Here is a 288,358-nt window from a genome sequence, read left to right as displayed (position 1 = left end):
CTCTTGGTAGAGGCTAAGATTCCTCATCTCGATCAGATGTTATCAATTACTATTAAATTATGGTCTGGTGTTCCACCAGCCGTTTATAATCTTCAATGTAACCTCCACATTCCTCCATTGAACCTTCTCGTCAATTTACTGTAGCAGTCACTGCCACCCCCACCTCTCTCTCCATGGTTCATTCCCTCTTCCAAAGATCCAGCTGGACCTTTCCATCAGACCAAAATAAATTATAGATTCCTGGGCATTTCAGCATTTGTTTCCCTCAGTTCTTGGAGATTGTCCTGATTCAACAGTCACATGTACTGATGGCTCAAACTAACCGTTTCTACAGCAGAATTATTGGCCCTTATGTAAGCCTCCCATTGTAATTGCATCTGCACTGAATAAAATTTCCTAATCTTGGCCTTCAGGCGAATTCCAGATCTTGGCGATAATCCAGCGCTATCCATGGAACCATTTAGTTTTTACTGGATATGACTTTCCTCGTCTCCACCGTTCTGGGAGTTCGAATGTTTCTCTCTGGATAACAAGACATCTCAGGATTCTATGAGGTAATTATGCAGACTGGTTGGCAGATTAATCTGTTGGGTTGTAAACAGTGGAGATGAAAATACCAGAATGTGACTTACAAAAAACATTATGTCTGCAGCTTTTGTAGGCTTCGAACAAGAGTGGCTCTCTACAAACAAGCTACCATATTTATCTAAAAGAGGTCCATGACCACATGGCAATCTTCACTTTGTCATTCTTGAGGGCAGTTTATTATCTGTTGACAACTATGTACCGGCTATATGTGACTGATTTATGTTTATTTACATTACATGGCAAGGAATCCACCCTGTTATTGTGATGCCTCTTGTTGGTAGCCTGTAACCTTTTAAACTGCCACAACTTTACTGCATTGCTATGCACACTAAAGCTAGACAGCTCTTTATCACTACTGCAGAGTGCAGACAGCACTCAGTGCCGTGAGTTGAGGAGTGACAAGCCGGTGGGCCCAGTGACTCATTGCTGATCGAGAGAGATGTTGTATTCAACTTCAAATACACATCACATTGTTAGTAATGTGATACAGACTCACCTCAATCTGGCAGCCCTGTCCGGCATTGGCTCACAGGCAGCTGCTACCACTTTGGGAAAGAGATGCATATGTGCAATGCTGATGTCAGGGCTAGCAACAGACAGTAGGTCACTCTTCTACTTCATCTGTGTCAGTGTTCCTATGTGGAATAACCACAGCCAGCGACTCAGATCTCACAACTACCACGTAGGTGGGTGGAGAGTACTATGCATGGGATATGACCTGTTGCTGCCTGGCAGATAGACAGATAGTCTAGTGATGGCAGGCACAGTTGACAGATCTGTGGCACTGTAGCACCTAGTCTCACAAGGAGATTCAGTGCAGATAGTAGCTGGCATCGTCCTGCTCACTTCAACTATTACTGCTGCATGGTGCAGGTTTCACCAAGCATGGCTGGCCCATCTCACAATGCTTTTCTGTACATGTTATTCTAACCCACTCGTTGCCGCACTGAGATTAGCAGCTTCTGGTGTCAACTGCAACACTCTGAGGTGGATTACCTACAAACGTGACTAAAAACTGGGCAGCAACACGAAATTCCCCCCCCCCTCCCTCTCCCCACCAACCCAGCACGTCTGTGAGGAAGACCTGGCCCCTCAGAAGCTGTTCATAAGCACTTCTCTACCATGACTGTTTCCAATTTTGATATATAAAAAACGTACACTCTCCCAGTTTTTTTACAATTTTTTAACACCACACACTTACTACATTAAATTTTATGTCTGCTCCCATCCTCCTCAACTTCTAACCAATTCATTTTTCTCTGTAATTGACACTACAGTATTCTTACACAAATTCAAACAGTAGAAAATCCAGAGCAGATTAATGACAATATTATGAAAAGAATAGATTGCTACTCATAATAAAGTGGAGATGCTGAGTCGCAGACAGGCACAACAAAAAGACTGATAAACGAATAAGTTTCAGACAAAAGGCCTTTGTGACTCTCCAGGCTTTCCCGGCGGATATGTTGTAAACAGTCTTCAAGGGGGTGCCGCCGGATGACGTTGTGCAAATCCCACAATATTTCCTTGGAGCAACTGTCCGACATCATCAGGTGGTTGAACTTCGCTGGTGGCTAGGTACGACTGACAAGATCCGCATGTCGACGCCGCTGTATATAGGGCATGCGCGTGAAGATTGCGCATGCGCGGGAACCACGAATGCGCAAAAATTTGCAGATAGATGGCGCCAAACTCAAACGCCCTCTGCCGGGAAACGCAGAGCGGCCGTTCTGCACGTGCGCTGACGCTGTGTTTACTAACATGCTGCCAAAGTTATGACGGGTCTATTATCGAAAGCTCTTTGCTTTCTCATCGTGATTTAACAGCAGCCAATGCAGGGTTCCAGGCTGAACTCAATTGAAATCCCGCATCCCTGTTGATAAGGTTATCAGCTGTACGGATATGTATTGCTTCCTTAATGATGCAGTCCCAGAAAGAGGGTGCTGGGGATAAAACTACCGTCTTTTCATAAATCATGTGATGTCCTGTGTTCAGACAGTGTTCTGCAATTGGCGACTTCTCCGGTTGGCGTAGGCGTGTATGACGCTGATGTTCATCGCAACGTTCTTGTACTGTGCGACATGTCTGACCTATATATGCCGCCCCACACTGACAAGGAATCTTGTACACTCCATGTTTCCTCAGACCGAAATCATACTTAACTGAACCTAACCGGTTCCTCAGTTATGCAGATGGTCGGAAAATCACGATGAGAAAGCAAAGAGCTTTCGATAATAGACCCGTCATAACTTTGGCAGCATGTTAGTAAACACAGCGTCAGCGCATGCGCAGAATGGCCACTCTGCGTTTCCCGGCAGAGGGCGTTTGAGTTTGGCGCCATGTATCTGCAAATTTTTGCGCATGCGTGGTTCCCGCGCCTGCGCAATCTTCACGCGTATACTCTATATACAGCGGATCTTGTCAGTGGTACCTAGCCACCAGCGAGGTTCAACCACCTGATGATGTCGGACAGTTGCTCCGAGGAAATATTGCGGGATTTGCACGTCATCCGGCGGCACACCCGTGAAGACTATTTACAAAAGGCCTTCTACTGATTTAGATGACATACACATTCACACAAATGTAACTCACACACACAACCACTATCCCTGGCTGTTGAGGCCAGACTGCGAGCAATAGCGCATGATGGGACAAGCAGTCTAGGTGGTGGAGGTAAGGAGGAGGCTGGGGCAGGGAGGCAATGATATCAGGGTAGGGGTGAGGGCTGGTAAAGTTCTGCTCATGGAAGCATCAGTGGACAAGAGGACGAGAGGGTAGGGCAGCTAGGTGCAGATGGGAGGTAAGACGGATGGTGGGGAGGGGGAGGGAGAGGAGGGGAAAGGAAGACTGTGGGTATCGTGCTAGAATAGAAGGCTGTGTAGTGCTGGAATGGAAACAGGGAAGAGGATATATCGGCGGAAGACAGTGAATAAGGAAGGTTGAAACCAGGAGGGTTACAGGAATGTAGGATAAATAGCAGGGAGAGCTCCTACCTGCACAGCTCAGAAAAGCTAGTGTTGATAGGAAGTATCCAGACTGAACAGGTTGTGGAGCAGATGTTGACATGAAGAATGTTGTGTTTGGCAGCGTGCTTAGCAACTGGGTGGTCCAGTTTGTCGGTGGCCATTCATGTGGACCTACAGCTTACTGGTTGTCATGCCAACCTAGAATGCAGCACAGTGGTTGCAGATTAATTTGTAGATCATGTCACAGGTTTCACAGGTAGCCCTGCCTTTGATGGGGACAGTGATTCTTGTGACCAGACTGGACTAGGTGGTGTTGGGAGGATGTATGGACAGGGCTTACATCTAGGTCTATTACATGGATATAAGCCATGTGGCAAAGGGTTGGCAGCAGTTTTTGAGTAGGGATGGATGAGGATATTGCGTAGTTTCTGTGGTCAGCAGTATACTGTTGTGGGAGGATAGTGGATAGGCAGTAGGAGATTCCTCGTGTTGTTAGGCCTTCTCCTGAATTACACTCGACAGGTGTCCAAGCACTGAAACCCAGCACTTAATTACTAAAATTTTATGTGCCAGAACACACCTCTTCAAGCAAACAGCCCCCCTACCACCACAACACTAGACATAGGAATCACGAATAACAATAGACATCAAGGTTACCAATATGTGTCCACTAACCCGGTATCAGTATAAACCCATACACGTGATACTAGCATCATCTGGTGAGAAATAACTGCAAGTCAGACACATGTACAGTCCATGTAGTATCAATGAGTGTACTGCCCGTGTGTAGAATGCAGAAGCTGCATGATCTATCTGATTCTGATCAAGAGCAGATTGTGATGGCCCAGAGGCTTGGCACGAATATTTTGGAAACTTCACAACTTTTTAGGCGTTCAAAAAGTGCCGTGGTGACTGTCTTCAACACATGGTGAAACCAGAGTGAAACAATGTCCAGATGTCATGAGGTTGGGAGGCCACCCCTCATTTCAGATGTCGGATATTGTAGGCTGGGCAGACTGGTAAAACAAGACAGGTGGTGAACTGTGGTCAAACTAACATCAGACTTTAATGCTGGCCAGAGTAAAAGTGTGCCTGTTCAAACAGTGCACCGAAACCCCTAACAATGGGCCTCTGCAGCTTACGACTCACGCATATGATAATGTTAGCAACACAATATCAGCAGCTATGATTGAAATGGGCACGTGACTTTTGGCACTGGATGTTGGCACAGTCACAGGGCATTGCATGGTCTGATGAATCCCAGTACCTTCTTCATCGTGCCCTTGGGAGCACGCGAATCTGTTGTCTTCCTGGGGAACAGCTTCTTCACACCTGTTCTGCAAGATGAAGACAAGCTGGTGGTCGCTCCATTATGCTCTGGGGAACATTCACGTGGGCATCCATGGGTCCAGTGGAGTTCATGGAAGGCACCATGCAAGGCATTTTTGAACAACATTATGCCCAATGTCACAAGGCATAGAATGTGATGGAGTGGTTCGAGAAACACAGTGGCGAGTTCCAATTGATGCGTTGGCCACCAAACTCGCCAGGTCTGAACCTCACTGAACATGTGTGGGATGTGATTGAATTTGGTATCAGAGCTCACCATCCCCTCCCTCAGAATTTATGGGAATTAGTTGACTTGAGGGTACAGATGTGGTGCCAACTCCCTCCAGCAACTTATGGAGCCTCATTGCTTCCATACCACAACGTGCTGCCGCTGTTATCCACGGAAAAGGTGGACATACTGGCTATTAGGTAGGTGATCATAATGTTCTGGCTGATAATCGTACCCACAACTGCCTTGCTCCATGCCCCTGCCCATTGTATCCCACAGGTCATCCACTGTCTCATCGCTAGTGCTGGCACAGAGGCAATTTATAGTTACAGTGTGATTTAATACATGTGTACTATTTTCAATACCTGATGCCAACTTGTTCTGATGAGTTAAATAAAATTCCCTAGGAGATGGTAGAATGCAATTACAGCACATTCTGCTCGAAATTAAGCCCTGCTGAAACCACTTGAATTCATGTTGGGATCCAGCATTCAGAAGACAACCCCCATGCCCTCTAGGTAGGATTTCAGGAGACATACTTGAAATATGGGAATCCCTTGCACGTAGTTTGTGCCAGAGACCCCTTGTGGCATATGAACTGTTTGGACTGATGAGTTTAAGGGACTGAAGTATGGATCACTGTTCTCTCCATATTCGGAGTATCAAGGCTGTTTTCATTACAGCGAGATCTTACCATGAAATTTCAGTGATTAACTTTTTCTACAAATTTGGGGATATCCTGTCAATGCCCTCCTACACATGCAGAAGTAATTTAAAGGAAACAAGATGATGAGTCAGATCAACTCATAGTATTCACCTGAGATAGAAAGAAGAAACTCATAGAAGTGATCGATAAAGCCAGCTGTAACAGAAGTGTAAAGTATCAGAGGACTGGAGGAGAAAATGCCACCTGAAAACAGCTGCAGGCTTTCTAGGGATTTTCTGAAGGCAGGAAGTATAACTACCATGTTCAGATGGTGTCCCAATTGACTGTAAAGGACCACTAAGGTAATCAAGTCAGTAGAACGTAAGGTGGAATGAAACAATACCACTGACTTAAAGTGGTAAGGAATGTAGAAGTGTCATTAAAAAAATAATTTTTTTTTTTTAAATGGATGTCAAGCCCAATTGTCTTCCAGTTCAGCTGCAGGCCCTCTGGGGCAGAGACTGCAGTGGGAAGAGAACAAAAAAAACCAATTACAAAACGATTTAGACAAAATGTCTGTATAGTGTAAAGAGAGGCACCTGACACTAAATATGGAAAGTATGATTTATCCACATGACTTCCAAAAGTAATCTGTTAAATTTTGGTCAAAAGATAAATTACACGAATCTAAAGGCTGTTAATTCAACTAAATACCTAAGGATTATTACGAAAAGCTTAAACTGGAATGATCACAAAGATAATTTTGTTGGTAAGGTGAACAAAATACTGCATTTAATTGGCAAAACACTTCGAAGATGCAACAAATCTACTAAAGAAACTGCCTACACTATGTTTGCATGTCCTCTGATAGATTATTGCTGAGCGATGTGGTACCCTTACCATATAACACTAATAGAGAAAATTGAAAAAAGTTTAAAGGACGGCGCCTCGTTTTATACTACTGCAAAATAGGGAAGAGTACGTCATGTATGTGTTACTCGAGATGCAATGGCATCTGTCAGTGTTATGGACACATGACTCAGTAAGAAAAGTATATAAGTGAAGCAGAAACGAATGGAGTATCATTCTAGCCACAATATGGACTTAAAACTGGGAAAACCACTAACATATGCAACATGTATAAAAGGCAGTTTAATATAGCCAGACACCTGCAAATAAGAATCTTGGAAACGGTGAATCTGAAAGGCTGTTCACATACTACTGTGATGAGCATCTAGGCAAAATGGTTGAAGGACAGAAAAATGACAAAGTGTTGGATGCCCACATCAATCACATGGTTTGCCAATTATTTGTAGAGGGATAGGTCGTGAATTGTGGCAGATCAGACGACAGACTTCAGTGTTGGAGCAGGTACAAGTGTTCCACAGCACATTGTTCAACACACATTGTTGATCATGGAGCTCCACAACACAAGACTCTTTTGTTTCCGTGTTGACCACTGATTCCAACCGGAACAAGATCATCGAGATTGAGTGTTGATCAATGGAAACATGTCACGTGGCTAGATGAGTCACGTTTCTTGTTACGTAAAGTTGATGGCAGTGCCCACATAACATTCATCCAGAGAACAGGCTTCTCATAACATGCACCATACCATATATGCAGGCTGATAGGGGCAGTATTATGTGCTTCTGTGGGAACAGAGATCTAGTAATCAAGGGCACCTTGACAACTGTGGACTATGTGAACATTAATGCACACTATCTGCATTACTCCATGCTTGATGTCTCCTCCAATGGTGATGGCATCTTCCAGCATGATAACTGTACCTGTAACAAGGCCAGAATTGTGCTACAGTAATTTAAAGATTGTGATAGTTACGTTGTATTAGCGACCAATTTCACCTGCTGCACCCAAAAGTTGATGTCTGCGATACTTCTAGAGTCAGCCCCATGCCCACAAACCATCAGCTAGTAATTTATGGGAATCACATGACTTGTGCAAAGACGTCTAGTGCCTTACACCTCTGGAAATCTACGAAGCACTTGTTAAATCCATGCTATGTCAAATCCCTGCGATATTGCATTCGAAATGTGGACTAATATACTATTAAGCAGGAGATCATAATATTTTAGCTCTTCAGCAGGTCTGAATCATGGATACAATCAGCTAAAATTGAAGATGTGAGTGAGCTAACTGTAGCATTTGGTTATCACACTAGAAGTAGGGCACACTATTTTTTAAAACCATTTTTACAACTGCAGTAACGTGAAATGAATTGTTTAAGAATGTATTCATGTGTCATTCTAGAGTAGCTGATGCACAGTTGAAAACAAAAGTTTGTTGAAGGGATTTTCGGTACAGAAATATCCATACAATTATTGAAACTCTTATGGTATGCAACTTGTTGTTGATAGCTGTGGCATTACATCGGCTATTCTGCGAGAATGGGAGTTGTTGAGATAGGGTTGTCTATAAGTATGAACACATTACATTTAATTCCAAGCAATTCTATTTTAGAGCCTTTTTGGCACAAGAATCTGTATGTGTGGTTTTTGGGGTTTCGCTGTGGCTAGGGTGCCCAGAGAAGTACAATCAAGCATCTGGCATTTTCAAGTGCAGAAAGAAGTTCATGAATTGACAATATCAGTGACTGTTGGAGATAACATTCAGTCACAGCATGTCAGCTGCTTAGTGTGACTGCAAATGAGAAATTTCTCATATGTGCTGGTGCAGATCTATCAAACAGCTCCCATACTGGCTGCTGAAGATTGTATATTCCAGCCAGCTGTGATATGGAAGGTTTAGCATATTCAGCTATCAGTGCACAATCCAACTCCATGTAATCATTCACTGCCAAACAAACCAGTCATTGTACAATAGATGAGTCCGCTTCATGTCTTTTGGAGTAAATGGCGGATGTAGATGAAGTTAGACAAGTGATCCTCCAAGAGGGTGTATGCGAGAATGATTGTGTGAGAATTTCCTGAAAGGGCACATGAATAGTTAAGTCAGCCAATCACTGACAGTTGCAGTGGGCTGGGGCAGTAGCTACATGAGCCTACCTCAACCAATAACGTAACATGATTTTGTAAACGTTTCTATGGCAGTGGCTCAGTGTTGTCACAACTCTGTAGATGGCTATTGAATTCACCTGCAGCCATTAGCACCTCACAGCTGAAAGCTGGCAACGGTGATGCAAGCTATTAGGCTTCTTCTTACACCATCTCGACTATAGTTACAGACATTAATTGTAGACAGACTCATATTTTGGTATCAGATTGATGACTTTTTGTCTAGGTTGTCTCCTTTCATCAGCAAAGATAATATGGTGGTTTGGATAGGTTTTGACGCTTCATATATAGACAGTGTAGTTATGAAATGTCAGAGCTATCGAATCTTCAACAGCAGTAGCCTTGCTTCTACCTGAAAGCTATCTACAAAGCTTGTCTGAAAAGCAAGGCTGTGTGCCAGATCCCACTGTGATTTACTGGATGTAAAATATGTAGCACCAATGAGGCTACTGATCAGCAGGCCAAGTTCCCCTTTTATGAACTGGATACAAAAGTTGTAACACCAATGAGGTCTCCATAATAAATGAAACTTAGAAAGTAGTAGATATCAGCTATTTTAAGTACTTCATGAGCAAATTGTATATATGTATATATGTATGTATGTGAGGTGACTTACCGAACGAAAGCTCTGGCAGGTCGATAGACACACAAACAAACACAAACATACACACAAAATTCAAGCTTTCGCAACAAACTGTTGCCTCATCAGGAAAGAGGGAAGGAGAGGGGAAGGCGAAAGGAAATGGGTTTTAAGGGAGAGGGTAAGGAGTCATTCCAATCCCGGGAGCGGAAAGACTTACCTTTGGGGGAAAAAAGGACAGGTATACACTCGCACACACGCACATATCCATCCACACATACAGCCACAAGCAGACATATTTAAAGACCAAATATGTCTGCTTGTGGCTGTATGTGTGGATGGATATGTGCGTGTGTGCGAGTGTATACCTGTCCTTTTTTCCCCCAAAGGTAAGTCTTTCCAATCCCCAGGATTGGAATGACTCCTTACCCTCTCCCTTAAAACCCACTTCCTTTCGTCTTCCCCTCTCCTTCCCTCTTTCCTGATGAGGCAACAGTTTGTTGCGAAAGCTTGAATTTTGTGTGTATGTTTGTGTTTGTTTGTGTGTCTATCGACCTGCCAGCGGTTTCGTTCGGTAAGTCTCCTCATCTTTGTTTTTATATATAATTTTTCCCACGTGGAATGTTTCCTTCTATTATATTGATATCATTAATTTGAATCCAACAATTACGTTTGTTATTGTCACTGTTGCATTTCGAAATCTTTTCTGTCGTCTTATTTTCCTCTTTCTGTTTTTGCCAGTAGTTTCACTTTGTATTCACCTTCTCCTTTTTACCGTAATCTGCTATACTATTTTATCCCGCCTATATATACACTCAATAATACGTAACCCACTTCCAAACCGTAACCAAAAATTTTTTTTTTTCGCCGCTTTCAGCACTACCGCCGCTATAATATCCACCGTTTCTAGTTCACAAACAGCTCCTTTCACCTTTTAAACAACCATTTCGGCCAGTTCCAATAACTTTCGCTTTATTTCCATTTCCGTTTTCCCCACATCACTGATCATTTTTAGCCGCTTCCCACAGGTTTTAACGCCATTATTTCTTCGTCAGACAATTGTTAGCCTCATTTTCATAATCTGCCACCACAGTACCACTCCTTTTAATATACTACACGCAGTTTTTTCGAAATTTTCCCGAATTTCTCCGTCCTTTAACGTGTTTTGGCGGCAACACAACCACCTAACCTTTATGCACATCGTTGTCTACCAACCCAAGTCCAACATAGCCCAGCTGTAACCAACACCTTTTCGCCTTTTTTCATTCCAGATCTCCAGTTACTTTCCGGTTCACCTTTATCTCTCCCCATATATTTTTATTTTCATTTTCATTTCACCTGGTCTTTAAATATGTCTGCTTGTGGCTGTATGTGTGGATGGATATGTGCGTGTGTGCGAGTGTATACCTGTCCTTTTTTCCCCCAAAGGTAAGTCTTTCCGCTCCCGGGATTGGAATGACTCCTTACCCTCTCCCTTAAAACCCACTTCCTTTCGTCTTCCCCTCTCCTTCCCTCTTTCCTGATGAGGCAACAGTTTGTTGCGAAAGCTTGAATTTTGTGTGTATGTTTGTGTTTGTTTGTGTGTCTATCGACCTGCCAGCGCTTTCGTTCGGTAAGTCACCTCATCTTTGTTTTTATATATAATTTTTCCCACGTGGAATGTTTCCTCCTATTATATGTATGTATGTGTGTATGTATGTATGTCTTCCATATCCGCCCAAATCCCTGGATCCATTTCACACACAAACGGCCAGCTCATAAGCACTGTTGTCTATTTATGGGGTGACAATTATTGAACTATATGAAATATAATTTTCATAACTTCTGAATGGTTTGGGTTAGGACTTTAAAATTGCTCAGTTGGCCACGGAGCATGATCAAAATTAGTATGTGAATGTGCATGTGCCTTTTTGTTGTTGGCCACTTTCATTTGGATGGGTTCATTAGTAAGCAAAACTAGCACATTTGGGGGGACTGAGAATCCGCATTTCGCGATCAAGTATCATTACCCTTAATGGGTGACTGTGTCATGTGCAATGTCCAGTCATGGAATACTCGATGTGATATTCCTTGATGGCACAGTGACTACCAAATGGTACGTTAAGGTTTTGGAAGATGATTTCCTCTCCATTATTCAAAGTGACCCTGATTTCGACAAGACGTGGTTCATGCAAGATGGAGCTCAACCCCATCGAAGCAGGAGAGTGTCTGATGTCCTGGAGGAGCACTTTGGGGACCGCTTTCTGGCTCTGGGGCACCCAGAGGTCATTGGCATAGGCCTAGATTGGCCGGCGTATTCTCTAGATCTGAACACATGCGAATCCTTTTTGTGGGGCTATATTAAAGAGAAGGTATACAGCAATAACGCCAAGACCATTGCTGAGCTGAAAATAGCCAGTCAGGAGGTCATCGACAGCATCAATGTTCTGACACTTCAGTGGGTCGTGCAGAATTTTGCTGTTCACCTTGGCCACATCATCGCCAATGATGGCAGATATCGAACTTGTCATTACCTAAATCTGAATTTCTGTAGTGACGTTTACATGTTGAATAAAGTGTGTGTATGCCATAGTTTGTAACTAATTTATGTTTTTTTCATATAGTTCAATAATTGTCACCCTGTAACTTCCTATTCCAGTAAGAACGAAGACAGGAGCAAACATGTGCCTTTTCATTCCTGCCTTTTATTCTAATCTGTAGGGCAGTCATGTTGTGTGGGAATAGTGTTAGCCTCCATTACCGAACTGCTTTGTAGTGCAGCCTGCAAGTGAGAGGCAAGAAACAGATTTGGAGCCCCTTATGTGGAAGCTGCCCTGTGCGGCAGGCATGTAATGGGAGTAGTATTGAAATGCTTCGTCATCCAGTTGTGCTGGAACTGCATGTGCAGATCTACATTGCTTGGGGATGGTTGATAGGGACAGAGGAGAGGTTGGCAGAGGGGAGTGCAGAATGGGATGGATTGGGAGAGGGGGCAAGAGAGAATAATGAGAGAGAGGGGGCAAGAGGGGATAGACAGAGAGAGGGTAAGGTCGAGATGGATAGATAAAGGGGAAGGGGAAATGTATAGGGCGAGGGATGAAGGAAAGAGGGACAGGCAGAGGAGGAGGATATGGGTATGAAAAGGGTGCAGGAGGACGACTATAGAGGGATTGGGGCAGGAGAAAATGGATTGTGAGGGTGGGGAGGGAGAAGATGGACAAATTGAAAGGGGAGATGGACAAAGAAGGGGCGGGAGGGAAGGGCAGAGGGGTGAGATGAAGAGATGGGCAGAGAGGGAATGAGGAAATGGTCAGAGAAAAGGGAAGAGGGTTGGGAGGAGGAGATGAACCAAGAGAGAGGGGAAGAGGATGTGTGATGCATGTGTTAAATGCGTAAATGGGCCAAGGTGCAGGTAAATGATAATATACAGGGTGATTTTTTTCATCGTGTACAAACTTTAGGGATTGGTCAATGAGAACATGCAGAATAAAAAAGGTCTTATGAAATTAAGTCTGGACATGCATGGTTTCCATGCTAGAGACATTTATTCAGCTATACTTTGTTACAGCCTGCGGTCTAATACATGCTGTGCCATGCAGCCTCAGTTACAGTATGCATGGTTTCCTCCTAGAGGGTGGTATTGTTCCTCATACATCATGCCCTAGCACCATCTCCTGCCATAGTAATTGGTGATGTTGTGTCTGATTCACTTCTCTTGCTGACTCACCTTGTAATGGATGTGATACAGCATTGTACAGAGTGGTTCCAAATTCGTTTTGAGAGCTTTATTACACGGTGTTTACCTACAGAAAGGCATATAGCAACGAGTGGCAGATAGCAAGGTTGTATCAGGAGACCTACTCCTACCAACAACAACCACAGCATTCAATCTGTTTCACCATTTGTCTGAGACAGAGTCGTTTCAGGAAGCAGGAAATCATGAAGGGCATACCCTAAAAGTTTGGACACCGGACTTGAAGGAAAATGCGATTAAAACTCTGGAAGGTGACCACTTTGTCAGTACCAGACAGTTGGCCTACCAGTACAGAGTAAGCTATAATTCTGTAGCGTTAATATTTAAGGATATAGAGACATGCGTTTTTTAAGCCCATGCCTTATAGGCTGCCCTGCATGACAGATGTATAGTGTGAGAATAGTGTCGACAGCATTATTGACCTACTTGAAGGGCAGCCTGTATGTCAGGGACAATTAACGGTTGTCCAGCCGCCAATGTAGGTTACCCAACACAACAGACATGTTGTATTGGTGTAGTATCGGCCAGCTTTATTGGTCTGCTTTCATGTCAGTCTACACAAAGCACTTGGCATATAGGATGTGCTGCACAAGTGGTGTGTTGTGCGGGTAGTACCAGCCTGCTTTATCAGGGATGGGTTGCAGGAAAGGGGACAGGAGGGGATGTACAGAGAGGAAGGAAGAGGACATGGACAGATAGAGGGGAGGGAAGAGAAGATGGACAGTTAGGGACACAGGAAATGCAACACTGATTCCATCCCATAAAGGATCATTGTTCCATTTCACTACCTCTCTGTCCATCTCCTCCTCGCATCTCTCTCTTTGTCCATCTCTCTTTCCATTTCCTCCTGCTCATCCTCTCCCTATCCACCTCTGCCACCCCATCTCCCTCTGTCCATGCCCTCCTAACCCCCCTCTGTCCACAACCCCTCTTATATCCATCTCAACCTTCCCACAGTCATTCCCATCTCTGCATGTGGGCTGCCCTGCACGACAGGGATGTTTTGTGAGAGTAGTATCGCCCTGCCTTATCGACTTGTTTTTGCAGCCCCCACCATGTAGGCTGCCCTGCAAAACAGACTTGCTGTGTACTGACCTGCATATTGAGATTAGATGTGGTGAGCTGATGCTACTCAAGAGTGCCTTTAAGGCGACCAAGATGCCATTATGAACACCTCACTCAGTCTGGATGATACCATGTCATAGGGCTACAAGAAGCTAGTTGTTCCTTATGTGATATTGCAGAAAGACTTGGGAGAAATTTAGCTATTGTACACGACTGCTGGCGGCAGTGATCATGGGAAAGTATGGTTTTAGGAAGACCGGGCTCCAGACACCCACATGGCACCAGCGAGAGGGGAGACCAACATGTTTGGTGTATGGCTCTGATGCATCCTACTGCAACTGCAGCAGCAATTTGAGCAGCAGTTGACACCACAATGACACAATGAACTGTTACAAATCAGTTTCTTGATGAGCAAATCCACGCCAGACGTTCTATAGTGTGCATTCCACTGACACCAAACAAACGCTGTTTGCGTCTTCAGTGGTGTCAAGAGAGAGCCCATTGAAGGGCAGGGTGGAGGTCTGTTGTGTTTTCTGATGGAAGCACGTTCTGCCTCAGTGCCAATGACAGGCATGTGCTGGTTAGGAGGAGTCCAGTTGAGGGCCTGCAACCAACCTGAAAAAAAGAGCAGATTATTCCCATTTTTAAGAAGGGCTGTAGGACAGGTGTACATAATTGTAAACATAATAGCCGGCTGGAGTGGCCGAGCAGTTCTAGGCGCTACAGTCTGGAACCGAGCGACCGCTACGGTCGCAGGTTCGAATCCTGCCTCGGGCATGGATGTGTGATGTTGTTAGGTTAGTTACGTTTAAGTAGTTCTAAGTTATAGGGGATTGATGGCCTCAGATGTTAAGTCCCATACCGCTCAGAGCCATTTGAACCATTTCGTACACATAATATCGTTGACATCAATCTGTCATAAAATTACGGAACATGTTTTACACTCAAGAATTATGACGTTTTTGGAGAATGAGGAGCTCCTCTACGAAAATCAAAATGGATTCCGCAAACAGAGATCTTGCAAATCTCAGCTCGCTCTGTTCCTCCATGACATCCACAGCGATGTTGGCAACAGCGCTCAGGTTGATGCCATGTTGCTTCACTTCAGGAAGGCATTTGACACCATCCTGCACTGGTGTTTAATAAAACAAAACAAATACGAGCTTACAGAGATCTGGACCAGATTTGCGACTGGATTCAAGACTGCTTTGCAGACAGAACTCAACATGTCACTCTTAATGGAACAAAATCGACGGATGTGAAGATAATTTCTGGAATACCCAAGGAAAGTGTGATAGGACAATCACTCTTTACACTGTTTAAATGATGTAGTAGAAAACGTTGGATGCTGTTCAAGACTGTTCAGAGATGCTGCAGTTGTCTATAATAAAGCAGCAATGCCAGAAGACAACATTGATTTGCAGAATAACCTGCAAAGGAATGATGAATGATGCAGGCTCCGGCAGTTGATCCTGAACATAAATAAATGTAACATTATTTATGTACAAGGTGTACAACTTTACTTCCGCTGTTTGCCGATAGGTGGCGACAACGGTAAGTAGCGGTCGAAAGAAACAGATCACAGGCGTCAGGCAGTTAGCTTGGACCTCGATTAGCATAACCTCATTCAAACATTAGTTGATTTGCGTCTGCATCATAAAGTTGTTCTTGATTGAAAATGTCAGTTTCTGAGCCTAATTCTCTTCATTTGAGGGAGGTGTTACTGTTTTGTTTCAATATGAAGAAAACAACGGCTGAGTCTCATTGAATGCTCCCAAGTACGTGTGGTAAGGACAGTATTAGTGAAAGAACGTGTCGTGAGTCGTTTCGGCGCTTCAAGAACGGTGATTTTAACGTCGTAGAGCGGCATAATGGTGGAAGAGAGAATCGTTTTCGGAGATGCAGAATTGGAGACATTGCTGAGTGCAGACTTGCGTCAAACTCAAGAAGAACTGGCACGATTAGTGGGAGTGACACAGCAAGCCATTTCAAAACGTCTCAAGGCTATGGGCATGATTCAGAAAGAAGGAACTTGGATCCCATGTGAGCTGAAACCAAGACGTGTTGAACGGAGTTTGGTGTTTGTGAACAGTAGCTTCAGAGGCAAAAACGGAAGGGATTTCAGCAGCGCATTGTGAATGGGGACGATAAATGGGTTCATTAGGATAACCCTAAACGCAAAAAATCATGGGGATATCCCGGCCATTCTTCCACGTCGACGGCCAAACCGAATATTTACGGCTCCAAGATCATGCTCTGCATTTGGTGGGATCAGCTCGGCGTCGTGTACTATGAGGTATTAAAACCAAGTGAAACAATTACAGGCGCTCGTTATCGAAGGCAATTAATGCGTCTGAGCAGAGCCTTAAAAGACAAGCGGCCGCAATACAGCGAGAGGCACTACAAAGTGATTTTGCAGCACGAAAACGCTCGACCCCATTTGCAGAAGAGGCCAAAACGTACTGGGAAACGTTAAAATGGGAAGTCCTACCCCAACCGCCGTATTCTCCAGACATTGCTCCCTCTATCACCTGTTTAGATCAATGGCGCATGGCTTGGCTGTCCAGCACTTCCGATCTCATGAAGAAGTCACAAATTGGATCGATTCGTGGATAACATCAAAAGATGAACAATTTTTTCGACGCAGGATTCATACTCTGCCCGAAAGATGGGAGCAAGTAGTGGCCAGCGATGGAAAATACTTCGAATGATAGATGTGTAGCAAATTTGTTTCATTAAAGCCTCAAATGTTGGGGAATAAACGGCGGAAGCAAAGTTGTACACCTTGTACATAGGAAAAGAAAGCCACTACTGTACAAATACCGATTCTGGAGAAGGAGACAGAAGATCTAATGAAGAGCAGTGTGTTCTATCACAGGAGAGGGCGTTACCGAGGTACTCAACAAACTACATTGACAGACGTTACACGTGATGCATTGGCATCATGGGGAGATTTACTACTGAAATTTCGAGAGAGCACTTAGGCGCTTTAAGCATTCAGAATGCGAAATGTTTTCTGTTTTGACGTCAGTATGCTGCTTGTAACTTGATGACATACTTTGAATTCTTTTGTGAATAGACTGTTGGTGTAAAAGGTTAAGAAGGTTGAAAGTTTCTGTATGGCTATTGAAAAGAAAGACCGTGCACTCCTGGTAAAGTTGTTTTATCAAAACAGCATCAGAAGCAGCACTGTATTGCGGGAATATCGTCTACAGAAACAGCTGCGAAGAGGCATCACATCCCTAAATTGGCCAAAGAATATAATCAAGAAATCTGAAGAAACAAGTGAATTATGTGGTACAGCATGTAGAGGGAGGTGGCCCATTCCCATGGCAGTTGTTGATGAAGTTGCTGTGGCCAGAGCTGACTGTGTAGCACATGCTTCAGATTCTGTAGCCCGTGCTCAAGCTGTATCACGGGAATTCTCTCCCTCTCTCTCTCTCTCCTGATCAATAGTTAAAAAGATTTTGCGGCGCATTTTTTCTCATATCCCTAAAATATTTAGAATGTGCACCAAATGAAGCACCAAGATAGTCTACAACTCTGTAACTTTGCCCTTTACTTTTGGCACACATGGAAATGGATGACATGTTGCCAGTAGATACTATGTGGATGGACAGGGCACTTTTACTCAAGAAAGTGCCATGAATGGGGTCCTACTCCGCCACATGTTGTGCAGGAACATGTGCATCACTCATCTTATGAGACTGTGCAATGCGATTTCAGAAGCTCCTTCATTCTTGAACCATTTTTCTTTAAAGAGATGAAACCTCACAGGCCTGCTACATGTATAGTGACATCTGCTCATTACAAGGACCTTATTGTGCAATTCATGATTCCAGCTTTGCAAAACCGCAAATGTATCCAAACCTCTAATTTCGTGCAAGGTGTGGCGACACCACATGTTCCATGCCAGGTGAAAGATTTGGTTCGAGATGCCTTCAGTAACTGCACGGTCCCAAGGCAGTTTCAAAATGTGTGGCCTTCCAGATCCCAAACCTAAATCCATGTAACTTTTGGTTGTGAGGACATCTGAAAGATTGTGTCTATCAGGGATGTATCCGGACTCTTCACGATCTGAAGGGCAGCTTATGATGACTTATCACTCTGATTACATCAGACATGGTGTGAACAACTGCTGACCATGCCGTTTTATGGCTGCAGCATGTTGCTCAGTTGGGAGACCATAATGAACACATACTGTAACTTGCGACCACATCCTAATAAACGAGCCAGTGTTATAGTGTATTTGATCGTTCCTCTTCTTCTCCTGCAGTCACGTGACTACTTACTGCGCCTTATTTTCATCCAGTGGCAGGAAGTGAAACTATTATTTTTTTCAGCAAATTCAGCAATTACTTGTTTCAGCGTGTCAGGATGTATACAACTTACACTGCAGCACTCAGCACACTGTCAGTTTAATTACAACTACATGGTATTTTGAGATATGATGTTTTGTAAGAGAAAATGGCAATATATAGTGGCGGAAGAAATTGTAATGCTAAAAAATTACTTAATGCAGAGTAATGAAATTTGGGGATTACATTTGTCTGATAACATATTTAAAGGATTAACACAGCAAGATCACAGGTTAAATTATGCACAAGTTCAGCCATTACAAATGTGAAATTCTGGTATATTAATACCCATTGTATCAGCCTCAATGTTGAATGCAAGCATGCAAACCTGCAAGCATTGTGTTGTACAGGTGACTGATGTCAGTTTGTGGGATAGAGTTACATGCCTGTTCACTTGATCGGTCAATACAAAGACAGTTAATGCTGGTTGTGGATAACACTGAAGTTGTCATCCGATGATGTCCCATATGTGCTCGATTGGAGAGAGATCTGGTGACCAAGCAGGCCAAGGCATCATATCGAAACTTTTAGAGCACTGGCACTGAAGCAGAACAACTGAAGCAGAAAATTCAACAGACCTCCACTCTGCCCTCCAATGAGCTCTGACTTGACACCACTGAAGTCGCAAATGGCGATGGATTGGGGTCAGTGGAATGCACTGTACATGGCGTCTGGCTCAGCGCTGTCCTTGAAGTAACTGATCTGTAACAGGTCGTTGTGTCAATGTGGTGCCTACTGCTGCTCTAATTGCTCCTGCAGATGTAGTATGATGCACCAGAGCCATAGACTGAACACAATGGCTTTCCCTCTTAGTGGTGCCATGTGGGCGTCTGGAGCCTGGTCTTCTTGTGACCGTACATTCCCACGATCACTGCTGCCAGCAATCATGCACAGTGACTAAATTTCTGCCAAGTCTTTCTGCAATATCGCAGAAGCAACATCCAGCTTCTCATAGCCCTATTACATGACCTCATTCAGAGTCAGTGAGGTGTTCATAATGACGTCTTTGTCTCCTTAAAGGCACTTTTGACTAGCATCAACTCACCACTCTCATCTCAAAGGTAACTAACACTCACAACCAATACAGCGTGTGTTTGAAACAAACTTCACCTGCATTCTCACAGCGGCACTTCTAGTGCTACTCATAAGCTGTCCACAACCCCTGCTATATCCATCTCAACCTTCCGCAGTCATGCCCATCTCCCCATGTAGCCCCTGCAAAACAGGTCAGTACTACTGTCATAACAAACCTGTCATACTGCAAGCCAACACATCAGGGGCATGAGAACAGTTTTTGCTCCTGACATATAGTCTGCCCTGCGAAACCAATCAATAAGGCTGGTCAGTATTACTATGACACAACATGCCTGTTGTGCAGGGAAGCCTATACGGTGGGAGCATGGTGATACTACCCTCACAACAAATTCCTGTCCTGCAGGGCAGCCCACATGGCTGGGGCTGAAAAACACGTTTTTGCATGTATTTCCATTTCCATTGGAGCTAGAAGGTCCTAACCCCCCCTGGTGCTGATACTCATGAACATTGCTGGTTGTCTACTAAACTTAGTTGAAATCGATCCAGGGGTTTGGGAAGAGATGATGGACATACATACACAGACATTGCTTTATATATTTGAAATAGCCTTCTCCCCATGGCTTCGCCTGCAAACATGTATGTCACATTTAGTATGCACATCTTTTGGTCCATCTCCTCCTCTTTTCTCCCTCTCTGACCATCATCTCCTCGCATCCCTATCTGTCCATTTTCTCTTCCCTCCCTTCTCTCTGTCCTTCTCCTCCTTCCTTTCCTCTCTTTAGAACCTCTCCTGCAACCTCTCCCCCTACCCATCCCCTCTAATACCTCTCTCTCCATTACCTCCTCCTCTTCATCTCAACTCCCCCCAGACATGCTCATAGACATGGTAGACCCTGGAAACGAAGTCAATGAAGCGGGCTGGTATTACTCCCAGCACAGCCTATATGCCAAGGGCTTCATGTGTAGACTGTCATGCACAGCAGGCCAATAAAGCAGGCCTGTTGTGTTGGGCAGCCTACACATTGGTGCCTGGAGAACTGTTTATTTCCCCTGATGTGTAGGCTATATTTATATGTCCTTAAATATTAGCACTAGAGAATAACAACCCCCCACCCCCCTTCATGTTTGTCCTCTTGAGGCACCGAGTCTGAGTGTTAAATTTTATTCACTTTAGTCCAAGGGCCCACGAGTTCTTACACATACACATGCTCAGCTTTACATATATTAGCGTCTTCTCTGTGTTCTCGCCCACATATGCATTTGACCCATGCATCACATATGTCCTCTTCCCTATCTCTTGGTCTATCTCCTCCTCCAACCCTCTTCCCCTCTCTCTATCCATCTCTTCATTCTTCTCTCTGCCCATGCCTTCATCTCATCCCTCTGTCCATCCTCCTGCCTCCTCTTTGCCCATCTCCCCTCCCCCTCTCAATTTGTCCACCTCTTTCCCCCCCTCCCTCCCCATCCATTTCCTCGATCCCTCTGTTGCTCTCCTCCTGCACCCTTTTCGTATCCATATCCTCCTCCTCCATCTGTCCCAGTCTCCTTTTCTCCTAGCGCTAATGATATCCTCCTTCCCCTTTCCCTATCCATCTCCTACTTCCCCTCTCTCTATCCATCCCCCACTCTAAATCTACATCTACATCGTTATTCTGTAAATCACGCTTGAGTGCCTGGCAGAGGGTTCATCAAATCACCTTCATAATAATTCTCTATTTTTCCAATGTCAAACATTTATATTGTTGTGTGTCGGCTTTGATTTCCCTTGCTTTATTATGATGATGATTTCTCGCTATGTAGATCAGCATCAATAAATGATTTAGGCATTCGGAGGAGAAAGTTGGTGATTGAAATTACATGAGAAGATTATATCACAACAAAAAAAACCTTTGCTTCAATGACATCTACCCCACATCCTGCATCATATCAGTGACTCTCTCACTCCTATTTCTCGATAGTACAAATCATGCTGCTCTTCTTTAAACTTTCTCGATATACTCCTTTAAAACGATCTGGTAAGGACCCCACACCATGCGGCAGAACTCAAAAATAGGACAACAAGTGTAGAGTAGGCAGTCTCATCAGTAGATCTTTTACATTTTGTAATAAAATGAAGTCTTTGGTTCGCCTTTTCTACATCATTTTCTAAGTAACCTTTCCAATTTGAGCTTTTCTTAACTGTAATTCCTAGTTATTTAGTTGAATTTAGGGCCTTTAGATTTGATTCATTTATCATGTAACTGAAGTTTAACGGATTCCTTTTACCACTTTGTGGATATCACACTTTTTATTATTTAGGATCAATTGCAAATTTTTGCAACGTACATTTATCTTATCGAAATTTTTGTACAATTTGTTTTGACCTTCTGATGAATTTACTAGACAATAAACGACAGCATGGTCTGCAAAGCACCTAATATGGCTGCTCACATTGTCACTAAATCCTTTATATGCATAAGGAACAGCACAGGGCCAGTAACACTACCTTGGGGAACACTATAAATCACTTCTGTTTTATTCGATGACTTTCCATCAGTTACTATGAACTGTGACTTTTCCAACAGGAAATCACCAATGCAGTCACATAACTGAGACAATATTCAATACGCACACAATTTCACTACAAGGCACTTGGGAGGAACAGTGTCAAAAGCCTTTTGGAAATCTAATAATATGGAATTAATCCCTTGTCAGTAGCACTTAACATCACTTGTGGGTTAACAGCTAGTAGTGTTCCACAGTAACGATGTTTTCTAAATCGGTGTTAACTGTGTGTCAGTGGACTGTTCTCTTCAAGGTAATTCATTATGTTCAGACACAATATATGTTCCAAAATCCTGCTACATATTGACGTTAATGGTTCGGGCCATTATTTAGTAGATAACTCCTGCTACCTTTTTGGCCTGTGCAACTTTCTAGTCTGAGTATGGATCGTTCGTCGAACAAACTGTTGTGTATGATCCTTAAGTATGAAGCTACTGCATTAGCATACTCTGAAAGCATAACTGGTATACAGTCTGGGCCGGAAAACTTGCTTTTATTAAGTGATTCAAGTTGCTTCACTATTCCGAGGATATCTAATTCTTAGTTACTCATGTTGGCAGCTGTTCTTGATCCTAATTCTGGAATATTTACTTCGCCTTCTTTGTTGAAGGAATTTCGGAAGGCTGTGTTTGGTAACTGCTGTAGCAGCGCTGTCATCGACAGCACACACATCAAAAAAAGTTTTGCATCACCTCGGTTCCAGGAGTTCCGGAACCTGTGCAGAAAACTGGAACAGATATCAACATAATCATCATTTCTGCCCACTCTGTTGCTCACGAAAACCACACATTGCATGTTGTACCACAATACAGGGAGACCTTCAGAGGTAGTGGTCCAGATTGCTGTACGCACCGATATCTCTAATACCCAGTTGCAAGTCCTCTTGCATTGATGCATGCCTGTATTCATTGTGGCATACTATCCACAAGTTCATCATCAAGGCACTGTTGGTCCAGATTGTCCCACTCCTCAACGGTGATGCAGTGTAGACCCCTCAGAGTGGTTGGTGGGTCACATCACCCATAAACAGTCCTTTTCAATCCATCCCAGGCATGTTCAATACGGTTCATGTCTTGATAACATGCTGGCCAGTCTAGTCGAGTGATGTCATTATCTTGAAGGAAGTCATTCACAAGATGTGCAAGGTGGGGGCGCGAATTGTCGTCCATGAAGACGAATGCCTCGCTAATATGCTGCCGATATGGTTCACTATCAGTCAGAGGATGGCATTCACGTATCATACAGCCATTACGGCAGATTCCATGACCACCAGCGGCGTACATCGGCCTCACCTAATGCCATCCAAAAACAGCAGGGAAACTCGCTGGACAGCGTGTCTAAGGCATTCAGCCTGACTGGGGTGGCTTCAAACATGTCTCCAACATTTGTCTGGTTGGAGACATATGCGACACTCATCGGTGAAGCGAACATGATGCCAATCCTGAGTGGTCCATTCAACATGTTGATGGACCCATCTGTACCGCACTGCATGGTGCCATGGGCATCAGGAGTGAAGTTGCACATCTTGCAGCCTATTGTGCATAGAGTCATAACATGACGTCCTGTGGCTGCACGAAAAGCATTACTCAACATGGTGGCGTTGCTGTCAGGCTTCCTCCAAGCCATAATCCATATGTAGCTGTGATCCACTGCAGTAGTAGCCCTTGGACGGCCTGAGCGAGGCATGTCATCGACAGTTCTTGTCTCTCTGTATCTCCCCCATATCTGAACAACATAGCTTTGGTTCACTCCGAGATACCTGGACACTTCCCTTGTTGAGTGCCCCTCCTGGCCCAAGTAACAATGCGGACGTGATTGAACCGCGGTATTGACTGTCTAGGCATGGTTGAACTACAGACAACATGAGCCTCGTACCTCGTTCCTGGTAGAATGACTGGAAATTGATCAGCTGTCGGACCCTCTCCGTCTAATAGGCGCTGCTCATGCATGGTTGTTTACATCTTTGGGCGGGTTTAGTAACAACTTTGAACAGTCAGAGGGACTGTGTCTGTGATACAATATCCACAGTCAATGTCTGTCTTCAGGAGTGACGCAAAACTTTTTTTTGATGTATGTATTTCCATTGCTATCACACGGAGATGGCACTGACTGCGTCTCGCTCCTGGCATACTTTACATGCATTCTGAATCCTTTGGATTTTCTTACAGGTTTCGAGACAAACTTTTGTTGTGGAAACTACTGTTAGTATCTTGCATTGAAGTACGCACTAAGTTTCAAGCTTCTGTAAAAATCACCAATCTCGGGTGTTTTGCGTTCGTTTAAATTTTGCATGCTTTTTTAAGTATTTCTGAAACAGTGTACTGACCCGTACTGTGTACCATAGGGGATCTGCACTGTCGCTTGTTAATTTATTTGGTATATATATCTTTCAATTGCTGTCGATACTATTTCTTTGATTTCAAGCCACATCTGGTCTACACTTACCAGTAAATTGTTAACTTGGAAGGAGTGGAGATTGTCTTTCAGGAAGGCGACAAGCGAATTTCTATCTGCTTTTTGGAATAAGTACATTTTTCTTTTATTTTTGGAGGATTTGGGAACAGTCTCACTACGACAACCCAGTGTTGACTAATCTCTGTATCCATTTTGATGTTCGTTATTTGCTCAGGGTTATCTGTCGCTTAGAGGTCAAGTACGTTTTCACAACTGTTTACTATTCGAGTGGGCTCATGAACTAACTGCTCCAAATAATTTTCAGAGAATGCATTTGGCACAATTTTGGACGATGTTTTGTGTGTACCTCAGGACTTCAACATGTATTTTCGCCAACAAATCGAGGGTAAGTTGAAGTCACCACCAACTAAAATTGTATTAGTCGGGTACATCTTTGATATCAAACTCAAGTCTTCTTATATTTCAGCAACTGTATCATCTGAATTGGGAAGTCTATAAAAGGATCCAATTATTATTTTATTCTGGTTGTCAAGAATTATCTGTATTCATACTAACTCACAGAACTATCTACTTCAATTTCGCTATAAGATGAACTACGTCTAACAGCAACAAACACGCCACCGCCAACTGCGTTTAGCCTATCCTTTCTGAACAACGATAGGTCCTCCACAAAAATTTCGGCTAGACTTATCTCGAGCTTTAGCCAGCTTTCAGTGCTTGTAACGATTTGAGCATAAGTGCTTTCTATTAGCGCTTGGAGCCCTGGTACTTTCACAACACAGCTATGAGAGTTTACAAATGTTATACCTATGGTTCCTGGATCTATGTTCTTCCTGTGTTTGACCTCCACCCTTGGAGACTGAAGCCCATTTTGTGTTTCTCCAAGACACTCTAACCTAAAAAACAGCCCAACACACGCCACACAGCCCCTGCCACCAATGTAGCTGCCTCCTGCATGTAGTGGACTCACGTCCTATTTTTCAGAATACGAAACCCAACCACCTGATGACGCAAATCGAGGAATCTGCAACCTATGCAGTTGCAAAACTGTCTGGACCTCTCATTCAGACTCTACACTCAGCTCTGTACCAGAGGACCGCAACTGGACCTGTTGACTATGCTGCAAATTGTGAGCTCTACTTTCATCTCTCAAGCAAGACTGACAGTCCTTACCACTTTAGGTAGCCACTCGTCCCTTGGAGAATCTCTTCTGATCCAAAGCGACATCATTGGTATCGGTGTGAGCCACTACCTGCAGTTGGCTGCACCCAGTGCTCTTCACGGCATACAGAAAGACACATTCCATGTCTGGAATGACTCCACCCGGTGTCCACTGGAGTGCACATGGGCTTTCTTTTACTCCTTGGTAGCTCTTTCCCTAAGGAGTCTCATAATGCACACAACACTGGAGCCCCCGACTACCAATAATCCCAGCCTCTGTGATTGCCTGGATCTTGCAGGCTGAGAGGTTTCCTCTGAAACAGGATAAGCGACTGCAGCTTGCTGAGGGACAGCACTTGGAAATTATTTGCCCGACTAACCAGGGAGGACTTACATTCAGCCCCCTGGGAAGTCTTTTGCCGCCTGCCACACCCCTGGGCAGCCTCCCATCGACCACAGGTGAGGTGTCAACCTCAGTGGGTGCAATAATTGGGCTGGCCATCAGTGCAGACTGATTTGTGGGCTCAGGCATGTGTTTGATTCACATGGCTGGCCCACAACAATGATGCCCATCCTTTGAAGCTTCAAGTTGTGTAACTGAAGAGCTGAGAGTGAAGTGACACCAACTCAGCTCGCATGAGCACACACAGTCCATATCTATACTAAAGATCGTGGGAAACTACACTACACAGACAAGCAAAGGATTATCAGGAAGGGCAACATAATTCTATTGTAAACACTGATGAAAACATAAGAACTGTCTCTAATAACTTCAATTAACATATAGAGATTATAAACTAAACTACCAAAGCACACCAGTGAGACTAAATAATTCACTTTGCTCCTGATTGGGAGACCCCCCCCCCCCCTCTCTCTCTCTCTATGAGCATTCCCTTCTGCTCCCTCTCCCAATCCATCACATACTACTCCCCTCTCTGTCAGTTCCCTTCTCTATCCATTTCAACCTTCCTCAAGCAATGCAGATCTGCACATGTAGCCCCTGCACAGCGGGTCAATGGAGCATTCCAATACCACTCCCACAAAATGCCTGTCATACAAGGCAGCTTCCATGTAAGGGGGCTACAAATCCATTTCTTGCCTCTGACTTGTAGGCTGTGCTGCAAAGCAATTAGGTGATGGAAGTGAACACTACTCCCCACAACTTGCCTGTCCCACAGGATGTCTTTACTCTTATTGGAATAGGAAGCTGTAAAGCCTACAGTGTTTGTGAGGTAGGCCGTTTGTGTGCCAAGTTCAGTTGAAATGGATCGAGTTGTTAGGTAGGATATCCTTGACATACATACGTACTTATGTATATACAGTCTGCTCATGAAGTACTTAAAATAGCTTATATATACTACTTTCTGGGTCTCATTTATTACGCTAGGCCTCATGGGTGTTACAACTTTTGGATTCAGTTCATAAGAGGGAAACTTGGCCTGCAGATCAGTAGCCTCATTGGTGCTACATATTTTACATCCAGTAAATTACAGTAGGATCTGGCACACAGCCTTGCTTCTCAGACAAGCCCTGTAGAAAGCTTTCAGGTAGAAGTGAGGCTACTGTTGTTGAAGATCGATAGCTCTGACATTACATAACTACACAGTCTATATATGGAGCGTCAAAACCTATCCAAACCGCCACATTATCTTTGCTGATGAAAGGAGACAACATAGACAAAAACGTTGTCAGTCAGATACCCAAATATGAGCCTGTCTACAATTAATGTCTGTAACTATAGTTGAGATGGTGTAAGAAGATGCCTAATAGCTTGCATCACTGATGCCATTTTTCAGCTGTGACGTGCTAATGGCTGCAGGTGAATTTAATAGCCATCTACAGAGTTGTGACAACACTGAGGTGCTATCATAGAAACATTTACAAAATCATGTTACATTATTGGTTGAGGTAGGCTCATGTAGCTACTGTGCCCAACCCACTGCAACTGTCAGAGATCAGCTGACTCAACTATACATGTACCCTTTCAGGAACTTCTCACACGATTGTTCTCGCATACACCCTCTTGGAGGATCACTTGTCTAACTTCATCTACATCCGCCATTTACTCCAAAAGACATGAAGCAGACTCATCTATTGTACAATGACTGTTTTGTTCAGCAGTGAACGATTACATGGAGTTGGATTGTGTACTGATGGCTGTGCTAAATCTTTCAAAACACAGCTGACTGGAATATACTGTCCTTAGTAGCCATTATGGTAGCTCTCTGATAGATCTGCACCTGCACATGTCAGAAATATCTCATTTGCAGCGAGACCAAGCAGTTTACTAGCTGTAACTCAATATCTCCAACACTCGCTGATATTGTCAATTCATGAACTTCTTTCTACACCAGATGGTTTATGGTTTATCATATTTCTCTGGGCACCCTAGCCACAGCCCCCCCCCCCCCAAAAAAAAAACCCCATCTACAGTTTCTTGAGCCAACATGGCTCTAAAAGAGGATAGCTTGGAATTAAATTAATGTGTCCATACGTAGACAAACCTATCTCCACAACTCCCACCGTCACAGAATAGACGATGGAATGCCACAGCCATCAACAAGTTGCAAACCATAGCAGTTTCTCCAACTGTATGGATATTTTTGTACCGAAAATCCCTCCAACAAACTATTTTTTTTACTGCATCAACTACTATAGAATGACACATGAAGACATTCTTAAACAATTCATTTCACATTACTGCAGTTGAAAAACGGTTTTAAAGACTAGAGTGCCCTACTTCTAGTGTGATAACCAGAAGTCTAATGTTAGCTGACTCATACCCTCAATTTTAACTGTTGTATCCATGCTTCAAATCTGCTGAAAGGCCACAATATTGTGAACTCCTGCTTAATAGTGTGTTAGTCTACATTTCGAATGCAATATCGCAGGGATTCTACATAGGATGGATTTAACAAGTGCTTTGTAGATGTCCAAAGGTGTATGACACCAGATGTCTATGCACAGGTCAAGCGATTCCCGTAAATTACGAGCTGGTGGTTTGTGGGCATGGAGCTGACCATGATAGTATCCCAGATGTCATCCATTGGGTGTAGCAGGTGAATTTGGTCACTAATACGACATGACTATCACTATTTTCAAACTACTGTAGCACAATTCTGGCCTTGTTACAGGTATAGTTATCATGCTGGAAGATGCCAACGCCATTGGAGGAGACATCAGGGGTGGAGGGGTGCAGTAATGTTCACACAATCCACAGTTGTCAAGGTGCCTTTGATTACTACATCTCTGTTCCCACAGGAGCGCAGGTAAATATAGCATAACACTGCCCCTATAGCCTACATATATGGTGTGGTGCATGTTATGAGAAGCCTGTTCTCTGGGTGAATGTTATCTGGGCACTACCATCCACTTTGCGTAACAAGAAACGAGACTCATCCAACCATGTGACACGTTTCCATTGATCCACACCCCTATCTTGATGATCCTGTGCTGGCTGGAATCAGTGGTCAACACTGAAACACGAGTCATGTGCTGTGGAGCCCCATGGTCAACAATGTGCTCTGAAACACTTGTACTGCTCCAACACTGAAGTCTATCGTCTAATCTGCCACAAATCGAAACCTATCCTCCTGTAAATAGTGGGCAAACCTACGACCTTTACATTCTGTGATGGATGTGGGCATCCAGCACCTTGGCACTTCACTGTTCTTCAACCATTTTGCATAGATGCTCATGGCAGTAGCATGCGAACAACCTCTCAGCTTCACCATTTCCAAGATTCTTGTTTACAGATGCCAGGCCATGTCTAACTGCCCTTTATGTAAGTTGCATATGTTAGTAGATTTCCTAGTTTTCAATCCATATTGTGACTAGAATGGTTCCATATTTGTCCCTGCATCACTTATATACTTTCCTGATTGAGTCATGTGCCCATAACACTGACAGGTGCCATTTTATCTCACGGTGGAGTGCACATAATGTTTTGAGTCCCAAGACTACTGAGAAATTCACACTTAAGTCTCTAGTAAAGGGTTCATCGAATCTCTTTCGCACTTTTTCTCTACAGTTCCACTCTTAAAGAGTGCACGGGAAAAATAAACACTGATCTCTTTCCATTCACTATCTAATTTCTCTTACATTATTATGAATGATCATTTCTGGATGTTTAAGTGGGCACTGACAGAATATCTTTGCGTTCATAGAATAAAGTTAATGACTGAAATTTCATTATAAGATCTTGCTGCAATGAAGGTGGCCTTTGCTTTAATGATTTCCGCCCATGTACATGACACAAACACCCCTATTCTGCTACACTACAAAATGAGATGCTCCCCTCTGAGTTTTTTCAACATTCTCCGTCAATCCTATTTGGCAAGTGTGCCATATCGCACTGCAATAATGTAGTACAAGACAGTTAGGTGTAGTGTAGGCAGCCTCTTTAGTGGACTCTTGACATCTTCAAAGTGTTCTGCCAATAAAACACAGTCTTTGGTTCACCTTATCAACAAAATTGTCTTTGTGATCACTCCAGTTTAAGCTGTTCATAATAATCCTTAGATATTTAGTTGAATTAACTACCTTTAGACTCTTGTCATTTATCGCATGACCAAACTTTAACTTTTGGAACTCATGTGGATAACGTCATACTTTCCATATTTAGTCTCAGTTGCCACTTTTTACTCCATACAGATATTTTGACTAAACCATTATGCAATTGGTTTTGTTATTCTCCTCCCACTGCAGTCTCTGCCCCAGAGAGCCTGCACCTGACCTGGATGAGGGGTGTGCCAGACATCCTAATCATTTCCAGAATGAGATTTTCACTCTGCAGCGGAGTGTGCGCTGATATGAAACTTCCTGGCAGATTAAAACTGTGTGCCCGACCGAGACTCGAACTAGGGACCTTTGCCTTTCGCGGGCAAGTGCTCTACCAACTGAGCTACTGAAGCACGACTCACGCCCGGTACTCACAGCTTTACTTCTGCCAGTACCTCATCTCCTACCTTCCAAACTTTACAGAAGCTCTCCTGCGAACCTTGCAGAACTAGCACTCCTGAAAGAAAGGATACTGCGGAGACATGGCTTAGCCACAGCCTGGGGGATGTGCTTCGGTAGCTCAGTTGGTAGAGCACTTGCCCGCAAAAGGCAAAGGTCCCGAGTTCGAGTCTCGGTTGGGCACACAGTTTTAATCTGCCAGGAAGTTTCATCCTAATCATTTATTTTGATTATGCTTCTACATTCCTTACCATTTTAATTCAATGGTATTCCCTCATTCCCCTCTTGCATTTTACTGAATTGATTACCTTACTGGTCTTTTTACACTCACTTGTGGCACCAACTGGGTATGGGAGTTGTACCTTCTGCCATTTGGAAATCCCTGGGAAGCCTACAGCTGTTTTCAGCTGGCGTTTTTTCCCCCAATCCTCTGGTACTTGACTGGTGTTTTACACCTGGTTTTACGCATCACTTCTATGAGTTTCTTCTTCTTATCTCAGATGAATACTATGGATGGATTTGCTTACCATCTTGTTTCCTTTAAAATAGTTTTATAGATTTGATACTCTGAGGGTGGAGGGATCAATGATCCATTCCCCAGTTCCTTAAGCAATCAGTCCAAACAGTTCACATCCACAAGGGTCTCTAGTACAAACTACATGCAAGGGATTCCAGTGCTTCAAGTATGTCTCCTAAAATCCTACATAGAGAACAGAACTCTCCATTTTAGAGCACAATTTGAGTTGTCTTCTAAGTGCTGGATCCCACAGAGAATTGTACTGGTTTTAGGAGGGCTTAATTTTGACCAGAACATGCTCGAATGGTGTTCTGGCACCTTCTAGGAATTTTTTTAAACTCATCATAAGAAGTTGGCATCAGAGATTTAATATAGTGCATATATATTAAATCATAATATAACTATCATTTGCCTCTGCACTAGCACTGGTGAATGTGAAAGTGGGTGACCAGTGTGATGTGGTGGACAGGGGCATGGGGCAAGGCAGTTGTATGCACACTGATCAGTCACAACACTATGACACCTACCTAACAGCCAGTATGTTCACCTCTGGCACAGATAACAGCAGCAACACATCATGACATGGAAGCAAAGACGCCTTGGTAGGTTACTGGAGGGAGTTGGCACCAGATCTGCAACCCCCAAGTCACCTAATTCCTGTAAATTCCGGGGAGGGGGCGATGTACTCTAACACCATGTTCAATCAGACCACAGATGTGTTCTATCAGGTTCAGATCCGGTGAATTGTGAGGCCAGTGCATCAGCTGGAACTCACCACTGTGTTCCTTGAATCACTCCACCACACTCCTGGCCTTGTGAGATGGCGCATTATCTTGTTGAAAAATGCGACTGCTGTCGGGCAACATAATTGTCAAGAAAGAGCTGTACATGTTCTGCAACCAGTGTATGATACTCCTTAGCCATCATGGTGCCTTGCATGAGCTTCAATGGACCCATGGATGCCCACATGAATGTTCCCCAGACCATAATGGAGCCACTGCCAGTTTATCTTCATCTTGCAGTACAGGTGTGAAGAAGCTGTTCCCCTGGAAGATAACATATTTGTACCCTCCTGTCAGCATGATGAAGGAGGTTCATTAGATCGCACGACACTCTCCCACTGTGCCATCATCCAATACCAAATGCTGTGTGCCCGTTTCAGACAGTTGCTGATGTCTTGGTGTTAACGTTGGCACATGCATAAGTCGTCAGCTGTGGACGCCCATTATTAGGAGCGTTTGATGCACTGTGTGTTCAACACACTTGTGTTATTAGAGTCTGATGTTAGTTCCACCACAGTTCTCCGCCTGTCCTGTTTTACCAGCCTGCCAAGCCTATGACATTAGACATCTGTAATGCAGGGTAGCTACCTCATCCTGTGACATTTGGATGTTGTTTCACCTTGGTTTCACCATGTGTTGAAGACACTCACCATAGCATTCCTTGAACACCCGACAAGTCTTATAGTTTCCAACATTTCGTGTCAAGTCTCTGGATCATCAGAATCTGCCCTTGGTCAAAATCAGATAGATTATGTGTCTTCCCCATTCTATACATGAACAGCACTCTCAGTGATATTACATGTACCATGCATGTGTCTGATTAGCATTTATTCCTCACAAGAGGATGCTGCTATCACCTGGATGGGATTATATCGGTGTAGATTAATAGTCATAATGTTCTGGCTGGTCAGTGTGTGTGTGTGTGTGTGTGTGTGTGTGTGTGTGTGTGTGTGTACTTTATACCTAAGATAAGCTGAGCTTGTTCCAAAGTTGTGATTGGTACATACTGATAACCTTTATGTCTATTGTGATTTATAATTTTTTATGTCTAGTGTAGTGGTGGTGGTGGGAGGATTGTATCATTGAAGAGATGTGTTCTGGCACCTAAAATTTTAGAAATTGAGCACTGGGTTTCAGTGCTTGGACACCTGCTGTGTCTGATTTAGTAGAAGGCCTACCAACATGAGGAATGACCTACGTCTACCCACTATCCTCCCACAATGGTATTCCACCAGCAAGAGAATCTACACAGTATCGTCATCCATCCCTATCCAACCACAGTGCCCAACCCCTTACCTCATATCCATGTAACAGACCTAGATGCAGGCCCTATCCCATACACCCTGCCATCACCACCAGCTACTCCAGTCATGTCACAAGCATCACTTCCCCATTAAAAGCAGGGCTACCTGTGCTGTGAAACCTGTCACACGATCCACATGCTCAGCTGCAACCAATGTGCTGTGTTCTGCATGGGCAAGACAACCACCACATGAATGGCAATTGAGAAACTGCAGCCACGAAACAGCTGGACCTTCTCCCCCCCACCCCCACCCCCACCCCCAGTTGCTAAGCACCCTATGCAATAAAACATTCATTTCAACTGCTTCACAGCCTATTCCATCTGGGTCCTTACTGCCAACACCAGCTTTTCTGAGATGCATCAGGTAGGAGCTCTCCCTGCAATTTATCCAATGTTCCTGTAACCCTCCTGGCCTCAACCTTCCTTAGTCACTGTCTTTCACCCACCCAGCTTCTGTCCTGTTTCCACTCCAGCACTACACAGCCTTCTATTCCACAAACAAACCCAGTCTTTTTCTTCTTTCCTTTCCACTCCCCCCCCCCCCCCCCCATCCAATCTGTGTAACCTCCCAACTGCACCTAGCTGCCTTACCCTCTCCCTGCGTGCTCCCCCATTTCCTACCCTACTATTCCTCCCCCTGCCCACCTCTTCCATCCCCCACTATCTAGACTGCTTCTCCCATCATGTTACATTGCTTGCAGTCTGGACTTGGCAGCCAGAGCTAATGGTCATGTGTGTGAGTTGTGTTTGTGTGTGTTGTGTATTGTCTAATTCAGAAGAAACTCCCAGTACTTGTTTAGCAGTCTTTGTTGTGCCTGTCTGCAACTCAACATCTCCACTTTATGGGGAGTAGCATTCTATCCTTTTCATAATATTGTCATTACTCCATCCAGAATTTTCCATTGTTTGAATTTGTTTGAGGAATATTGTAACATCAATAACAAAAAAACATGAATTTCTTAGAAGTCGAGGAGGATGCGAGCATATGTAAAATGTAATGTAGTAAGTGTAGTGCGTTAAAAAGTTGAGAGTGTATTGTTTTATAAATAAGGGTAGAAATTGTCACAGTGGAGAAGCGGTTCTGAGCAAGATCTGAGGGACCAGGTTTTTCACAAGGAGGGGTGGGTTGGGGGTGGGGGGTTAGTGTAGTGTCGCTGCCCAGTTTTTATTCAAGTCTGCATGGAATCCACCACAGAACGTTGCAGTTGCAACCACAAGCTGCTACGCTCAGTGTGGCAACAAGTGGGTTAGAAAACACGTATGCAAAAGTGTTGCAAGACAGGCCAGCTGTGTTTGGTGAAATCTGCACCACACAACAGTAATAGCTGGCATGGGTAGGACGATGCCAAATACTACCTGCAGTGAATCTGCTTGCAGGACTCCACATTACTGCTGATCTGTCAACTGGGTCCCCCGTCGCTAGACTCCTGGCGTGGAGCAATAGGTCAAGTCCCGTGCACGGCAGTCTCCACCCACCTCTGTGGTGATCACGAATAGGGCCCAAGTTGCTGAATGAAATACTATATAGATGAAGTGGAAGAAATGCACCACTGATGTTGATGTTGCGGCCTACTGTCAGGCTGCTGTCTGTTCGGACTGACATCAGCACTGGGGCCTACATGTGCATCTCTTCACCAGAGCAGAAACAGCTGCCTGTGGGCCAACGCTGGCCAGTGTAAGGTGAATCTGCCTCGCGTTACAAATGACACGACTGGTATTTGAAGTTGAACAAAACATTTGTTTCAATCAGCAGTGTGTCACTGGGACCACCAGTCCGCCACTCCTCGACTCAAGCCACCAAGTGCTGTCTGCACTCTACTGTAGAAAGAAATAGTTGTGTAGCTTCAGTGTTCACCACAATAGAGCAAAGTTAGGGCATTATAACTGGTTATGGGTCACCAACAGTGAGGCTTCACAATAACAGGGTGGATCCCTTGTCATGTAACGAAAACATGAATTAATCATTTATAACCAGTACATGATTATCAGCGTATAGTAGACTGACATAAAGAATTGTAAGGGTAAGATTGCCATGTGGTCATGGACCCCTTTATGGTACACAGATTGTTCGTAGTAGCCACAGTGAGCCACTCTCATTCCTTGCCTACAAAAGCTGCAGATGTAGTGTTGCTTGCGAGTCAGGTCCTGTTATTTTCATATCCACAGTTTCCAACTAAGTAGTTTAATTTGCCAACAAGTCTGCATGACCACCTCATAGAATCCCTACAAGACTTATGCTCCAATATGGTGGAGATGAGAAAGGCATATCCAGTAAAAACCAATGGCTTCCAAGGATAGTAATGGATTGTGGTCAAAATTCACAGTTCATCTTAAGGCCAAGATTAGGAAATTTTATTCACTGCAGATGCAAGAACAATGGGAGGCTCTGATAATGGCCATAATTCTGCTGTAATAATGCTTAGTCTGGATGGTAGTGAGTGTTACTCTTGTACTCCAGAATATGTGAAAGCATAGCCAATGTGACTGCTACCTTCTGAGCCATCAATACAGGTGACTGTTGAACCAGGACAATCTCCAAGAACTGAGGGAAACAAATGCTGAAATGCCCAGACATCTAAAATTTCTTTTGGTCTGATGGAAACGTCCAGCTGGATCTTTGGAAGAAGGAATGCACCATGGGGAGGGAGGAGAGTGTGGAAGGGATTGCTAAAGTAACTTGAGGAGAAAGTTCAATGGAGGAAGGTGGAGGACACACTGAAGACTACAAACTGCTGATGGAACATCAGACCTTGATCGCCCTTGTGCGAGGTGAATTCCACAGTGGGGGAAAAAATGTGGTGACTTGGGTGTTCAAAAAAACGGCAGACATATGTTGCATAATTTAATATGTGTTACGAAACACCTGGTTGAGAGGACTAATCTCAGCCTCTACCAAGACATTGACCACAGTACTTGTCTGAATGGTGCAACTGGAGCCAGGTCCTGTATTGGTGAACTGCTTACCACAGCTGTATCATAAAAGGACACACTGATCCATAAGCCAGACAAACCTTTAATAAAGTGTAAATAGGACAACTGCTTTGTACAGACACAAGAGTGTGGGGGCAGTCTGCACCCTACAGAGGTGGTGAAGTGTGGTAAGTTCTAAATGGCACTTCCCTTTAAACTGGCAAGTACATGGCAGCCATGTCAACTGAGCATCAAATAAAAGCTCTAAAAATGATATAACTCTGCCAACTTGAGTAGTTCATTACAAATATCAAGTTCTGGATGTGGATGAACAACTCTACACTGGCACTGTACTGTGGATGAACAGCTCTACACCAGCACTGTACTGTCCTGCTGGCATTCAGCAACATTCATGCTTGAAGAAATGTAGTAAAGAAAAAAGTTGCCCACATATAGGGATGGTGAAGCTATACGTCTAGAGACTCTAAAAGCATTTTAATTCCTACAGAAAAAGTGTCCCACTCAGCATGGATCCCTGTGGGACTCAATTCTCCTGTACATGGACAGCACTATAGGATTTCCCTAAACGGTTATGAAAGAACTGGAAAGAGAAAACTTCAGATGCAGTACAGCAGGAAGCACTCTAAAAACACTATTCATACAACTGTGGTAAACCCATGAGGTGTCCAAGGACTTCCTTAAGTCAATGAATACAATGGTAGGTAGTGTTGGTGATGGGCAAAAGCTGTCTTTATAGCAAACTCGCAGTCACATTAAGTGGTCATTTGTGGATTGGCCAACCCTAAATCCATACTGGCTGTTGGACAAAAGGTCCATATTTCAAGAGTCCAACATAGCCATTCGCTTACTATTCACACAAGCAACGTACACAGAATCGTTGTGAGGCTGCTGTGTCTATAGCTGTCCATTTCATATGGGGTCTCACCTAGTTTCGAAACGGGGACAATTATGCTTTTCCTCCACTGTTTTGCAAACCCACCCTAACATCAGATATGACTGAAGACCAAAAGTAGATTGGTAGACTTTTTAGCATATAACTGTGGATTCCATAGAGAACCAGTGCTGTGTTGTGGCCCAGACCTACAGTGCTGAGGACTTCTCACTGACTGAAAGGAGCATTATATGTTTTCAGACATTAGGCAGTGAAGGACAAGTTCTTATTCTCTGTCTGACTTCTGTGGCAGTAGAAGGCTGAGGGGTATTTGACAGGTGTAGATGCTTGAGAGAACTGTGGCACAAAGTGGCCTGCAAGAACAATTTGGCCAGGATGAATACTGCTGTTCAGTAGAATACCAGAAATACTGGTTGCTAATTGGTAGCCATAGACAACAACGCAACTTAGTGCACACCAATGAGGGTTACAGGTCCTATGTTAGTCACATGCCTTTCCTAGCTTTCTTTCTTCTGGTGTTTTACAAGGTAGTGTGCACGAGCAAAATGCCTTTTAAAGGCAAAAGGTTTCCCACCAAAGGGTGATGTTTATGTTGTTCAGAGTGCCCACCTGTCAACTTTGATTGCCTTAGCAATTTCCTGTGTCCACAATGGGCTGGTTACTAATGAGATTGTCAATTTTGCTGCTTTTAGTATTGAAGTATTTGTGTCCTGTATTGGGTTGTCGATGTTTCCTTGTAAGGTAACACTGGATGGTAGGGCAGCATTGAATATATGCCAATCAGCTTTCTTGTGGGACCACCGGCAAGGGCAAGTGGTTGAGTAACAGTGTAGGGGGGGCCATGACAATCGGGAAATGATCATATTTCTGGAAGTCATCATGTACCCTCCACAGGATTTAGGAGAGGAAGCTAGGGCTGTTTATGTTACATGTACCACACTAAAACGTGATGTTCTGTACTGTTTATTAAACATAAGTCAAGGTCTGTGATAACTTATTCTATGAGAGAGTACCTCGGTTAGATGTTCTATTAGAGGCCCACAATGTGTCGTGGGCACTGAAATCGCCCATGAAGAGAAAAGATGGAGGTAGCTTATGAATCAGGCCATCCACCTCTTTGACCCATTTCGAGAGAATTAGGCATTATAGAATCTATAATTGCCGGTATCTCAACAATCGCATCCTCTTATGCTGAACTGAGCGGACCTTGATTACTAAAAATGTCCCCAAGTACCATTCCTCAGAGACCTTCAGATGCTCATTCATGTTTCAGGAAAATTAGTTTTTTTTTGAGGGATTACGCATACTACTGGAAAGTAGGTGTCTTGAGTTCCACTAGGTGGTGACAATAGCCATTACACTTTCATTGGATGATGGTTGTAGGAGTACCAGTGGTTGGTACGAAGGGGGCGAGAAGACAAAACACATTTGTTTCAGCCTCTTCCTGCATCATGTATTGGGTGGGAACAACGTTAATGTACATGGCTCCAACTACAATGGATGGTTTGTGTGAGGGGTGGGGGGGGGGGGAGGGTTTGGAGGGTTAGAGGCTGAGAGGGGTGGGTCTGGATTCATTGATGCCACTAGATCCACATTCACCTCTGATTTTTTTTGTCGTCCTCTTTTTTTTATTTTTCTCCTGCTTGCAGGATTTAAATCTGGCTGAGGGTTATTTGGTAGTCTATCAAGGAGGGAGGAATGAGTTGTCCTGCTGCCTATAGCCCTAGGAGCACTGGCTAATGTTGGGTGGCAGGGCAGTGTTAAGTCTGCTCAGGTCTGCAGGAACAGAGGGAAACTGGGCCCTGTTCCCACCACATATTCAGGTGGTCATGAGAGACTGACACTGAGGAAAAAGTAGATAACTTTACAGGTGCTTAGTTACCATTGCTAAGACTGGTCATTTGAAGTGGGTTTTGTTTTGCTTCACAAACTGAGAGGCTGTCATGTTTTGTATTAATGTATAACTTAGTCTGATAGAGTTCTAAGGATCAGGTGAATGTTATTCTCTGCAGTTGATACATACTGGCTTTTGCAAACAAGGACTGTTCTCATACTGGGCCTGATTGCAGTCTCCACATACGGAAGTACTAGTGCAGTATGCAAACATGAGCCCAAAATGATAACAAATAAAACATAACATGGAGACTGGAAAGTGTGGCTTTACATCATAGTGGTAAACCACGTCAAGGAATACATCCTCTTTGATAGCCAAAATGAAGGTTCTGGTATCTATTCTATTATCCTTTGGCCCTGTAGGTCAGTGCGAAGTTCTCATGCAGTTCTTTATATGTCTGCAGCAAGATACCTCGATGCAAAAATACACTACAGGCTATTAAAATTGCTACACCAAAAAGAAATGCAGATGATAAACGGGTATTCATTGGACAAATATGTTATACTAGAACTGACGTGTGATTACATTTTCACGCAATTTGGGTGCATATATCCTGAGAAATCAGTACCCAGAACAACCACCTCTGGCCATAATAACGGCCTTGATATGCCTGGGCATTGAGTCAAACAGAGCTTGGATGGCGTGTAAAGGTACAGCTGGCCATGCAGCTTCAATGCGATACCACAGCTCATCAAGAGTAGTGACTGGCGTATTGTGACGAGCCAGTTGCTCGGCCGCCATTGACCAGACCTTTTTGAATTGGTGAGAGATCTGGAGAATGTGCTGGCCAGAGCAGCAGGCGAACATTTTCTGTATCCAGAAAGGCCCGTACAGGACCTGCAACATGCGGTCATGCATTATCCTGCTGAAATGTAGGGTTTCGCAGGGATCGAATGAAAGGTAGAGCCAAGGGTCGTAACACATCTGACACGTAACGTCCACTGTTCAAAGTGCCGTCAATGCGAACAAGAGGTGACCGAGACGTGTAACCAATGGCACCCCATACCATCACGCTGGGTGATACTCCAGTATGGCGATGACGAATACACGCTTCCAATGTGCGTTCACTGCAGTGTCGCCAAACATGGAAGCGCCCATCATGATGCTGCAAACAGAACCTGGATTTATCCGAAAAAATGACATTTTGCCATTCATGCACCCAGGTCCGTCGTTGAGTACACCACCGCAGGCGCTCCTGGCTGTGATGCAGCGTCAAGGGTAATCGCAGCCATGGTCTCCGAGCTGATAGTCCATGCTGCTGCAAACGTCGTCGAACTGTTCGTGCAGATGGTTGTTGTCTTGCAAATGTCCCCATCTGTTGACTCAGGGATCGAGACGTGGCTGCACGATCCGTTACAGCCATGCGGATAAGGTGCCTGTCATCTCGACTGCTAGTGATACGAGGCCATTGGGATCCAGCAGTGTTCCATTTTACCCTCCTGAACCCACCGATTCCATATTCTGCTAACAGTCATTGGATCTCGACCAATGCGAGCAGCAGTGTTGCGATACGATACACCGCAATCGCGATAGGCTACAATCCTAACTTTATCAAAGTCGGAAACGTGATGGTACACATTTCTCCTCCTTACATGATGCATCACAGCAACGTTTCACCAGGCAACGCCAGTCAACTGCTGTTTGTGTATGAGAAATAAGTTGGAAACTTTCGTCATGTCAGCACGTTGTAGGTGTCGCCACCAGCGTCAACCTTGTGTGAATGCTCTGAAAAGCTAATCATTTGCATCTCGCAGCATCTTCTTCCTGTTGGTTAAATTTCGGGTCTGTAGCACGTCATCTTCATGGTGTAGCAATTTTAATGGCCAGTAGTTTAAGTTGTAATAAGGATACAGTCACTTTGCATTTTGTTACTGGATGCTACATTCCCAAATTTCTGTCCAATATGTTCAAAGGAGAATAATGGTTCTATATTCAAAAACGGCTCCCCATCACTTTGGGTTCAAACTGGATAGTGTGGTGAGTATTTCTTGCCATTCCAATTGGATTCACTTTTCTTCCAAGTGGGGTCAGAGAATGAAGTGTCTTCTGGCTGTACCTTTCTGTACTGAACCTATACATTTGGTATGGTGAGATGGCTGGGGCCCTATGCCCACCAGCATGTGAAAAGTTTGATCCTGTTCATTGTGAATCAACCGCCATGATGCCAAGTACTCCAATCAGGGGCTCTCCCTATGAACACAATCTTGCCACAGCAACAGCTGCCTGCTATGATAAGCATTGTTCAGATCTCTGCAAGCACGAAAGGCACATACTCTAGGCATGCATGAGGAGTTTGCAGCTCTGGCACCAACAGTGTGTCTCTGCATTGTTATGAGATTACAACTGTCAGATTCCTGCAGACCACCCTACAATGAACTGGCAACAGTGTTAGGTCTTGGGCACCTAATTCAACCACTCATAAAGAAATGCTTAATACAGAATTGCACAATGGGTGGAATGTGTGCCATGAAGGGCCACCTACCTTCGCCAACACAGGGCGTAAAATTTTGAAAAAATTGAGATGAAACCTTTTCACATGAACTTACCATACAAATGGCAAAAAATGTGTGAAATATGTTTAACAGAGTATAAGTAAGTAAACTTAATCAGTGTCCAGAGAGAAGCCAGGTTGACAACATGGAGGCTGTCCTACAGACTGAGTCAAAGAGAAGATGCAATGGAGTGCAACACAGGAAGGAAGGAATAGTGCAACGACTTGTGGCCCCATTATCACCACACACATACTCACAAAAGCATTTTGAGCCTGTGGGGAGAGGAACAGCTGGAGTCGGAGGGTCACACTTACAGTACAAAAAGGCAAGTATGGTACTACTGCAAGACCATGACCCTGTGTTCGCCAATTACATACTGACAAAAGAACTGTCAACCTCCTTGGGTTTGTTGTCATTATCAGGTATACCTAAAGAGTCACAAAACAAAAAGTAAGTACACATGGAATGATCAGCTGAAAGAATATGCAGCTAAAAAAATATTTTGTGCTAACACTGAATATCAGAAAGCTACATTCTGCGGCACAGTTTTACTATAGAAGATGACCTGCAAGACCATACCATACCATTCATTTAGTATATTTTATACCAATTAATAAAAGTAATTCTGTTTTCAGAACAAGACGCTGAATAGAAATCCAAGAAGTAAAAGGTTGTTTAGTGGGCTGCTTCTTAGAACTGAAGTCCAGGTAAGGACACATGTTCTAAATGACAGCAATCCCACTGAATATAAAACGGATTCTAATGGAAGAAACTATTCCATAACCAGAAATAGTTAACAATGCTGCCGGTTTCTTTGTTGTAATTAGAGAGCTAACTGTAGAAGAAATCACAGCAATATTTCAACTCACTGAGAACATGGTGCAATCCACTCATATTTTCTTGTTTTATCAATTACTCCCACATTTTGCCAGGACATGTTATGAGGAACATATCACCAATCCAAATTCCATTGTTTTATCAATTACTCCGACATTTTGCTAGGGCATATTATGAAGGGCCTATCATAAAACCAAATTCCACTAATTACAGAAGTAGTCCTACTGAAGCAGAAGCTGATAAGAGGGAGCCTCAAACTGCTAACTGCATACTTGAGCTGAGCCAGGTTTGACACATTGCCTCCATACATACAGCAGGAATATTTAACCCCACAAAGATGATCAGTTCATCAGCATCAGCATATAAGTGTCCAAAGGTCTTCGTAATCCTTGAGGTTTGCTTCAAGTATCTTGACACACCTAAAGGCACTTTACCTTCAGAACGTGAAAGATTTGTTCCTTAAGTGTATCTGTCGAGTATGGGTGACTGTGATAAGAATGTGTACCATTTTAATCAGTGGTAATGATAGCAGAAGGGAAGTGTGAAGCTGTGATCGATGTCCGTGCCTAGCCTGCTATTGTTCTACAGCTTAAGTGGGGCTGCTGAGCTTAATGTTCTCATCCAGTGGATGGGTCAACACCTACACTGCTACATGTCCCCACTCCCAGAGGACCCGTGGGAATATTTACGATATAGTCTATGATATATATGATCTCTTCCGTTGCTGCCCAAATACTGGATGTGAACATTTATTCCACCATGAGGATTCAAATGTGGTAGCTCTGACTGAGCCATAGCTACAGAAGATGCATTTGAGACAGAAACGTTAAAACCCCTCAGGTGAGTTCTACAATTTCCCTAAATCTTCAAGGCAAACACAGCAATGATATCTTTGAAAAAGGCATTGCTGGTTACATTCCACACCTCTGTCCAATCTAAGCTTGTGCTCCATCTACAATGATAGAGTTGTCAATAAAATGTCTAATCTTCCTTTTCTATATCTTCAACAGTTTCTATTTATGATGAGCAGAACATTGTAATGGATCTGGGAGATGTGTTATTTTCTACCGGATTTGTCGATACCAAATTGTAAATGTTTTCTTATATTTTTGTCAGAATTTTTTTAATTATAATTTGCCTTATTATATGCTAATTTACTTATATTTTTGAGAGTGAAAGCATATTGATTACTATTAGTAAATGTGACGAAGAATATCAAAGAGACTGATTACAAGTGGAAGCTTGTGTGTTGTGTAAAATGTCTTTGACACTGGAGTCGTCTTTGACTGTAGTCAGTCGGCAGTGAACTCGTGGTGTGTGTTGACGGTGGAACAATGTGCAGGTCGCCGTCATAATAATTTGGAAGTGAACAGAAAAAAAATGAATTATGTTAATATTTTTTTAAATGTAAACTTTAAGAAGAAACCACATTCGAAGAAATGGTATTTGAAGCACCAAAAATGAGGCAAACGCATTGAACCAGGCCATTTCTGCAGCCGACGAAACTGCATTGTGGAATCATACTTCCACTAGACAACTGAAGCCAAGACAAATATCGCCTTGTAAACATTTTACGGAAAAGGTACTGTTACGAAATATGCCAAATTTAAGTAAATAAAAAATAGTGAGCATATTTCAACTGGGGGCTCAGCCGGGATATTGTGTTCACGTGACCTTCAACAGTGCTACGAAGAAGAAAATTTTTGTGTGTTAATACCAGTTTTTTCAGAATGTGTGCTACAGTATTTGTGTTCATCGGGAAGTAAAAGTTTTGGAGAAGAAATGTTTCGGCAAAAAATTTAATTTTCGACAGAAGAAGTAATTTCAAGAATTTTGGTCAACAATCACATGGATGGAAAACGTGGATTTGCAACAGTAGAAGAGTGTTCCAGATAAGTCACGAAACCCTCGTATTTTGTTAAAACAATCTTTTTATCTTGTTTTGTATTGTTGTGTATAAATTCTTTTTTTTTCCACAATGACTTATGAGATTTTCGAGAGTATTGTGCCTAAAGTAGAAAATAGTAATTTAATAGACTTCGAAAATCAGGACAGGTCAAATGAAACAGAAAGAACCGATCAATTTGATTTAAAAAGTTTTCTTGTAAATTTCATGAAAGAAATTAAACAATCAGTTGACGACTATAAGACTTACTGGGATGAAAAAATTGATAACATTTTGTTGCAAGTCCAAGCAGTCAATACCCAAGTGGGTGATCTTTCGAACAGAGTTGGCAGTGTTGAGGAAAAAATTGAATCTGTGGAAGCAAAAGTAAATGAAATTGATGCTAAATTGAGTGATGAAATTAATACTGTAAAAAATGAGATACTGGCAGATAGGGAAAGAAATTTCATTGATTTTAATGAGATAAAAGAGGAAATTAAAAATTTGGATGAGAACACAAAAGTTTTAGTAAAAAATGTACAACAAGAAACTGACAATTGTTTCGTTACTCTAGAAAAAAAAGTAGAGTGCAATGATTTAGAAAACAAAAAATCTGTCAAAGAACTTAGCGAAAAAATTGAAAGTTTTGACATTGAATTTCAAAGCAAAAATCACAATGTCAACACATGCAATCTTGTATCTAATATTCCAGTGAAGCATTTTTCGGTAGATGGACCCTTACATCCCGCTGATTTTATACAGTATTGTAAGGATTGTTTTTTACCTAACTCACCAGATGATATGAAAATTAAATTTGTGAAAAAATTCTTGGAAGGGGAAGCTTTGACTTGGACAAACCAGATTGTAACTGTGGGGATGACCTTTTCAGAATTTGAATCAAAATTTCTGGGATGATCTTAAACAAACTAGAATCAAAAGTGAATTTTTGAATGGGAGATACTATAGAGAATCAGATGGGAGCATGAAACAATTTTGCAAAAGTGAACTTCAAAAACGTATTCATTTAACAAAACCTTTCGATGACTTGATCAAAATTGTTACCTTAAAGAGAAGATTGCCATCAGAAATGCAGTTGAGTTTAGTTCATTGTCCTGATAGTAATGTTGAGCAGTTTCTCAATTATATTGAAAAGTTGGATAGGGTAACAACTATAACACACAGCAGGTTTACTCAAAAAGATAATGGTCAAAATTGGGGAAATGATAACTTTCAAAAAAGGGAACAAAACCATTATCATGGTGTTGGTCAAAATTCAGGGGGATATAACAATTTTCAAAAGAAGGACCATAATTTTCATCCAAAACAAGAACAACATTTTCGCGGAAACAATCAACAAAATAGAGAACATTTTAGGGATCAAAATCACAGAAATTTTGCTAGAGGTCAGTACAATAGAAATTACCAACAATCAGGTAATGTTTGGCATAGGAATGGGAACAGAAATGTTGATCAGAGACATTGGCAGAACCACAATCAGCAGTTCAAACAGGAACAAGTTGTAATTCAGGAAATAAAAAACGAGTAGACGCCCCCTTGAATGTCCGCAAGGTTGAGGCAGAAGGTGAGCATAATGAAAGGACCAATGGATGTGACTATCATAAACCCAAACATGACAGTTCCAAACCTAAGCTATCACATGAGGTTATTAGTTGTTACTTATTGAAAAAATTTCAAGAAGAAAATAATGATGATATTGATAAAGACAAAATTTTCAGTAAACAAGAACATACAGTAGATAAAAGTAATTGGGATTCATTTAAATTAACAGAGTTTTACACTTGGGCAGAAAAGAACAACACTTTGTCAGATGATGTAATTTGTAGTAGTTCAGAGATGTGAGTGAATGAAAGAAAGAAAGCATGCTGTGAGAATTAAAAAAATTGGTGAAAGGGATCTGGTAACTTTAGAAAGGGGAAATAATATTTTAGGGGATAATTTGAATGTGTATGACCTGAATATGTATAATGATAATGATGTTGATGATAAAGTTGATAATGATGGTAATGGTATTGATGATGATGTTGAGGAAAGGTGTTTCATTAGATTAAATAGGGAGTTGGGTATACACATGGTTGAAAATGGATTAAATAGTGAGAATATTATAGAAATTCCCAGGGATGTTACCAGGATGAATAAAGCTCGCCAGCAGGGTGTATGTGAAAGTGTGAATTTTGATGTTGTTGGTAAAGAATCTGACTACACAAATAATGATGACACATGTATAACTTCTAGCCTAAGTGAAACATTTACAGATACTAATGACACACACACATTTCTTATGAATGTATGGCTGAACAGTGAAACTATTTTTTTTGACAAGAACTTTAGAAAGATGCTTATTAATGTATGTGAAACTATATGTCCTGAGTGGTGGAAAAAGATGAGATATTTTATTTTTGAAAAGCTGAAACATAAGTACTTCAATAGTATACAATGTGATTTGGATGACAATTCTTGGCTATTTGAGATAATAGAGAGTACTAATGACAATTCTGTATCTTGTGCAAATTTTATAACTGTGACAAATAATACATGTAATGATATACCATATGATTCTGATAAGTATAGGTTTGGGGAAATTGAAAGTGATTTATTACATGAGGATACAGGTTCTAAGAAAAGTGATCAGTTTTGCAGTCCTTATATAAAGTTCAAATTGGGTCATGGATTGGTAAATGTTTAATTGATACAGGAAGTGAGATCTCGGGAATATCTGCAAGGTTAAGGAACAAATTGAAAGCGGGGAAAGATTATGTTGAAATGCCAGTTGTTGGGGTAAAGATAAAAGGTGCTACTGGGAAGAGCAGTAAATTGGTAAAAAGCCAGGCTTTAGTGACATTTTTAATTGAAGGCAAGTTGTTCACACATGGATGTTTTGTAATTCAGGAATTTAATGAAGATTTTCTTTTGGGTATGATTTGGATAGTAAAAGTAAATACAGCATTTAATTGGGTTGGAAGAAAACTTTTGATAGAAACTAGTGAAAGGGAATACATTCAGACAAAATTTGTGAACACACTTGGTGATCAGAGTAATGGAAATTTTGACAGTATCAATTTACTAAAAGAAAATAGATTGGAGAATATTGAAATTCATAGATTTGATGCTGATGAAGTTGAATTTGGGAATTTAGTAAACTTGAAAATTTCAGAAACGCAAAATTTATCTGGGGAGCAAAAACAACAGTTAGAAAATCTGCTGTGGGAATACAGTAATGTTTTCAGTGACATACTTGGTAGGGTAAAGGGTTATCAGTGTGAGCTTCAGGTAAAACCTCATGAACCATTTTTCATAAAACCATACAGTATTGCAATATCAAAAAGACCTGCTGTTGAGAAAGAGCTGAAAAAGATGGAAGGGTGTAATATAGAAAGGAGTATAAGTGCATATAATAATCCTTTAGTAGTTGTTTCAAAAAAAGATGGTGGAGTAAGATTGGTTTTGGACTCTAGACACTTAAGCAAAATTTTGTTCAGACAGACAGACCATCCCGAAAATATTGATGAGTTACTCTATAAATTTACAGACATAAAATATATGTCAAGTTTGGATCTAACTTCGGGTTTTCATCAGGTACCACTTTCGGTTAATTCTAGAAAATATACTTCTTTCTTGTACAATGGTAAGAGTTACCAATATTGTGTTGTGCCATTTGGGTTAAATTCTTCTGTTTCCGAATTTATAAGAGCTTTGGATCATGTACTGGGGCAAGAACTTGCGTCTAAACTGATAATTTATGTAGATGACATTTTGGTTACAGGGCAAAATTGGGAGGAACATTTTTCGATTTTGAAGTCAGTTTGTGAAAAAATTAAAAAAGGGGGGATGACATTGAAATTAGAGAAATGTAAGTTTGCAGTTTCTGAATTAAAATTTTTGGGTCATGTTGTCACAGACAAGGGAATTTTGGCAGATCCAGAAAAAATTAAAGCAATTTCAGAAATTCCTATTCCTAAGGCTAAAAAACAATTAAAGTCGTTCTTTGGGTTATGCGGTTATTACCGAAAACATATAAGTGATCAGAGTCTGAATGCACCATGTTTAAGTCAGTTACTTAAGAAAAACACTGTTTGGGTTTGGGATAAAAGTTGTCAGGAAGAGTTTGATAAAATTAAGCAAGAGTTGAGGAAGCAACACTTATTACACAGACCTGATTTTAATTTACCATTTTGTTTGAATACTGGTAGCAGTAATCATGGGCTTGGAGCAGAGTTATTTCAAGAAAGAGTAGAGAATGGAGTTAAGATACATTGTACCATAGCATTTGCAAGCAGAATGTTGCTCAGGCATGAGAAAAATTATACAGTCACAGAGAAGGAACTTTTGGCAATTCACTGGGCTTTTACAAAATTTAGAATTTACCTTATTGGACATAAAACCATAGTATTTTCGGATCACAAAGCTTTGAGTTACTTACAAGAGTGCAAATTATACCACAGTAGACTGACCAGATGGGCAATATTTCTGCAACAGTTTGACTTTGAAATCAAGCACATAAAAGGTTCTGAGAATGTAGTAGTAGCTGATTCACTTTCAAGGTTACCAATTGGAGGAGAAAAGGAGATTTTTGAACAAGAGGAGTAAAAGCAATTTAAAATTAGATACCTGAAAGGGGTGGAAAATGAGAAAACAATTAGAACTATGTGTAACAAAATTAGAAAAAAATCAAAATTTAGATCAAAGTTGGAAATTAATCAAAGAATGCTTAGGCAAGAAGGGGTATGAGAAACTTGATAAATTTTACAAATTACATAAGGGGATTTTATTTCGGAGAACGGATGTAGATTCTGATAATTGGAAACTGTGTTGGCCAGGGGCAGATGCTGAAAAGCTGATCATTTACATACATGAAAGCTTTGGTCATTGTGGGATATAGAAGTGCATTCAAAAGATACAAGAAAACGTTTATTTTTACAATATTGGAAAGAAGACAAGAAAAGAATTGGCAACCTGTGACAAATGTCAGAGAGCTAAAGTGAGCAATCAAAGACGTGGTGGAGAGATGCAAAACATTATTCCAGAAAAACCTTTAGATCTTATCACAGTGGACTTATATGGAATGTTACCAAAGAGTAAAGGTGGTCACTGTTACATATTTGTTATGGTAGAAGTATTTTCAAAATTAATTAAACTATATCCAGTGAAGAAAGCTACTAGCCATGAAATTATAATAAAAATTGAAAGAGATTATTTCGCACAGGTGGGTAAACCAAAAGCTATATTATCAGATAATGGTTCACAGTTCACCTCTAAAATTTGGAAAAAGTTTATTGACAGATCAAAATTGAAGCATATACTTATATCTGTTTATTCTCCATCCACCAATCCTGCAGAAAGATATATGAGGGAAATTGGGAGACTTTGTAGAACCTATTGTAGCCATGAACATCCAACCTGGTTTGAGCACATTCGAAATTTTGAAGATATTATGAATAGCCTACAACATAGTTCCACGGGATTTTCACCGTATGAGATTATGTTTAATATTAGACCTCCAAATCTTATATCAGAGCTTATTGAATTTCCTAAATGTACACCTTTAACCATGCAAGAGAGAGAAGATATTGTCAGGGAAACTATGAGGAAACAAGGGGAAAAGAGGAATAAAAGACATAACAATAGGGTAAAGTTAAACACTTTCAAAATTGGGGATCTGGTCAAATCTCATGAAAAATCAAAAATGTTAACTTCAGAAATAAAAAAATTCTTTGATATCTATATTGGGCCTTTTGAAGTCATAGAAAATCCACACCCTAATGCTTACCGTTTGGTGTACCCTAAGTCAAAGTAATTATTTGGTCTCAGGAATGTTGTCTCTTTGAAACTGTATAAACAAAAATCATAATTTCAAAAATTTAAATAACCTATTATCATCTAAAACAAAAGTCCTCCCCTGGAATTTGCTTGTTAGAACAAAACTACCTGTACAACCAAGTATGTATATTTGCATGTATAAATTAATAATTTGAAGTCACATGTTAATTGAAACTGATGAAAAAACACTGTTGTAACAAAAAATGAGAGAAAGATTTATTTTTACTTTTCTACAAAAAAAAAAAAAAAAAAAAAAAAAAAAAAAAAGTCTCCATAGTGAGCATTTCCGAATTTTTCTAATTTTTGGAAGATAAGTCTTCCCTGTGGGTGAAGGCATGCATGTGAGGACATGCATGCAAAGGTATAAGTTTCAAAACCAATTTTACATAAAGCCTCATGATATATGAGCAATTTATTGTTCTTTATACTAATGTTGTGGGGAGCGAAAGTACTCTTCACAAGAATGTGACTTGTAGTAATATATATATATATATATATATATATATATATATATATATATATAAAAGAACACATTGACACCGGTGTGTCAGACCCACCATACTTGCTCCGGACACTGCGAGAGGGCTGTACAAGCAATGATCACACGCACGGCACAGCGGACACACCAGGAACCGCGGTGTTGGCCGTCGAATGGCGCTAGCTGCGCAGCATTTGTGCACCGCCGCCGTCAGTGTCAGCCAGTTTGCCGTGGCATACGGAGCTCCATCGCAGTCTTTAACACTGGTAGCATGCCGCGACAGCGTGGACGTGAACCGTATGTGCAGTTGACGGACTTTGAGCGAGGGCGTATATTGGGCATGCGGGAGGCCGGGTGGACGTACCGCCGAATTGCTCAACACGTGGGGCGTGAGGTCTCCACAGTACATCGATGTTGTCGCCAGTGGTCGGCGGAAGGTGCACGTGCCTGTCGACCTGGGACCGGACCGCAGCGACGCACGGATGCACGCCAAGACCGTAGGATCCTACGCAGTGCCGTAGGGGACCGCACCGCCACTTCCCAGCAAATTAGGGACACTGTTGCTACTGGGGTATCGGCGAGGACCATTCGCAACCGTCTCCATGAAGCTGGGCTACGGTCCCGCACACCGTTAGGCCGTCTTCCGCTCACGCCCCAACATCGTGCAGCCCGCCTCCAGTGGTGTCGCGACAGGCGTGAATGGAGGGACGAATGGAGACGTGTCGTCTTCAGCGATGAGAGTCGCTTCTGCCTTGGTGCCAATGATGGTCGTATGCGTGTTTGGCGCCGTGCAGGTGAGCGCCACAATCAGGACTGCATACGACCGAGGCACACAGGGCCAACACCCGGCATCATGGTGTGGGGAGCGAACTCCTACACTGGCCGTACACCACTGGTGATCGTCGAGGGACACTGAATAGTGCACGGTACATCCAAACCGTCATCGAACCCATCGTTCTACCATTCCTAGACCGGCAAGGGAACTTGCTGTTCCAACAGGACAATGCACATCCGCATGTATCCCGTGCCACCCAACGTGCTCTAGAAGGTGTAAGTCAACTACCCTGGCCAGCAAGATCTCCGGATCTGTCCCCCATTGAGCATGTTTGGGACTGGATGAAGCGTCGTCTCACGCGGTCTGCACGTCCAGCACGAACGCTGGTCCAACTGAGGCGCCAGGTGGAAATGGCATGGCAAGCCGTTCCACAGGACTACATCCAGCATCTCTACGATCGTCTCCATGGGAGAATAGCAGCCTGCATTGCTGCGAAAGGTGGATATACACTGTACTAGTGCCGACATTGTGCATGCTCTGTTGCCTGTGTCTATGTGCCTGTGGTTCTGTCAGTGTGATCATGTGATGTATCTGACCCCATGGATGTGTCAATAAAGTTTCCCCTTCCTGGGACAATGAATTCACGGTGTTCTTATTTCAATTTCCAAGAGTGTGTGTGTGTGTGTGTGTGTGTGTGTGTGTGTGTGTGTGTATATATATATATATATATATATATATATATATATATATATATTAAAAAAAATCAGAAGTAAAAAAAAATATATGAAAGGCAAATATATAGGAAAAAAACACTACACTATATATGTCCAGTATCATTTTTTATTGTACAATATGTAAGCAAAATGAAATTAACATTAATGTGGGAAAAAAAATTAATTATGAGAACCAGTTGGCACAGTGTGACCAAAGAAGTGGTTGTAGATATCTTATTCTAGCAAATGAGTTTTATCTTACTATTATTTTCAATCTGTATGCTGTATTTTAGAATATTTCTCATGTATGTTTTATGCCATGTATATTTGTCATGTTAAATAATTTCTTTACTTGAATTTTTGTGTATGAGATTGATGGGGAAGTATCATTGCAACAACAGCCAGTAACAAGTCCACAGATTCAAATAGTCCAAATTTGGAAGAGGTTATCAGACTGCATCATTAATGTACTAATTGTGTAATACAGATCCATTACTGAGTGTGGTTGGGATTTTGTTGTATATGTTCATAACAACAAAAGCCCTGGGGAGCAGTTGTAATGGATCTGGGAGATGTGTTATTTTCTACCTGATTTGTCGATACCAAATTGTAAATGTATTCTTATATTTTTGTCAGAATTTTTTTTATTATGATTTGCCTTATTATATGCTAATTTACTTATATTTTTGAGAGTGAAAGCATATTGATTACTATTAGTAAATGTGATGAAGAATATCAAAGAGACTGATTACAAGTGGAAGCTTGTGTGTTGTGTAAAATGTCTTTGACACTGGAGTCGTCTTTGACTGTAGTCAGTCGGCAGTGAACTCATGGTGTGTGTTGACAGTAGAACAATGTGCAGGTCACCGTCATAATAATTTGGAAGTGAACAGAAAAAAAAAATGAATTATGTTACTATTTTTTTTTATATAAACTTTAAGAAGAAACCACGTTCGAAGAAATGGTATTTGAAGCACCAAAAATGAGGCAAACGCATTGAACCAGGCCATTTCTGCAGCCGACGAAACTGCATTGTGGAATCATACTTCCACTAGACAACTGAAGCCAAGACAAATATCGCCTTGTAAACATTTTACAGAAAAGGTACTGTTACGAAATATGCCGAATTTAAGTAAATAAAAATAGTGAGCATATTTCAACATACTACACTTGAAGAGAAAAAACATTGATTATGATGAGGGTAATATGTTGACTCACCACTGTTGAAGATTTTAGACTGCTCCATGAAGAGAGCAAGCATCAACAATTCTTCAGTGTCCTCCTCAATAATACACCTAAAACTTTTGACTCCACATAGTAGTCTTGCCCAGTTTCATATATGATTCTTCTTAGTTCTTGCCAGAACAAGCATACTTTCCACATTTGCACACACAATAGAGTGCTACAATTGAGGAACACAGGTGTTATCATTTTGCACAGCCCAGTTCTTGGGTCCATTTTGTATAACCTGATCATTGAGCACTCCAGAAGATTGGCTCGTATTGTTCATGCAAAAACATCATCACTACCTATCTACATCTTCACACGATGCACAATGAATTAAAAGAGTGAGCAGTAACACAAGCTCTAAAACAAACAAAAACTTCACCATTTGTAGGTATTTTTTAAAAAACAGCTGTGTGTGTGTGTGTGTGTGTGTGTGTGTGTGTGTGTGTGTGTGTGTATCTCCAGGGGTCTATCCTACATTTACATCAATCATTTACGTATTTTTATTTTTAAAATTTTCATACAATCATTGCTGGAATATGTAGTAGTTACATGTTGGGAAAATACGATGGACTGTCACATTAGCTGCTGGTAGACTAAATAACAGCCTTAAGGTTAATGGTGTGCTTCTGAATCATTTCCAACTGCTTCACACAATGACCAATATGCCATTTCTACAGATGTAGCAGTACTAGTAACTAGTGTGAAAATTCGACAATTAGACAAAATTTGCTATCAATGAGAAGACACATAATGCAATCATGGTAAAAAACTTTCTCAAGCCAAGGTCACATAAATATCTTTGTTTTATTTTTCTTGGTTTTAGAAAGCTTTTACCAAGTAAAACACATTGCTCCTCCTGAAAATTCAGTCATAAAGTAATCATTGCACAGCAGCACATCATTGCCGCCAGAATAATTACAAGACCGTCACTAGTCTATCTAGTCCATCACCGAAATACGGGGTCCAGATGCCAAGCTGCAATAATACTGATGACAGTAACAACAGACTTTTGAGATGTACCTTCTTCAATGGAGCTGTTATACCTTGATGTGAAGTGGCCGCCACTACAGTGCAGGTCAACTTGCTCACTGTGTTCAGCAGTTGCATGTATCTAAAGCACATTCTTGTTACATTACAATAAATAAGTACCAGAAAAAACTAGACATAAAACATGTTCGGAAGAGAGACTCCTGTTTCAGGAAGGGATACCACTGTTGAGTGGTTGGTGAGAACAAGTGAACGCATTAACGTTCTATTTGAAAACTGGGGCACGGGGACCTTGTCTGAATACAAATAGCTGCTAGTTTAGTACAACAGCAATATTCCTAATTATGAGGAGCTGCTATGTGTTTTACTATACAGATAATTTAACAGCATAGCTATATACATCTATATTTTTTGGATCTCATCCATAATGTCCATGGTTGGCCCAAGTCACCCCAAGTGAAATTCCCTGATATTTCCCTGATTTCCAGACAAGATTTATCATTCTTCCCTGACAAATTTTGAGATCTCAAGGGTAAGTAAAGACATAATACGGACTTATGTATTTCTAAACGTATGAGCAAAAACTTTAAGTACTAATATCAACATCTTTTGTAATGAACTGTTTTTAGATGGAGAAAGCAAGCCAAATGGTATATTTCTTTCATTAAGATTGATGATGTTATTTTATTTCAATAAAATGAAGCACATTTGATGACAAAAATACACATTTCCCTGGAGTCATAAGACAAATTTAAAATACTTTCACTGATTTCAAAAATATCCTCAGGAAAAAGCAGGCCTCTAGAAAGAAGTGTGTAAGGCGGTGAAGAGTTGTGTAAACCAACACAGTAGGTGACTGCTAATAAAATGTTGGTTTTACTATGTTTGATATTTTCTATTATTATCCACTGTGTTATGTATACTATTTTGCAGTTATTGCGTGATTTTGCTTTCAAGAAATACGTGAGTACATAGTGTACAAACTGCCAGTGACTGCCACAATTTTCTTATCATCCATACTTTCTAAAATATAAACTACTTTCGAAGTGTCAGAAATGTACTATAATAAATAAAAGTCTATAAAATGCCGCACTGTAAAATATACCCACAGTGAGACAGTCAAAATTCCTGAAATCCATCACCCATGGCCTCTGGCCTGGCGAGGAGCACCGCAGTCCTGGGTCCATGGATAAACCACGAAAATCCACCGCATTAAATCACACACAAACAGACCCACTCTGTGGGCAGACCAGTGAGAGACTAGATCCGACAAGCAGGGCCTGCACATTGGTGGGAAACAATGGGCTCCAAATTGGCAGGCCTGATCTGTTAAGAGATACTCACAGAAATGGCCTGCCATTTTGGCCCGTCATGGAAGTCAACTTGTGCAGCCAGCTATTCCTGTGTCACAGATACCATGTTTGTGAAATGAGACCGTGATGATCGACTGATGCAACAGATAACTTGTGCGAATACTCTGAGAATCAATACTAATGAGGATAGGTAGCATCTCACCGTAAATACGAGGGCCGTTCAGAAAGTAACCTCCGGTTGATTTAAAAAAATACACCAAGTTAAATAAAAATATTTTAATATATACATCTTACAACTACATCTTTGCACTATTTTTCTACATAGTCTCCATAGCGATTGAGGCACTTATCATCTCTCTTCACAAGCTTTGAAATTCCTTCTGCATAAAAATCACCCGCTTGTGCCTGGAGCCAGCCTGTGACCGCATCTTTGAGCTCTTCGTCGTCATCAAACCGCTGTGACCCGAGCCATTTCTTCAAATGCATGAAGAGGTGATAATCACTTGGCGCCACGTCTGGGCTGTAAGGTGGATGGTTGATAACGTCCCACTTGAAGGACTCAAGAAGGGCCGTTGTTCTGCGAGCAGAGTGAGGACGGGCGTTATAGTGCAAAAAAACGATACCAGAAGTCAGCATACCACGGCGTTTGTTCTGTATAGCCCGTCGTAACTTTTTTATTGTTTCACAGTACACGTCTTGATTAATGGTCGTACCACGTTCCATGAATTCAACCAACAACACCCCTTTGGCATCCCAAAACACCGTTGCCATCAGTTTTCTGGCAGAAAAATCTTGCGAGGCTTTTCTTGGTTTGGTAGGCGAATTTGAATGTGCCCACATCTTTGATTGTTCTTTTGTCTCAGGGTTCACATACTTAATCCAGGTTTCGTCACCGGCCACGATTCTGTTTAACAATGGTTCTCCTTCGTCCTCATAATGTGACAGAAAGTCTAATGCAGAGGCCATTCTATGAGTTTGGTGGTGGTCGGTAAGAATTTTGGGCACCCATCGTGCACAGAACTTACGGTAACCCAATCTTGCTGTCACTATCTCGTACAAGAGAGTCTTAGAAATCTGTGGAAAACCAGTAGACAACTCCGACATTGAGAAACGTCGATTTTCACGAACTTTTGCATCAACTGTCTGAATGAGTTCGTCAGTCACCAATGATGGTCTACCACTCCTCTCTTCATCATGAACGTTTTCTCGTCCACTTTTAAATAAACGTACCCATTCACGGACAACTCCTTCACTCATAACTCTTGGTCCGTACACGGCACAAAGCTCATGATGAATAGCTGCTGCAGAATATCCTTTGGCTGTAAAAAACCTTATGACAGCACGCACTTCACATTTGGCGGGCTTTTCTATTGCAGCACACATTTCAAACTGCCACAAAAACTAAACTAGCGCAGGTACGACGTTCACTCGACCACGGCTTGATGCCGACTGACCTGTTGAGTGCGTGAACGCACAGATGGCGTGGCTACTCCCCCCACAACCCGCACTGTGACCAATCGGAGGTTACTTTCTGAACCGTCCTCGTATGATCGCTGAGCTGTAACAGGCATACAGAAAAGACAAACACACACTCACAATTACATTTTTGGCCATAGCCTTTGTCACAAAACGAGAGCACAAACATTTACACTATCACTCAGACACATCTCATGCATGCATGACTGCTGGCTCCAGCTGCTTCGATAATAGTCTCCGAGAATCAGATCCAAACAAACCACTCTTCACGCCTCCCTGCCTCTTGACGGCAGCTGCTGGGCTAGCAGTAAGAAGTGTTGGCAGCACTGACTGCAAGCTGAGGGGAGTGTTAGAAAGAGGAGAAGCAGTAAGAACGAGGAAGTAGGGAAGTGGTGCATGTACTCAGCTGCACCCACCTAGCAACAATGAGTGACATCTTGGTAAACAAACGATTTCATCTACTGAGGCAAAAAACAAGATTTTTCCAGTGTTTTTTTATTCAAATTTCCCTGATTTCCCTAACAAGTTTGAAATTCCCTGATTTCCAGAGCTGTGGCAACCCTGATGTCCATGAAAAGAAACAATGAGTAATTACTATTGCTCTGATAATATTTTTAGTTTTATTATATGGTAACAACAGTCCATATATACAATTGCTTGTCTGGCATTAGCAATGTAAAGTTTCAGAATAGCTGTTCCACATGTTTAAATAACACAATGTTATTCATGGAAACAATTCAATTAAAAAGATGATGGGATGTTGCACAATGAATGATGGGGATACAAATTACTTCAAGTTGTTTCTGATGTACTGTAATACTTGATGCACACCATCTTTCCCACTACTCCCATCAATATAGGTCATTTCAATCAGAATTTTATCTGTTTCTTTTCTCACAATTAGTGTAGCATTTAAAACAGGTGAAACTTTTGATGTATCAGCATTTTTGTCACTCTGTGTTACTGCATTTTTATCTTTCTCCATTGCATCATCCAATAGTTTCTCAGTTTTGATTTTCTTAACAGATGGTTCTAGGTCTGCACTGTGCTCTTCCACTTCTCTTCTCTTAGACTGAAACTGCATCTTTGCCTCCGACTGCACATAACTGCCCACTCTGCCTAGGGATACCTCTTTTGTTTCATCTGACAGTTTCATAGTGCCACCAATGTTAGACTCAGTTGTTGATTTTGTATCATGCAACGGCATTTCTGAAGAAGTTTCAACTGCAGGTGACACAATTTCATCACTTTCTCTTTCTGTACCATCAGGATTCATCTTCAGGTTCTTCTGCAGTTTCCTCCGCTGCCTTCTCTGGTGTGTCCATGTATTCTGTGCTGCAGATACTGTCATAACCTTTGCATTTAATGAATGCTTGAGTTCTTTGCATTTTACCTGTAAATTAAAAGTGATGTCAACATAAAACAGAACCCATAAAATGTTACTTTATATGATAACCTAAGTAAGGCAGCTGATAAAAAAAGGAAACCGCTGAAAATTATATACGAAATGTACTGGGTAAATAAAAACAACATACAAGGGAGGGAAACTTGAGACAGTTGAAGCTTTTGAGTTGACCCATAATGAGTGTTCAGATGTAGCATACTACCCAGAAAAGGCAGGGATCGTGGTTCAAATCCTTGTCCAGCACATGAATCACTATCCTTCCCCACGGCTTTTGAGCGAAAATATAAATAAATAAGAAATATAAATAATAAACCCCTAAAATAAAAATTAAATCAAGGTCATATACGCAGACTTCACATTGAAAATAACACAAATCTAGGTTAAATTAAAAAATGAAAAATCCAAACAGACAAGATAGTGTGGTGGTGCTTGGTACAGCACCAGGAAGCTGTGCTGTGGGAGAGGGGGACGAGGTGGTAGGAACAAAGGGGGAAGGATGGAGGGAAGGGAAGGGAAGGGATTAGTAAAGGTTGAGGTAATGGGTTTAAGGACTCTAACGATATGTTGCAGGCAGAGTTTCCAAATGTGAAATTCAGAAAAGCTGGCGTTATTGGGAAGAATCCAGATGGCACACTCTGTGAAGCAGTCACTGACATAGCACAAACTGCACTGGCAGCATGCTGAGCAACTGAATGGTTCAGCTGTCTCCTGGCCACAGTTTGGTGGTGGCAGACACACAGGTTGTTAGTGGTCACCCTACATAGAAAACGGCGGAGTCATGGGAGTTAAGATGATAGATCAAACGGTTCCTTTAACAGGTGGCCCTGCTTTTGATGGGCTACAAGATGCCTGTGCCAGGATTGAACTAGGTGATAGAGGGATGATGTATACAACAGGTTTCTTCATCTATGTCTATTTAGGGATATGAGCCATGCGGCATGGGATTGAGAGCATGGTTGGAAAAGGATACTGCATAGGTGGGTTGGTGGCAGAATACCATTGTGAAAGGGGTGAGAGTGTGGGGATGACACAGGCTGGCCGCAGTGGCCGAGTGGTTCTACGCGCTTCAGTCTGGAACCGCGCAGCTGCTACAGTCGCAGGTTCGAATCCTGCCTCGGGCATGGATGTGTGTGAAGTCCTTAGGTTAGTTAGGTTTAAGTAGTTCTAGGGGACTGATGACCTCAGATGTTAAGTCCCATAGTGCTCAGAGCCATCTGAACCATTTTTTTGTGAGAATGACATTTCTCATTTCAAGGCATGACAAGAAGTAGTCCTACATAGCACTGAGGCATGAGAAGTGGAGGAGGGTGTGGGGGAAAGGGGGGGGGGGGGGAGATACTGCTTTGTGGCTAGAGAAAGGGTATGTGGGAGACGTAAATGACTGGACAAGATGGGAATGGTAATTTCAGTCTTTGAAGGCCTGAGTGATACCCTTGGTATTTTAGGAGAGGGGCTGCCTGTAATTACAGATGCGATGACCACATGTGACTAGGCTGTATGGAAGGGACTACTTGGTGTGGAATGGGTGTCAGATGTTGGAGTGGAGATTAAATTTGGGCGGAAGTACTGATATAGCCATCCTTGTGGTGGAGGTCGACATCAAGGAAGGTCGGCTGTTGGACTGAGGAAGACCAGGTGAGGCAAGTGGGGGAGAAAATGTTGAGGTTCTGGAGGAATGTGGATAGGGGTCCTCACACTTGGTTTGGATCACAAAGACATCATCAATGAATGAGATGAAGGGTTTCGGAGTGTGAGTGGTTAGGAAGGATTATTTTGGATGGTCCATGAATAGGTTGGCATAGGTTAGTGCCATGCAGGTATCCATTGCTACAACACGAATTTGTTGCAGGAGATGCCTTCAAAGGAGAAGTATTTGTGGTGAGGATATACTTGGTTATGGTGATCGGGAAGGAGGTTGTATGCTTGGAGTCAGTCTGGCATTGGGAAATGTAGTGTTCAATAGCAGCAGTGCCAGTGGCCACTGGAGACATTAGTGTAGACTGTGACGAGCAGAGTGCTGGATGGTTATGGAATAGAAACTGTGGAGAGTCGGTACAGGATATGATTGGTTTCTTTTACACTAATGGAAAAAATTCCCAGCACCAAAAAATAATTAGTGTAGAATAATAAAATTTCACGAATATATTTGTCTAGGTAACATATTTAAGTGATTAACATTGCAAGATTGCAGGTTAATGTAAGCATACGATAAGCAATTGCAAATATGTGGTACACTAATAACTGGCGTAACCACCAGGATGTTGAATGCAAGCACGCAACCACACAAGCATTGTCTTGTACAGGTGCCGGACGGAGTTCCATGGCTGTTGCACCTGGTTGGTCAATACAGGGATGGTTAATGCTGTTTGTAGATGCTGCTGGAAGTGTCGTCTGATGACGTCCCATAAGTGCTCTATTGTAGACAGATCTGGTGATCGAGCAGGCCAGTACAACATACTGACACTCTGTAAAGCATGTTGCGTTATCCTGTGTGTGTGTGTGTGTGTGTGTGTGTGTGTGTGTGTGTGTGTAGCTTATGGGCACTTAATGGCGAGGTTATCAGCACCCTTACACATATTAAAAGAAATGAATCTGGACAAAATTAAGAAAACGTTGTCGCACAGTGAGGAGAAAACCTATAAAATTATACTCTTGCCCTCACACGAGTTAACCACACAATTACTCTGTCTCACACATCCTAAGACTAGAAAGAAAGGGTGAAATATGCCGTACCTGTGACTGAAACAGAAATAAAATGACAGAGGAGCTATAAGAACAGGACATGGAAATAAGACTGGCTGACCATTTACAAAAAACATGGGTGAGCCAGTCACTCTGTTAACACATCAGAAACATCTCCCTAAAATTTCTGAAAACATGTTGGACAAATCACAAAAACCTGAAACTTTCACAACATTCATTTGAACATTAATTAAAGTAGAGGACAGATCTGTCGGAAAATCTGTTGCTGCTGCTGAGCGTTACTCAGAAAATAAAAGTGTCTAATAAAATGTGGGGCAGTAATCTGTACACCACAAGCACCATATATTGGAGTGTCCTCTTGCTGCAGAAAGAAGCCACGTGTCTTAGGGCTGCGGCCTATGCAAAAAAGAGTAAGGAGGACCTCGTCCTGTTGACGTGGCTGGAAGAAGTTATGCTATGGCCACATTACAGACCTTACTAGATGGAGCTTATTGTCTGCCACTGTAATTGGAGGAGGGCATCCTGGATATTCTGGACTACTTTAACTGCTGGGTATAAGCATTGGAGAGAGTGAAGGGCTCTCAGAGAATCTGTCCCATTGGGAAACACCCCCCAGGAATGCTGTCATGAATGTCAGCAAAACAGGTCAAATCACCATACTGACAACCGATAAACAGTCAGGGTACGTAGGATAATCATAAGAGTGCTCCCGCTGTCATATGAAATCACATCCCAGACCATAACTCCAGGAGTAGCTGCTGTGTGTCTAGCCTTCAGGCAGGTTCCTTGTAGGCCCTCAAGTGTTGTCCTCCTAACCAACACACGGCCATCACTGGCACCGAGGCAAAACCAGCTTTCACCAGAAAACACAGCAGACATCCACCCTGCCCTCCAATGAGCTCTCACTTGACACCACTGAAGTCACAAATGGTGGTGGTTTGGGGTCAGTGGAACACATGCTACATGGCGTCTGGCTTGGGGCTATCCTTGAAGTAACCGATTTGTAATAGGTCATTGTGTCACTGTTATGCCATCTGCTCAAATCACTGCTGCAGATGCAGTATCATGTGGCAGATCCATAAGCCAAACACTATGGTTTTCCCTCTCGGTAGGGCCACGTGGCCATCTGGAGTCAGTCTTCTTGTGACCGCACATTCTCATGACCACTGCTGCCAACAATCAAGTACAGTGGTTAAATTCATGCTAAGTCTTTCTGCATTATCACAGAAGGAACATGCAGCTTCTCATAGCTCTATTACATGACCTTGTTTAAACTCAGTGAGGTACTGATAATGGTGTCTTTGTCTCCTGAAAGGCATTCTTTAGCATCAACTCAGCACGTCCAATCTCAAAGGGAACTCACAGCCGTTGCAGCGTGTATCTGAAGCAAACCTGATTTGCATTCTCATAGTGGCGCTACTAGCGCCACTCTTATGTGACTGACACAAACTTTGAACAGGTGTAATCTTTTAGATCTAGAAACACACCTACCAACTTTTGTTTACGTTGTGCAACTTCTTCTTGGTGGTGCATTTTTTTTCTGTCAGTGTATGTAGGAGGTTAGTTTACAGGTAATAGAATGAAGGTGTTTGTCCACAAGGCCAAAGATTCTCTGTGTGGAATACAGTAGCTAGTCACACTGGTGGAGTTTAAGTACTTTAGGAAGCATGTAGGAGGAAGGACTAGGGGATGATGGGGATGAGGAGGGCGACAGCTCCAGGGGCAGATGGATCTAGAGATATGAGGAGAGACTGGAGATCCTCCTAGATTTCTGGCATGGAGTCACTGTGGCAGAGATTGTAGCTGGCAGAGTCCTTCTGCCAACGTAATCCCTGCACTTCATAACTGAAGTAGTGGAGCCTTTGTTGGTAGCTAGGATTATAAGGTCAGGATCAGTATTTGTCATGGATTGTGGGTCTTTCTGTGGATGAGAGGTTGGTTTTCTGCTGAGGGATTTGGGGAATGATGGTGAGTCAAAGTTTGAGGTTAGGAAATTCTAGAAATTTAACAAGGGACAGTTTGGGTACAGTGGGGGTGGATCACTGTTACATGGAGGAGTAAATTGCGTAAGGCAGAGTTCAATATTGGTTTTGTATCAACTCTGATTGGTAGAGTTAACGGTGAAAAGGAGAAGGCGAGATGGTTTTTAACAAGATTAACAGGGCTAAACTTGAGAGTGGAGACAAGGTAAGGCCTTTGGAAAGAACCAGTATGCAGTTTGTGCTTTTACTGCTGGAGGGGGGATGTCCTAATGGGTGTTCTTGGTTTATCTTAAAAAGCACATAATACATATAACTTATTTACACACACATATTACAGTATATACTTGTCATTTTAGCTTTCAGGGTTTCGTTGAACAGACATCTACATCCACATCTATACTCTGCAAACCCCAGTGAACTACAAGGCAGAGGGTACATCTCAGAGTAAAAGTTATTTGGGTTTCTTCCTGTTCCATTCACATAAGGAGCATAGAAAGAAGAACTGTTTGAATGCCTGTGTGCATGCTGTAATTATTCTAATCTTGTCCTCACGATCCCTATGTGAGCGATACACAGGTGGTTTAGTGTGAGTCACCATTTAAAGCCAGTTCTTGAAATTTTGTTAGTAGAGTTTCTCAGGATAGTTTACATCTATCTTCAAGAGTCTGTCAGTTCAGTTTCATTAGAATCTATATAACACTTTCCCATGGGTCACAAGCCTGTGACCATTTGTTACCCTTCTCTTTAAACATTCAGTATCCCCTATTAATACTATTTGGTACGGGTCTCACACACTTTAACAATATTCTAGAATCCATCACACAAGTGATTTGTAAGCAATCTCCTGTGTAGACTGACAGCACTTCCCCTGTATTCTACCAGTAATCCAAAGTCTACCGCCTGCTTTACCCACAACTGAGCCTACGTGACCATTCCACTTTATATCCCTAAAAAATGTGACACCCTGGTATTCGTATGAGTTGGTTGATTCCAGCTGTGACTCACTGAGATCATAGTCTTTTGATAATACATAATTTTATTTTAAAAAGTGCACAGTTTTATATTTCTGGACATTTTTGGAGAAGTCCTCCCAGCAAGCCCCTAAAGAGAAGTGAGAGGTCAAGCAAACCAAGAAGAAATCTGCTAAGAGTCAGGACCCTCCGGTGGCCCAAACACCACCACTTCCTACTGGTTCTGCGTCTGAGGACGAGCTGCAGCTTTTCACATCCCCCATCACTTTCACCGATGGCTCGTCCGCAATGGCAATGGATACAAATACTCAACCGGTGGCAGCAGGTGATGCTGAGGCATAACCTGCCTCCTTGGTCACTACATGCCTTCGCCGATTCCAGAATTTGTCATCATCCGGTTGAACTGCGGCAGTTTTTTCTCCCATCTGGCTGAGTTACAACAACTATTAAGCGTTAAACCTGCTTTTTGCAATGTCCTTCAGGAAACCTGGTCTCTCACAATGCAGACCCCTGCTTTCCATGGCTATCGAGGGTACTACAAAAATTGTCTGTGACAGACTGTCAGGTGGAGTTTGTATCTTTGTCCTCGTCCCTGTCTGTAGTGAACCGGTGCCCCTTCAAACACCTTTAGAGCCTGTGGCTGTCAGGGTGAGGACAACCCAGGAAATTACCATCTGTAACATCTACATCCCTCCAGATGGTGACGCACCGTAACACATATTGGCTGCACTCATTTCGCAACTCTCCAAACCTCTTCTACTTCTGGGTGATTTTAACGGCCATAACCCTTTGTGGGGTGTGGAACCAAGGTTATTGGCCATAGTAAAGATGTCGAAATCCTACTTACTCAGCTCGACCTTTGCTTCCTAAATACAGGTGCCCCCACGCATTTCAATGTGGCACATGGCACATACTCGGCGAGTGATCTCTTGGTTTGGCCTTCTCCCGTCTATCCACTGGAGAGCTCATGACGACTTTTGTGGTAGTAACCACTTTCCATTCTTCCTGTCCCTACCCGCAGCATCCGTCATCTCAACGCTTACCCAGACAGGCTCTTCCCAAGGCTGACTGAGACACTTTCACCTACACTACCATTGTTGAATCTCTGTTGCATGCCATGACCAATGACGTTATCCACACCATCACCACTGTCATTATTGCCGCAGCTAAATCGGCAATCCCTTGTTCCTCCGGTTGCCCCCAGTGGAAGTCAGTACCTTGGTGGTTGTCGGAAATAGCTGCAGCCATTAGAGAGTGTAGGCGGGCCCTCCAACATCACAAGTGCCACCCATCCCTGGAAAATCTCATTGACCTCGAACAGCTCCATGCCCAAGTCCGCCTACTCATCAAACGACGGAAGCTGGAGTGTTGGGAACGCTACCTCTCCACCAGTGGAACATGAACCTCCCCTTCCCACGATTGGATCAAGCTCTGATGACTTCACGGTTATCAGATCCCTGCAGGTGTACCTGCAATTTCCACACATGAAGCTGTATTTGCCAACCCAGATGTAATAGTGGAGTGTCTTGCCGAGCATTATGCTCACATCTCTGCACCTGAGAATTACTGCCTGGCATTTCATCTCCTCAAACAGCGGGTGGAACGACAACCCCTCTCTTTTGCTCCATGATACCCTGAGCCATATAATGCTCCCTTCAGTGAGTGGGAATTTTTCAGTGCCCTTGCCGACTGTACTGACATGTCCCCTACCCCAGACCACATCCTTTCGCAAACGCTGAAACATCTGTCAGCAGATTCCCAGTGCCACCTCCTTGCCGTCTTCAATCACATCTAGAGTGATGGCGAATTCCCAGTGCTAAAGCCTGGTAAGAACCCACTAGATGTTGATACCTATTGTCCTATCAGCCTCACCAATGTTCTGTGCAAGCTGCTCGAACATATGGTGAGCTGGCGGTTGTGACGGCTCCTTGAATCTTGGGGCCTTCTGACTCCGGCCCAAGGCGTTTTTTGCCAAAGACACTACACCATCAAAAACCTGGTGTACCTGGAGTCTGCAATTCGATCAGCATTTTCCTTGCAACAACACCTTATTGCCATCTTTTTTGACCTGACAAAGGCCTACGATACCACTTGGTGACACCACATTATCACTACTCTGCATGAGTGGGGTCTCTGGGGCCCACTCCAGTTTTTATTCAGAACTTTTTGTCGCTCTGCACTTTCAGTCTTTGCGTCAGTGCTTCCCACAATGCACCCTGTATATAAGACAATGGGGCCCTGCAGGGCTCTGTCCTGAGTGTCCCATTCTTTTTAATTGGCATCAATGATCACGGTATTAGCAGTAGGGTCGTCAGTATCTCCCCTCCTATATGCTGATGATTTATTTTTTTCTGCTCCTCCTCCATTGTTGTGGCTGAAACACCAGCTGCAGGGAGCTATATGGAAGGCACAGTTGAGAGCTCTCACTCATGGCCTTCAGTTTTCGGCCATCAAGACTTGTGTCATGCACTTCTGTCATCATCGTACTGTCCACCCCATCCAGAACTTTACTTCGATGACCAACTACTACATGTAGTGGAGACTTACCACTTTTTGGGACTGGTATTTGATGCCTGCTTAACTTGGCTTCCACATCTTCATCAGCTTAAGGACAAGTGCTGGTGGCATCTTAATATTATTCAATGCCTGAGCCACACCGACTGGGGTGCTGATCATCCTACACTGCTGCAGCTATACAAAGCCCTCGTACAGTCCAGTATTGACTAAGGGAGCCTGGTGTATGGTTCAGCGTTGCCCTCCGTACTGCGTCTGCTGGACCCTATCCACCGCTGTGAAGTTCAGCTCACGACGGTAGCCTTCTGAAAGAGCCCCATGAACAGCCTCCTTGTGGAAGCTGGCATTTCTCCATTGCAGCTCCGGTGGCAACTACTGCTTGCAAATTATACTGCCCACATTCACAGTTCACCTCATCATCCAAATACCATCTCCTTTTCCCTAACATGGCGATCCATCTCTCGCAATGGCAGTCCAGAACTGGGGATCCCCTTGCAGTCCATGTCCGGTCGCTTCATAATGAACTCAGTGCTTCCCCCCTACTACACTCCTGGAAATGGAAAAAAGAACACATTGACACCGGTGTGTCAGACCCACCATACTTGCTCCGGACACTGCGAGAGGGCTGTACAAGCAATGATCACACGCACAGCACAGCGGACACACCAGGAACCTCGGTGTTGGCCGTCGAATGGCGCTAGCTGCGCAGCATTTGTGCACCGCCGCCGTCAGTGTCAGCCAGTTTGCTGTGGCATACGGAGCTCCATCGCAGTCTTTAACACTGGTAGCATGCCGCGACAGCGTGGACGTGAACCGTATGTGCAGTTGACGGACTTTGAGCGAGGGCGTATAGTGGGCATGCGGGAGGCCGGGTGGACGTACCGCCGAATTGCTCAACACGTGGGGCGTGAGGTCTCCACAGTACATCGATGTTGTCGCCAGTGGTCGGCGGAAGGTGCACGTGCCCGTCGACCTGGGACTGGACCGCAGCGACGCACGGATGCACGCCAAGACCGTAGGATCCTACGCAGTGCCGTAGGGGACCGCACCGCCACTTCCCAGCAAATTAGGGGCACTGTTGCTCCTGGGGTATCGGCGAGGACCATTCGCAACCGTCTCCATGAAGCTGGGCTACGGTCCCGCACACCGTTAGGCCGTCTTCCGCTCACGCCCCAACATCGTGCAGCCCGCCTCCAGTGGTGTCGCGACAGGCGTGAATGGAGGGACGAATGGAGACGTGTCGTCTTCAGCGATGAGAGTCGCTTCTGCCTTGGTGCCAATGATGGTCGTATGCGTGTTTGGCGCCGTGCAGGTGAGCGCCACAATCAGGACTGCATACGACCGAGGCACACAGGGCCAACACCCGGCATCATGGTGCGGGGAGCGATCTCCTACACTGGCCGTACACCACTGGTGATCGGCGAGGGGACACTGAATAGTGCACGGTACATCCAAACCGTCATCGAACCCATCGTTCTACCATTCCTAGACCGGCAAGGGAACTTGCTGTTCCAACAGGACAATGCACGTCCGCATGTATCCCGTGCCACCCAACGTGCTCCAGAAGGTGTAAGTCAACTACCCAGGCCAGCAAGATCTCCGGATCTGTCCCCCATTGAGCATGTTTGGGACTGGATGAAGCGTCGTCTCACGCGGTCTGCACGTCCAGCACGAACGCTGGTCCAACTGAGGCGCCTGGTGGAAATGGCATGGCAAGCCGTTCCACAGGACTACATCCAGCATCTCTACGATCGTCTCCATGGGAGAATAGCAGCCTGCATTGCTGCGAAAGGTGGATATACACTGTACTAGTGCCGACATTGTGCATGCTCTGTTGCCTGTGTCTATGTGCCTGTGGTTCTGTCAGTGTGATCATGTGATGTATCTGACCCCAGGAATGTGTCAATAAAGTTTCCCCTTCCTGGGACAATGAATTCACGGTGTTCTTATTTCAATTTCCAGGAGTGTACATTTCCTGCAGCTCCGCTTACTTACACCTCCATGGTCTATACCATGACCACAGCTTTTGCTGGATATATTGCAAGGCCCAAAAGGCTTCGTTCCACCTGAGGCCCTCAGCCCGCAATTCCTCTCTCTTCTCAGCGAGTTCGAGGGCTCAGAAATAGTCTACACAGATGGATCAATGATCGACAGTCTTGTCGGCTTTGCTAATGCTCAAGTTGCCCATACTGAACAGCACTCCTTGCTGGATGGTTGCAGTGTTTTCACTACACAGTTGGTAGCCATCAATTGTGCTCTTGAGCATATCCACTCCTGCGCCGGTGAGTCCATTGTCATCTGTAGTGACTCCTTATGCAGCTTACAAGCTCTTGACCAGTGCTTCCCTCAGCATCCTTTGGTAATGGCCATCCAGAAGTCTCTTTATGCCCTCAGGAACAGTGGACATACAGTGACCTTTATTTGGACCCCAAGACATGTCAGGATACCGGGAAACGAACTTGCTGACAGCCTACCCAAACAGGCTACTGGTAAACCAACTCTGGAGATCAGCCTGCCGCACATGGATCTCCGGTTGGTCTTCCACTGCAAAGTTTTCGTGATCTGGTATATTGAATGGTGCAGCCTAAGTACCCCAAATAAACTCCACATTATCAAGGAGACAATGAATGTGTGGCCGTCATCCATGCGAGCCACTCACACGGGCTCTTTTGTCCTTTGCCGTCTTGGCATCGGCCATACTTGGGTAACACATCATGGTTACCTCCTCCGTCGGAAGGACCCACCTCGGTGTTGCTGTGACTCCCATGGTTAACAATGCCTCAATGGCCAATTTCGTTTTATGTTTTATTCATGACGAGGGGGGGGGGGGGTGTTATCATACCATCTAAGATTGGGCATCTGGCACTCTCTCCTAGGCCTCCACCCTCCCTCTCTTTTACCTCTTCGCCACTCTGGCTTGCATCTTAGTTGACTCGTTATTCGTCTTTTCCCTATGTGTGTTCTTTTCGCCTTGTCTTTTAGGCTGGCAATTTTAGTATGTTGCAGAGTGGCTGGCTCATCCATTTTTATCCTTGTGGTCCGGCAGCTGACACCATCTGCTATATCAGGGCTTCACAACATACGTGCTCATGGAGCAAGCTGTGAGCAGCAAGGTGCGAGCACAGAGCAGTGCGAGCACGCCACCCCCACTACTGGACCAGAGAGGAGAGTCGGGAGAGTCACGTGGGGCACACAACAGCTGCCGCCAGTCAATGTAAATCCGCGGCCACCTGCAGGGATATCACTCACGAATTATTACTGCGACAAATGAAACAAATAAAAGAGATTGTACACGTGCCACATAATTTTATTAGCTTAGTGTATGCCTCTACATTCGTATTAATTTGTGAACTGTTACACAATAAAAGGTGTCACTGAAGTGAGGGATTCTCGGTTATCTTGTACTTGTTGCCCTTTACAATTGCGTCTATGTTCGGAGTAATTGTCCTTGTGCATTGTAGGTGCAGCGTGCAGTTTAAATTTCGATCAGACAATGCGTTTCTCAGGTGCGTCTTGTTACATTTCATTGCAGAGAACAGTTGTTCACAAGCATACGTGGAACCGAACATTGATATTATTGTAGCAGCCAGTTTGTGCAAACGAGGAAATCTATCCTGAGGGAAGTGTCTGTAGAATTCCAAAATGTTTTTCTTGTTCTGAAATTTGTCTCTGTATTCTCTGTCACACTGCAGGTCAATAATTTCTAGTTGCAGCTCAGGACGAATCTCTTCAATATTCGCTGAATATGGAGAGGAGAACAGATCAAAATCACTGTCTAGTGCTGTCAGATCTTGAAAGCGTTGATCAAATTCTTCCTTAAGGGCAACTAAACTATGTGAATAACGTTCACAATCTTTGTGAACATCTTGCATGGATGATAATTTATGAAAATGAGCTAGATTTCCTGTTTCCAGCTGACTCACCCAAAGTGTCAATTTCATTTTAAAAGCTCGTATTCGATCAATGAAATGAATAATTAGCAGATCTTTACCTTGTAGTGAAATGTTCAAAGCATTCAGATGGCTAGTTAAATCTGCTAAGAACGCGAGATCATATTTCCATGAAGGCTCTTTCAATTCAGGAACACACATGTTATTTATTTCCATGAACATATTTATCTCATCTAATAGGCAAAAAAATCGATTTAATAATTCGACACGACTAAGACAGCGGACCTCGCTGTAATAAGGCAGGCTACCATACTGGCTTTCTGCATCCTCAAGAAAGCTTTTAAATTGGCTGTGTTGTAGCCCATGCTTCCTTATGTAATTGGTTGTACGAACAACAACACTCATCACATTTTTTAGAGTGATATTCTCAGCACATAAGTTTTTCTGGTGGATCACACTGTGAACGCCGCTTATTTCATTTGGCACGGTCAGTTTTTGCATTTTCTCCTTCAACAGCGCAACGAAACCTGATTTTTTCCCTGTCATCACTGGTGCACCGTCTGTAGACACTGAAACTAAAGAATTCCACGACAATCCTATATTTTTAACACTTTCTTCAACACTACTTAAAATATCACCTCCGGTTGTGGTGTTCTTCATGGCTACTACATCGAGGAGCTCCTCTCTCAGCTGAAGATCTCTATTAACACCTCTAATAAATATGGCAAGCTGCGTTGTTCCAGTGATATCAACACTTTCGTCCAGGGCTGGAGAATATGCCATAAAATCTTTACAGATATTTGCAAGCTGGCTCTGGACGTCGTCTGCCATGTCCTGTATGTGACGCATAATGGTCATGTTAGATAATGGCACAATCCGAAACTGTTCGACTTGAGATGGACACAAATGTTCCGCTGCAACTACCAAACATTCTTTTATTACATTGCCATCAGTGAAGGGGCGCAGGGATTTTGCTAAAAGCAAAGCAATTTTGTAACTCACTCTGAGAGCTGCCTCAGTTGATTTTTCTTCGTCGTCCAAATCTTCTTCGGATAGCATCCTTTTAAGTTTAATAACTTCCTGTGCACAATCTGGTCCATCACATTTTCCACTTCCATAGTCTTTCGTGTGGTATGACATATAATGTTGCTGCAAATTAAATTTCCTTAAAGAATTCAGTGTTTTGTGACATACTAAACATTTTGCAACACCATCTTTTTCTGTAAACAGATACAATTCCTCCTAATGGGGGTTGAACTGCAAAAGCATGGTTGGGGTTACACAATGGCAACGTGACACGATTCTTAACCAGCAAAGTGACTGTTAGAGCTGATCGTAGTACTTTAGACGTTATACAGTCGGTGCGAATTCAATAGGCATGCTGCAGCCCTATTCAAACGTGCGCGCGCATTTCCCCTCCCTCCCTACTCCGTGACCTTGCATCTGCTCGCGAGCACGTGCCTGAGCAGACACGAGTACTCGCGCTCAAAACCGGCCAGTTGTTAAGCCCTGTGCTGTATGATTTTATTACCTGCCCCTACCTTTCCTTTTAGTGTACATTTCCCCTTTTGGTTTGCTGCTTTCATTTTCTCTTTCGGTGAGGTTCCCTGTTAGTTTCACCCCTTTTACTTCCTCCCAATTCCTTTGGTTTTAACTGTTTTACCTTGACACTTGTCTGCTTGAGGAAAAAGGGACTGCAGACCCTTTAGTTTGATCCCTTTATACCCCAAACCAACCAACATCCACTTTAATTCAATTACGTTCAATTGCCCTTGTTTTATTTTTGTTGAATTCCATATTATAACATCCCTTTAAGACACTATATATTCCATTAATCTGATCTCTGAACTTCTTCGTCAACAGTGCAACTTTACCTAACAGTATTCTGCTGAGTAGTTGCTCTCTAAATGGTGTCCCACATGGGCAAACCAGATGCACCTTTACCTTTGGTAATTGGGCTATGCATGGCTCTGTTTAAAAGGAATAGCTCGATGCAGGCATAGGGTCAAGTCGTGCACATCTGCTTTCATGCCGAGCACCTAATTCGCTGCAAACAATAACCTGAAGCTGAGATCTTCCAGTCAGCCTATGCACTGGTGAGAACTGTGAATTAAAAAAAATACGCAGAAATATAAAATAAAAGATAAATGAAAAATTTTATGAAAAGGATTCTACACTAATGTCTGTAATTGACATAGATGACAGAATTATGATGAACACAGTTTATTCCTGAAAGTATATCTAACTCAACAAGACGTGGTCCTATGATATTCAATTAAAATACAGACAGAAAACAACTTTAAAAATGGAGTAAAGTTGCACTGAGAGCATTACGAGGACTGTAGCAGAGTCCCAAAGCTAAATAGTCATTCAATACATGCAAAAACTAAGTCCATTTCGTGATCACAATACACAAAATATTCACAAGCTCAAAGTAGTTCAGAGTTCAACATAATGATTTACAAATTACCATATGTGAGACAATGAGTAGAAACTCATACTCTGTCTATTCTCAATTCCATAATGCAATCAGAAAAAGTTAAAGAGTATTGTAGTAATCAATAACCTACACAATTAAATACCACTCATTACCACAGACATGTCTGCCTTCTTCAAGCAGAAGTATAAAAGTATCTACCTCAAAATCTAAATTAAAAGTGCCCAGAATTCTTCTTTCAGTGCACAACTAAAAAAAAAAAAGTCTATCTCCACTTGACTCCAGTGGTATTCTGCCACTTGCGATGAAGCAAGCTGGGATCTCTTTACTTACTTCCTTGTTTGGCCATCTGCTTCCTTAAATTCACTTTATTTCCATTTTTGCCTAATTATCATTAACACACATAAGTATAACTTGCATTTCCATAAAAGAGAAAGGTTGGCCCTCAGTCTTAAGGAATATAGCACCAAGTCTAATTTTGTGTTTAGTTTTTTTTTTTTTTTTGTTGTTAAAAGGTGAAATCAGTAATTGTTTTGTGACTCAGATTTGATTGTTGACTTATAAACAAATATAAATTCTATACTAATCATAAACATTTGGAAGAAGGACTACTAGGATTCTTTAAGTATTTATTAGGCTCTATTCGAAAACATATTAGCAAAGCCAGCCCTTAATTAATTCCAAAATAATTCCCAGGTTTGTCGAAAGTATTGTTTGTATAACTATATCTGTTAACTTCATTATTTAAACAAATAACTGGGCCAAACCTTTGTGATAGAATGAACTGTTAAAAAAGAAGGAATTTTTTGATGTATTCAGTTAACTGCATCAGTTATGTTTTAACTGTAATTTCTGTAACTTGAACACTGAACAATGTATAGTTTCAGTGCCTATTATTGCGAGGATATATAAAGGCCTGATTTTTGGTCCCGAGCCAATCAGTCCATGGCTGCTTTTCAGAACGGAATTATGTACTGTTTCAAGTAACAACAATGCATCAGCGGAGTTAAGTGTACCAAAAAATAGGCCACGTGTTAGATCAAGTAATGATGATGTTTGTTCAATTTTTTGAGAAATAGTGCCACATGTACCTTATTACTCTGCAAGAACTGTGAACTGTGTGGTTAAGTTTTTACTGCTCACAGATGCTCAACAGCAAACTACTGTAGCAATACACTGATGTTTGCCTGCAACCTATTAATGAGGCTTATCAACATTTAACAATAGTGAACTGGCCGTATAACTGTGCAATAAGGGAGGGGGGCAGTTATGAACAGTGAAAGTAAATAACTATGAAACACAACTGTGCAACTAGAATGAGATTTTCACTCTGCAGAAGAGTGTGCGCTGATATGTAACTTCCTGGCAGATTAAAACTGTGTGCCGGACTGAGACTCTTAACTCGGGACCTTTGCCTTTTGCGGGCAAGTGCTCTACCAACTGAGCTACCCAAGCATGACTCACGCCCTGTCCTCAAAGCTTTACTTCTACCAGTACCTCGTCTCCTACCTTCCAAACTTTACAGAAGCTCTCCTGCGAACCTTGCAGGACTAGCACTTCTGAAAGAAAGGATAGTGCAGAGATATGGCTTAGCCACAGCTTGGGGGATGTTTCAATGAGATTTTCACTCTGCAGTGGAGTGTGCACTGATATGAAACTTCCTGGCAGATTAAAACTGTGTGCCGGACTGAGACTCAAACTCAGGACCTTTTCCTTTCGCGGGCAAGTGCTCTATCACATGAGCTACCCAAGCACGACTCACACCCCGTCCTGTGCAAGCCTCTTCAGCTCCAAATAACTATTGCAACATAAGCCCCTCTGAATCTGCTTACTGTATTCATCTATTGGTCTCTCTCTACAATTTTTACCCATTTCCCTCTAGTTGTAAATTGGTGATTTCTTGATGCCTCAGAGTGTGTCCTACCAACTGATCCCTTCTATTGGTCAGGTTGTACCACAAATTTCTCTTCTCCATAATTCCGTTCAGTACCTCCTCAATAGTTATGTGATCTACCCATCTAACCTTCATCATTCTTCTGTAGCAACACATTTTAAAAGCTTCTATCCTCCACTTATCTAAACTGTTTATTGTCGATGTTTCACTTCCATACATGGCTACACTCCATACAAATACTTTCAAAAAGAACTTCCTGCAACTTAAATCTACACTCGATGTTAGCAAATTTCTCTTCTTCAGAAATGCTTTTCTTGCCATTGCTGGTCTACATTTTATATTCTCTCTACTTCAGACATGATCAGTTATTTTGCTTACCAAACAACAAAACTCATTTACTACTTTAAGTGTCTCATTTCCTAATTTAATTCCATCAGCATCGCCTGACGTAATTTGACTACATTCCATCATCCTTGATTTGCTTTTGTTGATGTTCATCTAGTATCCTCCTTTCAAGAACCTGTCCATTCCGTGCAACTGCTCTTCCAACATGGGCAAACCTCAAAGTTTTTATTTCTTCTCCCTGGCTTTAATTTCTACTCCAAATTTTTCTTTTCTTTCTTTACTACTTGCTCAATATACAGATTGAATAACATCAGGGATAGGATACAACCATGTCTCACTCCCTTCTCAACCACTGCTTCCCTTTTGCACCCCTCGAGTCTTGTTACTGCCATCTGGTTTCTGTACAAACTGTAAATAGCCTTTTGCTCACTTTATTTTACCCCCTTCAACTTTAGAATTTGAAAGAGAGTATTCCAGTCAACACTGTCAAAAGCTTTCGTTCAGTCTACAAATGCTACCTATCTTCTATGAAAAGTTGTAGGGTCAATATTGCCTCATGTGTTCCTAGATTTCTCCAGAACCCAAACAGGTCTTTCTCGAGGTCAGCTTCTATGAGTTTTTTCCATTCTTCTGTAAAGGATTTGTGTTAGTATTTTGCAGCTGTAAATTATTAAACTGATAGTTCGATAATTTTCACACCTGTCAGCACCTACTTTCCTTGGAATTGAGATTATTATATTCTTCTTGAAGACTGAGGGTATTTTGCCTGTCTTATACATCTTGCTCCTCAGATGGAAGATTTTGTCATGGCTGGCTCCCCCAAGCTATCAGTAGCTCTAATGGAATGTTGTCTCCTCCCAGGGTCTTGTTTCGACTTAGGTCTTTCAGTGCTTTGTCAAATTCTTCATGCAGTATCGTACCTCCCTCCTCTTCTTTCTCTACATCCTCCTCCAACTCCACAAAATTGTCCTCAAAGGCATCTCCCTTCTGTAGACCCTCTCTATACTCCTTCTAACTTTCCGCTTTTCCTTCTTTGCATTGGACTGGTTTTCCATCTGAGCTCTTGATATTCATACAGGTGGTTCTCTTTTCTCCAAAGGTTTCTTTAATTTTCCTGTAGGCGGTATCTCTCTTATCCCTAGTGATATATGCTTCTACATCCTTACATCTGCCCTCTAGCCATTTCTGCTTAGCCATTTTGCATCTCTTTTTTTATACGTTTGTATTCCCTTTCACCTACTTCATTTATTGCATTTTTATATTTTCTCCTTTCATTGAATAAATTCAATATATCTTGCGCTTCCCAAGGATTCTTACTATCCGTCATCTTTTTAACTACTTGATGCTCTGCTGCCATCACTATTTCATCCCTCAAAGCTACCCATTCTTCTTCTATTGTATTCCTTTCTTGGCAACCATTCCCTAACACTCCCTCTGAAACCCTCTACAACCTCTGGTTCCTTCAGTTTATCCATGTCCCATCTCCTCAAATTCCAGCCTTTTTGCAGTTTGTTCAGTTTTAATCGGCAGTTCATAACCAATAAATTGTGGTCAGAGTCCGCATCTGCCTCTGGAAATGTTTTACAATTTAAAATCCGGGTCCTAAATCTCTGTATAACCATTACATAATCAATCTGAAACCTTCTGATGTCTCCCGGTATCTTCCACCAACACAACCTTCTCTTGTGATTCTTAAACCAACTGTTAGCTATGATTAAATGATGCTCTGCGCAAAATTCTACCAGGCAGCTTCCTCTTTCATTCCTTTCCCCCAGTCCATATTCACCTACTACTTTTCCTTCTACTGTATTCCAGTCCCCCATAACTATAAAATTTTTGGCTCCCTTGATTATCTAAATAATTTCTTTTATCTCACCATGTGTTTCCTCAATCTCCTCTTCATCTGCAAAGCTAGTTGGCATATACTATTGTGGTGAGTGAGGGTTTCATGTCTATTTGGCTACAATAATGCCGTCACTATGCTCTTCATAGTAGCTTATCTGCATTCCTGTTTTTTTACTCATTATTAAACCTACTTCTGCATTATCCCTATTTGATTTGGTATTTATAACCCTGCTCCTCCAGCCACCAAACTTCACTAATTACCACTCTACCTATCCACCACCCTTTTTGAATTTACTAACCTACCTACCTGATTAAGGGATCTGACATTCCACACTCCAATCCACAGAGTGCCAGTTTTGTTTCTCCCGATGACAACTTCCTTCTTAGTAGTCCCCATCCAGAGATCCAAATGGAGGACTATTCTACCTCCGGAATATTTTATCCAGGAGGATGCCGTCATCATCAACTATACAGTGGAGCTGAATGCCATTGTGAAAAATTACGGCTGTAGTTTCCCCTTGCATTCAGCCATTCACAGTACCAACACAGCAAGACCGTTTTGGTTGACGTTACAAGGCCAGATCAGTCAATCATGCAGACTGTTGCCTCCGTAACTACTAAAAAGGCTGCTCCCCTCTTCAGGAACCACATGTTTGTCTGGCCTCTCAACAGATATCCCTCTGTTGTGGTTGCACCTACGGCACAGCTACCTGTATCGCAGAGGCACGCAAGCCTCCCCACCAATGGCAAGGCCCATGGTTCACTGGGGGAAGGGGGGGGGGGGGGGCACCCATACCTTACGTTATACGGACTTGATTTGACTGAACATGATTACTTTCTGGATTGAAATAATACATTACAGTAATATGTAAATAAAGAAATGTTGCAAACACTCAGTCACACTCAGACCATCCACAATAAATAAAAATAAAGATTTATAAATACATAAATAAGACAGTATTCTTGCACAAGTGTGCTCATGATAAATGATAACACAATCTCATTACATACTAGTTAAACAATTATTTAGGCCTGCTTGACAGAAGCGGCTTTTGGCCTTATTTACAACGATCTTAAATTACCAAGATTTTGTATTAGAAAATGTAATCAATAGTTAAAGAAATATCAGGCATAAATAGCAACATATTCATTAAATAAACACACAAGAATGACATGATACAATGTACTCAAGCTGCATTCATCTGCTGTGTTATTGTGGACAATACTATGTTCTGACAAACATTTGCACAATGAAAAGATATAAAAAAATAACAAATCAAGAAATAAAATAGATAGAGAGATGTAGCTTTCTGGGAAGATAGCTACAATGCAAAGATATCATCTGAGATATCGTTTTTTGAAATTGTTTGAAGTATTTAAAAGTTGTTAATTCAGAGATTCATTTCGAAAATGTTTAGTCGCTGTCAGATATTACCTTCTGTAGCTTTAAAGATATGAAATGAACTGTCTGTCTGCGTAAAGCCTCCTGTTGGATAGACTAGTCGTCTGGTGCAAGTCTTTTTAGTTGATGCCACTTTGGTGACTTGTGTGTCAATGAGACTGAAATAATGGACAACACAATACCCGGTCCCCTAGTGGGGAAAACGTCCATTCCAGCTGCAAAATGAACTGGGGCCTCTCGCATGGCATTCCACCATGCTGACCACTCAACTATGAAGGCACACTTAAAGATATTGGAAAGTCTTGCATTTGAAAACTGGTTCCAACAGCTTACATACATAATACGTTTCATATGTGTGATCTCCTGCCCACACTTGATGAGTAGAGTTTTATACAGGGTGATTTTTTTTCACCCTGTACAAACTTTAGGGTTTGATCGATGAGAAGATATGGATCAAAAACAGATCTAATGAACATATGTCAGAAACACAACATTTCCATGCTAGAGACCATTTATTCAACCATACATTGTTACAGAGACTGCACCCTAATATGGGCTGTACCACAAAGCCACCGTTACAGTATGTGTTGACAATGGTTTCCATGCATCTCTATGCATGCATTTTTGCACTGTAGCATGTTCTGTCTCACACATTCACATTAGCGAGGCTGCATCCGAACAGTATCAAAGGCAGCATGAATACGCTGCTCCAGTGTCTCCACACCTGGAATGGGCTATGCATACATGGCACTTTTGAGATGGCCCCATTACCAGAAATTGCACAGGTCGAGATCTGGTGAATGAGCAGCCCATGCAACTGGACCCCCTCATGTGATCCATCGACCATCAAGACACAACTGAGATGTGTCCGGACGTTAAAGGTGAAATGGGCTTGAACACCATCATGTAGCAGCGGCATAACCCTTCAAATCATCGATGGCGCTTCTTCCAGCATGGGAGGCAAAGTCATCCGCAAGAAATGCCGATAGTTCCAGCCTGTTAGGTGACATGGAAGGAAGATTGGTCCCAAAATACAGTTGTTAATTACTCTGGACCACACATTCCGGCTGCACCAATGCTGATGATTCACTGTCACCATACCATGGCGGTTCTGCATACTATCCCACAGATGACTGCTATGGAAGTTGATGATACCACTCCTTGTAAAGGTGGCCTCATCTGTGAACAGGATGGATAACACAAATTCCGGAATCATGGTTGCCTGGTGAAGAAACCAGTGACAAAACTGTTGCCGATGTGGAAACTCTCTCACCAACAAGTTCTACATACGCTGTGATAAGGGTAGTAATAAGTGTTATGGAGAATGTTCCACACGGTCATCTGGCTTAACCTGTACTGGCGGGCAAACTGCCTGGTACGACCTGGCGTCGCCTTCCACAATGTTAATCACATTTTCCTCCAAGTCCAATGTCCGAAAATTTCGGGTACATCCTATGTGATTTCCTGCGTCCTGAGACAACCCTATCTCAAACAAATGGTGAAACAATGCTGCAAACATTGAATGCTGTGGTTGTTGTCAGCAGGGATAGGTTTGCTGCCTGCTGCCATTTGCCTTTCCATAAGTAGACACCATGTTGGAAAGCTCTCGTTTCAAATATGGAACCACTTTGTACAATGCTGTATCACATCCACTACAAGGTGAGTCAGCAAGAGACGTGAATTGGATACAACATTAGCAATTACTATGGCAGGAGATGGTGCTAGGGCATGACGTATGAGGAACAATACTGCCTCCTGGGCGGAAACCATGCATACTCTAACTGAGGCCGCATGATACAGCGTGTGTTAGACCACAAAGTATGATTGAATAAATGGTCTCTAGCTTGGAAACCATGCATTTCCAGACTTAAGTTCATTAGAGCTTTTTTGCTCCGTACCCTCTCATCGATCAATCCCTAGTTTGTACATGGTGGAAAAAAATCAACATGTACATCCAACTACATTATATTTTCAAAAATTTATTATTTTTGCTTAAAATAATATTGTTTTATTGGAAACACTTCATTTTTCTGAGATCACAGCTGTATGCAGACTTGCTTTATTACTTGGTTGTGATTTACGGTCAAATTCCCAGAGCTGTAGCTTAGCCAGCTTCAAGATTGTACCAAAGACCGCCATTTCTGGAGCATTTCGCATTCTGCTATGCATCTAACCATCGACCAAATTTCCTTACCACGTTTCATCCGCTTCCTGTTACTCACTTCACCGTTGCACCTGGGGCCAGGCCTTACTGGGTGTCTCTGCTGGACCATCCGCAGGACCATGCCACACTCTAGGGTTCTGCACTAGCATTCAGCTTCACAAGCAAATTCACCTCACCTTGTACCAATTCTAAGTGGCCAATAACTCGCCTACATATGCATTATGTTACAACTCCAACAGAAAAACTATATCATCATCAAAACTCATTTATTTTGTTTTTTAATCCCTTACCCATATTTCTTTTTCACTTCTTTTACAGCTACCTCAACATATAGACAGAATAACATGTGGGATAAGCTGCAATCCCATCTCATTCCCTTCTCAGCTGCTGCCTCCCTTTCACGTCCAATTGCTGTCTGGTTTCTCTACAAACTGAATGTACCATTTCACTTCTGTAATTTATCCAGATGTTTTTCAACTTTATCCAATTATAAGATTTTTCTGTTTCCAAGCTACAACAGAATTTGAAAAAAGGACACCGGATAATGAACACTAAAAATTGTTTAGGCTTACAAGAATGCTCTTGCGCTACTGTGTCAACAATGAAATATACATTGTGAAACTAAGATTTAACAATTAGAATGAAGAAAAGTACCTGTAGTCTGCCAAGTAGCTCCTTTACTTTCTCACAAATACAATCTACAGTGTAGCCATTGGGTTCATTTGTGCATGGCACAACATAGGACATGGGCTTTATCTTCTTATGGCTGTGTTTCCCACATGCCTCCATGAGATTTGGTTGATCATTAAAGCTCCAAGCTAAACCCCAGCGGGTTGTACGCCCTTGGCAAAATTCAGTGGTAGCTGCATTTGTTATACCATGTCTGAGCAATTCTTCTTTCAAAGGTTGAAGATCAGATTTAACTCCAACCATGGTGGTGTATATCCTGCAATTAAGAAATGTGAGAACAAGAAAATACAGAAGAGGAGTACCTACTTGTTTATGTAATAACCACAAAAACATAAAACAACTAGAACTAGAGTGACAGATACATAAATTTAAAACCACAATTTAAAATCTAGCTTTTAGAATTTCAATAATTCCATTGTTGGAAGAAAGATATTTGGAAAGATATAGAACAAAAATGTTAGCTAAACCAAACAGAAATATCTTGGAGACAAAAGAAACAAAAGATAAAGCCAGGATTGGCTGAACAAGAGAAAAAAAAATCAAACAATAAAAAATTAAAATACAGAATGGTTATAATTAAACTTTCGCTACTTGATAGCCCCCCCCCCCCTCCCTCCCCCCATGACAATAAAGTGATCGGAGCAAAATGAAACTTTGTGGAAACATTTGTAAGGACATGCAGAAGAGAAATAATGAACAAATAACTGAAAGAAACACATTTTAATTTCCACATGAGAGGGTAACATTTGTTAACTGCATATCATGATTTCAATGTGGTGACCATCTGCAACCACCTCAGCATGGGATCATACTATAGATTGCTCTACTGCTGTCCCAAAACAATGGTGGACCACAGAATGTTCAGCTGTCATGGCACAGCTCATGCACCGGTTGAAGGTCACACATTGGGTCCAGCATTCTCAGCCACGGCAACAGTACCTTATTTAACAATTTGTAGTGCCATTAACTTCCAGCCTTTCTCAGGAGCAATTCTCAAATCACCATTTAACTGAAACTTCTGAATCATGTTCTTCAACCCCAGTTTGGAAAAAGGACCTCTCCATATTCCTTCGACACACCAATACTTGTGAAGACCACCAGAACTATAGCTGTAGTTTTGATGAAATGGCTTTATGAGTAAAGCCCAGCTCACCTAGTCCTGACCCACACTGGCTGTCTGCAACTGTACTGGGCACTGATGCTTGCGTACCAACCCTAAGTGGCCGTACTGGTACAGACACCTCATGGCAAGTTATACTAACAACAAAAGTCCTGCTGTGCACTAACACTACTAACAACAAAACTCCTGCTGTGCACAGCTGAACATCACTGCTGTAAAGTTTGGTACCTATACTGTAAACAGTTTCTCATCTATACTGGCTCAAGTAACAGAAGTTTAAATATAACCACGCTGTACATAAAGAAAAGGAAGAGCGAGCGAGCAGCAAGCAAGCAAGTGTGTGTGTGTGTGTGTGTGTGTGTGTGTGTGTGTGTGTGAGAGAGAGAGAGAGAGAGAGAGAGAGAGAGAGAGAGAGAGAGAGAGAACTGTCAAATGATATTTCACAAAACCCAAAGAAATTCTGGCCATATGTAAAGGCTGTTTGTGGCACCAAAGTTAGTGTCCAGTCCCTAATGAATGAGACAGGAACAGAAATTGAGGGTAGCAAAGCAAAAGCTGAAATGCTTAACTCCAATGTCAAATGTTCCTTTACAAATGAAAACCCAAGAGAATTGCACCAATTTAATTCTCATACCACTTAAAAGATGAATGAAATAAGTAATAGTATCTGTGGTGTTGAGAAACACTTTAAATTGTTAAAACTGTACCAAGTTGCAGGGCATAGTGGAATCCCTGCCAGATTCTATACTGAATTGGTAGCCGATTTAGCCCCTCTTCTAACTATAATCTATTGTAGATTCCTCAAAAAAAAAAGGAAGAAGAAGATCAGTTCTTGGAAAAAAGCACAGGTCACACTCATCTACAAGGGTAGTAGATGTGATCCACAAAACTACCGTCCAACATCGCTGACGTCAATTTTTTGTAGAATCTTTGAGCATATTCTGAGCTCAAACATAACACGGTGTCTTGAACAGAATGACCTCCTCGGTGCCAACCAGCATGGATTCCAAAAACATCAATCATGTGAAACCCAACTCACACTATTCTCGCATGCTATACTGAAAGCTTTGGATCAAGGCAGACACATAGATTGCAGTATTTCTTGATTTCTGAAAAGCATTTGACTCAGTACCAAACTTACATTTGTTGTCAAAAGTTTGACTATATGAGGTACCATGTGAAATTTGTGACTGGATTAAGGACTTTTTGGTAAGGTGGACACTGCTTGTTATCTTGGATGGAGAGTCATCATCAGATGGGGGGGTAACTTTGTGTATGCCCCAAGGAAGTGCGTTGGGACCCTTGCTGTTTATGCTCTATATTAATGACCTTGCAGACAATATTAACAGTACCCTCAGACTTTTTGCCAGATGATGCAGTTATCTATAATGAATTACTATTTGAAAGAAGCTGCATAAATATGTGGTGCAAATATTGGCAACTTGCTTTAAATGATCAGAAACGTAAAACTGTCCAATTCAAAAAACGAAAAAACATATTGTCATATGACTATGATATCAATGAGTCACAGCTGGAATCAGCCAACTCATACAAATACTTGGATGTAACACTTTGTAAGGTATGAAACGGAATTATCACCTAGACTCAGTTGTGGGTAAAGCAGGTGGTAGACTTTGGTTTATTTGCAGAATACTGGCGAAGTTCAATCAGTCTACAAAGGAGATTGCTTACAAATCACCTGTATGGCTGGTTCTAGAATATTGCTCAAGTGTGTGGGACCTGTACCAACTAAGACTGATGGGGGATATTGAACATATACATAGAAGGGCAGCAGAATGATCACAGGTTTTTTTAATTCATGGGAGAGTGTCACAGAGATACTGAAGGACGTGAACTGGAAGACTCTTGAAGATAGACATAGACTATCTTGAGAAAGTCTATTAACAAAGTTTCAAGAATTGGGTTTAAATGATGATTCTAGCAATACACTACAATCCCCTGTGTATTGCTCACATAGGGATCAAGAGGATAAGATTAGAATAATTATAATTAATGCATGCACAAACACACTCAAACAACTATTCTTCCCACACTTCACACGTGAATGGAATCAGAAGAAATTCTAATAACTGTTACAGTGGGATGAACCCTCTGCACCTCACACTGGTTTTCACAGTATAGATGTAGATGCAGAACACAAATTACGAAATATAATCAGACGACTGAAGACATGTAGGAGGAACTTTTCCTATAACCAGTAATTAAAGCACTTGTGTTGGGAACAGAGGAATAAAGGGGCGGGGAAAGGAGGAGGGGGGTGGAATATTCTTTCTTTTTTTTCCCCTCTTTTCAATAGCCTTTGAGTGTCCATTCTCACATTTACTGGTAGCCTGACAGGAATCTTGTATAAACACTGAAGTGCAAAAGAGACTGGTATGGGCATGCATATTCAAACAGAGAGATATGTAAACAGGCAGAATACAGCACTGCGGTCAGCAATGCCTATACAAGACAACATGTGTCTGGCACAGTTCTTAGGTTGGTTACTGCTGCTACAATGGCAGATTATCAAGATTTAAGTGAGTCTGAACGTAGTGTTAGAGTCAGTGCACAAGTGATGGGACACAGCATCTACAAAGTAGCGATGAAGTGGGTTTTTCCCATATGACCATTTCACGAGTGTACGATGAATATCAGGAATCCGGTAAAATGTCAAGTCTCTGACATTATTGCGGCTGGAAAAAAAATCATGCAAGAATGGGACCAACAACATCTGAAGAGAGTCGTTAAAAGTGACAGAAGGGCAGCCCTTCCAGAAATTGCTGCACATTTCAATGGTGGGCCATCAGCAAGTGTCAGCATGTAAATGATTCAACGAAACATCATCAATATGGGCTTTCGGAGCTGAAGGACCACTCGTGAACCCTTGATGACTGCACGACACAAAGCTTTATGCCTCCCCTGGGCCCATCAACACTGAGATTGAACTGTTGATGACTGAAAACATGTTGCCTGGTCCGACGGTCTCGTTTCAAATTGTATCAAGCGGCTGGACGTGTACGGGTATGTAGACAACCTCATGAATCCATGAACCCTGCCAGCCAGCAGGGGATTGCTCAATCTGGTGGAGGCTCTGTAATGGTGTGGAGTGTATGTAATACTCCAACATGGTGACTTGCATCATCGCCAACAGGAAATGTGTGCTACATTACTGAAGGCCAATTACAGGTTGACAACTTTCAGTTGACAATGGGAGCTCATTTGAATACTGGCTGAGACTGATAAATATGACACAGACAACAAATTTCTTTCAGAATGATTAGCAGTTAATGAACAAACATAAGTGCCACAGAAAAAGTTTTATTGTGTTTATTAAATATTCTATAACTGGACAGATAAAAAAATCTACTCATCCAGCGGCGGCAAGAGAACACACATATAAAAAATGGTTTTATGTATGCAATCTTTTCGAGCCAGTGGCTCCTTCTTCTAGCAGAAGGGGAAGGGAGAGGAGTGAAGGGAAAGGACTGAAGAGGTTTAGGAAAACCAGTGGAGTTTAAAAAAGTCAGCCAGAACCCCAGGTCAGGGGAGACTTACAAGATACTGGACAGTATGAGAAGGAAGGACTGGTTGCTAGGGGCTGCACCACACGAGGTTTGAAAACCAGAGAGCTTAAAGGTGGATGACAGGGTAATGTGCAAGACAGAGATTACTGCTAAAACATTGTGCTTGAGTTATTTAGAGTGAAAAGCTAAGTGCATTATATGTTGTGGAGGGGGGAAGGGGCGGGAGGGGGGGGGCAGTGAAAAGATTGAAGAAAGGAGTAGTTACTGTGAAGAAAAGCTGAGATGGAAGAAATTAACATAAATTAAGGCCACGTGGCTGACGAGAACCAAGGACACATTGCAGCGCTAATTTCACATCGCCCTATTCGAAATCCCATGCCCCTCTCCTTGGTGTTGGTCTCATCCTCACTGAAGGTCAACTACACACTTCTGTCAACATTAAACCTACTAACAAACAACAGTACTTACATTTTGACAGTTGCCATCATTTCCATGTCAAACGCTCCCTCCCCTACAGCATTGGCATTCGAGGTAAACATATTTGGTCGGATGCAAGCTCTTTACAACAATACACCATCATTCTCACCCCACCAGCCTAGTTAAAAAGCAGATTTCCCAGGCCATCATATCCAATCCTGGTATTACTGATCCCTCCAAAACACGTCCTCAGAGCACACCATTTGTTATTCAAGTATTATCCTGGTCTTGAATGTGTTAATCAGCTACTTCTTAAACCATGCCCTGAAATGAGGTCCATTTTGTCAGATTTTGCCCATCACACCTAGAATACTTTTTCATCGTCCTCCCAATCTCCACAATATCCTTGTCACACCCTATGCTCCTGCTGCACCAATCTCCCTACCATATGGCTCCTACCTCTGTGACCGTCCCTGCTGCAAGACTTGCCCTATGCACCCTCCTACCACTACCTATACCAGCCCTGTAACTGGCAAAACATATACTATCAAAGTATCACGTCGTATACCGGCTGTTACATAAACACTGTCTGGCCTTTTACATTGGCATGACTACCAGCAAGTTATCAGTTAGGATGAATGGGCATAGGCATTGGGGCGTATACCAGCAACACACAATACCCTGTTGCATAACATGCTCTACAACATGACCATCGTGATCTCGGTACCTGTTTCGTTTCACCACAAGTGCCATCTGGATACTTCCCCGAGACACCAGTTTTTCAGAACTCCACAGGTGGGAACTAGCACTACAACATGTCCTTGGTTCTCGTCACCCAACTAGTCTTCATTTATGTTAATTTCTTCCATCTCACCATTTCTTTGCAGTAACTACTCATTAACTCACTCTGCTTCAGTTTTTTACATCTTTCATTTTCCGACCTGTCTATTTTTCGCTGTCCCCCTCCCACCTTTATTACATACAATGCACTTAGCATTCCACTCCTAACTTGTGCATGATGTTTTAGCAGCAACCTCTGTCTTGCAGCATACCCTGTCTTGCATCTTTAAGCTCTCACATTTTAAAATCTCATCCGGTGCAGTCCCCAACAATCGGTCTTTTCTTCTCATCTGGAAGTCTCCCATGTCCCGGGGTTTTGTGTGACTTTTCTGAACACTATCCCTTTCCCTAAACCTCTCCAGTCCTTTTCCTTCACCCTTCTTCCTCCCCCTTCAACCCTTCTGCTAACACAAGGAACCAGTTGCTCCGAAAGCTTGCATATGTAAAACCTATTTTTATATGTGTGTTCTCCTGCCCCTGCTTAGTGAATAGATTTTTTTGTACCCAATTACATTATGCCAAAAATTAATTATTTTCATTGTTTTATTAAATAGCCTGTAATTTTATATTACGCATAAGAATGTAGAAGACGGGCATAAACCATGATGAGAAAGCCTACTTACAATGTTTAAAGAACCGGATTTAAGCAACGACTCTAGAAACATACAACAACCCTTTATGTATTGCTCCCATAGGGATTGTGAAGACAAGACCAGATTAATTACAGCACACATGGAGGCATTTAAACAATCAGTCTTCCCGCACTCTATAAGTGAATTAAACAGGAAGAAATACCAGTCCCTGGTACAATGGGACATACATTCTGCCAAGTACTTAGAAATGGTTTGCAGAGTTTTGATGTAAATGTAGAAGCGTGCTTTGAGGTTACTATTCTAACTTGTCACAAGTAATTGTGGAAATTTCTCTTATTTTACACTGATTCTCAAGAAGGGTATAGCTTGAGCATAGGCAGTATTATGAGCACTTCAAACTTGTGTCTTGCTTTCCACACCCAATCAGTCACTTCTTGGGTTCTAATCAAGTGTGGTGTGCATGATATATATGATTATCTCATGTTTCTGTCTTACAGTTTCCATACTACTGTATCTCACCACTAGTAGTTGAAAACAGTCTCATGTTGGGAAAAACTGCACTGATATCTCGTATGGTGGTTTTTGTTTGTTTGTACTAACTATAGGCACTTTCAATGCCATTTTTGTAAATATGCCAAAAGTGGTTTTGCACAATACCAACATATGAGGAAGTGACTTGGATGGTAATAAATCACGAATAATTAATCTCCGGAGTTCGGAGTTTGTAGATGAATTAATGCTGACTTTTTCTACACTACAGAAACAACAAGGGAAGTTGAAACATCACTGACAATTGATTCATTAACTTGGCTACAAACTATGTAATCCATAAATTATAAATTTTATAACAATTTTAACAGTTAATAATTTATGAATAAAATAAATGATAAAATGAACTTACTAGTCTAATATGGGACAATGTACAAGAAAATTATCACCTAACGTTATTTTCAGTCAAAGTCTACACACCATTCCTCAGAATACTTGAGGTTATTTTCACTGGCAGAATGGCTCACCTGATGCTGTTCCTGAGCTGTAGACTCTCCTCCACAATCTTACTAATGAGACCTATTTCACCACCAGGAGTAACCACCTCATCAATAGATCCTGTCCAGGCATTACGTGGAGGTGGGCGCTCAGCAGTTCGTGACTTTTTCTTCTGATCAAGTTGTTCTTCATTCTTGAAGAATGGAGGGTTGCACATACAGAAATCATATTTTTCTTCCTTTCCCACAAGCGGTGTGAGTATTTTACCTTGGTCAACCAGCTGTACTGCAGAACACATCTCTCATGAATCATTAAACTACGTAATTTTTTGAAGGCAGTGTTCATTACTGGATATATTAACAAATTATAGAATTACAGCTGAAGACTTCTTGATGAATGGCTAGAGCCGTTGGAAAATATGCATAATATTTCAGCATCAAAATGATTTTTATTGACTTAGTGCACTAATGGACTCATGACTGATGTATTTTCCTTTATACCTGTGAGTTTTTTCCACTCTTTTTAGGCCAACATCTATCTACTACTCCCATATTTTCTTGGACATTGTAAGCTCCCTACTTCCATGGTTGTTGTTACTGTTTGAAGAGAACCTAATGGCATCTTTGCAGTTACATACCTATATCACGATCCTCACTTAATTTTAGTCAGTGGCATTCTCTGGTAGCAAATGAGATTACTCTGCTTTCTTAACATTTTATACTGAGATGCCATCCCGTACTCCCTTATTTGAAATGAATTACCTACCGCACTGTTCAAGAATGATCTAGTATTGATATGAAGGCAGACTACACATTCTAGAAAATGCAGTTGATTCATTCTGAAGTAGTATCTTTGGACAGATAGCATGAAGTAAATAGTAGTTTTCTGTCTCTTTGGTTAGCAGCCCCAGAAATTACTGATGCTGGATGGGAGCAAACCCAATATGACCCACAAAGTGTAGCTACATTTTAAACAAATAGCCATCTTTCGATTCAGCATTGTAATGTTATCAAGCAAGATGAAGGCATACCATATCCAACAGGGACCATGCCTAGTAAAGCACAGTAGGGTTTAAACCAATCTTTGGGTTGAGGACTGCTTTACTGAATGGCAAGTGGAACACTCAAAAACAATCATTCCAATATGAACAGTAGACTCTTTCAGACGAAGTGGAGCAGCTAGAGGAAGTATGTACTTGTTGTTCCCTTTTTCTTCAGAACATACTAGATGCACATTTCAACGTGGTGCTCACAGCAACAACAAGACTGTAGTTTATTGGCGGAACGCTTAGAAAATGCAACAGGTCCACTAAAGAGACTGCTTACAATACATTTGTCTGCCCTCTTCTAGAGTAATGCTTGCAGTGTGGAATCTACATGAGATAGGATTGATGGAGGACATCAAAAAAGGGCAGCTTGTTTTACATTATCGCAAAATAGGGGAGAAAGTGCTATGGATATGATACCTGAACTGGGGTTGCAATCATTAAACCAAAGGGCATTTTCTGTTACAGCAAAACCTACTCATGAAATTCCAATCACCTACTTTCTCCTGAGAGTGTGAAAATATTTTGTTGGGGGCCCACCTACATAGGGAGAAATGATCATCATGATAAAATAAGAGAAATCACAGTTCACATGGAAAGATTTAAGTGTTTGTTTTCCCTGCACACTGTCTGAGAATGGAATGGTAAAGAAACAGCTTGAAGGTGGCTCGATAAACCTTCTGACAGGTACTTAACTGTGAACTGCAGAGTAACATGTAGTTGAAGAGATTATATTATACTGCCCAAATGACACAAAAAACAACAAGAATGGTGCTTTCTGTTTAAAAGCAGGGTTTTAAGTCAGTTCAAAAGCTAATGCAATTACTCTTTCTGAAATTTCAACAACTTGCAGCATTATAAAAGATTTTTTTCAACAGGATCCGACCTTTAATTTTTGTAATCTTATCCCAGATTGACACTCACAAGATTTTGGTATTGAGGCACTAGCTGCTTACAGCAAGACCATTCATAGCCTCAGAATGTAACCTAAGCACACTCTTCACTCCTGGTTATCGGTCAAAGTGATAATCTAGGGCATGATCATACACATCAAACTGCAATTTATGGTGTAGTATTCCATTAGTGCTGCATGACTGCTGCTTACTTTAATTCTTATACCTACCCCAAAGCTTTTCACCCAAATTCATCTGTCTTCTCGCTTTGCCACACCATGCTTATCACCTTCTACATGCTTCCATAATTTACAAACCCACCATCCTGAGAAGCTCCATGTTCATGGTTACTATAACACACTAAAACAATTTCTGCTCCTGTACACCAGAACATTTTGTACTTTGCTTGCAGCCTAAATCAGAATTTACACTGCCTGTTATGCGACGCCGAGTCTCTAAAGTGATGTTATATGCTGGAGCTTTTACACTCCATGCGATGCAGAGCTATCTATCAATGTGGAGCAGTAGTTGTTGGACAGTCTTTGAATTATGTCAGTTTTCCTCGACCCAGTAAATTTGGTTTTATCAGAAAACAGTGCTCTCTGAATTCAAGGCAGTTGTGAATTGGTGAATAAAATGAACAAGGAGAGGACTGTGAGGAGAGAAGGACTGTGCAAACAAAATGAACAAAGAGAGAAGGACCACAGGAAAATTTATTCATTTGCAGAGTGACCTGAGAAAAGATAAAGATAAATTTTGCAATTACTTCAGAATGAGTACAGGGACACCTGCTTCAAGGAAGGTTATTACTACTTGTGATCACAATCAGGTAGGTACACATTATCAAGTTTGCAGAACAGTTTTTACTATCAGAAAATTACAATCTGTGATATATTCACCATATTTTATAAATTATAAGAGAGCTGAGATGGAGTCAAACTGATGTTCATGGCAGTTCACTGAAAATATCAAAGTTTCCATGAGTTTGGGGGTTTGAAATGATGCTTTCAGCTTGACAGTTTCCAGCCCGTAATTCAACATGAAAGAATGTGCAGTGGAAGGAGTTTAAGAATGTTGCAATGCTTCCAGTAAAATATGCTGCATTCTAATTCTACAGGGTAGTTAAAAGAAAGTGTTGGTTTTGCTATATCAAAGTAAGAAATTTATTTTTACAAAAAGCACAAACAAAATACATAAATATGTTAATCTAACCTTCCCATTTCATGTATGCAAAATGTGAGGCATATCACTTCCTCTACTGTGTTGGCATTCACTATGACTGTATGACAAATACCACATGTATTTCACTGACAACTCATCGAATTTCCTCCTTTGGGTCATGGATACTTCAGGGTTTATTGGCATACACTACTGACTTCAGATGACTTCAAAGAAAAAAATCACAAGGAGTTAAGTCACATGACCTTCATGGCCATTGATGATCCTTGATGGCCATCAATGATCGGCATTGCGGGAAATGAGGCAATTTGGGAACTGCTCATGGAGCAACTGAATTGTTTTGAGGTAAGTATGGCAGGTGGCACAATCCTGCTGACACCAAGACTATTCAATGTCCATTCCATCCATATGGGGACACAAAAATTCCCACATCATCGTATGGTATCAGTCTCCATTGACTGTTATAGTTGTCTTGCACCAACTTCAGAAAAATAATGGCTGATGATGGCGCCTGACAAAAAGCCACACCACACTGTCACTCATTGTTGATATGCTTCCCTTTATTGGATCATGGAAGGATTTTCTTACCCCCAAATACGGTAGTTCTACTTATTCACAAAATCATTTAAGTGGAAGTGTGCTTCATCAATGAAGATGATTTTGTTTTGCAAAGCTCTTGTCCTCTCAGAACCCAGTCAACAGACTGTTGTCTTGTCCCTTTCGACTGCCGTGTCAATTGAATTTTATGGTGGTGGTGGTGGTGGGGGTGGGGGGGGGGGGTGTAAGGGAGATCATACCAGAGAATTCTCCATACTGAAGAACAGCTTAAGCCCAATTGGTGGGAGCAGTGACGAACTGATCGCATTGCGCTGACAGCCACAGTGTCATGAACAACTGCAATACTTTCCAACACTTTCCTCATTTCGACCAGGACAATGATGGCAAGGACCTTTAAGGTTTACTGCTGAATCCATCTCAAAGAACTTTTTCGTAAGTCTGCGAACTGTTGATTCATTTGGTGCCTCATTACAACCTAGAATTGTACAAAGTCACCTGACAGTTGCAGCATAACTTCCTCCATTCAGCTAAAACATTTTTGCGAACGGCTCACATTGCGCACAAGTGAACTGCTACAGGGTTAGACACTGAATGCAAGAAATTCAAACTGAGTCAACAATCAACGGGAAACAAATCAAAACAATGTCACCAACTGACAAACAAAATTTTACCAGCTGTTTCAAAACTGGCACTCTTTTTTAATCACCCTTTAGCTGTCAAGTGGGCTTCAGGTGACAGTTTCCATATAACGCGAACCAAACTCAATGCAGAATGACAACTGCCATCTTGCATCTCTAATTTTAAAATTTGTTGCAATATGTTATGTAAATACTTTCACTTAGAACTTAAATACATAAAACTGCAACCAGTCACTTTTTTGAATAATTTTTTTATTACCTTTTTTTTCTTGCATTACTAGTAGTAGCTGATGTTAATTGCAGATTAATAGTAATTGAAGTTGGTGGTTACAGTAAACAATCAAATGGCATGGCATTTAGAACAAGTGATTTGTACACTAATATTTCTAACGTTCTGCAAAACTGGCCACCATCAAAAGAAATAACCGGTACTTCAGAAAAACTGCATTAATGTTGAGTGGAGATGAAGCCTTTTCCCAACAAGAAAATTTAATGTGTCTGTTTCCTGAACTGTAACTCAGTAAGGTTATTCGACAATAAATTATCAAGGGCTATAATGGTAGTAGAAAATGCATTCTGAATTATGGTCAGCAAGTGGCGTCTTCTCCAAAAGGATACTGAAACTTCTTTAAACAACACAGACATTATTATTCTGCATATCTGCCTCCTGCACAACATGATAATTGAGGAAGATGGGCTGGACATCTCCCTTCAATTGTGTGTTGATCAGGGTATAATTGGAAATAATGCTTTTGCAGCATTCTTTCAAAATAACAGAGCAAACAGTAATGCTACAAGAAGAGTGAGGAGTGTCAGAGAGACATTCAAAAATTACATAATGCAAAAATGACATCAACAGTTATTAATGCAAACACATTTCATGACCAATTTATTGAATACTGCAATCACAGTGACCATCATTTCATTACTAAAATGATGAAATCTGTACACGATTCAGATGTACACAATCCTCCCCTCATGAACCATGGACCTTGCCGTTGGTGGGGAGGCTTGCGTGCCTCAACGATACAGATAGCCATACCGTAGGTGCAACCACAACGGAGGGGTATCTGTTGAGAGACCATACAAACATGTGGTTCCTGAAGAAGGGCAGCAGCCTTTTCAGTAGTTGTGAGGGCAACAGTCTGGATGATTGACTGATCTGGCCTTGTAACACTAATCAAAACGGCCTTGCTGTTGTGGTACTGTGAACGGCTGAAAAGAAGGGGAAACTACAGCCGTAATTTTTCCCGAGGGCATGCAGTTTTACTGTATGAGTAAAGGAGTTTTGCAATTTGGGGAGCAAAATAACTGATGATGGTCGAAGCAGATGGGATATAAAATGTAGAGTGGCAATGGCAAGGAAAGCGTTTCTGAAGAAGTGAAATTTGTTAACATCAAGTATTGATTTAAGTGTCAGGAAGTCGTTTCTGAAAGAATTTGTATGGAGTGTAGCCATGTATGGAAGTGAAACATGGATGATAAATAGTTTAGACAAGAAGAGAATAGAAGCTTTCAAAATGTGGTGCTACAGAAGAGTGCTGAAGATTAGATGGGTAGATCACATAACTAATGAGGATGTATTGAATAGAATTGGGGAGGAGTTTGTGGCACAACTTGACTAGAAGAAGGGATTGGTTGGTAGGACATGTTCTGAGGCATCAAGGGATCACCAATTTAGTACTGGAGGGCAGCGTGGAGGGTAAAAATCGTAGAGGGAGACCAAAAGATGAATACACTAAGCAGATTCGGAAGGATGTAGGATGCAGTAGGTATTGGGAGATGAAGAAGCTTGCACAGGATAGGGTAGCATAGAGAGCTGCATCATACCAGTCTCAGGACTGAAGACCACAACAACAACAATACACAATACTTTTGTGTCACTTTCTAGTATTTTTGTAGTCATTTATCTTACTTTCTGTACTTACTGTCTGCTCCACAAACTTGAGCTATTTCCTTCTAAGCTTGACGTAGCAGATCCCTGTTGTGGCAATGTTTGTTTTTCTGATCCCACAACATGGGGCATTCAAGCACATTAGCAATGAGCTTTTCATGCTTATTGCATGAAACTGCTCCAAACAATTACAAAAAATACAAACTCATTTGTGACTATATTACATCATGTTGGATCATCTCACCCAGCTCAGCCTGCAATCTAAAAGGCCACCACGCTGATCTATTGTTACATCAAGCCCCTTGATTGCCATGCAATTTCAGCACTTCACCATTTGGCTCAGCATCGTGAGCAGTGTAAATTCAGCCTACCTTCTGTACCGATCAATTCCCCTATCTCCTTTCCACAGTTTTTAATCTCATTTCACTAGGATATTTTATACACAAATAATCCCATTGCACATTATCTTTACACCACCAAACAATGTTGTGCCACCTCGTCACTTCTTCGTTCCTCCTAAATACTCCCAACTATAAGGAACAGTATCACCATCATCATTATTATTAGCATCCAACCACAAAGGAATGTAACAATATAATGAAAAGGACAGTTGGAACTCACTATATAGCCGAGATGCTGAAAGGCATAATAAAAAGACTGTCGGAAAGTTGGCTTTCGGCCAACAAGGGCTTTGTCGAAAATAGACGATGCACACACACACATCCATCTGCCAGAGACTGTGGTTTTGTGTGTGTGGGGTCTTGTAGGCTGAAAGCTTACTTTCCGACTATATTTTTGTTGTGCCTTCCTGCGACTTAGCATCTCCACTATATATGGTGAACAACCGCTGCTACACTTTTCATTATATTGTTACATCCAACCATGAAGTTAGAAAGCTGGAATTCTTGGAAAATACAACACTTTTGGGAGTACATGCTGCCATCTTCAAGTTTTCCTGTAAATGAAAGTAACTCATTTTGAGGGAAAGAAGGGGGGATTCAAAGAGCCCAATTGTTGAAGCCATGAGTATTGTTGCATGCAACATGTTCAGCTACTGAGTGCTTATGTTCCCCGTAAGCCACAGTTTAGATCTAGAAATTCTCATTAATGGAGAGCTGATTAATTTTTGTACCTTCATAGATTCCAGTGCAGTAACTGCAGCCCAACTGCTTTCACATAATTATGTGCTCATTTCTGATGAGATAAGAAATGTTTGCAATAGGATTGCAAAAGGAAGTAGTGGGTGGGTTATATGGGACAGGCGTAAAAGCTGAATTTTTCACAACATAATGATATGTGACATGTACAATTTGCTTATGACTAAAAATTAGGATATTGATGTACTGAGTTGGCAATAGAACATCACTTGGCAGTATGAAAACATGGTCTTTGTAGGATATTTCTCATCTCAGACCATGATGAGAGGTAGCTGAATCTTTACAAAAGTTTATGGGCCAAGTTCTTCAACATGTGTGATACTGGAAGGTATGGTATGATGCAGTGTGGTGTGAACTGGTTTGAGGCTGATTAGCACTGGCAATGTATTATTGTGGTTGGAGTTATGCAAAAATGTTGTGGAAGATCCATTTATAAGGTACCTAGAAAAGACATTATCCCCACATAAAGGTTCTCTCAATATTGTGTCCCTATGACGGTTCCAACAAAGTTCCTAGAATATGACAATGACTGCTCCTTTCTACTGACTTGTAAAGTCACCAGGCATGACAAGATTCTACAAGGAGGGGAGAGGTCGGAAAGAGGGAGAAGGGGACATTTTAATGTGCCATGAATGATAGACATTAAAATAGAAGTACAGCTGGTTGCAAGTAGGTCTCATACAGGCATAAGTTTCTACAAAGCTGTAAGAGAGGCTGTGATAAACATCCAAGGAAGTAGTTCATTGAGCTAAGAATTACTTTGGGGTTTACAAACTGGACATGCAATAGAGTCTGCCTAGTATATATCGCAAGTATGCACATCCAACATGGTAATTTGTTAGCCACCCACACAATATAGATATCAGAGACTCTCCAATCAAAAATTAAATAAAATTAACATTAATATTTTTTATTTTTGTATGTAATGCATCGTGAATCATGTAAAACGACTATTCTTCATTAAATGACAAAGTGAAGATGGCCATCTTTAGTTTATGTTTAACAAGTGTGGCATCAGGGAGGAAATGTGAGGAATGGTCCTTCAATAACCATACTAACACAGAGTAGTTAATTGCTCTATTGCCTATTTCTACAGTCATATCAGCAAGAGTTAGATAGTAATATCCGTTCTTCTCATTCATGGATTTTTTGAAAGTTACGAACGATGTATGCAAACAATATTCTCATCAGACACTTATCTATTACACAATACAGATTTCTTGAAATTACCTTGTAGTTTTAGCTTCTATAACAAAATGCGTGTTAAATATGGTGTGAACATGGACTATATTCTAGAGCAAGGTGTCGCCACAACAATTATTTTGTATTCATTTTCAGTTGCCTGGCCAACTCTCAACCACACTGTCACTGTCTAATCAAACATAGACCTCGAACCACACTACAAACCAGTCTGTAAACTCAATCAAGATTCAGACTCAATTATGTGGGGTCTAGTGCAGCAGGGGATACAACCCGTCGGCTTTGGACAAGGACATCACAAGCCGCCAGAGAGCAGTTTCCCATTTTCGCTTTTGCTGTTATGTTTCAGTTTCGTTTCTTTACTGATTGCTTAATAAAGTGGATCTGTTTATTCTATCTCGTGAGATTTTTTTTTAAAAAAGCCAAAACACTTTTCAGCCACTGAAGGGAGCTACAACACTAAGAAGAATCGCTTCTCGATTGGCCACTTGTGACGTCATTGTCCAAAGCCGACGGGTTGTATCCCCTGCTGCACTAGTCCCATTATGTGTAAGCATTACATAATTACTGCATATTGTTTGTTGATTACAAAGCCACCCCCATGAAATAGTAATCAAAAACTTTAATTGAACTACTCATGAAATATTTGAAAATGTCTCTGAAACATTCACAAGTGATTACGATAGCTACTGGTACTACAAATCTTTTATATTACTTATGTAGCAACACTAACCTTTTATCAGTTCCTGAAGATTGTTGTTTTCCACATTAATTTTGGCTGCATTTGCACTCTCGTGATCCGTCTCTGATGCAATCATATGCCAACCATTCTTTTTTGCAGCTAAGAGGGGATAAATACATGATGCTCCAGTGCCTGACAAACGAAATATTTTTATTCCTACACTTATACACATATATCACTTTCTAAATAGAAAATATCAGTACGTTAAAAAGAGCTGAGCTGTCAGCAAAAGCATATGCTCAAGGGAATGCTTATTACTATGCTAAATACAAACAAGATAGATGCAACCGAGTTGAACAAAATCATTTATGATCATCAGACACAGGCATACAGGTGCGGAATACTGACACTGGAACTAATACAAAACCTATACTCATTGCTCTACATAACGTGTGGGTATTATTAGTATTTTGAATTGCTTGGAACTGAACAATCTATTACAGCATTACAGCATCTAATCAGAATTACAGCATTTACCTATGTCTATGCCACAAACTGACTTCTCTTGGTTTCCATCACAGAGTGCTAACAAATCTTCAATCCATAGTAAATAGTTAAGGCGAAGTGGTAATGTTGGCACAAGGCGACCACTTGGAATCTTCACTTCCAGCCCAAAATCTTTCTTTAACAACGCCGTTGTAAGTGCACGAAGAGCTTCCTGGTCTTGGAAGTTAATTGAAACTTTTCCTGCGACATCCTGTGCGAAGTATAAACTTTAAGTAAATCTGACTCATATACAAGTTTATGAGAGCTGCAACGAGCCAGTCTTCGGAGTGAAGACAACAAAAGTAAGAACAATAACAGTATATGACACTTATCATCTGTATCCAATTTTCTTCTGATATAATTTAATGTTGTATCGATATCAAGTGGATAGTCGAATTTTCCTATTACTATATGTCTTGCTTACCTGCTTCGCATGTTTCCGAAAATCTGGATATAATATCGCCAGCTCTTTAAAATTTGGAGGATTTTTGTAGATATTTCTGGGATGCATAAACTTGTTGAGCGACATGATGACCCAGCAGTGCTCTATGTAAAGATAAGTTTACGCCGATTTTCCAAAGTTCCCTACAAATAAAAAATCTGTGGAACACATTTGTGTACTGCATAACCCATATTTTGATCGTGCAAATATACCACAGTGACACCAACATTCAAATATAAACAAACAACAAACGACAGTCATGCCCCGCCATGTTGGTACAGTTCCTCTTCCGTTTTACGAGAATTCTCGTGTTGTGCGAGAAACTCCCGCAGTTTGCGCAAACGTTCATTGACGAAGGTAGTGTTTTATAGTGAGAGTTGGTTAGCACATTCCGCTGCCCAGAAACAGCTTTGCAATATTATGTAAGTATTGTGTGTACAAGAGACAACTAAAAACTAGTATTACGTCATATTATTCCGTAGTGATTGCATGTTGTTTAAAATGATTCCGCTACCTTGAAAATCATAGCGTCAAATACCACAATCAAAATGGCCGTTGGATAATAGTGACAAGAAATTGCTATGTTGCTGTGCTCATGAACAAAATAGTTTCGGTTATATTTCGCTAAACAACAGTTTGAATTTGAACAGCCTCTTAAATTAACTAGGAGGGATGTTTGAGCTGCCTAGTTTCTTCATTTTTTGTAGCAAAGAATTTTAAAATGTCATTAGTGATGTCATTGATATTTACATGGTCGTATGTAAGGATATTCAGTTTCTGCGTTTCTCAGTTTCTGGTGGAAGATTGGCTGGAGAGTCTGATGAGATATTTCGTTTTAAACTGACGATCAACAAGACGTGGGGAGAATGTAGTAATGACCTAATTTTTCTGTTATATTACTTGTGTAGGTGGTTGCAGCTGTTGTTGACATTTGAATAAGGAGAATAGAGTATTGACGTCACATATTCCCTTGTGTAGCCCATTGTGTGTCGCACTTAAATCACCGATTATCCTTGATTTGACAAGAAAATGTGTCCTTTGTTTGTGATAAACTACTGTATCCACCGACAATAACGCAAGTCAGCTCTGAGAATAAAAAGTGTGGGAAACGCAGTTAATAAACATAAAATTCTTCCACCATGCCCATAAGAATGGTACTGTAACATCAAGCCTGAATGAGCGTTTGTGGTGTGTTACAAAATTTTATCGTGTAACAGTTGGCATTTGATGCAAAATTAACTTCCGTGTACCAGTATAGTTTGCCAGAGACGTTAAACCAATCATGAATTAGCTTAAATGAGCGTGCCACATGTTACTTTCTTACTCCTTCATTCTTTTTTTAGATACAGCGTTTGAAGCCTAGTGAATGCCGATAACATGGGATTGTCTGTTCTTGTTTTTGTTTCACGATTTTTACCTGCCGAATGATTTGAAGTAGCAATTACGGGTGTTTACTCATAAAAGATCGTGCCTGCTGTAGTAAATAAGATGTTAGCATTTTTATAGCGAAATTCAAAAAATAACAAAGGGAAAAATTTCTTAATATTATAATATGCAAAATTTCCAGTCTTGGTATAGTTGTGCATTAGTTTGGCGATTCGCAACTGATCTAATTAATGCATTTCAAGCCACTGACTTAAGCTCAGTTTCTTAAGCATCGACCCTGCAGTTAATGAATACTTTATTTCTGGCTGGGCCGAGTGCAATGTCATTTCGACGTCTTGAGAGCCGTATTGACGCAGGTTGTTGGGTAAGGCCGCGCCTAACTTGGCAACAGTGTAGCCTGGCAGGCCAGCCGGGCAGTTGTCAGTGACATCACTGGTCTGATTCACGCCTCGGGCAGGCCCAAGCCTAGTCTGGCGGAGGCCGTGTGTTCGAGAACTGTTTGCAGTATACTGTCGTATTTTATAACTTTTGTTTTGGTGTTTATTGAAGACAACTGAATTACCTGTCGTGTCGTTATTTCTTAGATGTGCCTTACCTAACCTCTGTTTCAGAAAACATTACGTCGCTAATTTGCCTGTGTTGCCTGAAAGGAGACAGTTCTAAAGAACTTCTGGCTAAACCGTATAGTTCATGAAAGCATCTAACGACACATAACCCAGAAACATATTTGTTATGCTTACCATATGGTGGTACGTTACCACGAATCTAACTTATGTTGCGACAATTTGAGGATAGCCTTGATAGCCCCTCTTTCACTTACAATATCTATAATGCCTAACAAAAGTGAATGTTATCGGTGTACTTGCTGGAATACTGATAAAGTGTATGGGATCTCTTAACCCCGGTCATGGTGCACAGCCCAAATTGAAGGTTGCTTGTCTAACGGATTCCTGAAGCAAAAAAATTTGTTTTCAAAACAGGTAGTGTACTAACGTTACGCCAGTTACCCAGACTATATGCATATAGTATTTGAGAGTGAGAATACTTGACGGATTGCAAGACACTTCAAACATAATTTCAAAACGTTGTCGATCATATGCGTAGCGTCAAACATTTAGCATATTGACTCACAACAAAAGTAATCAGACGCTTGAAGCTGTTTTATATGTGGGAACTGGATGAATTGAAGGATTACCGGTCCATTCTAACACGGAATTTCGAGCGTACATAGAAGAGTATGAAGAGGATCGCCGGGAGAGATAGATAGATAATGGAATAGCTGGTAAATCCCATTTGGCACGAACGGACGACGAAAATACGCGGGAAAATCTAATTAGAAATTTCCAGTAACTGGTTATCAGGCCGGAATCAAAGATTGCTCTTTAGTTCTGTACGACACCCCTGTAGGAATCATGGTGTCCAGTATCAAGTCGCACAGAGGCCTATAACCAACCATTTGTTCCTCGCTTCATCCGTGGCTGGAGCGGTTCTTACTTTAGTATATACTGTAGGTATAGCAAGGCAAATTGTAACTAGTTGCAGAGGTCATTTGACGTGTTTTGTGATATTGTTACCCAAGTACGCCGATAAAAAAACTCGAACCCACATATTGATAGACGTTTGCTGTTACTTTTTATGCGAAAACTCAAGCCAGCAATCGTCTATATAAGTCTATCTTTGTCAACATGTATTATGCCCTCTCACCAAATAATGATCTGGGAAGACAGCTTTCCTTTTCAGTATTCTAAAACCATTAGTTTTGATTACTTAAATGGTTTATTTATCGTAGCAAGATATGGAAGAAATTGCAGCACTAAAGTAACTGGCAGAAGCATATGTACGGGCGAAACGTTTTTCCAGTTTCCTGTAGGCCTATATAACCTGGAAAGAACTTTGTTTCCTAGGTGGTCCGTGTGCTACATTCGTTTTCGCATTTTTGTCGTTTTAATGCCATTCACTTTTTCAGATGTATCCACGAGACATGACTGAAAATACAGTTGATTACATTTCATGTTCAAACGTGCTCAGATAATTTAGTGCAGTTTTTTTTTTCACAAATGACAGCACAGAAAAAACTGGAGTACATTTTTACTCTGGTTAACTCAGTAGTTGTATAATCGGTTACACTCTGCTTGGGGGGAAACAGTTGTCTCGTAGCTGTCAGAATGATACACACATGTGCATGCGGGATTATTGCACTTGGGAGTGAAGGCGTTTCGGTCGGTAACGGCCAAGTGCAATAATATCGTGTTTGAGCAGTAAAGGCCCCTACAAATCCACAAATTTATTGGCAGACGGACGGACCAATTTCGTGGCAGCCTACACACGTCTCGACCAACTGAAGTCAACGATTACAGCGCCGCCCTATTATTGTCGTTTGTTTATCTGAAGATCATTCTATTTGTTCTATGAGATCCCGCTTGGTTTCATACAAAAAAAGGGGGTTTTGCCTTGGCGGTCGGCACTAACAAAGCCGGAAGAAGAGAGTTGTGGGCAAAGAAGTGGCTAATGCAAGGAAAGAAAACTTAAGCAGCGGGGTTCGGTGATTTTCGTAATTATCTAATAGTGGATAAATGATGCATTTGGGAGTTGCTGATCATCAAACCATTCTTAAAGAGTAGGAATAGTCATGAGATTGGCTGAAGCTGCGACGAGAGACTGTTAGCTGTATTACGGTTTCTAGCTACTGGTGGAAGTTAGGACGACCTAAAATTCACTGCTGTTGTACCCCACAATTATAAACTAAAATAATTCCTGAAACCTGCAGCGTGATGTACAGTTGACTGAGGAAATACGTCGTTGTAAAGCAAAATAAACGAAAATCCTTTATGTAAACTTAATTAAGTTGTGTACGTAGCATATAAGACGATCTAGATGACCTGTAAGTTTAAGAAACTCGTTCCAGGCTCGAAGCAGTTTGACTGCATACGATGGGAGAACACCATATAATGAAAACAGGTACATAAAAAATGAATCAGTTAGACATGTAAAAAAAGGCAAGTTGCTCTTCATAACAGAGCTTTTGGATATAGGCTGGACTTTTTTTAGCACTTGTAACAGTGGCGCAGATATATTCTATGAATTAACGTCCACTGAAGTCGGTATGTCGGTTTTTAGATTTCATTTCCGGTAAGTGTCGGAAATAAAACCTTAAAACTGAAATACAGAAGGTCAATGGACTTTTATTCTATATGCCACACGAAACCATCATACATTTATTGCATCTATATCGCTATGCTCCTCGCACCACGTGTCCCACAAACATCCAATATTTAACCGGTCAGTTTCACCCGTCGCGCACCCTGTCGCGTATATTAGATCAACATTTAATCCCACGCGCAGTGCAAAAGATGAACTGTTGTCACAGTTGTGGAGTTCACCCGTCGGATGGCCCTAACATCCCGACGGGGAATGTTCTTCGATCGGTCGGTCAAAACGCCTCCGCACATCCAGTTGGTGCGTGTGTAGAGCTCGTGTAAGTTAGCCTACGCTTATTTTGTATGTACCATGCACAGATCTGCCCAGTCAGATTTTGATTCTGGCATGTCAGTCTACTACTCATGGTGAAAAGCCTTCCTTATGGTGATATGAAGAGCTGTAGATGCCGCTAAGTGTATGCAGGAGGGAGGACTCTTTCGTATTTGCTTGTACAAAATAGAGGTTTGGAATGCCAGTAGTACATACTATTGGTGAATGAAAAAATTTAGTAGCTACGAATTCCATTTTCTCTCTAAATGCAGATTGCCATCTGGGTCTTGTTTCAATGAAATGATACTATGGCATTATTGGCCGGAGACCAGACTGGGGTTGTTTCGCCCCCACTTTGGCGGCTTGTGCGTCGACGAAGAAGAAATGCAAGGATTACGGCAACACAAACATCCGGCCTCCGATCAAAGAAAATCTCCGACCCGGCCCAGAATTAAACCTGGAACACCGCGATCTGGACGCAGCAATGCTAACCACTAGACCAGGAGTCGAACCTTAATGTGGTGGATATTCTATTTACAAGGAGAATTGCTTTATTTTTTATTTATTCGTCTTTGTAGGACATGTCAGATACATTACAGAAATAGTATATACAAGTATGATAGGATTAGGTGAGGATAGGACAAGAAGTTGCCAAACTGAGAGACTTTTACAGTAGTGGCAGCACAGATTATGTGGGCCTATTTTTTGTGGAAAGCTATGCACTTCAGATGACTTGTTGAAATTACAGCAACAAGGGGATAATATAATGATAGAAATACCTTACACTCTGAATGCCATTTTCTTTATTTTAAGTGAATGAACAGTTCCTTCCTTTTATGGCGATTCCGATGGGCTTCTAACACTCTTCATAATGCACTAAATAGCTTGAGAGACGAGTAGAATCATTATCTCATAATCAGTCATGCTCTAGCTGGTTTGCCAGCTGCATTTCTTATTGTTTTCTTCTCTTGGTGATTGTGTCATACTGTTCTGCACCCTTCTTTTTTTATATTGATTCACTTCCATGCATGCTAATTTAGGTTTCCCATTATTTTCCCAGACAACTTTTAGGTGAGCATGAGAGCTCCAGCGAATGGCAAATTCCTTGCACCATCCTAATCTGATTTGAACAAGTGTTCAGTTTCTAATGAGCTGGCTACTGCATATCATGTGCATGTAACATAGAAATATAGCGTCCCTGCTTTGTGCGTGAGTTTCTATATTAATGAGGATAACATATCTGAATGCATCTTATGATTGTTTGATTCAGTTAGTTTCATGATCCATGGAATATTTGCGTGATTAATCATAATGCTGTAGAGTGAGTCATTTTATATTCACATTACACAAAATAAGTATGGCTACATGCTGACCGTTTATAATTTTGTTTTTAAATATAAATGTGCACTTGTAATTCCTACCCACCAAGTTCTACACATTACAGTAATAGAACTAATATGGAATAGAAGTCTCGAGGAGAAATTTTTCAGTTTGTTTCCAAATTTAGCTTAAATGCTGTCTGTCAGATTTGATCTGATAACATTACTGGTGTCACCTGCAAAATGAATTAATTCTGTTCTTTGTGTATTAGACAGAAGGTTGTTTACTTATATGAGAAACAGTAACAGACCTAAAATTGAGCACTGTGGAACCGCATGATTCCTCCCTGGTCAGTCCCCTGATTACATTGGTTGGATTATTATTTCTGTATTTTTCTGATTATATATGACATCCATCAGTCCCTGAAATCTGTCTCTAGGAGATTACTGATTCACACAGTCAGGCAATAGAAAATACCAACTGGTGCTATTTCTTTATTTAATGCTTGTAAAATTTGGTCAGTGAACATGTAAATGGCATTCTCAGTCAAGCAATGCTTCTGAAATGCAGCCTGTGATTTCCTGAGAATTTTATTGTTGTTCAGACCTTTTGTATGAAAATGAAATTTCATTTTTATTTGACAGTGATGGCAGTCTGTTTTTGCTAAAGAAATACTTTCAAAGAGCGTTGATGAAGAGACACTTTAGCTCTGCTGTATACAAATCAGAAGCAACTTACATTGGTGCAAAAAAAAAGTTCTATAAAAAACAAATGCAAGAAGTTAATTTATGCTTTCAAAAATTTTGTCTGGCCAATCAGTGGCACTACAAAGTTCAATTTTAAATTTCATGATTAAGACAGTATTTACACTGGAGGATCTCACAAACATACTAGTTGTTTGACTGGTGTGCAGTAGAAATAGGCATCCCAGGTGTAGAGAAGCAACTGAAAGAGTTGAAAACAGTCAACTTAGTAGGTGCTGGTGGAATCACAATTAGATTTTACAGAGTTCTCTGCAGCATTGACCACTTAATTAGCTTGCATTTATTGCAGATCTTTTGCCCGGTGCAAGATCTCAGACAATTGGAAGAGAGTACAGTTGATTCCTCTATTTAAGGACAGACAACGGACCTGCAAAATTAGACCCAAGTATCCTCAACATGGAATAGCTGCAGGATTCTTGAACATATTCTGAGTTTAAATACAATAATTTTCCTTAAGATGGAAAAGCTTTTGTCCACAAATCAGCATGGATTCAGAAAACATCACTTGAGTGAAACTCAGCTTGCCCTTTCTACTCAGGACGTCATGTGAAACATGGATGAGGGGCAACAGGCGGATTCCACATTCCCAGGTTTCTTGAAAGTGTTTGAAAGGTGCCTCACTGCATGTTGTTGAATGTCTGAACTTACGATTAGAGTCCCAGATATATGAATGGCTCAAAGTCTTCTTAAGTAATAGAAGCCAAAATGTTGTCCTCAATGGCAAGTGTTCATCAGAGCCAAACGTATCATGAGGATTGCCCCAGGGAAGTGTGACAAGACTGCTCTTATTCACTATATTCGTCAGTTATCTGATTAACAAGGTGAGATGCAGTATGCTGCTGTTTCTTGATGACAATGTGGTGTGCTGGAAGGTGTCATTGGGTGATGTAGGGGGATACAAGATGACAGACAAAATTTCTAGTTGGTGTAATGCGTGCTCTAAATGTAGAAGAATGAAGTTAAATGCAGGTTGATAAGGACATAAATTCTGTAATATTAGAGTACAGCATCAGCAGTGTGCTACTTGACAGTCATATTGATTAAATATGTAGGTGTAACGTTAAAGAATGATGTGAAATGGAATGAACCTGTAAGGACTGTAGAAGGTAATATGAACAATCATATTCGGCTTATTGGGAGAAGTTGAGGAAAGTGCGTATAGAACACTAATGTGACCCATTCTTGAGTACAGCTTGAGTCTGAGATTCCCTCCAGGTCGAATCAAAGGAAGTTCAGAGGCGTGCTGCCAGATTTGTTACCGGCAGTTTCGATCAACACGCGGATATAATGGAGATACCCCGTAACTCAAATGAGAATCCCATAAGGAAAGACAACTTTTTTCTTCCGCAAGGCCCTATTGAGGAAATTCAGAGCGCCACCATTTGAGAACGACTGCAAAATGATTCTACTACCGGCAACATTTATTTCGCCGGTGCCACGATGAAACTAGGGCTTGCCGCGCGTAGTGGCCGCCATGTCATGGATTGCGAGGCTCCTCCCGCCGGAGGTTCGAGTCCTTCCTCTGGCATGGGTGTGTATGTTGTTCTTAACACAAGTTAAAGTAGTGTGTAAGTCTAGGGACCGATGAACTCAGGAGTTTGGTCCCTTAGGAATTCTCACATACTCATACGGAGGCTTATAGACGGTAGATTTTCCCTCGCTCTGTTTGCGATTGGACAGGAAAGGGAAATGACTAGCAGTGCTATTATGTGATACCCTCCGCCTTGCACTGTACGTGGTTTGCGGACTATGTATGTAGGCGTAGGATGGATGTTGAAAGTCTTAAGTCCAGATCCTATTGTTGGGCTTACAGAACGACAGACTCTTGCGGGCGTTTATGACGTGCAGCTGTGTAGGTAGTCTAGTTTCTCGATCTGCATTGCTGAGATCTTGATAGAAAAGATATGGCATTTGTACAGATGTGCCTTGCACCTTCCGATGCAGTATCTGCCTGGATTATCCTCGTATTAGTCAATGCACATATGGGATAACCTCAGCTAAGAAACAGATAAGTCGGAAGCGTTGAAGATCGTACTGAGATAATTATTGAACCGCCAGAGAATGAAATTTGTCTTCTCCGAAGACTCTCATTGAAGGAAATAATATGCATCCCTCGACTGTTATAAAATAACCATAAATGTCTATACCTATTACGTCAAACCGATGGCACACTAGACTGTTTTGAAGGAATGAAGAATTTGTCCACCGAGGAAATGCAGAGTGGTTACTGGCAGATAGTTGACGAGGCTGAAAAAGGGAAAAACTGCCGTCAAAACAGATAAAGGATTCTGCTAATTTAAAGCTATATTGTGTGGTGTAAGCAGCACGCTAGCCACATTACGGACAGATTGCTTCGTCAGTTCAGAATGGACCACTATTTTTCATGTTCACTGCTAAGATTGTCTTCAGCAGTACTTCATAGTGGCATACGGGGGTGGACGCGAACGCGACGTCTCGGATCGACTTTAGGGGAATTCCTTTTGCATCAACAGGCGTCGTTGCTGAAATAAGGGAGAACTTAAGACATTTTCACATTCAGATCTTAGAAAGGGAAGAGGCTGTTAAGTGAGAGCACTTCAGCAGTGGTTACACGTCATTTCAGTTAATTCCCAGACAGCCAACATATATTCTTTCTACAGTGTTTTCGCACCTGGTCTCTGTGACTGATGAAGAACCTGTCAGTCACATAAATGACATTGGCATGGAACTTTAATACAAAGTATAAATCTCTGTAGGAAATCTAGTAAGGAAAGCATGTTCCTTATTAACTGCAGAAAATCTGGAGCAAATAACCCGTCTAAAACAGTGGCAGTCCACCGAGTCGAATTTAACTCTCGAATTCGACATACAAGACGGCTGCATTCTCTCATCCGCTACGCTGTCACCGACGCTCCACCATTCGCCAAAACCACGGTAATCGCCACGTTCATATAAAAATAATGAAAGACGTAATTGATTCACTGCTTTCGATCATGGGAAGTTTATCTGATCAAGGCTAATATCAGTGCTGATTTCACGACGCAGCTTTGTTTAAAGGATAACTGGATATAAGAGACAGACAATTGGCTTTGTTACAGTCCTGAGTCACGAATCGAAGATATAAAGCTAACCAGAAGGTGGCTGCCGGGTTGGCAACCGAAATGTCTTATTAAAAACGTAGTAAATATTTGAGTCAAGACGACTTTGTTCAGAATAAAGTGAAATTACATTTGTGCATTGTTGTAAGTTCATAATAAACCAGCTTTCAGTATTAGGCACTGACTTTCCTTGGCAATTCTTCTCTCGTAGTTAGTGCACGACTCTCGTGACTGTGTGATGCCATGATTCGCTTTTATTGTTTTGTCTCCGTCTTGTCTGATGGGTGTCAAATTACGTTTTCTTAGACTGTGCCTTGCAGTAGAGTACTGATTTCATGAAAAGATGAGCACGCTGTTCGTCTTACGGATTTCGTGCAACACCTCGGAACGTGTCCGCTGGGACTGAGTGTTTGTGTTGTCCTCATCATTTCATCATCGTGATCATCATTCGTGACAGTGGTACATTGGATTGTGAAAAAAATGGAATGTGAAAAAATTGGGACTTTGTACGCAGTTGAGCACCTCGCAAACCGAACATGGCCGCGCAGGTTTAGCCGAGCGGTCTAGGCGCTGCAGTCATGGACTGTGCGGCTGGTCTCGGCGGAGGTTCGAGTCCTCCCTCGGGCATGGGTGTGTGTGTTTGTCCTTGCGATAATTTAGGTTAAGTAGTGTGTAAGGTTAGGGACTGATGACCTTAGCAGTTAAGTCCCATAAGATTTCACACACGTTTGAACAAACCGAACATCGCAACGTGCCAGACAGAGCGAAACCAACGTTCCACGAATGTGGAAATTGTAATAAATAATACAGTCGGTGGCGAATATGGTGTTCAAAAATCCTCCTCCTCCTCCTCCTGTGCCTTTGTCCCGCATCTGCACAAGTTCGGTATCGGTAATTTAAGGGGTGGCCGGATGCTCTTCCTGTCGCCACGCCGTTACCACCCTGGATGGAATTTTAACAAGTAATTCTTCTCCGGCATAGGTGCAGGAAAAATCACTTTCTAACGAATGCCATTGGCCCGCCAATGGTAGCCACAGGAGCTTTAGCCAATAAACCATCTTATCAGCATTATCGCGGGAAAACTTCTCTTACTACCCAATGATGATGGCCCACAAATGGTAGCCCAAAATTTTTACCCAGTAATGCCACTTACCCAGCACAAGTGCGGGAAAACTCCCCTTTTAGAACCGAAAGCGGCACTGGTCATGTGATAGTGTTCAGTCAACAGCGAGCCACAATATCCTGAAGATCCCCTCAGAGGGGTTCAAACGTCGTTAATCCTCCGGACGGCAACCTTCTCGTCCCACAAGAGGCGAGGCGCACGGCTTTCCAGGTAGGTACGACACTGTGATCCTACAACAAATGCAACTGTATGTTATTAAGTAGTTCAGTCATATCTCATTGAACTGATAATTATATATAGTCCGCTTCACCAAATTGTTCAATTTAATCGGGGCAAGAAATACGTTTTGAATGTTATGTCTCTGGATCATTGAATAGGATGCACACCAGTCTCTAGGGATAGACTTACAGGAGATTATATGAACGGAAGTGTAGAACTATTAACTTTTCTGGGTATATTTGAGCAGCCAGTTCTGTTAGATATTGCAGTTATGCTGATTATGCAATATTTAGCGTTCTCATAAGTCTGCCAGTTTTTTTTAGATTACTGCGAGCTACGTATCTTCCTTTCCTGTGTTTCCATTTGTCAAAAATTAAAATGTGCATTACGTGGTTGTAAAGTGAAGTTATTGTAAAAAGAAACTCTGCATCCTGCATCTGTTATGGCCGAATGCTGGAAATTGAGAGATCAAAAAATGAATACGGAAAGTAGCCAGGTTGAAAGGCGTATCTTCAGTTGTTCCAGTGTGTTCAGAGTTGGAAAAAAGGATTATGCTTATACGTTAGAAAAATCTATTCATCTGCGTGCTCGGAACTACATGTATTTCTAGAAAAGCTCTTATTTTTTTCATGTGTAGCCCGGCTGTCTATTGGAGGGAGATTAAGAATCCAAAAATTCCTTGTTGGACCCCTAGTCACACGTAATGCTTTTTACATCTTTTAATTTGATTGAAACCTCTGGTATTATTCATTCAAAAGTAATTGGCGTTAGTGTTTGGTTTAAAGTTTCCCACGAAGACTAGTATTATTGGAAGATGGATCTGAAGTAAACGCAGATACCTTTTAATCGAATAAAAACTATATTCGAGAAATGAAACTTTATTGTAAGTGGACATTTGATGTTCTTTTAGTGACGAACAATCAACTGAACTGAAATGAGAAATTGTTTGACTGGATTTGAAAGAGGTTATTTGGGACATACGTTTTGCACTTAGAGAGAGATTAACAGGATGCTTAAGGTTAAAGAAACATGCTTTCTTATTTTTAGTTCCAATTTTTGGCATGGGAGCACATAAAAATTAACGTCTTGACCTATCAGACGTGATATAAAACCCCAATTTGTAAGTGGTTCCTCTATGATTCACCCCTGCCATGTTGCCACGAGTGGAGGAGGAGCATATGCCAGTGACTGAAGTATTGGAAGGGTCAGCGAGCTAAGCAGTCAAGTGAAAGCTGTCTCAACTGACCTCGGCACTCTTTAGCGAAGGAAGAGTGTGAGAGGCCGTGGCTGTCGACGAGTATTTACTTTGCATAGGTCACTATGTGGTACTGCAACATCTAAGTAGTTCTGTTGAGAATCACGTCTCCGCTGATACACACCTAAAAATATCACTAGAACTTGTAATATAGACGAAGTAACCTATGGTACTAATAAGAAAAGACATTTTATGCTACTTCGTTTCTTAGACTGGGCGAATCAGACTGGTGATAGAAAGGTTATAGGTTGTACATTGTGACTTTTACTTGTGACATCTCTTTGCGCATGTACGACAACTTCCACTGTGTACAGGCTATATCAGATTTCCGCATCTAATCTTCAGCTTTCTTCTGTAACGCATGTCAGGAGCTTCTATTCTCGTGTTACTGTTTATCGTCCACGTTTCGTTTCTATATAAGGCTGCACTGCAGACACATACATTAAGAACAGACTTCCTGATACTTAAATTGATATTTGATGTTAAAGAATTTCCCGTTTTCAGACAAGCTTATGGTGCTATTTACTTACCGCCGTCAGTTATTTTACTGTTTGAGTAGCAAAACTCGTCTACTACTTTTGTCTCATTTCCTAATCTAATTCGCTTGCACCCCTTTAATCTTATTTTACTTTTGTTGATGCTCATCTTAAAACCTCTGTTCAAGATACTGTTCGTTCCATTCGTCTTATCGTCAAGTTCCTTGCCATCTCGGACAGAAATACGCCATCGGCAAACTTAAACATTTTCATTTATTTCATGCCACCTGACTATTCTTCTACATAATTCACTGTACTAATTTGAACATCACTTATGCTGATGGTTCGACTACATACCTGTCGGCACATGCTCCTTTTGTATTGGGATAATTGTCATGAAAAAGGCTATTCGCACGTTGGTCGAACTTTCTTGTATAACAAGAGAGATTTGATTCGCTAATAACTGCAAGACTAATGATGCGTAAACAGTGGTTGCGCCCACAGCGGGTAGGTCGTCTCGACGTGTTTGGCGCAGGATTTGTTTTGCTTGTAATTTCATCTTAACAGTATAGACACATCCGCGTGACTGTTTCGAATTGGCTTTCTGTAAGGGAGTGATCGGTACCACAGACCACGAGTTTGTTATAGCATTGTTGATCACTGGTGTCAAATGAAAGTTTATCTAATAGAAAGTTATTTAACAAGTTCAGTATATATGGCATTAGAAACTACCTGAGGAGTCAGCAACAATTACCATGGAAGGTAATAAGGAATGGCAAAGAACTACGATGCTTCTTCGTCAATATTAGGAAAAGTGCGAAACCAGATAGCTGCATTCATAGCAAGCCCAATCATTTGCTGAAAAACAAAAGCTAAAGGTAAGGACGCTATTAGTGAAGGAACATGTCGTGAGTGGTTTCAACGCTTCAAGAACGGCGATTTTAACGTCGTAGACCGGCATAGTGGTGGAAGAGAGAATGTTTTCGAAGATGCAGAATTGGAGACATTGCTGAGTGAAGACTCGCGTCAAAATGAAGAATTGGCACGGTTAGTGGGAGTGACACAGCAAGCCATTTCAAAACTCCACAAGGCTATGGGCATGATTCAGAAAGAAGGAACTTGGGTCCCATGTGAGCTGAAGCCAAGAGACGTTGAACGGCGTATATGTGTTTGTGAACGGTAGCTTCAGAGACAAGAATGGAAGGGATTTCTGCATCGCATTGTGATCGGGGACGAAAAGGAGTTCATTAGGATAACCCTAAACGCAAAAAATCATGGGGATATCCCGGCCATGCCTCCACGTCGACGGCCAAACCGAATATTCACTGCTCCAAGATCATGCTCTGCATTTGGTGGGACCAGCTCGGCGTCGTGTACCATTAGGTGTTAAAACCAAGTGAAACAATCACAGGTGCTCGTTATCGAACGCAATTAATGCGTTTGAGCCGAGCATTAAAAGACAAACTGTCCCAATACAGCGAGAGGCACGATAAAGTTATTTTGCAGCACGACAACGCTTGACCCCACGTTGCAAAAGAGGTTAAAACGTACTTGGAAACATTAAAATGGGAAGTCCTACCCCACCCACCGTATTCTCTAGACATTTCTCCACCTACCACTTGTTTAGATCACTGGCGCATGGCCTGGCCGACCAACACTTCTGATCTCGTGAAGAAGTCACAAATTGGATCGATTCGTGGATCGCTTCAAAAGATGAACAGTTTTTTCGACGCTGGATTCGTACACTGCCTGAAAGATGGGAGAACGTAGTGGCCAGCGATGGAAAATACGTTGAATGATACATGTGTAACCAATTTGTTTCATTAAAGCCTCAAAGTGTTGGGGAAAACGGCGGAAGCAAAGTTGTGCACCTTGTACTTAAAACAAATATTAAGCTAGGAGAGTGTTCATTGAATTCCAAAGAGAGTTATTACCTGCGGAGTTGTTTAAACTCCAGAAAGTTTTGATTATGCGTATAATCAGTCAGCGGAACAAAGTAATCTGTGCAAATACTCGTTTACCGTGACAGCACCGGAACGGCATATGATATAACGAAGGGCGAAACATCACATTCCGGCTTTCGAAACTTGCACCTGTGATAACGCATTTCCTACGTTCAACTTCTGCACGAATAGAAATTGATCGCCGACTTGAATAACTTAAATACCCTATGCTATAGGACCTGATGAAAGGGTGCGCTATAGATTTTATGCTTAATATGTTGAGGAAATGGCCCGTTTTCTAACATGAATTTATCCGTAGGTCACTGGAACAAGGGAGCATGTATGTGACTAGAAAAGATACTTGTCTTTCCAGGAGGGGTTGCAATATTGAAGTGAAAAACTCTATATCTTACTGACGTCGATTTAATGTAGAATTAGAGCACTTACATTGCGTCGTGTATGACTCCTGGAGACGAACAACCCCGGTGAAGGAATCAACGTGGTTTCCGCAAGCATCAGTCGTGTGAAACGCAGCATGTTGTGGTCATTAATGAGATGCTGAAGGCGGTAGATAGCGCTGCTCAGGTTGATGGCGCGTTTCTTAATTTTATAAAGCCATGGGTACAGTTCCTCAGTGCCACCTGGTAAACAAAATAGCTGTGTGCGGAATAATCAATACAATTGTGTTTCGAACTCAATCTGGTGTTCTTGTAGTCAGTAGTCAAGGTGACGTCGGGTGTACTTAAAAGATCGAATGTTACGAAATGCAGAAAGACTGTAGATGATTAATGTCCGAACCAGATGTTGGCAGCTAATTCGCAACGTAAAGAAATATAGTGTAATTTGCGTAAATATCCGTTATTGTTTGACTGAGCGATCGTCGCTCTCACATCGGCATAAATAGCAACCTAGGAATTGCTTTCTGGCCCGATTTTAGGTGGAAAATCTAACCGCGAGGAAGGCGTATGTCAGGCTCACATTTATTCGAAGGATTCTGAAGATACGTTGACACGAGCCATAAAATGGCATATATCCGACGGTATATCCTGACAGTACTTTCCAGAAACATGTAGCCATATGCTCAACAACATAGCGAGCCGCTATTGTCCGGCTTTGTTCGTGGCAATACATTTCAGGGCCAGGAGGTTTTACAAGAGATCACACTGTTTCCACAAAATGGACGAATGGAAGAGGGTGCGGCCCTACTGCTTTTGCATCACACGAGGAATAAAGTTAAGAATAACAGGAGAGAGGTGTGTGGATGCGTTCTTTTTTAAGTAGGCAGGATGCTTCAGAAATTTAACTCTTTAACTGATGTTGGACACACATTTCCACGATTACGAATCTCTCGTACAAGCAGTTGGTTCAGGTCGAGAATTGCCAAAAACTATACAAATATGAGAGAATGTGTACCAGTTACAAGCAGACTGGCGATCACCCTCCGGTTTTTAGCTACTGGTGGTTTATATAGAAATTTAACATACCTCTCTAAAATGCACTATTCATTTATAAGCAGTTTAGAAGCAACGCGGAATCTCGCGTGATGAAACATACAACTGAATCAAACTTGATTCCGGACTCATCGGCAACAACGTGGATGCTTTTTCAGATTTTGAACTTTGTAAACATTCTTTCTATGCTTCGTAGCTCTGGTCGTAGATAAATCGCATATATGAAATTCATAGTTCTCTCGTTTGTCCACTCCACCATTGCTGTACGCAACCACCTAACAACAAACAACTAACAAAATAGGCGACTATAAGCAAGCGTGGAAACCTTCGCGTAAAAGCGAAGCGATTTTATTTTCGCTCACACGTGACTGCAGTACCACCGGTGAGAGAAGTAGGAAAGCTAGGTGACAGTGAGAGGGAACCATTTAGTGGCAAGGACAAAAATTGTCCTGCTATGCGAAATATTATCAACCCTTGATGGACAACATCGACAATCTGTCGGCAAGAGATCGGCAACATCAGCAATATTGCCCGGCCATTTCGCAAAATTGTTGTGTATTGCAGCCACAATGCAGCAATGTTGACGGAAACGCTATTGCGGCCAAATATTGACCTACAATATGGCCCATGTAAACCCACCTAAGGAAGTGTAGTTCTACGTGAGAGAACCCTCGTTCGACCTATTCTTGAGTGTTGTTCCATCAGTCTGTGACCCGTGCCAAGTTGAGTTAATGGAAGAGAAAGGGAAAATTAAAAGAAGAGCATCATTCATATACGGTTTGGTTAGTCAGCATGAGATTGTCACGGAAATGCTAAAGAAAGTGCAGTGAGAGACCTTTACAAGAGTGGCGTTGTGCATTGCGGAGAGCCTTAGTCAAAACTCTGAACGCCCATTTCATCAAAAATACATATTGCATAACGACCTTGTTGCTAAACACTAGATAATTTCAAGCCCATAAGACGGGCTGCTGACACTTTCCGTGGACCAGCCCCAAATGAAGTAGGAAGTGCAAAAAAGACTGGCACACTATGAACTCTTTGCCACATACTGTGCAACGATTTTACTTCTCAGACTCTTTAACTCTTAGTGATAATCATTGATTCTGATCTGGCTCTTTCTCTAGGTTCTGCTTTCTTTGGTGTACACTTTTATCCATTGACTTTACGTGAAATTTTCGGCTGTAGTAAATTTTAGCCTTCTTTTGAATTTGACCTCCAGTTTTCCAAGTTTTTTCCTTTAGTGAGAAACCGCCTGCAGTGTCAGGGACCTGTGGCCCGTCTTTGCCTGTCGCAAGAGGCGACTAATAGGTGTCTTTATTTGGTGATGTTTTCACCTTGGTGTTTTGATTATGCTTTTGCTTTTCAGTGACATGTTTTGGCCTTTTGAATTCTGGTCCCCACTTTTGAATTCTGGTCCCCATTTTGGGTTTTATTCCACTTTCCAAATTTTACAGAAGTCCAGGCCATTTGGGGAAGCGGGATGCATTAACTCTGCACTGTGTGCTGTTATCTTTTGCACCTACCAATCAAGTGGGTCTACCTATCTACCTCTGCACCCGAAATCCAGCATGGTAGCCAGTCTGTCGTGGTGAGGTTTGTCATGTACCCTCTCGGTGGTAGCCCCTGACAATGCAGTGATCGCACTACCTATGTCTGCTCTGTAACCTCCCTGTCAGCCAAGGAGCCTATCAACTTTCAGGTACTGGGACTACAGGCAACGGTTGCTTGTTGGGTGGCCCTTGCTTTGGCAGGTGGTGCCCACGGGGAGAGCCTCCGATCGGTGTGGTATCAGGGTGAATTGTCTGCAGTGAAATGGATTAGGATCAAACTTAATCGTGGCGATGCTAACACAACTGTTTCAGCAGTTAAGAACAGCAACTTTAATGCCGAGGTTTACAGTCGTATGTCATTTCTGTCATTGACGAAGCCTGAAGACGAGAGCCAGGTAAGGAGAAATGGCAGTGGACAGTTCGCTGAGTTCTTGGTTTTTTCACGAACTGACAGTGTATCTTTCGCTACAACATTGCCACTGTTTGTCGTTGAAAATATAGAAGATCGGTTTGGGGAGGTTGCAGCAATAGAAAAGATAAGTGGGTCTTTGCTGATCAAAACATCCCGTGTCAACCAATCATGGGCACTTCAGGCCTGTGTAAAGATGCGAAATATACCAGTCACCATATCTCTTCGTAACAAGCTCAGTAGAATTCAAGGTGTTCTTTCGTCAGGACCAAATGCTACAAATTGATGAAGAGCTGCATACTAATCTGGCGTGGAGCCTGTAATGAATAGTGGAGTGCATTGCATATTTTCGTCGAATCCAGAAGAGACCCCCCCAAGTGACTAGACTGGACACTGGAGCTTTGTTCTGGTCTTCAATGGCAACGTTTTACCTTAGAAGCTTATCATGGTTTATATGTGTGATGTTTGGCCTTATTTTCCTCCTCTTGTGAGGTGTTATAGTTGCCAGATGCTTGGACACGTGTCGTCTCACTATTCTAATGAGGCTATCTGTTGGGCATCCCCTGAGGGCACCACTTCTGACCAACCCTCTCAGTGTGGCAACTGTCTCGAACTGCAACCCTCCTCATTCACCACAATATTCAGTATTTAAGAGGGAAAGGCAAATTCGAGAGTGTAAAACACTCGTGACTGACTGTCTTATCAAGATACAAAGAAAAGATTGGAAAGACTTCATCCGACTGATAAGATCTCAAATTTTGCGACTATTGTGACACAGTGCAAACCTCACGCGATGACAATGTATCGCAAGACATGTCCTGGCCCTGGTCGTATTCTGGGGTCTGCCCCATAGATGGGGCACAGAATGTCAGCTCCCTTGCATCCTACCCCTGTGTCCACGATGGTTCCCACACCATTGGCGTCTCCAGAGATGCCTAATCATCCTCTAGTGTTGCCAGGAGCGGGGACACCTGTCAATGTGTCCCCTTCTCAAGGCAAAGGCCAGTAACCACAGGTTGTGGCCAGGAGAAAAGTATGATCCTCTTCACTCCCAGAAGATAAAAGGGGCAAATCTTCACAGAAATCGAAGTCTTACAAGGATAAGAAAGATAAGCAGAAAGAAAACTACTTTGAGGCTTCCGATGTCCTGCTCCCCACCCCCGCATAGGTCGAGCCTATGCATCTCAACAGTGTATCTCACAATCAGGCGGACTGTGACCTGGTAACAATGCAATCACGCCCATCTTTTCCATTCGCTACTTTCTCAGACCAGACTGCAAAGCTCCTTTAGTGAAACTGTAACAGTTACTATCACCACCTAACTGAACTCCGTAATTGGCGTAGCGCTATGGGAAACACAGTTTATGGCAACACGTCACCCTGCTCTGAAGAACTACAAACTTAAGTGTACCAATCGTGTTAATGTTGAGTGCCCGGTGGGGTTTGTACGCTCATACACTCTTAATATTTTCGGTGAGCAGATGTCCCTTACCACTGAACTAGAGGCTGGGGCCATTGCTGTTTATCCATCAATTCGAATAACGGTCTGTGATGTTTATCTGCCCCCAGTTGGACCTTTCCATTATCATGAGCTAGTTAGTGCTATCTCCCACCTTTTTCTTGCTGCTGGACTTTTAATGCCCATAATTGTCTGTGGGGTGGTGACGGTCTTGCAGAGGCCCGATACTAGAACACCTCCATTTAGAATTGGACGTCTACTTACTCAACACTGTAGCTGCAACACATTTCAGGAACGTACTCAACTATTGATCTCACAGTTTGCAGCCCGAGTATCTTACCCCTGATTCAGTGGTGCATCCGTGGCGATCTTTGTAACAGTGGCCATTTTAGTATTGATCTCTCCCTCTCCACTCACAGATATCCAGAACATGTTCCAAGTTGGTTTCTTCGGAAATCTGACTGGTAGGCTTTCTCTACAGCCATTTATGAAGCCAGTAATTTGACAGATATCAACAAAGTGGTACAGGATGACATGCTGCAGAAAAACATTCCCCTACTCCTCTGGCTCATCCCGGCGACTGCCTGTGCCATGGCCATCAGAATATATAGTCATAGCTATCAGGGAATGCCGCAGGGTGCGTTAACGGCACAAGCGCCATCCTTCAATGGATAATTTAATAGCATCGAAGAAATTCCTGGCTAAACCACGATTTTTAACAAAGAAAAGGGACCGGGAGTGTTAGGAGCAATGTGTATCATCTATGCAATCCCACACCCCATCGTCACAAGTATGGGCTAAACTCCATCACATTTGCGGCCATCCACCACCTACGGTGGTTCCTGGCACCCTTATCAGTGGTAACATCTTCAATGATAAGTGGTACTGACCAACTGATTTGTGCCTCCCTTCCCTGAAGTGTCCGCTTGCAGTAATTATCGTCCTCCTTTCCTGACCCGGAAACACCTTATTGAGCGCCGCCCACTATCCTTCCATGTACACTCCTTTCTATCATACAACGCCGCTTTTAGTGAATGGGAGATTCACAGCGCTTTAGCAGTGTGTCGAGATATGGCCCTGGGACCTGACAAAATCCACAACCAAATGCTCAGACTGCACTCATGCTCATAAATTAAGGATAATGCTGATACATGGTGAAACAACGCTCTGGTGGGCGGTTTGCGGGTTTAAATCACCTTGGGGTTTGACCATGCGGTGCATTTGACCTGCAGTCGTCGCACGGTGGCGCTGGCAGCACCCCACATACGCAGAGGTGTGTTGGTGCATGTCAGAGTACGGTGCAGCGAGTAAGTGTGCAGACGTTTTCAGACGTGCTAATGGTGACTGTTTGTTGAAGATGGCTCAAAGAACACACATTGATGACGTATGAGGGGAGAGTTCTAGGGCGACTGGAGGCTGGTCAAACACAGTAGTTCGTAGTACGGGCCCTCCATGTGCTACAAAGTGTGATCTCAAGATTATAGCAACAATTCCAGCAGACAGGAAACGTGCCCAGGCGCTACAGTTCCGGACGTCCGCAGTGTACAACACCACAAGAAGACCGATACCTCACCATCAGTGCCCGCAGACGGCCACGGAGTACTGCAGGTAGCCTTGCTCGAGACCTTACCGCAGCCACTGGAACAGTTGTCTCCAGCCACACAATCTACAGACGACTGGACAGACATGGTTCATTCGCTCGGAGACATGCAAGGTGCATTCCACTGACCCCTAGTCGTGGAGAGCCCGTAAAGCCTGGTATCAAGAACACCAGTGGTCACTGGAACAGTGGACCCAGGTTATGTTCACGGATTGAGTCCACGTATAGTCTGAACATTGATTCTCGCCGGGTTTTCATCTGGCGTGAACCAGGAACCAGATACCAACCCCTTAATGTCCTTGAAAGGGACCTGTATGGAGGTCGTGGTTTGATGGTGTGGGGTGGGATTATGATTGGTAGACGTAAACCCCTGCATGTCTTTGGCAGGGAATTGTTGCAGGTCAAGTGTATCGGTATGCCATTTTGCACCAGTATGTCCGCCTTTTCAGGGGTGCAGTGGGTCCCATCTTCCTCCTGATGGATAACAACACGCGGCCGTACGGAGCTGCCATCATGGAGGAGTACCTTGAAACAGAAGACATCAGGCGAATGGAATGGCTTGCCTATTTTCGAGACCTAAACCCCATCAAGCACGTCTGGGATGCTTTCGGTCGACGTATCGCTGCACATCTTCAAACCCCTGCGACACTTCAGGAGCTCAGACAGGCACTGGTGCAAGAATGGGAGGCTATACCCCAGCAGCTGCTCGACCACCTGATCCAGAGTATGTTAACCCGTTGTGCGGCCTGTGTACATGTGCATGATGATCATATCCCATATTGATGTCATGATACATGCACTGGAAACAGTGGCATTTTGTAGCACATGTGTTTCGGGACGGTTTTCTCAACTTAATTCCGTGGACTTACAGATCTGTGTCGTGTGTGTTGCCTATGTGCCTATGCTATTAGCGCCAGTTTTGTGTAGTGCCACGTCGTGTGGCACCACATTCTGCAATTATCCTTAATTTATGAGAATGAGTGTACATCGTGCTGACAGCATGCAACATATCATTGGACTTTTTAATCGTATTTGGCGGAAAGGAGAATTTCCATCTCAGTGGTAGCAAGGTGATGTGTTATTCCTGTCTTGAAACAGGGAAAGGACCCACTTATTTTGACTAACTACGAGCCAATGTATCTCACGAATGGGCTGTGTAAGCTATTCAAACGAATGGTCAGTTGCCGTCTTTGTTGGTGCCTTGAAGCTGGAGAGCAAGTATCATTATTTCAGAGTGGCTTTTAGACCTTCCAGTCCACCACAGATCTCAGATCTCACTGGGTTCGTCTGGAATCTGCAGTGCACAATGCTTTCGCGCATCGTCAACATCTGATTGCTGTGTTCTTTGACTTACAGAAGGCATACGATACCACCTGGCGACATCACGTCTTGTCTACACTGCATGTGTGGGGTTTTCGGGCCAGTTCCCCCTTTGTTATCCATAATTCATTCTCTCTCTCTCTCTCTCTCTCTCTCTCTCTCTCTCTCTCTCTCTCTCTCTCTCTCTCTCTCTCTCTCTCTCTCTCTCCCCCTCTCTCCCTCCCCTCTCCCCCCCCTCACCCCCTCTTTTCGGGTCCGGATAGGTTCAATTTTCAGCAATCAGAATGTTCAGCAAACTGGAGTACCTCAGGGAGCAGTTCTGGCTGTGTAACGCTGTACACTATCGCTATAAGTGGCATCGTAAATGCAGTGGTCCCCACTGTTTCACAATCACTGTATGTTGGTGACCTTTGCCTGTACTGTGCCCCTGCAGCACTGTGCACACTGAGTGCCAACTTTAGAGCGCTGTCTGGAGAGTAAACACTGGGCTTTGAATCACAGCTATCAATTCTCATCAGCAAAATCACGAGTTACGCATTTTTGTAGACTCTCGACTGTGCATCTGCACCCAGAAATTTATCTTGATGACCAGTTACTTTGAAGTCATTGAAACTTTCGTATTTTATTAGACAATGAGTGACCTTAGCTGCCACATGTCCGCTGGCTTAAGGCAACTTGCATGAAGAAACTATATGCTCTTCATTTTCTTAGTAACTCCTCGTGGGGCGTGGACCACCCAGTTCTACTGGGATTTTACAGAGCACCGATTTTATCTCGCTTGGACTATGGATATGTTGCCCATGTTCCCGCAGCACCATCCGTAATTTGCTTGCTGGACCATGTTCACCACACTGGCATGCAGTTAGCAATGGGAACCTTCTGTACAAGCCTTGTTTAGAGCCTCTTTGTGGAAGCCAGTGACCCACTGCTGTAGGTTAGAAGACACCAGCTTCTGGCTAAGTAGCAGTACAATCTGTCAGATGCATACTCACCCATGTCGCTCAAGTCTCTTCCACAACCAACACTCCAGACTCTTCGCGCACTGCCCAAAACTGGGTAGACCAGCTGGGATCCGACCCGATCCCACAGCCTCCTTTATTCTGTGTTCCTAGGCCTCCCTCTTTGACACCCACTGTGGTCTGTACCTTGCCCTGTGATACAGATGGACCTCTTTTGTGGCCGCAAGAAGGATGCTGATCCTGCTCTTCTTTGACATAGATTTTGTTAGATTCTCGACGATTATTCTAATCAGTATGCGTCTGCACAGATGGAGCGAAAGTCAAAGACAGGGTTGGTTACGGTTTTGCACATGCAAGTGAACATGAGAAGCGTACTCTGCAGTATGTAGGCTGTAGAGTTTGTTGCCATAGTTAAGGCTTTGTGGTACATCAAATCCCTTGTCACGACGAACTTTCTGATCTATAACGACTCTACGAGTTGCTTAAAAGACATATCCGTGAGCTGTCCCAAGTCTTTTGTTCGCCTGCATCCAGTAACTACTGGTTGATTCTACAGCTCTGGAAACACAGGAAATGAACTTGCTGACAGTCTCGCTAAAGTCACCACTTGAGGAGATAAACTTGAGATTGGAATACCGCGCCCAAAATCGACGCACTATTTCGAGGCTCTGGGAATTGGAATGGCAGGCTACTACGACCGAAAATAAGAGCGATTAAGGGGTCCACTAAGATATGGCATCCATTTTTCCAGGCCTCTCGGAAAGATGCCATTATGTTGTGCCGACTATGCATTGGCCACACTAAACTCACCCATAAGTTCCTTCTGCGTCGGGAGGCTGCTCGTCACTGCAGCTGCGGTAGGCCACTGACAATAGCGCACATTCTTGTCGAGTGCACCCTGCTGGCCGATCTGCGCCATGCTCTCGGTCTGCCTCAGATGCTTGCAGCTGACAAGACAGCCACTACCAAAGTGTTGAACCTGAGGGAAAGCTGATTTTACACTAAACTATAAACTCGCACGCTTTCAGAATTGCAGGTGGTTGTGGGAGGTAGAATCTCTCCAGCGGCAGTATCTCCCCCCCCCCCCCCCCCCCTCCGCTCCCCTTTTTGGTGATTCCCTTGACCGCCAGTATATGGGATACGCACGTCTTCTCTGTTGCCTCCCAGGGTTTGCTTTCGTTTTCTGCTTCGACAGCTTTGTTTTACGCTCCCTGCCACGTTCCCCATGGTTGCGAGTTCTTCACCGACCTGGCTTCGTGCCGAGATACGTCTTCATTTTGAATTCCATTCGCTTTCTAAGGCCACCACTTCTGGTCTGGTGTATCGCAGCGAGTTCCTCGCACTTCACGCACTTCTTGGACAGTGTCTTCGTCTACAATGACATTTCAAAGACCGGCCATGGTGTCAGGTGTGCCTTTGTGCTTGGCGACGATACTTTTCAAATATCGCCTTCTTGAGCAGTGCTCAATTTTTACCCCGGAGCTCTACGCTGTTTATCATGCCACTCAGTACATCCGGTGACACAAGTTTCCAAATTGTCATCTGCTCAAATTCTCTCTGTGCCTTCATAGCCTTGGTGCGCTGTACTCAATCCATCGGCCTGCTAGTCATTCTTTTCCTTCGGAAGTTAGAAGCACAAAATTGGGCGGTAGGTAAAAGACTGACAACCCTTGAACTAAACAGAGTATGCACGTTCACCACCAAAAATATCACGAACAAATGTGCTACGAAATGCTGATGACTGAGCACTAGACAATATTAATGCGGATTACTGCAACTGTTGTTGCAATTCCTATATGAAACCAATGAACCTTTTACTAAAATGTAAACTTTCACGGCCGGAAATATCATGTCCATTATAATTATCCGGGCTGTTATGCCGTGGTCGGTTGATGAATTCTGTGGTGATTCCCAACGTTTCGTCTCCGACTGCGGGAAACATCTTCAAGGGGGTCCGTAGCTTGATGGAAGGTCCAACACACACACTGGCTCGCTACTGACTGCCGCTAAATTCCGTATCCGCGCGCCCCCGCGCCGCGGTGTGACGTCACGTGTTTTGAAAACGTCATTGCAATTGGCCGCTGTCCGTCGCCGTCGATCGCCGTTGCCATCACCCAGTAGTGGACGGGTGGTACACATCTTCTTTAACACCGGCATCCATATACCGTTTAATTTGACGCCCTCCTCCTTTCGGTTGAAATTATTTGAGTGTTTAGCGATTTCGATTGCCTCCCTGTAGAGCCTTTCGTAGTATCCGCTCGTGGCCGCTAGTACTTGCGTCTCCTCGAAACGAATATTGTGGTTCCCTGGCTGGAAAGCATGCTCCGCACAGCTGATCGTTCCGTTTCTCCTCTTCTACAATTTCCCTTGTGCTCTTCCAAACGTTTAGAAACAGTTCTTTTGGTGGTACCCACATAAACATCACCACAGTTGCATGGGATCCTATACACTCCAGATTTTTCCAATGGTTTTCGAGCGTCCTTGGCAGGCCTAAGGTATTCCTGTATCTTCCTGGTGGGCTTGTAAATTACGGTAATATTCCGCTTCGTCAAGATCCTCCCTATTCTTTCCGTTACATTTTTAACAAACGGCAGGAAAACCTTACATTTTGCAGTAGCCTGTATGTCAGTATGATTTCTGCGTGGCTGCCTCAACGCACGTTTTATTTCGGCGGACGAATATCCGTTCTTCGTTAGTGCATTGTGGAGATGTTCCATCTCGGCGTCGAGCAACTCAGGTTCACAAATATTTCTAGCTCTGTCCGCTAACGTCTTGATAACACCCCGCTTCTGTTGTGGGTGGTGGTTCGAATCCCGGTGCAAATAACGGTCCGTGTGCGTGGGTTTGCGGTACACTGAGTGGCCCAAACTACCATTTTCGTTTCTAAACACAAGCACATCGAGGAAATGTAGTTTGCCGTCTACCTAAAGCAGCTTTAATGGACATATAATGGACAATGAACCTTTATTGCTGCATTAGTTCGAAATCCAACTGCAAGGTAATATTAGATTGCGTACTCCAGATCATATGAAGGAAACAATCAATCCTTTAAAAGAACGTGAGGTCCCAGGTTGACAGAGCTAGAAACAACGGATCACTAGTCTACTACTGGCGCATTCAAGTAAAGGCTCTTCTTACGATTAGCGCAGTTGTTCGGGACAATTTTAAAGCAGCTTTGCATTTCATCAGTGCGCACAGTTTGTCCACCTGCTTTCCCTGCCCTGGCTACTTCATGGGACTATTATCGTGTGTAAAGAAATTGAAAGCAATGTTATTTTGCAGGCAACATGAATAGTTATGTCAGATGATAAAATGTCAGTTTAAAGATGAAAACATAAGGAATGTCGTTTACTGGATCAGCGGTCAGAGCCAGCTTTTTATTAATTGCGTTAAACACTATCGCATAAGGGGAAGAAAAATCAACAGCTGGTGTGTTAGTCTCATCATAAGCCCACAAAAAGTTACTCAGTAGATGGTGTGTCCATGGACGGTAGATTAGCGAATAAGCTACATTTGTTTGCAGGGTACACTGGGGATTGCAGAGAGATCAGCAGCAAAGAGTCAACACACAACGTCCGTGATGAATCGACTAAAAGTAATAAAATAAGAGTACATGAACATCTTTATATACTTGATCTTTGGCGAACGTATTGATGAGGCAGCTATGCTACTTTCCGATTTCTAGTCAGTACACAGATTATAGTGAAGAATGTTTTCTCAATAATGAAATGAAGTTATCCTACCACAAAAAAACAACCAAGCACTTCCAACATCTTGATGTGTGTATTTTTATAGACAGTAAAAAATCACTGCTAGAAGTCTTCCTGATTTTTTAGGCTTGCAGATTGACAAACCGCAGGTCTCGTTACATGATCGATATTTCACTATTCCTCACTCTTATCTACAACCAACTTCCTGCTCAGAGATAGAGCTATGTTAACATACGCATGCAAAGATCAGTTTAAAGAGTTAATACTCCTGATGGATTATATATTGCGATCACTGTGGATTTTAATATTGAATTACTGCCTTGCGGATACATCGAAAATAGTGTGTTACGCCCAAATGTTGCCTTCATAGTGTCCATTCCACTGTATTTTAATGACTTCCTTAAAACTCCAAATTTGCCCTTCGATGACTAATAAGAGAACAACGCAACCTGTTTTGGGAAATGGGACTCTGTAAATGCTATAGCTACCATAGATACTCCACAAGTCTCTGTGCGGCACGTGGCGGAGGGTACCCTGTACCACTACCACTCATTTCATTTCGTGTCCCACTCGCAAGCAGAGCGAGGGAAAAAAGACTATGTACCTCCGTATGAGCCCTAATTTCTCGTATCTTATCTTCGTACTCCTTATGCGCAATATATGTTGAAGACAGTGGAATCGTTCGACAGTCTGCTTCAGATGCCGCTTCTCTAAATTTTCTTGATAGTGTTTCTCGAAAAGAACGTCGTCTTCCCTCCAGGGATTCCCATTTGATTTCCCGAAGCATCTCCATGACACGTACTTGTTGTTTGAACCCACTGGTAACAAATCCTGCAAACCGCCTCTGAATTATTTCGATGTCTTTCTTCAGTCCGACCTGGTTCGGATCCCAAACAGTCGAGCAGTACTCAAGAATAGGCCGCACCAGCGTCCTATATGCCGTCTCCTTTACAGGTGAACAACTCTTTCCCAAAAGTCTCCCCATAAATTAAGTCGATTATTCGCCTTCCCTACCACAGATCTCACATGCTTGTTCCATTTCAGATCGCTTTGTAACGTGACGTCCAGATATTTAAACGACTTGGTTGTGTCAAGCAGGACACTAGTGATACTGTGTCCGAATATTACAGGTTTACACACATGCATTAACTTGCATTTTTCCTTATTTAGAAGTAGCTGCCACCGCACGTGTATAAAATGTTCATTTGCGGCAGAACTTTAATGTCTTTTGTTCAACTTCACGCTTAATGGCTGCTAAACACCGACCCAGAAGTGCTTAAGCATCACCAACTTTCATTTCGTTGTAACAACCTGATCTTTTAAGTTTTCTCGTAGGTTCCAGGAAATATTCAATTTCTCTCTCTCTAAAAGCAATACAGTTTTGCAAGCTGTGGAGACAGACCTGGCAAATGATTGATTGTAACTACTTGTTTTGGAAGAATAACGTGGTCGTAAATTATTGAAAGATTTCTCAGATGATTCAGAATATGGGCTACATCAGCCCTGAAATATAATTTCTTAACACTATCTTTGCTATTCAAGTTGATCAGGTGTAAAATGATGGTAATCCATGAAAATGGACATTGAAATGTTATATGATACAGAATTTAAAGCTCTTACGTAACTTTGTTACGAATAAAGTAAACTTCTTGATAGTAATATTAGGAGAAGAGAGCAGGAAGGAGTAAGGAAAAAAAATGGCTTGAGCGAGGACTGGTCTTACAAACATTGCACTTCAGATCCAGCACTCCACCAACTGTTCTGTCAAGGAACTTATGTTAGCAGTGCAAAATAGTTGTATATAAAGAACATTGTTAATTAATGGAAAATGAGAGAAATGTTTATTTCACAAAGTTTAGGACATTCGTATGGAAACGTATCTTTCCTTCCCATTCGTTGCTGTGATATTTTTTTTATCTTTCCACATAACTTTCGCCGTGTGGAATTCGGTAAACCGGCTACCACGCTCTGTTCATAGTAGTTTACAACACAACAATGCGCAATTCACCACAGAAAAGGTGAGACGTTTTGTGGGGCTCTTAATTTAATATAAGTGTGTGTTTCAAACACCCCTATACAGGGCGTTACAAAAAGGTACGGCCAAACTTTCAGGAAACATTCCTCACACACAAAGAAAGAAAATATGTTATGTGGACATGTGTCCGGAAACGCTTACTTTCCATGTTAGAGCTCATTTTATTACTTACCTTCAAATCACATTAATCATGGAATGGAATCACACAGCAACAGAACGTACCAGCGTGACTTCAAACACTTTGTTACAGGAAATGTTCAAAATGTCCTCCGTTAGCGAGGATACATGCATCCACCCTCCATCGCATGGAATCCCTGATGAGCTGATGCTGCCCTGGAGAATGGCGTATTGTATCACAGCCGTCCACAATACGAACACGAAGAGTCTCTACATTTGGTACCGGGGTTGCGTAGACAAGAGCTTTCAAATGCCCCCATAAATGAGTAAAGAGGGTTGAGGTCAGGAGAGCGTGGAAGCCATGGACTTGATCCACCTCTACCAATCCATCGGTCACCGAATCTGTTGTTGAGAAGCGTACGAACACTTCGACTGAAATGTGCAGGAGCTCCATCGTGCATGAACCACATGTTGTGTCGTACTTGTAAAGGCACATGTTCTAGCAGCACAGGTAGAGTATCCCGTATGAAATCATGATAACGTGCTACATTGAGCGTAGGTGGAAGAACATGGAGCCCAATCAAGACATCACCAACAATGCCTGCCCAAACGTTCACAGAAAATCTGTGTTGGTGACGTGATTGCACAATTGCGTGTGGATTCTCGTCAGCCCACATATGTTGATTGTGAAAATTTACAATTTGATCACGTTGGAATGAAGCCTCATCCGTAAAGAGAACATTTGCCCTGAAATGAGGATTGACACATTGTTGGATGAACCATTCGCAGAAGTGTACCCGTGGAGGCCAACCAGCCGCGACGCCGATAAATTGCTTCGAACGTCTTCCTGTCGGGACACCTTCGTTCTGGAAATCTGTCTCGATACAAACGTACCGCGCCACGGCTATTGCCCCGTGCTAATCCATACATCAAATGGTCATCTGCCAACTCCGCATTTGTAAACATTGCACTGACTGCAAAACCACGTTCGTGATGAACACTAACCTGTTGATGCTACGTACTGATGTGCTTTATGCTAGTACTGTAGAGCAATGAGTCGCATGTCAACACAACCACCGAAGTCAACATTACCTTCCTTCAATTGGGCCAACTGGCGGTGAATCGAGGAAGTACAGTACATACTGAAATTAACCGTTTCCGGACACATGTCCACATAATATCTTTTCTTTATTTGTGTGTGAGGAATGTTTCCTGAAAGTTTGGCCGTACCTTTTTGTAACACCCTGTATACTAAGATAACCGCTAATTACGTCAATTCTCCCACTTACTCCCATGTCCTAGTTGGGTCCAAAATGACTGTCTTGCACCGCGTCGCCGCGAGGGATTAGCCGAGCGGTCTAAGGGCGCTGCAGTCATGGACTGTGCGGTTGGTCCTGGCGGAGGTTCGAGTCCTCCCTCGGGCATGGGTGTGTGTGTTTGTCCTTAGGGTAATTTAGGTTAAGTAGTATGTAAGCTTAGGGACTGATGACCTTAGCAGTTGAGTCCCATAAGATTTCACAAACAATTGAACATTTTTTTGCACCGCGTCGCGGTCAACTTGTCAATGTCAGTTGTCGGGACTCCAGACATAAAGGTTATCGCTACTTTCTATATTCAGGGCATTATTCGCCATTGCAAGGCAGACACATCTAGTTGTACATTGAGGTACTTCTACGAATATAGTGCACTGTAGCAGTCACAGCGTTCGAAGCAACACTGGTCGCGGAGATTGTGGCACGTGATTGTTGGAGATGGTGACATGTGTTTTTATAGCGATCACACTGAGGAGAACATTGACGGTTATTGTAACGTAAATTTAAGTTTTGTCAAACTGCTGTTATGAGTGGCTTCGAAATGAAAGCACTGGAGCAGTATGTACTTTTGGCATAAATTAATTAAATTGTATGCTCATTTTTGCTTGTTATTTAGGAGTGTATTTTGGTTTAGGCATTATGGATTGATTGAAAGTCATGAAATGATGGGAGGTTGAAAACTGTATGTCCCAATGGTTCCAAAGTTAAACCACCTCCGTAAAACAGCTGATTGTTCACTTTTGCTGTTTCCTTCCTGTATTTGTTGCTTACTATGTAGATAGGTCAATTTTGTGAAAAATTTAAATTTTTTATGTTGTTGGGACTTACAGGGTTAAGTATGCATGTACTAATGGAGGAAGAGTCCTAGTTATACATGAGTGTATGGAAAGTTAAAACAGTTGGTGATCGACACTCTGAGGGAAGAATGGCGTTTAAATATACTGTCTAGCGTAGTAAATGTTGCTTACGAAGTTTCGCCATATAGATTAACAGACCTTCGGAGGCGTGTTATACACACAACTCTGGGCAGTTTGCTTCCTAAATGTAAAAGCACTAAGGAAGTATTCCACAGTCCGTTAACATGACTACACTCCGGCTCAGAAAACGATATTGTGAAGAGAGCAATCGATATTGACTTTCTGACGGTTCTACCACCATCGCTCTATGAGGCTATTCGGACAATACTGTCTGAGGCAGTAACGGGCTTGGCCAAGACCGCAACATTTTGAAAAATATCGTGATTGCCGTGTTTTCCCTGTCGGTCAGTTCATAATATTAAAAAGCGCTTTTCATTAATTTAGACAGGCTAACTGTACATTATTTAAAGACTGGTAATGGAACTTCGACGTGTACGTTAATTCATCCCTGCTCTAGGAACACTGAATATCTGGAACTCCGGTAAAAATGATTAAACTAAAAAAATTGTTGTTGCTTATTGAACAAAAGGACTTGAGAGTATTTGAAAAACTAGCATTATTGAAGCTTTTTATGGATTGTGATCTCTTTCTAGTTTGCGTTGGAAGAGGTGGCAGTGAGAACATCTCGCTTCATGTACGCGAAAACACCTAATGAATTCAGTGGTGAAAGCAATAAAGAAAGCCAGAAGCATCCGCAGCGAGATGCAGGAAACAAGTTTCCAGTTGCATGCAGGTCACTGGAGAGAACAGCGTGTTTAACGAAGTATGTAACACGTACATATTATTTCGCTGATAAAGTTCAGACATCTAAAAGTACTTTTGCATCACGATCTGTTCTGTGCGATCGAAGAACGTGCAGAAAACAGCTGCACTGGTTCACAACTTTTCCCATCGGAATCCAGTTGTTGCTCTATAGACTCAATTCAGCCGCGCACGAGACTGCAAGGTGAAAGCCATTTCTCGGAGATCAGCCGGAGGCCACGCAGTCATCCTCGCAGAGTCCTTTCTCCAGAGGATGCACATGCTGCGTTAATACAAGACTAGCACCAAGGAGGAAAATAGTGCAATCGGAAATGTTCGTAATTAGATAAGTAGAAAGTGGTTTGGTGTCTTCCTAAAAATCCATCGACTCGAACTCGGATTTCTGGTCAGTCGTAGATAATTCCCAGAGACTGAACTTGACTTTAAACTTCTATTTCAAAATAGCTATGTTGCACGTTTCTGATTTCACGTTAACAGTATCGTCGTCTATAACAAAAACTGGTTGAGTTGCTTCTCAGGTATAAGAAAGACAAGGAGGTACCACATCCAAAAGGACTGTGCATTGTTAGATCACTCATGTTCAAACCAACATTTCCTGTTGGTCGATGGTTTTACTTTCTTATATAGCAGAACAAGTAAAAGGGATATAGAAATAATGTTCAAAATTAAAACTGGGAACAATGAGACACGAATGTACTGTTTATCATTGTCCATCTCCAGATTTATTTGGAAGGACTAATAAAGAAGAGTATTCAGGAAAAGGAGTAACAGTAGAACGATGTGTGGAATTTGCTGGTGAATCATTACTAGCTTTAACGGCGAGGTTAAATGTCCAGAGGGTGAAGCTACGCTGATTCCAAGGGAAAGGAAGGTAAATACGGGACTTGTAAGAGATATGTATAACATATGAAGCCTTCGTTTCGTAACAGCTTCTAGGAGTTACGAGAACTGTACTTCACTGTAATCATGGCGCTTTTGTTGTTCATCCAGTGTAGTTTGTTGAGCATCGATATGTCGTTGTTGTCCTGGCCTGTGTGTGTGTGTGTGTGTGTGTGTGTGTGTGTGTGTGTGTGTGTGTGTGTGGGGGGGGGGGGGGGGGGGGGGGCGGAATTACGAGAAAGCATCAGCAAAACCGAGAAACCACACACAATTATTCGCCATATATTAGTTTAATCTCATCTTACTCCAGAACGCAATGTTAATTCTGATCTGATACGAAGTTTGTGGTTTTGTCTGGTTGTACACATTTACGGTCGGCAGGCATTCGTTGCATCGAACGCTGAGGCCTGTGTTTTTTACTTTTGGAACTTTTTTCTTTTGGGCTGTCGCACGCTTACTTTACAACACACAGGTTATACTACGGTTATAAGGGGGGCAAGCAAATGAAAACGAGACAGATGGAAAAAACTAAATGTTGTTGTTGTGGTCTTCAGTCCTGGGACTGGTTTGATGCAGCTCTCCATGCTACTCTATCCTGTGCAAGCTTCTTCATCTCCCAGTACCTACTGCAACCTACACCCTTGTGAATCTGTTAAGTGTATTCATCTCTTGGTCTCACTCCACGATTTTTACCCTCCACGCTGCCCTCCAATACTAAATTTGTGATCCCTTGATGCCTCAGAACATGTCCTACCAACCGATCCCTCCTTCTAGTTAAGTTTTGCTACAAACTTCTCTTCTCCCCAATCCTATTCAATATCTCCTCATTAGTTATATGATCTACCCATCTAATCTTCAGCATTCTTCTCTAGCACCACATTTCGAAAGCTTCTATTCTCTTCTTGTCCAAGCTAGTTATCGTCCATGTTTCACTTCCATACATGGCTACGCTCCATACAAATACTTTCAGAAACGACTTCCTGACACTTAAATCATTAATCGATGTTAACAAATTTCTCTTCTTCAGAAACGCTTTCCTTGCCATTGCCAGTCTACATTTTATATCCTCTCTACTTCGACCATCATCAGTTATTTTGTTCCCCAAATAGCAAAACTCTTTTATTGCTTTGTCCCATTTCCTAATCTAATTCCCTCAGCATCACCCGACTTAATTCGACTACATTCCATTATCCTCGTTTTGTTTTTGTTGATGTTCGTCTTATATCCTTCTTTCAAGACACTGTCCATTCCGTTCAACTGCTCTTCCAAGTCCTTTGCTGTCTCTGACAGAATTACAATGTCATCGGCGAACTTCAAAGTTTTTATTTCTTCTCCCTGGATTTTAATACTTACTCCGAATTTTTCTTTTGTTTCCTTCACTGCTTGCTCAATATACAGATTGAATAACATCGGGGACAGGCTACAACCCTGTCTCACTCCCTTCCCAACCACCGCTTCCCTTTCGTGCCCCTCGACTCTTAAAACTGCCATCTGGTTTCTGTACAAATTGTAAATAGCCTTTCGCTCCCTGTACTTTACCCCTGCCACCTTCAGAATTTGAAAGAGAGTATTCCAGTCAACATTGTCAAAAGCTTTCTCCAAGTCTACAAATGCTAGAAACGTAGGTTTGCCTTTCCTTAATCTAGCTTCTAAGATAAGTCGTAGGGTCAGTATTGCCTCACGTGTTCCAACATTTCTACGGAATCCAAACTGATCTTCCCCGAGGTCGGCTTCTACCAGTTTTTCCATTCGTATGTAGAGAATACGCGTTAGTATTTTGCATCCGTCACTTATTAAACTGATTGTTGGGTAATTTTCACATCTGTCATCACCTGCTTTCTTTGGGATTGGAATTATTATATTCTTCTTGAAGTCTGAGAGGGTATTTCGCCTGTCTCATACATCTTGCTCACCAGATGGTAGAGTTTTGTCAGGACTGGCTCTCCCAAGGCCGTCAGTAGTTCTAATGAAATGTTGTCTACTCCCGGGGCCTTGTTTCGACTCAGGTCTTTCAGTGCTCTGTCAAACTCTCACGCAGTATCATATCTCCCATTTCATCTTCATCCTCTTCCATTTCCATAGTATTGTCCTCAAGTACATTGCCCTTGTATAGGCCCTCTGTATACTCCCTCCACCTTTCTGCTTTCCCTTCTTTGCTTAGAACTGGGTTTCCATCTGAGCTCTTGATATTCATACGAGTGGTTCTCTGTTCTCCAAAGGTCTCTTTAATTTTCCTGTAGGCAGTATCTATCTTACCTCTAGTGAGATAAGCCTCTACAGCCTTACATTTGTCCTCTAGCCTTCCCTGCTTAGCCATTTTGCGCTTCCTGTCGATCTCATTTTTGAGACGTTTGTATTCCTTTTTGCCTGCTTCATTTACTGCATTTTTATATTTTCTCGTTTCATCAATTAAATTCAGTATTTCTTCTGTGAACCAAGGATTTCTACTATCCCTCGTCTTTTTACCTATTTGATCCTCTGCTGCCTTCACTATTTCATCCCTCAAAGGTACCCATTCTTCTTCTACTGCATTTCCTTCCCCCATTCCTGTCAATTGTTCCTTTATGCTCTCCCTGAAACTCTGTACAGCCTCTGGGTTAGTCAGTTTATCCAGGTCCCATCTCCTTAAATTCCCACCTTTTTGCAGTTTCTTCAGTTTTAATCTACAGTTCATAACCAATAGATTGTGGTCAGTCCACATCTGCCCATGGAAATGTCTTACAATTTAACACCTGGTTCCTAAATCTCTTACCATCATATAATCTATCTGATACCTTTTAGTATCTCCAGGGTTCTTCCATGTATACAACCTTCTTTTATGATTCTTGAACCAAGTGTTAGCTGTGATTAAGTTGTGCTCTGTGCAAAATTCTATCAGGCGGCTTCCGTTTTCATTTCTTAGCCCCAATCCATATTCACCTACTACGTTTCCTTCTCTCCCTTTTCCTACTACTGAATTCCAGTCACCCATGACTATTAAATTTTCATCTCCCTTCACTACCCGAATAATTTATTTTATCTCATCATACATTTCATCAATTTCTTCATCCTCTGCAGAGCTAGTTGGCATATAAACTTGTACTACTGTAGTAGGCGTGGGCTTCGTGTCGATCTTGGCCACAATAATCGTTCACTATACTGTTTGCAGTAGCTTACCCGCACTCCTATTTTTTTATTCATTATTAAACCGACTCCTGCATTACCCCTATTTGATTTTGTATTTATAACCCTATATTCACCTGACCAGAAGTCTTGTTCCTGCTGCCACCGAACTTCACTAATTCCCACTATATCTAACTTTAACCTATCCATTTCCCTTTTTAAATTTTCTAACAAAGCGTGTATTATTTCAAAAGTAATCGCCACAACTGTTAACACGTTTGTCCCACTGTGAGACAAGATGGTCGGTGCCTTCATGAAAAAATGTTTGCCGTTGCCTACGGAAGCATCATTGTACCTATGCGTGACCTCATCCCCCGAAGCAGATCTATGGCCATTAATATCTTTCTTCAAATGCATCGAGAGATATCGATGTATGAGGGCTTCGCAGAGAAACTTATGCATCGTACTCCAAACAACCTTGGCGACACATGGGCGATCATTATCCTGCAGTAGAATAGTGCCGTCCGCCAACGCGTTAACCGCTGCTCATTGAATTTCTGGAACGCGTGCCACAATTAACGCACAGCGATACGTGGATACTTCGCAGAAATTGAAGCGTGCCATGTACCGTCAGGACCAAATGCCCAGGAATGTTAACCAACCCCTCTGTAACCGCCCCACATATTACCAAGGTTGTTTTGACTACGTTGCAGAAGTTTCGCCGGGAAGCCCTTATACATCCTCCATACAGTTCGGATTTCTTCGCATGCGATTTCCATATTTTTATAGCCCTGACAAAAGACTGTCGTGGCCGTAAATTTAATCCGGATGAAGAGGTGTGCGCCTCGGTACGATCGTGGTTCCGTAGACAACCGCAAGCGTTTTTTCGTGAAGGCATCGGCCGTCTTGTCTTACTGTGAGATAAATGTGTTGACTTTTACTTTTGAAATAATATTTATTTACTTTTTTCCATGTCTCGTGTTCATTTGAGTGCCCCTTAGCGATAATAATCAGAGGGTCTCACCCCTATAGACAGTGGGCGCTGGGGAAAGGTACCAGGTTCTTGTAAAATCTTCTCTAGGTAAGACTCTCTCCCGTGATTGGTTATAGAGGCGATCATAGGCGTGGATTATTTCATCATGTGAAATAGTTTCCCCAGTTGTTGCAGATTGCTTGAGGACATTGGCGAATAAATCAGGTATTGGAGACAATGGATCCCTGCACCGTGACCGTTAGGGTTGGCAATGTATATCGATGTCTGATAAAATACGTAAACATATTTTAGATAAATAAATGTCGTACGGCTCCCGGCCTGTTTAATGGCTTAAAGATTTGCCACTTGGACGACAAGAGTGTCAGTTTTGCGCTTATTTTGTCAGGTGGGGTCTCACTTCAGCTTCACGAGGCTGAGTGGACCACATGCAAAACATTTCCATTATAAATATTAGATTGTCACATGTACTCGAACACGGGACATCCACATCAGTAGCCAAGAACCCTGCTAGACTATGGAGGCTTGTCAGGTAGTAAGTTGCTTGTTTCATGGTGGGCGCCGTACTTACAATGGACCATCACGGACATCGCAACAGAATTTGCGTAATCACTAAAAACAAATTGCGTCATTTATTCCTCCGGATGAGTATTTAGATACACCATCGGAGATTAAATACTTGTTGATGTATTCTAGAAAACATGTTCTAATTTTCGAACTGGCACTTTGTGAACAATACTGTTCCGGCATTGTTCTGCGGTTATCCTGCTATCAGTAGAGAAAGGAAGACTACGAGTTAACGTTTCGTCGACGATGTTGTTAAGAGCACAAACTCAGAATAAACAAGAAGTGAGAAAGAAATCGATCTAGAGCTTTTCAAAACACGGAAAACCTAAATGTGGGTGCCTAGCCTTATATCTGAGTCAGTGTGTAGTGTGCTAACCACTATACCCTCTGGCCGGGTAATTAATGGTAAATGCATATCTGATGCAGGAGTTAACGGAAGAATTAACATGACGCTGCTGATGAAAACAAGTGGATCTTACATGCACAACCTGCCAGCACACGGCAGTGCTGCCACGTGCCGCATATTTTGCACGTATGCTCCAGTCTCCATTGATACGGCCTCGCTGAAATTCAGTTGACTGTATTGATTGTGCTTGCCGATGCCGTAAAGAGTAACACACGGTGGTACCTCAAACAGCAGAAAACAGATCGAAATATTTTTGTTTAGGCCTCCTTCCCCCCTTCCACAGACGCTCCCCCCGCCCCACTCTACCACACGCCGTCCTTAACGAGTTTCATCTCCTTTTAGGTGGTAACTTTTTGTAGTGACTAAATTGATAACCGATGTTTGATAATAGAAATATTATTTTGGAATTTATGGCGACTTAAAGACTTTTGACTATATTTGTCTGTTGCATCGATTTTGTGTTATTGTAGTTGTACACGTTTCATCCATACCTCTATCTTAAACATACCATGTATGTATGTATGTAATCTCTATCTTAAACATACTATGTATGTATGTATGCTATTATGTAAAGTTTTTATTTTTAGTTATAACATAAAAGTACTTGTTGCCTGCTCACAACACTTCAGTTGGTAGTGGTTGGATCCATGCCCACCAGTATAGCTTATTCAGTTAGCTGACTTGTTGTTGGATAAGTTCCTAATCTGCAGACACTGGGATGAACAAGTATTCCAAATTATTATGTCCTGGTATCTGCGGGACTGTCACATTTTAAATCCAAAGTTTTCGAATTTGCTTCCTGTTCGGCATTTGATTTTTTTATACTTAATGCGACTTTCACCCGTAACAGAACTCCAGTTTATGAAAAATGAGAAGACGTACTGCGATTAGTATACCGTATCACGCTGTAGCTTGCCCTAAAACTGCTTAGTTGGGCCAGATCAGAGGTAGAGGAAGGAAAGTGCATGTCACCTGCACTGCTAAAGCGCTATAGTCTTCAGTTCCGAAGGAACGAAACTGTGTGTAATTATCTCCAACGAGATGTTTATTTCGACAGTATTATTGACGCGCTGCACCTATTAAAACAGTGTATTGCTGCACATTAGAAACAGGAGTGCACAAAAGGCAGTATTCGGGACGCTGTATGTAGATCGCTATCACGTGTAGCAACGCTTGCCACGTGAGGAAGCGACCTCTCCTGCGCAGGAGGGTTGCGCGCAAGGGCAGCGTAGCGCCGGGACTTTCGCTGCGGAGAAAGCGCATTAAGCATTAAAGAGCAGGAGCGCCGGCGCCGGAAGCGAGGGCCGTGGGCCATGGGGCGTGGGTGCGGCTTTCTCCCGCTCATCTGCCCGCCGGAAACAGCGGGGTGGGACCCGCGTACCGCACGCGGCCTCTGCCGCCACCTGCCAGTAGAATGGTGGAAATAAAACGTCGCAGCCTCGTCGGAACCTTGTAACCGCTTGTTCAGCCGTTTAGGATCCTCGAGAGAGAATAATGACAAACGAATTGTGGTTACAAAATTTTACTTCGTATTTAGAAAATGCTACCGTCGTCCCCTCGTCACCCTTAAACATTTGATGATCAGCTCTAGCTTATAGCTTCTGCGTAGTGTCGTTAACATCGTCGCTAATTTTGACTTCCTATCGCAGTGACTAGTACAATTTGTGGGTTTTTTACCTCACCGAGTGTGCTTCACTGACTGTAATTTTAGAATTAACGTTCAGCAAACATAGACATGATTCTATTTCTGTTATCTCCGTGACTCGTTCAGAAAATAGACGTCTACAGTTATATCCTCTCGGACTAGCAAGCCACTATTCAGTAGCCAAGTTCTGTGAAATGGCGTCTTGCTGTCTTACCTTGGTACGTTTACACTTAGGTAACAGAAGTCATGGGCTAGTAATTTGCAGATGACGGTCATATCGTGTACATCAGGTATAAAAGGGCAGTGCATTAGTGGTGCTGTCATTTGTACTCAGGTGATTCACGTAAAAAGGTTTCTGATATGATTATGGTCGCATGACAGGGATTAACTGACTTTGAATTCGGAATTGTTGTTGGAGCTAGACGCATGGGACATTCCATTGTAGAAATCGTAGAGAATTCAATATTCAGAGGTTCACAGTGTCAAGAATTTGCGGAGAACACCAAATTTCAGGCATTACCTCTCACCACGGACAACGCAGTAGCCAATGGCATTCACTGAACGATCGAGGGCAGTGGGGTTTGCAGGGCGTTGTTAGTGCTAACAGACAAGCCACACTGCTTGAAATAACGCAGAAATCAATGTGAGACGTACGAACGTATCTGTTAGAGCAGTTCGCCGAAATTTGGCGTTAATCGTCTATGGCAGCAGACGACAGACGCGAGTGCCTTTGTTAACAGCTCATCGCCTGCAGCACCTCTCCTGGGCTTGCGACCATATCGGTTGGACCCTAAACGACTAAAAAACCGTGGCCTGGGTGCCTGTTCTGTATCTTTCCGCCATTGTGCCGATCGTTTCGGTACTCAAAAGCACCGAACGGTCTAGTACTCGAATTAGACTCCCTGCATTATTCGGTAAGCATTTCGGTAGCGATACTGTTCGGGTCTAGAGAACCGAAGCGCTGTTGTCGGTTCGTGTCGCGCAAGCCAATCAAAAGTAAGCGGCCGCAGATCCGCGCATGCGCACTGCAGCGCGCACACAAAGCGGCTAGCAGACGACACAGGCGCGCTATTCTTCCAAGTACCGAAAATTGCGTTTACGTTGCCATAACGCATGACGCCATATTCCATCGAGCTGACGTGCCCGCCGTCATAGCCCTTGCCTTCTCCTTAACAGTAGCAGGCGCAGTATATCCATTTCCATGATTCTCAGCTGAAATGTATATAAATTTTTTTACAGTTTCTGTGACAGCATGTTTCCATGCATGCATAATAACGATAGCGTATTTGACTGTATTCTGCAGATTGTCGTAAATGCCGCATTATGTCATCTTATTCTCATTTACACCGACATCGTGTTTTGGATTTTACGTTTCGGAAAATGAGTTCGGGATTGTGTGTAGTACCACATTGTACTAATACATCTATAAAAACACCCGAAAAATTCATTCTGAGAGTTTCAAAGAATAAGAAGATAAACAGAATGTGGTTATAATTCGCTCCTAGAGATCCAAATGATTAAGTAGCCCATTTCCCTATATGATACGTCAACGATTTGGGTCTTAAAAACAAAATTGAAAAAAACCCGCATTTTCGAGAGCTCCTGCAGTTCGTCGAAGTTTATAACATGCATTTCATGAATGAAAATGTTTCGTATATGGTGCTACAGTCTAAAAATATTATGGCAGAGATCTTTCATCTCTGTCTACTGTGGTTGAGGATTCGATCGCAGGTAAATACTTGTGACAAGCAAGGTTATGAAGATGACTGCTGCTAGTTACATTCCTACTAATTTAAGTTGTGCTCTTAGATTCCTGTCTAACCGCATATTCGGAAATTGCTGCATATTCGGAAAAAATGGTGAATTATTTCTGACAAGAAAAAAATATAAAGGTCACTGTCGGTTGTTTCACTCACAGCAATTTCATCTCCGACAATTTCATATTTCTTATTTTAAACACACAGAAATCACGAAATCATTACTGAGGAAGTGCGGTTCTACATGTAAGTAATAACGAATAGTGCAGAAAAATCTTGGCTTACACAAATAACAATGTCTCAGAACGTGTTGCATATGTGAAGAGGAAAAAAAACTTTTTTTTTTTTGCATCCTTCTAAGCGCGAACCCGTGTCCTTTCGTATCGCATTCCCGCGCGCCATAACAACTTGGCCATGCCAAACTCGAGACACGCAGTGCTCGATTCTTGCAGTAGTGTGTAGAGGAACGTAGGCTGACTTCGTTGCCAAACGGTGCTGCGTAAGTCATAAATGCGTGATAGTGTGGAAGGTTTCAAATATCAGGCTTCACATAATTGCTTTCCATTGTTACTTTAAAGTTGTAAACACGTTTCGATGATTACTAACCCATTCGTGGGAAAAAGTACACAAAGGCACTAGTAACGTCAGTTGACACTCATGTAATATATGTAAGCAGAGCCGATGTCTTGATATTTAATGACCTTTAAACTCTTATTTGCATGAAAGTAACACGTATTTTGAGAGAATATTGACTGAAAACGTTCTTTTTCTGGATATAACCATTCACAGTAACACAAAGGAAAATAGTCTATTATGAACTGACTTTTCAACTGGATGCGTCTTCTGGTCATTCTTTAGTAACACAATCACTAAATCCAAAGCTAAAACTGCTAAATATGTTTAAAATAACAAATTACAGGTGTAAATAAACCACAGCTCACCGATCGACAGGGCCAGATCGAAATCCAAAACCTCTCGGTACAATTGTCGTAAAATCGGTGGAAGGACCGTTCGGTAACAAGTCTCAGAAGCTTACTGAATAGGTTATTTCGATAAAGAACCGTAAATGACGTCACTACCGAGTCTAACCTACTACACTGACTGGCATGAACGATGCAGAATAAGGCCCCTGGTCAGATGAGACCCGGTTTCAGTTGGTAAGAGATGATGATAGGGTTAGTGTGACACAGAACCCACGGAGCTGTGGACCCAGATTATCACCAAGGCACTGTGCATACTGGTGGTGGCTCCATAAAGGTTTGGCGATGTTTATATGGAATCGACTGAGACCTGGTGATGTTCGACTACTTGGAGACAGTAGACTCAGTATTCCCAGACAACGCTGTAATTTTCATGGGTGATCGTCCGACATGAACCCCATCGAACATTTGTGGCTCATTATCGAGAGGTCAGACCGTGCACAAAATCCTGCTTTCGCGGTTGTTGGAGGGCTATAGAGGTAGCAGTTCTCATCGTTTCTACAGGGGACTTCCAACTACATGTTGAGTCCATGTCTCGTGGAGTTGCTGTTCTAATCAAGGCAAAAGGAGGTCCAACGCAATATTAGGAGGTATCCCACGATGACTTGTCACCTCAGTGTACATCGTAACTGTAAGTAAGAGTTCAGTGTTAGTGCATTTATGTATTTAAAGTTGTTAAATATCATGACTAAAACAGATATAAATATATACAGAACATATAGTAACTGACAACAGGTCTATATACAGAACATATAGTAACTGACAACAGGTCATATCTACACATGCTATTAAAGCAATAAATGGCATATTTTTCTAAATAATCTAAAAGAAAAGAACGGAAAAATGCACTAGTTTGTTCTGAAGTGTTTTCTGTTTAAATGGTGGATTCCAAAAGTTAAAGATCAAAGTGTAGATGTCTTCCCGCCTGGATGAGTAACCCTCATTCATTCAGTTACATATGCAGATTAGAATACCAAGAAACTGGTGCGTTTGCGACATCAGCTAAGGTGGCAGGTCTGTAGATTTTAGTATTCTGGTACATAACCATGATTATTTGCTCAGCAGTATAAATCCAAATGTAAACGTAATATAACATAGAAAATATAAAGGTCACGCTACTATATTATGTAGTCACACACCGCACACAATATTCTCGTGGAGAGAGAAGTTTACTGACATGCTTTACCGAAGATAACGTAATACAAACTAAAAAGTTTGTGTATATGAAGTTGTAGTTTTGATTATTATAGTATGGAGTATAATATGGGGATGCCGTTGATGAATTAAACAGACGACTTACTTCCGAAACTTCCGTCGGTACAAGTAATCAGCTGTTTAAGGTATGATCAGAAGCTGAGTCGCATCGCATTCTTAAGGATGGATTAGGTCACCCTCTCCCAGTGCACTTTAATACTGGGTTGGAGTTGGCGCCTTCATTTGGTTACAATGTCTTTATTATTTTTACCCTCCAATCAACGAAGAGCGGCGTGTTCCCTCACTGGATCATATAGACGGCGTGAGAGCGTTACGGCTATTTCCAACGAACGTCAGTGCCTGGCGCTACAAGATAGATGTTGTGCATCACGCTGAGGTTTACTTCCCCTCAAGTACATAAAACATTGTACAAATAATCCTCATGCTGTTTATTCATGGTAATACCATTTCGTAACTCCATAAACATATTGATACTGCTATTTGAGTTTATTAAAATCTGTTAAGCCACAATAATACTATAGAATTTAAATAATCAAGAGAAAACGCCTTTTATGTATTCAATTACGCAAATAGCTTTGCACCTCCAACAAAGATGCTGAGTAACTTGTGGGAAAGTTGTTACAGTTTTGGAAAATTGCTTTCTTCCGCAGAGATCATGTAAATAATTTTGCCAATTTCTTTTGTAATATGATTCCTCCAGCTTTAACCATTTTAGTTGATGTACTGTATATGCAGTGTACCTTGAATGACTGCATCGCATTACTTACAGTTCTTGTATTGTGACCGAGCGAGGTGGCGCAGTGGTTAAACACTGGACTCGCATTCGGGAGGACGACGGTTCAATCCCGCGTCCGGCCATCCTGATTTAGGTTTTCCGTGATTTCCCTAAATCACTCCAGGCAAATGCCGGGACGGTTCCTTTCAAAGGGCACGGCCGACTTCCTTCCCCGTCCTTCCCTAATCCGATGAGACCGATGACCTCGCTGTCTGGTCTCCTTCCCTAAACCAACCCCCCCCCCCCCCCCCTCTTGTATTGTGGGAACTTAACTGAGAACGGGACTGGTAGGCGCGTCCACGTACATCTCGACATTTGCATACCGCGTAGTCGAAGAGTGACTCAGCTTCTTTGGCTGCTTCGAGCTAATGAGTCGCGCAAGTCGCCGAAGTCTGAGCAAATAAGTAGCCTTGTCTCCATCGCTGCGTGATATAAATTGACTGTCTGAAGTTAGCTCCCAAAGACGCAACTGTAGTGTGCCACTGCAGAGGGATACGTTACATGCTTCAAGGTCTCCCATCACTATTTTATGTGGAGCACTCAAAATGTTCTTTGAAGCAGCTGTAAGAAATTTAAAATCTTCCCGGTCGTGTCCATCACTTCCTGACTAGACATTGTCCCATCTTATCTCAGCAGAATAGAAATGTGAAAGCCACAGGCAGATAACAGAAAAAGAAAAGTCTCTCCCAGGGACGCATTGTGTTTGAAATAACAAGTGAAGAGCCATGGACAGCATTAAATGAAATAACGGATAGATATTAACGGCCGTGGAGAATCTTAGACCACGAGAGATAGGATGGAGAGGTATTACTGCTGTACTGCGCAGGTATCGAGGGAATATATTTAGTCACTAAATTATATAGTTTTACATCTTATCCTTATTTTTAAACTATTAATTCAGTAACCTTACCATGATTATTTTATAAACGGGAATGCTGATTAAGTTTTGTTTCACTTGTAAAAGAGTCAGCCAATTAAAAAAATTTGCAATTAGCCGCTAGATGACGGGTTGAAAGTAAGCGTCAGGAATTCATTTAAAAAAAAACTGTTGTGGACAAAACTTTCCCATACACGACCTGTGTATTCGGTGATACCTGTCTTTCCATTGATGGTTAATGATCTATCTGGCGTACCCTGTTGTGTAATATTTTTGTTGATTTTAAAGTTCAGCTCACTAGCGCAATTCTTTGGCGCCAAACGACTTCCTTAGATCCTCCGTCCCCCATTTTGAATAGTTTTTCATTCTCTTGCACTTCTCCCCAGTACCAGTCTTGTTTTTCAGTTCAAGGACAAATCTCATGCCCCGATCGTTTGGATTCTGCCAGATTGTATACATCTATCTACATGTCTGCCAACACTTGAACAAAGCTCACACTGAATGAAAATAATATTCTTACCAAAAGTACCCTTCATTGAATTCCAGCCTGATCCCATTGTTAAGTTTCATCAGCGGAAGTTCCTTTACTGCCAACGTATCATGCATGACTAGAAGAAAAGTTTGATGTGATGAGGCAAGAAGATGGACTCCTGGGAACCCAAAAAGCCTAATTAAAACAATTTTTTGTGTTCTCGGTGAGTGTGCATAAAATCAATAAAATTGAGAATCTTCACATAAAAGAATGTCAAAATCGAGCCTGTGGACATCCCAATCAGACGAGTTACTTAAAAGGCTATGAAATCAACGATTAATGGTCGTTGCTTGCCGTAAGGTTTTCCTCCACATTGTTCCAACTTCGGTCGACAGGCGACTGTAATTTTTTTTTTTTTTTTCAAATAAGTCAGATTTGTTTAGTTAGTCTGTCGGGATTCATTCGGAGTATGTGTCCATTGAAATCAATCCTCCTCTTCCTCATTGTTTCCGAGAGTCTCTCCGACTTTGCATAGAGGGATTTGTTTGTACAGAAAACTTGTTTGTTATTTTGGAATTTGGGATCCATGATCTTCCTCAAAATTTTCGTCTCGTTGATTTCCAATTTCTCCATTTGCCCTTTCCGCCCCATGACTAGCGTCTCTGCTGCATAGTGTGCTTTCGGCTTAATTACTGTGTTATAATGCTTTATTTTGGTGTTCCAAGAGAGGGCTTTCTTACTGTATGTGTTTTTGGTTTTCTGAAAAGCTAGTTTCATTTTGCTCCTTCTTGCTTCCATCGCTTTCCATTCAGGATTGTTCCATTCATCTAGGTACTCGAAACTCCTAACCACCTCTATTTTTTTGAGCTCCTACTTTAGTTCTCTATATTCGTCTTAATCTTCATTTTTTCGTAAGGAATCTTAAGTCCTGTTTTCCCTGCCTGCTCTTATAATTCGGGGATTTGTTCGTTAGCCTCCTCCCACGTTTCCACGAGCAGCGCCATGTCGTCAGCAAATGCCAAACACTTACTCGTCATTCCTTTGTTTTTTGTTCCAAGTCTTATTTCCCCTCTCGTTGTTGCATTCCATTCCCTCACAACCTTTTCGAGTGCACAGCTAAACAGCAGGGGTGAGAGATCATCCCGGTGACGGCCCTCTTATCTGATCTCAAAAGGTCTCGGTAGTTCGCCCATGAATCTGACTAGAGGACGTATTCGTGAGCGTCTCCTTGATGATGTTTAGTGTTTTCCCATCCAAGCTAAACACCTCGAAAACATTGAACAATGACACTCTGTCTATGGAATCGTAAGGTTTTTGGAAGTCCACAAAAGTCACTATATAAGGTTTCACCCTCTGCTTCTGATATGCTGAAATGTTTGGGGTTTAAGATCTTTTCAGGGCAGGATCTTCCTTTCCTGAACCTGATTGATACTCCCCAATCTGGTAATCAAACTGGGATTCTGCTCTTTTTTAGTAAAACTCTGGACAATATCTTGTAGGTCACAACCACCAGGTAAATCCCTCTATAGTTATTGGGACCAGATTTAGGAGCTTTCTCGCGAAGTGTGTGTATCAGGGCCATTTTCCATTCCTCTGGAATGATTACTTTCTTCTATATCTCTTAAAAAGTTTCTGGAGTAAGACAACTGCATTTTGCTAGCATACTTCCATAATTCGGTTGTTATCGGGTTTTCAATTATTTATTGCACAAGAAATAAACATTATACTGATGTCATACATATTGCATTTTTAATAGAAACTCTGAAAGTTTTTTTTTTACAAACATTCGATATGCGAACCTAGAGTGACCCGGCAGACGTCAGTACGGTAATCGAATTCTTGCCATACCCGCTCCAGCATGGCATCGCAGACTGTGGCAGTCTCTTCCCGTATTCTCTCCCGGAGCTCTACTCCATCACGTGGTAGAGGCGGTACATACACCAGATCTTTAGTGTGTTCCCACAGAAAAAAGTCAAACGGAGTGAGATCTAGTGATGGGGGAGACCATTTCATAGAACAGTTGTCCCCTTCTCTAGCACGGCCGATCCATCGATACGGCAGCTCGGTGTTCAGGTGCCCACGAACTTCACGATGAGAAAGGTGTGGAGCCCCATCCTGCTGAAAGTTGAAAGGAGAGTCCGATTGCATTTGAGGCATCAGCCATTGCTGCAACATGTCCAAGTAGGAATATCCAGTGACAGTGCTCTCGGCGAAGAAAAATGGCACGTACAGCTTTCGACGCGAAAAGGCATAAAAATCATTTACCTTTGGGAATCACGCTCAAATTCATTGCATTCGTGTGGATGCTTTGTACCCCAGATTGGACAGTTATGCCTGTTCACTTTCCCATTAGTGTGAAAAGTGGCTCCTTCACTAAAAATTAAGCGGTCAACAATGCCATCCGTATCCCCATTCAGTTGTTGCAACTGCGAACAAAACTCAAAACTTGTCTTTGTCGTAGTCATTGAGCTTCTGCGCAAGCTTCAGTTTCTATGTTTTCATAGACAGCTTCTGTCGCATGACTTTCCACACTGTCATTGGAGCCATTTCGAGTTGACGGGATGCACGACACACCGATTTCTTCGGACTGCTTATGAATGTCTCTCGTACTCGCTCCACATTAACTTCACTCACACTGGGACGTCCGCTTCTCTTCTCCGGGCACAAGCAACCCGTCGTAACGAATTTGTTGCGCCAGTAGTAAATGGCTTTCCTCGGTGGTGGCTCTTACGGTACTTGGTTCTAAACATCCGTTGAACAGCTGTAGCACACTTCTTTTTGTCGAACTCAAACACACAGAAAGCTCGCTCTGCACCTGAACTCGCCTTGTTTACGACTAGCGCTAACTATCGGCAAATTACCAAACCACGATGTGGCGGTATACTTAGGGGAGAGGAAAAAAAAAAAAAAAAACTTTCAGGGTTCCTCTTCAAAATGACATGTATGAGGACTTTATGTACACCCTGTATTTTGACATTGTTGGAAAAACAATTTTTAACGCATAATTATCATCCCTAATAAGAAAATCAATATTTAGTGGGCTATCCCTTGGCTTTTAGGACAGCGTCACACCGCGCCGGCACTGAGTCGAACAACTTTTGGAATCAATCCATTGAAATTATACCCCACTCATTTTTGAGAGCTTAAAAAAGCTTCTTTGTGCGAATAATTTTTTATTCTGATTCTGCGAGCTAACTCCTTCCACAGATCTGTATGATTCAAATCCTTACTTTGACTTGGCCACCCCAAAACCGTGACTTTTTGCCTTTTAAAAAAGCACTAATGTACTTTGACTTGGGGTTGGGATAGTTGCTTGTTGAAAATACCATCCATCTGACAAGTGGTGTTCAGCGCATGGTAGCATTTGAGTCTTCAATACTTTTTTCGTAAACGAACCGATCCATATTACCTTCAGTTCGAACTAACGGTCCACAGAATTTTAGACCAGTCTGAACTCCACCATGATCTGTGGCGTTTTGCAAACGCAACTCAGGCCTTCTTGTTTTGCTTAGATACTAAAGGATTTTTCGTCGGACTTCGTCCATGTAATCCAAGCGTTTCAAGCGTCGTTTCACGGTGGAAATGTGAATGTCGACGTTATATTTTTCTTTCAGTTCTCATTATATCATTACAGCTGGCTTGCGATCATCACTTGATAACCTTTTTGTGATATGATCGACTTTAGGAGACTTTTTTTGGACGTCCACTGCGAGGCTTATTTTCGACGGTCTTTAGTTTACTATACAATTTTTTCTGTGTACTAACGAGCAGACGAGACAATTCAAAAATACGAGCAACTTGGGTTTGTTTTAGTCCTTACTTTGGTGCGTGTATCACTGCGTTTCTAAAGTCACTGGAATATTCCTTACGTTTCGGCACATTGAAATAATCACTGAAAATAAAATCAGTAGAAATCGGAAGCAAGTAACGCCCATGATTTCACGGGGCAAACTACGTGTCAAAATACTTTTGAGCTCGTTGAAAGTCGCATTCGTCCTTCAGCGTAAGGGGTAAACAACCAAGTGGCAACCTGACACTTTCAAATAATAGCAGTTATACCGCTCTGCACTATACTCAAGACACTGTCCGATAGTGTTTAATTTTAAGAGAATTAACGACTTTTATGTTGCCAAAATACTTCTGAGCGCTAGTGTATGTTTTCCTGAAGTCTCAACTTCGATAAGTATCGCAGCTTAAGTAATGAATTGAAATCTGTGCCGAGGCCGGAACTTGAACTCGAGTCTCCTGCTTATTAGGCTGATAGTGTTAGCCACTACATAACTATATGGACTGTCCCTGTGCCCTTCGTAACACAAACTTCAATTCACACGTTAACCCAACTTGATTTTCCCCTTCTTAACTAGTCAGTGTTGCCGGGGCTCTCCGATATTAGAATAGCACACCAGTTTACATCAGATCAATAGATCACCCACGCCTGAGGTAATGGCAGGATTTCCCCATTTCGTACAAACTTGGTGTGCTATTCCGATATCGGAGAGCCTCGGAAATACTGAGTTTTAAAAAGGGGAAATCAAAATGGGCTGAGGTGTGAATTGAAGTGTGTGTTTGGGAGTATATTGGGCTAAGGCAGTCCGTTGAGCAGTGTTACCCGCAATGTCAGGGTGGTGTAGTGGATAACATCTGTTTAGTAAGCAGGAGACCCGGGTTCAAGTCCCGGCGTTGGCACAAGTATCGGTTCATTACTTCAGATTCATCGTAGATGGATTTTGTTGTGATAGTATCATAGGAGTTAAGGTGCTGCTCTCTTTGTTAAAGAAAATGCAATAAAAGTTTCATTTAACTGTTCGTGGATAGATTATTTTACACCTGAACATCTGCTTGCCGCTGTCTTTAGTATCTCTCGCAGCATTCCGTACAAATAGGATTTTGTCGCCTGCGACTAAAACGAATATTTGTTTGGAGTAGCTCATCACGGACATGCACATTGAGGAAAAAGGTCTAGCTGAAATATACTTTCTGTGCCTGCAGAAGTTGTGGAGATTGCAAGTTGCAATCGCATATTGAAATCGTAATTGGCTTCCACGCTCATTGCTTGATCATCTCCTACATTGCACACAAGAAAATTAAATTCACTTGGTCTGCTACCGTGCTTGACTTATTATGAAAAATCGAGACGGTGACTAATGGGGGCGGCGCGCATGTAAGAAGCATAATTCTGGTTGTCCATTTAAGGGTATGTCAGTATATTAGGGGCATTGCTTTAGGAAATACCCTAAACTGTTTGCGGAATCGTCTATTCGGTTTATATAACTTCTTGCGTTTCCGAACTCTAATTTTTATTGTATGGCACGTTTCTTCTCACACATAGCAGTCTACCGAGCGAGGTGGCGCAGTGGTTAGCACACTGGACTCGCATTCGGGAGGACACGGTTCAATCCCGTCTCCGGCCATCCTGATTTAGGTTTTCCGTGATTTCCCTAAATCGTTTCAGGCGAATGCCGAGATGGTTCCTTTGAAAGGGCACGGCCGATTTCCTTCCCAATCCTTCCCTAACCCGAGCTTGCGCTCCGTCTCTAATGACCTCGTTGTCGACGGGACGTTAAACACTAACCACCACCACCACATAGCAGTCTGTCGTGCCCGATTAGCATGCGGATATTTGATAGTTAGAACGCTGCCAGTCCTTCCATTTTTATCACAGAATAACGGTACAGATTTTGAATTGTGTATTAGCTCGTGAATATAAGTTTTGTGCTACCGTAATTAAATTGAATGTGCGAAAACACCGAAAGTCGAAGCCACTACTTCGGTTTTTGCAAAGCACGCTGAGTTCTTGAAGTATCTCGAAATTAAATCTCTGTTGTTTCCCAAGAGTATACTACTACTACCGCTGCTGCTGCTACTACTACTACTGTTGCTGGTTTCGTCGCTCCTAGTGCGGGCACTGTTACGTCATGTTTTTAGCATCAGCATGTAGTTACCAGTCGCTGTCCGCGTGTTGGCGTCACGTGCCTCCGGGAGAGGCACTGGACATTACCAAGAGTTCAGCGGATCTGTTCTCGTATCAGATCAGGCGTTTGATAGTCGAGGCCAGAGGATTCCGAATGGACTTCTTGTTGTGCTCAGTGTACTAAAATTCCCAAAAAATAATTCGTTTTGTAATGTTAGGAAATCTGGGATTATATACTCAGTATTGCGAACTTCATAATCGTGAAATGAGACAAGCCGAAAACAAAACACCTATTCCTTATATTTTTTCGAGTAGTGTGCAAAGAGCGCGTCAAGACAATACGAAACTTAGATAAGTATGTGCTCAGCGTTACATGTACAGTTTTCTCTGCCGAAATTGCTCCTCTTTATCCTATTACTTTCTCATAGAAGCAGAATATTTTAACTTACCTGTTTGTGCCAATGACAGCGCCTGGCAAGGTCACAGCGTCGACGTGCGGTGAGAGTAGTGGGGAGGGGGGGGGGGGGGGGGGGAAGTCGTGCTAAATCGTACGATCCTTGTGTGAATTCATAAGGAAGCATAATTTATTCATAATTCTGCAAAATTATTATTATTATTGTAGGACGTACTCCAGTAAGATTTGTGAATACCACAACCAACCTTGCGTGTGAGCTAGTATTATTCAGAACTAGCATTAAGTTTGTGACGCCTTAAATCCCATATACTAGAAGATCTTGTCTACAATAAGGTGGTGACAAGTACAACTGTGATATCTGTTGCGACTATTCGCGGCTTGAAACAGACTGACATGTTCGTTGCAGGGCTGTGATTGAGCACGTGTTCTTACTTCGCGATTATTTATCCATTTCTGCTGAGTGTCTTGTGTTTGACTAGTAGAGGTTATCTGCTGCAACCTGCAGCGCGTGGCTCAGATACAAGGTCATTGCGCCTTCAAAAGACGTAAAGAGTAGTAAAACTCATATTTTTTAACATCTTCCCATTCACGCCTACACAGATCTTGTGTTCAAAGTTCCACTTAAAATGTTAGAGTAGTTTTCATTATCACCACTAGTCCTGTCCGTCTTATGCCATCGAACTCGTTACAGACTGACTTCATTTACACGTATTGACGTATTACAACCATGAAAGAATGCTGCCCCGAGGAGTTGAATCCGCACACAGACATATCAACATGTCACTGAAAAATTCCTGTTTTCGTACATTCAAATGCAGTTGGGTATATAACTCTTCTCTTACATAGTACCCTTCACTGTGACGCTAACTAGTGGTTTGCAATATCAACTGACGACGAAAGTGTGGGCTTTCTTTTGTGGTATGGATGGAGGTCGAAATTATCTAATAATATAATTATGACATGTTTAAGTAATTCTCGCCCTTGTTCGAGTAGATTAAGTTAGGACAGATTGTGTTCTGACGCACGGTGCCCTCGTTTATTTGTACATCAGCTCCCTTAGTACTGCCTAGCTGCAATGATCGCGACGTCTCCTGCAAGGGTGATTTCTCTTCGGCAGTGCACAGCTCCCAACTAGTGCCGGCGTGTACCCTATGCTATCCATGCAGTGTCAAATCGTGCATCATGGCACTGCAGAATACTTCCTGCCGGAGGGATGGGGTCGATAAGCACATGTGCAACCTCATAATCGCGATCCCTTCAAGGCGATTGCGTGGCGACTGGTTTCGTTACCAGATAATCTTCCGGCACGCACCACGTATACACATGCGCGCACGCAAACGCAAACTAGTTAAGCTGTGACAAGGTCAAGAAATAGATTGCTTTCCTCGTAGAAAAAAGGCGCTTCGAACTGTGCAGTTGACGATCCATTGGAGAAAATCGGACTGAGAAATTAAATGAAGTATTTGCACTTTAATTGTACAGCCTAATTAAATCAATCATAAAATCCATGTACAGAGTTTTGCAGATAATAAATATAACTATTCTCCAGCAATGTCGTAAACTATGAAATGTATTCGCAGATTGTGACTACAGTATTAAATAAACTGTGTAGTTTACTACATACACGTGAAAATTACTCTGAAGAACATTTGCATCGAATTATACACACACTGACAAATACAAACTCTGCACTGTTTCATGCCAAAGCATTGCAAACTGACGAGAAAAGCAGTCGCGCTTCTTATGCGAGTTACACTTTTTTTGCTCTGAAAGAAATAAACTAGTACAAATTGCAGAAAATGTACTTGATATGATAAGGAGAAAAACATTCAATGCACAGTACCACTTTACATTTCTTGCACTGGGTACGCACCGAAGTCTTAACACTTCCGTCCAGAACATCATATTCCTTTGAGTTGCTGAATTTTTATCAGGTGGTTCATTCCATAAAAGTGGATCTCAACTGCTACAGTATATGAGGTTTGTCCAGGTTCTTTCGGTGGCGCAGCCCACCTTAAGAACACCTGCACAATTTCTGGTCGAAAATTTATGAGATTGGGCTTGTGTTTATATTTTTATAGTAGATTATCCAGCCATTGCGTAGAGTGACGTTCAACAACCACCATGGAGGCTAGAGGCACTTCAATATGTTTCCTTGACCATTTGCATGTGATGCTGCAAAACAACGCAATTGTCATTCCATTTACACAGAAACAGGCCATTTTCCTTTCGTCTTTGGAAGGGAACAATTTTGGTGTATACAATTTTTTTGCTCGGCGTTGTGCCGCTACAACCTTGTTCTCTTAAAATTAAAAAAAAAATAGTAAACAAGTTTTCAAAATGGAAGTGAAAATTACAAATGAGTTCTCATTAGTGCTTAGTTTCATATAGCGCTGAGATTGCAGCACGTGTTCCTGCAATATAAATAATGTTGCATAAACTGAAATGACACATGTTTGTTGATTTATTAAAGAACTATTTACAGCTTTTGAACCTGAGTGATAAAATGTTTTAGTTACTGTACTTCTTCTAAACGCATTTGGCCGATGTAATGAGATTCAGGCCTTCAGAAAAATGCTTAAATGCAATTGCCAGTTGTTCCTAGTGGTGGTCTGCTTCCCATAACTATTACACACGACTGAAAGGTTTATGTGCTATTAACTTCTTATGCATATTTAAGGATTTTTGAAGTTCATTGTTGCCCAGGAATCAGTAAATTCCAGTCCTGTTACGTATACCATTAATGTTACCCAGGGCACTAATGGGTTAATCACCAAAAGATGTGCAACGCTTTCTGTGGTTTACAACGTAGTCGTATCCTGCCATAAACGTTACCAAAGTGTATCGCGACTTATCAGCCCAGACGATTATGTTCACGGTTCTTAGGACCAGTGTCGGTGTTCCTGCGACCACAGCAACACGGGAGACCTGTGACGTGCGGTGAGCAGCTGTGAGTATGCTTGTGAGCTGATGGCCTTCTATTGTGCATGGAAATGCTGTTCACTGATTTTTGTTGTCGTTCAGCATTGAGTAAGCGAGTGGCATTGTAGAGCTATTGCCTCCAATTTGCTGTTACAATCCGCTATAGTGGTGGACTAAATCTGTCAATAGCTCGTTGTTGCCCACGGCAGTTCGCTTTGGCGACGATCGTTTTTCCCAAATCAAGATACACCGTTGCCCATAAAAAGGCGATGCCTGCTTGACCTCCGAGAGATGAATATCTCATGAATTGGACATCTGTGATCTAACAATGATCAAATGTGTTTTGTCGCGTGACCGGGCCATAACGCATTTGGCTGTCAAGCAGACGGCCAGTACAAAACATGACATCCCTTTCTTGTGACACGCCAGATTAGACAGTCCTTCGTGACCAAACGGACACCTTCTTTCCAACACAGCAGCTGTCAAATTCAGTTGCAGATCGATATATATCTGTTCATTTGTTTATACGTAAATGGTGGCCAATTTAGTAGGTACGGATGGAAACCCTGATCACGATAGAGCTCAGCGTAGGTGAGAACATGCAGGGAGAGTATTTAAACCCCCTTGAAATAGAACAGACTTTCCGACTGCCAGTACGGAACAGCGGCAGCAGGCGGCAGGTTGCGCAGACGCGATTTAACGGCGTGCGGTGATCGCGGTGCCGCATTCCTGTCGGGATTGCTGGCTGGCTCCGCCCCCGCATCGACCCGACCTGCATTCCAGGCGCCTCGCTGCACGCACGTCATCTGCGCGAGACGGTTTATTAGAGTGTCTGAACTCTCGGGCGCTCTGTAATTGGATCTTCCCCGGGTATGGAAGATGCTAAAATTTCATCTTATACATGTAAAAAAACTTAGAGTTCAGCAATGAATTCTGTCTAGATAAGAACACTATTACAACGTTGCATCTTTTATATGAAAATGATTTTATCCAGCGGTGCTTTTCCAAAGTGTTTTTTGAATGGTGAAATTAATATTGACGAAAACACTGCGGATCTAGCTGAAGAATAAGATCTACGTATCGAGAAGGCGGAGTAGACTCGAATTCGGGGAGACACACTCAAATGTCCATCCAGGAATTCAGATTTAAATTCTACGTACTTTTCCTAAATCGATAAAATATCAGACTTGTTCTATTGGAAAGTATGTGGCCGAGCTTCTTCCCCAATCCGTGGCTGAGCTCAGTCTTCAGTGAGTATGTCGTGGACGAGACGTTAAACGCCAATCTTCCTCTGAATCTGAATACTTACAAAATACCATATGTATAACTGTCCTTCGTCTCTCATAGAACACTTCGTTTGGTACTAATATTGTATAGAGATGTCTGTAGTGATATTGTGGTATGGCCAACCGTGCAGTTAAACATTGTGTGGAGGTATGTCAATAATGGGGAAATTTACGGGACAAACAGATTTGCCATTTCAAGAATACCTGCAAGTGCTTAGTAGGATTGTCGTCTGATGTGTGTAACGCCAAATGGATGCCGGAAGTCCGCGCTGTATTCTTCAAAACATTCCTGTCCTGAACTTGCACAATGGGTAGGTATTTTTAATCGTGAAAGATAAAGTAGGCTATCACATGCTCCCTCTGTGCAAATTGATCACTATACTGAAAAACTGCGTACATCAGTGATATAATCTTTCGCTCTTTAAAAATACCTTGAAACATACTGCACTGACAGTGGCCTGCACTGTTTCATGCAGTAGTGGTTCATAGCTAAATACGTTGAAAAAGGGACGCGGAGAGGCGAAAGCCGCCACGAACTGTAGCTAGAGTTGCTCTCACTGTAAATGGCACGCTCATTTCACCATGCCAGTAATTTACGACGAGTAACCTGTTTTTGGCGAGCCTATTGAATATCTTCTGGAATTGTCCATTCTAAAGATAACTGTGCATAACAACTGGAAATATACTTTGGATTTTGGGTCAGACCATTGCTTATTTGTATAACCAGCTAATCAGCACCTGTAGGCAAAAACCCACACACATCCTAGTCTCTCGATGAACAACCTTTCGCTCTCCACTGTTTTGCTCACTTTGATCCCTCTCTTGATAGCATGAACATGCAGACTATCGTTTTGTAAAAAATTTGTTTATTCATAGACACAATCACATTCTTATGACAGTCATAACCGGTTTCGGCCGTATAATGACCATCTTCAGGTTCTAAAGGCAGCATACACTGAACACAGGTTCATGTGTTGTCAACCTGTGTTCAGTGTATGCTGCCTTTAGAATCTGCAGATGGTCATTGTATGGCCAAAACCGGTTATGGCTGTGTCATAAGAATGTGATTGCGTCTATAAATAAACAAATTTTTTTACAAAATAATCACTCACTTCATTGACAAAATGTCGTTTTTTTTTCAAAAATAGGCCGTTGTTTTGTTCGAATCTGGTAAAAAGCTCTGTTGTAAGTTGAAACTGCTAGCTAGAGCAGTACTGATGTGCTGTCACTTGCCTTCCACGAGAAATACTGTTCCACGTGAGCTATCCGAACATGATTCACTGAGATACTCGAAGCCTCTCCGTAATTGTTGATACTGCAGACGCTGTCCTACTTTATTTTCTATCATCACTGAGAGAAATGAAACGGTGGTACATTGTGTGAAGGGAGAGCACTTGGGGGATTAAAAAGGAAAATTGTTCGTATAAGAGTTGTAATAAAACCTACCAGCTATGTATTTAGACACTGTCTACATTGTACACCGAGCACCAACAAAATGAATGAAAATACAGATTCAACTTTTCACAAACCACCTACACAACAAATACTTCGCCAGAGAGTAAAACTATTAATCCCTGCTGACTAATTAGCTCTGTTCCTTGGTGATTAATGCCACGAACTGTCTTGAACGTGAAGTGACCGTAATAGCCAGTATACAGGGTGCCACCATCATTATAAGTAGATCCGTCTGTGCTGATTCTGTCTGATAGCTTTGTACAAAATTTATCAAGGTCCATTATTTTAGTTTCACTATTGTTACGTCTTTCAAACTGACGCAACGTTTCGAGACTTCATTTACTGGCCACCAGGGGCACACACATTAGTGCATTAAAAATCGTTCAAAAAATTAAAAACATTTGTGCGGAAGTGGTCCTCATTTAGAATCCTTAAAAGGATGGGATTTGAGAGTAACGCAGTGGGGAGAGGCCTGCCTGTAATATTCAAATTCACACAATCATTTTAAGTAATCAATGTTTGGTTTATCTTGGAGCTTTACATCTAAAGTGAGCGTTGGCACTTAGCCAGTCGCGCTGAAATGCCGAAGCCCAAGCGGAGCTTGCGGTTTTGGACGGCACTAGCGACGCTTCAGCGGTTTTTCTGGGTTCAGGACACACCTTTTCCCTGGCTACTAAAACGTAAAGACCAACTCTACTATCGTCTATCTAGTCCTCCCCAGAAGGTGAAACTGTTCGATCGTAATATTTCTCGAGCTGCTAAGTGAATCAAACATCCACTACTGTGAAGTAACTTCCAGAATTTGTCTGATTTCGGTCGAACAGCTGGCGGTATCCTATGGCGTTAGATTTCAGCTGCCTCTCTCCAAGGGTATGTAATAATAATTAGTTGTGAATAGTCAGATCCCTATTTGTATCCTGTACCATGACACAGGAAGCAGGCTGACGTTCGGACCGACTCAGTGAAGCTCAAGCCGAGGTTCCCCAGATGGCGGATCGGGAAATAAGGGTTGCCGCCAGGTAAACATTACTGAAACACGTGAATTAACAGCTGCGGACCATGGAGTCCGATTAACACTGAGCCGTCGTGCCACTTAGTGCGTGGCCCTAGTGTCTGGGGTCTTGTGTCCACGACGTAATTCCTTGGCAGCCCACAGAGCACTTATGTGCTATCCAGTCCCTCATTTTAGGTTCCCTTCAGCGTCCTCGTTGATTTATTCAGCACACCGAGGAAAATTTTAATTCATGAGACAAGAGGTGAACACTACGAAAGTTATTTGATGTGTAGCTCCACGTTTATATGGCATTCCCTAATACATAAGGTCCTTTAGTGTCACTACAAAGTCTATTAGAGAAGCATTTTAATTACCACTGTTCCTGAGTGTGAATAAAATATAGTTTTTAGGTCTGTCTATAATTGGACTGCGGTAATAGTGAATTCTCAGTCATACGATTGAAGCAAGTTAATAGTTAGGGCCTCCACCATTCACAATTACGAAGACAAGTTAAAACTCGAAAATTTTAAACACGGTTAATAAAAGCTCACATAATAACTTAGCTGCTCCATGTGATGAGATAGTCAACAGTGATATCCTCGGGGGTTGTTGCTTCAGTAAGTCCAGAGCCCGTCCTTGGTGATGTATTAATTTTGAAATAACACACAGTGTATATAACTTTTGTTGTTTTGTATTAAGATGAATAGCACGTACATACGAGCGTTGAATGCAAAGTAATGCCTCCACCTTCGTTAATTAGGTTTGGATGGGAATATTTTAATAAACCAAACGCAGTAATAATCCTTAAAATGTGATCTTTAATTACCAAAATTCACTTTTCCACATAATCACCAGGCAATTGGATACATTTCTGCCAACGATGAACGAGCTTTCTGAAGCCGTCACGGAAGAAGTCGACCTGTTTCCGCAACCAGTCTCTCAGTTCTCTCTACGTCTTCATCAGAAGAGTAATGATGCCCCACAGATCGTCTTTCATTATCGGGAACAGATGGAAGTCAGACGGTGCTAAATATGGACAGTATGGAGGATGCCGTAAGGTGATGAGATTCAGTCTCTTAAGTTCTGCTGTGTTGGCACGTGAAGTGTGTAGTTCACCAAGCAAAGCAATAATGGTGGCCCACACGTTCTTGTGAAATACCGATTGTGCATGCAATTTCTCTGAGCGGTGCGACGATAGTCCTGAATCAGTCTGTCAACATTTTGCTTGTGAAAGTCGGTGGTTGACACAATCATCATAAACTGCTTTCTTTCTCTGGTGAATCTCCTTTGGGGTGACACCTTCTGCTCTCAAGAATTCAATGACTGCATGCTCAAATCGCATTGACCGACCGTCTGCGCAGGGTTCCAAATTTTACACTGTAACAAAACAGCCGCCAACTGGAGCTGTAGAGAAGAGGCTACGGAACAAGCCAGTACCTGCCGCACGCCAATGCTGTCAACTGTTGAAGAGTTACGAAGGTGGAGGCATTACTTTTCAGTCAACCCTCGTAGATGGTAGATCGTCTGGCAGCATCCCAAAGTGTCTCAGCGAGCTTGCATTATTGGCTTAAGGAAGCTGTTTGTGTGACTCTCACTGATTGTCCCTTACTTAAGTCTACGATTTCCTTACTGACTCTGCCTGCGTGCTCATGCGCCACTTTCTTTTACATAAATGTAAACAGTTGAATACATTCTTAAATGTAAGACTTACAAAATAACAATTCAAAGTCATCAGTTGATTTTCTTTTCTTACATCAAAAAATGGGCCACATATTTCCCTACATGTTCTGATATGCAATTTGGAAGAGTTTACTTAATTTCATATACAATTTCAAAGAGTTTTACAGTACAATAATTCAAATTACATTTTAGTTAATAGTAACAAATTACTTTGAATAAAATATTGTTATTGGTATCTTTGATAGGTCTGAAGTAGAGCTATCATATTAATTAATCGTAATGAATATATAATAGCTTTTCGGAAACGGGGGGAAGTAAGATTTTAAGATTTTTTTTTTTTTTTTTGCAACATGACTGCACAGTTCATATCAAGAAATTTCAAGGTTGGTTTATTAACGAACTGCTTACTCCTCTTAGTTACTAATACAAATTTGGTGACAAATTAATGTGAAATTGAATCTGAAATAGTAAACTCATTTGTACTAATTTTTTGAAGGGCTGTTTATTACTGGAACTGGATATAGGCATAACAGTATAAAGCCCAGAAAGTTAAAAATTCGAGCTAAATTGACCTCTTCAGAGAATGTTGACATGGGAAGGAATTTCAGATACGAGTGGGAAGGTAGTCCCATTTCAAGATCTTTAGCAGAATAAAGTAAACGGTGGAGGTAACAAATAGCGTCCTTGACAGAGACTCATCCAGTGTGGCGAAGAGTGCCATGTACTGTGCAGACACGCTTATCAGTGGCAGCGGTTGCTGCCTCGGGGCTACAAGGGCCGTTTCGTTTGAGTAATCGTCTGCTGTTGTGTCATGCATGGGGCTCGCTAGTGTCAACCTTTCGGGGATACGATGTAACATTTTGGCAGACAACAATAGTGTACACTTATTACAGTTGGAAACAGGTGTACACAGGCAAGGAAAAGTGGTTAACACGCAAGCTTCCGTGACGGTGTCTCGTCAAACATAGTAAGAGTAGTTTCAGTAACGCGAATAGTAATCATATACGTAGACAAAGTGCTTTTGATGACTTGAGACAAACAAGTTAGTTTAGGCTTTAACGTGAATTTACCACTCAACATTAACTATTCTTCTAATAGCAAAGTTCACGAAGTGTCCAGTGTAACCCGAAGGGAAAAAGCGGTCATTTTCTTGGAAACGGTTCGCGAACAAACCACATGAGCCCAACGGCTATGAGACTAGTAAAAGATGCTGAAACAGGTTAGTGTTCTGTAAACAAGGCTGTTGAAGAATGGTGGTTTGTCGACAAAAATTTCAACAGATGGTGATCTCTGGAGTCTAAAATGTGCGATAATGTGGATTATATTTTGTATGTGGTTATTTTATATCTTACAAGGACCAATGCGTTTAGATATCGCACGCCGATTTATGTTTACTAACGTTGTAAATATATTGCTTTTAATTTCTATACAGTTCTGTTATGTATCGCAGCTCTCTCTCTCTCTCTCTCTCTCTCTCTCTCTCTCTCTCTCTCTCTCTCCCTCCCTCCCTTCTCTCTCCCCCTCCCCCCCCTCTCTCTCTCTCTCTTCTTCTTTTTCTCCTCCTCCTCCCTCTCTCTCTCTCTCTCTCTCTCTCTCTCTCTCTCTCTCTCTCTCTCTCTCTCCCGTCTCTCTCCCCCTCCCCCCCTCTCTCTCTCTCTCTCTCTTCTTTTTCTCCTCCTCCTCCCTCTCTCTCTCTCCCTCCCTCCCCCTCCATCCCTCCCTCCCCCTCCATCCCTCCCTCTCCCCCTACTTCTCTACAAAGTCCCCTCCTCCCCCCTCCTCTTTCATTACTGAAGACAAAATTACGGAAAAAGTTTCAATCAAGGAGCTAACCATGCTGTCTTGAAAGAATAGCGTCAGTTATGTGTAGTTGGCGACGATTCCAGGCCTACTTTCTGTTTATAAAATGCTAGCAGCTGTTGTATACTACAGATTTTGTTAGCACGTAATTGAATGGCAGCTGCTGCACTCAGAGGACGCAGAGATGATTTAACCTCGTCAAACAGGAAAAGAGGTCGCATTCAAGGAGTAATAGAGGGCATTGGTCTCTCTACCACTTCACTCTCTTACAAAACTTGTGGACATATTAAATTTCTCCTCATTATTGTGAAGATTGACTTCCCGAACGTCAGAAATGAGATTTTTTAGCCATTCGCAAAGATTCTTTTGAGGGACTCGAGGCTTTATTGTGACAGAAATCGGTAGGGTAGGAATTCACAGTAAATTTCAGACAATGTCGGTAATACTTACTGTGCCTGTTCATCGCCCACTAACCAATCTGTGGAATAGGCAAGACATCTGATGTGAGCGACAACAGTATGTTAGGCGCACTTAAGACCTAATATTCATTTGAAAGTTATGAAAAAAAATTACAAACTAGTCCAAAATAAGTTTTTTGAACATTTTTCCTATCTAGCCTAATGGAATAAAGCAAGTAAATTATATATAATTTAAACGATTTAGATTAAAATGACAAATGATTATTTGTTTATACAGTCTCTGCTGAACATTTCAGCAGGCTAGGAGACAGCATCTGCCTGTAAAAGTCTGCGTGTTGTCTTCCCTTATGACCAACATACGACCACACGCACTCAGTTAAATATGAGCTCTTGAAGTGTACAGTTGAAAAATGGAGTCTGTGTTCTTATTAACGAAGCTTGTCATAAGAGTGTATGGAGTGTTTTCTAAAGACGTTACTTTGACTGAAGATTTTGATTATAACGTTCTTTAAAAAAGATATCTTTGTCCTATCCAAATTTACTGTGTTGTGTTGTTCAGCAAACGCTGTGCTAAATCAGTTTCATTGTAATCCAAAGAAAAATTAAACCACTTAATCTGTAAAACCAGTATGTAATGCCTATAACGAAATCAATCCCTCTGAAGTTTACTCAGTCTCGTGAGCACGGAGTTGTATGGCCCTGTGCAATAAACTGATAAAATTCCCTACGCAAAAAAACAATGAAATACATTTTCCTTAGCTCTTTAGTCGCAACAGATGTAATCTTCGTATTCTGTTGTTGTTGTTGTTGTTGTTGTCTTCAGTCCTGAGACTGGTTTGATGCAGCTCTCCATGCTACCCTAACCTGTGCAAGTTTCTTCATCTCCCAGTACCTACTGCAACCTACATCCTTCTGAATCTGCTTAGTGTATTCATCTCTTGGTCTCCCTCTACGATTTTTACCCTCCACACTGCCCTCCAATGCTAAATTTGTGATTCCTTGATGCCTCAAAACATGTCCTACCAACCGGTCCCTTCTTCTCGTCAAGTTGTCACAAACTCTTCTCCCCAATACTATTCAATACCTCCTGATTAGTTATGTGATCCACCCATCTAATCTTCAGCATTCTTCTGTAGCACCACATTTCGAAAGCTTCTATTCTCTTCTTGTCCACACTATTTATCGTCCCATGTTTCACTTCCATACATGGCTACACTCCATACAACTACTTTCAGAAATGACTTCCTGACATTTAAATCTATACTCGATGTTAACAAATTTCTCTTCTTCAGAAACGCTTTCCTTGCCATTGCCAGTCTACATTTTATATCCTCTCTGCTCCGACCATCATCAGTTATTTTGCTCCCCAAATAGCAAAACTCCTTTACTACTTTAAGTGTCTCATTTCCTAATCTAATTCCCTCAGCATCACCCGACTTAATTCGATTACATTCCATTATCCTCGTTTTGCTTTTGTTGATGTTCATCTTATATCCTCCATTTCAAGACACTATCCATTCCGTTCAACTGCTCTTCCAAGTCCTTTGCTGTCTCTGACAGAATCACAATGTCATCGGCGAACCTCAAGGTTTTTATTTCTTCTCCCTGGATTTTAATACCTACTCCGAATTTTTCTTTTGTTTACTTTACTGCTTGCTCAATATACAGATTGAATAACATTGGGGAGAGGCTACAACCCCTGTCTCACTCCCTTCCCAACCACTGCTTCCCTTTCATGTCCCTCGACTCTTATAACTGCCATCTGGTTTTTGTACAAATTGTAAATAGCCTTTAGCTCCCTGTATTTTACCCCTTCCACCTTTAGAATTTGGAAGAGAATATTCCAGTCAACATTGTCAAAAGCTTTCTCCAAGTCTACAAATGCTAGAAACGTAGGTTTGCCTTTCCTTAATCTTTCTTCTAAGGTAAGTCGTAAGATCAGTATTGCCTCACGTGTTCCAGTGTTTCTACGGAATCCAAACTGATTTTCCCCGATGTTGGCTTCTGCCAGTTTTTTCCATTCGTCTCTCCACAGTAGGCATACAAAATATTCAGTCTTGGGCGCAGCGAAATGCAATGCGGCCGTAAAATAGCTTCACACAAATAATGTCACAAGGCATGGTAGCGGATGAGGTACTGATAACAGGATATGTTAAGACCGGTTATTTCAGTTTGAAACTTGTATTCAGAATAAAGTTTCACCTTCACAAAATCTTATATGAAACATTTTACATTAAGTTCAAAATCGGTGAACTTCTCAATTGTTCTACAATTCTTAACTTACTAGCGTAATTAAAGACAATTTGATTGTTACATGACATCGTTTGACAAAATAGATTCCAAAATTTAACTTGTATCAGGATTAAAAAAACACACAAAAATTACAAATCGGGTATACCTAAGTAGTGGGGCAAGGGGGAACCAGTGCACTGTTAGTGCAGGTTGCCTATATCAGGGGCAGGTATGCACTCAGGGGCAAACATATTGTTCTCGGCGGCGTCGGGCGTCGATTTAATTAATTTGCATAATTTTTTTATATATCAACATGGTATGAGCGGTACAATAGTTGGGGGGGGGGGGGGTTTGAGTGGGTGACTTGGAGAACAGCAGGTTAAGTGTAGAACACTAGGTTAATTTGCATAATTTTTATGTGAAACACAGTACAGTAGTGTAAGTACGATGGTGTAAGGGAGTGGGTGACGAAGAATGCGCAAGAAATGGTGTTCAAAAGAATGTGAAATTCGAAAAATGTATGAGAAAGTGGTGGGAGGACATAACTAATTACTTAATTTGGTATCAAAGGCGGTACTAGTTGAAGGAAATGGGGGTGACATGGGAAAACCACTTAACAGAACAATAGGTTAAGTATTTGGTCCAACGTATCCAGTAAGCACAGGCTGAGTCCTTTTCCAGCCAATTCCTAGAAGTTGTGGTGGTCGGATAACTTAGGTTAGTGGAGTTACCCCAAGTGCCCTTTTTTTCCCCGCCATTTTCTTTGGTTAGTGGAGGTAGCCATGATATGTTGCATTGTCCTGATGGAACTTATACATCCAGCCATTTTCTGGGGGAGGGGAGGGGGGGAATTTAACAGTGGGTTAGAGGTTAATTAATCGATCAGTTTAATTAAGTAGTCAATCAAATTAATAAGAGTGAGAGGAGCTATTCCAATAACTCAGACCTGAAAGTGTACCTGTAGCAACGTTCAATTGCCCAGAAATGAAATACATAAAAATTTCTTAATCTTTTTGGTCGTCGACACCTTTTAAGAAACAAGGTGTCTATAACAACATGTTTTGTGACTTCCTAAAAATTATAAAAAAGTAGATTCAGTTTGCGAAATCCTAGTATTCCCTGCTATGTAAATGATAAAAACTAAGCGTAGAAAAAAGGCCTTTTGCCATGAATACAAAGATGAGAAAATTTAACGAAGGTAAAAAAGAATTTGGAAGTTTCATTTCAAAATCAAATTCTTACTAAAGCAGATGGTAGTTCTAAAAATTCATCAACCGAATATGATGTGATAGAAAAGCTAAAAACTCAGTGCCATATTACAACGAGGATAATCTTAATTTTATCATTTTACAGCCATGTTCTTGGAGTCGACCGAAAGTTAGTAACATCTTTAACGTATCAGAATGTTCAGTTAACAAGGCATTTAGTAAACGAACAGGGAATTTTACCTGCATTAAAAAGAAAAATGCATCGTGTTAGATAAAACGACGCTCAAAAAGGCTGTTGGGTTTTAAGCGTTTTAAATGTTCTTAGGTTTTACGCGTTTTATGCCTGACAATATAGAATACAAACAGTGGGTGACAAAGGAATTGGTGACCATCATAAAACCACGAGAAGAATTTTTTTATAATAGTTGATAGCGGACCTTGAAAATTTCAAAATGCGTTTATTGCCAAAGCTAAAGACAAATTTATGAAAGACAAAAAGCAAAACTTGGCTTTTGATGATTAATGCTTAGCTCTTGCTGACTTTTCTGAAAACTATTCCTTTGTTGTTCAAGACGAAGTACAAGGGCACCACAGGGTAAACAAACAGGCCACAGTTTATCCGCTTGTGTTCTGTTAGGAAAAGCAAATGAAGTCAGTTTTTTGTCATAAATGACCACCTTGAACACACCACCACAGCAATGTACGTTTTTCAACTGCAATTAACGCAATATAAAACAGCACCACCGTTCCATAAACAAAATGATTTTCTTCTCTGATGGTGATGCAAGCCGGTATAAAATAAAAAAAAAAATTAATATCTCCTTTAACAAAGATTTTGGACGTGATGTAGAATGGTACGTGTGTGATGGTGCTGTGCGTGCAACAAAGCACAAAATCTGGTGGGCAGCAGACCTATGAGAACCAGATCTTGACAACTCAAGAAATGTTTAAATTCCATGAAGAACAGGTAAAAGAAATTACCTATGTTTTTTTGCAAAATGTGGGGAAGTACAATAACTCTACGCTAATGTCGGGGGGTGGGGTGGGGCGTCAGAAGATTAAATGCACTTATACAGCCCAGTCACATAACTTGCTCAAGTGTAAGTTCACATCAGCATCCCCGGATAGTGTTCATCAGTGTGGAAAATGTGTACCACTGACACTTCAGAATAGACATAGTGGATTGTGTGTTCGATGAACTGTGGTGGTTTGGCAAGTTGGTAATATTATCAAAACCAAGACGTGCATGTTACATTTTACCACATACCGGCTCATTTTCAGCAAAAAATATCAAATAATCGTAGATCTGTTTATATTATATAATTGATGTACTTCATTCCATTTGCCTAAATATTGCAGTTGTTAAATAAACCTATTTTTGACTCATTTGTATTTTTTTTCATGACTTCCCATTGAACCTCAAAGTTGAAATTTATACTAAAGTTTGATATCATAAAGGTTTATTAAGTGTTTAATTTTCAGATTTTGTTCTGTTCCCCTAACAAAAAGGTACTGCAGGCCAAAAAGTGAAAAAAGTTCAAAAATCTGTTTTTAGTAGTCTTTTCTAGTGTAAACTTCTCACTGTTGAAATACTATCAAAAGTAGCAATGTCATAGCACTGAAAATATTAAGGCTGAGAAATTGCCACGTCTTTGAAAAACTGCTACTGTTCAAATATTTAGGCCTTTTAATTTGCTACCAATAACTTTCAGCTATTAAAAATATTTTACGAAATACATTCAACTTGATGATAATGTTATTGATATGCCAGTGTGTGCTGAACTAATTGTTCTTCATTTGAAAGGTATGGCAGCCCATTGCTGAATATTTTAAAAAAACGCAGATGCTATAGCAAATGCAAAAAAACTTGCTGCCTGGAACAAAAATGGCTGGCGTTTTTTATGATAAACTGTAAAAAATTTCGAAATATTTTTGTGTCCACTAAACATTACGGAATTCATCCAGCAAATGTAAAAAATTTTCTCAGTTGATGAGACAACCAGCGCTGAGCACTAGGTATGGATTGACCCAGATAATATTCTACAGTCAATATTTAATTCGTTAATTTACTGACGATTTGGGAAAGACTCTTCCGTTACAGCAATAAACTGTTACGTAAGACATCGTTCGTCTCGCTACAATACACCTCCTCCCCCATATTCTTGTCAGAAACAAGTCCAGTTCCTGTTATGTAATGCGGTTCTAGGCGCTTCAGTCTGGAACCGCGCGACTGCTACGGTCGCAGGTTCGAATCCTGCCTCGGGCATGGATGTGTGTGATACCCTTAGGTTAGTTAGGTTTAAGTAGTTCTTAAGTTCTAGGGGACTGATGACCTTGGATGTTAAGTCCCATAATGCTCAGACCCATTTAAACCATTTTACTATGTTATTGTGAAACAAAGACAAAACAAACACCAAAGGATACTCTTCAATCACTGAAGCAGACCACATATAATATGGTATTATGGCCAATATACAATAAACATCCGCGATTCTTCAGAATAATCCATATTTCTCTTGTTGCTTTACATTGCACAAAATTACATTTTCGAATTATTGTCGGGTGAAACCAAGAAAGTGCGTTGTTAAAGCGTTAGCCTCAAATTTATTTTGATGATTCTTTCCATATCGAAGTAATTTTGTTAGTGTAATTCTCAATTTTTTAAATGATACAAAAATTTAGGTTCGTGTACTTTGTTTTTCCTATTAGAAACAAACTGTGAGCCTTTCGGTAACAAATTATACCGTCCTTGAAGATAACTGTGCGTCCGGAAATGATCACACTAATGTCGGCGGGGCTTCAGCTCTGTCTAAAACCGCTTGCCCTTTGTCAGAGGTTAATGATACACACTCTAGGATTTTAACTGCCGATTTAAGTTACATAGCGTTCATTGACAGCAAACGAAATTTACGATTTAGCGAGGAGATGAGATGTAGGCCAGTAAAATATTTTATGGAATATGCCCAGTACGGCACATTTGTCGAAGATATTTCTTTCGAAGTTGCAGAAACAGCGCGTGGACTGGCTATATAAAGACACCTCCATGGTCAGAAGAAATTACGACCTGTGACCTTGGGCGAGCACGTTTGCATTATATCCGTGTAGATTTCAGTTGAAGTTTGTCTCTTAGTATAATTTCTCTGACACACTGCCCGATGAGCAAATACATGTTCGATGAAGCAGAAGTAAGATAGTAATTGACTTGTACTGTTGTAGTCTTGTAGATTTCACAATTTATTTGAAAGTGGGCTCGTTTCTTAACAGATTCGAGTGTGCTCCAATAGCACCCTGTCAGAATGTTTGCCGTTCTGGTGATGTATAATGGTGCTCTGATGGTTTGTACGTCGTCTCTTTTGCAGATCGTCCACATGATGTGGTAAGCGCATTGAACGCCTTCTCGCCGGCTCTCGCTCCCAAACTCTACGGATCATGAAAATGGTGTTGTCTCAACGGCAGCGGGAGGAGCTGTAAGTATACAATTTCCAACTCACCCCTAATTTCCGTGAAGTTCTTAATCTTATGTTGAAGATAAAATAAGAGAATTACTTTCTTAATTTTGTGTGGAAGATAAAGAGAACTACCGTTATAGCGCAGGCGCAGGTTCAGGGCTCTGCAGCAATATTAGTTATCAGAAAATGGAGAAGATTTTCGGCTCAAAACTCAGCAACGAAGTTGTCGCATTGTCATCAGGCACTGTATGTTTCACACAGTTGTCAGTTCTTGAGATACTTGATACAATGAAAGGTAATCCGATTTAGCAAACCACTGTATGTTATGTTCATTTGCCGTAACTAAAGTACTTTCACAGTCTGCAATGTGTCCCAGGAGGGAGGTCAATATTCAGGGATATGACACGAAGCTCATTAGAAGCAAAAGGCTTCGTGTGGACATACGCAGTATCCCGAATGGTTTCAAAGATAGAATACATTTAATGTAGATTGTGTGGGTTTTACTGTGACTGTCGTTGATTATTACTTATATTGCTGATTCTGTTCCACGCGAAACAAACGACGATTGTCATTTAACCAGTGAAAAAAATTCAAGTCGTGTGGCATTGTCGTCAATTTGAAGATTGTGGACCCGCTGTATGTGAAATGGTCAAGTTTTCCGCATGTAATGTTCGCCTTACACGTGTTCGTGTGACACTAATACGCGCAGAAAGTCGCCATGTGCTAACAGTAGAACTAACGGTGCACCACTTCTACAACGGGTTGCTGTTTCTGCACAGGTTATTCAAATACGTGTTAAAACAAAAATGGGAAGAATATGTTTCACGGCCGGCCGGAGTGGCCGTGCGTTTCTAGTCGCTACAGTCTGGAACCGAGCGACCGCTACGGTCGCAGGTTCGAATCCTGCCTCGGGCATGGATGTATGTGATGTCCTTAGGTTCGTTAGGCTTAATTAGTTCTACGTTCTAGGCGACTGTTGACCTCAGAAGTTAAATCGCATAGTGCTCAGAGCCATTTTATGTTTCACGCAATGTGCTCAAAACCCTAATACACTCCACGACCAGGGCTTCGACGTTTATAAAAGCACCGACGGCATTCTTTGACGGCGGCAGCAGCCGCAGCAGCACTAGCACTACCATCGCAGAAGCCATAAATACGCATCGTCTCTCCTTTTTCGTTACTTTACATTATATGTGTGGCACTTTAGCTAGCGCGTGATAAGTTGAGGTATAATAAAATATCAGAGTTTGGATGAGTAAGACACGATGTATATCCAAAAAAAATTCCGGAACTTTGTCAACAAAATTTTTCTACACTTAACCGTTTACTTATTGTGCATGGTCTCCTTCGAAATATTCTCCTTCACAACTGATACACCACTCCCAACGCTGTTTCCGGAAGCAGTCTTGGTAGTCTCTTACACCACGTCCTGCGCGAGCGGTAAACGCGAACGCGGCGCGCTGCCGGTCCGCGTGAACAGGCGAGCGACGCATTGTGAAGCTACGTGAATTGTCAGCTGCGCGGCGGATGATTAATAGTTCATGAGAAAAAGTGTTTTGCGTTTTTCTTGGAGTAAAAAATACTGTATGTTAATGAAGCAAAGCTACATCAAGTCCTATAGTTAGTTTTTCGGTAGATTTTCTCCTTTTCCTTTAAAAAATTAAAAACTGCTTATTTCGGTTTTGGAAGTTTTCTTCACTATATAATACTTCTAATTCGATTATAAGAAAACTAATTGTTGCAAAGAACTGATTTTTCCTTATCTTACAGTATCATATCGCAGCTTGATGAAGTGTCAATTTTTTCGATATTTGCCATAGTCATTGTGATAATAAATTTCTAAGTGAGCTATCGTATCAAACTTAGTGTTTACAGTGAAAAATGTGGTCGCTGGCTACATTACGTTCGGTTAATTTTAGGTGATACGTTCCTGCGTATAAAATGTAACCGACATATTGGAATTGGTTTTTAAAGGCGAAACAATCCATATTTCACCACAGAATGGAGAAAGATGCTGAAGTATTTTTATTCGAGGGCGCAGGTGCCGATCGCGCTGCCTGAGCGCGCCACCTTCAAGTAGCCTGCAGTTCAGTCGTGAATAGTTGAGGGAGCAGACGCGTTATTCTGGTGTCAGCACACTTGCCTTTTCAGTACACTGCATTCATTATGGTCAGAAGAAAGACATTTTCAATGGAAAACTCGTATTCAAGTATCAAATACTGAAGAAATCTTGTCTAAAACAAAGAAATGAAGCTATATTTGGAAAAGCATATTCATGGAGAATTTCACCATTTGTATGAAGAACTGAAATGTCGACCTTTTGCTATTCAAGGAGTATGCTCGAATGTTACCCACAACGTTTGATTATATCGTCGACGCTATAAAACCTGTTCTGCCATCAAATTCAACTAATTTCTAGTGACCTATTTTAGTTTAAAGGTTGATGGTGGTGGCGTTAAGTAACAAATAAGAAATCAGTCATTTTACTTCATTATTCACATAACCGCATGTACTTAATCTTTTACATTTCTCAAACATTTGTAAGATGTGAATGATCAACTTGTGGCGCCTGTTGCGTATTTAGGTGCCTCGAACAATAGGTCTTCATCATTGTTATCTTCTTGGTCCTGACGTAGTATTTTTCTCTCTCTCTCTGATTGTCGAAATGCGTATAGGCCATCTTTTACTTATGTTTATTTCTGTTGCAACCGGTGGATTTATCGAGCCTAAAGCGATGCTATCATTGTGGGTAGTTTCTGTTGCTTGGGGAATCAGCAGCATGGCCTGCTCTGTCTGTTCAACTACAGGAGCCTGAAGTTCAGGCTCATCGTTGTCGTCAACACTACTGTCATTGGGAGTCTCGCAACTGCTACTGACAGTAGCACTCTCAAAGGCATTTTCTGTGTCCCTCACATCCATTTCGTCTTCTAATGTAGTAACACATGTAGAGTCCAAAAATTCCGAAGACGTGCTCGCTGCTGAGTGTTCTGGCTGACAAGTTCCCTTTTGTTTTTCGTTGTCAAAATATCATTTAAAAATAGCATGGACTCAAAATTTGGCCAAATGCCTCTTCATACCAGTCCACTGTCGGCGCCAGCCCCAGAGCGAGGCTTAGATATTTTTTTCAATTCTTGGAAACGTGTCCCTTGTATTTTTCAGTTTTTTCTTTGCGACTTCACCTGAAGTAAAAATTTAAAAAGAAAGACTTCAACGCATAACGGTACTAAAAAGTTGTTATACTGTCTCTTTAACAATTGTCGTTTCTGTGGGGAACTCTACGAATTGTTGACTTGATTGTTTAGAATTAATGGCTACAGGTATATCCGTGCTCAGTGAAAACGGAACTTTCCATACGCTATATGAGCTGAGCGAACATGAGGCAAATTTAGTGTCAAACTCCCCATACTACTGACTCATCCTTGTACATAGAAGCGTAGGGCATCAATGCGATTGTTTAACGACATAACTGATGAGATACGTAAGCCTCAGCAGTTAACCGTGCTCTTCTGGCAAAATTGACCTACGTGAATTATAATTACTTTTCCACTGAATCGGTCTATATCATAACAACTGATGGCGTGTTGACGATCTATTTCAAAAGATGTTAAAGGCACATAATGACAGGATATCACTCTGAATACTACAGTGACTATAATTTCGAGCTTGGTAGCGTGTCAGCAAAGACAAGCACACCATTGTGTTGTCAGCAATTGTGAAAGGGACAGGTTGTATAATTAATTATATTATTTGTTGATGTTCCCTATATCGCGTTACATTCACAAAAACGAAAAATACTATGTCCAATTTAGAACCTACCACATTTTTAAACAAATTTAAAAAAACATAAGAAATCAACAGATTTTTATCATTCCAGGTACTTAGCCACGGACATACCATTCCTCCAACTCACTTTTTCATTCAGAATTTCTAAAAACGGCTGTTTGCACATTGATGCGAAACACATTCGTATTAAAAAACCCAGTAAATCTGGTTCCATGTATTACTGCTGCAAATCCTCCTTTTCCATTGGATTATTAGCCGTCACCGACGCAAATTATAGGTTTTTCATGGTGAATGTAGGCTCCCACGGCAAAGACAATGACGCAGGTGTGTTTGATGAATGCCCCTTCCGACATTCAGTAGAAAAGGGAAGACTAAAACTACCAGAAGAAGAATTTTTGCCAGTATCAAGTGTCGATATGTTTTTCTAGGTGATGCAGCATTTCCACTAACGGAACGTTTAATGAGGCCTTTTCCAGAAAGAACGACTGCAGGTAACAGTTAAATATCTTTTTACTATCTGTTATTTCGGGCAAGAATGGTGGTATAATGTTCATTTGGTTCTTGCTGTGGGCTTCAGTCCATAGACTGGTTTGGTGCAGCTCTCCATGCTACTCTATCCTGTGCAAGCTTCATCATCTCCCAGTACCTACTGCAACCTACATCCTTCTGTATCTGCTTAGTGTATTGACCTCTTGGTCTCCCTGTACGATTTTTACCCTCCACGCTGCTGCCCTCCAATACTAAATTGGTCCCTTGATGCCTCAGAACATCTCATACCAACCTATCCCTTCTAGTTAAGCTGTGCCACAAATTCCTCTTCTCCCCAGTTCTGTTCAATACCTCCTCATTCGTTACATGATCTACCCATCTAATCTCCAGCGTTCTTCTGTAGCACCACATTTAGAAAGCTTCTATTCTCTTCTTGTCTAAACTGTTAATTGTCCATGTTTCACTTCCATATATGGCTACACTCCAAACAAATACTTTCAGAAACGACTTCCTGACACTTAAATCTATACTCGATGTTAACAAATTTCTCTTCTTCAGAAACGCTTTCCTTGCCATTACCAGTCTACATTTTATATCCTTTCTACTTCGACCATCGCCAGTTATTTTGCCCTCCAAATAGTAAAACTAATCCACTACTTTGTGTCTCATTTCCTAATCTAATTCCCTCAGCATCACCCGATTTAATTCGACTACATTCCATTATCCTCATTTTGCTCCTATATTTCTTTCCCGCATTCTTGTCAATCGTTCCCTAATGCTCTCTGAAACTCGCATTCGGGTTCAGTCCTGCGTCCGGCCATCCTGATTTAGGTTTTCCGTGATTTCCCTAAAACGCTCCAGGCAATTGCCAGGATGGTTCCTTTGAAAGGGCCCGGCCGACTTCCTTCACCGTCCTTCCCTAAGCCGATGAGACCGATGACATCGCTGTTTGGTCTCTTCCCCCAAAACAACCCAACCCAACCTCTCTTTGAAACTCTCTACAACCTCTGGTTCTTTCAGTGTATCCACGTTCCATCTCCGTAAATTCCCACCTTTTTGCAGTTTCTTCGGTTTTAATCTGCAGTTCATAACCTATAGATTGTGATCAGAGTCTACATCTGCCTCTGGAAATGCCTTACAATTTAAAACCTGGTTGGTAAAGCTCTGTCTTACCATTATATAATCTATCTGAAACCTTCTGGTGTCTCCGGGCCTCTTCCACTTATACAGCCGTCTTTCATGATTCCTAAACCAATTGTTAGCTTTGATTAAATGAAGCTCTGTTGAAAATTCTACCAGGCGGCTTCCTCTTTCATTCCTTACCCCTATTCCATATTCACCCACTACTTTTCCTTTTCCTACTACCAAATTCCAGTCCCCCATGACTATTAAATTTTCATCTCCTTTCAGTATCTGAACAATTTCATTTATCTCATCATACATTTCTTCAATCTCTTCATCTACTGAGCTAGTTGGCATATAAACTTGTATTATTGTGGTAGGCGTGGGCTTCGTGTCTGTCTTGGCTACTATAATGTGTTCACTATGCTGTTCGTAGTAGCTTACCTGCATTCCTTTTTTTTATTCATTATTAAACCTACTCCTGCATTACTCCTATTTGATTTTGTATTTATAAACATGTATTCACCTGACCGCAAGTCTTGTTCCTCCTGCCAGCGACCTTCATTAATTCCCACCATATCTTTCACCTATCCATTTCCCTTTTTAAATTTTCTAACCTACCTGTCCGATTAAGGGATCTGACATTCCACACTCCGATGCGTAGACGGTCATAGCCCTTTCACACATAGCTTTCTCCTCCGGGGGGGGGGGGGGGGGGGGGGGAGGGGAGGGGAGGATCCACCTTTCTGTGAATTTTGTGGCGTTCAGCATATTGTGGCTCCGTGTGTCCTGTATACTGATAATAAAGCAGCCCTTGGTTTCGCTGGAGATCTGCCCAGCGTCCTCGCAGATACCGATACCAGTGTTAATAGAGTGGTGAAATTTTGTGAACTATCAGGCCTCATCCCAAAACTGGTGGGGAAGGGCGGCAGGCTTTAGTACGTTATAAACTTCTCTACTTGTGGGGACAGCCTTCGTCCTCACCTATGAGATTTCCTGTTAATTTTTCGTCAGGGCGGTGATGACTGTGATGTCGAGCGTCCCCTCAACCCAACTCATCATCATCATCCGATACGTAGAACGCCAGTTTTCTTTCTCCTGATAACGACGCCCTCCTGAGTAGTCCCCACACGGAGATCCGAATGGGGCACTACTTTACCTCCGGAATATTTTATCCAAGAGGACGCCACCATCGTTTAACCATACAGTAAAGGTGCATGCCTTCGGGGAAAATTACGGCTGTAGTTTCCCCTTGCTTTCAGCCGTTCGCAGTACCAGTACAGCAAGGCTGTTTTGGTTAATGTTACAAGGCGAGATCAATCATACAGACTGTTGTCCCTGCAATTACTGAAATGGCTGCTGCCCCTCTTCGAGAACCACACGTCTGACTGGCCTCTCAACAGATACCGCTCCGTTGTGGTTGCACATACGGTACGGCCATCTGTATCGCTGAGGCACGCAAGCCTCCCCACCAAAGGCAAGGTCCATGGTTCATGGGGGACATTTGGGTCTATAACATCTAAATAGATATTTGGTTCTGTAACGTTTAAATTTAGAATTTTGCATAAACATATCGAAACTAGTGTGGAAAAGGCACTACATATTGTAAAAGCTATAACTTTATTACCCAACATCCGTGATCTTGAATCAATAAATGAGCTAGAGGTGGCGTTTTTCCAAGATGTATAACGAAATATACCAAATACACCTTAAGGCAATTTACTAAAGAGATAACAAAGTATCATCACGAGCAGCTGTGCAAGCCATGTTAAGATGAAAAACACCGCAAACCGCGTCCACTCCGCACGGAAATCAATTTGATCGCGTCCGCTTCGCCACAACTCGCGTCGCACACTGCCCCGCACGTGCGCGCTCACGTAGGACAATTTGACCGCTGGCCATTGTTTGATATTTTCGCGCGGTCGCCGCACCGCAGAGCTTTCGCAACAGTTCACTCACGTAGGACGCCGCCTTGGTGGATCGCGGGAAGAGCAGTCTGCAGGGGCCAGGTTTGGAGAGTACGGAGGATGAACCAGCACAGCGATTTCGTTTTTTGTGCAGTAGTCTTGCACCAAAAGGGATGAATGTGCAGGTGCGTTAATCGTGATGCAAGAGTCATGAATTGTCTCGCCACATTTCAAGCTGTTTTCTTCTCTCATTTTCTCGCAGACGTCGCAACACGTCCCGATAGTACCATCCATTAACGTTTGCCCCCGGGCAACTAATTCATGATGAACTAATCCTTCGAAGTCAAAGAAAACTACCACCATTTCATTTACTACCAGTTTGACGAATAATGTTATTAGTTATGTAGGGAAATATAACATGTTTGAACATGGACAATATAAATAAAGCATTGAATTCGTAAACATTGAAGATTTGAGCATCAGTACTGTAAAAAAAAAAGCTGTAATTTACCCTTAACCTAAAATAACATTTGCTGCTACCACCGAAATTACCGTTCATTCGGTTTTATGAATGAATAGTAAGCAACGATTATTTCCAGAAAAATAGTAATTTATGGCACACAGGCTATTTCAGGCACTTCGTCCATCCATTTCGACAGCTGCTCGTCATCCATCAACCTTCTGAACATAAGAAGTAAAACTTCTTCGAGGAATCATTGTTGGTCGTTGAAAATGTTCATAAACTGATTCACAAGTAGGGCAACTAAATTTTCTAAGAAAGAAAATAAATACACAACTTTTGCAAATGTCATTATTTATATTTTGTAATATTACCAGAAAAAAATACATAGAAAAACTGACGACAGAACACACTCCCAAGAATGCACCCGCGCGGACTTACAATCCGCACCTCATCAGTTTGCTGCTTCAGACAATGACTGTCTGCTGTTGCTGACAGTGATTCGTTAAGGAAAGAGGGGCAGGTAGAAAAAGTCACTAACGGAAATCTTAAATTCTTAATTCATTGTTGACCGGAAGTTAAAACCGCGGGCTCACAGTCCACGGTACATGTAATGGAGGGTAAAGTTCCGTTCGGCCATTTTTAAACCGTATGAAGCGTTCGTAACACCGAGTCCGGCTTAAGCACTCATCACGTAGGCTGTTTAGACTTCGGCACGTATGACCCCAGCTGTTTTTTGCGCCATAAAGCAAAACAAAAACAATCACGTAGGCGTCCTTCATCATTTGGTGTGTGTGTGTGTGTGTGTGTGTGTGTGTGTGTGTGAAGGTTTTCTTGAGTTTCACGCGAAATTTAATGCAGACGCGTTGCTCCTCTAACTCTTCCATCTCGGAATTCACATACTGTCAGATACATCGATCCAACACACAATTGGCGCGAAATTACGAATGTTCAGAAACGTTTTGAAGAGCCCTCCTATATGCGCGCCACTAGCCCAGAAACATATTCATCTAATGTGTTCGGCGAAAACCGTCCTAGAGGCGATGGAGGTGCATGGAACAGGTAAACCCTTCCAGTAAGTACAGTGCCTGTGTTATTCTGATTACAATACAAAGTTCCTTTGGACATGCACGCAATTGCGAATACATTTAATGTGCTTCTGGCAAGTGTTTGTGTCCGTATAAATCCGGGCACCTTAGTCTTATAGTATCAACAACATATTGTTACAGCACTAGTGTAGTCTTTTAAAGTTATGGACGGATAGGCCTATCACCGAGGAAAAAATGGCCAGAGTGTTTAATGAGGGTTGTCATTGGTACTGTTTGCATAATGATTCGGATTTCACCAGGCGCTATCGTAGACGACATTTGCCCTGTCGAGTGATTCATTCATTCATTTTGTGGTCGTCCTATAACAGATAAATACGAATTACCATTCTTGAATATTGAAGAAATTCTTTGGGCCTGGTTCAGTTACCTTCTTGTTAAGCTGACTGTCATGTTATTGCCGTAATAGTATGTGGCGCGGTTTTTTCCCCCTTCAGCCCCCTATCGGAAGGGGGATAGAATATAGTGAAAGTGTGTGCTTCCAGTCCAAAAATGCACGCTGGCTGAAGCGCACATATAGTAACAAACAGTTACGGCGTAGAATAAAATTTGGTGGCGGGCTTTTGTATGGCCGTTGTCACTGATGATCTGCATTGTTATGCGTTACATTTAATGCATAACTCTGACCACACAACCATAGGGCACAACAGGATAATTTTATTTATTGCTGATTCACTATACATGCAGCCGACGGGTGCTGTAAAACAGGTGATTGTTGATTTAGTTAAAAAGTTTCGAAATGGAAAAGTAATACGACTATGGCTAATGTCACAGAAGTGACTGACGTGAGCGAAGAGAAATATATTTAGTAAGCTTATATTCTCTTAAAATAATTCATTTTTCTAAACATTTCCCATCTTTCGTCGAGCACTTGCATTGTTTTTTGTGCCAGTGAAAGCATGTCGCCAGATTTACACAGCACGTATCAAAGGCAATAAAAAGCTAAGCAACCAGAGTAACTTCATCGTCAGTATTTCCGTTGCATGTTCGATTCGTAAGTAAATGCGGAAGTGTAATGCTCACCGCCTCCTGGTCCACACATCTTGGGGTGCAGACCTTTCCGCTCATCTCCATCTTTACCGTGTTTTGGTCTTGTCCAGACTAGATTATTATAGTCAGGTTTATGGGTCAGCAGCTCCTTCCACTTTGAAACTGCATGACCCTGTTCACCATTGTCAGGGGCGTCTGGCTGTTGGTGCCTCTCGCATTAGTCCCGTTGATAGTCTCCTCAGAGAAGCGGGGATTCCCCCCACTACATAATCGACGGAGCCAACTTCTGGTTTCTCACGCAATCGCTATTTGCCAATTCCCTGACCATCCTGTTTACCCTGTGCTAAGGCCGGTATTACACTATCAAATTTCTTTGTCCAATATCTTTGTCAAAGATATTTGATAGTGTAATAGGGATTTTTGACAAATGTCGTCCAATATTTGATCAAATCTAGGCCGAGGCCGTATATTTGATCAAAGAAATCGCTTGTCTTCTGTTCACTGCAATGCGATATGTTACCACGCGGAGCGCTAGCATCGCTGCAGCGTTCTGTCGTCTGTAGTGTTTTTATAACCATTGCCGGTAAATACAATTGGTGTGTGCCGACAACTACAGAATTAATAGAGATGTCTGAAGCTTATGAGGCGCTTTACAACGGAGGCACCCTGAATAAAGAATAGATTAAGAAGATTGGAGACCTAACCTGACCTGACCTAACCTAACCCTCTCCTGTAGCAAGGAATCGGAGTGTTATAGTGAGCCTGTCTTCTGAAGATGTAGCAGTTCTTAAGTGAAAATTGTGCTTTGTGATGTGAGGATACACTTCATTGAGCACATACAGAAATGTATGCTCATCCATTCTTAAGTAATTGATGTACGACTTGACGTCTTCCACTGTAAGCTCACGTAACGAGTTTTGTTGAATGCTTTTATCGTGTCGTCGTAAAACCCACGGCTTCACCCAGATTAGATTGGTTTTTCGTTCCTTAGATCCGTGCTGAGGAGATCCTCGTGGATGTGGAACATGTCGAATTTTTTAAGCTGAAATAAAAATACTAATGGTATGAATAAATACATCATTTGTTTCTATTAAAAATTTCGCCAATGGAGTAGAAGGAGTTGGCCAGTAGTAAGTCTTTCAGGCTCCTTTTAAACTGATCTTTATTTCTAACTAAATTTTTTATGTTTCCTGGCAAATTATTGAAGATGGGTGTTCCTGAGTAGTGGACCCCTTTTTGAACTAAAGTGTTTTTAAGTCCTTGTGCAGATCATTTTTGTTCCTGGTATTGTATGTATGAACTGAGTTGGTTGTTGGAAAAAGAGTTATATTATTTACGACAAATTTTATTAAGAAGTAAATATACTGAGAGGCAGTAGTTAACCTGCGAGCCGGAAGTATAGTGAGACTCTGTCATTTGGGCCTACGAGAGTTATAGTTTTTTTGTTTGTTTGTTTCTCATGGCTAGATAACTGTACAAACATATCGTTGCATGTATTGTAATAATCATTACATATAATGATCCACATGCAACAATATCTCTACGGAAGTATCTAGGCATGAAATACAAAACAAAAAAAGCTAACCTGCAAATCTCGTACGTCCAAACGACAGTCTCACTGTACTTCTGGCCCGCCAACAGTTTCATTTTCTTTCTTATTTTCCCCCAGTACCAATGCAAGAATCTGAAGTACCCAGTTCTTTGAAGAGGTTTCTGCAGGAGGTCCGTGAATTTACTCCACAAATAATACGTATTACACGCTTTTGGACCTTGAAAACTTTTGTTTGACTTCAAGATTTACCCCAAAATATTATCCCATATGACATTATGGAATGAAAGTATGCAAGCTTTTTCATTTTATGTTGCCTATGTCTGCTAACACTCGAATTGCAAATACAGATTTGTTAAGGCGTTTCTGCAGTTCTGTGGTGTGCTCCTCCCAACTGAATTTATTATCAAGTTGTAATCCCAGGACTGTCAACCTCGTATGTATGGTTCCATTTTCTCCCCCCACTTCTTTTCCGCATGTGTGCACAATGCAATTGGAGTACGTAGAACTGCTGCTGTTAATAAGTTGTTGTCAGCCATCTTGAACTTTGACGAAAAATTTGATGACAGTGTAATACCCCTTGTAGCGCTACGTCAAAGATCTTTGTCAAATATATTGGACGGAATATTGGATCACATCTTTGATCAAATCTTTGACAAAGAAATTTGATAGTGTAATACCGGCCTAACTGCCAACCAGGGATGTCTCCCTCCTGACATCCGCCCACGGGTGGGATTGCCGGTTGGCATGCGTCTCGCTTCCCTCTGTCGGGATCTCCATCTCCACTCACTGGAATGCACCCTGTGCCGTGTCTTTCCTCCCATACACCCTCCCCCCCCCCTCCCCCCCCCCCCCCTGGATGGTGCCTAGACCACGGGTTAGGACCGATCTATTCCAGGATCCTAAGATCTCTGTCGTTCCCTTGGTTTTCCGGCGTTTTGTATGTGCCATCCTTGCAGAGTTACAGGGTGCCACCATCTTTTACACTGATGATTCTAAGACAGTCGGTGAACTGGGATACGCTTTCACGTCTCCTACTGGCTTAGAACACCATTTATTGCCGGGATCAAGTAGTGTGTTTACAGCGGAGCTTCTAGCCATTCACAGAGCCCTTATTTTTGTTTCTCAGGCCGCCCTCCACAGTGTTTTATTTTGTTCAGACTCAGTGAGCAGTCTGCAGGCTATCGACCGATGCTACTCTTGTCACCCTTTGGTATCTCCTATCCATGACCTTATCTCTGCCCTTGGCCGTGCCGCCTGTTCCGTTGGCTTTCTCTGGATCCCAAGTCGTGTAGTCATCCCAGGGAATGAACTGGCTGACCGTTTGGCTAGAGAAGCAGATACAACTTACCCTCATTTCCTTTCATGATTCCAGCTGCGGATAAGCGGATCTACGTCAGATCTCCCTTTGCCCAAAAATGATATGCCATCTGGTGCGCTATTGCTGATAGGAATAACGCCGTACAGCCAAGGAGTCTACTGCAGTTTGAAGCTCCTCCTTCTGCTCCTCTTGAAAGGAGTCCACTGTTTTATGCTGTCTACGCATTGGTCATGCCAGGCTCACCAATTGTTTCCTCCTACATAACGATCCACCCCCACAATGTGGTTGTGGAGCCACATATTGGTGGAATGTCCGATTCTTCCAGCCCTTCATGCTAAGTATAGTCTTCCCGATTCCTTAAATTTAATATTAGCAGACGATTCACGGACGGTTGAACTGATCTTCAGTTTCCTACGTGATAGTGGTTATTATTTCCTAGTTCTATTTAGTCTTGGAGCAGGGGCAGGTTGGTTGTGGTTGGGACCTCTTTTCCAGTCTTCTCGGTCTGTGACCCCCCATGACCGCCCCCTTTCATCCAGTTTTTAGATTTGGTCCCACCTTTTATGCCTTTTACTATGTGCGTTTAATATTCATTATTTTATAATTTGACTCCCCCGTCTGGATCCGTCCACTTTTAGCGGACACTATTTCTTCTGTGACTAACTTCGAAATTGCGGGACTGATGAACTCGCCGTTTGGTCCTATAACCCCTCTCAATTAGTCAATCAATCAAATCATTTCATTTGCTTCATCAAAGTCGTTGTAGGAGTGTCATCTGTGGTCGTCTGCTGTCGCGCAGGACGACGACGTCATTGGTTTCTAAAGTCCTTGATTGTGAGTCGACAGTTCATTCGTAATCTGTTCCAGTAAGAGAGAGAGAGAGAGAGAGAGAGAGAGAGAGTTGGAGGGAATGTGTGTGGTTATTCATATAACTGGTGTCCTTCCGCAGCTCCTCCAGTTTATTCGTTTTCTCGCCTCAACGTTCGGTAACTTGACCTAAGCTTAATCATCGTCAAAATCCTGACAGCAATAGAAATTTTCCTGTTCCCCTCTATTGTCATAATAGTGCCGAAAGAGCGTTGAAGACGAACATGTTTTGTTTTTTGCAGCTCTAAGAATGTGTAAATTGTAAATCATCTCTTCGTAAATCGATCTTGTGTTCTTCCGTTTGCGTGATTTTCAGCCACGCTGTGCATCTGCAGATCAAGCCCCATTTTTTGGAGAAAATATATCCCAACGATCTAACAAAGATTGGAACTATGCCGTTAAAGAGCTAAACGTTATATTGTGACAAGTTTTTAGACCATTCCTTAGTTCTGTAGTAGTGGTTAACCCTTACTGCTGATACAGCTAACCCTTGTTAGTCGTCGTATTTATAGTAAGCAGGATTTTCGTCGGGATAGGCGTACTGCAGAACTCGTAGTTCTGTAAGAGATTTTTGAAACTTAGAATTAGGACGCTTTATTACAGAAAGATGTAAATCCGAAGTACTTTATTTCCCGAAAGTTTTGTACTTAACATACGTTATTCATAAAATTATATTAAATATAATTTTAACTCTTCTGCTTTTAAGTTATTAGTTGTAAAGATTAAGTTTGCTGTATGTACCGCAGACAGTGATGTGTGTTTAATCATGCTTGTAGTCGCAGTGAATTTGTTCAATGCTGTAGGCTTTGTAAAATTTTATCGTGCGAGACTAATCAGACCTTTGCTTTTGTCACAAAGTTCTGTAACTCTGATAGGTGTTTCACCCGCAGTGTGCATGGATGTAGATATTGTCTTGAATATAGCACTATGCCATGTGTGATTTTCCAAGATGGTCTGACTCAACTGGCGCCATCGAAATCCAACTGCTAAACTCTAATAATCGTATAGATTAACGTTACGTATCTTTATTGTGTATGATACACAGACAGTGCAAAAACCAGCCCATTACGATTATCATAGTCATGAACCATTACGTTTTGAAGATAATGTAGAGCCATCTAAAGTTACTTTCAGTGTATTCAGAATGAACATGTTAATCAGCCAGTGTCTAATTTGTTTGTATAGCTTGACATTCAGAAAGAAACTAGGGGATAGTTAATGCAATTGTTCGGAATATTTTTAATAAGTACTGAGGAAATAATCCGAAAAAACCACACAATGAAAAATAAAATCTGAGAAAAGAAGCACCAGGAAAATTTAGCCTTAAGTACTGTATTTAACCTTAGAGTCCAAAATTTTATGTTGCTCATGTAAGTGTAGCGATGAAGTTAATTTCGAAAAGCCAAAAGCTGTTCACCGTTGTATGAACTCTAGTAATGGAAGAATCTAGAAAAAGGAATAAAACCGTCCACAAAAGAAATGTCATATGTGAACAACTTAAAGAAAAAGTGGTTTGTAAATTAAAGTTCATGTTAGCTATTTCTTCCTGTAGAATTACAGATTTAAATACAGTAAAGAGGAAAAATACTGTCTAAATTAATGACGAAAGAGGCGTTGCTGACAGGAAAAGTAAATCTATTCACGGAGGATAGGAAGACGGGTGTGGGATTGGTGATGCATACCCAAAGTATAATTGCAGCTATTAGCAGTCGGGGAGAATTTCTGTAATACGGGGCTGGAATCTGATGTAGATATGTTCAGGAAATAACCTCGTGCATGAAGAAACTTAAAGAAAACCAGTTGCTAGAATCAGACAGACCATAAACATAAAGGTAGTCGTGATTAATTCATTCATCGCTCAGTTGGCTTTCTGGTCAGTTTCCTGTTCAAAGATTTCATCGTTTGAAGATGATGACTGTATTCTAAAATTGCAGTAACGTATTCACACGTCAGGCGACTAACTACATGAATATCATGTAACGCTGCTACGGGAGAAATTGACACGAGTGGGAGGAAATGACTTTTGGGGAACAAGATTTATTGAGAACTGAGTCACAAATCAGAATAGGGTTGCTCGCAAAAACCAATAAACTGTACGAAGACAAGGGAGATTCTAGTACTTCATGGGAAACCTTGAGGGGTCTCCAAAATCAAAAGATTTGACGCCGAATATAAGCCATTTTCAATAGAAACTCAAAGCCAGCTTGCCTGTGAATGTTTCAAATCAACCAATGGAGATTATGAGATATTCCGAAGTTAAATGACAACCTGCTGTCCTGAACACGAACAGGCGGATGAAAATTTTAGATAACTTTTTTTTCAGACTAAATGTAAAATATGATATCCATGAGTTCATTAGTAGCAATGTTTTTATGCTGGGGTTGGTGGCAGTCATACAGTACCCTGATGAAGGATGTGTGCAATAGTAATTGAAACGTCGCCAGTGGACACACAATTAGGAGTGTCTTATTGAAATGGTTACTGGCATAGAATCGCTATATGTCGTAAATATACTGAGTTTCTCTCTTATAGTAATGTAAACATTAAAGAGGATTTTTTCTAGACACATTTGCGTTCATTTGTGTATCGCTGGTCTGTTGCTGTATAATGCGATGCAATATTGTCTTTCTCTCCCCCCCCCCCCCACCCCCCCACCCCAAATTTGTCAGTTGAAGATTGATTTCGGAAACTCCCTGTCTTACTCAACGTATTGGCTCCCTAAAATTTCCCGAGCTGTTTCTGCTTGTTGTGCTGAAATGTTCAGTGAAAGGAGAAAATTTATTTAGGAGTGTATTTACCATCATCCATTGAAGGGTCCTTGGAACTACAGCTCCATATGAATTGGTTCGTCAACAAAAGTTAAGTTAGAGGCAAATTTGGTGTTGCTTGAACGAGTTTGCACCTTGAAAAGCATTTCGCTCGCAGCCAGCTGTTTTTCCTGCTGAATATGCGGCGGAGGCGCGTAAGGAAGCATATTGTATGTACCGAATTATTGACTTTCATTCATGCGTCAGTAACGTGGTGTTTATTGCTAGTGAAAGGTGCGGAATGAATAGTAATTTCCGCTTCTCAAAGTACGATGTCCTCCTTAGATTTTTTGTCCACCTCAATTTACCTTTGTGTATATTTTAGTTTTTTCAATAATGTTAAGGCGCGTAAGTTGGAAGTGAGGAATAATAAACTACGTTCCAAAAAAATTCGTTGCGACCATGGTTTACCTGCTTCCACACACGACCCTCTGAAGCAATAGCCCTTACGCCTTAGAGTGGGACATCGCCCATGGACATATGGCTTACGGCTTCCTCTTACGTCGGGAGGAGCCCACAGTATGTCAGAGATGCGGGACACAGCTGTCAGTTCGACATATTTTAACTGTGTGTGTGTGTGTGTGTGTGTGTGTGTGTGTGTGTGTGTGTGTGTGTCCGGAATTCTTCATAAAATATTGGGTGTAAGATTTTAAAGTATCCCAAAAGTGGCTGGGTCACTCATTATTTACAAGTAGTAATCCAGCTGCAGTTATCTCTACTTTCTTTAAACATGTTTCTACAGTTAATTTAGCCGTGGTTTTATAGAGTTGTTCTGCTGTGTCTCGTTTGGATTACGGGCTTTTCTGAAACTCACCTGATTGGGGTTGCATTGCAATTCTCGTGGGGCAATGAAACTAGGTTTTCCGTTTTATTGACCTTTTTTCAGTAGATTTTCACAATGTTCGTCGGTGTATCATTAATGCATGCGTGCTAATTACTTTGCTGTTTAGGGCCCTCGGCCATAAATAATCATCATCCAACTCGTTGAAATCTCTTAGCGCGACATCATTGTAGCATGTCACATGAGACACAGGCTGAATGTAGCAACTACGATGGAGTCTGTTGTGCCGTGGGCAATTTCTTTCCCATTGGCTTATTGTTCATGGTCAAAACGAAACATCTGAGTAAAAGTTTCCTACTGAAAATGTACTGTGTTGACTGATGAAATGTTTAATCATTACGATCGCGTTATTGCACGATACCCTAGGTGCTAGACTACCTGACTGTTGCCCCATCCTACAGCCTGGCGTTTTTTACCGTAGGAATTTGTCAGTGGAGCTATTTATGGAAGAGTTGTATGGAAGTTACGCTGTTCTCTAAAACTGATTCCTAGAATCAGCAGTACTGTACGAAGTTCCAGAATGACAAGTAACGCACGTCAGATATGAAAGAAAAATAACTATTAAAGAAATAGAAATACGTAACCAGGTTTTTAATGCCATCAAAAACGTTTCTTTCATCTTTAAATGCTTTTCCAGTTAGGACCCTTTGGATGGTATTACTATGGGGTTGCTACAGAACGCGTAGTTTTTCATTGCTAGACGCACCCAGCCATAAAATAACACTTCAGACGTTCATTTTCTATATGCTTTTCAAGTCATACTTATATGATGTGACGTCCTCAACAAATTCACCACCAATCTTGTAATCCGATAGTATTGGGTCTTTCCCTTTGTGGAAGGCATTATCTTACATTACTCTGCATTTAAACAGAGCTTCCATTCACTGTACCAAGTGAAAATTCTTTTTCCGACGACGATACTTTCCTGTTTTGAACAGTATCGCTAGAAATGGTCTAAAAGTTATGGGCATCTTTGGTGCGCAGCTGACGACGCTTGCGTTTGTGTTGAACATCCGCCGTCCACTATAAGGTATTGTTGCTTCTTTTTTTTTTTGTGGGTGGGGCGTCATAATGTGTGAGCCTAGAATTTGATTTCGGATTTTGCAAGAGATGGACGTCAGCTATATTGGTATGTAATACTGTGCGTATGATCTTTTACCCTTTTTGCGATCTTAAGTAGCCGGCACTGTTCCCCATTCAGGCGGGTCTCTTTACTGCGCTACGGATTCTCCGGAAATAAGAGCTACGAAAGGGTCTAATTCTGCAGCGTGTGCAGTGTAAAATCAAATTAGAATTGCGCCAGAACCTGGTTCCTTGTTCGCGTTAAATAGTCTTGATTGGTTTTCAGCGCCCGGGTGCTAATATCAGTCTCTCTCGTTTGTGAGTCTGATACATTGGTGTAATATACGGGGCAATCAAAAAATTTCCGGCTGATGACGTGTTGCAGTATATATGCAACGTAGCCCGACTCCGATGCGGGTATATAAGTACCGACATGTGGGCAAGGAATCAGTGTCTCATTCTTGTCTTTCCGACATGCACCCGGTTAATACAGAATCGCGATCTATGGCAGCGATATTACCAAACCTGTTCAGACAAAACAAACTTACTGTGTTTCTTTCCTTGGCTGCAAAATTACGAACACTGGTGACATCCATCGGAAAATGAATAAACTGTGTGTGTGTGTCAGCATGTCGGTCGAAAACCACAGTTGTGGAATGGTGCACGAAGTTCCGTGCTTGTAGCGATTGGCACAGGACGCCGGTTGATCAGGGAGGCCAGCCTCATCCATTACGGACCAACTCAAGTGGGAAACAATGGAGCAGCAGCCCGATAGTCCTGATCTCACCCCATGTGATTATCAGGCCTTCGCTCCCTTAAAACAGGCCTTGCAGACTGGACGGTTCCTTTCGGGCGAGGATGTGCAGCAGGAAATTCGGACTGCTTCACGCGGCAGTATACTGTGTTTACCAAACGGGTATCAACCTAGTGCGTTGGTGGGATGATTGCCTCATTGCACACGGTGATTTTGTCTGATTGGCATACCGATTCTGGACTGTATGGCCTTGGAACAGAAACTTTTTGATTGTCCCCATATAGTATCCTCGTACGAAAATGCATTTTATGCAGAATTTAATATTTCTGCTGTCTGCAGTTTCGACACCAGACGGTTCACGATAGGTTAAATGGAAGATTGGACCCGTTAATTGACTTGACACATGACTATAACTTCCTCTGATTTTCTTATGGATCTTTCGCCACGATCCAAATGCACATTATAGGCTTCAAACAATGTCTTTCTTACTGATGCACTAATTACTATTATTCCCACTTTTTGCTTACAGTCTCTTTGCAGCGAGTATGTAGTAGTCTGTTTTCGCAACGTTCTCCGAATGATACCATTAAATCACGGTGGGTCTTTGTCGCCTTCTATTACTTGGAATGTCTGTTTTAACCACAAATGAGCTGCCTTTTGCCGCATCTGAACTAAATGTTCTCTGTACTTTTACGTGTGCTGACTTTGATACATTGAACCGAATGGCTATCATTTCTACGAGCATGGCTTGTGGACAAGAGGCATCCACATCGCAGTACTTTGCCTGCACTTATGGACGCCTTCGTAAAACAGTCTTTTCTGCAGAAGAGTATTAAACACTGATAACCATAGAGCCAGTTGTCGAGTTGTGAAGAGCTGGTTTGCACGAATAATGGCATACGCGTGATTCAACGTGTCGGGAGCACTAGGTGCGACAGGAGGTCTCGGAAAGTGGCCGACCCTGGAGCTCAATTTCTGCGCTTTAGCGTTTCTTCGCTTTTTCTCTTTAACCACCGCCCAGCGATTCTCTATCAGATGCATCATTTCCATACACTGAAGACAAACGTTTTGTGCATGTTCGTCACAGTTTATTTTTCAGCAACCGAGAATTCAGTTACGAGTGTTCAGTGCAGACACCAGTTTGATACGTCAGTAGGGCTCTCCCATCTGTCTGAATTTTTCGAATCTTTCCACACGCGCAGTACACACATCAAATTTTGAAGCACCCGCAATCATGTTTAACGGGTGTATAAAAAAATCGAGCCATTATTTATCGAACAACCCTCAAATCACTTAACAAAAAGTGATCTTTGTTGGACCCACTGTATCATAAAGTTTGTCGATTAGATACGGATTCTGAAACACCCTGTAGATCGGGTCAGGCGTACTACGTGTAAATGGAATAGTATGTTGGGCGTTGCCGCACCGTTACGGCTACTTATAACACTGTTCATAAATCCAGTTCGCCATTCACCATTTCCTGTTGTTTTCAAGAAAAATTTTCACCAGGAGTAGTTAATAAATCATTAGCAGGTGTTTTCGTTGTTCCCTCAGGTATGTTTATTCATTATTCATGAAGTTACGTAAGTATTTTGCTTGGTTTTGATATAGTCGAATACTTTCATTTAAAAACATTGGAAACCTCTTTGATGCGTATGCTTTCATAAATTCAGCAGCAATACACGTGAGCATATTTTTGACCTGCTGGGTAAAAAATGTCGCTTTCTGAATACCTCATCAAAAATCTAGGCAGGCTGCGGAGATTCTTCAGGAAATAATCAATCAGAACGCGGCTGACTTGGAAGCAAAATCTCGCATACGAACTGAGGCCATAGCGGGCTCACAGCTCGCGCGCTGGTAACGGTTCGCTTGTCCAGGACGTACAGGTCAGTGTACTCCAGCATTTCCCGGCGCAGCAGCAGAGGTAAATCTTTCATATCTACCACTGCTTCGACATATTAGTTCTTCTGTATTCAGTGGTTAGAGAAAATTGTAATGCGAATAATAGGGGATAAAAAAGGAACTACAACTGCTACTTCGGATATCTGTTCCTGCCAGGTAATCGTTACGATGAACCTGCAAGGCAGGTGTGAACGAACGGATTGTAGCGATCAGGAATTCTTACACCTTTCGTGTATGTTACTCTGTACAGCGCAGTGTACTTCAGCCAGTGCTGCAGAGCTGTTGAATACCTCGCTGCATTAGCAATTGCCCATTACTTTAGTGCAAGTAGATTACTAAAAACTTTAAGGTATTCATATCATGAATCGTTGGTGCGGTCTCTAATGAATTCAAATGCGGTCACACCTTCATCGATTATGATCTTCATTACGTATTGACATTCTTAGCCGGCTGCTGTGGTCGAGCTGTTCTAGGCGCTTCAGTCCGGAACCGCGCTGCTGCTACGGTCGCAGGTTCTACTCATGCCTCGGGCATGGATGTGTGTGATGTCCTTAGGTTAGTTAGGTTTAAGTATAAGTCTAGGGGACTGATGATGACCTCAGATGTTAAGTCCCATAGTGCTTAGAGCCATTTGAACCATTTTTAACGTTCTTATTAGTACTAATATAAATATCGAAGTTAAAATGTAAATTGTGCTCACGTTCTAGAGGCAGCTATCTTATTTTATCCTTCACAAATACAGAATCTACGCCTTTTATTCATCCATTAGTTTTGCAGTTGATCTAGGACATGTAATGAAGTACAAAAGCTCCGAACTACCAGTATATTTGGAGTTATTGTGAAGCTCGACACGATTCACAATCGTGTTACATTCTATTAAGTGTCTTCTTTCGATGCCGAGTGTCCCACCTTTTGTAATGTCCAGGGGCCATCACGAATGTTTAATTATTGTCTTTAAATGGGAGTGTCACCTCTGTTACTCATTGCGTATTTCTTTGTTACCTTCTGTACGGCGCTGCATTAGTTATTTCTTTGTGTGGCCCAAGTTTCACCGAGCTGTGTTACGTGACGGTGTCACATCTTGCTTAAGTTACTTTCATCCTAAGTTTTGCACACCAGAATATATGGTTTAATGTGCTCGTTCCCTTTAGATCTATCCAGACGGTCACTTGGATATATGCCGTTGACAAATAGACAATTTAGGAAAAAAAATCGGTTGGTTTACTTATTTTTCATGACATTTTTAAAGGAAAGTAATCTAAAGGTATTTGCTAGCTAGTCAGTAAACACTAGGCATACAGTGGAAAAAAGTCGCCATGTTAAGGAGAACCAGAAAGGTTATTTAGCTGCCTAATTGGAAAAAGAATTGCCTTTCTTCCTGTTATTATCGTGTGTGGTACATGGCAATTGCATCTGTTTAGATGTTGTTTATTATTGAGTATATGAAAGATTTCATGTTGTGCTTGTATTGACACTGAGAGGAAGGCGACGGTAAAAGCCAACTTAGGTACATCCAAAAAAATCTCGAATACCACGGAGGGCGGCGCAAAGGTTAAGTTGCAGGGAGAAAGGAACGTTGAGACAATGCAGTGAGGTATGGAATTTAACCGCGTGTAACGCTCGACAGTGACTTCTGTATTTTGCTCCATGTATTCTAGTCTGCAGACCTAACTACAGAGGAGAATCTTGCTTCAGCTATCTCTGATACTGTGGCTGGTTCGGAAACCTAAAGCAGTGCTACTGCTGTATTGCACTACCCTCTGTCCCTTATGGGAATCTATAATTCGAAAGTTGGACTGTTAATAACTGGCGTAAAAGACGACCACCACGAGATAAACCTATGAGTGAGGTAGCGGATCAAAAAGTGAATAGCAGTATTTAAATTGTTTCAAATATGGCGTTGCAAGCAGATTGGTGTCATACATATTCCGTTCATAAAATGATAAAAGTGCTGTGCTACTATCATGGTGAGACTTGGAGAAGGTTGGGTGAAGCAGCTAATGAGATTTTCGTGGGTAGCATGTTGTACTTACCACCTCTGTGGCGGAAATATCGCTTGATAATTTTAAGGTATCGGGATAAGATATCTGCAGTATATGCTTGCTATGTTTGCTGTTTCTACATTTGTCGTACTCTGTTGTTCGGCAAGAGTATCCGCTTGAGAGTTACTGCCGATGGACCTATTTTTCTGAAACACACTGTACAGTGTTATGTATGTTGCAACAACCTGCTACACGCGAACAGTTGCTCGTCACCATTGGTGTTTTTTTATTTTTTTATTTATTTATTTTTTAAAAGTGGAGTTAAACAGGGACCGGAATGTATGAGCAAATTGCTCATTCGGACGATCGTATTACTACGTCCAGATACGTGTCTGATTGGAAAAGGTGGAATCAAACGCACAAATAGCCTGAAAGCTTATTCCAATAATTTTACAAGGATTTGGTTATAAAATGGAAGAGATTTTGCGTAATTAAATCGTTACGCGTCACTCTTCTTTCGACTGTTACACAGTTGACCAAGCATGTCTCTGAAGATAGAAGTTAAACCGACAAATAAACGGTCTCATCTACCTCAAAAATAGAAACTCTCATTTGAAACTCGAATAGTTTAATTAACGTGGACGACCATGAACCAGTCATCTTGTCAAAGGCAGATTAAGACAAAAAACGACTGATAGCATTATACACTCATTTAGTCCCACTATTTAAAACGCACATGTGTTTATTGTAATCGAATTCTGGCTCTTGAGAAACCAAACCTCGTTTCTTTAGAAATGAAGAAGTAGAGAAGAATCTTAAAGGGAGAAATTGAGTGTGAAATAGTTTTGGCATGACGAACAGTCAGAATGGAATCCTTCTATCGGCCACAGGACTCAGCTGCAGAAATAACTGATGGCGTACTCTATATTGTTTCCATGTCCTACTACTATTGTTGAAGGAAATTTTGATAGTCTCCACAACTCATTGGAAACAATTGAGAACTTTATAATTGCCCGACGAGACAGAACTCCGTGTAAAACGGCGTAACAGTTTTCTCTGAAAAAGAGTCTAGAACAGGTGCTTCGGCGCCCTACCCCGATGGGAGATCCCAGGGAGCTCACAACTCGTTTGAGTTCGTCCATGGCGTACATGGGGCCCCTAGCCGTTGCAGTATTTCTTCCTTTTTTGTGCACTAATTTTACTCACTGGCTATATTTCTTTCTAAGACTTTCTCCGGGACAGATTCCCTTCTGAAGGCCTAGCTTGCTCATGGAACGTCGATTGTGGCTTTTCCCACTTTCGTTATGTTACACCTCCTTTTCTGGGGAACTTAGGTTCGGTCTTTCATGGAAGAAGCTAGTCAAAGTGAGGGTTCATCAGATACTCGTGTGGTGATAACCTCTTGCCTATGCAGATACACGAGTTGGTACCTCCCCGCACATACCGAAGAGTAGGGGCCTGTCCGATTGGCTGCACTAGGAATCAGGGCATTACCATGAGTCAGGTGGCCATTGCTCTGGCTGGACGGCATCCCTGGCGGAGAGTAAGGGGCGGCATTGCGGATATTTGGCGCCAAGAAACGACCCAAGTTAACAGCAGGTGCCCAGAAGCTCAGTCAGTCTCTTCAGACAGACTGAAATTCAGTGCTGCTCGTTACGATCCTAGGTTCTTAACGTCCTTGGCGACTTGACACCACCGTGGGAGGAAAATAAAATAAAGCAACTTGCAGACCTTCCCTGTTCCCTGATTTGTTCCCGAACAAGGGAGGACGTTTTCTCTCTGCAAAGCCAATGTTCTTTGTAGAGAATACTATAAACTTAATTGGCAAACTCTATTTCCTTAGAAAATGACGAAGTGATTTCATTTTATACAAGATAGCAAATCCTACCGAATCCTGGACGTTACTCTCTTGTAAAGAACTTTGACGTAACTGTTAGTACAACAACCCATAAGAATCTAAATGTGATACAGGTATTAATTTTTCATGAGGAAATAACGCTCAGATGAATGAACTAGATTAGATTAGCTTAGATTAATATTTGTTCCATAGGTCGTGAATACGACACTTCGTGTTGGTGTGGAACGTGTCAGGTAATTATGTGGAACATATGGAGAGGGCCGCGCGGGATTAGCCGAGCGGTGTAAGGCGCTGCAGTCATGGACTGAGTGACTGATCTCGGCGGAGATTCGAGTCCTCCCTCGGGCATGGGTGTGTGTGTGTGTGTGTGTGTGTGTGTGTGTGTGTGTGTGTGTGTGTGTGTGTGTGTTTGTCCTTAGGATAATTTAGGTTACGTAATGTGTAAGCTTAGGGACTGATGACGTTAGCAGTTAAGTCCCATAACACACATTTGAACATATGGAGAGGCAAAGGATCCACATAATATGTCGTTTACTTCGAGGTCCGCCAGACAAAAAGGTTGGCAACCGCCCATTCATCCTCGCTTTGGAAGAGGATTCACTTCCAGGACAAGTAAAGACAATGATATACCTTTGTGGTGCATAACCCATTCTTCCCCACCTTGATGCGATGCTTCAAATGCTAGTACTTCTGGAATGTGTTCTCGGAGTACACACGACCTGATTCGTGGAAACTGTGACCGTCACTTCACGAAAATTCACCTTGTGCGTTGTCACCTGTTTGTGGCAATTGCGAGAACGACTGCTATCTCGGTCCTCGAAGGAACACACGGGCCAGGAACTGAAGGTCACAGATCATATTTCGAAGCTCGGAAAAAATGATTTTCGTATTCAGTCTCAATGGTACCGACCTTAGCCGATACTGTGGCTAGACCGTTAGCAGTATCTCGTGTAATGACGTCCTTGACGTAGAAATCCAGTAGTCGTGCGAGCAGCAGCATCCTCATCCTGCGTTTATTGGTGACAGGGTTGCCTTTCAGGAACACACTTCCTGGAAATCTAGAGACCAGGAACACTACTTCAGCCAGTAGGTTCCAAGTCTACCTACCTCTTCTTCTATTTCTGTACCCACAGTGGATAAACCCTTACAAGATAACTGACCGCCAAAAGTAGTGATAGACCTCTTCTGTTTCTACACCCACAGCGAATAGTATGTCACAAAATTATTGACCGCCAAAAATAGTAAGAGAGAAATCGTTTCGGGAGAAGGCTACTCCAGTGACCACAGATGTACTAGATTCTGACACGCCATTGAACACCAAATGAGTGTTTGTTGATGATTATACGCTCCCACAAGTAAGAGACACTGATCCTTGGGTGTGACCTGTCTTCGTGGCGCTTTTGCGGCTAACCATGACACTCAGTATGATACAGTAGAGTTGCAGTAGATATTACTGTCAGCTGCCACAATTACAATTAATTGCCTCGTGTTCATCTGTTCGTAAGGACGTGTTTGATGAACACGGGACCGTATACCTTGCAACGCTACTTTATTTTCTGTGCTGCAGGTTCAACCTTCTGTTCTTTTTTCTCCTCTGCCAGTCCATTGGATGTTTTTCTTGGTGCCGAACATGCTTGGAGTTGGTTTATGATTTTGGAACACAATTCTGGCAATTTATACAGCCTTTCATTCTTTACTACAGGTTCCTAATTGTTGTTTTACTTCCGTTCCCTTCCAAATTTTACAGAAGTGCGGATAGTGCAAGGGTGGTCACCCAACCTGGTGTTCATTTCAACTTTTATGCCTTTCTGTCTTTGGACCCTTCATTCTTGGCAAAAGTAACATACCCAAAACACAGCACAGAAGCTGTTCTCTCTCTCTCTCTCTCTCTCTCTCTCTTTCTGTGTGTGTGTGTGTGTGTGTGTGTGTGTGTGTGTGTGTGTGTGTGTGTGTGTGTTTTCACTCATAGGGAGAGCCCTCATTTGGAACGGGCTCAACGTTCTTCCACTGGTGGCTGCACAGCTCCAGCACTCTCTTCTGAAGGAAGCGATTACTGCAATGCAGATAGATATGACCTCACAATGTTTCGTTCTGTGCTCTGCCGTAGGACTTGGCGGCAGTAGTAGCAGTTTCGAAAGTAAAAAGTTGTTTGCTTATAATTAAAATGGCATCCCTCTAGAGATTGGAAAGTGGTTCACTTGTGCTTAAAAAGTCCCCTGCTCAGTCTTAGGCGCAGATCGCCGTTTACAAGCTGGGTGACTTTTCTCTAACTATATCCACCTCCCCCGCTTCCTCTCATAAGTCGCAATATGGTACATGTTGTTATCTTCCCCGTGACTCCCCTTTACAGACCAGTGAGAGTTATGTGCCGATTTTTGAGCAACGAGGTGTGCACTTTTGTCCGTCGTATAAAGCGGTAACAAAAGTACATTAGTGTTAATACTGGGGCCTGCATCTTCGCCTTTGGTGGCGACACGTAGCCTGAGTAGATCAAGATGTGGAATCAGTTGAAGAAAATGATGGCAACAATGTCATTTGGATAACATTTGACGGATCGTGGTAGAAAAGGGGCATCAGTCTAAAAATTCTTGTACAGATGCCATAAGATACTGGGACGGTGCTTGTTGCTGAAATATTGTCAAAACATTCCCATCTATGCACAGAAGTGAGCACCAATAATGAAAAGAACCGACTGCCTGAAGACAAATGTCAAAAAACATGTGAGGTATTCACTTTGCAAACAGTGGTAACTGAATGTGAGTGGCACAATAAAAGGTGTCCGATGGGTCCCGTCGTTCGGTTTCGCCCCATATCGGATTTGTCGGGAACACTTAATGTCGAATTCCCTGTTTTTCCCATTTCTGCAAACGCCAGCGACCTAGCAGTTGCAGTGTCAAAATTGCGCGGTGAAGCCAAACGTTGCAGTTTTTGTTGTTAGCGCAGAACGCCGATTACGTCAGCATTTACCCTCGCACGTCTTCGCCCACTGCAAAGATCAATCTTGTAATTTAGATTTTTTGTTCATATTTTCAGCAACTTTTTTTGAAGAGTACCGGTGTGAAGAAATAGCACACTAGTTGCGTTAAAAATATATTTATTTTTAATACAGCTTCTTCATATCGAAAAACTTGTTACTCCATTCACTCTGCCACTCCTCAGTGCAATCGGACTTCTTGCTTCAAACATTCAAAGAGAGAGATTGGAAGTGATGGAAGCTCAAAAAGTAGTAAGACTCCTTCACACAGTGAAAGTAAAATTATTTTCTACAGTTTCAAATATTTGCGAAAATTGCGAAAAAATTTAGTATAAAAATAACAATATAGGCGCTCGGTATTGCTATTTCGATGTCGATAGATCGGGGGAAAAATATAACCGTTAAATATCGATATTTTCTGGGGGGGGGGGGAGAGAGAGAGAGAGAGAGAGAGAGAGAGAGAGAGAGAGAGAGAGAGAGAGAGAGAGAGAGAGAGAGATGAAACAGCCCTAGTAGGCAGCGTGTCTTCAAGGCAGAAATATGGTTAAAAATACAAAAAAAAGCAAGACCCTCAAATGGAGGAAGAGACTGCAGCTGGTTGATGCCCAGGAATGTAAGGATTACGTAGTTGTAGAATTGTAGACACTCTCTTCATTCAGTAGTGAGTTTTCTTTTACTTCAGATTTCACGTGCGATTTCTGAAAAACTACTTTCTTGCAAATGTTTCCGTTTATTGCAGAAACTACTTCATTAAAGTTCTGAAAGTTTACCTCGGATTGTTCCTGAGAAAAAAGGATATAAATGTTAAATTTAAAATTATCAGGATAGGTAACTCTTCGCTGCCTCAGTATCACAGACTGCTGTACACTTTCGCAGCTTTACAAAGCTGTGATCATGTCCCCTCTTGATTATGGGAGTCTGGCATATGGCTCGGCTTCACCCTCCACATAGTGGATGCCAGACACGATATACCATGCTAGGGTCCAACTGGTAACAGGTTCCTTTCAGACCAACCCTGTGAAAAGCCTACTCGCAGAGGCTGGTGTCCCTCCACTGCAGATCAGCTGTGAACAACTGTTACTCAACCGTTCAATACACATTTGCTGCTCCCCTGGAAATCCAAACTACTGTGCTCTTTTACCTGGTAGAGGGATCCAGCTCCCAGAGCAGACAACAAAAGCCCAAGTCTGGATTCACGATCATAGTTCGTATATAATGTCTTTGTGCCCTGATCAACTATCCCACTGTCACCCCTTGTCAGGGAGCAATTGCGTTACACCCCCATGTTGCTTACTCCATCCTCAGCTCTATCTCGACCCATCCTTTCAACCGAAAGAATCAGTTGATCCCACCGTTTTTCTCTGCCTTTTCCTGGCCGCCCTAGATGCATTTCCAGATTCAGAAGTGGTATAAACTGACGACTTTGATCGACAGGCAAAGCGATTGTGCCCATGCACATGCAAGGTGTAATGAACAACGGTCTCTGCTGAACTGTACAGTGGTTTCACTGTGGAATTGGTGGTCATTGCTCAAGCCCTGTCATGTTCGTTCTTGCATCAGTGAGATGTTCTGAATTAGCAGTTACTCCTTGAGTAATCTTCAGGCCACTGATCAGTGTGACCCTTGACACCGCTTGATTGTGACTATCCGGGATCTCCTTCCTGTCTTCCCATCAAGCTGGATGGTCAGTCATCTGTGTCTGGACCCCAGGTCACAAGGGATCACTAGGAATGAACATGCTGACCAGTCAGCCAGGCTGGCTACCGGGACGCCGACTTTGGAGATGGGGGTACTGAAACTGGACGTTAGTCCTACGCTGTCAGTTGTTGCAGGCTTGGAACATGGATTGGTATGCCCTGATTTCTTTGAGCAAGTTGGAAGCAATAAACGGGACCACAGTGGTGGGGCAATCCCTTCGTGCATAGAATCTACCGTTTTGTCAGCTTCAAATTGGCACCATTTGGCTGATCCATGACCACCTCCATTGACACTGAGAACCCTCTCCAGTGATGGTGTGGTACACATCTGACTGTGGCCCGTTTGCTACTGAACTACCCCAATTCGACCACCTTACGGCGAAACCTCAAACTTGCTGACACGATGCCTCACCAAAGTGGCTGATTTAGTTCTACGTTTTATTTGAAGACCTTTTCTACTCCTGTATGTGAGGCACTTGGCCTCACCAAGTGCTTGAGGAATTGAAGAGATATCCTTTTATATGCTCTTCCCAGGGACCCATAGCTGCCTTCTCTTCGTGGTATGGTCTGGCACCTGCCCTTCCCACCTTTTTAATTCTTCTTATTGTTTTACACCTGTTGTTTGTTTTCTGTCTCATCACTCTTGTTCCGTTTCTTGAGATTTTTATCAACTTGTTACCATTGTTTTCTTATTGTGTTAATGGAGGGTGAGAAAACACCACTCAGATACAGAGGGTCTCTCTCCCATCACGACATTATAGGGGCCTCCAGTTGTTTTCAGACAACTCACCCACGTTCACCATCTTATCCCTGTTTCAGGTTTACTTGCTTCTTAGTGTTGGTTTTATGATTCCTGGTTACAATTGGATTCATCAGGATTTGCCTTCTATGTCCTACTCATCTGAGCACTCTTCCCAGCTTGACCCATATAAAATGGAAGGACTGATGACCTCATAGTTTGGTCCCTTTAACCCCATTGGTCCGTCCTTGTTGTGTGCTCTGTGTTGCTCTCCAAGAGACACACTTCACTGATGACCATTCTCCAGCTCTTCAAGGTTACCATGCATACTATTGGAACTGTAATGGTCGTGAGAATATCTGAAGTTGTCTGTACATGGATTTCACACAAATATTATCAGTGATTGGGTTCCCCTTTATAACACGTTGGAAACGATAGCAGCAGTTCGCACAGATGTCTGTGTGTGGATTCCCCACCACACCACATTGGAAGAAATAGCAGTACAATTGCAAACTACCTAAAGGATCGCCATTTGTAACGTTTATTTTGCCTCCTGACAAGGCACTTACATAATTTGAGGTGGCAGTCATAATCAAATAATTCCCCCCTCCTTTTTCTCCTATTTGGGCCCCCCCTGCGGGTCCAGGGGTTAGATTAGGCCCGAGGTATTCCTGCCTGTCGCACGAGGCGACTAAAAGGAGTTTAACACGTTTCGGTTTTTATGTGACGGTCCGCTGTAGGGTTTGACCTCCATTCTTCAAAATTTTCCCGAAGAGCGAGCCAATTGGGGAAGGGCGCCTCGCAAAGGTGCATCGTGTCCATCGTGCATTGAGATCTTTAACCCACTATCTTGTCGTATTGCAGTCCTGCCCATTCTCCATCTCTTGGGCGAGGACACCTTCCTGGGTGCGTTTTCCACCATGCACTATGCAGTGGCGATTTCTGCATCGACAACCATGGACTTCTTTGCACCTGATATCCAGCATGGTAGCCAGTCCGTTGTGGTGGGGCTGCCATGTACCCTGTTGGTTGTAACCCCTTGACCACACAGGGATCGCTCTGCTGCTGCCTGCGCCGTTCACTCCCCACGTATGCCAAGGGGTAGATGCCCATCCCCCTGGGGCATCGGGACACCCGGCAATGGCCATCCTGCTAGGTGGCCTTTGCTGCGGCTGGGTGGCGCCCGTGGGGAGGGCCCCTGGTTGGAGTGGGTGGCATCAGGGCGAATGAAACACGATGAAGCGTAGTCAATCATCTCTTGCTGGTCTGTAAGCGATCACGAGCTCAATTCAACACACAGAAGTATGACCCCAAATCGTTCCCCTTCCTGGCCACACCATGGGAGGAACGCCTGGTTAAGGATTACAGCGGATTTATTCGCCCCAGTACCTTGTATCTTCGAGAGCTGAGGGGGAATCATTCAAGGCGATTTTTTTGTTGAGCATTTAGAGGACAAGTTCGGGGAGGTGGTGGGGCTTGTCCAAAATGAGATCGGGTCAGTCTTGATCAAAACAGCATCATCTGCCCAGTCACGGGAGTTACTCGCTTGTGACAAGCTAGGGGATGTTTCTGTAACCATCACGCCCCATAAGAGCTTAAATATGGACCACATTGCCCGAGAAGGTCAAGGTGATGGTCTACCGGTGTAATGTAAAGCCATATATTCCTCTCCTGATGCAGTGCTTTAAGCGCTGGAAGTTCAGCCATATGTCTTCCCATTGTACTTCCAGCGTCACATGCTGAGATTGCGGACGCCCATCACATCCCAATATTCCATGTGCCCCGCCTCCCATCTGTGTCAGCTGTGAAGAGTACCATTCGCCTTGCTGGCCTGACTGCAGAATTCTCCAGAAAGGAAGGAAAATCATGGAGTACAAGACCCTGGACAGACTGACCTACACTGAGGCTAAGAGAAAATTTGAAGGCATGCATCCTGTGCGTATGACATCGTCTTACGCCGCCGCTACAACAGTTTTGGCACCATCAGCTCCGCCAACCCAGGTCACCTTCCAGAGCCGGAAGACTACACCTGCCCCCGTGATGGTGGGGGGGGGGGGCATTTCCCTCCCTGTCTCTCCTGCACCACCTACTTCGGGAGCAACACCATCGGGGACATCCGTCCCCACTTCTAAGCCGGAGAAGTGTAAGTCTTTTTCGGCTTCTTTCGCTAGGAAGGCGTCCCTTGGGTCATTCCCTTCCCAGCTTTCTTCTAGTGGGAAAGACGACACCCGCCAGTGGCTAAAGAGCCCAAAAGCAGCTAGTTATACGGCTTGACGCTCATCCTCAGTCCTGGAGACTGAGCCAGTGAAGTCCTCCCAGCCAGAGAAACCCAAGGAGCAGCGATAGAAATCCAAAAAGAAAACCCCTAAGACCAAAGAAATTGCGGTAGCACCCACACCACCGCTACCTACATTCTCTGCGGCTGAGGATGGGGTGGAGATTTTGGCGTCTGCTGAGGACCTATATCTCGCCAGACCCTCAGACACAATGGATATAGACTGCTCAGGCAATAAATCGGTGCCAGCAGGTGACTCTGAGGCGTAAACTGCCTCATTGAATGTTCCATGCCTTCCCAGTCTTACGATGTCATCCTCCAGTGGAATTGCGGCGGTTTCTTCAGCGCCTGGCTGAGCTACGGCAACTGTTAAGCTTTACACGTGCTATCTGCATTGCCCTCCAGGAAACCTGGTTCCCAGCAATGCGGACCCCTGCCTCTGCAGCTACAAGGGATATTACAGGAACCGTAGCGACTATAATAGTGTGTCAGGTGGAGTTTGCGTTCATGTCCTAAATTCGGTCTGTAGTGAACATGTGCCCCTTCAAGCCCCTCTTGAAGCTGTGGCTGTCAGAATAAGGACGACGCAGGAAATAACTGTCTGCAATGTATGTGTTCCTCCAGATGGTGCACTGATTGATCAACTCCCTAAACCTTTCCTACTTCTGAGAGATTTTAATGCCCATAACACCTTGTGGGATGGTACCATGCTTACTGGCTGAGGCAGAGATGTCGAAACTTTACTGTCGCAATTCGACTTCTGCCTCTTAAATACTGGGGCCGCCACACATTTCAGTGTGGCTCATGTTAGTGACCACTTCCCCATCTTCCTGTCACTGCCCCAGCGTCAGGCACACGGACGCCTGCCCAGATGGGCTTTGGACAAGGCGGACTGGGGAACTTTCACCTCTGCTGCTATCACCGCTGAATCTCCCCCACACGGTAACATCGATGTGATGGTTGAGCAGGTGACTAGCACAATTGTTTCTGCGGCAGAAAACGCGATCCCTTGTTCTTTAGGGTGCCTAAGGCAGTCCCTTGGTGGTCGCCGGAAGTCGCTGAAGCAATTAAGGAACGTCGGGGAGCTCTACAGCGGCACAAGCGGCGCCCTTCCCTGGAGCACCTTATAGCTTTTAAACGGCTCCGTGCCTGTGTTCGCTACCTTATCAGACAACGGAAGGAGGAGTGTTGGGAGAGAGATGTCTCCACCATTGGGTGCCACACGTCACCTTCTCAAGTCTGGGCAAATTTCAAACGAGTTTTTGGGTACCAGACCCCAACAGGTGTTCCTGGTGTTAACATAAATGGCGTGTTATCTACCGATGCAAACGCGATTGCCGAGCACTTTGCTGAGCACTATGGTCGCGCCTCTGCGTCGGAGAATTACCCTCCTTCCCCAGCCTTTCGCACTCTCAAACGGCGGATGGAAGGGAAAGTCCTCTGGTTCACTACACTCCACAGTGAACCCTATAACGCCCCATTTACAGAGTGGGAGTTCCTCAGAGCCCTTGCACATTGCCCTGACACACCTCCTGCACCCTATCGGATCCACAGTCATATGATTAAACATCTCTCATCCGACTACAAGCGACATCTCCTCGTGATCTTCAACGAGATCTGGTGCGATGGCGTCATTCCATCGCAATGGCGGGAGAGCACAATCATACCAGTGCTGAAATCCGGCAAAAACCCGTTTGATGTTGATAGCTATCGGCCCCATCAGCATCACCAACGTTCTTTGTAATCTGCTGGAATGTGTGGTGTGTCGGCGGTTGGGTTGGGTCCTTGAGTCACTTGGCCTAATGGCTCCATGCCAGGGCGGCTTCCGCCTTGGTCGCTTAACCACTGATAGTCTTGTGTCCCTCGAGTCTGCCATCCGAACAGCCTTTTCCGGATGGAAACACCTTGTTGCTGTCTCTTTTGATATACGAGGTTGGTGCCTCCCATAGTCCCCCCCCCCTCCCCCCCTCCCCCCCTTCCCCCCCCCTCCCCCCCCCCTATATCCAGGAGAATGGGGTCCCGCAGGGCTCTGTATTGAGTGTATCTCTATTTTTAGTGGCCATAAACGGTTTAGCAGCAGTTGTAGGGCCGTCCGTCTTCACCCTCTCTGTATGCAGACGACTTCTGTGTTTCGTACTGCTCCACCAGTACTGGCGTTGCTGAGCAACGCCTACAGGGAACCATCCACAAGGCGCAGTCATGGGCGTCTTACCGTTCATCCGGAACCAGAACGTTACCTTACTGATGATCCCCTCACTCTAGTGGATACTTGTCGATTTTTAGGACTGATTTTCGACGCCCTGTTGACTGGGTTTCCTCGCTTTCGTCAGCTTAAATCGAAATGCCGGTAGCACCTCAATGCCATCCACTGCCTGAACAACAGCTACTGGGGTGCAGATCACTACACTGCTGCATCTATAGAGAGCCCTTGTTCAGTCCCGCCTTGACTGTGGGAGTCTGGTTTATGGTTCGGTGGCTCGCTCAGCGTTGCGTTTACTCGACCCAGTGCACCACTGTGGCGTTAGACTAGCGACGGGAGCTTTTTGACCAGCGTCCTTGCGGAGGCTGGATTTCCTCCATTGCAGGTCAGGTGTGCACAACTGCTCGCCAGTTACGTTGCACACGTTCGTAGTTTTCCTGCGCGTCCGAATTACCGTCTCCTTTTCCCATCCACGGTGGTTCATCTCCCGCATCGGCGGCCCAGGTCGGGGCTTATAATTGCAGTTCGCATCCGATCCCTTCTATCTGAACTGGAGCCCTGGCCTTTACCACCTATACTCGAGGTCCAATCGTGTACACCTCCATGGTGTACATCTAGGCCGCGGCTTCGCATGGACATTTCACATGGCCCAAAGGACTCAATTCACCCTGCGGCTATCCGCTGTCACTTCATCTGGATTCTTAACATGTACCGAGGCCATGAAGTGATTGACACCGACGGCTCGATGGCTGATTGTCACGTCGGCTTCGCGTATGTCCATGGAGGGCATATTGAACAGCATTCCTTGCCCCACGGCTGCAGTGTTTTTACTGCAGAGCTGGTGGCTGTATCTCGTGCTCTTGAGCACATCCGTTGATGCCCTGGGGAGTCGTTTCTTCTGTGTACTGTACCTACAAGCTATCGACCAGTGCTACCCCCGTCATCCTTTGGTACCGACTATCCAGGAGTCCATTCTATGCCCTGGAACGGTCCGGTCTTTCAGTGGTGGTTGCCTGGACCCCAGGACGCGTCGGAATCCCAGGCAACGAACTTGAGGCAGGCTGGCCAAACAGGCTACACGGAAACTGCTTATGGAGATCGACATTCTAATAACCGACCCGCGTTCGTTTTTACGTCGCCAGGTTTTTCGGCTTTGGGAGATGGAACTGCATAGTTTCAGTACACACAACAAACTGCGTGCCATTAAGGAGACTAGGAATGTGTGGCAGTCCTCCATGCGCGCCTCTCGCAGGGACACTGGTTCTCTGCCGGTTCCGCATTGGCCACGCTTGAGTGACACACGGCTACCTCCTGCGCCGCGAAGACCCGCCTGAGTGTCGGTGCGGTGCCCGGTTGACAGTGGCCCATATTCTGGTGCACTGTCCTAATTTGACTGCCCAGCGACGAAATCTTGAGTTACCGGACTCGTTGCCACTAATTTTATCTGACAGTTCCTCATCGGCTGATTTAGTTTTACGTTTTATTCGTGTGAGTGGGTTTTATCATTTTATTTAAGTTTTGGCTTATGTCCTTTGTCCCTCTGTGTCCTCCACCCTAGTGCTTTTAGGGTGGAGGTTTTAATGTGTTGCGGAGTGGCTGGCTTCTCCTGTTTACTCTAATGGTCAGCCAGCCATGGTATTCTTTGTTGTTTTAATCTCTTCATCCCGTTTCTTAAATTTCTGTCGTTTTCTTGTCCCCTTTTGTCCATTTACATGTTTGTTGCTCTTCGTCGTTCTTTTGATTTTTCTTTCATTCCGTTTTGAGTTGTCAATCTCGTTTGTTTTTTTCTCACACTTGTTTCATTGTTTTATTCGGAACAAGGGACTATGACGTCCTAGTTTGGTCCCATTCCCCCTCTTTTAATCGAACCAACCAACCTTCCCCCTTTTTTTCACCTCCCAAGGTAATTTTACACTTCTTTCAGTGTGGATTTGAACTGAGGAAGTGATCTGGACTGGACGAGCTCTAGTTCCTTGGGACTTCGTGATTACCAACAGGGATTTTGTAGTAGAGAGATCTCTGTTCGACAGAGAAGTTAGAACAATTTTTGGTGGCGAAAATGCAAAGGATCTGAAATTATTCAGCCTTACAGTTTACCAAATTTCCTCATTTAATTCTGCATCTGTCCCTGTAGTGTCAGAAAGATGATTTTTTGCATTAAAGAATGTTCCGACAGACAAATCCATGAGCCAAAATGAGAATTTTTATTATTTATCATGTGGCTTAAGGGCGAGGAGTCTCCGAAGACACGTAGACTCGCCTTCGACGTAGCTATTTCCATTTAAGCAAAAGGGCTGCATCTTTAATGGAATTGGAATCTGCCAGGAAAGGAAGATATTCAGAAGGAATTGGCTGTGGCAGGCCAGCCCTGGTATATACGTAAATTGAAAATGGGTTGCTGACTGCTGAATTCAAATCAGCTCGCCCCCTGAATCCAGGGACTGCTGCTCAACACGCAGAGCTACCCCACGTCGGTGGATAATTTGTAGAAACCAGTTGTACATTATTTTAAAGTAAAAATGGAATTTTTTCACGACTGGTTGAATTCAGACATTGCATGTCTTTCCTTAATTTGTGCATGATTAATGATTTGATAGCACATCAACGCATATTTTGAGATTCAGTGGTACATAAAATTCCTGGGTTCAGTTATTACAGCATTACAAGGGCACAAATAGATTTGGCGAAAGGGGAGGGCAAGGATGCATGACGCAGCAGGCTCGGACGAATTCAAGCGGACCGCTGAGAAAATATTTTAGAAACGAGCGAACTAAAGAATGTGCTGTCATCAGATACTCCTTCCGCTCTCCACAAACCACTCCCCATCCTTCCGCATCGGAAATGGCTTTCGTATTTGAGTACCGCCCGGCTGACGAGATTGGGTGATATTTTGCCACCTGGGAAAAATGATCAAATTTTTCGAAGAAACACAACCATCGCCGTTTGGGCGGTATTTTTGTTGATCAGTGTAAGTTATAGTCGACACAGACAAATGGAAGTGTGTTTGTGTGCAATGAATTTAATGGTGTTTGTAATGATATTTACTGCTCCCTCCCCTGTGAAACACTGAAATATTACAACCCCAAAGTTTTACCAGCCGCCAAGTTAACGACTCCAGTGGTAATATTAAACTCCTTTACACTGAAGTGAGGAAAGTCGTGGAATAGCGATTTGCACATATGTAGATGGCGGCAGAATCGCTTACACAAGGTATGCAAGGGCAGTGCATTGACAGAGCGACCGTTTGTACTCAGGGGATCCGTGTGAAAAGGCTTCCGTCGTGATTATGACCGCACAACAACATTTAACAGACTTTTTAAAAGCGAGATTGTAGCTGGAGCTAGACATATGGGATATTCCATTTCGGAAATCGTTGGGGAATTCAGTATTCCGAAATCTAGAATGTAAATAGATTCAAAGTGTTACCTCTCACCATGGACAACCCAGTGGCTGACGGCTTTCACTTAATGGCCGAGAGCAGCGACATTTGCATAGACATGTCGGTGCTCACAGACACGCAACACTGCTCGAAATTACAGAAATCAAAACGGCTGCGGGCCCGGGCTCGGCGGTTAATCCGGCGGAGCAAACAGGACTGCTGGGAACGATATGTTGCCACCATAGGTTCTCGCACCTCCCCATCTCAGATGTGGTCGCGGGTTCGGCGCATTTTTTACTTTCGCCCTCATGCGTCTGTCCCTTGCCTTTATCTTCGGGGTACACTTTGTATTGACACAATCGCCATCGCCAAACATCTGGCAGAGTACTTCGCTTGTATTTCCGCGACAGCAGGCTACAGCGCAGAATTCTGCGCCAATAAAGAGCGGGCTGAGCGTACGCAGTTGTCGTTTCGTACGCACCGTTGGGAACGATACAACGCCCCGTTTAGCGAGTGGGAGTTCCAAAGTGCCCTTACAGCTTGCCCCGATACCTCTCCAGGTTCAGACCCAATTCACAACCAGTTTCTTCGCCATCTCTCTGCGCACTGTCAGGGTGAATTACTCGCCCTGTTTAACCGCATCTGGACGGAGGGCGTTTTCCCAACTCGTTGGCAGGATAGCGTTACTATCCCGGTGCTGAAACCTGGTGCAGATCCGCTGGTGGTTGATAGCTATCGCCCTATCAGCCTTACCAGCGTTATGTGCAAACTCCTGGAATGGATGGTGAGTCGGCGGCTCATGTGGATTCTCGAAGTCTCGGGGCCTCCTAGCCCAGCAACAGGGGGGCTTCCGTCAGGGCCGCTCAGCGATCGACAATTTAGTCTCGCTAGAGTCGGCTATTCGTACAGCTTTTACTCGGCGAGAACATCTAGTTGCTGTTTCCTTTGATCTTTGGAAGGCGTACGATACCACCTGGCGCCATCATATCATTGCTACGCTGCACGAATGGGGATTACGGGGTCCACTTACGATTTTTCTACGGAATTTTCTCTCCAATCGCTCCTTTCGGGTTAGAGTTGGCACATATTTTAGCTCTGCCCATATTCAGGAGAACCGTGTCCCTCAGGGCTCCGTTCTCAGTGTTCCCCTCTTTTTGGTGGCGATTAATGGTCTTGCAGCTGCGGTGGGCTAATCGGTCTGTTCCTCTCTATATGCGGATGACTTTTGTCTTTATTACAGTTCCCCAAGCATCAGTGTCGCTGAACGGCGGCTGCAGGGAGCTACCCGTAAGGCACATTTTTGGGCATCCAACCATGGTTTTCAGTTCTCAGCCTCTAAGACCCGAGTGATGCATTTCTGTCGTCGTCGAACGGTCCACCACCACCCAGAGCTCTCTACCTTGCCAATGAACTCCCTCGTATTGAGGAGACGCATCGCTTCCTTGGCATGCTGTTTGATGCTCAGCTCACTTGGACACCTAATCTTCGCGAGCTTAAAAAACAGTGCTGGCGGCATCTCAACATCCTTCGCTGCCTCAGTCACACCGTTTGGGGGGCTACACTCTATAAGGCCTTAGTCCAGATCCGTCTCGACTACGGGAGTGTGGTGTACGACTCAGCTGCACCTCCAATGCTGCAGATCCTCGACCCGATTCTCCATTGTGGTGTCAGACTGGCGACAGGTGCTTTCCTCACAAGTCCGGTGACTAGCCTTCTTGTAGAAGCTGGAATCCCTCCCCTAAGATTCCGCCGACAACAGTTGCTTGCGTCATACATCGCCCGCGTCCATGCCTCGCCCGACCACCCAAACTGCAGGCTCCTGCACTCCTCTCCCCACGACGGCGGCCTAGGTCGGGTCTCCCGATCGCGGTCCGCTTTCGTTCCCTTCTCTCGTCACTCGCGTCCTTTCCACTTCCTCCATCCTTCCGGCCCTCTTCTTCTACCCTTCCTTGGTCCCTCCCTCGCTTGCGCCTTACCTTGGGTTTGTCCTGCGACTCCAAGTCCTCCGTTCCACCTGCCAGTCTTCGTCAACAATTCCTGGCTCTTCTTGCCTCGTTTCGCGATGCAGACGTTTTATCCGTGCAGCTGGGTTTTATCACTCGCTCTAGTGTGGGCGCTCTCGCATGATTTCTCAGGCTACACCCACTCCAGCGACTTTTAATTCTGACGTGGATACCAAAATAGCGTCTTTTATGGTAACAAGTTGTGTTGGTACCTCTATCAACGCTTTCCAGCTGGAGGTTCTTCGTTTGTAGTTGAGTGGTTGACCTTTTGCGGTGTTCATTTTAGCTCTGTACCCCTTGGTGTTCCCTCCCTCTGGGTGCAGAGGTTACTCTTTTACTGTATAGGCCTTTCACAAGTATATCTGTTTGGAACAGGGGACTGATGATCTCGATGTTTAGCCCCCATAACTCCCCAAAACCAACCAACAGAAATCAATCAAGGTATACGATGAACGTATCCGTTAAGATAGTGTGACGAAATTTGATGTTCATGGGCTGTGGCAGTAGACGTCGCCTGCAGCGCCTCTCATGGGCTCGTGAACGTGTCGGTTGGTTCCAAGCTGCCTGGAAAACCGTGACCTGGTCAGATGGGTCCAGATTTCAGTTATTAAGAGTGGGTGATTGGTTTAGTGTGTGGCGCTGACATCACGAAACTATGGACCCAAGTTGTCATCAAGGCACTGTGCAAGCTGGTGGTGGTTCTATAATGGTGCGGTCTGTGTTGACATGGAATGGTCTGGGTCCTCTTGTCCAATTCAACCAATGATTGGCTGTAAAAGGTTATGTTCAGCTACCTGGAGACCAGTTGCATCTGTTTATGGACTTAGTGTTGCCAAATAACATGGAATTTTTATGGATGACAATGCACGAAGTCACCGGGCCACAATTGTTCACGATTGGTCTGAAGAACATAGTGGACAGTTCGAGCGAAAAAGTTGGCCACCAATCGAACATTTATGGGACATAATCGAGAGGGCAATCAAAAAGTTTCGAGTCTGGATTAATAAAAATATAGAGAAAAGTTATGATTGTTTTAATGCTTCAGTGTTACAATCTGGACAGATCAGTCATACAATGATGTGGAACGGTGAAGTCTTTTTTTTTTTTGGGGGGGGGGGGGGTTCAGCTTGCGTGTCACATTGTCTTTGCACGTCTTTTATGTAGTCAAAGCGTCGACTCTACATATGAATATCCGCACTTTTGTGGTAGTTGATGAAACTGGTTCAAATGGCTTTGAGCACTATGGGACTAAACATCTGAGGTCATCAGTCCCCTAGAACTTAGAACTACTTAAACCTAACTAACTTAAGGACGCCACACACATCCAAGCCCGAGGCAGGATTCGAACCTGCGACCGTAGCGGTCACGCGGTTCCAGACTGAAGCGCCTAGAACCGCTCGGCCACACTGGCCGGCGGTAGTTGATGACACTAAATCTTTTCCCCTGTGATCTTTCTACCGGCCAAATCGCGGCAAGATGTCCACGTGCCGCTGTTTTTGTTCCGTGGTAGAGGTGTGCTGGATAAATTTTGCCTCACACTTTTTGTAGAGAAAGTCTTGAACACTTGATTGCTCCTTCAGGTAAGTCATTGTCCTCGATAGGCTTTTTTTTTAGATGAGTACTTTATTTAATGCATTTACGCTATCAACTAATTTCGCCTCTTCGACATTTCCAGTCTGCCTGGAAGTGAAACAAATGACAAAAGTTTCAGCAGCATCAAGAGTAGAAAAATGCTCTTCACACCTCCATACCTCCGTCACTGTGAAAAACTAGACTCACATCTAATTTTCCACTCGTTAGTCTGGGCGAAGCTTCTTCCAATGGTACCTCCATCTAATGGTATCTTTAATAACTGTTACATATGAACGGGCAAATCCGGCACATACATCACTAGTTAGCTGATTTAAATTCAGTATGTGAAATGGTAAAATGCTACCCTTACACGGGTCTTCGTCGCTGTGCCAGCGTCAGCCAGAGTAAGTTCGTTAATTCACATTTAAAATAAAACTGCACACGACGTGGTCAAAGTCTAAAAATCAAATAGCATACACGTCATCGAATTTAACTGTAAGATTGTGTCGTGGAGATGTAAAAAAATGACATAAACAAAAGAAATCGCGCACACCTAAACTAATAGTCGTGCAAGAAATGTCGCAAGTGAATTATGCTTAAACATTTTGAGGGATGGTGGGAAGTGGACAACGGCTTAAAAACTTTCCGTAAATCTATATTTATATAAAATTTGCTCACCTACGTTATTTATTCAGTAATCAACATGTTTCCTTTCTTTGGTCGTGTATTTTATTACGGGTTATATACATAGTGAACAGAACCATATCGGACGACATATATATATTCTTACTTACGCGATTGAAATACACAGTGCATAGTAGGCCTTCATTTAGTAGGAAACTACAGGGTACCAAGTGTCGTCAACTTTCCGGTTTTTTCTATTCGTTATCTTTTATCTGACGTGCTAAGAGATGTTTCCGTACCAAGTATTTCCCAGAATTTGTCATCGAACTCTTAGAAAATAGTTCTAATACTCTTGGGTGTTCACTTAAATGATTTAAAACAGATGGTTTTATGCTACGAGTCCCAGAATATTTCCAAATGATTGGTAAGTTTTTCGTTTCTTGACAAATCCATGATACACAAGATTTGGGTATTGAATTTTCCTATTCATTATAGTCATCTATAATTAAAAGTTTTGTACGCTTTCTGTTTTGTACGATCACGTTGCTGTGACTGAATTCTCCTTCACTACATCCACATAAATGCCCCACTCTTGACGTCATGTAAGGGTTTATTATTTAAATTTTTCTTCAAGAACAAAGGTGCAAAACCGCTAGCACTCTTGCTTTATGGTGTAGATTTAACGAATTGTGACAAATCCTCGCGGCGAAATAGTAAGAACTACATGCCGACTGTAAATGACAATTGTTTGTCTCATGGATTTAGAGTCGTCATGTTTACATTTGGTCCGCATATGTTTCCGCGAGTCTGACAGATATATATCTCCAGAATTGAGATGACAGAATTGTTATCATGGCTTAGTCTCGTCCAAGTACGGCAAGGGGGTTAGTTCGCTGATTGGTATACGCTGATCAGCCAGGACATTTTGGCACGGATAACAGCGGCGACGCATCGTGGCATGGAAGCAGAGAGGACTTGGTAGGTCGCTGGAGGTACATCATCTGACACACACACACACACACACACACACACACACACACACACACACACACGCGCGCGCGCGCGCGTTCTATCGGGTTCAGATCTGACTAGTTGTGGGCCAACACACAATGGAACTCGCCACAGTGTTCCTCGAACCACTCCATCTTTCTCCTGGCCCTGTTGTGACATGGCGCATTATCTTGTTTGAAGAATGCCACTGCCATCGGGAAACATGATCGTCATGAAGGGGTGTATGCAGTTTGCAACCAGTGCACGATACTCCTTGGCCGTCATGGTGCCTTTCACGACTTCCACTGGGCCCAAGGAGGCCCACGTCAATGTTCCCCAGAGCATAATGGAAACGCTGCCAGTTGTGCCCGTCTTGCAGTACAGGTGTCAAGGAACTGTTCCTCTGAAAGAGAATGCAGATGGTTTCGAGATTCATCAGAGTATGTAACGCTGTGCCAGTGCGTCAGTGTCCAATGCCGATGACCACATGCCTATTTCAGCCGTAGTTGCCGATCTCGTGGTGTTATCGATCCCACCATTAATGTCTAACGTTAGTTCAGCTACAGTTCGCCGGCAATAAACAAACTGATTTCTATTAGTTGCATAGACGGAACACATCTCCACGAACCCGAAAAATTGTTGAAGAGAGTGACAAAGAATAAGAACATGCGTAGAATGTGGTTGTAACTCGCTCGTAGAGATCCAAATTATGAAGTAGCCTACTTCCCTATATGATTCATCAACGATTCGGTCCACAAAAACAAAATAAAAGAGAAAACTCCTTTTCGAGAGTGTGTGGCGAGTGCAGCTATAGAAGTTCATTGTAGTTTATAACATGTATCTGATGAATCAAAATGTTTCATATATGCTGGTATAGTCTAACAATATTGTGGCGGGAATCTTTCACCTCTGTCTACTGTTATTAAGGATTTGATCGGAGATGAATACTTGCGACAAGCTAAAGTATAAAGACGATTGCTGCTAGTTTCATTCGCAGTAATGTCTCTTGTGCTCTTCGATTCCTGTCTGATCACACACGCAAAAATCGCTACGTGTCCAGAAAAAAATGGTGTATTATTTGTGAGAAGAAAAAGTATAAATGTCACTGTCAGTTGTTTCACGCATAGTAATTTCATCTTTCATTTCTTAAACATGTGGAAGTATCTACGCAGGCTGACTAGGTTGCCGGATGATCGGGCGTAAGTCGCAAATGCATGAAATTTTGGTTTCCTCTACCAGAATTCACAAATTTCCTTTGCATTGTTTCTTAATAATAAGTAAACCATTTGCGGAAAAAGTACGCGAAGTAACTAGTAATTTCAGCTAACAACCACGTGATATACGTAGGCAGAGCCGATCTTTTGAAATTTAATGGTTTTTTAAACACTTAATTACGTAAAAATAACAGCAATTTTGTGAGAATATTGACCGAAACTGGTTTATGTTATAATCATTCACAGTAACAACAGTACAAACCATATTTCTAACAAAGGAAAATAGTCTAGTATGAACTCACTTTCCACCCGGATGCGTCCTGGTGATTCTTAAATAACATAATCAATAAGACCAAACGTGTGGGCCATACCGAAATCCAAAACCTCTCAGTACAATTGTCGAAATATCGGCGGGAGGACCGATCGGTAACAGGTCTCAGAAGCATACAAAATAGTAAATTCGGGTTAAGAACCGAAAATGACGTCACTACCGATGCTAACCTACTGCACCGATCAGTATGAACGATACAGAATAGGGCCCCAGGCGACACTTCTATCGCCTGGACATGTTTATATCGATAGTAGGTTGGTGGTCATAGTGTTTTGGCTGACGAGTGAATGTTCAATGAAACTTGGTTGGCTACCAAAAATTTTCATTACTACAATAGTAATGTATTGTCATACGACCTGACCAAAAACTTCAAGAAATGTTGGTCATATGTTGAGGCTCTCAGTGGTGCAGAAATCAGGCACTCAGCAGTTTGTGGAAGAGAAAGGAAACGAAATAGAAGATTGTGAAACAAAATCCGAAATGTTTTTGTCTTCGGTTGTCTCGTGACCAAGGAAAATAGGACGGTTTCCACCATTCAGTAGGCATAGCACCATTAAGTCGAATGGCATAGCAATCAGTACTGATGGTTGAGAGAAATAGCTCAAATTGCTAAAATTATATGCACCTACAGTACGCAAGGAGTCCTTGTCAAATTACATACAGAATTCGTGTATGAATTAACTACACTTTTGACAAAACTGATCCACCTAAATATCATACAGTATCGCTCACGTCTATTTGTGGCAGAGTCCCAGAAAGTGTCCTATGTTCAAACATTATGACCTACATGTTAAAAATCTGTATGTTCTGAAAATATTGAAACTGTGAAACTGAATTTTAACATGTGATATCATGAATTCCATATATCGATAAAACCAGATAGATTAGCTGTTTTCAGACTTTCGGAAGAAGGAGAAGAAGAAGAAAGTTTGATTGTGTCAAATTGACACCTTCTAAAGAAAATACGCTTCTGCAGTAACCAGATTTGCGACTGGATCGAAAATTTCTTCATTGCTAAGGCGCCTTTCTTTATTTTGGAAGAATAATCTTGTACCAACACTGGCGAAAGCGTAGTAGGCATTACTGTTCATCTTATAATTAGTCATCAGACTGTATTAGCTGCAATGTCAGACTTTTCACAGGTGATGTAATCATCTATCAGGAAATTCTATCCAGTAAAAACTGTAGTAATATCGAATTAGATATCGTCAAAATATCAACCAGATGTAAAGACTGCCAAGTAACTATTACTCTGTAGAAGTGTGATGTACACTTAACGAAGTGCAAAAGCAACATCTCCTTTAAGGATACAGGGTACTTGGAAAAATCAAAATTTTTTATGACTTTATTAATTTCTGTAGTCTTTTCTGATTACATTGATGTATACATTATAGGGTTTCAATTGAAAAATGACATGTACACCAAATTTTAAAGTTACGGTCAAGTATGTCGCCACACCCCCTTTATTTCTATTTCCAGTGGTTATACGTATGATAAATTGTATATGTTGGTATCAGTGGAGGTTTCTAGTGTCTGTAAATTATTATCTTTGCTAGTATTTACTTTTGTTTCGCTGAAGCAGTTTGTTCATGTGTTACTGAATGTTTGATGCCCAAGTGCTACATGTATTTGTGGAAGTACATATCCTCTCCCACATGGCACGCCTCCTGGTGATTCAAATTTTTGTGTTAGCAATGACACTTTGTAGTGGATTTGTTGTTGTTGATGTGGACATCTTATCTTCTTTGATAAAGGAAGTGGCGAAATGTAAACAATGTGATGGTGTAGGCTGTCTGGAAATAGCTGAACAACAAACTGGCAGGAAGGTTAGAGCGTTAAAAATTAGTTGTTCTGTGTAAATTCTGCAATAAATCTACCTCGAAAATGACTTCGAACATTGTGCATAATTCGTATGATGTGAATTTGAAATTAGTGTATGCAATGTGTGCAATAGCAAAAGGAACAAAGGCTGCTCAAACGTTTTGTGGTTTGATGGGCCTTCCTCCTCCTCCTCCTCCTGCCCCCAGTAGGTTCAGCAAGTACATAAAAATACTTTTAGGTGCATTGACGATTGTGTCTAAAGCATATACGAAACGTGCAGTAGAAGAAACTGTAAATATTAGTGGAACTAAGGACATTGCTGTTGCACTTGATGGGACATGGCAACGTCGAGGACATCGATCCTTGACTGATGTTGTAAGTGCTACTTCTCTGGAGAATGGAAAAGTTGTTGATGTTGAGTGGTTATCTAAGTACTGTCATACCTGCCCTGGTAACACTGAAGGACACCAGTGTTCTAAGAATTATGATGGTTACAGTGGAGGTATGGAGTGTGATGGAGGTCTAAAAATATTCCAAAGGTCCATGCCCGTTTATAACGGTAGATATACGGAGTACCTAGGCGATGAGGACTTTAAAGCTTTCAATAAAATTAATGAGTTCAATGTTTATGGTGATACCTTGGTAACAAAACTGGATTGTTGTGGACATGTGCGAAAGAGGATGGGTGCTAGATTGAGGAAGCTACGAAGAGAAATAAAATGAAAGGAAAGTTATCTGGTGGGAAATCTCTGTCTGGCCGAGGCAGATTGACAGTAGAATACAAATGAAAGTTTCAACAATTGTATATGGGAAAGATTATCCAAGAATGTTTTTGTTGGTCTAAACGTATTAAAAGTTGGTGTACTAGATGCAGTGATACGTTTCAGTGATGGAATGATAGGAAGGTTGCAAGTCCTGAGAAATTTAGGCATAAAATGTGGCTCTAATATGGAAGATAAATTGCTTGCGTGTGACAGCCAACAGATTCGTGAGCTGAAAAATTCGCTGTTCAAGTTACCAAAAAAGCAAGAAGTGCTAAAAGGAGTGCCAAGAGGATGCTTGAAGATGAAGAAATGCTGCAGGATGAAGACTATGCATCAGGAATGTTCTGAGGCACAGTTTAATTGGACTCATATCTTCATTCGCAATTTCCCGCTGGTTGTACTTTTCAGAATTCAGGTACGAATATTTCCTAAAGTTTATAAAACATTGTTCTAATTTTTGTCTGTAACTTGCGACAATACATACTTATGTAGGAGACCTAAGTTTTATTGCAGAGTCAACTAAATTATAGAAAAATAATTTTTATTAGGAAAAAATTATAAAAATTAAATTGTAAGATATGATTATTTTGTATCCTTGTAATATACATAATAGGTGGAATTAAATAGGTCCTGTACTTCGGCCATGATGTCTTGCATATCTGGTAAAAATTTGATCTCCTTCAAATGTATAACATTGGATTAAATGGTACCTCAATTTGAGGAAGCATTTTGGAAAAAAGTTATCAGTTTTTTTGTAATTTTTAATAACCCTAAGCAGGTTGAAAAATATTCAAAATACTTCCAATTTGTTTAGAAAATGCACTGTATTACCTGATATCGACAAAAATCTGTAAAACATAGACATTATAAACAGTGCCTGAAAGAAATAGATGTTGCCTTTACATAATATTGAGCCGGAGAAATACCCTGTATCCTTAATTGGATTAATCCTGTAGTCAGTTAACTCATACAAATATTTAGGAGTAGCAATTGTGTAACGATATGAAGTGGGGCAACCACATTGCATAAATTAAAGAACGATTCGTTGGTAGGATACTAGGAAACAGCAGTTTGCGCACGAAAAAGATTACACACAAAACAGTTGTACGGCCCCATAGTTATTACTGCTTAAGTTTGTGGATCTCATATCAGATCGCACCAACAGACTACATCGACCGCATACTGAGAAATGTGGTACAAATGGTGACAAATGTCATTTACAGTAGACACATTGTCTGTGAAACGTTGAACTAAGAATCTTAAGTGAAAGGCATTCGACGAAAGACATCGTACATCTCGCGGGAACCTGTGTTGAAGACGTTAAAAAAATTACGAATATTCTTCACCTAACTCGGTATCTGTCCGGTAGAGGTATGCAGTTAAAATGAGGCAAGTGCAGCTCGTGCAAAGGCCACTCTGCCTACTCCCCTTTCGTGAACAAAAACAGAAGCAGCCTCAAAATATGATACAAAAAAGTACTCTGTTGAAATTAATGGTGAAACCTTCAGCTGTCATTTATTTTGCACATTCGCTACTAGTTTCGGTCATAAGCCAGCTACGCTTGATAATGCTCACTCACGAAATTCGTTGCGAGTTGTACAAAATAAATGACAGCTGAAAGTTTCACCATGAATGTTAACAATTATTTGGCGGCTGAATATCTCCCTCTGCAACCATACATAAAAATACTCTGCCGCGCACATTTTTGTAATTTGCGGAGTATAGATACAGGTGAAGCGCAAAAGCAATTCTTCCAGATAATCTGTTGAATGTACTGTAAAGAGTAGGTGCACGAACCAATACCAATACCCTTACGCGTGCAGCGGAGTAGGGATCGGAAATTTCACTTTAATCTACCGCAGGAAGAGTGTAAGGCTCTGCCATGGACGAACAAAGCGACATATCTGCTCTGAAACTACACTGCCTTACTACAAAGCAAGACACCCGGAAGGAAAGAAGGAAACCAAACTTCACGGACTGAAAGGGTTTGTGGTGTTGGTATTTCAGTTATTACAGTGTCAAGTCACATTTACGAAGAACTTGGCAGTGAGTGTCTACTTATCAGCATGGCGTTGTATCCTCCCTGGCCTGGATGCAAGCACTGATAAGACTGGGAAGGGTCTCATAAAGCTGTTGTATCCACTCCTGAGGCAAGTAGGCTCATACCTGTTGTAACTGGCCCATAATATGCTGGATACTGACCTGGGATGGTGTTAACGTCCGAACTGCTGCAGCATATGTTCTATCAGGGGCAGATCTGAGGATTTTACCGGCCACGGGAGTACCTCAACAATACAAACCTATTTGTAGACACCCGTCATGTGTGGACGAGAATTGTCCTGTTGAAAAGTGACACGGCTGTACTGTCGCATGCGAGACAACAGGTATGGACGTAAGATATCCCTGGCGTATCGCTGAGGACCCTCAATCACTACCAGCCGTGAACTGAAGTAGTATCAGATAGCATCGCGTAGCGTGACGCGAGGAGTAGCGACGCTGTGCCTCTGCAGAACTTTGGAAGAGTTGGGCTTTTCCCAGGTCGCTGCTGTACTCGGCTACAGTGGTCATCCAGGGTTGTGCACAACCGTGATGGGTCGCTGAACACAATACGGCGCCCAGTACGTTGCCACTCATCAGCGGTCCTTGCTCCCCGGTTACTGCGCCAGTCCCTGGAACGGTAATTCTCTTGTCTTGCTGTTGCTAGTTTCCGACCAATGGTGCGGAATGACGCAGAACATTGCAGAGAATCCCTCACGTCTTCACGAATGGCAGACACAGATATGATGTGAGACTTTTATCCATTGTGGATGTGGAACACTGCGACTGTGGTGTGAAAAGGTTTTCAGAAATTACTGCAACCAGTCGCCTTTTATGTAGATGTATTTTATTTAACCATGACCGGTTTCGAGCTGCCTAGCAACTCATCATCAGATGGTATATACATTTAGTGCTTTTTTGTACCCATTGTGTGGGTGGTTGAGTATCTGTGGCTAGACAGAAACGAGAACAAATAATCGCTACATGTGGTACAGTAACACGAAATATTTACAGCATAATTTATGTTTAACGTATAAGAACAAATAATCACTACATGTGGTACAGTTACACGAAATATTTACAGTTTAATTTACGTTTTGAGGTGTTACTTACAGATAAATCTTTCTGCAGGTATATATATATCTCTTTTAGGACGTATTTTTGAAACCATTGTGTCTTGTTTTTCACAATTTCACAAGTTAAAACTTTCACTAGATGTATATTACTTTTATGAGGCACTGTTGGAAACATATATCTTATTTTTCGTAATCATCGCTGAACACACTTAGCCACAGATACGAATACAGGATTTACACATTATAAACAAGCCAAAGATTGCAATATAACTACAGTATCAAAGATTTCAAGTTGACCAGAGGCATTATTAGTCATCACACACACTGACAAGAGATTTGTCTTTATTACATAGAAAATAAATGTAAATTAGCTTAAACTAGTAAAATGTTTATTTATAAATTAACTGTGCAATTTTAACAGGTATATAAAAAAACTAGATTTTTTACATTATATTTCAGTTACATTTAAGATAATTGGTATTGAGAGTATTATGACAGCTAATTTCTTGCTCCTTCCATTGGCTGATCTTGGCATATGATGTCTGGGATGAGAGGTTGATGGTTAACTTGAAATAATAAGTGATGCTGATACTTGAAAGGGTGTGGAAAAGGAGTTGGCGGTGGGGGGGGGGGGGGAGGGGGGTGTATAGGAAAAAGGAGAGGGGGGGGGGTTTAGAGGGTGATGTGGAGAGAGAAGAGGGGGGGGGATTTTGTTTCTGAATGACTGTTTAGTTTTTTAAGTTCAAAGAATCCTTAAAATTCTGAAAGAAGGAGTTATTCGCCAATTCTGTCTGCTCATTTAAAATGGTATGTGGGGAATTATGTTTGTGGGTAAAAATCTCTAATTGTTCGAGAAGATCCATCTTGAATCCCTTGTCTACAGTGTGTAGGATTTGAAGGTTAGTTTTAATGTCTGTTATGGAATGTTTATTATCTGCTAGATGGGTAGCAAAAGCGGATCTATTTAAGTTGTTTAGGCGAAGTGCATCAGTGTGCTCTTTGTATCGGATCTCAAAATTTCTACCTGTTTGCCCTATGTAGTAGCAGGAGCAGCTGTCACATCTTAATTTATATATACCAGATTTTTGGTAGGGTGTGCTGGCTCTTTTGGTGTTGTGGACTATTTTGTTCTGTATTTTGTTGTTAGTGTGAAAACTTATTTTGACATTATGTGGTTTGAATAGCTTAGCAAGTTTGTATGAGATATTGCCGAAAAACGGCATACAAACGTATTTGGTTTCTTCTGCTACTGAGGTCTGGCTTACTGGTTTTGCTTTGTTAGATATGTTTTTATCTAATTTTTCAATTATGCTTGGGTCATAAGCATTGTTTGATGCTATTGTTTTTAATATATTGATTTCATTAATTTTTGCAGTAGGATCAGCTTGAATCTTGTTGATACGGTTAAGTGCTGATTTGAAAAAAGCTAGTTTATGCTGATTTGGGTGGCATGATGTATTGTTTATTATGACATCTGAAGTGGTGGGTTTCCTATATATCTGAAATTTATGTTTGTTGTTGTGATGTGTTATGTTTAGGTCAAGAAAATAGATACCTCTTTGGGTTTGGTGTTCTACTGTGAACTGTATTTTGGGGTGAACATTATTAAGTTTACCAGCTAAGGCCTCAATTTCAGTGGCTGTCCCATCATATAATATCAGGGTGTCATCAACATATCGTTTATAATAAATGATTTTGTCTGTTTCTATTGGGTTTGCTTTAAAGAATTTAATTTCGAGATCATTAATGTAGATGTCAGCAAGAAGGCCAGCTAGACTACTGCCCATTGCTAGACCATCATGTTGAATATATATTTTGTTGTTGAAGGTGAAGTAATTGTGGGACAGCACTAATTCAAGTAAATCCATCAGCTCACAGATTTCCATGTCACTTAACTTTTTATGTTGTAATAAGTTATTTTTTATTATTCGAAGTGTGTCTATTATAGGTATGTTTGTGTACAGGTTGATAATATCAAGGGATGCAAAGTTAGCTGCATTGGGAATGGAAATTTCTCTGATACTGTCAATCAAATCATAGGTGTTTTTTATGGAATAATTGGTTGGGAATGTATAATATTTCTTGAGTATTTCATGCAGTTTTTTAGTCACTTTGTACCCTGGGCTATTTATGGAATTCACAATCGGGCGTATCGGGTGTCCATCTTTATGAATTTTAGGTTGTGATCTAAGCTTTGGTGCTGTAGGGTTCATTATAACACATTGTTTGGCTTCAATGGATGTCAGCAGAAAGTTACAATTTTTTAACATGTCTTTTATTTTAGCTTGGTATTTGGGAGTGGGGTCAGATTTCAACTCAGTTATGTTATTATTCTTGAAAAATTCTAGGGTTTTCTTAATGTAATCAGACTCGTACATTATCACGGCTGTGCTGCCTTTGTCAGATTTAACAACAAGGGCACTACTGTTTGTTAGATTTTTGTTAATTTGTTTCAGTGTTGCAGATTCATCATGTTTATTACTGTGGAGCCTTTGTGCATCTATGGTTTTCTTTATTATTTTGTTTGCATCATGGGCTAGAGCATTTTGATCATTCTGATCTAGTTTTGATGCTATACATGCTATTTTGGTGTTAGTTATTAGGTCTTTAACACTGTTGTAATCAAGTTTTGTGGCAATATTATGTTTAAGTCCCTTATTTAACAAATTTAATTCTGTGCTATTGAAATTAATGCTTGTTGTGTTAACTAATCTCTCAAAGAATTTATGTTGCACGGGAGGGCATTCATTTGGTGGAATGGGGGATTTTTTGGCAATCAGGAGTGAGAGCTTTTCTTTTTGTTTATGTGCAATTTTCAACATCTCTTTATTCACATTTAGTTGGGTTAGATCTAAGAAATTCGTGATTTGGCTTAGAGTGAGATAGTTGCTTAACTCTAAGTGCAGCATGTAGATGTCCCTGTTTAACAAGTCTTTTCGTTTATAATGTGATCTAATTTCATTTTTGATCCATACAATTTCACATTTTCTCTTGGCTGCTTGTGCAGATTCACTCTGGTCTTTAACTACAACTCTTATGTAATTAGGAGTTACATTCTCTAAGATACAGTGCTTATTAAATTTGATGGCAAGAATAGTTTTCATTAGTTTCACTTTGCACTTCCTGTATTTGTTCATTGTTCCTTTTACCTGGCTAGGTAGCAAAATAAGACTTTTATCCATTGTGGATGTGGAACACTGCGACTGTGGTGTGAAAAGGTTTTCAGAGATTACTGCAACCAGTCGCCTTTTATGTAGATGTATTTTATTTAACCATGACCGGTTTCGAGCTGCCTAGCAACTCATCATCAGATGGTATATACATTTAGTGCTTTTTTGTACCCATTGTGTGGGTGGTTTTTACATTATATTTCAGTTACATTTAAGATAATTGGTATTGAGAGTATTATGACAGCTAATTTCTTGCTCCTTCCATTGGCTGATCTTGGCATATGATGTCTGGGATGAGAGGTTGATGGTTAACTTGAAATAATAAGTGATGCTGATACTTGAAAGGGTGTGGAAAAGGAGTTGGCGGTGGGGGGGGGGGAGGGGGGTGTATAGGAAAAAGGAGAGGGGGGGGTTTAGAGGGTGATGTGGAGAGAGAAGAGGGGGGGGGGGGATTTTGTTTCTGAATGACTGTTTAGTTTTTTAAGTTCAAAGAATCCTTAAAATTCTGAAAGGAGGAGTTATTCGCCAATTCTGTCTGCTCATTTAAAATGGTATGTGGGGAATTATGTTTGTGGGTAAAAATCTCTAATTGTTCGAGAAGATCCATCTTGAATCCCTTGTCTACAGTGTGTAGGATTTGAAGGTTAGTTTTAATGTCTGTTATGGAATGTTTATTATCTGCTAGATGGGTAGCAAAAGCGGATCTATTTAAGTTGTTTAGGCGAAGTGCATCAGTGTGCTCTTTGTATCGGATCTCAAAATTTCTACCTGTTTGCCCTATGTAGTAGCAGGAGCAGCTGTCACATCTTAATTTATATATACCAGATTTTTGGTAGGGTGTGCTGGCTCTTTTGGTGTTGTGGACTATTTTGTTCTGTATTTTGTTGTTAGTGTGAAAACTTATTTTGACATTATGTGGTTTGAATAGCTTAGCAAGTTTGTATGAGATATTGCCGAGAAACGGCATACAAACGTATTTGGTTTCTTCTGCTACTGAGGTCTGGCTTGCTGGTTTTGCTTTGTTAGATATAATGTTTTTATCTAATTTTTCAATTATGCTTGGGTCATAAGCATTGTTTGATGCTATTGTTTTTAATATATTGATTTCATTAATTTTTGCAGTAGGATCAGCTTGAATCTTGTTGATACGGTAATAAAGACAAATCTCTTGTCAGTGTGTGTGATGACTAATAATGCCTCTGCTCAACTTGAAATCTTTGATACTGTAGTTATATTGCAATCTTTGGCTTGTTTATAATGTGTAAATCCTGTATTCGTATCTGTGGCTAAGTGTGTTCAGCGATGATTACGAAAAATAAGATATATGTTTCCAACAGTGCCTCATAAAAGTAATATACATCTAGTGAAAGTTTTAACTTGTGAAATTGTGAAAAACAAGACACAATGGTTTCAAAAATACGTCCTAAAAGAGATATATATATACCTGCAGAAAGATTTATCTGTAAGTAACACCTCAAAACGTAAATTAAACTGTAAATATTTCGTGTAACTGTACCACATGTAGTGATTATTTGTTCTTATACGTTAAACATAAATTATGCTGTAAATATTTCGTGTTACTGTACCACATGTAGCGATTATTTGTTCTCGTTTCTGTCTAGCCACAGATACTCAACCACCCACACAATGGGTACAAAAAAGCACTAAATGTATATACCATCTGATGATGAGTTGCTAGGCAGCTCGAAACCGGTCATGGTTAAATAAAATACATCTACATAAAAGGCGACTGGTTGCAGTAATTTCTGAAAACCTTTTAAAACAGATATGATGTGGTTACGATGCGCTTGGTGTCAAAGACGGCGATCCTTCCATTTTCTTGTCAGACGTGGTCGATTGGAACTCGTAACGACGAGTATGCCAATGCTTACGTTCCAAAGTAGTCCCAGCATCGCGACAGTCACATTAGAATGCCCGATTAATCAGTATGTTTCACAATTCGACCAGCCGGCAAGTGGAAACCCATAGTGGGACCCTTTTCTAATTGTCAGGCGCTGATAACGATGCCTCATACGGGTACGCGGCACTTCCGTGTCCTTCAGTGATCGCCCAACATCTGACACTGTCCACGAAGCTCATACACTGAGCATCCGGAAGATTATAACCACCGACCTACTGTCGATATGAACCTGTCCAGGTGATAGCAGCTTCACCTGGCGAGGAACGACTGCTAGTCGGAAACACGCACGGTGCATGTAGTATCTGTGAACGTGCTGTCTGTGTGTACAACGGTAAAGGCGTGGGATCTATCTGAGTTTGACCGATGGCACATCGTGATGGCCCGGAGGCTTGGCACGAGCATTGCGGAAACTGCACCACTTGTCGGGTGTACGAGGAATGCTGCGGTGTCTTCAACGCGTGGTGAAACAAAGGTGAAACCACGTCCAGACGTCGTGGGATTGGACGACCATCCCTCATTACAGATATCAAATGTCGTAAGCTAGCTGGTTAAAACAGGACAGGCGGCGAACTGTGGCTGAACCAACGTCAAACTTTAATGCTGGGATCAACAAAAGTGTGTGTGAACACACAGTGCACCGAACTCCTAACGACGGGGCTCCGCATCTAACGACCCATGCATATGCCACGACATCGGCAACTACGGCTGAAACGGGCACGTGGCCGTCGGCTCAGTGGCAGAGCGTTGCATGCTGTGATGAATCCCGATCCCATCTTCTTCATGCCGATGGGAGAGCGCAAGTCCGTCATCATCCAGGGCGTCAGCTCCTTGACACATGTACTGCGGGACGGGGACAAAATGACGGCGGCTCCATTATGCTCTGGGGAACATTGTCGTGGGCATCCATGGGGCAGTGGAGCTCTTGTAAGGTACTATGACGGCCAAGGAGTATCGTCCACCGTTTGCAAACCACGTACCCACTTTAATGGCGATTATGTTTCCCGATGGCAGTGGAATTTTTAGCAAGATAATACGGTATGCCAAAGGCCAGGAGTGTGATCGAGTGGTTCGAGGAACACTGGCGAGTTCAGATTGATGTGCTGGCCCCTCAACTCGTCAGATCTGAACCCGATCGAACACATGTGGGATGTGATTGAACGTGTCGTCAGAGCTCATCATCTTCCTCCCCAAAATTTACGGGAATTAGGTGACTTCTGTGTGCAGATGTGGTGCTATCTCCCTCCAGCGACCTACTAGGACCTGTTTCCATCCATACCACTACGTGTTCATCAGTCAGCGATACAAAAAAACAATGAAACTATTTTCGTAACAAATCAAGAATTCAAATGAATTAGTCATTATGTGCTAAGTCGTAATAGATGGCTGTTTGATCAGTGATTTACCTGGCAGCCTATTAATTCTTTAATTGAAATTTATTACATGAAGGAGCTAAACAGTTGCAATAACTTTGTGGCACATACACATAAAAATGAGTAAACTGCCTGGAATGAATGCAGCTTGTTAAAGTGCTTTTCATGACATGCATACACTGTTAGTCCTTAAAGGTGATAAACAATTACAAGGAAAAGAGTTAAGTGACATGTCTAAAGCTACGGGATGTCTAAACGTATGTGGAAGAGGATCTAGTGACTTCACAACGTGGAATTACACATTTCATTACACTGAGAAGCGTGAAATGAAGAATCTGGCGTGTCACATTTTTGCCTCATGGAGATTAGCATACCCTGGGGGATGCGGCATCGGTTTTATGTCACAAGCGGAACTTAGGAGACGCCATATTGTACAGAATTAAATTCTGTGTTTGGTGGATTATTTATTATTATTATTATTATTATTATTATTATTATTATTATTATTATAGAGTACAAGGTACGAATGTAAACTTTTTCAAAGCATCGGCACTGAGCATCTCTCCAAAACTGGTCGTTTTAGGTGCGATATATTAGAATAAAATGACAGGAAATTAATATAGGTAGTTACAGTCTTGCCATATATGATGGTTATAGTGTTATAACTTCTGTGCTATGAAAGTATACCGTTTCAGTGATGGCACCATGATCATTTATCAAACGTGCGTCGTTTTTGATTCAGTTCGTTATACTATAGTTAACTATGAAGTCAAATTTTCATCTTTTGTTGAGTAAAAGATCTTGTGTCTTTTTTGTTGATTTAATGGAAGTATTTGCTGCAGTTCTTGTTGCTTTGGCCGACTGGAATGTTTCCCCATTGTCCAGAAATCCCGACGTGGTTGCCAGTGTCAGAAAGTAAACACAGTTTACACAGGTTTTGCTAATGAAACGGTTTGTAAAATACATGTACCAATTTATTGATTTTATAGACTGCCTCATGTTTGTATCTTACCATTAAATACCTCTTTCAGTGTTCGAAAAAAACTTTTCTCCCATTCGAAAGAAATTACGAAAAGAATCCAGATCGTGAAACCTGTGAGATGAAGTACGTTACTTCAGAGTGAAGGCAGTCAATACAACATCCGGAATATGGATTTTACGCATGTGAAAACTTACATTAGACACTGTACTTTGACGATATTCGATTCAAAACCGAAAGCGAAATGGAGATTGAGTTCAAGAATAACTTCTACTAGAATGTATATCAAATCATCGTATTTTCTCCGCTCTTCTACGACGATCGCTAGGTGAGTTAAAGCAAGGTTTTTACACTCGTTCACTTTCGTAAAGAAATTGTGTGATTAACGCTTCAGATGCAGCTGAGAACTGCCGCTGGAGAGCGCTGCCTTCGCAAATAACGCTGAGGACCACATAGCACGTTTTGTGAGAAGTGGTAGGTCGTTCGAGTGTGCAGCAACCACGAACAGCACAACGTCTGGTGTGCTTCGCGATTAATCATACGTCCAGTGTGAGGTCGGCTTAAGGATGGAAATGTACACCTAAAGGAAAAAGTTTAAAGGTATTTGTTAGGACGTGGTTTGCTACCCTAAATTCACCTCGATGTACTCGGATGGAAACCATTCTTCTGTCCTGCTTCCATCACTAAGCTGTGTGTGCTACGGCAAATGAAAAAATCCAATTTTTATACCTGGGATTCAGTCATGTATAACTTTATAAAAGACATATTTACGCCAGTGACTGTAACACTGTCTTTATTTCACGATCGCAATTTCGGCCTTAGGCCATTATCAAGTGCAGCTGAAAAATACAGAATGTTTAATAATTATTTAACAAAATCGTTTACATCTTGATATTCGGCCGATTACACAGAATGAAAAATGTAATTGCATAAGCATGTTACTTACATTTTTGTGGCTTTAAGGCATGTCAGCTTAAAATGAGCTAATACATTTATATGGCGTTGTCATAACTATTAAATACATCGGTGACGCTGTTACATATTGCGAGCACACATATCCATATGTCATAAAACAACTTTAGACACGTTCGCTAGCTCACCACTAGTCACTTACGCAATAAACTGCAGCGGCAGATTACTGTTAACATGCTATGGTAGCCGTTTTGGCGCGTAACTGATTACAGATATTGCTTTGCTGTGTGTGGAGCGCGAATGCCGTCCAGCGACTGTATTATGAGGCACAGATTGTGCTCTCATTGTACCACTATAATATTTTACGTAACCTGTTTTTAATACATTGTACATAAAATACATGGAGATTGATCACCGTTATACTTACATAAAGGATATACATCGTTATTCATCGTTTTACATACATTTTAGGATATACATCGTGATATATACTTGTAGGTATTCTTTTGTTACTCACTCTTACTGTTAAATTTGTATAGGTTATTTATTTCGTTGTGGTTTACTGTATTAACATAGGATAACCAAAATAAGGCAGTCACATGTCACACACAACCTCATGCGCTTTCCAGATCAGGAGCACGCTCCCATAGAATAATTGACACAGAAAATACTTATTACATTGTCATATCATTTTAGTAAGCTACATCGGCGATCAATTCGTGTGCTTATAATTTATGTAACGTTGGCGAAATGTCACGCCAGCTGTGTTTGAATTGAGTGGCTGGTTCTATGGAAGCGTGCTGCTGATCTGCAAAGCGCACGAGGTTGTGTGTGACATATGACCGCCTCTGTGAGTTTGGTTCTGCTAAGTTAATACAGTAAACCACGACGAAATCAATAACCTATACAAATTTAACAGTAAGAGTGGGTAACAAAAGAATACTTACAAGTATATATCACGATGCATATCTGATATGCATGTAAAACGATGAATGTAAGTAACATGCTTATGCAACTACATTTTTCATTCTGTGTAATCGGCCGAATATGAAGATGTATATAGATTTTGTTAAATAATTTATAAACATTCTGTATTTTTCAGCTGCACTTGATAATGGCCTAAGGCCGAAATTGCAATCGTGAAATAAAGAAAGTGTTACAGTCCTGGCGTGAATATGTCTTTTATTAACAAAAAATCTACGTTTACCTATGTTTCGCTACACAAAAAGTTGAAATTGGGAACGAAATACACCAACAAATAGAAGGGAATGGGTATCCTAAAAACGCTTACTGGTCTTCCTTCGTGCAGGACCCAACACAGACAAAAAGTTCGGCAAAAGTGATTACCCACACATTGTCGTACATTGAGGCATCGTGTTTACATGTCACGTAAGTGGCTAGATAACCCGTGGACCGTTTTTGTATAATATACCGATGTAAAAGAAAGTGGCTTTGTCAAAACACTTCAGCTGGGATTTTCACCAAGGAAATATAACAATCATGTCATTAATATTGTTCTGAACAATGCTCTTTACAAATAGGTACGTCTAAGGACTTGGGTGACGATGCTTTTAAGCATTCTTTACCTCAGTGTTCATAGAGGAAGTTGTACTACCGAGTGACTAGAAAAATAAACATTCAATGATAGTGTCTCTGAAAAAACATTTTAATATGTCAAAGCGCTGCAGAACATGTGAACTCGTTCTCTCTTTTACTATCCACGAGGCGTTGTCTTGAAGTAACGTGATTACTTGTAAATTTTGCTTTTCGATGTGTTGGCCATACGTTATTTTAGTCTTACTTTCAAAACTACGGCAAAACGTAGTCAAGTAGTTCCATTCATTATTGAAACTACTTTGCATTCTAGGCAAATAGTACTTTTTGTCATCCAAAAACTAAACGAAATTCTCAGATCCTCATACAGGGAAAACCGAAGAGGAATGTAGGTTAACAAAGGTAAAGTTGTATCATATTCATTGCTACTTATTACGTTTCGTCCACTTGATCTGTCAGTTGTTTTTCCCCTCCGAGGTATTCATTAAATTTTCGGACACTACTGTGAGTAAGCAGGCAGGTCAATAGACATTTTGATATTTTTGCAGTTGATAGACATAGAGCTATTGTAGCGTTTTTCAGTTTTGGGTAGTTGATTGCCTCTGTAGAAAGTCTGTAAAAAGTTTCCAGAGTACATCAGCATATAACGTTAAAGTTACGAACTATTTTGTTAATGAATGTAGAATTGAACATAACGGCATGTTATGAACGAAAGTGTACTTGTTAAGTTTTTCTTTCATACATATTTTTTTCTTGAGGAATTTTACTCACTGAAGAGCAAAACCAATTCTGAAGCTTCCCCACTCAAAATTTTATTTTTATCTGGTTGACGCGCTATATTCCAAAATGCTGCCCTTTTTTCCTGCTTTGTCATTTAGTAGCGCGATGTCAGTATCAGTTTTCGTAACGTTCGACAAAGGAAAATAACAAATATACAGAAAACGCGTCTGGTTATGACAGAAACGCGCTATCGACTAAACAGCAGACGAAACTGCGCATTTGTAGGCGTCTAAGATATTTTTCCGTGAACGCTGCTTTAACGCGCAGTAGAATTCCGTCATGTGAACTTCGGCGGTGCAAGGAAATTCTTCTGCCGGAGAGACGAATTATGGAACCTTTGGAGTATTGTTTTTCTGCATTTGTACAGGCATTTAAGAAATATTAAAAATTTGGTAACCCTTAAGAAGAATTACGCACTAATATTTATTTTTAAGTTTGTGCTGTTATCAGTACATAAAGAAGATGAGATTGTCAAAACTGCTGTGTAGAAAAGACCTCTAATTTTTGTGGGCTCTCGACAAGATTTTCGTAGCATTTCTTCAACCTCGCTTCTAAAAATACTTTGTTTCCTGCAGTCGTGTTGAAATGTTGTGATAGAAAAAATAATCAGACTTAGAGAGTTGAATCCTAAGATACTTCTGCGACTTCAGAGTATCGACGCGTATCAGAATGTTAAGCTTCACTAACGCAGAAGGAAACGAGTAGCGCGACAACTGCGTTTCTCACTGATCTAAAGGCAGCGCAGCACACGCCTGTGACAGTGGTCAGTCAGCTGTGCCGCCCTTGCCACACGCCCCCTCCCATTCCTGCAACGCACCCGTCCCCCACTTCCAGCACACACACCCTCCCTTGAGCATGCCAAGTTATTGACTGCGACTGACATCGAGCAGGCTCTTGCCGGCGCCGTAGTCAGGCACCCCTTTGTCGGTGCTGTATCCTTCGACCGTTCGGGACATTACACAGTGATTTGTGGTCGACCTAGTGTTCAGAGTCACAACCACCAGTGTCAATTTTCTTTACACAAATCACATGTAATCACAAGTGCTTTAAATCAGTTGGTGTGAAAGTATCTTAGGTCATGTGCTGGCGAATTATAAACAGCTTATTGTTCAGAACTACTCTAGTGGTCTGTAATTTGGTAGATGTTTCTTTAATCTGATTTTGAGTGTTCTGTGCAACTAATTTGACTGTATCAGCGGGACACACAAAATGGGTAATTCAGACAAATTCTTTCGATTATGGAAGACTGGATTAATTAAAATTCTGCCAGATTTTCGTACATACGACCGACGTGGCTGGTGTAACGAATACATCGAAATCGCAACGGCCATTCCCACCGTCCTGCGATAGGTGACTCCCATTTGTAGTTGACGCTATGCGAGATGTTTCAGAAATAACGAATTTTGGTTTGTTGGGAAAAATTTTGTGTATTCATCTACATAAACGCCACCCCTTCAAAATAGCCCTCCTTATATATTTATACATTCATGCCAGCGTTTTTGCCGAAATATTTCTGGAATTTTATCTTTGTGATAGCCTTTAGTGTGCTCTCAGCGCTTTTAATCTATTTATGCTTATTACAAGACACCCCTGTAAGGTTTTATTTAATTATTTGGAACAAAAGAATCACATCTGGCGGATATGGAGGCTGGGGCAGCATTGCGGTATTGGTTTTGGCCAACTATTCTAAAGCAAATAGTGGTCTATGTGCGTGTGTATATCATGGTGAAAAAGCCATGACTTTTATCGCCACAGGTCCTGACCTTTTCTTCAGATCGGGTGATAAAAACGGCGTTGAACATATAAGTAGTACTTTAAACATAGCTGCGCTACAGCAACGGTTCCACGTAAATCAGACTAAGAACAGCCGACCAGTTGCAAAGGATAAAGTAGTCTTTACCTAGGTTTCAATAGATATAAATCTATCTTCTTCAGAAGACGGCCTGGGGACAATGAACATCGTAATATATATTAAGATATGAAACTTGAGTCAAGAATAAAGTTTAACATATGTTAGGAAAATATTGTATTACAAGATGTGAGAAAGATTCTTGGTACTTACAGTATTATAACATGAAGTGATATGTCCTTATCGTTTAGGCAAACATCCGCATAGTTACATTAATCATATAAAATATAGCCCTGAAAACAGGGTTTGTCAAACAAATAAAATAGGTACATAGAAGTTGCAGAGCGCCTAAGCGACTGAGTAAAATCGGCCAGCGTAGTAGCACAGCGGCCACGGCAGGTGGCGCTCATGTCGCGAACTATGTGCCGATAGGCGTACTGAAGTAACATTTGAAACATCAATATTAAATGCGTTCTTAAATAGAGTGATAATAAATAAATTGGCAAGCATTTAACATTCCCGTTATGACATTGTGGGAGGTATAGGAACAATAACGTAAATACATACATCAAAAAGACAGGTGGCGCTTCCGCCGTGAGTTACATGCAGTGGTCTATATAGCCAAATATAAAGTTATATTACCATATTAGTGAAGCCCATAGAACGTATATAAGTCAAAACATCAAGAACAATCAGTAATGGCTTTTAAGAAAATTACGAGACCAGGTCTACAATCCAGTTACTACGTAATATAGAATAAGAGAAAATTACATGAGGGCCGCTGTAGTAGCAGCCGTACATCGTGAAAAGAACACATTATATAAACGGTAGTAAACTGGAAGATTTGAAAGTGCATTATAGCTTCCTGAGGAAATAGACTACTGAGGTTACTAGCATTAATGTTATATATTACACAGTACGGGTTTAAAGCCTTCGAAAAATTGTTTACAGGCAAGGTTCAACTGATCATTCAGAATATTGCCGTCTTTGAGCTCTAGATGTTTAAAAATAAATAGCTCTTCCCACAGATCTAGTCTCCGTCCTTTGACCTGTCTATGTAGGATAACCGTGTCTTCTAACTGTTTAGGCGTATGGCCGGTTATCAAGAGGTGTTCAGCAAAGGTAGAGTTGCGAATATTCGTTCCTTTTTTACCCAACAGATGTTCTTTATATCGTGTTTTCACAGCTCTGCCGGTTTGACCAATATAATAAGAGGGGCAGTTATTACAGGTTAGCTTGTAAATACCTGAATTAGAAAACCAGTCCCTGGCAATCTCTACTGACTGTACAAGATTTCTTTTTAAACTGTTATCTGTAGAAAAGGAGACGTTACAGTTATATTTTTTATTTAGAAGACGTTTAATCCTATACGATAAGTTACCCAGGAAAGGGATGGAAATAAATGTTTTAGTTTCTGTGGTATCCGTGGGGAGAATATTTCTCAAAGTCGAACATTTTTGGGAGATTTTCTTATTGAGCAGGTAATCGATCATATTCTGGTTATACCCATTATTAACCGCAATCGCTTTGATGACATTCAATTCCTTTTTTTGATCCGCAGGTGATAAAGGAGTGGTTACCATTCGGTGGATGGCGGAATGAAAAAATGCCAATTTATGAGCTTTTGGATGGGTTGAGTCAGCAGGAATGACATTATCAGAATATGTTTCCTTGCGGAAGATATTAAAATGGAAGGAATTATCTTCTATAGAAATTGTTAAATCGAGAAAATTAAGTTCACGTTTATCATTTTGAAGTTCTTTTGTGAAGGAAATTTTTTCATGTAAACCGTTGAAAGTGTTAAAGAGATGCTCTAACTCATGATCAGTGCCATCAAAAGCAATGAAAATGTCATCAACATACCGTGCATAATAGCGGATTTTGTGGCGTAATTCTGAACTTGAATTGAAGAACGTTGTTTCCAGGGCGTTAATGAAAACCTCTGCTAGAATACCGGCGAGGGGGCTACCCATTGCTAGACCATCTGGTTGTACATACATTTTCCCGTTAAATGTGAAGTAATTGTATTTTAAAACGACCTTAAGCAAACCAATGAGTTCGGCAATCTGAGTTTCACTTAATTTTTTATGTTTAAGAAGATTCTCTTTTACAAGGTCTATGGTTTCATCAACCGGAACATTTGTGTAAAGGCTGACGATGTCAAAGGACACCAGTCTAGTGTCAGGTGTACAACTTATAGATTGAATATTGTTAATTAATTCCTTACTGTTTTTTACAGAAAAATTATTTTCAAAAGTGAAAGCATCTTTAATTTTAAAATGGAGGCGCCTAGCAAGTGTGTGATGTGGACTGCCTATACCATTCACTATAGGGCGGATCGGGTGATTTTGTTTATGCAGTTTAAACTGACTTCTGAGCACCAGTGCTCAGAAGTCAGTTTAAACTGCATAAACAAAATCACCCGATCCGCCCTATAGTGAATGGTATAGGCAGTCCACATCACACACTTGCTAGGCGCCTCCATTTTAAAATTAAAGATGCTTTCACTTTTGAAAATAATTTTTCTGTAAAAAACAGTAAGGAATTAATTAACAATATTCAATCTATAAGTTGTACACCTGACACTAGACTGGTGTCCTTTGACATCGTCAGCCTTTACACAAATGTTCCGGTTGATGAAACCATAGACCTTGTAAAAGAGAATCTTCTTAAACATAAAAAATTAAGTGAAACTCAGATTGCCGAACTCATTGGTTTTGTACAACCAGATGGTCTAGCAATGGGTAGCCCCCTCGCCGGTATTCTAGCAGAGGTTTTCATTAACGCCCTGGAAACAACGTTCTTCAATTCAAGTTCAGAATTACGCCACAAAATCCGCTATTATGCACGGTATGTTGATGACATTTTCATTGCTTTTGATGGCACTGATCATGAGTTAGAGCATCTCTTTAACACTTTCAACGGTTTACATGAAAAAATTTCCTTCACAAAAGAACTTCAAAATGATAAACGTGAACTTAATTTTCTCGATTTAACAATTTCTATAGAAGATAATTCCTTCCATTTTAATATCTTCCGCAAGGAAACATATTCTGATAATGTCATTCCTGCTGACTCAACCCATCCAAAAGCTCATAAATTGGCATTTTTTCATTCCGCCATCCACCGAATGGTAACCACTCCTTTATCACCTGCGGATCAAAAAAAGGAATTGAATGTCATCAAAGCGATTGCGGTTAATAATGGGTATAACCAGAATATGATCGATTACCTGCTCAATAAGAAAATCTCCCAAAAATGTTCGACTTTGAGAAATATTCTCCCCACGGATACCACAGAAACTAAAACATTTATTTCCATCCCTTTCCTGGGTAACTTATCGTATAGGATTAAACGTCTTCTAAATAAAAAATATAACTGTAACGTCTCCTTTTCTACAGATAACAGTTTAAAAAGAAATCTTGTACAGTCAGTAGAGATTGCCAGGGACTGGTTTTCTAATTCAGGTATTTACAAGCTAACCTGTAATAACTGCCCCTCTTATTATATTGGTCAAACCGGCAGAGCTGTGAAAACACGATATAAAGAACATCTGTTGGGTAAAAAAGGAACGAATATTCGCAACTCTACCTTTGCTGAACACCTCTTGATAACCGGCCATACGCCTAAACAGTTAGAAGACACGGTTATCCTACATAGACAGGTCAAAGGACGGAGACTAGATCTGTGGGAAGAGCTATTTATTTTTAAACATCTAGAGCTCAAAGACGGCAATATTCTGAATGATCAGTTGAACCTTGCCTGTAAACAATTTTTCGAAGGCTTTAAACCCGTACTGTGTAATATATAACATTAATGCTAGTAACCTCAGTAGTCTATTTCCTCAGGAAGCTATAATGCACTTTCAAATCTTCCAGTTTACTACCGTTTATATAATGTGTTCTTTTCACGATGTACGGCTGCTACTACAGCGGCCCTCATGTAATTTTCTCTTATTCTATATTACGTAGTAACTGGATTGTAGACCAGGTCTCGTAATTTTCTTAAAAGCCATTACTGATTGTTCTTGATGTTTTGACTTATATACGTTCTATGGGCTTCACTAATATGGTAATATAACTTTATATTTGGCTATATAGACCACTGCATGTAACTCACGGCGGAAGCGCCACCTGTCTTTTTGATGTATGTATTTACGTTATTGTTCCTATACCTCCCACAATGTCATAACGGGAATGTTAAATGCTTGCCAATTTATTTATTATCACTCTATTTAAGAACGCATTTAATATTGATGTTTCAAATGTTACTTCAGTACGCCTATCGGCACATAGTTCGCGACATGAGCGCCACCTGCCGTGGCCGCTGTGCTACTACGCTGGCCGATTTTACTCAGTCGCTTAGGCGCTCTGCAACTTCTATGTACCTATTTTATTTGTTTGACAAACCCTGTTTTCAGGGCTATATTTTATATGATTAATGTAACTATGCGGATGTTTGCCTAAACGATAAGGACATATCACTTCATGTTATAATACTGTAAGTACCAAGAATCTTTCTCACATCTTGTAATACAATATTTTCCTAACATATGTTAAACTTTATTCTTGACTCAAGTTTCATATCTTAATATATATTACGATGTTCATTGTCCCCAGGCCGTCTTCTGAAGAAGATAGATTTATATCTATTGAAACCTAGGTAAAGACTACTTTATCCTTTGCAACTGGTCGGCTGTTCTTAGTCTGATTTATATAAGTAGTACCCCATATTGATCGTCCGACGTTGTGACAAAAGATAACCTTCACATTTGACCTCATTTGTCGATCTCTCTTTTTCTGTCTTGGCGATTCAGAATGCTTCCAGAGTCGATTGAGCGGTGTGCTGCCATATCAAATGAAATTTCTAATTCGTTTTACGTCCTGCCGCCTCATTTCGGAAATACCTTGGCTGCTTTGAGCACGAAAAACCTGTGTGGTGTTACTGTCAGAAAATACACAACCTACAGTTTGGTCTAAATATCACTATCATTCAAAGTGTGCTTTCAGGATTCCTGAGGTGAGTTGCTACAGCATGTGATTGGACAGTAATCTTACTTTCATATGGCTCTAAAACTACTTCGAAATGCGTTGGTATTCATTTTTACCAGGGTTCTGTTTCAGTTATGAACTATTAACCGAATTGAAAGTATTTCCTTCTTTGTGTCTTACTACATTGTAAAATCATACAGTCTGTGGAACGTGTCATCAGATGATAATCCTTCATCACCCGAAATCCCCGAATTAGAAATATTAGTGATCGCAGGCGTTCGTTTGTAAGTCTGAAACGTGTTTCTCCTACGTCGTTCAGCACGAGGGATGTGTGGCATATGTACGGAATTTAGTCAAGGTGCCTCACCAACGCGTCCTCGCGCATACGCAGTAAAACAAATGCTTGAGAACTGCCCCTGCTGAGAATATTCATTGTCCCCGACTTCAGATTTATATGGGTTTTAGCATTCGGTAAGAGAGCTATTTCAGTGAGCGTCAGATTGTGTTCACAGGAGGTGGAAACGCTCGAAGGACGTCATTGGCGAGTACGCTCAGTTTACTCCTTGTCTGGTTAGAAGGTTAAAGTGAGTGCGCAACAATCCTCTGAAGTACCGAAGAGCTCAACCGCATCTGTTTAGTGCCTCTTGACCGCCATATGCGGTAAGCACGGCGTCCTTGTCGAAGAGAAAGATATTGCGTCTCTACGTCGAGGATACTTGTATCGCTTCTTCTACGTACGTTTATTTAATCAAAATTATGATTAATCCTTAACGATTATTGCAGATTCTCATAAGAACACTTGCATATGGACTTCAGATATTTGGACTTGTTATTTATGGAAGGTATGAACTTGTGACACACTCGGTGTTGCTTTTTATGTCTCCTGACCCTTACATGCGGTTGATGATGCTTCTTCGCCTCTAGGAAGAATGGGAAGCCTGTCGAAAAAAGCATAATAAAGGCAAGGAGGGACTGACATTCTGTAATTGTTAGTAATACAAAAAAAGATCCAAAAGGTACGAAATGTTTATTCTTGGATATGGTTTGGAAGAAAGAGGCTGGAACGATTTTTTTCCATGGTAATACTGACAGTCAAGTACGTTGAGGACACACAAATGACTGTACTTGATTGTATAAACTGAAGTAAGTAATTACGGCATAAAACTGTACAGATAACAAGGAAATAGTACGTAAGTAGAATAATTCGGTAGGTTCTAGCTCAGTTTTTGTAATATATCTGTCTTTTCGACATTTATCTCTACAAAATTCATTAACATTATTTTGATCTAGACAGTCACGATACTGCTTTAGCTCTTTCGTATTATCCGTTTAAATATTACAAAATTCAATAGGAAAAAAATTAAAAACTTCTATAAATTCACAGAGTGAATTCCATATCATGAAATCCATTATTTTTATTTTTAAGTGTCTTCATTCCTTTTTATTTCAGTCTCATCTGTCCTCCAACTGATTGAAAATCCCAGTCAGTAATTAGTTTAGAATATCTGTCCAGTACAATATTATTGAACTTATTATTAAGCTCCATACAATCTTTTCTCCATATCTAGTAATTAAATATTCAAATAGGTAAAAAATTGCTTTACTTTCAGCTACCAAGTGTCAGATACATTTTAATTATTCTATTTTTAATCTTTTTAAAATCTATCTAATTTTACATCAATCTAATAAAAAATGTTCTCTATAAATGCATGCTTAAAGTAAAATGTGTGCTATGGATAAAATAAGTTTTACAAACAAATCTATAACAGAGCTACTTCGAAATAAAACAAAACTAGCTAGTGAGAGATTTGGATTCTGGTTTCTTACAGAAAAGCTTAATAATAATAATAATAATAATAATAATAATAATAATAATAATAATAATAATTACAACAAATACTGGAACAAAATAATGTGCAATCAGAAGAAGAAGAAAATACAGTAATGGACTCAAACATCCCAGAGCAAACAAACAAGAACAACACGCACCAATTAAACAATCAGAGGAAAACGAAATCTTAAGACAGCCACCAGAACAAGCACAAATAGAACACGAAGTGACACAGATGTTAGATATAGAAGAAAAATTTCAGCTAACATATATAGAATACAAAGACACAAATACAGACATTAGACCATTCTTGCATAGACCACCAAATAACCCACAAGTCGAAACAACAATAAAAACTATCAACACAATCATACACAACAAAATAAATGAAAACACAACTATGGAAGAGTTAAAACTACTGGTTTATATAGGAGCACTCACTACACTAAATATACACACTAGGGGGAGATCAGAACCAACCAACACACAGAAGAAACCCACAAAACCAGCATGGCAACACAGGCTACAGATCAGAGTAGAAAAACTGAGAAAAGACATCTGACAGCTAACACAATTTATAAGAAATGAAATGTCAGAAAAAAAACGAAAAAGGTTAGGTAAAATCTCACAACAAGAAGCGATAGAGCAATTAGCTGAAAAGAAGCAGAAATTACAAGCATTGGCCAAACGACTTAGAAGATACAAAAAAGTGAAAATTGAAGGAAACAAAACCAAACATTCAACACAAAGCAAAAGAAATTTTACCAGACAATAGATAACACACACATTAAAATAGACAATCCACCAAACATAAGACATGGAACACTTCTGGAGCAACATATGGTCAAACCCGGTACAACATAACAGGCATGCACGGTGGATACAAGCAGAAACAGATACATACAAGATGATACCACAAATGCCTGAAGTGATAATTTTGCAACATGAAGTCACGCAAGCAATTAATTCTACTCACAATTGGAAAGCCCCTGGGAAAGATAAAATAGTAAATTTCTGGCTAAAGAAGTTCACCTCAACACATTCACATCTAACTAAATTATTTAACAGTTACATTGCAGACCCATACACATTCCCTGATACACTTACACATGGAATAACTTATCTGAAACCTAAAGATCAAGCAGACACAGCAAACCCAGCTAAATATCGCCCCATAACATGCCTACCACCAATATACAAAATATTAACTTCAGTCATTACACAGAAATTAATGACACATACAACACAGAACAAAATTATAAATGAAGAACAAAAAGGCTGTTGCAAAGGAGCACGAGGATGTAAAGAGCAACTGATAATAGATGCAGAGGTGACATATCAAGCTAAAACTAAACAAAGGTCGCCACACTACGCATACATTGATTACCAGAAAGCTTTTGATAGTGTACCCCACTCATGGTTACTACAGATATTGGAAATATACAAAGTAGATCCTAAATTGATACAGTTCCTAAACATAGTAATGAAAAATTGGAAAACCACACTTAATATCCAAACAAATTCAAATAATATCACATCACAGCCAATACAGATTAAGCGTGGAATATACCAAGGAGACTCATTAAGTCCTTTCTGGTTCTGCCTTGCTCTGAACCCACTATCCAACATGCTAAATAATACAAATTATGGATACAATATTACTGGAACATACCCACACAAAATCACACATTTGCTATACATAGATGATCTAAAACTACTGGCAGCAACAAATCAACAACTCAACCAATTACTAAAGATAACAGAAGTATTCAGCAATTATATAAATATGGGTTTTGGAACAGACAAATGTAAGAAAAATAGCATAGTCAAGGGAAAACACACTAAACAGGAAGATTACATATTGGATAACCACAGCGACTGCATAGAAGCGATGGAAAAAACAGATACCTTTAAATATCTAGGATACAGACAAAAAAATAGGAATAGATAATATAAATATTAAAGAAGAACTAAAAGTAAAATATAGACAAAGACTAACAAAAATACTGAAAACAGAATTGACAGAAAGAAACAAGACAAAAGCTATAAATACTTATGCTATACCAATATTGACTACTCATTTGGAGTAGTGAAATGGAGTAACACAGACCTAGAAGCACTCAATACACTTACACGATCACAATGCCACAAATATAGAATACATCACATACATTCAGCAACTGAAAGATTCACATTAAGCAGAAAGGAAGGAGGAAGGGGATTTATCGACATAAAAAACCTACATTATGGACAGGTAGATAATTTAAGAAAATACTTTCTAGAACGAGCAGAAACTAGCAAAATACACAAAGCAATCACTCATATAAATACATCGGCTACACCACTGCAATTTCATAACCACTTCTACAACCCTTTAGATCACATAACATCAACAGAGACGAAGAAAGTAAATTGGAAAAATTAAACACTACATGGAAAGCACCCGTATCATCTAACACAGCCACACATCGATCAAGACGCATCCAACACATGACTAAGATAAGGCAATATATACAGTGAGACGGAAGGATTCATGATTGCAATACAGGATCAAACAATAAACACCAGATATTACAGCAAGCATATAATTAAAGATCCCAATACCACAACAGATAAATGCAGACTTTGCAAACAACAAATAGAAACAGTAGATCACATCACAAGCGGGTGTATGATACTAGCAAATACAGAATACCCCAGACGACATGACAATGTAGCAAAAATAATACATCAACAGCTTGCCTTACAACATAAACTTATAAAACAACACGTTCCTACATACAAGTATGCACCATAAAATGTCCTGGAGAATGATGAATACAAATTATACTGGAACAGAACCGTTATAACAGATGAAACACCACCACATAACTAACCTGACATCATACTCACAGATAAAAAAAAGAAATTAACGCAACTAATTAAAATATCCATACCCAATACAACAAATATACGAAAGAAAACAGGAGAAAAAATTGAAAAATACATCCAACTGGCTGAGGAAGTCAAGGACATGTGGCATCAGGATAAAGTTGACATTATACCAATTATACTATCAACTACAGGAGTCATACCACACAATATCCACAAGTACATCAATGCAATACAGCTACATCCAAACTTATATATACAACTACAGAAATCCGTAATTATTGATACATGTTCAATTACTCGAAAGTTCCTAAATGCAATATAACATATACCGTACAGTTAAAAGAAAGTCGCGCTTGATCAAGGTCCACGTCACTTTCCATTTTTGACCAGACATAACGTCTGAGAAAAGAAAGAAAATAATAATAATAATAATAATAATAATAATAATAATAATAATAATCTTGTTACAGACGTTGATGATGTAACCTCTACAAAAGAACGAAAATTACAAGTATTTAAGCCAGTCACAGAACCATCCAGCGATAATATAATGCTAGTTAAAATTACAGATTTATTACACTGTACAAAAGATGACCCGCCATGAAGCGTGGTACATCATCTATTGCTGGTGGCCAGCCGCCAGCAGTCTCTAAGCTTTCTCGGACCCAATTCAACGCTCAGAAATACGATCCCAAATCGTTCCCCTCTCTGGCTGCCCCGTGGGAAGAGTATTGGGATGTGATGGCCGTCCGCAATCTCGACATGCGAGGCTGGAAGTACAGCTGGAAGGCATGGCCGAACTTCCAGCACTTAAAGCACCGCATCGGGGGAGGCATATAGGGCTTAACATCACAGCGGTAGACCATCACCTTGACCTTCTCCGGGATGTATCACCCTCGAAGACCAAGATGAAGGCACCAGCAGCAATCTGATTATCCTTCGGACCCGGATGAACGCGCCGGACGAAGTGAACACCACAATGCTTTAAATTGGCGCGCAGCTCGTCATCAGACTGCAGGAGGAGGTCCCTATGGAAAATAATACCCTGGACCATATTTAAACTCGTATGGGGTGTGATGGTAACTGAAACATCCCCCAACTTGTCACAAGCAAGTAACCTTTGTGACTGGACAGAGGATGCCGTTTTTATCAATACTGACCCAGGGCGCATTTTGGACAAGCCCTCCACCTCCCAAACTTGTCCTCTAAATGCTCTACGAAGAATCGAGGCTCCATTGAGATGAAAGACTCCCCATCAGCTCTCATACAAACTAGAAACTGGGGCGAATAAGACCTTGGACCGACTGACCTATACTGAGGCTAAGAGAAAATATGAACGCACCCATCCTGTGCAAATGACTTCCTCATATGCCGCCGCTACAACCACCGTGATACCCCCATCAGTTAAGCGAATTCCAGTCAGCTCACTGCGCCATACAACTCCACATGCCCCCTTGCCCATGGGGGGAACACAACCCACCCTGTTGCTCCTGCACCACCTACCTCGGGACCAACACCTCCCACCCATCGGGGACGTCCGTCCCCGCTTGTAAGCCGGAGAAGCATCCAACTTCTTCGGCTCCTCTCTCTCTCTCTCTCTCTCTCTCTCTCTCTCTCTCTCTCTCTCTCTCTCTCTCTCTCGCAAGGGGTCCCTTGGGTCCCTCCCTTCCCAGGTTTCCACAAGTAGGAAGGGTGACGCCCAGCAGTGGCATAAGTGCCCACAAGGAGCTGGTCGTAGGGCTTTGCCATTCTCCTCTGTCCCAGAGCCTGAATCAGTGAAGCCCTCCCAGCCAGTGAAACCCAAAGACCAGCGAGAAAAGTCCAAGAAGAAAACCTCGGCGAAGGGGGCTACCCCACCGCAACCTACATTCTCTGCGTCTGAGGGCGAGGTAGAGAGTCTGGCATCCCCTGAGGACCTAGATCTCGCTAGACCCTAAGACACAATGGATGTCACTCGCACAGGTACTCATTCCGTGGCAGCAAGTGACACAGCAGCGTAATCTGTCCCCTCTGTCCCTTCACGCCTTTTTCGGCCATGGACAATGTCATCCTCCAGTGGAACTGCAGCGGTTTTTCCACCATCTTGCTGAGCTCTGACAACTTCTCAGCCTTCACCCTTTCCTCTGCATTGCTCTTCAGGAAACTTGGTTTCTGGCGATGCGAACCCCCGCCCTCCGTGGCTATCGGGCTTATTATGAGAACCGGGCAGCTTATGAGAGGGTATCTGGTGGCATCTGCATCTATGTCATTCTCTCTCTTTACAGCGCGTCTGTCCCTCTACAAACACCTTTAGAGGCTGTCACTGTTCGGGTGTGGACGCCTCAGGCTGTTACTGTCTGCAGTCTCTACCTTTCACCGGATGATGTCCCACAGCATGTCCAGGCCGTGCTGATAGCCCACTTGCCATCACCCTTTCTGTTGCTTGGCGACTTCAATGCCCATAACGCTCTTTGTGGTGGATCAGTGGCAACAGGCCGAGGCAGCTTCGTTGAGCAAGTATTGGCACAGCTCGACCTTTCTCTTTTAAATAATGGTGCCTTCACACATTTCAATGTGGCGCATGGCACGTACTCAGCCATCGACCTTTCGATCTGCAGCCCTAGCCTATTACCATCTGTCCAATGAAGTGTGCATGACGACTTGTGCAGTGGTGACCACTTTCCGATCTTTCTGTCACTGCCACAGCGTCACTCTTCTGGGCGCCCCTGAAGATGGGCTATGAATAATGCTGACTGCGACTTGTTCACCTCCGTTGTACCTATGGAGCATCTTTCCAATGACGCCATTGATGCGGTGGTTCACTCGGTCACCATTGGCATGGCTACTGTCGCAGAATCTGCCATTCCGTGTTCTGGGTCCCCTCGGCGGAGGACTGTGCCTTGGTGGTCGCCCGAGATCGCTGAGGTGATTAAAGATTGCAGGCGGGCACTCCGACGTTAAAAGCGGCATCCCTTATTGGAACACCTCACCGCCTTTAAACGGCTCCGTGCGCGAGCCCGCCGCCTCATTCGCCGACGCAAGCGGGAGTGCTGGGAAAGGTTTGTCTCCACCATTGGTCTCTGTACCTCTCCATCGCAGGTTTGGGCCATGATTAGGCAACTCTATGGCTATCGGGCCCACGTCAGCGTACCTGCGCTTTGACTGGATGTAACAGTCTGTACTGACTCCGACACAATTGCAAACCACTTAGCGGAGAATTTTGCTCAGAGTTCCGCTTCTGCAAATTACCCACTGGCCCTCCGCTCCCTGAAAGAGCGGTTGGAATGTCGGAGCCTTTCATTTCACACGCGCCACCCTGAATCGTACAATGTTCCGTCCACTGAGTGGGAATTCCAAAGTGCCCTAGCCACTTGTCTGAGTTCCCGTCGCAATGGCGGGAAAGCATCGTAATCCTCGTTTTGAAACCTGGCAAGAACCCACTGGAGGTGGACAGCTACCGCCCCATTAGCCTCACCAACTTTCTTTTCAAGTTGCTCGAACGCATGGTGAGCCAGAGGTTGAGTTGGCTGCTTGAGTCTCAGGGCCTTTTGGCTCCGTCTCAGGGTGCGTTCCGTAAGGGCCGCTCTGCCGCAAGTGAGCTAGAACCTCTCATATTACGCTACTTGCGTATCTTGCTCGTCATAGCACTGAAGGAGCCTCACCTATACAGTAATTCAGCAGTGACAAAATGGGCTTTGTCCATTTATTTCAGAAGCCATAGATGGGTAACGTTTTTTAGCATTTGCTGTATTAGAATGGATTTAATTAGTTCGTGGCTTTGACAAGGTCATAGGTTAGTCCCATATACATTGTATTCCTTTGTTTATAAATTAATCAAGGATGAGCAGCTGGCACTATGTCGTCTACACGGCAAAACCAGAAACGTCATTGAAAACTATAACAGGCCACAGGAGGAGATAAAAAAATCCCGTTTTGTGTTGATACATTGGACATGGGTAAAAAAAAAAACCGTTTTGTGATGATACAGGAACTGTTACAAAAACGACAGCATTTCAGTGATAGATGTTCTATATTTGTTACCAGGACTCTCTGGGAAAAATATCTGCGCTAGTTTTTGCCTTTCATCCATGCAAGAATAAGACGTGGGCAAGTGGACACACACACACACACACACACACACACACACACACACACACACACACACACACACACACACAGAGAGAGAGAGAGAGAGAGAGAGAGAGAGAGAGAGAGAGAGAGCTGAAACTGTTCAAACTGACTGAGAAACGGACTCTCACCTGTAGCTGCAATTAAAGAATTAAGTCTTCCTTTTTCAGGCTTTTAACGTGTCGTCTCTTGGAAGCAAGTGCACACCACATCTGTTAGTTGCAAATCTATGTGCTGATTGGGACGATGCTGTGTAACTCAATCTTGATATAGACGAAGTGCATTAATAATATTTAATAATACAGAGAAATCTCGGTTATGACTTCCACCTCTTGCTTCACATATACACCGGTGTGCCAAAATATCGTAGCTTGTTGATCTACATTTAGGACGCAGTACGGCAGCGACTACTCGTAACTTGGATTTCGTACCAGATGTCTACGCGTATGTCATACAACTCCTGTAAATTACGTGCTGGTGATTTGTGAATGCGGAGATGGCGGTCAACAACGTGCCTGATATGATCCATCGTATTCAAATTAGGTGAATTTGCTGCCCAAGACATCAACGTGGGTTCATTATAATGTTCCTCTAACAACTGCAGCACGATTTTGCCTTTGGTACACGGACAGTAATTATCGTGCTTGGAAGATGCCGTTGTTCTCGGGGAAAACAAAGCATGAGGGAATGCAGGTGGCCCGCAATGATTTCACGTAGTCCACAGCTGTCGTAGTGCCTTAGATTATTATGACCGGTCTCAGGGAAGCCTATGTGAATGGCCCCCATAGCATAATACTTACCCACACCGGAGTGCGTCCGAGGGGCGCTGAATGTTTCAATGAGGTCGTATCAGGACGCCTACCGAACTGCTGTAATGAGAAACGCAGTTCATCCGACCAGGCGACATTGAAACACGGTCCAATCTCGATGATCCCGTGCTATTGACGATGTCATTCGGTCTACGTAGGAACATGTAACGATCGACTACTGTGGAGCCCCACTTCCAACAATGTGCGTTGAACGCTGTGTTCCGGAACAATTAAGCCTGCTTCAGCATTGTACTATGTCGGCAGTTTTGCTACAGGTCAGCGCCTGTTTTCTCCCAAGATTCCGTATTCTCTAAGAGTTGATCATATGTTTTCCGGAACATAAGACAGTTACTTAGCTGTGTGTGACACGGTATTCTACAAAGCATAGAGTATAATGTGCTCTAGAACTTTGCACAGTGTTTTGTCCCTTTGGGCGGATTCGATGCAAATACGTTAGAGCTCAAGCATAAAAGACTGTTTATCGTATACACATAAGCACAAGGCACCAAAAGCGTCGTGTACATTACAAAGCCAGTTTTCAGAGTCTGTTTCTTACTGGGTTATCGAAGAAATGTCGTCGTAGTCGTACACGTAATCAGAATGAAAAAGTACATAGCGTGATTTAAACTGAAATTACGCTTCTCAGAGCCATGAAGCTTCTCAGATCCACATACAGTATCTCTACTGCTAGTAGCATTGTCCTCATTGTCACAAAAACTGTCATTCTGCTCGTTATGTACTTTACTGGAAGTATTTTTCTTTAAAAACTCGACTATTGAACCACACCATATTTGTCCTGCACCAAAAGTAAAATTCAAAATGCAACAACAAAGATATATTATTATTCCATCCATTTTGGTCGTTTTATTCTTGAGCTACGCTATCTGAAACGGAAAAACTTGGCTGTAGACAAACTGTGAAAACTGATCCAGATATATTACCAGTGAAATTACAGAAAAGTGTTAGAGACTTCTTTATTTTTAGAGAACATGTGAGAAACCTGTCGGTATATTTAAAAAAAATAATTACAAATAGTTAGAAATAAGCTAAATACCAAATAGAAATGCCATTTGAAAGAGGAAAGTCTCTGCTATTGTACTATTCAAAAAACCCAAAACCGAAATTTTCGTCGTTGTCTTGGTCCGGGTAACGTAGTCCATGTGATTTGTAAAGGAATGAAGCACGTAATGCCCATTCAGTGATTTATATCTGTAGTCCAAATAATATTCGTTAGTCATTGAGTTTATATAGTATCATTGTCGGGTATTAAAAACGTTAGGCTGTTTATCATGCCCATTGAGAAATCTCCTGCGAACAAGCTTCCAGCGATGTGTTCGGCAGCGCCTAGCGAGCCACCTTAAGCTTCAGTCGGCGGACGCTTATCGACCAGGCGAGTGACGTCAAGGCGTCGCGGCGTGCCTATCGATCCGACACCGCGGGCAGCCTCGACCCTCGGAGTGCACCGCTTCGATTTGTCGAGGCGCGCCACATCTAAGAGCCCAGCGTTCTCAAAAAGTACTTGGAGTTTTGTAAGCCCATAAAAATTTTAATTTTTATGCAATAGTGTTTATATGACAGGAAATGCCCCTAATTTCCCTTTCCTTTTAAACGTCAGGTCATGTATAGTCAATTTGCGTGTTGGTACATGGTTGTGCGCTGTTGTTGCGTCAAGTCTCGTCCGTGTGCTTCATGTTGATATTCTGCTAAAAGTTGCGTCAGGCTCCATCTTTAACTTAAATCTGAACCGGCAGGCATTGCCTGCAATCACCTTTCCACGTGTTATGTAATTGATCGCAGTAGATGGCGCAAGTATAAATCTATTTACTCTTAATATTGTATGTGCTCAGGGGATGTCCATAGAGGGCCTGCCCATTGTACCAGAAAGTACAGTTCCACACGTGATAGTCAGTACCCGTCGACGACATTGTCTTCCTGTCCCACTCGATTGAGGGACGGAAGGAAATTGAAATTTATTAATATTAAAAATAATCAAATTCTTAATACACTGGCGAAAAAACATCGCAACCTTGAGAAGCAGTTGTGCGACATAAATGAAAATTGGTAAGCTTGTTTCTACATCTGAAATTCGCGCCATTAGCATAAGAAAGAGTGACGCTAGTAGCGCCACTATGAGCATAGCGCCACTATGAGCATGGAAATCAAGTTTGCTATAAATACATGCTGTGAAGGTCGTGGGCGTTAGTCACCTTTGAGATTGGATGTGGTGAATTCATGTTCATCAAGAATGTCATTAAGGCGACAAAGACGTCAATATCAACATCTCACTTAGTTCAAATGAGGTCATGTAATAGGGCTACGAGAAGCCTAGTGCTCCTTCTGTGGTATTGCAGAAAGTTTTGGCTGGAGTGTAGTTACTGTACAAGATTTCTGGCAGCAGTGATCATGAGAAGGTAAGGTCGCAAGAAGACTGGGCTCCGGATGGCCACGTGGCACTACAGAGAGGGAAGACCATCGTGTTCGGCGTATGACTGTGGAGCATCGTATTGCATCTGTAGGAGCAATTTGAACAGCAGTTGGCACCACAGTGACACAACGAACTGTTACAAATCGATTGCTTCAAGGACAGCTCCGAGCCAGATGCCCTGTAGCATGCACTCCACTGACTCCAAACCACCACCATTTGCACTTCAGTGGTGTCAAGCGGGATCTCTTTGGAGGGCAGGCTCTGCCTCGATGCCAGCGTGTTGGTTAGGAGACCAGTTGAAGGCCTGCAGCCAACATGTATGTCTGCTGGACACACTGGGCCTACACATGCAAGTTATGGTTTGGGGTGGGATAGCAGCAGCACTCACGCACACTGACTGCAGATTTGTACGTCAATCTGGTAATTCGACATGTTGTGCTGCCATTCATGAACAGTATTCCAGATGGTGTTTTCCAGCATACCCTCACTCACCCACGTACTGCTTTTGTAATCCAGTATGTTCTACAAGGTGTCATTATGTCCCTTAGCCTGCTCGATTACTAGATCTCCAATCCAGCATATACGAGACATCATTGGACAACTACTCCAGCATCATCCACAACCAGCATGAACCGTCCGTGCATTGACCGACCAAGAGCAACAGCAACAGGAACAGGCATGGAGCTCCATCCCACAAACTGACATCCGGCAGTTGTGCAGCACATCGCATGGCACGTGCTTGCAATTGACTTTCTGGCAGTTACACTGGTTATTAATGTACCAGAATTTCACATTGCCATTGGCTTATTTTGTGCATACATTAACTTGTTATATTGCAGTGTTCATCACTTAACTGTTACCTGGACAAATTTATTCCCAGAATTTCATTACTTTGCAGTAATTATTTTTTGGTGTTGGGTTTTTTCTGTCAGTGTATGTGGAAGCTTGGCATATTTTTCAAATTGTATATATTGTCCACAAAACTGCTTGTTAACAAATAATAGTTTCTTGAGCATAGAAGGCGAGTCTGACAAGATTCACTTGTGCTACTGTCGTTGAATCCTTGTACTACACTGTGCTTGACCGGTCTCTTTCGCAGTACTACTGTGCGCTGCGAGGTTCTTAGCAAATCTTAACGGAGTACATAGAGGAAGTTCAAAGAAAGACGGCACGTTTTGTATTGTCGAGAAATAGAGGAGAGGGTGTCACGGTTATGATACAGGATTTGAGGTGGGCATTATTAAAACAAAGGCATTTCTCGATGCAGCGGGATCTTTTCACGAAGTTTCGTCACCAACTTCCTCCTCCGAATGCAAAAATATTTTGTTGACGCCGACCTATATAGGGAGAAACGATTATCAAAATAAGGGAAATCAGAGCTCCCACAGAAGGGTATGGGTCTTCGTTTTTTCCGCATGATGTTAGAGAGTGGAATAATAGAAGTTAGCGTGAAGGTGGTCTGCCAGGCATTTAAGTGTACTTTACAGAGTAGTCACATAGATGTAAAGGTATTATATTAATTGCTTTGACTACGTAAATGCAAGAAATCAAGTTTTGTAGATTCTTAGTGCGGCATTGAATATGTAGGTTCACTAGGGCAGATTAAAGTAATGTAAATTAGTTTTGCATCATGTATTCTTTGAACCAAGGCTACACAATATGTTCCTTTGAATTGTTTACAAGGACACTCTGTAAGCAAGCAAGCAAGCAAGCAGGCAGGCAGGCCCTTGTGTGGTTGCCTTTGTATTTCGGAAGAAAGAAATCGTGTGAGATAGGATGTAGCCTCTAAGGTAGATGTGGACGATGTGATCAGACTTGTGGAATGAAATTTTTGTATTTGATAGGTCTGTGTGCACTCTGCCATTCTGGGACAAGACTCTAGAGAGACCAAGCCTTTGGCAAATTCTGTATTTTGCTTAAATCATGAGGCAGGAATAGTCGGACATACAACTTTGACATTACATCACTACATCACTACATTCTTGGTGTGAAGGTGCTGATGTATCCCTTTTCAGCGAAGAAGCTGCAAATTTTCGACCCGCTCTGCATCCCTTCCGCCTTTGGATTAGGCTTGCAAATGCTTATTTTGGCATTCATTACGACACTGAATTAAGCATAGCTTACCATTTGATTCCGTGGCTGAGAAGAATTGACTATGACTTACCACTAGATAGAAGCACCCTTGGACATAGTGGGTATTGAATACTGCAGTATATTAGATTTTTGCAAAGACATTTGGCTGTAAAAAAAGGGGCAGTTTCCGACGGATTCTGCACAGTTTGACCAAAGATCATTTCTCGTAAGGAAACACTAAAAAACTTGACGAAGAAAGGCAAAATCTGTCTACAGTGAGGAGACGAAACTTGGGACATATTCGTGCGAGCCGGAAAACAAAGAAATAATTGATGGTTTGGGTATTAGATGGTGAACCGAAATCTACAAACGTGAATTATTTGCGAAGCTGTTCCGAGAAAATGGTCGCTTTTGTGTTTGGTTACACAGGATATGTTGTGACCATTGCTTCAGAAAATCGAAAAAGAAACACTAAATGGTAGATAAATAATTTGTTTTCCCTTTGTCATAGATGAACTCAAGAGCAATGACCGAAAACGTTGCATCATTAGTCTTCATAACAATACTACAGTCACACAGCACGTCAGACAGCATGGACAAAAACATGAAATTAATGTCTCATTGCTCGTGTGCATGTGGTTTATCACCCAATGACTTCTTTTTATTGCGTTACGGCAAAGAACAAAATGCATTGACAAAGATTTCTAACCTCAAGAAGCTGCCGTATCCTTACAGAACCATATATTGTAGGTGTACCAACTCAAAGTGCGGCAAATGTTCCTGGAACTGATTTGAATGCAAGTGTGTAAGTATTAAATGCCAATATTTTGAGAAACAGGAAAACGATTTGTAACAAAGCACACTTTCTTCATTGCTTTTGTAAAAGTGTTAAAGGCGGTCATTTTATCCACAGCTCTTGGGTACCATGACCGACTTCAAATTCAGTCTGCACTTCGAGATTCATCTTCTCCCACGGCAGTTCTACAGTCAATCTCCCAACACCTTGGATAGCTTTTCACACCACTTTCAGATGTTGTGGATGTGTGGGATAGTATTCTGCATCCACATATCGTATTTGGAATCGTGGTAGCGGATAATAAAAAGTCCCTTAAAAAAAAGTTGTTCTTTCTTAAAAACACTTAGGAAGGTCCTCTCACTAAACAGATTGATCATCCTTGATTTGGTTCTCTGCATACAGACAATTGACTTTGCTTGAATGCAGGAGATAGTTCCATATCAAATGTGCCGGGGTGATTTATTGTACTATACCCAGAAACTAAGCCACCAAAAAGATATGTATGGTTAAAAACATCCGCAACGTCTCTAATCAATTTACTTAGTGATGGACAAGGTGATAAGCAGTTAACTGAAAACTTTACATGACAGCCATTTTGTATGTTACTTCATAAGTGAAGATATATTTGAACAAAGCAGTGGTTCAAAAATAATTTTGCTGTGTATGCCCTGACTTGGTTACAAGAATGTGCATAAGGGATCATCTAATGAAAACAACCAAACTGACCACAAAATCAGAATGTCATCTACTCCTGCAAAATCTTCACAGTAGACAGACTGTGGGCATCCACAAGTGACTTCATCACAGCAAGCCACTATCTTGAAATGTAAAATGTTACATTGCATGGTTTGTGTTGTAATATAAGCAACAGCATGGTAAATATGTATGGTACATGTTCCCAAACAATTTTGCAAAACTGCACTGGCATGCACCGACTTGAGGCTATTCTCAAAGCAGCGCATTGCTGTTAGAGTACTGTACTCACTTTTGTCTTCAAGTGAGGGAGGTGTAAAGTCTTGCAATCAAGCAGAATCTCAAATGACAGAAGTAAATATTTTAGTCCAAACATAGTTAATCCTGAATATTTTATAGTGTGACTGGATAGGTAAAAAAATCTACTCACGAAGTGGCAGGAGGAGGACCAACATATATATTAAAAAAAAGTATGCTAGCTTTAGGAGCCAGTGGCTCCTCCTCCTGGTAGAAGGTTGAAGGGGAAGGAAGAGGGGTGAAGGAAAAGGACTAGTGGGGTTTAGGAAAAGGGCTAGCGTTCAGAAAAGTCACCCAAGACCCCGGATCAGGGGAGACTTACCAAATGGGACGAGCGAAAGACTTCTCATACCATCCAGTAAGCTTCCACTGAACTGGGGTTCTAAGTGACTTTTCCAAACTTTGGCTCTTTTCCTAATCCTCTCTAGTCCTTTCTTGCACCCCTCTTACTTCTCCTTCAATCCTTCTAGCAGAGCCACTGGTTCCAAAAGCTTTCATATGTAACATCATGTTTTGTGTGTTTCCTCCTGCTGACACTTCGTGAGTAAATTTCTTTTTATCCAACCAGTTAGTTCTATTCTCAAAACTTATTTTTGCTGAAGATTTTATAGAATTTTTCGTGTTTCATGCTTTGGAAGTTGGCTATAAGTTGTTTTGTTCTACAGGCATGACATTCTTGTCATCGTCATTAAATTGCAAAAAATTCCTCAAATTATATTACAATATATACAGGGTGTTTCAAACCTTTTGGATCAAGTTGAAACAGGGGACAGGGGCCCACAGCCGATCATATTTAGATAGAGAACGAGTAGTCAAGAAGACATATTTACTGTGTTATGGACATACAGTGTGCACCACATAACAGCAGTTTAGCTCATAGTGTTTGTTTGAAGTGCCAACCACCAGTCTCAATTCATGCATGGTAATGGCGTACCAAGTTCTGCTGCACTCTCTCAAAGATCTGTGGTACCTGTTGTACCAGGAGACAGGCAGCTTGGACCCTAGCAAGCAGCTCTTCATCTGTTTCTACAGGGGTTGTCATACACTAGTGTCTTGACATAACCCCAGTGGAAAATGTCCAGAGTGTGAGATCCGTGATCATGCTGGCCATGGGACAGCGCCACCTCTTTCAATCTAATGAGGAGGCTAAGTGTTGTTCAGGCACTCACAGACCTTAACATCAAAGTGAGCTGGTGCATCATAGTGTTGAAACCACATCTTTTTGTGGACAGCAAAGAGTATAGTCTCAAACAACTACAGCAGCATTTCTTGCAGGAACACCAGATAATGTGGACCAGTTAAACGAGGCAGCACCAGGTAAGGTCTTAGTATGTGATCTTGAACAATGAGTGTGCATTTGTTGACAGAGAATCATTGCTGGTGGTCACCATTGTGGCTTGCATGAGGATTGTCGTTATTCCTGACGTGACTCGTACAGCTGTTGAGAACACCATCACAGGTGAATGAGGCCTCATCTGTGAACAATACAAACTATACAAAGTTCAGCACTACAACACCTCGGAGCATAATCCATTGACAGAAGTGAATGTGGGGTTCAAAATCTGTCCAAAGTGTTAGCAAATGATCTTTTGGATAGGGCTGTAATACCTGTTCCATCATTACTCTCCACACTATCCTTCGAAGTGTGCATTTCAGAGGCAAGTTGACGGGTGCTTCTTACTGTGCTGGGTGGTTGACAACACTATCCGACACTGTCTCTTCAAAAGGAACCTTGGACAGCTCTCTGTGGTGTGAACAGTCCCATCTGTTGGTATCCATGAAGATAAACTTTTTCTAATCATTATGATTCCTGTTCGAAAGCAATTCCTGTACATATCTGCTGCTGTATGGGCACTACATCCTGCCAAACCGTACATTAAATCAGTGTCTGCCACTTCTCGTGATGAGTAATTTTCCATCTTAGACTAAGTGTCGTGCACTGTATGCAGTAACACACCTCACCATGGACACATCACGAGTTGTCTGTGCAGCTGACACCAGGAATAGTGGTGTGCTTGTGGCACAGGTTAACACGCCAAAAAACATGCGGTCATTGCATGGCACACATGCTTTAAGCTAAGTTGTGTGCAGTATGTCTGTCTGGTGGTCAGAGGTGTAAAGCTGTTTAAAACCCACTTATTGTTCCAGTGTGCAGTAGACACCCGGGATCTCTGTAAGAGTACAGCAGAATTGCATGTGACATTGCAGTACCTGAATTAAGATCGGTGGTCATCGCTTCGAACAATTTCTATGAGTTATGATGTTGTTTTTGTTGTTGTTATGCTGTGTATCTTGCGTATGTCCATAATTCAATGAATATGTGTTTCTACCCATTGGTTCCCTATCAGTATATAGATTGTGGACCCAGTATCACATGTCTCAATTTGCCCCAAAAGGTTTGAGAAGCTCTGTATGTAATTAAAGGAATGTTGCCGAGTATGGACATATGTATTTCCTGCAAGAAAGCAGGGATCACAAATATTCGCACAATCTGCTTATGAAGAATTAAATTATTTGTTTCAGTGATTTGGCATACATCTGGTCTGTGGTGTTCCAATGTCCCTTATTGGTTCAATTTATACGTAGTTTATACTGTAATGCCCTGTGCATCACTTCAAATATGATAAAAGTAATAGTTTGATGCCCCAGAAGAAAGGATCTGCACGGGAAGCAGTGGTGACATTTTCAATATTTCTGTATATATATTTTTAATAAAAGTACTCACCAAGAAGTTGCGTGTTTCTATTCCCTTAAGTGAAATCAATGACGGTTGTCATTCAATTGAAAGCAGTGGCTGCATTAATGAGAAATCAGATTTAGTGTGTCCTATATGCAAAGTGCTATCTATTCTTAAAAAGGGTGACATAAATGCCCCCTCTCTCTCCCTCTCACTCCTCTGCCCACTCACCCCTCCGACTCCACTGCCCCCTCACCCCTCCTCTGCCTTGGAAACTAAACCAGCATCAGATGTTTCCAGTTCCCAATAAAGATTAGAGTTATAGGATATCTGTGTTCACAAATAATAATTGTCTTTGTACTATATTTCACTTACAGAGTGTAAGCTGAGCAGAACAGTCTGTCAATTGCATCTGTCAGTTCATTGCATGTAATGAATTAAAATACATTAGGAATGTGGTCTTGCAGCAATGAAATAAATAACTCGGCATTGAGGAAAACACCCAAGTATGCATGTGGAACCTGGACATGAAGTCGCACATTTTCTGATTGGTGAAGGCAAGGTATTGGGATGGAAGAGGTAATCAATAGAATAGCTGACTGGAATGCTTTCACCTCCACTGCCGTTATTGAATCTCCGTTGCACAGCAACATCGATGAGGTGATCCACACCATCACTGCTACCATTGTTGCTGCAGCTGAATTGGCAATTCCTTGCTTCTCAGGTTGGTCCCGGTGGGAGTCACTGCCTTTGTGGTCACTGGAAATCGCAGCGGCCAATAGAAACCATAGGCAGGCTCTCTGGCATCAAACGCGCCACCCGTCCCAGGAGAACCTCATTGCCTTCAAACGGTTCTATGCCCAGGTCAACCTATTCATCAAACATCAGAAGCAGAAGTGTTGGGAACGTTACCTCTAAACCGTTGGAGAACCTCTGTTTCCCAGGTTTGGACCAAACTCGAACGACTTTGAGGCTATCAGACCCAGTGCAGGTGTACCTGGAATTTCTACACGTGGAGCTGTATCTGCCAATCCAGACGTAATCGCAGAGTGTCTCGCAAAGCATTATGCTCACACCTCTGCATCAGATGATTACCACTCTGCCTTTCGTAATCTCAAACAGTGGGTGGAACGACACGACCTATCATTTGCTCTGCGCCACCCTGAGCCATATAATTCTTCCTTCAGTGAATGGGAATTTCTCAGTTCCCTTTCTGACTGTCCTGACACATCCCCTGGCCCATACCACATCCATTCGCAAATGCTTAAACATCTGTCAACGGATTACAAGCACCATCTCCTTTCCATCTTCAACTGCATCTGGAGCAATGGCGAATTCCCTTTGTAGTGATGGGAAAGTATCATCATTCCAGTGCTAAAGTCCGGTAAGAACATGCTAGATGTGGGTAGCTATTGTACTATCAGCCTCACCAACATTCTGTGCAAGCTGCTTGAACTTATGGTGGCCGATGGTTGTGTTGGCTCCTTGAGTCTCGGTGCCTTCTGACTCCATTCCAGGGAAGTTTTCGCCAAGGGCACTTCACCATCGACAACTTGGTCCACCTGAAGTTTGCCATTCAATTGGCCTTTTCCCCAGTGAGGACACCTTATTCCTGTTTCTTTTGATCTCACGAAGAGATAAAATACCTTTTAGTGATACCATCTCCTCACTACTCTGTGCGAGTGGGGTCTCCAGGGCCCACCCCCAATTTTTGTATGGAGCTTCTTGTCACTCTGCACTTTCAGATTTCGTGCCAGTGTGTCCCACAGTGCACCCCATGAACAAGACAATAGGGTCCTGGAGGGCTCTATCCAGAGTGTACTCTATTTAACTACTCTATTTAACTGCTGTTGTCAATGGCCTTGCATTAGCATTAGGGTCCTCAGTAGCTTCCCTCCTATATGCTGATGATTTTTGTATTTCGTTCTGCTCCTCTTCTATTGATGTGGCTGAATGCCGGCTGCAGAGAGCCATATGGAATGTGCAGTTGTGGACCCTCACTTTTGGCTTTCCGTTTTCGGCAGCCATGACTTCCATTGTGCACTTCTGTCACCTTCGTACTGTCCACCCCCATCCAAAACGTTTCCTCATGACCAACCACTTGATGTAGTGAAGACTAACTGCTTTTTCGGACTGGTCTTATATGCTTGCTTGACTTGGCTTCCCCATCTCCATCAGCTTAAGGACAAGTGTTGGCAGCATCTTATTATTATTCGATGCCTGAACACACTGACTGGGGTGCTGATCATGCTACACTGTCGCAGCTGTACAAAGCCCTCATACAGCCCCGTATTGACTATGGAAGCCTGGTGTATGCTTCAGGATTGTGCTGCATCTGCTGGACCCTGTCCACCACTGTGGAGTTCGGCTCACAATGGGAGCTTTCCGAATGAGTCCAGTGAAAAGCCTCCTTGAACCTGACGTTCCTCCATTGTTACTCCGGCGGCAACTGCTGCTTGCAAGTTACACCACCCACATTAATAATTTGCCTCACAATCCAAATTACCATCTCCCTTTCCCTAATACAGTGATCCATCTCCCACAATGGTGGCCCAGAACTGGGAATCACCTTGTTGTCTGTGCCTGGTCGCTTCTTACTGAACTCGACGCTTTGCATCTACCACCTTTCTCTTTTTTCTGGGACAACTTAGTTCATCTCCAGTGTCCATGCCTCGACCTCAGCTTCGTCTGGACTTGTTGCAAGGGTCAAAGAGCTCAGTTCTGCCTGAGGCCTTCCGCCGACAATTTGTCTCTCCTCTCGGCGAGTTTCAGGGCTCAGAAATAGTCTATACCGACGGATCAATGTTAGACAGTCTTGTTGGCTTCACTTACGCTCGTGATGGACATACTGAACAGCGCTCCTTTTTGGATGGCTGCAGTGTTTCCACTGCAGAGTTGGTAGCCATCTATCGTGTTCTTCAGCATATCCGCTCATTTGCCAGTGAGTCCATCAGTTTCCAGCAACTTTACAATGGATGTCAGAAATGTGTTGTAGCCAGTGGTGATTACTTTGAAGGTCAGTAAAGGTATTTTGTGTGTAACACTTTTTCGCTTTATTTTCTGAGACCATCCACTGAACTTTAGAGACACACCCTATACAATACAGTGCAGTTATAGCATGTAAAAATGCAGTTGTAAGAATGTATTTTAAATTTCAGTGTATCGACTGTGGTTTAATTTTTCTTTGATTTTGAGAAACTTGAGATATATATATATATATATATATATATTACTGCAGATTAGTCAAATAAAAATATAATTTTAGCTTATCAACTTCAAAAATGTGTCAATTGATAACCATTTTAATAATACAAAAAGGTGTACCATCAAAGTAGTCTACCCGTAACAAATAACGAGTAGATACCTGTAACTTCTCTGGGATATAATTTTTTTTTTTCCTCCTCACCTGTAAAAATTAGTTCTTGTGGCACCAAAAAGGCAGTATGACAGTTGATCTGTATCCATGAGATTAAACAATAAATAATTTTCTTGTGTCACATTTATTCTGTATTTTGGATTTTTTAAAATATTTTCTATAAAACTAAAAATGGTTGCTATATCATATGTATTTACTATCTGTTTTTCAGAAACAAGGCGATTGCAGACTACCTCTGTAGCAATGGCTATATGGATGCTCTTGAAGCATTCAAGAAAGAAGCGGACATGCCAGGAGAGGTGGAGAGGAAGTATGGGGGCCTACTTGAGAAGAAGTGGACATCAGTTATCAGGTTACAGAAAAAGGTTATGGAACTTGAATCAAAACTGTCGGAAGCTGAAAAAGAATTTATTGAAGGAGCTCCTACGAGGGGGAAACGATCGCCCACAGAGTGGATTCCACGGCCACCTGAAAAATTTTGCCTGACGGGCCATCGAAGCCCTATCACAAGGGTAACAATTTCTTTCTTGTCAAAATCTTTGTTGTACATATGATTAAAAATACAAAAATCTACGATATCATTGGAAGAAAATTTAAATCTGTTTGAATAACAGAAATATACACTATGTGATCAAAAGTATCTGGACACCCCCAAAACCGTAAGTTTCTTATATTAGGTGCATTATGATGCCAGGTACTCCATATCAGCGACCTCAGTAGTCATTACACATCATGAGAGAGCAGAATGGTGCGCTCTGCGGAACGCACGGACTTCGAACTTGGTCAGGTGATTCGGGTTTTCCACACTCCAATGTGATAGTGAAGTGGAAACGTGAAGGGACATGTACAGCTCAAAAACGTACAGGCCGACCTCATCTGTTGACTGACAGAGGCCACTGGCAGTTAAACAGGGTCATAATGTGTGATAGGCAGACTTCTATCCAGACCACCACACAGAATTACAAACTGCATTAGGACCCACTGCAAGTGCTACAACAGTTAGGCGGGAGGTGAGAAAACTTGGATTTCATGGTCGAACGACTTCTCATGAGCCACACATCATGCCAGTAAATGCCAAACAATGCCTCTCTTGGTGTAAGGAGTGTAAACATGGGACGATTGAACACTGGAAAAACGTTTTGTTGAGTGACGAATCACTGCACACAGTGTGGCTATCCAGTGGCAGGGTGTGGGTGTGGCGAATGCCCGTGAACATCATCTGCCAGCATGTGTAGTGCCGACAGTAAAATTCGGAGGCGGTGGTGTGATGGTGTGGTCGTGTTTTTCATGGAGGGTGATTGCACCCCTTGTTGTTTTGCATGGCACTATCACAGCACAGGCCTACATTGATGTTTTAAGCACTTCTTGCTTCCCACTGTTGAAGAGCAATTTGGAGAAAGCGATTGCATCTTTCAACATCATGTTTATAATGCACGGCCTGTGGTGGTGTGGTTACACGACAATAATATCCCTATAATGGACTGGCCTGCACAGAGTCCTGACCTGAATCCTATAGAACACCTTTGGGACGTTTTGGAACACCGACATTGTGACAAGTCTCACTGACTGACATCGATACCTCTCCTCAGTGCAGCACTCCGTGAAGAATGGGCGGCCATTCCCCAAGAAACCTTCCAGAACCTGATTGAACATATGCATGCGAGAGTGGTAGCTGTCATTAAGGCTAAGAGTGGGCCAACACCAAATTGAATTTCAGCATTACCGATGGATGGCACCACGAACTTGTAGGTCATCTTCAGGCGGGTGTCTGGATGCTTTTGATCACATAGTGTATTATTATTGTTATTATTATTATTATTATTATTATTATTATTATTATTCAGTTTGTTAGACTTGTTACTTAATATTTCATGTTGCATCTAAACTTTTTAAAGCAAAGTTTATTTTGCTTGAAAACAAGAAAGTTGCAATTTTATTGACCCCTTTATCATTTTGCAATAGGTTGATACAATGAATTAAGTCAAAGGGAAGAAGAAGAAGAAGAAGAAGAAGAAGAAGATAGCAAGGATAGGAATGAATTCAGAACTAGAGACAGAAAGCTTTACATTCCTTCATTACTACTCTTTGGAGGGAGGTGAAAGTGTCCTCTTCACCTGGAATTGTGAATGCTTTTCTTTCCTATCGGTGTTTGTGTATTTTCTTTTCAAGTTAGTAAAAATATGCTGATGACTTAGTAGGCACTTTCAGTCACAAAATGTGCCTTCATTTTACAATTTTTCACATGTACATTTCTTTTTCTGCTTCTTTCATCTTCTTTGGATATACTTTCACAGCCACAGCTAATTGCACCATAACCATAATGACATTGTTCAGTAAGACACTAATACAGGTGGTGTAGTCAAAATGTAGATTAGAATTACCTGATGGAAAGAGTCCAAACTTTCAAAATGTCTAGTTCGTTGTTAATTAAATATTGTGGCTATTACTGTTGTCAGTTTGTTTCATGCTGAAGTTTTACCCACTGACATTAAGCCTTGATGATATAAGCATGGAGATAACCACCACATTTATTTGTGCCCAGTGTTCATCCCATTATTCAGTTCAGTTCGGCGTATTTGCATTCCCTGAAGGGGTTGGCCGTTACATATTGCTGTGTATTTTTTTGTATGATCAGTGCTACCTTCCCAACAACATTAATTGCATAGTGTGTATGATTATTATCCTTGGTTTCTTGTGATGTGTAATTATTTTACAGAGCAAATGATTAATCACTGTAAAGCATTCTTTCTACATCTACATCTACATTTATACTCCGCAAGCCACCCAACTGTGTGTGGTGGAGGGCACTTTACGTGCTACTGTCATTACCTCCCTTTTCTTTTCCAGTCACGTAAGTTTCGCGGGAAGAACGACAGTCTGAAAGCCTCCTCACGGTTACCAAATAACCCTGTGACGAAACACGCCGCTCTTCTTTGGATCCTCTCTATCTCCTCCGTCAATCCGATCTGGTACGGATCCCACACTGATGAGCAATACTCAAGTATAGGTCGAACAAGTGTTTTGTAAGCCACCTCCTTTGTTGATGGACCACATTTTCTAAGGACTCTCCCAATGAATCTCAACCTGGTACCCGTCTTACCAACAATTAATTTTATGTGATCATTCCACTTCAAATCGTTTCGCACGCATACTCCCAGATATTTTACAGAAGTAACTGCTACCAGTGTTTGTTCCGCTATCATATAATCATACAATAAAGGATCCTTCTTTCTATGTATTCGCAATACATTACATTTGTCTATGTTAAGGGTCAGTTGCCACTCCCTGCACCAAGTGCCTATCTGCTGCAGATCTTCCTGCATTTCGCTACAATTTTCTAATGCTGCATCTTCTCTGTATACTACAGCATCATCCATGAAAAGCCACATGGAACTTCCGACACTATCTACTAGGTCATTTATATATATTGTGAAAAGCAATGGTCCCATAACACTCCCCTGTGGCATGCCAGAGGTTACCTTAAGGTCTGTAGAAGTCTCTCCATTGATAACAACATGCTGTGTTCTGTTTGCTAAAAACTCTTCAATCCAGCCACACAGCTGGTCTGATACTCCGTAGGCTCTTACTTTGTTTATCAGGCGACAGTGCGGAACTGTATCGAACGCCTTCCGGAAGTCAAGAAAAATAGCATCTACCTGGGAGCCTGTATCTAATATTTTCTGGGTCTCATGAACAAATAAAGCGAGTTGGGTCTCACACGATCGCTGTTTCCGGAGTCCATGTTGATTCCTACAGAGTAGGTTCTGGGTTTCCAAAAACGACATGATACGCGAGCAAAAAACATGGTTTAATATTCTACAACAGATCGATGTCAGAGATATAGGTCTATAGTTTTGCGCATCTGCTCGACGACCCTTCTTGAAGACTGGGAGTACCTGTGCTCTTTTCCAATCATTTGGAACCTTACGTTCCTCTAGAGACTTGCGGTGCACTGCTGTTAGAAGGAGGGGCAAGTTCTTTCGCATACTCTGTGTAGAATCGAATTGGTATCCCGTCAGGTCCAGTGAACTTTCCTTTGTTGAGTGATTCCAGTTGCTTTTCTATTCCTTGGACACTTATTTCGATGTCAGCCATTTTTTCGTTTGTGCGAGGATTTAGAGAAGGAACTGCAGTGCGGTCTTCCTCTGTGAAACAGCTTTGGAGAAAGGTGTTTAGTATTTCAGCTTTACGCGTGTCATCCTCTGTTTCAATGCCATCATCATCCCGGAGTGTCTGGATATGCTGTTTCGAGCCACTTACTGATTTAACATAAGACCAGAACTTCCTAGGATTTTCTGTCAAGTCGGTACATAGAATTTTACTTTTGAATTCACTGAACGCTTCACACATAGCCCTCCTTACGCTAACTTTGACATCGTTTAGCTTCTGTTTGTCTGAGAGGTTTTGGCTGCGTTTAAACTTGGAGTGGAGCTCTCTTTGCTTTCGCAGTAGTTTCCTAACTTTGTTGTTGAACCACGGTGGGTTTTTCCCGTCCCTCACAGTTTTACTCAGCACGTACCTGTCTAAAACGCATTTTGCGATTGCCTTGAACTTTTTCCATGAACACTCAACGTTATCTGTGTCGGAACAGAAATTTTTGTTTTGATCTGTTAGGTAGTCTGAAATCTGCCTTCTATTACTCTTGCTAAACAGATAAACCGTCCTCCCTTTTTTTCTATTCCTATTAACTTCCATATTCAGGGATGCTGCAACGGCCTTATGATCACTGATTCCCTGTTCTGTACATACAGAGTCGAAACGTTCGGGTCTGTTTGTTATCAGTAGGTCCAAGATGTTATCTCCACGAGTCGGTTCTCTGTTTAATTGCTCGAGGTAATTTCCGGATAGTGCACTCAGTATAATGTCACTTGATGCTCTGTCCCTACCACCCGTCCTAAACATCTGAGAGCCCCAGTCTATATCTGGTAAATTGAAATCTCTACCTAAGACTATAACATGCTGAGAAAATTTGTGTGAAATGTATTCCAAATTTTCTCTCAGTTGTTCTGCCACTAATGCTGCTGAGTCAGGAGGTTGGTATAAGGAGCCAACTATTAACCTAGATCGGTTGTGGAGTGTAACCTCCACCCATAATAATTCACAGGAACTATCCACTTCTACTTCACTACAGGATAAACTACTACTAACAGCGACAAACACGCCACCACCAATTGCATACAATCTATCCTTTCTAAACACCGTCTGTGCCTTTGTAAAAATTTCGGCAGAATTTATCTCTGGCTTCAGCCAGCTTTCTGTACCTATAACGATTTCAGCTTCGGTGCTTTCTATCAGCGCTTGAAGTTCCACTACTTTACCAATGCAGCTTCAACAGTTTACAATTACAATACCGATTGCTGCTTGGTCCCCGCATGTCCTGACTTTGCCCCGCACCCGTTGAGGCTGTTGCCCTTTCTGTACTTGCCCAAGGCCATCTAACCTAAAAAACCGCCCAGCCCACGCCACACAACCCCTGCTACCCGTGTAGCCGCATGTTGCGTGTAGTGGACTCCTGACCTATCCAGCGGAACCCGAAACCCCACCACCCTATGGCGCAAGTAGAGGAATCTGCAGCCCACACGGTCGCAGAACCGTCTCAGCCTCTGATTCAGACCCTCCACTCGGCTCTGTACCAAAGGTCCGCAGTCAGTCCTGTCGACGATGCTGCAGATGGTGAGCTCTGCTTTCATCCCGCTAGCGAGATTGGCAGTCTTCACCAAATCAGATAGCCGCCGGAAGCCAGAGAGGATTTCCTCCGATCCATAGCGACACACATCATTGGTGTCGACTTGAGCGACCACCTGCAGATGGGTGCACCCTGTACCCTTCATGGCATCCGGAAGGACCCTTTCCACATCTAGAATGACTCCCCCCGGTATGCACATGGAGTGCACATTGGTTTTCTTCCCCTCTCTTGCTGCCATATCCCTAAGCGGCCCCATTATGCGCCTGACGTTGGAGCTCCCAATTACCAGTAAGCCCATCCTCTGCGACCGCCCGGATCTTGCCGACTGAGGGTAACCTCTGGAACAGGACAAGCAGCCATGTCCGGCCGAAGATCAGTATCAGCCTGAGACAGAGCCTGAAACTAGTTCGTCAGACAAACTGGAGAGGCCTTCCGTTCAGCCCTCCGGAATGTCTTTCGCCCCCTGCCACACCTCGAGACAACCTCCCACTCTACCACAGGTGAGGAATCAGCCTCAATGTGGGCAGTATCCCGGGCAGCCACAGTCGTAGTCCGATCGGGGGATGCGTGGGACGAGCTGGCCGTCCCCGACAAACCCCAATCCGGACCCCCACAGTGATGCCCATTGGCAACAGCCTCAATCTGTGTGACCGAAGCCAACACTGCCTGAAACTGGGAGCAAAGGGATGCCAACTCAGCCTGCATCCAAACACAGCAGTTGCAGTCCCTATCCATGCTAAAAACTGTTATGCAAAGAACGTCTGAACTAATCTACAGAGAGCACAAACAATTCGACACAAAATTTAAACGGTTATTCAAATACTATAATACGCCCGAAATTTATGAATTAATCAATGCAAGTACCAAAAACACGCAAAGAAATTAAGAATTAAACTATGTAACAAATAAGTGAGCTAAGAGTATACGACTTGCTGCTGCAGCTGCTTATCCAATGGCGGCAGGGAGCACACTCATTTGGAAGCATAATTTTCTATCTATATTGTCATATATGTAATATACCAAAATTTGATTTTGGGTATCAGGATCATGTTCTTCCTTCAGAGGATGGATGAAATTAGAAAAAAGGAACCTGTCCTGTTTCGCGGTCTTACTGTATGATTTCTGATTTTCCTTCTGCATAAGCTGCAATCTGTTGTTTGTTCGTTTTTCAAGAATACACTTACTTTACTGCAATTTGTTACGTTTGCAAATTTTAAGGACTTGTGCCAAAGAGTTAACTGTGTTGAATAGACATACATGAAATGAACCAAATGTGCCAAAAGCACCCACAAAATAAAGAGAGCTCTAAAAATGATAAGATTTTTATTTTTGCAGGTAGTTTTTCATCCTGTTTTCAGCCTGATGGTGAGTGCAAGTGAAGATGCAACCATTAAAGTGTGGGACTTCGAGACAGGTGAATACGAGAAGTCTTTGAAAGGGCATACAGATTGTGTGCAAGACATTGCATTTGACCAGACAGGAAAAATGTTAGGTAAGTACTAAAAGCTCCATCCGAATTGAAAGTTTTCATGTATAGGTAAATGATATCCGTGTTAAAGATGGATGCTACCGTATTTCAGCTGGCAACAAATACACAAAGCTATTTCATTGTGATAATTTCCTCCTGTCTTAATACTCTTTGGTAGTTTGTTGCTTCAATCATTCCATATGTTACCATGTAATTAATTGTGGATGCTGCAACACATACTTTTCTGCTGTAGCCATCTTTATTATTATGTTCTTCACAATATACTACATTGTTCTACTTTATTTTTAGCATATATTTTTAATTACCCTTGATCCAGAGTGAATTCAGTTCTGACTCCCATTTCAATCAATAAGTTGTAGTGGTACTTTGAATTTCGCCGTGCTACACTCGTTCCCTCAGATAAAAAATATCCCGTCGCAGCGGTATGAGCGCTCGACGGCAGAGAAAATACTGAAATTGTAACTTTTTTTTTGTTTTCTATCTGTTTCTTGTTTGTCTCTTGATAGCCGATGCTTAATGCAGACATGATCTGATTAAGACGAAAAAAACTAATTAATTTGTAGACATATTGTGGAAGTTATGACATTTGGAGGAGGGAAGCAACTTAAAATAAATTGCATTTAATATCAAGACGGTTTTTGTATACATTAGAAATTCCTGGACAATGAAACTTTTGCAAGATTTCGGAGCAGATTTTTCACGCAGAAATGAAGTAGGAGATTTTTGAAGACCTGGACGCCGCACGAAAGAAGACATTTAACCTGGTAAAGGATGAACTCTTATCTACACCATTTTCCCCTGTCAGTTACATTTTGTTAGTCTCTGTTCTTTTTCAATAATTTTTGTAGTGGAAATTGATTTAACTTTTGCTCAACAACGCCACAAGGACCACCCCAACAATGGCTTTTCTGTAATACGAAGTCCGATCTGCATTTCTTTCTTTCTTTCTTTCCCTTTTTTCACGGTCATTAACGATTAAAAAAAAAAAATTTCAATTACGATTTATTCCCACATTTTCAACCTTTTTCTTTTATTTTCTTCTCTCTTTTCCTTTTTTATTAACGACTACAAAGTCTCTCTGCTTTTATTAATCTGAAGCTCTGTTATCTGTGAACTGTGATACAGTTATGATACTTTCTTAACTTCCATTCATAATATTAGCAATGGGAAGAAATTACTGGAATTGGTGTACCATCATTAGCAACTTTTCCAGAAAATATTTGCTCACTTGTCAATTGGATTTAATCTCAGGATCTTTAGCAGACATTTGTATGGTAATTTGTCTGATATTTCACCATCACAGGTGCTGGCATTCTGAAAGATTCATCCTCCATTGCTGGGTAGCTGACTGCAGCCAAGCTCATCGTTCGAGCTTGTACGTATTCTTCGCATTAATGTCTGTGGGAGCTGTTTCTGTCATTATTGCTGTAGCTTTTCCTTTGTTACTTAAAATGTTCATTCATTGCCAGGATCTGTTAAACTTGAGGCTTTCTTAGTATGAGCCATGACTGGTGTATCCATCAATACCAATATCACCAAACATAAACGGTAATGCAGGTTGGAACAGGTGGAGAAACCAGCTACGGTAGAGCACCTGCTTTGTGACCCAACCACACTATTTTTCACAGTAGAGGAGATATAACAACCATTTGTTTATGGAAGCCATTGCAATTCATAAACATGAGACTAGTTTCAATAAGAAAGAAAAAAGCTTCAAGCTAAACTGACTTGGGTTCCCATGTTGCAACGAACAACTGTTTCAAGTGACACTCGAGGAGATACAGCGATAATGACCAGAAAATGCCCACTGCAGACATTAATGTGGAGCGTACATATAAGCTCCAGCCATGGGCTCGACTCTAGTACTCTACAAGACTGGCAGAAATGTGGCAATGTCTAACAGTTCCATACATACTACAGCAGAATGATTTTGCTGTACAAGAGAACTGTTTATTGGTCAAAAACGGCTTGTTGCATGCTGCTAGAGCCAGGATTACTGTCATCTTTTAGGCTGAAGCCAACAACACAACTAACTACATCTGAAATCACTGCTCAACTAAAGGACTATGTGGTGGAACCCAGTTTGAGAAGTGACTGAAGAGGGAACCTGACCTATCTCATCTTCGTGTATTCAGTCTGAAGGTTGTCACCCTAGACAGATTGCCAGGCCAAGGAAAGCTCGATCCTAATGGGTGAATAAGGAATTTTTGTAGGCTCTTCTGACCATTCAAAAGCCATCGTGTCTGGATTCCAAGAACTCGCAGGATTAACAAGTCAGGAAATTTGAAGTTCCTTGATCGTAACAGTTTTGAGCCCAAACAGACTTACGTGGACTTAAATTTTTTTGCTATATTGTTTGTGGAAATAAATGGTCAAAAAGCACTATTAAAATTTTTAATTAAAAATGTTTGGCTGCATAAAATAATTGATTTTTGTTTTAAAAGGTGACCAGTTTTGATCTGTGTGGGATAATCTTCCGACCAATTACTCCAAGGTTACTGTTTCAGATTGTGGCATGGAGCAAAAATCGCTCTTCTCTGTGCTACTGTTTCCAACAGTTATCTTGCAGTAATCACACATAGGTCAAAACTGCTCACCTCTTAAAATACAAATAAATTGTTTTATGTGGCAAATACAGTTTTTAATTAAATTTTTGTATGGACTTCTGTGAGAATGAAGCAGATCATCACCAAAGACAATGTATCAACATGAATTCTGTGGGGGAGGCTTCAGTGGCCAGAGCCATTGTCGGACGATGGACCATTTTGCCGTTTTAACGAAGATGGGCTTCCGATCACTAGAGGCCAAGAATTCAGTCCTGGCAATAACTGTGAAGACAATAAATCATAAGTGTCACATTTGCTCAATAGTCTGTGCCAATTGTAGATTCCTCAGATGTTTCAATTCGTGATACGGACTTCATTTGAAAATCAGCAGAGGTCAGTGTCAGTGATGCATTACGTGGTCCAGATTGTTGATAGTGGTTTGAAGTCATATATGACTAAATTGGGTTTCTGGTATAAAATTATATCTGGAACATACAGGCCAACAAGTGAAAAGATAATCGACTCTAGGACTCTTTTGAGGAATAAATACAGAAGTGCTGAATATTTGCTGAGGAGAAAAGCACAGCGAATTGAGATATTGGCTCAACCATCCAGATAGCAAGGATGGTAAAACCTCTATTTTATTTTAATTATTATTATTATTAATATATTTTTTAGCCACCTCAATTTCAGGGTGTGTTGTGTGCCGAGAAAATGCATGTCTGTTCAGGTGGAAAAGTTGTTAGCAGGCAACCTCTGGGGAACGTGTTGCATTTGTTTAAGGCTTACCTAGGCACACAGGACTGTCTCTAGATGGACTTTTATTTCCCTAGCTGCTCGTGGGACTAAGATGGAACCCTGGAAATCTTTTCCTCTGTACTGCCTAGGGGTGCTTTCAGCCATTCATCAAAACGAGTGAGGAAGGCTAGGCCTCCTGATAATCAGTAGATCTTCAGTAAATGGTGTAGTTAATTGCAGTTCTCTTCTGCATGGAGATACTCATTGTTGCTTTGAGATACAAATGAATTAAAGCTGGTCTAGTTGGTTTCTGCACATAGGGGTTATTAGAATATTTTAGAATAGCTTAAATTCAAGTAGGAAGGCACTCCACATCATATTCAAAATATTGTTCCACGATATTTTAAATGAAAACCATAATTAGATGGCAATCCAAGTTTGGTGACCTCCTTGGCAGCTGTGTAGTTTTCTGGCATAGAGTTCTTAAGATCTGCATTCCAATTGTATTTTGTCTCTCTTGTGCACAGTTACGTGTTATATTAAGGGATTTGGAGCAGATGAGACAAATTCATGTTGTTGAAGTCCTTATCTGTTACGCTGCGTGATTGTCCTAGAGATCTCCAGTACACGAAGTTAGATAGAAAATGGCTCGATTATTCAACACGCCCTACTTCTGATACAAACTGACAGGAAGACACATCATTCTGAAAGGTACCAATGCCTGTAGGAATTAAAAGAAGCAAATTATATATAGCAGTCAGGGAGCCTGACTCACTCTAATCGTAATTCTTCATGCGGTGATGGTGCCGTTAAGACACGGAGGCAGTTGTCAATGATAGGATGAAATTGCTAGAGATCAGAAATAAAATACTGCTATCACTGAGGCCAGAGTGTAACACTGTTGAGGACAGTTTCTGTGAACTACAGAATGTGTATGACACCTTACTGCAACAAATTGTAATCAAACTTGTAGACTTTAATGCCAAGCTTTTTTTTTAAAAGAGAGAGAGAGAGAGAGAGAGAGAGAGAGAGAGAGAGAGAGAGAGACATTTGCAACCGACCACAGGCAATGAAAGCCCAATGAGGAAAATGAATGAAAATGGACTAGGAAGGGTATCATTCATTGAGCCATAAATCATCCTTGCCATACAAAGTGACGTAATATTTGGCAGATGGAAAGACAGCAAACCAAACTGACCATATATTAATTTCAAAAAGGCGTATGAGTGGAATCGGCAATATTCGTCCAAATTGGATAGCTGATTCAGGCTCTGACCATAACTTGATACTAGAAGCTGTGGAAGTTCTGACCTCCCCCACCCTCTTGTTACCCAAAGCTGGTTTATTAATGTTTGGAGTAAGTTAGTAACTTAGGTGGCCCATCACATTTTCACTTGCCACACTGAGATATTGACACACTGCAGCAAGTGACAGGGACAGTCAAATTTACGTAACCAATTCTGTCAATAATAATAAAAGTACTCACCTTTTTGTTGCTGTTTTTTGTTACGTGTTATTGGCTCATTGTGCATTCCTTTCTGTGGTTTATCTTTCTGTAATTGTCTAGAGGCTGATTGGGTTGATGTTTCAATAATAATATCAATTGTGGTGGACTTTCTGCAGAACTTCGAACTTGAACATTCAACTGCCCAAAAGAACAGAGATTTACCTCTAGCAACATATAGCAAGGAAATTACTATCATATATCAATCTATTTATATAAAAAAATCTTTGGAACATACATTTCATAAATAAAATACAATTAATTGTACATCTTTTTTGAGGAGTCCGTAATCACCTTTGTAATTACGTTAAGCATTTATAAACATTGACATTTAAACATTTGCACATAACAATGTAGTAGCGCATTTCTGGTTTTCATGTCTTCAGTGCGGTATCATTCACTTCATATGATCCAATATCAGTTAGTACATTTATCTCACCATAACCTGTTTTATTACAAAGTCCAGTTGAAAACAAATCACAGAAAACATAAACAATGTAGAATGCAGTATGAAGTTCAGCCATTGGGGGACAACTTTGAAACTTGTCAGTATCAAGTGGAAGTGAGCAACATATTTGAAATACTTGGTAAAGTAACAATAGAAGTGAATGAAAGTGAAACTGAACATGTAGATGGACTGTGGACAAAGAAAAAGAAACGGTTCAGTGATACATGCAAAACAGCAATAGAAGTTAGCATCACAGCCAGGAAGGAATGCCTAAAGGACAGGAGAAAATAATAGATCATCAAGGCTACAAGGAGACACAGAAGGAAACAAACAAGACCCTATGAAGGGAGAAAAGAGGCTTTGCCTGAAACACACCATAGAAACTATTTGGAACGACCAGTAAGAAAATAACATGCACAAAGTGTATGGCATCGTAAATAACGTCAGGAAGCGGTATAAACTGCAGTCGGGACCTCATCATGACAACAATGACAATATTATGATTAGACAAGATGATATATTATGTGCTTGAAAGGAATATTTTGACAACTTATTGAACTGTTCTAAACTGGTAAACAAACTGGAGAAAACTCGTAATTGACCAAACATACAAAGAGGAAACTAGCAGGATGAAACATTGAAAAACCACAAAGTGTCTAGAACTGACATAATACAGTGTAATTGCTGAAATATGGTTGTAAACTTCATGAGAAATTTTCATCTTGCTCTTAAAAGTTGCTGAGTGCTGAGATCAAAAATACTGGTTGGGCAGAAGGAATCATTCTTCTGTGTTAATCACAGCACACGAAGTACTGTCACGTATAATATTGTGAAGAGTTGCCCCCTACTGTAATATTGTGAAGAGTTGCCCCCACGTACTGAGCATGTAATAAAGGACTACCAGAATGGTTTTTAGAAAAAAAGATCGACGAAGTAGAAAGTGTATTTTGAGTGAAGGCTGTCAAAGAAAAACTATGAAAGTACAAGAACAACATATATTATCAGTTTTTTTTCCAGAAGGCCTGTGGTTCAGTGCACAGAAATGGTGCAAGGAATCGTGGCAGAATATGGAATCCTTAAGCAACTAATCAACATGATCAAAATGTGTATGGAGAAGATGGCAAGCAGGATTACATATTGCAGTTTGGGAACATCACAGGTAACCAATCAAATGTACTGCCCTATAAAATGCGGGTGACCTAAAAAAGGAAAACATGACTGCAGAAAAATGTGGTGATCTCAATACAAAAAACTGCACTTTCAAGAACCCTTCCAGCTTCAAATATGAAATTAGACTACGGACTGCAAAGAAATTTTACTTTTACCTCCAAAAACTTCTTTCCTCCAAACTTCTGACCGTGAAAACCAAGCTGAAACTATACAACTCAATAATCAGGCCAGTACTGGCAGATGGAGTGGAGACATGGAGGATAACCAAAAGACAAGAGCAAAACCCTTTCTTTGAAGATAAAGTGAACAGAAAAATTTTTGGGCCAATATTTGACCAAGCAACACAAAGATGAGTGTGGAGATCCAGTGAAGAACTAGTTCAGCTTGCTGACCAGTGCTCAGTAGTAATCATCAAAGCAAGATGTTAGTGGGCAGCCCAAGTTGTCAGAATGGAACCTGGCAGAAGAGGCTGTCAGATATATGACACGAAGATGGAAAGCTCACGACTCCTTGGATGGCCAAGAAGTAGATTACAAGATAAGATGATCTCGGACTGCAGGCTGATGGGTATCACTGAATGGAAAGACATCAGACTGGAGAAACTGGAGGGAAGTAGTGAGAGCAGTGTGCGATTGTCAAGTCTCAGGGAAGCCGATGTATTGAGTGAGGAGGAGTGATTGAAGGTGTAATTGGTCCTCAACCACCTGAGCAAGATGGAACACTGTCAAAGAGATTTATAATAATATATGACTCTAAATATCATAATACAGCAGAGGATGATATTGGTTGTAAAGTAGTGCAAGGAAAGTACATTCAGAATGAAAGCAGTTGTTTCAGAACCACCTTGAAATACAGATTTCAAAATCTGTGCTTTGTCATTTGGATTTTTTTCTGTTATGTTGGAAGTACATTGGAAATGAAACCTGCAGACTAATTCAAAGTTTTCTGTTTAATGGATCAATAATTATCTGTTTATTCTCTCCGGCTGAATGCCACAGTTCTTTTTGGGTGTGTTTATTGTATTAACTACAGTTCTCTTTATGAAATGTGCGCAGGGATTCCCGTGTTAGAATTTAAGGGTACTTGGACAACAGCGTGCATGAGGTTGAAAAACTGACACTATCCTTTTCTGTGCTAAGAACATTTTTTTGTGACTGAGGAGAGTTACCCCGTGATTTAATACCTTAAAATATAGTAGTGTGAAACTGTGCAAAATAAACAAGCTTCTATAGGTCATTCTTGGTGAAAGTGGGATTTTTCTTATAACGAAGACAGCCACATTCACTTTTATCAAATAATTTTGTGTGTGATACTTCAGGAAAGTTTTTCATCTATCTTCAGTCCTAAGGATCAGTGACATCACTGATTATTTTTTCAGTCTTTCACAGTAAATTTGACCCTTGTGGGTTCATGTGAAACTATGCAGTGCACTTTGTTGCAGTTAAGTTACAAACTGTATTTCTGTTAGCATCAGTGTGATTTTATCCACTACAATTTTTGCTAAATCATTTACATAACACTCAATTTTTAAATGGTAACACATTGGCTGTTTGCAATTAGAACATTGTTTGAGTCATGTGTTCTTAAGTGACAGATTGTGGACCTAAATGTGACCTGTTGCACATCGAACTTAAAGAAGAGGCCTACTAAGAAAATTAGTGAATGCCTAAGATCAACAAAACATGCTCGTCACCCCCTAGCCACCCCAGGGGTATATAAAATTCCGTGTAGTTGCGGCAGGGTTTACATAGGAACTACCAAAAGAAGCATCAATACACGGTTGACGGAGCACAAAAGAAACTGTCGCTTGGGACATATCGACAAATCGGCAGTAGCGGAACATGTTTTTAAGGATGGAGATCACGACATAAAATTTGGTGAAACAAGCGTGCTAGCGAGGACGTCGCACTATTATACACGTATGTATAGAGAGGCAATTGAAATCCACAAACATCAATACAATTTTAATCGTAAAGAAGAAGGATTAAAATTGGATAAGATATGGCGGTCGACGTTGCATCAATCACGTGACAATCGATTGCCTGCAATCGAGAGAACAGACGATAGCCAGAGATAGCTGCACATCGACGCCATGTGACGTGTGGTGGCGCCCCCTACGATCTCTATATAAGCGGCGGCCCCAGCTCCTAGCAGCCAGTCGTCGACTCACCTCGGAAGATGTTCTCCGCAGTTGAGAACGAAACGTCAGGGAGAAGAAGTTCTACAGATCGACCACGGCAACTTAGCCCGGAAGAGTTTACTGATAAGGACGCCGGCCGTGAAAGCCTACATGGAATGATTAAAGAAGAGAGTTCATATTAAAATCTGAATGTACCTGAAACACGCAATTTTGACTTAGAACAGCAGTACTGTTTGACACAGTGAGCTTCATAAGTAACGTAGAGTATTTACTTTTTTAGGTATGATTTATTATCTGTTTTTCTTGTTTTTTGTAGACTTAAGATTTACATTGTAGTGTTCCAAGACAGTTGTATAAGTTCTAAGTACTTGCCCATATGAATAAATTTTATTATTTTACTTATAAACTATTTACAGGTGTCTTACACATTGACACTAGCAACAATACATTAAATTTTATGCAGATACCGTATTCCTGGTATTTGACAATGGACAAGAATTCGTATGTTCTCAAACATATAGTGACAGTTAGAATAATCAGAATCTATCGCATGATATAACTAACAATACTCTTTCACCCAGTATTAATTTTCTGCTACCTAGATACTGTGATAATATTAGTTTTCCCCAGAGATAGATAGATAGATAGAGAGAGAGAGAGCACTTAAAATGTGTTTTGATACACAAGTTCCCTTCATGTGATTGAAGTCGGCAGCCACAGTGTAATATGCATTGAGCCGCTTGTCGACATGTTAATAAAAGTTTTTTTATTGTTCAGTTGTGTACCCAAAAATTTAGATTCTGGAAATTAAGTTATAGTGTAAAAAAGGAGAGCAAATGTGCAGTCAGACTTCATGGCTTTGTGTTGTGCATCTTACCTAAACATACCAATAAGCAAGCATGCTTGCTTATGTGTCAGGTAACATATTGTTATAATATTACATACGAGATCTGCTCACTCATTCAGTTATTCATATGTGGTGTAGTACAGGCTTAATTTTCTGTCTTAAGAAGTGCTGTAATCATGTGCTTCTCCTGCAGCTTTCTTATACGTTCAGTGGAGTATGAAGTTGCAGCAAAGTGTGGTTCCTCTCATAAATATACTCTGTGAAAGTGTACATCCATAAAGAAAAAGTTTACAGTAAATGAGCCTGAAAATTAATTTCGATATTCTGTGGCTAGTATCAGAATTATCTAGCAGCTTCCTCTTGACGGATCCCTCTATTTTTACTTAATTGCCTTGAAATCTGAACTGTTCTTTTCTAAACAATGTGTAGCTCCTATAGTTTGTAATCCTACACAGAACCCAATCTTCTCCAGAATTGTAAAGCCTCCACAAGCACAGTTGTAGTTGTCTGCTGCTGATCATGTGTTTAACATGCACATTTTGATTTGAGTCCACCCATGAAATCTGTTTCTTCAGTATGTTCTTATTTTCAAGGTCACAGAATGTAGGTTTATTTCATCCATTAAAGCAATTGTGGAAACTGGGAGGGTCACATGTTGTTGTTAAGTTAGTTAGTTTCTCACTATTCTACTTGCACAAATTGTCTTCTCCATTTAGACATAGCATAGGTTGGGGATTTTCAGTGTTTTAAGCTGTAGGAAAAAAAACAGAACCTGTTGGTTTTCTTCATTAATTGTGTATTTGCTGTTTTCTGTCTAATTGCTTGACCATAGATCTATCAATTATGGCCTATTTTTTCAATCTAAAGTTTTTTTGTGCTTAAGTTATTTCCGTGCCTACTGTCCTATTGCCTAGTCAGAAGAAAACCTAACACTCTCATGCTCTGGTAAGGCAGGTTATTTGGAGACTGGAGAGAAAATTGGGTTTATAAATGATTCCATTAAATGCTATAGGAAAGTTGGTGACTCTGTCTGTGTAAGGGCCTGCTATTTTAAGCTTCATTCTGTTTGTTTGTTTTTGTCAGTTATTAATAGTTATAAATTTTAAACTTTTGTGTTCTGTGTTGCAGCATCATGCAGTGCAGATATGACAATCAAGCTATGGGACTTTCAGAATTACGAGTGCATAAAAACAATGCATGGACATGATCACAATGTATCTAGTGTAACCTTCATGCCTGGAGGGGACTTCTTAGTGTCCTCTTCCAGAGACAAAACTATCAAAATGTGGGAAGTTGCCACAGGGTGAGCAATAGTAATTCTCATTGGAATTATAAAAATCTTGCATATGCCTTGAACTCCACATATAGATGTTAGTGATATAATATGTAGTTGTGGTGTAATACCCGGTTGTATTATTTCCTGTTCTGCAAGAAAAACTCTTATTTCACTGCAGCAAATAATGCTGAGGTTGAATTAGGGGGGGAAAATGCAAAAATATATAATTTTTTATCCTTCTTACTTAAAAAGAACTGAATTTGTTAGATAAGTGACAAGGATATTGACAAATTAATATTTTTTGGTTCTGTATTCTGCTTCCACAATTAAAAGTAATTGGGTCCATGACCACTAATTGGGGTCGTGCGTGCATGGGTGCGCGCGGCCTCTTCACATTGATAAGCTTTAATGTCAAATATCCCAGATCTCACTAGAACTTCAAGATAGTTAAAATACAATGCCTGCTAGAGCAAGTGCTGTCATTGCAAATATGTGACTCATGTATCCACAATATTTTTGAGAATATTGTGGGTTCAGTGGTTAAAGTTGCTTTGGATGATTGCACATTATATGTCATATTATGAGTACTATCCTTTGCAATAGTTTCAGTAAGACCAATTAGAAAAAGAAGCCAAATCACTTTCAGCTGTTCCCTACTTTCTCAAAGTGCAAGATGAAATCAAAATCCACGAACTGTGATGTGTTATGTATTGTGAGTTACTGAATGCTGTGAAAGAAGCAATGCTGAATAGTGTTTATCTATCACTATTTGTATACTGTACTCAAATATTTTTATACAAATTACTAGTACTGTCTCAACCATGTCCTTAAAAATCTCGGTTAGTGCCGTCACTTACATAACCGGAGAGTTTCTTCTGCTGTGTCCTTATCCATAAAAATTGCAAGTACTTCAACTGTGTTAACTGTATTGTACAATTAATGGCAATTTTTCCTCTTAAAAATATGGTTCAAATGGCTCTGAGCACTACAGGACTCAACATCTTAGGTCATAAGTCCCCTAGAACTTAGAACTACTTAAACCTAACTAACCTAAGGACATCACACACATCCATGCCCGAGGCAGGATTCGAACCTGCGACTGTAGCAGTCCTACGGTTCCGGACTGCGCGCCTAGAACCGCGAGACCACCGCGGCCGACTCTTAAAAATATGGTTTTGCTTTTAGCAATAATGAAGACAAGTTCATAATAGTGACCAGTAATATTACACGCAAAACATCTCTACATCACTTTAGATTTCTTGGAGATGGACATCTGTATAGATACATTTCATATTATAAAACATTTACACACATTTACAAACACTAAAGTATTTACATGTGAGTCCCATTTTCTTAAAGCTAACTATAGATTGTGTAAAAACCACATAGATGTGACATCATTTTAATTCAGATGCAAAATAGCATGTTACAAGGCTCCATTAAGGAATGTTCCTGGTGCATAGTACTTTTAGAGGCTCAAAATAAGGTCACTGGATATTTTCTTTCCCATTTGATAAGGAAGATAAACAGGTTGTATCTGAGTGGCAAAGTAAAGACAAATATCTACGTAAATTTTCTGTTGCTTGGTCATCTTGTGACTTAGACTGTTCGCACCATTCTTTTGTATGCACTTCTTGCTATTGGGCATGTCAGGAAAAATACTGGTGCAAAACAGACATAGCAACTCTGGTAAATTTTTTCTTGTTAAGGTCCCCTGCAGTGATTCTCTGAACAATAATGGTGTTTGCTGTGTGCCTGCATGAATTCTCCATTTCATTCATTTGGTAGTCGTCCATTGTCATCTACCATTTATGTGTGTTTCAGTCTGCATTTTTCCTTCAGTTTAGCCCCTTCCAAAAATTTGTCAGTCATAAAATCATTGGACCTAGGGAATAATATCTAAATGACCGTTGCATTTTTTTCAAGGCACTGATTCCCACAAAAATCTAGGCTGTAATTGTGAGAACTTATTATAAATTGCTTCTCTTTAAAGTCCACTCTGAACAGGAACTGAATACTGTAGAAGCATGACACTGAAATTCCAGTACTTGCAAGTTTTTGGAACTTGCAGCAAGGAATTAGTGTACTGCTATCATGTGTCCATTTGGATAAGGCAACCATAGACCGAAACAAAGTAATTGTTTCCTCTATGGCCCTTGAATTTTTTTGTCAATGTATAGAAATTGTCCTCCACTCTTCACAATACATTCCCAATAGGTCACAGATGACTACAGTTTTTAATGCATTTGCCTTTCAATTTGTTGGGAGCTTATGCACAAAAATTGGAGTAAGCATCATGAGAAAAAATGTTTCTATGGATGGATGGATCTAAGAGTTAGTGTGTTGGCACACACTTGAAGTGATTAGATTGTGCTTGAAGACCACAGCATTATTTGTGAAGTACTGTGCAGCTGTGTTAAAGAAGTGGAGAATATAAACAACATGAAGAGTGCTCCAGTATGACTATCACGGTTACATGAGAACTGTCGGAGAGTATGTGGTAATTTAGGGATGACAGTCAGTATGTGTTGATGGCTGCTACCAACAAGTGGTTCGCCCAATCAGTTTCATGGAGAGTATATGGAACAGTTGTGTACAAACAAGATACTCCTCAACCTAAAGCTGCATAGTACCAAATTATGACTTGGAGCAAACTATGGCCGATTGAATATGAAACCTTGTTCCCCCCCCCTTTCTTGACACCTTCTGATTCTAAAAACCATATCAGAGGTTTGTGATGCTGAAGTTTTCTAGCTGAAATTAAAAATTTTCAATGGAAGTGTGCAGGCAATAATGCAACCATCTGCTGGAAAATATAAAGCTGTTCTGCGGATACTTGGCCTTATGTTTTTTCATTGAAACTGTTATGCTTTTCACTGAGACCATCAGTTGATATGTATTGACTAAAGCTTTTATAAGCTTTTGACTGAAGCTTTTATAAGATTACTGTTGTATCTGGCTGCAATACGTACATCAAAATCACAATTCAATATTTACAGGTATTGTGTAAAGACATTTACTGGCCACCGTGAGTGGGTGCGAATGGTGCAAGTTTATCAAGACGGATCCTTAATTGCGTCATGCTCCAATGACCAGACCGTGCGAGTATGGGCTTCTGCAAGCAAAGAGTGTAAAGCAGAACTTCGTGATCACGATCATGTTGTGGAATGCATTGCATGGGCGCCAGAGTCTGCTGCTACTCCCATCAATGAGGCTGCTGGTGTCGACAACAAAAAGGGTGCCCACACAGGACCTTTCCTTGTATCTGGATCACGAGACAAGACAATTAAGGTAACAGTTGTGTTTGTGCTTGTTCCAGATTGATCATTAAGGGCTACTCTGTTTTAAACAACTAAGGGCTACACTGTTTTAAACAACTAAGGGCTACACAGTTTTAAACAACTAAGAATGTCTATGTTGTTATGTAATGTTACTATGATGAAATATAAATTCTGAAAGCTGAGTGTGTGAAGTTTTGAGGCAACCCTTTGCCTAAAATTTCTCATTAACTAGTGCATAAGTTGTGTGCTGTTGACCTTTCTTCCTAAAGGCTTTCTCAATGCTGTGCTGTTATTTGTTGTATGTACTAAGTGTTTTTTGTTGCCACTAGTTGCAAGCAGATTTATTCAACCCAACTTTTGTTATTTTATTCAAAAATTAGTATGGTAGATAATTCTAGTTTTAACTGAGAATTGACACTCATTGCTTATCAACATATTTTTAAAAATATCATTTCAAATCCCCATCAGACCATTGAGATTTTGATTTTCCACAACTTCCCTAATCACTTTCGGAAATGTGGGCTTGGTACCTTTGAAAGTACATGCAGATTTCTTTTCCCATCTAATCAAAGCTTGTAGGTACCTTGTGCTAACCTTGGTGGGATGTTAAGCACTGATCTTTTCCATCCTTCTTTTCTTCAGTTCAGAAACCATTTTATGAAAATATTTTTTATCATTTCTTTGGACTTAGTCCTTTCTTCAGCAATTTCAGTGATTTTTGTTTTTGTAACTTATGTTGTTTCCTATCAATTTTTAAGTAATGTAGTAGTTGATAGCATTCTGCTTAGGTGTTTCCTTGCTGTTCTCATGCTCCTCTTGTGTTATTCACTCAGTAATTCAGTAATTAATGAAAAGCATCAAGTTTACAAGAAAACATTGCACATAACATAATAAAAGGTACCATTTTTTTCTACATATAAAACTATCTACTCATTATATACAAAGTGTTGGTGTGATTAAAAGTAAATGAATGAATTTTAAACAGTACAGTACGTAGAACGGTTGTGTACATTAGTTGCTGCAAGATTTATTGGCATGGGACAAGAATAAGTATGACGACTGAAGTGCTCGAATCAGCAGCAAATATTTTATTCATTAGAGATTAAGTCAGTAAATTAATATAATTTGACATTAAAAAAGTTCGCACCTGTTAAGGAACAATAGTGTGAGTACCACTGTAGGAATATCTAAGCACAGACAGACCAAGTAGGAAACAACTTGCAATAATGGAAATAAGAATCAAATTGGCATAAGCAACTCACTTATTACTGGTGAAGCTGTACTTAACTGAACTCACACACACACACACACACACACACACACACACACACACACACACAAAGCCATGATACAAAGGAGTTGTCAAAAACTGTTCTTTTGTCATCAGAATAGTTGATATGTTTTGTGCTGTAGGGATGGACTATGTGAAGACTTGTAAATGTCATTTATTAGCTTATTGGAAATACAAAGTACACACACCTTGAAATTATTACACTGAAAGTTATGAATGGCAAATTTTATGCAAAATTTGTCTGTATTATGATTTTTATATTAAATATTTTTATGTTTACAGATGTGGGATGTCAGCACAGGCATTTGTCTCTTCACACTTGTTGGTCACGCAAATTGGGTGCGTGGCCTAGTTTTCCATCCTGGTGGAAAATTCCTAGTGAGTGCCAGTGATGATAAGACCCTTCGAGTTTGGGAAATTCGTAACAAGCGCTGCATGAAAGTCCTGGAAGCGCATCAGCATTTTTGCACCTCAGTTGGTAAATATAACAGAATTCGAATGGTATTTTAGTTTTAAAGCAGATTTTATATTAGCATTTAGTTATGCCCCAAGCCATGTATCTTGTTGAGGAAAAACGTGGTGTTAATTCTGTTAATCAGAAGTGTTGCAACTATTTCAGTCCATTAATGGAATGGAACATAAAGGAAACAGACGTACAAATACCCAAAATTGTAACATTATATGCACCGAGAAAAACAGGAATGTTTGTCATTGATATAACTTTAAAAAAGCTTTCCTGTCAGCCTCATAAATATAATATCACGCTGATCATAAACACACAGGCTGATTGATGCCATACTATCTTGGGCAACTGCAGTCTGTTCAAGTACATGCCTGTCTGAAAGTGCAGAAGTTAGCAGAATTGCCAGTCTCTCATAAAAGCCTTAGGCCCATCCCGGAACCTTTCCTCGGAGTTTTACTCTCTCCTTATCCCAAGCACTCCCCACGCTTCTGCCTTCTGTGTGTTTCCTAAAGCCGGCCGGTGTGGCCGTGCGGTTCTAGGCCCTTCAGTCTGGAACCGCGTGACCGCTGCGGTCGCAGGTTTGAATCCTGCCTCGGGCATGGATGTGTGTGATGTCCTTAGGTTAGTTAGGTTTAATTAGTTCTAAGTTCTAGGCAACTGGTGACCTTAGAAGTTAAGTCGCATAGTGCTCAGAGCCATTTTTTTTTTTGTTTCCTAAAGGCCATAAACGCAACAATCCAGGACACCCCATTGTGGCCAGTTACTGTGCCACCACTGAGATTATCTCTGCTTTCGTAGACCATTCCTCCTCTGCCTCTCCACAGTTCCTGTTCCTTTACCACTTGGTGCTCTGCCCAAAACTGAGTGATGTCACCTCTCTTTACACTAACATCCCTAATGCCCATGGCCTTGCTGCTATTGAACATGCCTGACAGATTCCAAACCTACAACCTCCTTCGTAGTCGTGATGGCCAACAATATCCTATCCCACAGTTATTTCTCCTTTGAAGGCATCACCTGCAAACAAATCTGGGGTATGGATATGGGCACCTGCATGGCACCATACTATGCCAACCTATTCATTGCCCAGCTAGAGGAATCCTTTCTGACCACCCAGAATCCCAAACCCTCCACCTGGTTCAGATATATTGATGACATCTTCATGATAGGGATTGAGAGTGAGGACACCCTATCAACAGTCCTTCAGAACCTAAACACTTTCTCCGCCATTCGCTTCACCTGGTCCTCCTGAACAAGCCACCTTCCTTGATGTTGACCTCCATCTCAAAGAAGGCTAAATCAGTACCTCCATCCATATCAGACCTATCAACCACCACCAATACCTCTATCTTGACAGCAGCCACCCAATCCATACCAAGAAGACCCTTCTATACAACATGTACGTCTGTCGATGTCGCATCTGCAGTTATGATGAGCAGTCCCCCTCAAAGTATACCAGGGGTCTCACTGAGGCCTTCACAGACCGTAATTACCCTCCCAACCTCATACAAAATCAGATCTCCCATGCCTTATTTTTCCAGTTATCCACCACCTCCTAAAGTCCCACCACCTGGCCACAGTGTGTCATTCTCCACATGACTCGGTACCACCCACGACTGGAGCAGTTGGATCACATCCTCTATCAGAGTTTAGACTATCTCTCGTCATGCTCTGAAATGAGGAATGTCCTACATGCTATCTTTCCCACCTCTCCTACAGTGGTATTCCATTGCCCACCGAACCTATTAAATATTCGTGTCCATCCCTACACAACTCCTGCTCCCAACCCCCTTGCCTCGCACCTCGTATCCCTGTAATAAGACCTAGATGTGAGACCTGTCCCATACATCCTCCCACCACAAACTACTCCAATCTGGTACAAGCATCACCTATCTCATCAAAGGCAGAGCTACCTTTGAAACAAGTCATGTGGTCTACATGTTAAGCTGCAACCACGGTGCTGCATTCTACATGGTCGTGACAACCAACTAACTGTCTGTCCGCATGAATGGACACCGATAAACTATGGCCAAGAAACAGCTGTTAAAGGGTGGGTCTCCTCCATCCCCACACTGGCATGATGGCCGACACAAAAGGTCCACTGCCATCTCTGCATAAGCGTTAATGTTCACTAAGTGAGGTCTTCACAGGATGTGGGTACTGCGATGTTTGTGTACGTCTGGTTATTATTAACTATTAGTATACACCCACCTGGAGATAGATTGGGTCAAAAATTGAGTGGAGGGTAAAAATTTGAAGGTTAGAGGAAAAAAGTACCGAGGCAAGAGTCTTGGCAAAAAGTTGGGTCAGGAAGTAAGAGCAATAGCAGATTTCTTGCTGCCTTCAACAGATAATGTAGGTTTTGTTAGTAGTGGATATCTTGCCTCAATACCGTGTCAGAGCCATAGGTCGTTAGTGAGAAGAGTCCAGTGCAGCAACGCAGGGTGCTGGTTTGAGCCCTCTGCTGGGCATTGTTGTTGGTGACTCGGGCTGAAGTTGAACTGTGGCAGCATGCTGTTGTGGGGTGTCTCCCCTTTACTGCATGGTGTAGTTTTTCTGCTGTTGATCCTCGAGCAGTTCTGCTTGCTCGACAAGCTGCGCTACTGATTCTTCGGAAAGCTGCAGGCTGTTCTCTTGCGCTTGGGTGATGAATGCCGTTGCCTTTTCTTCTGCCTTGGCGCTAGTCACCCACATGGCTCTTGGTGCTGCTACTGCCATCGCTGTTGGGTCGACAAATGTCTTCCTGGCGCCCAAGTCCTGTTGTGCTGCTGGGGCGGTTACAGGGGCAGGCACCCTTACACTCCTCTGCTTGGGTGCAGAAATGCTCACTGGGATTTGCACCCCTGCTGCTGATCGTAGGCCTCTGGCAAAAACTAAACGCAGTTGCCTTCAGGCTGCCTCCTTCTCCGTGGCCAGGGAGGCTGCTGCCATGATGACTTTAGAGGCTGCTGTCACTTTCTCCTCCACAGTGCGAAGTTTGCCACCACTGTTCTTCTCGGGGATGGGATCTGGATATTGACAATCCACTCTTGGGCAGTCGTCCCCACTTCTGTGGGGAGAGCATCTCCGTGCTGTCCCTCTACTGTACTTTGCTGGTCTTAGCAGACTGTTGTCATCGTCATTGTTTTCTAGTCAGCTGTGTCAGTATGGCTGTAGCTGCCACCCTGCCTTTGGCTGGACTTAAGCTTGAGAAAGCCGGGCAGTCACACCAGCTGGTGGCATATGGCCTGCTGCAGCAAGCACAGATTACCGGAAATTCGGAAGTGTGTCTGTTGTGCTCGCCTGAGCACTTAACACACTGCGATACGTGACCCTCAACCTGGCACTTCAAGCACTGGGGCTGAGGGTACATGGTGAAACAGCCGGACGACTTGAGTTGCTGAGCACGCTGCCCAACACGATGTTCTTCATTGCAGTGACTGCTTCGCAGCCTGTACCATCTGGATCTTTCCCACCAACACCAGGTTTGCTGAACTGCACAGGTGAAAACTATCCCTATAACATATCCTACATTCCCATTACCCTCCTGGCCTCAACTGTAGTCAGGCATTGTCCTTTATCTACTTATCCCCTTCACTGTTCCCATTCCAACACTACACAGTGCACTGTTCCACCAACCCACCCACAATCTTTTTACTTCTCCCCTTTACTGCCACTGCCCCCCCCCTCTCCATGCGCCCTCTGTCTAACCTTCCAACTGCTCCTAGCTGCTATACCCTCTCCACACCTTGTCCCTGTATGCTCCCACAAGCAGCACTTTACTGCCCACCCACTCATACCTTGCTATTCCTCTCCATCCCCACGCCAGCCTACTCCCTACCAACACCACCCAATTTGCTTCTCCTATCATGCACTGCTGCCCGCATTTCCATCATGCGCTGCTGCTCAGTGTGTGTGTGTGTGTGTGTGTGTGTGTGTGTGTGTGTGTGTGTGTGTGTTTGTGTTTGTTTTGTTTCATTGTTTCACCATGGTTACTGTGTTCCCCTGAGACAGTATTCGAAGTCTACGTATGGCTTTTGTTACAGTGATGTAAATGAAACCCCCAAGTCTCATCTAAAATGTTCTTATCATCGTCACTCATTGGTAACAAATGTAGGCAAGAGTCAGCTTGATTGTCCAGTTGCCTCTGTGTCCCAGCACTGAAAGATTTAGCTGAGGTCGTAAGTGGACAGTCTGACAAGAAATAGTAGTATTTTACCATCTGTCCTCTTTTCATGTTAAATTCTGGAGATGAAAATATCTTTCTTTGCTGTGATTTTTTACTCTGTGTTGTACATCACAAAATTAACATGTTATGGTCTCAGCCTTACAAGCAGGAGATATTACTGCTTTCTTATGAAAATGAACATATATTGTTACACAGAAAATATATACTCTACATATTTTTTCATGCACCACTGTATTAATTCAGAAATGTTTGTTTTTGTAAGCAAATAAGTGTTTCTCTTATGCAGCCACTGTTGTCAGAGTGGTCAGTACTATCAGATCTCTGTGTCAATAACATATTTACTTTGTAAACTTAACCAGTTTCTTCATTTTTCTTTTCAGATTTCCACAAGAGCCATCCATATGTAATATCGGGCAGTGTTGACCAAACAGTGAAGGTGTGGGAATGTCGCTAACTACTACTGTGAATAAATAATTGGTGATAAAGCAGCTTAACATCGTAGATAATTATTCTTCAACCCTCCTAATTTATGACCGGGCCCTGACATTATGAAATTTTGTTTGCTTACAATCGAAGTTTCTCCCCTGCCTAGTCCTTGATGGTCCAGTTGGATGTCAACTTTGTGAATCAGTCAAGGAAAGGCAGAGATGGAGTGGTGCGTAAAGTAGCAAACAAAACAAGTTTTTGGAGGTGCTGGCATCGATGGCTTTACGTGCCACTTCCTCTCAGTGAAGAAAATGCTAATTTTGTGGCTGAGACATGTTTATTATTGTGTAACTTTAAGTGGACAGACATTTTCTGCACAAAAATGAAAATGTTTTGGATACAATAAAAGTGTACAAGTGGCCATGAGAGGATTGGAAGACAAGCCAGCAAGAGGTTTATCGTCATTAGATATCTGCATGCCTCCAAATCCAAGCACAAAGCTGGTTATAAAGACTCCTTTGCCTTTTCCTTTTTATATATATTTATTTTGGTGATGTACCTCTTGCTGTAAAGTTTTTGTTATGCAGAATTCTGTAATTTATCTTTTGAATAGAATCTTTTTGTTTGAGCTAACCAGTGCTGCAACATGTTTGTTGTTAAATCAGTTGTCCACAAGAAATAGCAAATATGACAAATATGCAGCCGCCATCAAGTTGATGAAGTGCTGTATTTTCATATATAAGATTGTTTTATTTTTAAGATTATGTTGTGTACAGTCTGACATTTGAGATACTGGTATTTTTATTTCATTTCACCAGAAACAAAGAAAATGCATGCTTACATTCAAAACCAGTTTTGCCTTGATGATGTCCTGTTTTCCATGGCTTCAAAAATTCAGGAATTTTTGCTTTTACTTATTGGGCTCAGAAAAAGAATATGTTAAGACTGAAATTGTAGAAATCAACTGATACTCATCATGCTTGTTCTTATCATAACTCCTTCCTTTATCAGAAAGCTACATACTGTAGATTTGCTTTATTTGGTAACTACTTGAAACTATTTCCAAAACATGCCAAAGAAGCTATGGCACATTTGTGAAATTATATTGTTTGATGTAACCTAGTTGGCTCTATAAAGTGTACAAAGAATTGAAAGGCACGTTTTATTTCTCTTGTACTACTAGTCTTACAGTTCTTTCTTTTCTTCACTTTTTAACACACTTCTTTGATGTAAAAGTGCAAAATATTTTCATAGAGGGGGATTTAGCAACTGTCTTATTAATCAGTATTTAATAAGTGTACTTCAGACTAAAAGCTACACAAATTTTTTGACATATTAAATAGCATATTTAAGGAGGAAATTATGTGTACTGAAACACTTCAGTAAAAAATGACTGAATGTAAAAACTGCATGTAAATGAATACCTTTTTCCAGCTGTCAGTCATAAGTTTGTTACCTACAGAAAATTGGACAGTTATTAAATAAAATCATTAGGCCATTATTACATATGGTACTAAGTATTGAGCGCTTTTAAATTTTCTGCAGTATATGTATGTTTATATAGATATATATAAATTTGAGCAGCAGTGTACTATCACAGTAGTAGTCCCTAAGTTATGCAAAAACTTTTTTGTTGTCTTCTCAGATGTGAAATAAAATTATTGCAGTGGTTGTTTCTTATACTGTTCTGCTAAGAAATATGTTCATTTTTTTATACTCTCATGTTTTCATTTATAGGTAATTGCTCTTACAGTAGCCCCTGTATTTAGGTGCTTGAAGACTTACTGTTATTATTAACAAATGATACTCTCTATACTATTTGCATCTGTAATTGCAAGGAATTGTAAAAGATGGTGTGCTGAAGCAGCAATAACAACATTGGAGAATGAGAT

General features: G+C 41.8%; 2 protein-coding genes across 3 annotated transcripts; one reads left to right on the top strand and one right to left on the bottom strand.

The window, feature by feature from the left end:
* Positions 1 to 57,706: 57,706 nt before the first annotated feature.
* Positions 57,707 to 99,196, bottom strand: LOC124614246 (U6 small nuclear RNA (adenine-(43)-N(6))-methyltransferase). Of its 2 annotated transcripts, none has more exons than XM_047142927.1 (6): positions 98,926 to 99,196; positions 98,493 to 98,712; positions 98,007 to 98,147; positions 88,739 to 88,994; positions 81,190 to 81,481; positions 57,707 to 58,376 (listed from the first exon to the last, which is right to left on the bottom strand). In XM_047142927.1, exons 1-6 carry the CDS (start codon positions 99,028 to 99,030, stop codon positions 57,771 to 57,773), a joined length of 1,620 nt encoding a protein of 539 aa, XP_046998883.1. In that variant the 5' UTR covers positions 99,031 to 99,196; the 3' UTR covers positions 57,707 to 57,770. The 2 variants fall into 2 exon arrangements, with proteins under 2 accessions (XP_046998883.1, XP_046998885.1); XM_047142929.1 differs by having other exon boundaries at positions 98,493 to 98,637.
* A 33-nt stretch (positions 99,197 to 99,229) lies between these two features.
* Positions 99,230 to 288,146, top strand: LOC124614272 (lissencephaly-1 homolog). Its single transcript, XM_047142930.1, has 8 exons — positions 99,230 to 99,365; positions 168,924 to 169,031; positions 259,205 to 259,505; positions 266,015 to 266,171; positions 276,690 to 276,864; positions 279,837 to 280,128; positions 281,692 to 281,887; positions 286,421 to 288,146. Exons 2-8 carry the CDS (start codon positions 168,994 to 168,996, stop codon positions 286,492 to 286,494), a joined length of 1,233 nt encoding a protein of 410 aa, XP_046998886.1. The 5' UTR covers positions 99,230 to 99,365; positions 168,924 to 168,993; the 3' UTR covers positions 286,495 to 288,146.
* Positions 288,147 to 288,358: the final 212 nt, after the last annotated feature.

The sequence above is a fragment of the Schistocerca americana genome, chromosome 1 (assembly GCF_021461395.2).
Source record: "Schistocerca americana isolate TAMUIC-IGC-003095 chromosome 1, iqSchAmer2.1, whole genome shotgun sequence".
NCBI classification, from domain to species: Eukaryota; Metazoa; Arthropoda; class Insecta; order Orthoptera; family Acrididae; genus Schistocerca; species Schistocerca americana.
Note: the sequence above shows the minus strand (reverse complement) of the source record. Positions and strands in the feature narration are given on the sequence as shown.

Excerpts from the sequence above, each read along its gene's own strand:
- LOC124614246 (XM_047142927.1), bottom strand. The coding sequence starts at position 99,030 with ATGTCGCTCAACAAGTTTATGCATCCCAGAAATATCTACAAAAATCCT. Across the intron at positions 98,713-98,925 it reads TTCGGAAACATGCGAAGCAG|GATGTCGCAGGAAAAGTTTC; the intron begins GTAAGCAAGACA and ends TACTTCGCACAG. Across the intron at positions 88,995-98,006 it reads TCTTCAGGAACTGATAAAAG|TACAGCTGGTTGACCAAGGT; the intron begins GTTAGTGTTGCT and ends TGTGTTCTGCAG.
- LOC124614272 (XM_047142930.1), top strand. The coding sequence starts at position 168,994 with ATGAAAATGGTGTTGTCTCAACGGCAGCGGGAGGAGCT. Across the intron at positions 169,032-259,204 it reads CAACGGCAGCGGGAGGAGCT|AAACAAGGCGATTGCAGACT; the intron begins GTAAGTATACAA and ends TCTGTTTTTCAG. Across the intron at positions 280,129-281,691 it reads CACGAGACAAGACAATTAAG|ATGTGGGATGTCAGCACAGG; the intron begins GTAACAGTTGTG and ends TTATGTTTACAG.